At 41.6% G+C, this 237,780-nt stretch overlaps 3 protein-coding genes across 3 annotated transcripts; all 3 read right to left on the bottom strand.

Annotated features, from left to right (window-relative positions):
- Nucleotides 1–7,650: 7,650 nt before the first annotated feature.
- CMIP (c-Maf inducing protein) lies at nucleotides 7,651–144,493 on the bottom strand. The gene is made up of 21 exons (XM_075765927.1): nucleotides 143,454–144,493; nucleotides 71,905–72,030; nucleotides 61,425–61,475; nucleotides 43,821–43,982; nucleotides 42,626–42,667; nucleotides 39,718–39,780; nucleotides 38,208–38,288; nucleotides 35,413–35,516; nucleotides 34,679–34,783; nucleotides 33,080–33,433; nucleotides 24,478–24,543; nucleotides 23,345–23,371; nucleotides 22,837–22,885; nucleotides 21,240–21,347; nucleotides 18,609–18,725; nucleotides 16,994–17,134; nucleotides 15,978–16,025; nucleotides 15,066–15,212; nucleotides 13,437–13,542; nucleotides 12,234–12,304; nucleotides 7,651–9,168 (listed from the first exon to the last, which is right to left on the bottom strand). Exons 1-21 carry the CDS (start codon nucleotides 143,748–143,750, stop codon nucleotides 9,115–9,117), a joined length of 2,319 nt encoding a protein of 772 aa, XP_075622042.1. The 5' UTR covers nucleotides 143,751–144,493; the 3' UTR covers nucleotides 7,651–9,114.
- Nucleotides 144,494–180,553: 36,060 nt separating this feature from the next.
- On the bottom strand, nucleotides 180,554–208,770 carry GAN (gigaxonin). Its single transcript, XM_075765928.1, has 11 exons — nucleotides 208,512–208,770; nucleotides 194,769–194,883; nucleotides 193,551–193,901; nucleotides 192,850–193,067; nucleotides 191,824–191,945; nucleotides 191,221–191,333; nucleotides 189,996–190,145; nucleotides 189,551–189,687; nucleotides 188,900–189,028; nucleotides 181,746–181,855; nucleotides 180,554–180,943 (listed from the first exon to the last, which is right to left on the bottom strand). The coding sequence occupies exons 1-11, from the start codon at nucleotides 208,676–208,678 to the stop codon at nucleotides 180,762–180,764; spliced, it is 1,794 nt and encodes a 597-aa protein (XP_075622043.1). The 5' UTR covers nucleotides 208,679–208,770; the 3' UTR covers nucleotides 180,554–180,761.
- Nucleotides 208,771–210,468: 1,698 nt separating this feature from the next.
- Nucleotides 210,469–228,841, bottom strand: BCO1 (beta-carotene oxygenase 1). Its single transcript, XM_010310712.2, has 11 exons — nucleotides 228,692–228,841; nucleotides 224,778–224,906; nucleotides 223,257–223,386; nucleotides 221,634–221,781; nucleotides 220,612–220,759; nucleotides 219,314–219,534; nucleotides 218,203–218,460; nucleotides 216,929–217,031; nucleotides 215,982–216,076; nucleotides 214,263–214,374; nucleotides 210,469–213,595 (listed from the first exon to the last, which is right to left on the bottom strand). Exons 1-11 carry the CDS (start codon nucleotides 228,753–228,755, stop codon nucleotides 213,423–213,425), a joined length of 1,581 nt encoding a protein of 526 aa, XP_010309014.1. The 5' UTR covers nucleotides 228,756–228,841; the 3' UTR covers nucleotides 210,469–213,422.
- Between the last annotated feature and the right edge of the window lie 8,939 nt (nucleotides 228,842–237,780).

A 237,780-nucleotide genomic window follows, 5' to 3' on the forward strand; every position in this document is an offset into this window, starting at 1 on the left:
TCTGAAATAACAACAGCTTGACCAAGACAAGCAGACAGGCAGGCAGAGGGTCTCCACTGGGGTTGCACAGGGCTGGTCGCTGCCCCGTTTGAAGTGAAGCAGTGGCATCATTTGCCATGACAAATCACTGGAGCTTTTAAGCCTGTACTCAATATCCACTTAAAAACCAAAACCAAACAAAAATCCCCAGGCTACTTAATAACCACTCAGACCTGCCTTAAAATACACTAAAAAAAAGAACCTTTTCCATCAACTTTGGTGGGCTTCGGATTATATTTGTTCATTGTAGGTGAATTCTGTGATGCCAGAGGGCCCTTTGGGGCCGGCCAGCTGCCAGCGGAGCTGGGGAGCACTGGTCAGGGTGCTGGCGCTACGGCACGGCTTCGGCTGAGCATAGCACTGAAATCCGGGCTTCGTTCAGACCCAAAACTTCTCACGAAGCATTTTCCTCACTTCCGTCACTGCTCGGAAGCCCATGGGTTCACCCTGGTGACTACTGACTGCTCTTGCCTGAAATCAGTGGATGAGGAGGGACCAACCAAACCTGAGGAGTTTGTACTAATGAGGAGGAGGAATGGTTCCATGCTGTAGTGGCACGGCCTCATGGCAAATAAATGGCTGCAGCTGGGTTTGCTTCATGCTGTGTCTCAAGCCACAGGGGAATGCTGAATGTCCCAGCACCCACTCCTCCAAGCTCACCCCTCCAGCCGCTCACTGCCCCGGGGACGGGGCCATGCCACACCACGCCTCATGGCAGGTGCTCACCTGGGAGAGGAAGGGGCCTCACACCAGGCCGGGCTCCTTGCAGCCCTTCAGCCTGGTGTCGGTCCAAACCAGGCCCCAAAAAACCAAAACAACTTTGCTCATGAGCAGGTGGAGGCCAACAGCTTTGTTTGAGCCTCCATGAAGAGGTTGGAGTCCGTCAACAGACAGGAGGTGACTCGCGGTGCCAGTGATGGCCAGGCGCAGAGCCACCGTGCCCCCACGTCCCCACTGATAGCAGCTCTCCCTTGTCATCCCTGGGATGCGCTGGAGCTGCTGGGACAGCAGCAGGGAGGGAAGATGGAAGATTTCACCAAGTAACTTCCATGAGGGACGGGGAGCAGGGTGCAGCCCAGAGCCCCTCTGGCAGCAGAGCAGGGTGAGGAGGAGGAGGAGAAGGAGGGGGAAGGCCTAGGGCCGCCGCAATGGCTGTGCGCCGGAGCTCGGGCGGGTTTCCTTGGCAGCCGCAAGCTCAGGGCGCTCACCATACCTAAGTGAAGATTTTGTCGCCATAGCAACATTGATGTCATCGGCTCTGCGGCAGAGAGTGGCATTAACCTCAAGTGCAACTTTTTTTTTCCCTTTCCCTCCACACCCCGGTTTGGGGTTTTTGTTTGTTTATTTGTTTATGTCTCTCAGGAGATGACCCCGCTGCCAAGGCCTGCAGCAGCATCAATGGATGTCCACCAGCCCCAGACCCCTCCTCACGTCATTTGGGGTGGCGGTGACTGGTAGTAGTGGGACAGGGCTGTATTTCAAAAACCGAGCTGCCAGAACGGCACTCTGCCCTGAGCACACCGACCTGTTTCCTCTGTCCTTGTGAACTGACGGTATTTCCAACAAAGATGGCTTGGAAGGTCCCAAAATGGGAAGGAGGTGACCAGGGAAGCGGCTTCGCGCCTGAGGAGACGCTTCATGCCGGCAGAACTGCTCCAGATGGTGCTTGCGGTTGTCAGCACACAGGATCACAACAGGCTCAGTGTCCCACCATGTTACCGCAGAGCCACCGACGCTCGCTGTCCCGTCGGGAGGGGTCGAATGGACCCATCGAGGCAGAAGTCCCACGTCTCCATGGGGGACACAACGTGAGCATCCGATGGCCACACGTGGCTCTGGCTGCACGCTGGAGGCCAAGCTCTGCCCTTGGCGCTCGGGTGAGCTCCCCGCACGTGCCAGCGCTGAAACAAAAATCCCTCTTCAAATGACACACATTTTTTGAAGAAAAGATTCGTGAGGGAGTGGGACCTGGCTTCTTCACTGGGCTCGAGCAAGGGGACCTCTGCCAGCCCCAGTTCCAGGGATGGATACAATCCCATTCGACAGATCCTTGATTCCCCTGGAGCCTCCTTTAACTTCCACGCATCAGGGCTGCTGCCGCTAACAGTCGACCATTGCAGAAGTCTGGGTCAGGCTGTTCCAGCCAAAAATATTCTCCGTGTTACCCAGTTCACTGCAACGTTAAATAAGCATTTCACCTAATTAACAGGGCAGGAGTAACGTTACAGCTGAGCTTGGCTTTCCTGGCCACCCCCTCACTCACAGCCCTGCTCCCCGAGTCATGGCAAATTTTTGTTTTAGCTCTGACTGGGATTCTTATCAGTGTTTGCTTTTTTCTTTTTTAATTTTTTTTTGTTACACTGGACAAATTCTGCTTCTACACTAGCTCACCATGCAGACAGAGCAGGATCTGCTCTCTTCCTTACCGGGAAGGAGATCTCGATAAGCCTCATGCCCGGCGCCAGGCAGAGGGATGCTCCCTCATCAGTCAGGGCTGGAGAACGCACCACATGGAAGGGAGACGGCTGGTAAAACCAGGTCAGAGAACAACATAAAATCCTAGTCAATAGGCTAGTTTGCCAATATTTTTCTCTCTTTTAGAAATAAACAACAATCAACCCAAACTTGCCTCTTTCTAACACTACAATGCTTAAACTGCAATCCGAAGCATTCCTGATGGATGTGTTTCTGCAGCCTTCAAGGTTCACAACCTTGCCTCTTAGCACAGCAATAAATAACAAAATCTAGCTCTGTGATCTCAAAGCACCTGGCAAATGAGTCAGTAACATTAGCTACCCTTAATGTCATCCTAACTGGTAAAATATGGAAAAAAAAGTATCCCTAAGCCAAGGTTTCTCTATTTTACATATAATGAAATATACCGTGTACCAAAGACACTAGCAGCACTTTTCTTGAAGTGAGGTCTACGACCCCATATTCAAAGCAAACTTTTTTTTTAAAGAACTTCACGTAATTTAATACAAAGACACTGATTTTATAGTAAAGGCATATGTACGAATGGGAGATTCTGGGTGGGAGAGACTGCTGTGAGTGAAAAGTATCTCAGCTGCTGTGAACAATTCAACTTCAAGTATATGCTGCGTTAAAATCAAAGGATTAATGTTTTGATATTATATTCTAGCTAGAATAAAAATTAAAAAGAAACTGGTTACTATATCAACTGCCAGATCTCCGAAGCAAACTGGTTAATTCAGGTGTTGGCACCAATTCAATGCCAGTAACGAACTGAGCTGTGAGCCTTATTCTGATATACAGACCTTTGGTTTGATCTTTGCAGAGACTGGAAGGGAAAGGACACATATTTACACTGGCAGCGCTATATTGATGAGGTTCTTGCATGAGCATTAGGGTCACTGTGAGATTTTTGTACGTATGCATTTAAAATCTGGTAAGGCCTATTTTAACAGTAAAAATATATTACAGTACTTGTTCTAGCTGGTTGGTGAAAAGCATGAAAGTGAGATTGCCTAAAAAATAATAACAAAAAAAGCCTAGCCAGGTACCAGCCTAGCAGGAAAAATACCTGCATGTTTAACATTACTGGCAAAAAGGATATTCCAAGATCTGTTATTAATAAAAATGGCTTATCTCAAATATTTACTTAAGATGTTCCCCAGTCAATAGAAAAGAAAATGGAAAAAACCTGGATGATAACAGCCACTTAAAACAAATATTTTGACGTGTGTACTCTATTTAGTTGGAAAAAATCATTAAAAATTCAAGACACAGCAATACAGTTGACTGATGTGTTCTAATAGGTACAGCTGGTTGGCTTGACAGAGGCTGGGAGAGGTCAGCATTGCCTTTAGCGTGAGAATGATGGTTGTACTACGGTCTTACGGCTCATAGATGTGTAGATATTTTCAAGGAGCTCTTTTCCAGATTAGAAATCTTTGTACATATGAGACCAGAAGTTACTCCTGCTCCTAGCCATCAGGGGAGTGGAAATCCCAAAGATGGGAACAGCCCCGCTCCTGCTGTTGTCCAGAAGACGGCAGTTGGGACAGAGTGGCATCCATGCTTTGCTTTGGAGCCCATCATTCCTGTTTCATACCTGTGCTGCATTAGGAATTGCTAGTCCAGAGTCTGGGCCCTACACAGATCTACCAGCAAGGTCTTTCTGCTCGCTCCAAAGACCTTCCTGCTGTATTTCCAAGAGGCCTTTACCTGAACAGAGGCTTGTTGCTCTCTGGGAAGCACAGAGTGTGAAGATAGCAGAGACCCTTTTGGTGCTCGGTGCTGAGGCTCAGAGATGGAGCTTCTGCCCTGCTTGGCAGAGGTGGCCCTGACATGGGGACAAGGCCTGCTCAGAGCCCGTTGACATGGCTTGCCCGCTCTGGGGACATGCAGCCAGCACTCAGGAGATCGGGATACTGACAGACCTCAAGAGGGCACTGAACAACCTGCAGATCTGCCCTGAGGACAGTCCAGATGCTCCACACCCTCCCTGGTGCCACCATCTACCACATCTCCGCCTGAAAGTCCCCCAACCAGCCTTAGGCAGACAGCCTCAGGTCACAGAATCATTAAGGTTCAAAAAGACCTCTAATATCATCAAGTCCAACCGTCAACCCACCACCACGCCTACTAAACCATGTCCTGAAGTGCCATGTCTACATGTTTCTTGAACACCTCCAGGGATAGGGACTCCACCACCTCTCTGGGCAGCCTGTTCCAATGCTTGACCTCATGGACAGGGCTTGTAGATAACCCAGGCTCCACCTCGTGCGAAAGGACCATATGAATGTGAAATACCAAGCTCTTACCTGGTAAAAGTACGACCAGACAACTCTTCAGATCAGCAGCTGTTTCAGCACTTCCCTCCAAGCGAAGCCACGCTTAATTGTCAGGATTTTAGGCATGTATTTTACTCTCTGAGCAATGAATAAGCTGTACCCACCCAGCTGGGAAACTGGAGGCAACTGGTACTTTGAGAGATTTATCTCTGCATTTGGTCATCTGAAACTCAAAAATGTAGCTGTGAGCAGTGGAAGAAGCAATAGGAAGGTAGGACAACTGCAGGGTTTTAATGAGAACATGAGAAAATTGCCCTTGAAACAAGGCAGCTCTGCACCTTTGTGCTCTTTGGACTTGCATCAAAGCTATCACACTAGGTCGGGTTGAAAGCCAAGAGCTGTAGGTTGGACAAACCCCCGGTGTTGACAGTCCCTGGGAAGACGGGCTGCAGTCACCTCCCAAATGAAATTGGGCGGTTTTGTAATGGCTCACATTATCAGCAAGCAGCAGCTGAAAGGCAGGCAGAAAGGCATCGTTATCCAGGTGAAACTGCCGGGGCCCTCTACCAGCCCCACTGCCACAGTAGAGAAAACTCAGAAAACTCTTTCCGAGCGCAAGCAGAGATAGATCTCTTATTACACCAGGTCTAATCCTCCCATTTTGCAATGGATACGAGAATCCCCGGTCCGACGCAATCCTTAGAAATTTTTAACAATGCCGCTCTGTAATTGCTGTGGGCTGGATGCCAAAGACACCTGCCCTGGCACAGAGATGGCTCCCGCAAGGTGAGACAGACCACAAGTACCATTTTATTTAACAGACTGATCGTCTTTGAGCTCACTCCGATTTTGTTTAGCCTGCTGCCATCGCAGGGATGAGCACTTGCTGGTTTGGGAGAGGGAATGAAGCACCAATGAGCGATTTGTTGGAGGTGGCTGCAGAAGGCAGGACCGGGGTGAGCGCTGAACAGGGATCTCACGCACGCCCTTTCCCTGCTCGCTCCACGTCACCTGGGTGGCATTACAGCGAAACCAGCGCACCGTGGATGTTCAAGCTTCTTCCACTGCCGACGAGCCAGCTGAGGCCGCAGAACCCGACCGCTGTCGCGGATTCCCCAGAAGGCGGAGCCTGGGGAGCAGCAGGGGAGGGGGTCACTGCCCGCGGGAGGAAGAGCGGCTGTCCCCAACGTGTGCCTGCCTTTCCCCAAGGCCTAAGGCTCTCCTTCCTTGGGCAATGTCTCAGTGCCTCATATGACATCACGGAGTATTTCTGGCTGTTCAGGGTCCAGAAAGGGGCTTTGTGAAGTCCCTGCCGTTGCCAGGGGAGGACAGCCCATACGCAGCAGTGACTGCTCAAGGGGAAAAGACTCAAAAAGCCTGACAGCTTCAACTACAGCTGTCTTCTTTCAGTGGGGAAAAAAGCGAAGGTACCATTTATTCCCTTTATTGAGGGCCATCCTGTGAGCACTTCTTACCTCGGCTGGAAACACGGTACAAACACTTGTGTTTCTCCATGTCCTCAAGTCTGTTTTGTGGAATAGGACAGAAATACAGATAAAAATGCCAGTATAGGAGCCAGATCACACAGGTGATAAAGGTGGCTCTCAGAACATCTGCAGGAATTGGCTTCAAGTGGGACCCATTTGTTGAAAAACTAAAGTAGTTTAGTAATTGTCTGGACAATCAAAGCAGAGTTGTGAAGCTCCAGCTGGATTTTCTGCTGGCGTCCAGCCCACACACCGCCGTGCTTTATCAAGGACAGTGAGCAGAATGCAAAGGCAGCAGATCCCTCCATTTGGATGCTGCCCTGAAATGCACCTTAATACACGGAAACCCCTCTCGAGTCTGGAAATGCCCCAGCGTTTCCAGTACTGCCTACTTCAGGCAACCAGTGCAAAATAAAAAAAAAAAACCTCACCAATGCAACTCTTTTGATGGCCCACGCAAGAACTCCTTGAGCCCGTGAAGGATTACGAAAGGTGCAGAGATAAACGGTCTTGGGGAAGGATGCAAGAACTGGATGGATGCGCAGAGACTCGGCTGTCCTCCTCGTCCTTTCTAGGTGACAGGTGCCTGGAAACCTGGCGGCTGGTGGAAAACACCCGCGGCAACTGCCGGCCGGTCCCCCCACTTTGCGGTCGGAGGAAAGGGGCAGCACGGGGGAACCGGTGCGCAGAGCAGAGCAGCAGCACGGAGCAAGCGGCAAGCGCGCGGCTCGTTGAGACACCGTCCTCGGTAAGTTGTCATCCTCCGGTTCTGGGGTCTCTGTGCCTCCCATGGCATCCCCGCATCATCGGGCCAGCAAAAGCTTCCTTCAAAGAAAACACAAAGCACGCAGCTAAAAGATATTCACTTACATTTTATTTTTGCCTGAAATTATTTCACATCTCTTTGTACACAGCTACAGAACAGTAGTAGTAAACCATTGGTAAAAGCAACAGTGCTAAGGAAAATGTTGGCGTAATTTTTCTTTTTTTTTTTTTTTCTTCTTCTTCTTTCTTCCCATACTGCATCCTCATACAGTTTGGGATTTGAAGGGGAAAAAAAACCTGGCACACTACATGAGTTAAGACTCAATTTGTTTCATTTACTTAAAAAAAAAAAAAGAAAAAAAAAGAAAAAAAAGAAAAAAGAAAAAAAAGTAAAGAAAAAACCCCCATGATTTGGGTAGGGGTTTTCTACATAGCAACAAAGTTAAAAAACCAACAACAAAAAAAACCAACCAAACAAAAGCTTGGCTTCCATTGAATAAGATTAAATATATATATATTTATATATAAAAAATTACATTGGCTGTATGTGAAACCCTTGAGGTGCTGAAGGATAAAATAAAGGTGTTAAACAGAGGAAAACCTTCTTTTTGTTTTTTGTTTTTTTTTTTTTTTTTAAATAAGCAGCTCTGTACAATGAAGGCTCATTATGAAAAAAAAAAAAGTCAACAGCATAGTTATAAAAGAAACAACAATTTTTAAAAAAATCATCTCCTAAGCAGTTGTGGAATTTGAAAAATGTAGCAGTCACATTTACAGACAGGTCAGAGCTATCGGATCAGCAACAACGCTATTTTTTCAGTCTCCCCAGAGGAACATGCAGAACAATGCGTGCACAGAACAGGTACGGGGAGGGAGGGGAGGGCAGAGAAGAGGAGGGAAAAAAACCAAAAAACAACAAAACCAGAAAAAGCTGATGCAAAATGGAGGGAGAGCTTTTTTTTCTCTTTTTGAAATATCGGACGTAAACAGAAAACAACCGAGGCAACTTGTAAAATCTACAGTTTTGTGAATACCCCGTTGGCAAAATAAATGACGTCTTTTCCCCATCTCCTGTGTTTAAACCTGACACGGTTTGAAAGACTAAAGAAAGTTTTCAGACTTCGGAAGGAAATGGGACGTTTATTAATCCCTTCACCCCTTCCCCCACCAACCATACCCCCCTTGATAGATATTTTCCTTCCTATTTGATAATGTTTGAGGCATTCTGAAATCAAAAAGAAAACGCGATGAATGTTGTGACAGAGAGGGAGTATAATACAGTATGCATTACTAAAAGGCAATTCTTCAAGGAGGACATTTCCTTTTAAAAAAAATAATAATAACAACAAGACAGCAAACTAGTTTATACAGTACTATACGCAAAAAAAAGGGTAAAAGAATTAACAATTCATAAATAAAAGACAGGTCCCAGACCTGTTATTTGTGAACCATTTTCTTAAATAGGTGTATTATGTAAATCTTATGTACAACAAAATTACTTTGCATAACAACTGCAAGGACACGGGGGGAGGTGAAAATCATATTGGTTTTGGTTTTCTTCTCTTGAGATTTTTGTAAGTTTGATTTTCTGGAGCAAAACTGGGGAAAGAGGAGTTCTGACTGGATGGGTGCCAGCCAAGGAAACCCAGGTAAATAATGACAAATTAATTATTTTTTTTTTTTTCTCCACACGGCATAAAACACAAAGGCAAATAAAATCCACGAAGGTGTTTTTTTCCTCTTTATAATCCTCTTGCTGCTACAAAGTCTTTTTTTTTTTTCCTTTCTTTTTTCTTTTTTCCTTTTCTTTTCAATTTAAATGATGTTGATTCCAAAATCACAAAGCTGAAAGAATCCGGCCGGGTCCAGGCTTGCCCCGTCCCCCCCGACACACACAACGCCACTCCTCTACCCCACAACCACAACTCCTACCACCAAAGTCCCAGGACTCACTGCTCTACAGGTATTAGCCAAAAGTTATTTTCTGGTTTGTTTTTCTCTGTTTCTTTTAAAAATCTTTTCCTTCTCACGAGAAGCAAAAGAGAAGAGTCGGAGGCAGGGAGAGTTCACCACGCTTCAGTGTAACGGACGTCCACTTCTTTCAGATTGGGTAGTTTAGCCTGCGCGGGAGGGTAGAAAAAAGTCAGAGTTAGTGACAGGCGTTCAAGGACTCAGGAAAAAAGTTCCTGTCAAATCTGTACCGTCAGCAAAGCGGAAGGATTGATCTATCGGCCACGAACTGCAAGAAGATGCACTACAACCTCAGCCCTGAGGATTACCAGTGCCGAGTTCAGCGGTGAGCTGAAGCGTACAGGTGTTCATGAAGGAACAAGATGCTGAGCCTTTGCAGACGCACATGACTTAGTCACACCTGTGGCAAGACCGAGCGGCACTAGGAAAACCCACGCACCAGCGATTGGACTCCGATTTTTTTTTTTTTTTTTTTTTTTTTTTTTTTTTAATACAAATGTTTAGCAAAATTTGTTTGCCAAACTCCAGCCGTGAAGGCAGTGGACTCAAACTGCGGCAGATTCCACACGTTCCTTCTTCAGCCTCCACGCTAAGTCACTGCTTGGTTTTACCCTCCAGGCATTTTGGAGAGCATTAGTTTGGAGCGGTGTCTTTGTGGTCTCCTTTCTGTAACTCCACTGCATTTGGATGTATTGTTCCTGAATTACCCTGCACGAGGCAGATGGGAATCGGCTGTTCGCACTGTTCCTACTTGTTGATCCCATTTCCGTGCTCTCTGACCATGAGTGTATGGCTAATTCTCTCAAAACAAACAAACACGTTTAATTAGGCTAGGGTATAATTGAGGAGTTGGAAGTTTCTAGGAGTCATTATTACCTCACTCCTTGATTTATGTGCACGCATATTTTGATAAGAGCAAGTCATAATCCTACAGACACTGCCAGCAAATAATTTTTCAGTTAGGCAATAATGACTTCAGTAGTGGGTGTTTATTTATTGTCTGGTTCAGCCTGCCTGGTACATATGTGGGTGTCTGTGTGTGTGTGCAAGCGTGTTCAGTGGGGTGGGGGATGGAGCCGAGAGGAAACGTCATCACTGGCTTGTGCCCCAAATGCTCTCGCAGACCAAGGGGAGAAGGAAAGATTTGTATCAAATCTACGTTCTTTGAAGTCTGAGCTGTTCTCAACAGACCTACAACCATACGCCCCAGGGAAAGAAACTATTACCCTCCCTTTGAACCGACACAGAGCTCAAAAAACATGGCTGCTAAGATAAATCTCAGTGAAAGAGGTGAGAGGGGAAAAAGTGATGCACGCCTGTTTTCTCAGCTTTTTAATTCTCTGCAATCATCGGGACTTTGCTGACAGCCAGTTTTGCTGTTTGCCCTGGCAAGTCACTTTCTTGTGTTGCTGCTAAGGACTGCTCGTGCAATACCAGAACAGAGGGAATTGGTTAGGAAAATATGAGTTTCGGTCTGAAGTTAGTGGCAAATGGGCTCAGAAGCAGGGGTAGGACTGGAGGAGCCTTTCAATAGACTCGATTTCAGAGCCCTGGGCCAAATACTGCGTTGACCTTGATTGTCTGTAAACGCTTGGGGCCTGATACAAGCTCCATTGTATGAACCCATCTGCAAGCCAGCTGTTAATTCCAAAGACGACTTCTTTGCATATACAATTGTGACACAAGTTTTGAAAACTGGATCTTGAAAATCCATGCTAGCAGCATTGCAGCTGAGTCCCTGGGGGAGCCCTGGCTGCACGTTTGCAGTGAATTTTGAAAGAAGAGCAGTTTCAGGACTTGCCTCAAGTTCGAAACTCAGCCCAAGGTTGTGACCTTTTTGAATAAACCTGGCACGATCTAAGGTTTCAACACACAAGACAACACAATGTGGAGTTTCATCTTGAGCACTTGGGATTGTAAGGCAAGACCTTGGGAGATGCAACTCACGCAACACCAGAGTGAAGAAAAATTCCTCGTGAAGTCATGAAAGCCAATGCATCTCAGGCAATCTTAGTCTGAAACCACCTGGGGCCATTCCTCTCTCACAGCTACATTCTAGTTCTTTACACCATTTTGCCAAAGTGGTTGTAAATTCACAGTACAAATGGTAACACCAGACATGCCAAACTCGGGAACTGGGCATTTGTACAGGTGTTTCTGTTTAAAGCCCCGTTCCAGTCTGAGAGGTGTCAAGATAAACTTGCACCTTCTTCAATGCTTTTAACTCTCCCTTTGCATTCTGAATCAAAGCTCCGTAATGCTGTTCACCCACGTTACTTTTGGTCCTGTTAACAGTACAGGACATTGCTTTGGAGGCGTGCACTAGAATCATAGAATCATTTAGGTTGGAAAAGACCTTCAAGATCATCAAATCCAACCGTTCACCTAGCACTGCCAAGTCCACCACTAAACCATGTCCCCAAGCACCACATCTACACGTCTTTTGAATACCTCCAGGGATGGTGACTCAACCACTTCCCTGGGCAGCCTGTTCCAATGCTTGACAACCCTTTCGGTGAAGAAATTTTTCCTAATATCCAATCTAAACCTCTTTGGGTGCAACTTGAGGCCATTTCCTCTTGTCCTATTGCTTGTTGTTTGGGAGAAGAGACCAGCACCCACTTGGCTACAACCTCCTTTCAGGTAGTTGTAGAGAGCAATAAGGTCTCCCTTCAGCCTCTTTTTCTCCAGGCTAATCAACCCCGGTTCCCTCAGCTGCTCCTCATAGGACTAGCTCTCCAGATCCTTCACCAGCTTTGTTGCCCTTCTTTGGGCACACTCCAGCACCTCAATGGCTGTCTTGTAGCGAGGGGCCCAAAACACAGTACTCAAGGTGCGGCCTCACCAGTGCCAAGTAGTGTTTTACTATAGTATATTTTACCTGTCTGTGTATCCTCATCGAAAACAACCAATGTGCTCCTGTTTATGAAACCTTTACTGTTGATAGTGCTGACGGATTCAGTTTCTCAATCTCATACTCATCCATTCAGCATATTAAATGTTTCTTAAGCCCATCAAAGCTACCTCAGAATGCTGTTTTCAGTCATTATCTCCCCAATATAATCCACTTTACTTTCTTCAGATAACTTTCATGTTACCCACTCCATGGGGCCAGCTGTCTCTGCACTGGGCACTACCACTATGCACTTGCTAAATCTACAAGTCCTCCTGGGCCAGCTACTTCTCATCTTCAGTGGATGCAATTCATAAATACCTTGAGATCTTCATAGGTATCCGCTGAAAGTTTGGTGCTGTTCATATTTAAACTACACAGGCTCTTCATGGCTAAAAGAGAAAATACACATACAGATATTTATGATCATGCTGCATTTTCTTAAAATATCAGGCTTACAGTAGGCCAAAGCATAAACAAGACAGGACTATGTGCAGCACTCTCAGGAAAAAGCTGAATAGTGTAAAATATAGAAGTACGAATGGATAAACAGCTGCTTGGGCCCTCATCCAGGAAAAAGTCCCTATTTAGGAAGGGCCATTAAGCATATGCTTAAGTCCAAGACTTCAAAGGAGGTCAGGCAACTTCTCATAATCAGTTTCCTGCACATTATTCTGAATAGTGCCTGTTCTCAGTGCTCTGCGTAGTGCACGCAGGGGCCATGCTGATCTAGCAGTCCTCCCTCTCCCCTCCCTCCCCCCCATTTCCATTTTAGGCTCTGGTACTTAGCAGAATAGTTTCCTAAGATGAGCCATAACTACTGGCCTGTCTGGCACGTCTGTGTAGGATCAAGCCTATTAAAGGAGCCCTTTAAACCCAACAGGCGAGGTTCATAATACACTGCTGGATGTCGAAAGGGTCTCACTCTGGCACGCTGAGCAGCTCTCAGTGCACAAGGGAATCCTGAACGCTGCTTAGATGGCCCCACGCTGCCTTGCCCTATTTAAATTAAGAATAGCGAGAGTTTCACCTCCCCAAAAAAGAAGGAACAAAAAATGCCAGAGAGGGTACGAAACCTGCTGTGCACGGTTGCTAAACACACCAGTAAGTTGCTACACGGCTTTGCAATCTTCCCCTCCTGCACCACGAGGTCAAACTCCCAGGGAGGACAGCCACAGCAGGGTGCATGAAAAGTGCTGGGAAGTCCCAGGGCAACAGGTCACCACGTGAGATCGAGACGAGTGCCATCAGTAAAGTCAGAGGCAAGAGCGGGAGTACGATCTGGGACAACAAAGCCCACACGAGGCCACTAAGTGTCTGCAGGCCCAGATCACCATCCCGCTTCCCCTGCCACTTGAGTGGGTAGGGAGGAGGGAAGTTTAAACCCAAATACAACCACGGCCTGTCCTAAATCCCTGCGGAAGCTGGGCTGTGGCAGCCAAGAAATCAATCTTCTGTCTGAACCCACGTGAATTCCTCCGAACCCACATAGATTTTCTTCCATCGCTTATTTTGGTGACTTACAACTAAGTGCCACCAGTCCAGCATCTGTGACAGGAGTCTCGCACAGGTTGAGCACTTGCAGCATCGTGAGGTGTTCAGAAAGAAGCCGCAACCCTGCATCTCCGAACTGTGGGGCACAAGCAAAGGTGTTTTCAAACAACGCATGAACATCATGTGCAAGTACCTCAGTGCAAACAGGGCACTTGAAAACCAAGTTTGCAGATGAGCCCTCAAAGCCACACTCAAGATTGTTTACCGCAATCTCAACTGACAGGAGAGAAAGCAAATAGTTTTAGCCCCATTTTGCAGATGGGGAACAGAAAAACTGACTTGTGCGCACTTAACCACAGGCCATCATTTAATTAGAATGGTGCCTTTGAAGTCTGGACTTTGTATGAGAGAGCTCCCACCCAGGCTACACAAGATGGTTATGGCAGTCTCAGCCAGTTCCCAGCCTCATCACAAAAAAAACCCACCACCATAATGCAAGTGGTATTAATTAGCTATTTTGGTCTCAAGAACAATGTACTATTGATTGGTAATTGTTCTATTGACTGACTTAATTTCTGCTGTTTCTACATTCTGGATTAATGGAAACCAGGATATCGCAAAATAAAATGGTATCTAAACTCTTTTTTGTTTTTTTTTAAATTAAAAAAAAATAATTATACAAAAAGCAGGCTCTTTGTCCAGTGAAATCAAACTCATTTTGAGCAAGACGCATCTAAGTTTTCATATCCAAAAGTTACATTGTTAGAAAAAATCTGGAGGAGATACAAGACAGTCTTAAAACAAGCAAGCAATCAGATTCTACTTCATATTCCCCACACAAAAAGACAAAATTTCTGGGATACAAAAGTAGTTAGGAAAACAAAACAAGATATTTACATGACATGTGAGTGGAAAAAATGCTGCTTTTTGTGGTTGCACTGAGAATAACCATATTTTCATTGAGCACTACAAAAAGGTGCTAACGGAAAATGGGGAAAACCTATTCAGTGGAGAACCTCAGAGACCAAAACCAGCAGGGAAATGTAAAAGAAAAGTTTAATTTTAAAAGCTCTTTCAATTAACAGCTGAATAATTTATTCAGTTAACTTGGCCTCTTTTTGCTTACAAAATAACCATGTGCTCATTATAGTTTCCTTCTATTTAATCATTATTTGAGTTTCTTTTTGTTGCTATTGTTTTTTAAGAAATTCTGGTTGATCAGCATTCAGGGCAATTCACTGCCTACACTGCACAGATTCTGTGTTTTGCTCGATCAGATGAGCTGCACAGCATCTTTTTTTTCATCCTAAATGGGTGAAAGCATAAGCACTTCTCAGATAAACAGCAGAACATGTACTGTGAAGTACAAAGTATCAACCATGCCTAACTAGAACATTCAACCCAAGACAGCAGCAACCCTTTTGTAATTAAAAATAAAATCAAATTTAAAAAATAAAGACAGAAAAAGAAAAAAATCAGCCTCCAAGATGAGCTAGACCATAGAAAGGCCCTGTAAAAATAGCATGACTATTCATTCTAAGCAAACCTCTCATTTTAAGCAAGCCTCTTCACACACACTTCCAGTGCTCACGTAATGCAAAATTTCAGAATTAGTCAGCATTGGTGCTTGCTCTGAGTTTCAGTCTGCAACACACCTACCTGAGTTGACCACAGGTTCAGCTGCTTGAGTGAAGGCAGTTTAATGAGGTGCTCAGCGCAAGCACTTGTCACATTGGTAAAGGCCAGGCTGAGGTTTTCCAAATTTCCAAAAGACCCCGAGCTTAGCAAGCGGGCCAGGTCTGCATCCTGAAAGCAAACAACAGATTGATAAGCAAGATTATTGACGAGTCAGCCTGCAATCATCTGCAGTGGTGTCACTGATACTGTTAACCAGCAAGAGTTGCACAATTATACCACTTGTTTACAGTAATACAGAACCACACAGAGAAGTTTCTGTTTGTTTGGCAAGCAGCTGGGCTCTTGTGGCAGTGTTGCTTCACACACCCTGGGAAAAATTTATCCAGACATCAGGACATTTCTTTGCATGTGTATCCTTATGAGACACAAAGGCTTCAGTGTCAGAACAAATGTCGAAGATGGGTCTTTTAACTTAATGAAGATTTTGCTCCAAGGTCTAGATCCAAACTGTGGTCAGGACCGTTACTTGGCCTCAGTGAAGTTAGTCTGGGTTTACACCAGGCTTAACTGCAACAGCGATGGTTCTCTTTCAGACTTTCATGTCTAAGATCCAGAACTGGACACTGTGAAGCCTGCTTTTTTAAGGCAAAATTCTGTCCCCAAATCTATCATTAGATCGTACTGTAAATTCCAAATCTGCGCACCAGTATAAACCTGACAGTCTGATGCTTGTACTGGCATTGGAAACTACTGCACAGACCCAAGAGCAGAAATGTGCCCTTACTTGTGTAAACTCCAGTTGTGTTGACAAAGCAAGTGGAATGGCTCCCCTCTCGACTGACCAAAAAACCACTGTGCCCCACGGCAAACATAAATCAAGTGTTTAAACACAGAAAGACAAAGCTCATTTTTCTATTGACGTGATTAACTTACTGTGGACTTGGATGGCAGTGTTAACCTTGTGGGACCACCTTTTCTTTGCTGTAAGAGAGAAGATATTTTGTTCAGACAAGCTGCCATTCTACATTTCAGACCAACTGAAGTATAGCAAGCTCTTCACTAGAGCAAACCCTGCTCTGATTTCAAAGCTCCCTACCAGTCCTTTCACCTCTTCCCTGCTTTTTCTGCACTGACAGATTTTTTTTTTTCCTGAGTGTGCTAAATGCAGGCCTATTGCTACCCAGGGGATGTCCACTAACCGCAGCTAGTGGCCTTCATGCCATGGGTCAGCATTTTGTCTGATTTAGCCTGTCATTATTTGGTTACTTTCTCTTTAAAGGAAAGAGCCTTAAAATGCTGGACTAAGATAGCAAAGGGGTTGAGATTCTGCAGCTGATAAAATAATTTGTTTGACTTCAGAAAAAGCATATACATTTCAGGCTGGGAGCAGGAGTTAAGGAAGACAAATATAAATGTGAAAGAGGGAAGAGGAAGACTGTGGGTATGTTTGCATAGGTGAAAAAAAAGTGCTAATAAAAGCAGATATATCTTCAATTTGTAGATCCTGTCTTTAAAATCAGGAAAAAAAAGTTCTTTTCTCATAGGCTCTGGCTCTGAGAACTAGACCTGAAGACCATCTCAGTGAAATGCTGTGAATGTCAAAGCATTAAGAAATGCTGGCCAGCACTAGAACCATTTGCTACTCATATGTCAAAAGGTGGCAGAATTTGACAAGCTGACTTGTAAGATCTTAAGACAGCAGGATTTCACCTTTATTCTTTCACACAGATTTTAAGGTTATTGAATATCATTCATAAACATAGTATGGGATTAGAGACATCAGTAAATATCACACAGTATATATATTCACAGTAAAATCCTCCAAATACTGCTCCCATCCTGTTGTTAACTGGGAATTTCACACCCTGCTTGTCTTTCTTTTGTACCTCCATTTCTGGAGAGTACAGACCACGATGTGCTATGGCAATACTGCATGCAGGGCGACATACCAGCTCTTTTAACTCCCTCTGCCTGTCACACAGCTGTTCATACATTCTCTTTCCCACGTCTGTGCTTTCCAGGGTAGAGATGATCTGGAGCTGGGTGTCGTTATTATCGATGATGTTGTATTCCAGCATCAAACACAAAATCTAGCAGCAGAATGAAAGAAGAGCAGTCACTGCAGTGCTTACATTCAAATTTCTTCCAAATATCCTAATTATACTGGGCATGCTAGTTTAAATTACTGGGTAAGTTTTTAGAGGTGCATTATGCAGGCTAGATTAGAGGATCTTAGCAACATTTACTGACCTTCCAACACAAGAAACCAATTTTTTATTTGTAAGGAATGAACTCTAATCTCTGAAAGTCAGCCTATCTATCCTGTCTTCCATTAGTGCTCATTTCTTCTGACTGAGAGGTGCAATTACTTTGCATCAGTCCTGGAAGATGGCTTCATGCCACAGCCCTCTTCAGAACAGGTACAATCGATCCAGTATTTCCCAGGTACACTAGCTAGACTGCAGATTGGCAGACTTGGAACATTACTCGTGAGAAGCAGAGCCAAGCACTTCCCTAAGTGCTGGATTTTCTGTCCCTAAGTGTTGGGGTTTCTGTGCAAGCAGAATCCATGTGAAGTGTATCCAGTCTATGAGACAGGATGGGGAAAAGCCAGACGGGCTCGAGAAGATGATGCTGTGAGCTCGCTGCTGTGGCCAGGACATCCTCCATCACATAGGGAACATGACTGACTCGCCCCTGGGCAAGGGGCTGCCAGGAGCAAGTTAGACACCAGGGGATTCCTGAGGGTCACACTGGCTTAGGACATAAGCTGCCCCCTCCATGCTGCCTTTCCTTTTCAGCTACATATCATGTCATTGGAATTAAAATGCTAAGGTTTTATTCCCTCCATAATTTAAATTATTTTTAATGAAAAAAACCCCCTAAAAATCAAGCAACATTTTATTCACATTCATGCAGCACACTCATTTATTTACTGGATTAAATTAGCATGCACAGCTCTAAGGCAATGAAAAATTGTAACTCCTTCCCACCTATTTAACCACTCTCTATTTCCATTTAAAATATATGATGACATTTATCAAGAAACTTCTCTAAAGAAATGCAGAAAAATACACATAAACTATTAGTGCAACAAAAATAACCAATCATAAGCACACAAAAAAGTGTATTAATGCAAGTAAATAAGGTTTTGTAAATGCACTTCTTGTGCACTGCTTGTTTTGCAGGTGGCAAGACAAGCATCAGGCATTTAGTCATAGAAAAGCCTTGTACTTCTGAATTCTGACCCCTTGCCACAGCCTACACCATCGTGGCCATTTGTTTCCCATCTTAGGCTCTCCAACTGAATTATAGTAAACAATCTCTCTCTCCAAAAATTCTTGCACCCAGCTTTCATGTAATTCACGCTCGTATCTACAGAACAACTATATTCCGTCCCACTTAATCAACAGAAACACAACTGCCCACTGCTGGTGTTTGATACGACACAAACCTGAACTCGGCTTCTCTAGTTCCGCTAGATCTAATTCTAGGAAAGGCAGTGTGAAACCAAATCTGAACGCTGCTCGTAAACCTATATGACTATGTGTGTTTAGGGCTTACCTCTACCATCGTCTGGTTACCCCTCAAAGCCAGTAGCATGCAAGGTCCTAATTTATTTTCAGCCAGTGAAAGCAGGAACTTCTTTGTTTTATAGCAAGATCCCATTAAAATATGAACCTATTTGAGAAACAAAGCTTGAATTAGAGGTGTAAGCCTAAGAAACACATATACCTCTGGAAGAGACATTGTTAGGCAATCAAACAAACGTAAGTATTTGCAACAAACCTAAAAAAAAAAGGATGCCCTCATTGCGATTATGGTTGCACTCTCTCAACAGCTTTATTCCTGACTGGAAGTGACTTTTTGAAAAAGGTGATGCCTAGTGAGATCTGAGGGAGCGGGTAGTTTTCTTCCGTAACGGAGCTCAGCTGACAGCCCAGAGGCCTGATACAGGCTCCCCAGGAAACATCAGAGCAGCTGTGCAATTGCCCCCATCCCTGGTAACATGATGAACCCAGCCCCAGGGAAACCACAGGAGATTTTGCTTTCGCATCTGTTTGTGGTTCAGTTTCTCTGGAAATGCCAGCTGGTGAGCACGGGTTGTGTGGGCTCGGTGCCTAGGTAAAAGGCAGCGGTGCTGGCGATCTGCTGGCTGAACGCTAGCCTTGGTTAAGGGGTGGCGATGGAAAAAAATCACGAACACACAGGAGCTGACTGGGAAAGGAAGGAGTGCCTTAAGAAAATCCAGCAGTCCTGAGCCCTAAGTCAGAGATGACTTCATGTGCTTTCATGCCCTTGGGTCATTATCTTGCTTTCTCTTTTGCTCAGCTTTCCCTGAAAGGAAAGAAATGCTGACAACACCGCCTGAGTAAGACTCCTCTGAGTACACTAGCTGACGAAAGTGTCCTACAGACTCTCTCCTAGCTTCAGAAAGCATTGGATGGTATCACATAGTAACACCTATGGCAGAAATGCAAAGCCACTTGTACAAATCAGAGTCTCTTCTCACCAAAGAGGTTGGCAATATTCTTTCTATTTAAAAGCCCTAGAGATCAGCTACAGACAATTTCGGGTTCCTAGCTGAAAGTCTTATTTTACGGCCCAGACTGCTGATTCATCAGCTTGCTGGCAGAGCACTGAGAATTTGTAGTTTCCAATGACCTGGGCAGTAAGAGCTCCATTATGTAGACTCAACATCAGTACTACTCTACAATAAGCTTGTAAATAAGTTCTGTGGTCCCCTTGGTTCACGGTATTGCCTGGATTACGTTCAATACTGCTGAAAATATCACAACCATGCCACGATGGGGTCAATTGTGTGCGGATCATGTGCTACCATGCAGTTCTTCTTCCTCATGGCTTCATTAACAGCAAGGCCTTTAAAAAAAAAGCACAAAATCTTTTTTTCTAAAGTATCCATCAGCTCAGGTGGCCTTTAAAAGCAGTAAGCTTCAAGCCAAAAAAGGATTTTGTTCCATGCAGTTATCATTAAGCATTTTTGGAGGTTTTCTTGAGCGACTGAAAATATTGACACTAACACTAATGTAAGGTCCATCTCAGAACAGGATGTTTTTCAAACGTTATGGTTAGTTGTCAGCAGCTCTTTAAGTATTTATCAACATCCTTGCAAAGGGCACAGAGTACTGCATATTAATGTGTGTTAGCATTGTGCTTTCTCATGCACGACATCTCCTGATGCTCATAAATATCTTGGACCACAAAAGCTCTCAGGAAAAATGATACAGTTCTGAAGAAATTTTCAAACATAAAAGACACAGAATCAGTGAAGAGGGATGAAACGTTTTCTGAACAGTCTTTGTCTATTATCTGTTTCAATTTAAGAGTATAGACAGATATGCATGTTCTTTACGTCCCAAAACGTTCAGCATGTGGGAGAGGCACAAAGTGTAGATCCCCCTAAAAGGCACTTAATTGTATACCCAACAGCCGACTTTAACAAACGTTTTTCCCCTTACCAAGGAAAGGAAGTAATATCATTTCCATCTTGCTTGCTATACAGAGAATTAATACACAGTGAGACCTTGACCCAGGTTGCATAGGAAGACAGTGCCAGCATCAGTGATTAAAACCTGTCTAGTCCTTCTAAGAGTTACAAAAGAAGTAACTGCAGGAAATGGAATGCTGGTTTCTAATTATACCTCCCCACAAAAATGTAACTGGGCAGAGAAACTGCTAACACATTTTTATATCTATCCATCCTTTGATTAATTCAATGTTACTGTCGATTTTAAGTTCCAGGGTAACCTATAAATGAAAACTATAGGTGTGGATGTGCAGAACAGTCTGTCTCCTGTCTCCCAGTATTCCATATTCTTTAAGAGAGTTTTTTTTATAGAGACACACAAACACACATATTTATAAATAAAAGAATACATACATGTATGTGCACACACATATCAACATGCACAGTTTTGTGCATTACACCACCAGTGAAAAAACACGCCAAAGTTCAAAAAGAGGAAGCTGTCACATTAACCAAATTGCGACTGCAAGGAAGTTCAATAGATTTGGTGACATAAAGATTTAGATTTCCTGATAAATGCTTGTGGTTTACAGAACCATGATTGTGATAATTTTTTGACAAAAGCAAGTAAATCTTGTTACTGCCAACTACACATTAGCTACTTACTGCAAAGAAGTTACTAAACTCGCATTATTGCAGACACATACCATACTGGCAAACAGCTCTCCATCATCATCACATGCCACTCCTCCAGGGCTGTAGAGCTGGAACCAGCCGTCTTTGCCAGCCCGCACACTCAGCAAACATGAGTGGACCTGCCAAAAAGTGAAGACATTGGGAAGGTTACAGATCCTGCCAATAGTCACCAGCATCTCCCACACTGGGCCAAAAGAAGTAACTGCAAAATCAGGGACTGCTGGAAATTTCATGGTTAATATTCCAATCTACAGAGCTGCAGGCAAGTCTCCACTCCCAGAATCCATTTTTTCAGTATAAACACGGAGGGAAGCTGTATCATCGCTAATTGCATGGCCTTTTTCATTCCCTTTACACAAATCAAACACAAAATGGCTCTAATCTAGAACAGTTCTTTTCACTACGGGGAAAAAAAAAAAACCCACCACCAAAAAAACCAAAACCAAAAAGCCTCAAATTTCTGAGCTTCTGCCATTTGCCCCCCATCCTCCCAGCATGTGTGTCTATCCTTCTGATGTGATCTGCATGCCAAATGCCTGATGGCTTGCTCATTCCAATCATTAAAATTCATACTACTTCTGCTGTAATAAAACTTGACCAGAGTCAGGGTGAAGGAAGTCCACAAGGAAAATTCAACAGGGATACATTAGACAGAAGTTGCACAGAAGAACTGGCACCAGTGAGCAACCATTAGTCTCAATTTGGCCCACTGTAGAGATTACTGTATCTAGTCTCACAATTTAACAGATGAGTCATAATTAAGCTTCCCACCCTTTTCCCCCTTTGAAGAGACAGATGTTCTAGCTCAATTTTTTTGGGGGGTAGGGGGTGTGGGAGTTAAAAGTCCAAGCTCTTTCCTTTGGGCACGTAACACTAGTGACAGATGACGTTCTGTTGCCATTCTAAGACAAGAAGGTCTCTCTTATCTGACCAGGATTACTACTGCTCACAAAGGCTAAAACAATGAAAATCAGGAGTTCTGGGCAATGATGGTCATGACACAGCCTCCTCACTCACAGTGGGGGAGCTTTCTTCCCTTTATGCCAAAACCAAAATTAACGCGGATGAGAGGTTCCCTCTGACTCAGCCAAAGCTGCTCATGTTGAACAAGCTACATGTGCACCTATGAAGCAGTCAGCCACCACGAGGCTACAGCTACGCATTCATTCCAGTAACACACCTCCCGCACCCTTTCTCCTGCTAATTCATGAGAATTACGGTTATTTGCACACAATGTAGCTGAAACACAGCTAAATAAAACCTGTTATTTTGTAAGCTGTATGGATCCATGGATTTTGCTTCCCTTTTTTTGTACAGAAGATGAAAAGCTGGGAGAGATTCAACAGAAATCTTGCTGGTTGCAGTTTACTGCAGAGCAAGGACATCAACCGATGCCAGACAAGGAAGTCACAACACATGTTTATACATAAGGCAAGAAACCATTCCTACTAAGACCGTGTGCCCTGAGTGGCTATTACTCCCTGAGAGACTTAAGCACAGCAAAACCACACCATGTTTTGAAACAAACTACTTAAGGAGAGATCTTCCGAACAAATATACTCGCAATCCTTCCAATTAATACTCTGTGTAAACTGTCAATAAACTCACTTCTTGCCTCGGGTCTTCTGCAAATCTCTGAATCACGTATTTCAGCTCCCTGAAAAATAGAAGTTAATAGGGTAAGTAGCTGCTAGTTGCAGTATTCACATGTGTCACATTTCTCTTGGATTACACTTTAAACGATATATATTCACGCACTTTAGAGAGAAACAAGTTGAACTGCTTCCACAGGAAGGAAACATGAGGTCTAAAAGTGATTACCAAGGACAGCGTCTGTTCAAAATAGTCTAGAAAAGGTTTCAGAGACATGCAGTGACAAACTGGTTTGTAAATTCTATCAGCATCCAGTGTCTTTAGTCCTTGGGCTCCTGCTGTCACAGCGAATTAGAAAGAAAACTACATCTTTTTATTGCTAACAGAACATGCTTGCAGCCCCTCACAGATAAAAAATATTAGAGGTACAATATTGAATAATGCATCATTGCTCTTACTGACTAATACAAGTACTTCAAGTAATTACCCCCTTTAATAAAACAAACAAGCCCAAGAAACTTACTTTGTGAATTTCTCATGTGCAAGAGCCCTGAAATTTAAAACAGGAAACAGAATGAGGATTTGGGACAAGGTGGGGTGGGGAAACAAAAACCAAACAACCACTTTTCAGTTCTTTCCAGATAATAAAAGGATTTGCTAAGCAACTGCAGCACACAAGACAAAAAGAATACTCTTTCCAAAAAAGATCAGGTAAAGTCTCCTTCATTAACCTAGAGGCGGGGGAAAAATGAAGGGGGGGGGGGGCAGGGAATCACTCTGAACACATCTTGTAGCTCTTCCTGAGTCCTGTCTTAGACAAGGCTCTGACTAACGTCAGTGGGAGCTTTGGGTCAGAAGAAAGTAAATAAAAGACTTAACATACAGCTATGTAATTAAAACCAGAATTTTGGCTACCTCCGAGAACCAGGTGAATTCTTTAATTGCAATGCAATTACGGTACGGTCACAACTAATTAACATCATACATCAGTAAAGCAATTAATGGCCATTCTGTGAAGTGCCTTGCATCATGGTATGGTTTACACCTCCCCCAGGAGTCAGGTTTGACTTAGGTAAATGATGTCTCTGTTGCCTATCTCCAAGCTCTCGCAGTAGCCCAGGTAACCTGGCACGGAGGATTAGACTTCTCTGATTCAAGACATCAGGTCATTAGGGGATGTGATAAGCTAGCAAATTGTACAATTATAGGTTGTAATGTTTGTCCGTGGAGGTCTGCATTTTATAAACACTACTGTTCATTAATAGGTTTCCGAGGGAGCTTGGCTGATCTGTAGGGTAGCTTCTTCATTTAATGCAAAATACAAATGATACAAGTCTCTGTGACGCCAGTAAAGCATCCTCCTCCACTAAATCTCTTACTTTACTCTCCTCCTCACCAGCTTTCCTTCCTTTCTTGTCTGCCTGTCTCTAGTTAACCGTTTTTCTCTTCAGGATCATCTTGGAGAAACAGGGAAGGAAGATGAAGATGGAGAAATCTTTGCATGCCTCTGCATCAGCCAAAATCAACTCCAGATTCTAAATCAATACTAGAAGCACAAAGCTCCTATTACCATCATTTTTTAGCTGTTGTTATATTTCACCGTAAAACAACAGTAACAAGAATAACCCAGTAAATACTAAGATGGTACAAACTTACTCCTTGGGAAATGGGATAGGTTGAAGCAAGCTGGCCAGTGCTGGTCTCCAGTCATCATAGTCTGACCTGAAAAATGAACATTTTATTAGTAAGTTACCAAGTATTAAATACAGTTTGTCAACAGTTAGTTCAAGAAGTCAAAAGCTTTGTACTGCAGGGACCAGCAACCCTTCTGTTTTACTGAGACACTCTAAAGATCTACAGTGACATTTCCCTCTCCATTTTCAGCACATTCTCCACTGAGGCACAATAAATCTGGTATTTAGAATGACCTCCAGGGAGGCCTTCTTTATGTCAACTTAAACACATTTGCTGTTTATGAAACCTGTTGACATTTAATCACTAAGTAATACTTTCATCTAAGTTGGTACAGCAATTACCAGGCCACTGCTACTTACAGCTCTGCTCTGCATTTAATTGGACTTTTTATTTCTTTTTTGCTATAAAACATAAGCACATTTGTAAAAACAAAGACATCCCCCCAATCAATTTTCGACCTTGGCACAAAGGAATGGGTTAATTTAAATAGTACAAAGTCTTTAGCTTAAGAGGTGAGACACTAGAGAAGGAAGCACTGTCAAAATTAAGAGTGAAAGAGGACAAATGAGGATAAGCAGAGCAGAAGTCAGGCCAGTGGACCCAGTAAGAAGTGTCTCCTCCCTGTTGTGTTAGCACCACAGCTCCCAGCTGATGAAAATTGCTTTCATCTCTGCATCAATATACAGAACTGTCCTTCTACGAGGAGCCGTCCATAAGGGGATGCTCGTGTGCACCAGGGTGAAAAAGAGACCGTTTTGCTTTACAGCATGCGCTGATCAGTGCAAACCGCTCTCGCAGCAAAACGCCAACTGCTTGAACACACGTGGCGAAGCAGGTACGGCTTCTCGTGTAGGAATGGCGCTTTGCACACTGCCACCCCTCCCCTTCAAATGAGCTCAAACATTTAGTAATTAGTTAGCACTAATTAGCAGCTGTAACAACGCACTGCGCAAAGGGTACAGCCGTTGCAAGATGGATGAAGTAAAGAACACAGAGGGTAAAAGTGCATTTGGTAAGTCAGCACCAAAACAGGGCACAGAACCTACCAGCCAAAGCCCTGATCCTGGCACTGCCTGCTAGCTCACTTTCACTCCGATTAACACCAATGAGAACACAGAGAGAAACGTAGGAAACCTCATATGGGGTGAAACACCTTGGGATGTCTGTAGAAGATTGTGTAGAAGAGCCTACAGTCGGCTGTTACCCTTTGGATTTCAGTTTTAGAAGTCAGATTATTGGCTGCAGCTTACTGCAAACTTGGCACAAGTATGGTGCTTCTTTAGGAAGGAACGAAGTGTAATGTTCTCAAATGGACAGTATCTACTGATAGTATTAGAAACAGACAACATATGCACAGAAAGCGTTCCAAAATAATGCAATTTTTGCAAAGAGAAGGTTCTAGCCCAGAGAAATAGAAGATGGATGCATTTCCAAAAGTCTCATCCATTCTTTGAAGTGCATAAAACAGATTTGCATAAACTAATAATACAAATGACAGCCCACAAAGGCACGTTCATGGACACAAAGAAAACTTACGTGCACATAAGAAGCAACATGCAGAGAAATTTTAATTGAAGGGGTAACCATGACGTAAAAATCAACCAGGAAGGGAGTTATCACTTGCCCAAGAGTAGTATGAGTTCAGGTTACAAAGATATATAATATCCCATGCAAGTAACCAATCCACAAGAACAACTGTGATCCAATAGTAGCTTAACATATTAAAAACCAGATGAATGCCGTACAAACACACTGTGGGATGGGTTAGTAGCTCTTCTTCCATACCGCTGTGCCAAAGTTCCAAGTCCAATACAGACATTTTTCTTTCCCATACCAGGTGCAACCTAGCACAAAACTAACTGTCTATCATTTCGGTAGGCAACTTCACCAAGTAGTCCTGCTCTTTTCATGGGTGCACCACCAGAGAATCCTAGCACATACTTTCCAGTCATTTCCTGAAATCCTTCTACCAAGAGGCCAAGAACGACAACATTGCGTTGGGTTCAGGAAGATGCCTCCTTCACCACCTGCAGTTGTTAACCATAAAAGCACTTAGGCACGAGGCTGGGGCTTACACGCAGTTCAGCAATTGAGGTGGCACTGGCCAGGCAACAATCTCAGCGCTGGTTCTCTTCGAAACACTGAACAAATAGCATTTGAGAGTCTTGGCTATGTCCCCTAATAAATACAACTTGTTTATTTTCCTCTTGTTCTCTTTAGTGTTTGAGACATGAAGCACAGCACACGTGAAGCTACAGTAATCCAAAAAAGAAACCTCATGCCCATGCCAGTTGTGCTAGAAGACATTGAGCCTGATTTTCTCCTCCATCAAGAATTCTGTTCTCTGGTCTAAATTAGGAGCAACTCTGAGATAAGACAAGTTAGTGTTACACTAACCTAGAGCGGTCCCGAGTCAGTCACTGATAGGGCACTTTGTGATCACCCATTCACAAGGTTCTTTCCAGAGACAAAAACCTCTTACCTGCTTAGACACTAAAGAAATAAAGAAGATGACCAACTTTGTTTACTGCCTCAGAACAGCAAGACATGAAGCAAAACTTCATTGCAAGGGGTTGTTTTACTGCTTAGTCTCTGTAAAATGAATATTGTGAAACACCTGAGGATAGGGCTTTCATACAAACGGAAATAAGTCAAGGAAACCTCTGATGTAGCACCTCTAGGATGAGCTCTCCAGTTCTTTTAACAAAGCTTTGATTAGTTAAGGCTCTCCACAAGACTATTTGTTGTTTCTGACCTACGCACAACTTGAATGGGACAGTGACACAGAACTCTGACCTGTGTTCAGAGTCATCTGAAAATGTCTTGTTTACCTACCAGGTTGGGTTTTTTTGGTTTTTTTTTAATGTACACACCGTTTGGAAACTCCTACTTAAACCAGTAGCTGATTTTACTCTTAAACCAACACACTTTTATTGGTAGATACAAACAAATTTAAGAGGAGATTTTTGAGCAGAAGAGAGCCGAATGTCAAAAGGCTGAGTTAGGAAATTCAAATGTGTTAAAGGTGTTTCACATTACATGAGATAAAACACATACAAATCTTTCCTAACAGAAGCTTAAAAGCTGAGACCCACTTGGAGGCTTAGTTCCCATGACATCTCAGGTTGTGTTACACCACTAAAATTCCTCCTTGAGCAATCTGGAGAGTTGTGATTAGTAATAATGTGAACCAATCAATTTTTCATGGCTGATCTTCAAAGGAAATTGCAAGAGGAAGAAAAAAAGCTGCTTGGTAATAGACCAAGACCGAGTGAAACACTGCAGACAGAATTGGATAGTATCACACTCTGACTTTTCTTGAAGCTGGGAGTTACGTATGGCATTCATTTGCAGAGCAGGTCTGCAAGAGGGCAGTGAAAATAAACCATAGCCCGTTTTTCTAGAAGGAGAAGAAAGAAAGAAAACCATCTCCTGTGAAATATATAGAGTTTGGTCACATGAATGGGACATGAACATAAAATCTACGCAACCTGTAATCCCTTCGATCTGAGCTAGGAAACATGAAACAAACATAGCACCAGAATAAAACTAAACTACTTATTAAAAGCCTACGGTGTTTCTCCTCCTCCCACCTATTCCCTTTTCAAAAACATTTTCCTACTGTCTGTGCTCATCTCATCTGCACTCTTCTTTCATTTCAGACAGTTGCCTTTTTTTTCTTTTTTTTTCGGTCCATTCACAGCTCTAACACAAGAGAGAAGTGTTTGAAGCAGGGAAAGAAAGGGAGATAGATTAGCTCTGGCTGCAGTTAACAACCACGGCGATGAGCCAGACAAAGAGGCCACACCAGGAGGAGGAGGGAGCCCAGAGCTACAGGGAGAACTCGGGAGAGCGCCTGTGACAAAATCCCATTGGAGCTCTTCAAAGGGTGCTGGGCTGGAAGCTCATGCTCATCACACAGCTTAAATCCCAGGATTGGCCTAATAAAAGCAGAGGGGGAGAAAGACTCCCTGACGTACTCAATGGCTCTGACTTTTGAAGGATTTGCAGACAACCTGCAGCCCTATCTATGGGTTCCTGGGAAATGGGTGCCAAGCAGGTGAAGGCTGTCAGAGCAGTCACCTGCTATTGCACACAGCTTTACTTACCCAGAAACTATTTTTTGGGGACTGGCCGGAACATTGGCCAACCATAATAATTAAATAATCCCTGACTGCAGTGACTTTTGCCTTTGGGCCATCGTCACTATCGGCCTGCCAACATAATACATTTTCCTTCCCGGGATCACCTTTCACCAAAATGAAAACCTGCCCATATGTCATGTGCGGCACAAACAATCCAAAACATATTAGCAGCCCAGGGCAACCCTGATAAACATGACATAAGAGAATTCACTTGGGATATTCAGAGCATGCCACTGACCTATCGGGGAATGCAGGGAAGGCAGGGGAAGCTCCAGTGGGAGCTTGCGTTTGGAAAGCTGTCGGTCTTATCACCAAGAGACTGCAAGCCCCGAGCCCTCTGTTTTTAAAGGATAATAAAGAGACAAGAAGCAACTACTTGGAAGCAGCCTGTTTCTCCAGACTGAGCAGCTTGACAAGATCAAAAATCTTTTAGGTAACTCTTCCGTTATCAGATAATAATAAGATGATCAAGCCCCCCAGACGTGTACCTTACCCCTTCTTTCCCTGGCTCTAGGTCCAACTCCTCTGAATTGTATGACACAAGGTTTAGCTGAGGGCTCCAGGGCAGGCTGAGAAAAAGCCCCATCAGACCTCCTGTCATATAAGGCACAAACCTGCTATCTGCAAACAGTGAGGTGCCTTTTCACGTTCAGCCTTCTTTTGAGCTGGCCTTGTTTGTTTTTTCACAAGAAGAAAATTTAGCACCGTTGAAAGGCCCTAGAAAGGTCCTGCCCGTGCTGCTGAGAACAGAAAAGACCTCCACTGCCCACAGTTGGCACGGCAGCATCAGGAAAAAGCAGTGCAAGTTTGCCCAAAGGAGCCGACTGGTCACACAGCCCCGAGAGAGGGGTAGAAGTCTTTGGGCATCTGGAAGGACCCTTGCCACTACAGGCAGCCATAGAAACAAAAAAATAACACAGACAAAGGGTGACAGCTTACGATACAACATCGTCATAGCCACAGCCTCCCTGAGAGGTGTCTGTTCTTGCAGCCACTTTAGTTTGCTATTTGTTGATCCGGATTTCACTACAGGCACAGTTTAAGTGTTCCCCCCTTATGCTGGGTGTTTCCAAAGGAATCAGCAGGCTCCTTCAGGTGACACGCAGACTTTGAAGATATCCAGTCCAAGGAAGAGGACACACAGCCCCTTTTACTGCAAACTTGTCTGACCACAGTTGTGCTGTTCAAGCAAAAGTTTGGCCATACAAGAAATTCTCTAATGCATGGAAACATTAACATGCAAGTCGGAGCTGGACAATGCTAAGCAGCTCCCACAGCCTCTAATTTAATACGATGAACAGAAAGATTTCAATTAATTTAGTGCATTTCCTACGAACCAGTTTAAGACTTGTAGCATTTAGGAGGCACTGACTGGCATCAATAACACGATCAGAGTCCAGAATGCATTAGAGGATATTGACACAGAAGTTTGATCCACTTTTGAGTGCAGGACAAAAATAGCACGTTCCACTAGAGACCATGTCTCCTTTAAAATCTGCCCAGACTTTGGGTCATCTGCCAACATCTTTAAAACCAGGATTTTCTGTTTTCCTTTAGTATGCAATAGTTGGGTTCTGTTACTCAACTACATTAGAAAAAGGGTGAAAGATATTCGTGGTGCTATGATAACGGCCACACAGATGAACTTTCTAATCTGCACATTTAGAATCTGTGCAAAAAGTCAGGTATTACAGTAATTATTAAATAATTGCTGTTACATTTTTATCGATATTAGAAGTGCTTTTTTCCCCAGAAAAATCAGTATTGTGTAGGAGTTAGGTGAACAATAAAACGTTCTCTGCTGAAGATACTGTTAAGAATTCTTTTTTGCTAGACTTTCAATAATTAAAATCTGCCTAAATAAATTACTCCCTGCTGCCCTAAGTTAATTATGTAAAAAAGATATCATTGTTGGTGACTCTCTTGTTTTGATGATGATATTGAGTCAGACACCTAAAAGAACAATTAAATTCAATGCTAAGCAACTTATTTATGTTTGGCTTACCACCATTATTAATAAGAACATTATTTTAGTGACTGCCTGCTGAGAGCTCAGCTCCTGGATAGCAGTTGTTTTATAATTAATGTTTTCTTCCTACTGGCATGTCCTTCAAATCTCTTTCTTCATATTCTCATTTTTTCAAAGTACAGTAACAGTATTTAGTGCATCAGAAAGCCTTTGTTCAAGAAGAGTTTGAGCATGCAAGGAATCAGCATCACAACAGCGTTATCTTGCATTTTTGTTAGTAACTACTAGTCCTTCTACAATGCTTTTCCATCACTGGTTACAGAGTTAAAAACAACATTCAAAATCTTTACCTGTATAATACAGATAAGAAAACTGAGGCACAAAAAGAATTAACTTATATAAATGCTCCTAGTCAGCCACTGGCAGAATGAGGACTCATTTCTGCATTAGTGCTTTCAGGTCCGAAAAAAATCAAACGGTGAATAGGAATGGAAGGGAACTCACATCAGCAGAGCTACAATATATACCAGCCATGGCTCTGCCTTAGAAACTGTCCTGTATTCTCATCGGTTGTGATTTCTCAAGCAGGGTGTGGACCCTGGCGACACACTCTGCAGAGAGTTGCACCAATTTTGTAGTATCGCTGGTCCTTCACTATACACATCCTGTATAGCGTTCCTTCAGAACAGAATCTTTCAGAATTACCATTGTACAAGCTGAAAAAGGGCACAAAGCTCCTCCACACCTACAACCTGTGCAATAACAACAACAGGTTCCCATTTTCACTGTTGCTATTGAAGAGCTTGATTTTTTAAAAGGACAGTGAACACATAAAACACTCCTCATGTTATTTAAAGGTATGGAGAGAAATAAGAGTTCTTTGTGCAGGAAATTATATGGGAATTGAGACCTGGCATATCAAATGTCTAAAATGTGGAGAGACTCTGAGAAAGAACATGTCCATTCGTGAATTTGTTTATAAGTGTGTGTCAGCTGCATGATGAAACCAAACCGTTAATGCTTAGTGAGTCAGCATCCAAGCCAGCATCAGGATTAAGAGAATTCATAGGTGTTTATGGAAAACACCTAGATCAAGGGGACAGGAATAAATACACGATGTGTTTAATGTAGCACCTGGGTGCATGAAGACTTAGAAGCCACAAGATGAAGCGAAGTCAGATGCTGCGCTTTTTTAATGCAAATATTTTTAAAGGCAGAAGAGGCTAGGCCAGGGGGAAAAAATATGAAATAATCCTTCAGCAACTTGCTGCTCAAGAATTTAATGGGAACGGTATCTTGCATTCACCTGTCCTGCCTCCAGTTCTGAGTGCGTGCTTATGTATGTATTTGCAAGCCAGCTTGCAAGTGAATGAAAGAATAATGTTGAAAATTGGTACTATGTATTTTGAAAAAAATGGAAGTATGGGACCAAACTTTAACAAAATCCTCCATCACGGCAGCTGGACTTCATTTAATTCCTTGAGAGCATACAACCCAGACTTGATTTTGACTTCAGTGTAGCCACATGCTCATGGTTTACAGCAGAGTCCAAATTTTACCCACCATGTCTTGTATTCTAAAAAACTATAATTAATGTAGAAATACAACAGCTTGCCCAAAGACACACTGCAACACAGTAGCAGAGCTGGCTGTCAAAGTCAACGAAGTTGTTTTGGGTTGTTTTACTGCACTTCTATTATAGCTTCCATTCTGCAGTCCACCTTTTTTGTTACTCCTTTTCATTTATTTATCCAGGAGAAAAAACAAGCTTTTCCTGAAGAACTTTTTATTTTTTATTTTATATTCCTCTTGAAGATATTCAGAGGATTTGCCTCCCAGGAAACCACACAGCCATAATTTTGTATAGTCTATTTGAGCATTCGTTCACTAATACAGGTCCACCGTACCAAAGCAACTGGTTGATAAATAGAGGGTCCTCTCTAATACAGGTAAATCTGAATAAGCCAGAAAACTTCTACAAACATGTGAAGGGAGAACACCTAAGTGACAGACGCTGACCTCATCCAACTCCTACTGAAGCCTGGGGAGCAGCGCTGCCTTTCACTGCACAGGCACTGAGCCTAACGCAGACCTGTCTTTTCTAGCTCTGTCTTGGGCAATTCCAAGAGCCCTGGAGAAGACAAATAGATTCTTTTTTTTCTGGTGGGCAAGAACAAAACAGAAACCACTGGCAACAACATCTCATCTTCTGTAATATGCCTGAGGCTCACTGTACAAATAAGCTTTCTGTTTTCATCTTCCCAATGCTATTTTTAGAACATATTGGCAGTGCCAGATGTCTCTTTTCAAAGGCTGGACTCCAGAGCTGGAGTTAGATTTATAACCACGTGCTTGCTGGCTACAGATGTTGAAGATGACAGGTCTGTGGGAAAAGCCCCCCATTGTTAAGATGATACTGTTCAAAAAGCTGCTTAAAATAGTTACTCACAGCATCTTGAGTATTTCAACATAACAGCCAAGGATCCTGTCTGCCTGGGCACTCAGCTCGATGCTCATGGTGCTGCAGGTAGGGCTGACCATCAAGCAGTCAATCAGGTTGGGCTCACTGTCATTGCCAACGTTGGCTGTCATCTTCTGATTAGCTGTGTTGTTGCGCTCCACTTCCACGTGGATCTCATTTGAAGTGACAATAACTGGTTTGAGACGGGATTCAGTCAAGGTGGCCTCTTGAGAGACCAGGTCAGGACTTGTGTGAAGAAGGCGGAGGGGGAGATTAGGCTTTCGGTCACACTGCTGCTGGCAGCCATTCCGAATTTCCTTCAGGCTTGGTGAATTGTCTCGACTGAATTTAAAAAAAAAAACCAAATTATTTCAGTAGACAGACATAACAGCAGAGAGCAGGAGAGAGAGTGCAACACTGAGAAGCCAAGATCTTTTGCAATTTCCCACTGCATTTCACCCCAGCCCACCAGATTGCTTTCTCCTGTGTAATAGGATTACTGAAATCAATTAAAACATTAAAAGGCTCCAATAGGACTGTTCTGCAGCCCCTATTCTACAAAGATTTGAGCTTTTCATTACTCTAATTGACATGCCAGTTTAGTATAAAGGTGAACTTTCCCATCCAAGTTGTGCAAAGCTGTAACAGAATCCATGCCCAAGTATGTATCTGGCTACAGTACATGCCCAGACATTTGCCTGCAGCCCTCACGTCTGGAATCTTTGTTGGACACTAAACAGCCCCTGTCCGTGCTCTAGCATGAGGAAAGTCAGATAGGCATAAACAAACAGGAAACACAGCAGAGGGGAACCCTCAGCATCTACTGGAAACTGTCTCGTGTGTCAAGACTGTGGCATCTATTTTGCGGTAAGTCAGGAATCAAATTTTCCACAATAATGGAGACAGCATTGTGAAACCAGCTCAGGTTCAGAGCTGTAGATACACAGAGATTTACAGACAACCCCTTCTCAAAGATCACACCTTTCCCTTTGCTTTAGGTGTAACACACACTTCATGTGCCAGAAAGGGAGCAAAACGGACACTGCTCTGGGTAGTGCTTAATTCCTAGAGACTCTGTGGAGCACTCTCACCTTCTGCTGGCCTAAAAAGGCTGGGTACAGCTGCAGTCTCCCTCAAAGGAGTATCTCAACAGTGGCCAAGACCAGCACGCAGCTGGCTCTTGAGCTTCATCGTGGAAGTTACCGCAGCTTGCAGTACATCTGTACTGGGAACTGCCGAGCTACTTGCGTCACCAGCACTGCCCCCATTTTCAAGCATGGGAGCCAAAGATGTGCAGTAACAGATTGCCACGCTCACTGCCTCAAAACATGCTGCAGTGAGTACAAGTGAAAGAAGGTTCAGCATCTTTCAGGTTTTCGAGCTCAAAGAGTGTAACAAACATAGTCACATATCTACAAAAACACGCATGTGATTGACCAGAACTGCCACGTGTAACGCTAGCAATGAGCAGTGTGAGAACGAAGACATGCTCTCACGTACTCACACCCATGCTAACACCAATCGTGTTCACAGATGCCATGGGTTTGGAAGTAAGTAACATGCAGTCAGCTGGGAATTCATACTGACCTGTTGATAAATTCCTCATAACACGAATAAATGGCTGCTAAGCAGACAGCTACAAGATTTGGCAGGACCCTGGGATGGGGGCATTGTCCAGTTGGACCATGCATGCTGAAATACAAAAACCAAGATGACATCACTGTGAGGAACATATCTCTGGGCAAAAACAGTCAGACAGAACAGGGTTCCAGAACTGCATAGACAGCCTTGGGGAATCTTCAGAAGGGCCGTAACAGAAGACTTATTTTAACCCTGTAAATCCCAACCCAATGGCCCTATTTATGAATAAGGCTAATGCATCTTCAGTTTATTTGATGATGTGGTATCTCTACAGCCCCCCCCAAAATCTCACACATGACAGTATTATGTGGTCTAAAGTTAATGGGAATCTCTCTGTAGAGGCTCTGAGTCTAAATGTATAAAAAGAATGTACACACAGCAAAGTCCATTTGCTTCCAGTGTGTATCTAGGCAGAAAATCCCAGCCATAGTTGAAAATTAGTTTAAAAAAAAAAAAACCAAAACAAAAAAACCCCCAAAGAACACCAAAGAAAACAAAACACTGAAAGAGACTTCAGCAACATTGCCTCATGGACTCTTCTAATTTATTTGCTGTTTGCCAGTACCAAAAAGCACCAGCTGCTCTTAACAGCTAGTAAAGAGATGAGCAGGGCTGGGAGAAGTAACACAGCAAAGCACATACACAGGACTGGAAACACGCCATAAATTAAATTAACTAACCTATGAATAAACTTCTTCACCACCTCCATTCCAGCATTCAGCTCATTCAAAGCCAGAATATACTCCTGAGTAAACAGCCGCAACCGAGGGCACTTCCCAAAATCCTGTCCAAAAAGGAGAGACTCAGTGAAGACGGTGAAACATGCCTGCAATGTACATCGAAACTGTGGGTTTTCAAAGAAATCAACTCAAACACAACTGAATTCACTTTGTTATTATGCTGACAGCTTCAAGAGCACAGTATCACTGCATGCTGAAGTAAGATTCTTCCCACTAATAATGACATACTTTCCAATTGTCCTTTTCCCCACACTCACCTTGAAACAAAAGACATTTAATGAAAAGAAAAAAAACCCATCCTACCTGCACTTACATTTCTTTTGTACACTTCATTTTCTACCTTTATTTTGAAACACTTTTTTTTGTTGTTTTGCATTTTTTCTTCCATTCATAACTACAGTGTTTTAGAAATGCAACTCAAAAGTACTATTTTACTTCCATGTTTGACATTATATTTATTCCGGTTTTAGAGAAAATCTTTCTGACGTGAGATCAATAAGTGATCAAGTATAAAAGCAGAGATCAGCTCTTTCTCCGGGGATTTTACTCCAGCTAAAATGCGAATTTGACAGGTGAGCTCAACAGTCACTTTCTTTAAATCCTGCAGTCAGAAAGGCACCTGCTAACTGAAATCCTGCATCTCCTCACATCACCTGCTATTTTTAGATGCGAAAGGAGTAAAATCTGCTGTCTGGTGAGTGTTATTCCACAGAACATTTCGTCACATTGACACAGGTGTAACCTTATTACACAGGTGTTACAGAACTGCAAAGCTCCATTTCCAAGACGTGAAGAAGATCCAGTGGGGACAAACAAGCCCTCCCAGCTTTACCCTCAAGCAAATCCTTAAACTTCTAACAGCTCCTTCAGGCAGGTGCAAATACACTCGCTTCAAGGGCATGCAACTGTGTGTATTTGATGCCACTTAATTTCATGAATGCTCCTTAGAAGATACCCTTTGCAGTTGCAATATGTTTAGGAAATTTTTCAACCTATGTAGGTGTCCTTACTGAAGTCAGAACGAAAGTCAAAGAGATCATAAAGAGGATGCCATTGCTGACCGCTCTAAAATAAAGTAACTCTCTAAATATAACATGATGCCCTGTCACCGTATCAGGTACAGAACAATACACATACACAACCGGTATTATCAGCACGACAAAAAGCTATCCTAGTTCTTTTGAGATTTCAAAATGTTAGATAAATGCAGCACTCTTTCCCCATTTTATAGGTGGGAAACTGTGGAACAAAACTTGTTATGAACTTATCAAACACCACAGAGCAAATTAGCAGGAAAGCCGGGAACAAAGAGCTCCGTCTCCTGCTCTAAGCAGACTGAATTGCAGGGGGCCTCCTAAGGTTATGAAGTTTACTGCCAACACCACTGTCCCCCAAAAGGATAACTTTATTTACATGCACACATGCACATGTTCTCTAAAAGACTATTCACTACTGAAATCCCTGGAGAGCAGTAAAGTGCCCAAATCCACTCCAATTAATACATGACACCGTAAATTCTCTGACTACACACTGCGGTGCAGACATGTTGATTTTCAATCTGCAAATGTTAAGTATGGCAAATATACCCAATTCTCTGAAGCTAACCAAATACAAGCATTACACTATGCGTTTAGATTTTATTTGAGACCCCTCAAGAGCTCTGGATGCTTTAAAAAAAATCAGTCTGGAATCCAAGAATAACATTTACAGAATATTTCATTGAACACTACAGAATATTTAAAAATGTTTACATGTCTGCACAGTGCAGGCACAGAGCCAGGAAAATGACCTTTTTGCCATCTTGGGCTTTACCTAGTTCTGTAAACTCAAGGAGTTAAATAATAATACTCTTGTAAAAATAATAAATATGAACTGTTTTCTACTGGGTTCATGCTGTACACAGCAGGACAGCGGTCTCTAAAATTGCATCAGTTAGTGAAAAAAAGTTGATTGTGTAGTTACAGAGGTATGAGACCCTTCCTTGAGACCACAGCCAAGCCAATAGTATTAAATATTTGATTTTATTTATTTGTTACTCTGGCACAGCATTGTGAAGCAAAATTTCTTTATGTAACTTAAAAACCATGGCAGGAAACTTAATATGCCGCAAAGGATGGAGGGCTGGTAAACACCCAGACCTCTCTTAGGAAAGGAATATGGATCGTGTAAGAATATCTTCAGAGTCAGGGGGTGGAGAAAGGAAAGCTGGCAGGGCAGTCTCCTAGCATTTATTTCCATCACTAGCAAGGAATTGATCGGCAATGAGAAGAGAGAAAGCAGCCCGGGACAGAACAATCATAAAATGACAGAGTACATGATTCCTGGAACAAGAAGGAAGAATAACAGAAAAGCATAAAGAAATTCAGGAAACCTAGGTAAGAACTTACTGGACATGTTATTTAATTGAATTTAAACCATTGTAACTACAAGGGAGTAAATAAGGAGCCAAGTGCCAGGTGGGAGAGAGCTGGAGTTGCATGTGCTGGCACTGCTGCCAAAAGAAATGTTCCTCAAATCATGGTTTTCTTCAGATGCTTTTGAAAGTTCCACTGAATGCTTATTCGTTCTGCATTTATAAAGCAACGCACGATTACATGCAGCATTCAGTTTGGGGGGTTAGATTTAGATATCACGGTGCTCTGTGCATTACAGGCAATAGAGCAGCTGCTAATTACAGAAGCTATCACAGTAAAACTTCTCCAGACTGACCAAGTTCCCGTAACACGGACACTCACCATGTTGTGTTTGAGAATCCTCTGTACCACTGGTGTGAACACTTCTATCACAACCATGGACCGCGGGCGCTCTCGGCAGTGCTGTAACAAGCAACAAGTCATTCTGTGAGCTGCAGAAATTATGAAGGTGGGTCTTCTCTGGCTTCACACTCCATGCATGGATTACCCCAAGATTAACAAGATCCAAGGGCTAAATTAATCTTTCCTGGGATTAGGGTACTCGTAACACTGTTCTCTCCTATGGATTTGCTGGCGTCTAATAGAAGATGATCATGGGAGCTCATGAACTACACGAGTTACTTTTCCTACTGCCTATTATTCACAAAACTCACTGGAATGTAGTATTTTTGGGACTTCTACCCCTTTTTGTCAAATTTGGTTGAAACTTGCTAACAGTCTTTAAGATAAAGGGGTTGGGGACAAAAAGACGTATAGGCACAGGCAGTGTAATGGCACAGACCTCCTGTCCTGGGGATCCAGGCTAAAAACCTGTGCTGGATCTTTGGAGGGTACCAACATCACAGGCTAAAACATCCAATCATAATCTATCAGAGTAATTTAGGTTGGGAAGGACCTTTGGAGGTCATCTGGTCTACCTCCCCGGTCAAGGCAGGGCCAATTTTGAAGATACATTAGTCTCCACCATTTCAGTTCCAAGTATCTCTGAGGAGGAACATAACCTGTGTCCCTTCCTGCAGCCATTCACAGCCCATCCCACACATTTACAGATCACTAGGTGCCCACCTCTGATGGAGACCAAAGGCGAAAAAAAACCCAGGAATGAAAGTGCCTTGAATCTGAGGCTAGATATGACCCTAAGCCTGGCTTACATAAAATGCAACAGAGCAGTTTCTGGACTTAATTTCTGTAGGAAGAAGATGATGATGAATAACTCTGGATGGGAATTGTAAGCAGCATCCAGAATATTTGACAAATGTATACCCAGCCATAGGTAAGCAAATTTAAGCAGACTTGAAACTGAAACACAAACAGGCCTAAAGAAAAAGTAGTATTTTCAAATCCAGAAGCTCTGCAATCCAAAGTGCACGGAGGTTTACGAAAAGATGCAAAATGCAGCACAAGTATGGATTTACCAGGAAAGAGGATGGGTCCTTATGATCTCCCAACTGCCATTACCCAATGACATAATACCATTAGGGCTGAGTTATGCTTCACATTACCAACTGATCTGAACACAGTGACTCCAATGATTTTTGCATTAACTAAATAGAACATGCAGTAGGACATCTCTTGTACCCAGACTGGGGTATGGGAGTCTGAAGATTTTAACTCTCACAGAGTATCAGGACAATGCAATCTGATGTACTAAAGATATGGATCTATTTATCATAATGGTGCTATTAACTATTCCAGTATCATTGGTTGTTGATCAAAAACCGAAATCAATTTGGGCACGAGGTAAGGAGTTAAAGAAAAAAAACAACAAACCCCTCAAAGAACTATGTTCATATCAACTATGAGATTTCAGAAAACAAAGCTGTTCTGATACCTTGCAGAAGAATTCACAGAGGTCAGGAGGAGGATGGTTGTTTTCCAGCAAAGGTGCAATTGCCTTTAAAAAGAAAGAGAGAGAGAAAAAATTAATTAGAGAACTGCAACTAGAGTAAGGATTTTGCAGGGAAATATTTTTCTTGGGGAAAAAAAAAAAAAACAGCTCACTTTTAAAAAAGGACAAAAGCCTCAACAGAGAAATTAGAGGTGGGCTGTGTGTTTACTTTATGTGTAAGCACACCTCTACTACGAATCCTCTGGAAAATTTTGCTCTTAACTACCTCAGTGTAAACACATAAAACACAGCAAAGGAGTACAATTTTTATAATAGTTTAAATGAAAACAGGAGCAGACCAATTGTTTTAGGATGTAATACAGCAAGGATGAATCTGGCTCACTGTTTCAGTTACAACATCTCCCTGAAAGAAAAAACTGAAAAACACCACATACACGCACATCCTTTATAAAAGGGTTCAAGCTCTTTTTGTAAGAAGTAACTCCCTAAAAGTAACACACCACTGTTCTTACCTTGGAGGACCCTATCCATCAAAATCAAGCACCTAACTCTGTGAAAGCTGAGATCAACCATTCCTGCTTTGTTGCTATGCAAACCAATGTGCTTATGTTCAGTAAATACATTAGAGGTCATACCTGCCACTGAGGGTGTAATGAACTTATGTTGTTGTTATTTCCTTTGTAAATTAGGAAATGGTACTAGAACAATGTATTCTCTCTATGTGATGGTGCCTTCGGGCTTTTCCAGTCTTGAGCTAAAGGGATTCCCAGTACCCATTTAAAAGTAAGACTCTAAATACAGCAGCTAGGACATTTTGTATTAAGCAACTGAACACCAGATATTTTATCTGGATGGCATCTGGAGTTTTACTAAGGCAGACTGCTTTGCTTTTTTTGCTCTCTCTCCCTCTCATCTCCTTAAGGATTTCAGACCCCAGGAGTCTGCTTGCAATTACTGTGTTTCACAATAGCCACTTTCACACTCAAACAGGTCAAGATTAATGTGAATTTTAACAATGAAACTCAAGCACATCTGCAAAGATCTGGCTACACATAACATTTGTGAAGTTTCTGTTCATTATCCTGTGCCATCCCTCGGCAAGTGTTCACTCTTCCTCTGGTGATGGTCCAGCAACAGTGGACTGATGGAGAATGAGACACTATTCAGCGAGACTAGAATATCCTCGCTACCCATCCAACACCCGCGCTAAAGATCTTCCTTGAATTCCTCTTTTGGAGTGTTTGTTACAGGACCTGCCAAACCACAGGAGCCACATATTGCAAAATCACCAAGTGTTAATACCTGTCCAGTAACTGTCCAAAGATCGCTGCATCAAAAACGTAACTGGCTGATTTTCAGCCTACAAAAAATGAGCTTTATTGTTTCAGTTCAGTCCTTACTGAACGTAGGCAATACCACCACAGACACTATCAAGCGGGTCACGGCTCTGCCTGTACGGTCAGTATGGAAGAGTGACAGCAGGAAAACAGCCTGTATTTTCCTTATGCGCACTGTGGTTAAAAACAGAAACTCGCTGTCTTGTGTTGCCCAGTTATAGCAACATGTGCTTCCCCTTCCTTACTGGGAAGGGATCACTTGTAATACTGACCTGTTCCAGCACCATCTAGAGTAGGAAATCACTGTGTACTTTTAAGATACTACATAAATACTCAGCATTAGCAATACTTCCTAAGAACAGCCCAGGTTAGCTGTGTAACAGCAGTGAGCTCTGAATGCCCAGAAGGTGCTATCTCCTTAACGGTTCGGGCACAACCTACAGAAGGGCAGGACTTGAACTGAAGAAGCCATCACGCAGAACTCATGAATAATGTAGAATGAAAGGACCTTTGGAGGCCACCTGGTCCAACTTCCCTGCTCTCAGCAGGGCCACCTTACATCTTTTATTAAAAAAATCCTTCCCTCAAAACAACCAGTTGTAACTGGAGGCCTGAATTATCCTTGGCACTAGAGTAAAATGAAAGCTATAGCAGCTCTCAAAGAAAAGTAAATGCCACTTCAGAAACTTATCTCAGTGACTGATTCCAGCTAAAATAGTATCTTAAGCAGCAGGTAAGCACGATTCGCACCGCTGGAAGCTACGTGCCACTTTGTCATTTTGCAGAAAGAGTCACGGAGATGTGATATGATCAGGTAGTGGTGAGGTTCTAGATTAGATCACTGGGAAAATCTCCTGGAAATTGCCAGTGACTGAAATTAAATTACAGTGATGGGGACCCAAGTTCCCCCTCACTGGTAAATCGTTGAGATTTTGTATTTTGTTGCACAAGGAAGAGAGATGCCATTTGATTCACTTATTTCTATGTCTAAACAAATGCAACCTACAGAAAAGAAAAAAGTTGAAGGGGATATTTTTCTAAATCAAGTAAGCAGGGGGTTAAAGTGCAGTGACACATACTCATATCCACACTTAAAAAAACAATTGTTTGCTCACATACCATCAGCAATGGAGACAGTCTGTATATGGTAGCATTAGGCCCTCAGGAAACTACTAAGCCTAAGGGTTTTATAGGGCACATCTGGAAATGATGCTTTTTGACTATTTAAAGTACATATATAGATATGAACATTGCGCTGTGTAGCCTAGTAAGGAGGCCATTTTGGGAGACAATTAACCCTCAACGTGCTGTGCTGTTTCACATAAGTTGACAAGGAAACTTTCTTTTTATTCATCTATGAAACAAGAAAAGATGAATAACAAAACCACACCAAAAACCAGCAGAACAAATGGGTTTGATCCTGCCTAAGTCCATCAGCACCAGTGGAAATGCTTTCATATTTGCCCTACTTCACTGGGGTAGAGACAAGCATTAACAGAAGTGTTATCAAACAATACAGATTTGTCCTCAGATTTTGACTGAAAGTTACTCACCACAATAATGCTCTCATGGTCATGAGTGGTTAAGTTGTTGTTCTGGAAGAGTTGAACAGAAGAAATGAATGAGCAAAGAGTACTCTGAGTTGGCACATCAGCATACACTGTCCTCTTAGCTACCACCAGGCACAAGCACAAAGGCTCAAGACTGCTATTGCTTATTTTCATAATAAAACTAACCAAATTTAAATCATTCTCTTAAGGAAGGTGGTATACTATCTGCTATAAGGGGTTGTGCGAGCTTCCAGTTCTTCCTCAGCACCTTCAGATTCAAGCCCCAGTCATGAAAGCTGAGCATACAAACACCAAGATGCCAGAGTAAGGCTCAATCAGTTTGAAAATTAAAGCTAGTGATACATTTCTTAAAAATGTTTTCTTAAGGCAGGCTGGATGTTTCTAAGAAAATTAATAAAAGGATTGTTGTGGTGTTGTATACCATTTGTTGGTAGTAAACTAACTGCTGCAGTCTTCCTGAAATTTCTTCTTCACACATGGAACCAGTAAAAGCCAATATATTTACTAGAAGTCACTTATGCTACCACCTCGGCAAAAGAGTTTGCTTTTGGCTTTCTTAGCAGCGTGATCCATTCAGAGATTACCAAGTGAGTTGCTAAGACCTCTGCCTACTGCGAGAAAACAGTAGCAACTTTTTTGCTTACCATAAATTTTTGCACATCAGAACTAAGACACTGAAAACCTGCTTGGCATTACATTTCCTGTCCATGAAAAGTTAACTATTTGAAATAGATGCTATAAAAAGAGGATAGATACCTCTGAAGAAAGAAAATATTCTTCTTTGACAGAACTGGTAATAATAATATAGCTGCACACTGAATTTTTGCTACAAGAATGCAAACAAAGCCAAGGGAATTGAAGTCAAGGGGAGTTTTACTACTGACTTAAGACATGAATCGGACGCATAATAAATTTACCATAAATAATCAACAACAGCAACAACAAAAACCTCAAGACAAATGTCGGGTTTTTTGTTTCTGGAAATCTACCTAACAAGGGTCAAATTATTCTTCTCCCAAGCAAGTACAAATTCCACTCAAGTCAGCAGAAGTCACGAGCAGACTCAAAGCAGAATTTTGACAGCCCAAGTTAAAATAAAACCCACTCACAAACTTTTAACTGCTTGTCTCTCATCTAAATGTGACAGTGTCTTGCAGGAGCACTGCTGAGGTCATACCTCTGAGAGCAGTTTTGAGACGATCTCCAGTGGTGCTTGGTGAATAGAGTCATCCTGAAGCGGGGACGTCAGCGCCATATCCACCAGCGTCCTGATCTCCTTCAACACCACCTCCCAGCGGCTGGGGTTACTGAGCACCTTCTTGTACTTGTAAATCTTTTTCTGCAAGAAAAATGAAAGGGTCACACTGACACCACCATGAACCCCTTGAAAAAAAATCAACTGGATATGTGCTTCCTACATGCAACTGTTAAGTGGGCTGCTCTGTATATTGAGTTTTGCCTTTTTTGTTTGCTGAAAAGCTGTACTTAAAACATTTAAATGGAAAAGAAAACCTTGTGTGTCTAAACCAGTTTCTTCTGTGAAAGCAGTGAAAAACCATGACTCTCTTTTTTATTTTAAAATAAGTTTTTAAACTCCAGAGCATCTTTCTTTCTATCATCTCCTCTTGCAAATATGTTACTTCTCACGCTAATAACAGATACCTGCTACTGCACTGTTTTCAAAGTTCTAGGTCCTTTTAAAGGGAGATAGTCATTAAGAAAGAGGGGGAGAGAGAGGCCATCAAAACATCATTCTACAGATACTTCATTCTACATTGCTAATTGGTGAATTCACATTCAGAATGAATTAAAATCAACTTCAAAGTGAAAAATTCCAGTAGACCCACACGCTTTTTTTTTTCTGCCTTGAAGGATCCTGAAAAGCCACACTGTCACCCTCCAGTTGTAACAGAAACTAGCTTGTAAAGTCTCCAAGTCTACCACGCAACAGCATTTCCACTCTCAAGAACAGCATTCCTGGCTGCCTAATCCCATCTGCCCCAGTCCTCTGCATGCCCCTGCATTACTTCGGGCTGTGCCCGAGCTGTTTCACCAATTGCCCCATCCACAGACCGGCTGGATAAGCAAAAGATAATTCTTACCTCCTCGGCAGCCATGTTGCCACAAATGACTGGAACAGAGGCTGCTTTGTATTATAAATAGTATTCTTTAGAGAAAACCCACCCTCCCGAATTCCCAGAGGTGGGTTGATGAAACTCCAGAAGTTCAAGGAAGCGATGACGAGTGTTAAAATGCCAGCCCCAACGGCAACACGAAGCTCGCGCTAGAACCAGGAGAGGCTTGCCAAAGCGGGCACGGCCACGGAGCTTGCAGGGAAGGAGCTCTGCTGGCTGACGGACAGCAACTGCCAGGACCGCAGCGTTTTGTTTAGTTCACATGTCCTTCCGCTCCTCTCCGTGTGCGAATCTGGTCCCCTGGTCAAAGGGATGTCAAGAAGCCTGGATACATCCTCAGGTTTATTAATCAACACAGGCTTCTCTGTTTACATGAAAACATCTGTGTTTTGCACTGAAAATGGATCCTACATTTCTCGGCAGCATTTCCAGGAAAATCACAAAAACTGCTCACCGTGTGCAGCTTGCAGATTCAGCTGCACGTTTTGGGCTATACATTGTGTATGCTGCTACACGGCATTTCCCTCTCCGCTCGCACAGGGCAGTCCCCGCAGGAACCATCTGAACAGGCTGGCTCTCTGCTTATCAGCTGCTTCCTTCCCACTGTGGCAGCAGATCCAACGCTCAATAGAAAACACAGTCACCTCTGCACCCCATCCGAAACACCAGAGAAGAGAACAATACAGAAAAAAATAGAGATTTCAGATGCCTCGGGTTTGTCAACGCTGTTAGAGGGGGGGGAGAAGAGGGTGGCGCTGGGCTGACACGCAAAGGCTGATAAAGCAATCCAATTATCCTTTTAATTAAATTCATGCAAGTACAAAAGCACCCTGGCAGTAGTTCACGCTTTCAGTGCGTTTTAAGCCACTGAAAAGCCAAAGGAACATAAAAACACATGCTGTGGACACTATCAAATGTGTGTGGGATTTCAAAACTGAGCAAAAATCTTTATAGTTCTGAGCTCCTTGGGGCAGAGAGGGTCCACCGGTGTTTTTAAGCTACCAGCACTACTTCTATCATCATCACAGATTTCTTGCACTCTTTAGGAAACTTGAATTATAGAGTTTAATTTCTCTCATTCATGTTGTGCCTTTTTTTAGAGTCTTTTCATTAGACTCTCCAGCACTAAACAAAATCTAAACTTCAAAGCCAAGCAGCCAGCTTTGTAACTTGAAGCAACTCCTTTCTGACTAACTGAGGACACTACACAAATCTAGCTCAACAGATACATGTTCCATGCTGAAATTTATTCCTTGGTCCTGTACTATGAAAAAATCCCATTCAAAGCAGAATTAAAAGCTGGATAAAAAGTAGGGGCGGGGGGAGCGCAAGAGCTAGACTGCTGGGTTATCGTATCCCTGCCTGCGCTGGGCTGCCCCTTCCTTGGGTGAGTTACAACGTGATTTCGGAGAGCAGCTCCTCCAGCCTAAGGGACAGCTGTTGAAGGAAACCCTCTTGCCAACAGGACGCTGCTCAGACAACCCTACCACAAATATCTTTCTTCCGCTGTCAAATCCACTCGTGCTTGGGGGAAGGGAGAAGCAAGGGAGGTTTCCTTTCCCTTTTAGACATGTCCATTAAAAATTAAAATTCTGATGATGCTGACGTACATAAGAGAAAAGACAGCAGGAGTTGCACTCCCTGCTATGCAAGGAAGACCTACAAAAGCTGCTGCTCAGACCAGGCAGACAGCGACTCAAAGGCAGCATCAGGGGACAGCTACCTTTGCAGACACGCTGAGCCCGCCGCAAGCAGAAAACCCAAACTTATCAGTCTCTGCTTTACGTTTTCAGCAGAAAGGGTTGCGTCGCACTGACACACTGAGCTGTAATCTGCGAGCGATGTTACAGAAGTCTTGAATGATGGTGGGAAAGCAGCAGAAAACAAATAAATAAATCGAGGAGCCATTCCCAAGAGGGTTGAACTCTGCTATCCTGAACCTTTGCCCATGATTATGCTGCTGTTTTTCTCAGCAGAATGCTTTTCACTGTTGAGCGCCTTGCTGAAAGCCTCAATTAAAGCTTGAAACCTATCAGTCGGTTACAGAAGCAATTTGCTGTGTATCAGCAAGCACTTAGCCAACACCGAGCCATCTGCTCTATTCTACCTGCACTGACTCTGGAGCAAGGAGAAACAATCGCTCACGAGCTTAAAAGCAAAGCTGCCTGGTAAAGACTGATATCGGAAAACAGGCATGTCAACACGTGCGAGGAGTTTGTTCCCCCTGGATGTAGGTGTAAAAGATGCCTTCAGTTGCTGAAAATACTCACACAACATTCATCATTAGTAGTGTGTACAAGAAAAATATTGGGGTTGGAATCCAGTTTCATTGGAACTTCACTAAAAGCAGCAGCTCCTGCGACAATTTATGTGAGTGAAAATAACACATGCCAACTTGGAATTTGACCCTCCTAGTTACTGACCAGCCAGAACCACACGGCCAGCGTCATTCCAAAATCTTGCTACACTGACTTTAAAAGCAAACCCACTGAATTTAATAAGTACCCAGAAGCAGCAGCACAGGGAATAAGTGACACTGACAGGGCATCTTTCATTCTCAAATCACTTAATTAATTAGAGTCTTGCAGAAACCCAAAGACCTAAGTCTCAATCCTCTTTTAGAGGAGGAGGAATTGAAGTCCACATGTGAAAAACTGCTTATTAACCAAGAAAATGTGACAAAAATCTGTAAGCAGTGGATTTTCCCACCAGTGCTCAAGAGCTCCAGAACACTGCTGTGAAGAGAAAGTTCAGGAGAGCCTAGGAAACTTTCAGCTTTTTAAAGTAGCATCTTCATATGTTTTTCTATCCTATAATGGCCTCATCCTGTAGCCCTTGCTCATACACCACTTCCTTGGACAAGAATGATAATACTGATGTAGTTGACCTCTAAGAAAAATGGACTTTAATGCACAAAATCGGATGGCATGGAACAACTGCCCTTTTCAGCCCTAGCAAGACCTTTCATGTTAGGAACATCTTAAAGCAGCTCATCCAAAAAGGGCAAGATGAAGTTAGCCTTCCTGATGACCAAATTTCATCCCCGCTTTGCTACTGGGGGCCACAAACATTCTGTACTCTTGGGAATCTGTCTTCCCGTCAGCAAGTACTATCTTCATCACATGAAAAAAATTAATTGCCAACCCTTATCCAGAATAGCCTGTTAAATTCTAGCTCTCTGCTCTTCAGCCCTTTACCGTGCAACAGCACGCAACTAATCGCTTCTTTATTGGAGAAGCTGGAGCTACTGCAGGAACGTATGCTGACTTTAAGGGTTGCGTGTGCCAGCAATTGTTTATTTCTTGCTGAGCAACAAGGGCAGTTCTAGCAAAAGGGAAAAGGTCAACCTCCCGCACAGAGGTCCTCCCCAGCTCATTGCGGGGATGGCTGAGCCAAGCCAGTGTTACAGTTTAATGTTGATGGCGCTTACATAAAATGGAGGTGCCTCTTGCTAGACCCATATGTACAGAGGAAAAAAAAGCAACACAGAGAGCAGACACTGGAACACTTCATGCAGCAGAACATTTTGTTAAAACGCTGCGTAACAAGAAACAGGAAGGGTTGCTTGCGATGTTCAACACACATGCTTGGCTTGTCCTACAAAGCCCAGGAGCTGTACCAATGTATTCTTGAGCACCACCTGCTGGCATTTTGTCTTTTAACTTGTTACCTTCACGAAAACAAAGACCGCATGGCATCCTCTGAACTCAGCCAGATCCATATCCTGCTTTTAACACTAGCAGGCATCACCTACTTCATGGTATTCTAAAAAATATGTAAGAATAACTTGTTGCTAACAGAAGTTTCCCTGATAGCCACAGAGGGGCTTAAATCACCAGATGGATCCACTGATCCACAAAGCCTTCTGAACGACGTTCCTAGCTGCAATATTTACTAATCTGAAGAAAAAAAGCAACCTACCTGAAAAGGTTAAGTCTATAAAAAGTCCCATTCCAGGCAAAGAGCTGGGACAAGATTATAGAAACTTTTCCAAATTGGGGATTTCAGAGTGCTTATGCTGCAGTAATCAAACTCTTCACGACCTTCTGAAAGTTTGGCACAGAAAGACTAATGTGCTGCTCTCTAAAATAGCTGCAAAACAGCAGCAGCAAACTTTTGCACTCTACCATGTTTCCAGGTCAAAGCATTTTCTGCATTTTCCATTTTACCCTATCAACCTCTCTGCTTCGGTTGCTTTTCTGAATGCAATCACGTTGGTCGAGGCTCACTTGCCCACAAGCTCCTTGCAACAGGCTAAAGCACTGGAGGGAAACATTATAAGCTAGACACTTCCTGATTCTCACTCAGTTAAGCTGTAAGTAACACTTCATTTTTTTGCCAATTCATATAAAAACGATCCTGACGAAATCGCCATTATTTATTGCACTGAGACTGGCACCCATGAAGCTATGCCCTGAATAAATACACCAAGGGACAGTCTCTGCCTTGAGCAGCTCACGGTCTTGATGATTAAAGGCAAGAAAGAGAAACAGAGCAAGAAAACTGAGGTGATTTCCTTGAGGTCACATAGCAAGTCATGACCAGAGCAGAACTGAGGTCTTCAGATTCTCAGGCCTCCACGCTAATTGCGAGATCATGGCACCCCTACGTAAAAGCACCACCGACGTGCACTGGGGCCGTAGCAAGTTGAATGTTGATACCATTACTGTGCTTCCCCATCACAACATCTTCCCACGCCCCCTTTTTCAGCCTACACTCGTTCACCTATTTTTTTCCCCACTAGTGTCTACCACTTTGCTCCAGATCTCAGCTAATCCAGGCAAGAACCTCCAAACTCTCAGATCAGTGCTGTCTCAAAGCTGACAGAGTTCAATGGGTCCAGCAAGTGGTGACGTGGGTTCAGCTGTTACTAATGCACAAGCTGGAACAACCACACAGATACTTCCCACCGACACAGAGTTTGTCCTTTGCTCAGATACCACTGGGACAGTACCACTGCAAAGTAAAAGAATGCTGAAATAAACAACATTTTAAAAGGATGAAACACCTATGAAACACATTTCTGCTTGGACCAAGAGAAGTGAAAAGTGGAAGTGGGACCTGGGGGATCGCAGGGCAGCCTCCTCACTGACCTCCCAGCATGACAGCTGCAACCTCAATGCACCAAAGAACTTACTCCTGAAGCTTATTATGTATCTATACATATATAAATATACCTCTACCTCCTTTGCACACAGCTGTCACGTGAGTGACCATCCTTATGGGCTCCTGCTATCCGGTGTGCTCATGACTCCTGCAAAGATATCCTTCAGCAACAAGGGGGGATGAGAGGATAGGAAGGATATTCTATCCAAGGGAAAAAAGAAAACTAAAAACACTGGGCAAGCAGTTCTTAAATTCACAGGCTTCACTGAAGACAAACCCGCATGCAAATACAGTGTGTGTGCCTCCAAAAACTGAAAGCGACTCAAAAATTGTGGCTTCCTTCTAGCCTCCTCCGCAGGAAGAGGTCGCCTTTGGCAGACCTTCCCACTACCAAGCAGAGAAATTGGGCTTTGGCTTTGCTGGTGTCTTGTCTTTCTCTGCATACAGCCCTTTGGGCACTACAATGCAGGAACAGAGCTGGCTGATCCAAACCCAGCTCTCCCTCAACTGTGCATTTGAGATGCTGTTTTCCTAGCTAGAAAACGCAAAAGGCCAACTGTGGCTCCAGCTGCACTTTGCATGGGCTAATGCGGTTACTATCGTAATCAGACCTGTCCACAGGGGAGACATTTTTTGGCACAGCCGACTTTGATGCATTCCCCGAAACCCTCCATCCCTGCTTCCATTTCCTTTTGGCAAACGCTCCCATTCTTCAGGCCCCAGTTCCAGCACCAGCTTTACACTTCAGGTTGGCAAAACATCAGCTTTCATCCTGCACACAGCAACTGCTGTTCCGTATTTTTCGTATTGGAGCCAAGCTGGGGTTTGTTTTTAATGTTGCTTTGGCTATGCGGAATTTCACTACGACTGCAGATACGTTTCTAGCAGAAGCACAAGCCACTCCTTACTTGCAAAAAGCGTTGGTAGAGACACAGCTGCGATCTTGGGTTGTAAATCCCATGTAACATCTCCCCAAAAGAAGAAATATTTTAAAATATGTTGTCCAGGGGCATTTGGAGGTTGTTTGTGGTGGTTTGGGTTTTTTTAAGCAAAAGTCACACAACACCTTTTCTCTGTGACCTTGGACAGGAGGAAAAACTTCAACAACTTCAAGACAATTGAACACCACAGTTGTCCCACACGTACAGGAAAGATCTGCCCTAACGGCAGGCTGGTGGGTTTACAAACCCTCCTGAGTTGCTTTAAACTCTTATGCCAAATGAGTGAGAAAAACCTTCACATAGAGGTTGCTGGACTCACGCAATTAGGGCAGGAGCCAGACACCCTGCTTGATCTACAGCACTTTAACAGCCTCTGACTCATCATCAGAGGGAAGGTTTCAAACATGTTTAGGCACAACTACCCCCTCCACTTGCAGGACCTCGCTGCTGCCTGCTGCAGCATTTTTGGCCCTTTTTTCCAGAGCAGCAAATGCTCAACACAGACACTGTCTGGATGTCGAGATCTCAGCGTTCTGGCACAACCCACAGTTTCCAGAGGGGTGCGAGTCTGACGTGCTCCTGTATTTGAGATTATGCAGTATGAGCTGAAGTCAGCAAAATCATGTTCCATTAAAGAAAAAAAAAAAGAGAGTAGACTACTAGATGAAAAGCAGGAATACGAGTACCATATACACTCCGCTCTTTCCAAAACCTTCGGTGGACTAACTGCATTGCAGTGCATGGGGAGGGGAGTGGGGAGAATAGCATTAAATACATAAACTATAGCAGACACTGTATGACTGTGGAGTTTAGCATGCATCAAACAGAAAGCAGAAGATACAAAGCTCTGTGACATTAACTGCCACCTAGGTGCGGTCCTTGCTGTGTGCTTCTCTGTGCAGAGACCCGCCATTACTGACTGCATGACAGAACGCCTCTGACACCAAGCCGAACGGATCCAGGTTCCTAATACCTTTACATTCATGCACTTTATATTCCACACATGATGCCTGTGTCTGTGGAGCCTAGTCCTTGATATCCACCAGCTCCCAGCCTGTGGTGGGAATAAATGACTTTGCCACTGCAGAGAAGAGATAGTGCGTAGGAAAAAAAAGAACACGCACAATCTTATCGTCGTTGCACTTTGACCAGGTATGCCAAAGAAAAAGCTGTACACAAGGCCACTGTGGAGAATAGCCAGGCAGCATACCTGCTGTGCAGAACCCCCCCCCACTCTGACACTACACCCTTCAGATCCCACTCGGGCACGAGACAGCTGGTCATCTCCAAGAAAACAGGATGCTGCCTCATCAGCAAGGCTGCAAAACATATGCCAATAGTTTCAGGCATCTAGGAACTCCGATCAGAAGAACTCACCACCTGAGAAACCACCTCAAATTGAGAGTAAGTGGCTACTAACGCTAGACATAGAAACTGTTAACAAAAGATAATCTCTGAAAAAGAATCCATTCCCCTTCTATTTTCTGGGAAATGCCAGTAAGCTTAGATAGCACCAAGTAGCACACAAAGCAATTATTTCTTCCCAGATATGCAAACCGGATTAAAAAGCCACGTCATCCCTTTTCCTTATTACTCTCCACTGCTAGCAGTGGACACCCTCGGCTTTCCCTGCCCTCCTCCCCTCTCACCAGTCAGCAAAACCTGCTAGGACGTTTACCCACCTGTTTCACTTTCTCTTCCTTGGCAAATGTATTATTTTGCTGAGTTTCTAGCACTTCAACACCATAAATGGCTTTGAAATTGGCTTCTCTCTCTTGTGCACCTGCATCATCAATGTCGTCAGCAAGAGAGATGTGCACGGCTCGAGGAACATGTTTGTGTCAGAAAGCTGCTGCAGAGCCTTAGGGAAAGCACAGATACTAGATACTGATATGATGCTTGCAAGCATCTTAAAGGCACTTCAGAAAAGCAGAGTATTTCTGTCTTCAGATCACTGGGCTTTGGAGCTCTGAATTTTCCATTTTCTCACAAGGAGATACCAGATTTCAGAGCAGCATTTGCATCTGAAACAGTCCCCTCACTTTGTTCCATGTTTTTATATCGCATCTTATTGCGCCACATCAGCACAAAACCCCAAACCTCCTGCAACTCTTTAGCCTACCAAAATGCCACTGAATCTTTGCAATTTACTTGTTTTCTTTCTCCTTTGTACAAACGCTGCGTGACATGCACGAATGAATCAAGTCTCGCAGCATTCAGTTTTCTGATCCCAAGGCTAGCTTCCTCGCAGAGGATCAGAGATCACTGGGGTGCTCCCAAAACCACTGCCCGCCTCAGAAACCACTGCCCGCCTCATGTTCAGAGATGGGTGATGCAAGTTAAGTCACTCACAACAGCCCCATTGTCCTTGATGGATCTTGCCTCTGGTCACACAGCTTAATCTAGTATTCCCATCTTAAATACTACAGTAAAGAGCACCAGAGACCAGGCTATGGTAAATAGCTGTGATGCAATGGCTTCTTAATGAAGACAGGGGAACGAAGGGCATACTTTTACAAGCATGGTTTTCTCATACTTTTTTTCTAATTTTGAAACAATGACTATTCTGGGGGGCAAAAGACAAGGTGTGACAGACAAGCTGAACACGTAACTTACAGCAAGAGCTGGGGCAGCTGATACAGGCTATGACACTTGCAACATACTGTTTCAGGGGTTTTATGGATATTAGCAGCAGTTTTATAATCCTTTAATACCTTATGTATACTATGATGCACACAACACACTAATTACATTGGAAGAAATAAACATAAGGACAACACTGCAAGAAAGGGAAGAGAAATCTAAAACAACGCCTAGATCCCCTTCGCTCCTTCAGGCTCACATAGGTCTTCTGACACCGAGAGTCCTCATAACATCCATAATGCAGCATTGGGCCCCAAGACAGCAGCTTAACAAGGCGCTTAGCATGTGTCAACTCCCAGAGTTAGGCTTTCACACCCAATGCACCACGTGAAGAGGATAATTACACTCCTGGGAAAGACTACTGGCCTTGTCCTGTCTTCCTAAGAGATCTCCTAAAAAAAAGATTTTTCTGCAGCTAGGAGCCTGAATGAGAGACTCATTTTGGTGCCGCTCTATATTATGACAGCTATAGAGGAGAAGTTGTAATTTGGTGCAACTAGTGGTCTTCATGACCTGGAAGTCCTGAACTGCAAAGAATTAGTCATAAGGTTAGCCCTGGAATAATGCAGAGGAGCCATTTGCCACGACAAAAACCGAGGATCCCTCTTGGCCAGCAGCTCAGCATTCCTGAGAAGCAACATACTCCAGCAATTGTATTTACTCCTCTTCAGAGCTGAGACCTAAGTACACAATAACATGCTGACCTGTTTATTCAGCTGTTTTTGACACCCTTCTATCTTCAGACCTAATATTAGTTTGAATAGGATAGCATCCAAGTCTAGAGGGGAAAATTTAGAGCTGGTCCTGACTTTGCTAAAGCAAGATAGAAAATAACTATATAGTTTCTACTCAGATTTCACCACTAGGCCATTAATTGGCTTGAGCTCTGTCTCCTTAAAAAAGTCTGTTTTGGCAATGCAGGAGGCAACTACGGGTATCCAAACCATGTGTGCGTACGGCTGGTTGAGGGCAGAGCAGCAGCTCAGATCCAGGCTGGATCAGCATGTTGCCGAGAGCCTCTTTCGGCTGGACAAAGTGCTGTGCTGACACAGATATGCAGCTCCCAGATCTAAACCGATTCGTGTTAAGCCAGCACAGAGCACAGACAGTGATCAGCTGCGGCTGCTGCAGACGTACCTTATGGAACGAACCTGCTCCAATGTCCCCCAGAAAGAATGCGGTATTTCCCCAATGCAAAGGCAGTGGAAGCTTGAAAAACCCCTAACTTCTCTACCTGTTCCAGTTCTTAAAGCACCACCAGTGATTCATTAAAAAAAAAAAAAAAAAAAAAAAGAAAAAACTTTGTCTAGATGCAGTTCTGTCAACATCTTGTCTATTTTTCATCTATTCATTTCTACTTCCCAAAGTGAGATCAATGCCTTTCTGCTGCAACAGCACAGTTACCTCTAGCAAAGTGACATCTCAGAAACAGAAAACGTGGCCAAGATTTTTCAAGTGACTTCTGGTAACAGATGGCCTAAGACTGTCAAACTTGTGTGGGAAAATAAGAGAGCCAATGGACTTCATGTGCTCATGAAGAATACTTAACTACAAAAAATAAACATTATGGAAATAAAAGTCTGTATGACAAGATTTCCACGATGTAGCTCCTGAATTTGCAATGTGGTTGTTCAGACTATAGGCTGGGCAGTATTATCAATCACCACATGAAGAGCAAGAGGATGCCACTGGAGACCTCCATGCAGGCAGACACAACTGCATTTCACGTTACCTTTCAAATACAAAAAAAGAACAAATCTTGGCAGTAAACATCAACGTAACCATAAGAGAGTGCATCAGGAACTGAAAAATGCTAAGATGCATTTTTAGTCCCGCTATGTTCACTAGAAAGCTCTGACTGGTACCAGCTTCTCTTCTCGGCAACACACATCCATTAACACACCGCTCGGACCCTGCATCTGTTCCCTATGGAGTATAAAGTCCAGCCTGAAACTCCATCAGGATGCTCCAAGTCCCGCAGGGGACAGGCTCTGGCTATCTTAAAAACCTGCTTGTGGTTTCCCACAACCAGTACCCATGCATTCCATGGAAAGAAGAGTAAAACCACCAGCCAAAAACTTGTGGTCTGCCTTTTATCCATTAAAGCAAGAAACTTGCTCGTCCAAAATTTGTGTGTCATCAAAGCCCACAACACTTTCAGAGCCCTGGGGCTTTGAAAGGCAAAGCTTAATTCCACAGCTTAGGTTCCCATCAATATATTATTGACTCGTATACAGACACAAAAATAAAAAGAAAAATTACAAAGAAAAAAAAAGCTATAGTTGGCCTAATTGTATGACAATTATTTATTGTTTTACCTCAAAATAACAGAAAATGGGAACTTCTGTGTTCTGAGAGAGTATCTCTGGTTTTCAGCTAGAGAAAGCACAGAAACAGCCAAGACAATTACAGTTGCGTGTGCTGTGTAACCACCAAAGAGAGGGTCTGAAGTCCAGGAACTACCACTCCAAAGAACTGCTGAGCTCTTTGAATAGTATTTTCACTACACAGTGCAGCACAGGGCTATTGAATAGTCACAGGGTATCAAAGCTTCCTCCTGCAGATCATAAATTAGGTGATTAAATACCAATGACAGACATGGGCCTTTTTAACCACAACCAATGTGATTTTTTTCCTGATCTCACAGTTTTAAGGCATGATTTACCGAGATTTAAGGCTCTACATTTCTTTAATGTCATCATTTAAATTCTATATAACCCCACTCCTGTATCAGCACTATTTTTAATCATTACCATAGCGACAAGACCGTAAAGGTGCTTTACACAAGGAAGGCTTTACCACACTTTCAAGAACAGTTTCTCTCAACTTAATTTTTTGCAGTGGTAAAGCACAGAAAAATAACTCCCTCTGAACTTTCACCATTAGATACAAAAACTGATACCCACCCATAGTTATTGTATAAAAAAATATTTGGTACTAATGGACAGGGAATTTATAACCTGGACGCAGTAAAGATCAGAGAGCATACCATCATTGAGGTCAAGTATGACTTTATATGACAGTCGATCCCTTTGCAATTAATAGGACTGCTTGTGTATGGAAGTATCTATTTCCTGAAGGCACAGACAGAACAACCCCTATGAGAACCAGGAAAGTATTAATCCAAAATTAAAGTTTTTGAATGAAGGCCAACATTACTGGGTTTAGCATTCAATGCAAAACATTTGCAAATCCCAAATGACAGCATTGTTCCAGTTTCCCAATTCATGGTTATCAAAACATGGTGTCTGTGTAGAAAATTAATTTTAAAACAAAGGTAATGTGATTGCTGACTGCAAGTCAGGGGTGGGTACATATAGTGGGCTGCACAAGCAGAGACAGCAGGATGAGGGAAGTGACTGCTCCCCTCCACCCAGCGCTTGTGAGACCACACGTGAATTCTGTGCCTCTTTTGGGGCTTCACAGCTTGGCTGTACAGGCTCTCAGCAACCTTGCACAACTTCAAAAGTATACCCTGCACTGACTGAGAAAAAGGGCAGCGCGGGTGGGGAGAGGACCAGATGATGTTCAAAGGTCCCTTCCAACCTAAACAATTCTACAATTAACACATTTGCACTATCCATGCCAACAGATGGCTAAAACCCCTAACCAAGTAGCACTACTTATTCGGGGACAGTTGAGGACTGGTTAATAGCATCCATAGGAAAAGACAAGATATAGGCAAGCCCTTCTAGAAGATCCAGGTCAGAGGCACACAAAGCTCAGCTTGAGTCACACTTCATGCTTTACTGCAGACCTAGGTGTGTTCTTTCCGTATTGTGTCAATTCAGGACATTCCCCCAAAGGCCGTCAACTGACATGCTTCATTGCTGCATCATTCAGCTAAACAGAAAACACAAGCAACCCACATCCAGCAATGAGGGTGGTGTTCAGAGTTTACTATCGAGCATGCCAAAAAATGCAACATGCCCTGTGTAACCTACCTTCAGGTGTATTCCCCCCAACAGATACAGATCTACACCTGTACTCCATATCACAAGAGAAGACCTAAAGACCCTGAAGGCGACCTCACTGATGTCTTTTAATTCAAGTGCAACATGGTACTGAATTAGTCAAGTGAGTCTTTTAATGACTAATAATTTAAGCATGTCATGTAGTAGGTCTCAATGTTTTCTACAGAGGATGGTACCTCTATGTGCTCAGCACTATACAAATACGTAGAAAATCCCTAGCCCAAAGACGGCAAGATAAAAACAAACAACAAAGTAGATGGATACTGTCTGCAGAAATGCTGTGGGTTCATGTTTGCTTATTTGTGTGTCAGACTTATTTTACTAGTCACAAGCCAAGCTTAGCCGTATTCACCCCCTACAGAAGTGGTTGGTTACCACTGTATCTAGCCTAGATCCAGAAAGGGGAACGAACTGCATGTGTTATTCTCTTTGGTATATTCAAAGAAAGTGTTGTTATCTTTATTGATACACTGTTACGATTTATCAGCTTCCAAATACCCAAGATTACATATCATGGTTTCAATCCAACCTCCTTGGTTGAAAGGAACAGCCCTTACACAATGGATTCATGATTTGTTTACATTTGAGGGTCTGGACAGTTGTTAACAGGTTCTGTTTACTCTCTGGACAACGATAGTTCGCCTTAGTTATAACCTGAAGGAAATCAGGATTTCTAAAAATAAGCTGAGGTGGCCAATAATCCTTTAGGAGCTGGGATACACACTGATATCCAGGTTAAATGAGGAATTATGAGCAACCCTTAGTAGGAGGGCTGAAAATGACTACATAAGGAACAGTCTGTCCCTACATCCATGCTCTCTTCAATGAGCACAGTATTCAAGGAGAAAGTCACATCTAAAAAGCTGTGTAAGCATCTTGACAGCTAGTTAGTTGGATGACACATAAAACCTCTTGGAGCTGGATCTAAAACATAGATAATTACGTGTTTGGTTTTCTTTTATTTCTGTTTATCTGTAGCATCTCTTTTATTATTCTCTGGGCTGCAAAAATAAATTATTCTTGATTTTTATTTCAATGTCTGTCTCTAGAACAAAAATTACTTCCAGGGTGCTGGCTGGCAAATTGAATTCCCACAGCGTGTTAATCCTTAAAACTGCACCACATTAAAGCTCTCTCACGCACCTTACCACCTTCATACAAGACCAAAGGGTAAACAGTATGTGTCTGAACCTACAGAGCTTCCCCAAATACTTAACACCACAGCTATTCACTGGGCTATCCATTTTCCAGGTAGCTCAGAGTACATGAAGCATCTGACTCCCAAGGCCTGAAGCACAGGAAAAGGAGCCAGAAGGATCTTGACAGAATAGGAATCTGCTCCCACAATTATAATTTAAGTATTCCAGTTTTAAGATTAAAAGGAGCAATCCCCACTGCTGGAAACTCTCAGAATGTCGGTTTGCCATCTGTACAATGGGTTCCTCCAGCCTTGTTTGGGCAGGGCAAGGGAAGTGAAGGTCTCCTGCTCCACCTACATCCAGTGCCTTGTACAGTGGGGCTCTGGGCTCAGCTGGACCCCCTAAATGCTTCCGCCATACGAGTAGGAACAATAGCAAGCTCATCTCTGTTGAACGTTTTCCCCTGAATAACTGCTTCAGCTATCTGTACCAGTTTGCATCTGTGTTCTACATGCCCGCAGAAACATTTTGACCTATTATTTCTAAGACCACTGGACAAATATATCATTCATCAGCACAACCACCCAATTACAATGCAGCTGCAGCGATCTCTCTGCCAGCTGGTGCTTTGTGTAAGTGACCCATTCCAGAAGAATAGGCTTCCTGTTTTTTTGTGGGTTCCCTCACTACCTGCTTAATCATCAAACCATACAAATTATGGAGTGAGATGAACCTTGGCACCTGGCTCTTAAAGTCATAGGCTATGGTGCTAGTAAAGTGATGAACTTCACTAAGGCAGACCATGTAACCACGCTCCTCCACTCCCCTTCCAGACACACCGTTTGTCTTGCCTCTTGTTCTGTTGTGATCTCACTTAAACCTGCCAAATATCAACCAAAGTAAAGAGCAGAATTTACCAGGTGCTCTTCCTCTGAACTATTAAGCAACAAACCCCATCAAAACTACCTCCATTTTAGCAAAGAGGAATTTATTCGTGTAAAGTACCTGGGCAGTGACTAAACCCTGTTGCTGTTCTTATGGGAACAGGCTACTTGCTATTCTTGGTAAAGGGAAGGTCTTTCAAATCAAGATAATGTTTCACTTGTTTTTCAGAAACTAACTTAATGGGGGTGGGGAGGGAAGCAAGGAAGCAAAAATAAGTTCTACTTTACAACAAGTTAAATTACTCAGAGTTTCCCAAAATGAGAGGCTTGGTCAGAAGCATTGGAAAGTTTAAGAAATAGTCCTCTAAAAACAACTCCCACAGAGCAAAGCTCCCTCTCCATGACCGAAAGGCATGTAAGCAAGCCAGGTCATTCCGTCTAGGCTTTTTTAGTTTCATAATTTAATTGATGGGGTGGATGGTGACAAGACCAGGTTGCATCTTTACCACTCCTTACTTTTTTTTTTTTTCTCCAGAGCTGCACCTCCGACCCCAATTTTCTCCTCACTGCAAGAGCAAAGTGGGCACATACCACCAGCACATTAGTACCACAGCCAGCCTTGTTGGGGGTGAGGTAGAAGAAGAAATTTCATCATCATTTCTGTCCACGCTTTTCTGATCATCCTTGCCTGCCAAAGCAGGAAGGAAAGTAACGGCCACATGGAGATACTGTCTCTGCAAGCTTTAAGCTCTTTGTTAACCTCAGGAGTTGCAACAAAAGCAAGACTGGCTAGGTATTGTGTTAATGATACTGTCAAGAAGCCAAAATAAAAAGTGCCACACCACAGCCCAGCCTTCTGCTATCAGCACTACTGTCCCACACTCCTTTAGGCAATCAGGGTAACAGGCTGGAGAATATGCCAGTGGTCTGGAAAAGGAGATCTTGACACTTGGCTCTTACTGATAAGAACCTGGATCCGCTCAGAATATGATTCTGCCAGATGCTGATCACTATACAAAGCACACCAATACTGTAGTTTGCCACACAACTGTTTTGCAACTCTCAAACACACCTACAACAAAACCAGTTTGGTGGGAGGGACTTCCTTGTATTTTCACATGTGGTTGCTGTCAGCAGGCTGAAATCTTGATAAGCTAAACACAGCCAACCTGGCTGACTTCACTGAAACCCTGCCGAAGACAAGTCCTGAGCTGAAAAGCTACTGCTTGTGTTTCCCACTGCAAGACAAGAGAGGACAACCATATCCAGCATCTGGCCAAAACTTGTTTCCAGCTGCATCAAAGATCCATAGAGATTCCATCCAAAGGTCAGCAGCTACAGTTTTCAATGAGGAATGTACTGCTGTTGAGAGACAATGTTGTCACTGTGATCCACTTCCCCTACTCGGGGCAATCAGCCCGTTGTTCCCACTGAAAATGAGAAAGTGCTTGAGACCTCTGAAATGGAAACTGCCTTTAAATCCAAATCATCCTAAAGCATAAACACAGAGTGATGCACAACAGATTGATGCTACTTACAATAAGCAACTCTAAAAGACACTCTTTCTCCCTAGTTTCTCAGAAAAAGAAAAAAACAAACAAACCCACCCCCCAAGTATCTCAAGAGTCCAGAGCATATGATTAGGCTGAGGTCATTCTGTAATGTATTACACTTCATCGGACAAAACCAAAACCATCCAATCTCTATGCTGTTTAAATGTGAATTTATACTGGCTGCTTTTTCAAGCCAGTCATATTTTGATAAAGCTGGACTATGTAACCAGTTAATTTATCCCCTGTATTCACTGTATGAACAAGTTGAAACTGCATACATGTTCTGATTTAGGGCTTCTGTAAGAAAAAGACTTTATCCATTCAGGGCTCTTACAATGAAAGAATAGGGAACGCTAGAAAGTGTTCTTGGAGGCAGACAAGGAAGACAGTGAAATGCAGAACTTACCTTCCACTGCAAGGAATGGAACCACTGATCCCTCAGGTAACTGTTTGCAGCCTGCAATAAACAAAAGTTACAAACAGAATCATTAGTTTCTACCAGTGTTTCAGATCACCCAGCCAAAACTAAGCAAATCACCCATTTGTGCCCCAAACCCAGGAAGGCTGGACTCACTGTATTCTTCTGAACTTTATGACCCTGGTTAACTTCAGCCCCAGCCTCAAAGTGAGGGAAACTTTGCTCAAAGCTACAACTTTACATTATAACCAGTTTATTTTCACAGAAAACAGTGAATGTAAAACACTGAACCAAAACCTTACAAAACATTAACCTCCTATGAAACAGTATCCAGCCCGAAGACTCTGAAAAATCCTCCCTGATTTGAATCAGGTTTGGGTCAGATCTTTACTAGGAAAGGCAAATGTCCTACAGACATTAATCATCGGGAGGAGAGCAAGACGACGGGTTGACATTTTACTAGGAGGGGTGGGTTTTTTCCATACTCTAGTTTCCCTTCTTGTCCTGTTCCTCAGCTGGCCCCAAAGCAATTCAAGTAACATCTTAGCTCTTTCAGCAATATTAAAACAGAGTGAAAAGCATAACACACATAGACGTGCAGATACATGCACAGCCTGTTTGCAGCGACGGCATAAATGTTGCAATAATCACTCCCAGCGATCACCCGTTTTTGTCCGTATTAAGCAGAGCTGCCAGAAATTCTCAGTGTGAAGCCAGGTTCGTAGCCAATGAAGGAATAGTTCAACACTCCTAAAGGTCAAAAGGCTCGGTATCAAAAAATAAAAAAGCATCTACGGTGACGTAAATATGCATGCCTTAACAAGGTGACATAAGTTTGAAATATTTGAGTGGGTAGAGATGCCCTTTGGCTTTTCCAACTCTATCTCATCGTTGCCACTGGGCAATTTTTACTTACTATTCAAAATGTTTTACACAATCAGTGAAAAAATCACAGAAAAGCCCATAAATCCATGTATGGAAAAAAAAAAAAAGTGAGGCTCTTCACCAGCTAAAAACCACATGCTTCTTGCAAATCAAAGTATCATTCAACAAATTTCACTCTCCAACACCTCTTCAGGTAAGTATTCAAAATGCACACCACAGAAAGAATTTCACTTCCTGACACTGGATCAGTTCACTGATAATGGCAAGAATATTCGAAGTAAAAACGCTGCATGGTTACCAAAACAGTCTTTAATCTCAAGGTCAGATACTGATGTCTCAGTGAAATAAATCTGGACCAATTTCTCTGAATTACATGGAGTAATGCTTTTATATACATATTATATATTATTTATATATTAATGAGAATCAATTGCTCTTCCAGTAGATCTCTAGGCAATAAAGCAGAATAAATCTATCATAAATAATCCTGGCTGACCACAGAGTTTATCAAAAACAATCTTTCCATTTCATGAAGAATGCTGATATATCAGAATATGAATTTACTACAAATGGAAACAAAAAACCATAATTTCCTTTTGTTTCTTTTTCTTTTTTATTCTCTTTGCATGCAAAGAAAAATTGTGAAAACATTTAGAGTGCAGATCTTCAGGATATTTGGGGGTGCCAATATTTAATTATTTTCTTTCTGTTATTTACACAGTTTTTATGTATATGGGTGCATTATAGCATATGATAAGATAGACCTTTTATCTATATATGTTATAGAATTGAATTTCAATTCAATATACTTTATACTGTATTTTAATATAATAAAAAGGTCAAAAATAACTTGCCAAAAGCCTAAAGAACATTTTTAACATAAGTAAAAAGACATGCTTAGATATTACTTATCTTTGTCCAGACAAAATGCTTTAAAAATCCACCAGATTTCTTTGAAAGATTCAATTTCAAATTAAACCTTTTTCTTTTCTTCTTTTTTTAAAGAAGAAAACTGCTTCATGGAGGAGAACAAAAAAACCCTTCATTTCAAATGCTAGCATCAAAGCCCTTTAAAGAATAAGTAAAACTGAAAGTTATTTTAGGCTTGAGCATGTATACGAACTGACAGCAACAATAATATTGCAAGTTACACATCCATTACTTCCTTAAAAAATATATATATATATATGCAGATGGAATATATAGGAGCTATGCAAACTATGATACTGTTATTTAAATTGATAAAATCCAAAATATTCTAGGAAGATGAAGCAACTCTCTCAAACAGGCAAAACATCAACCTCATTTAGTCACCGGTCTGACCATTACGTGACTTGAACGAAAAATGCACTGAAGTCTAAAGTAAGAGCAAATGCTAAAGCCCTAGACGGGAACTGTTGAGAACTGTTAATTATTTTCCTACTTTTGGAATGTCAGTAGCTACAGATTGTAAGACCACTACAAATAATTAGAAAATACTATGTGCAGATTGTGCAATGGACTGGAGCCTTGCATAAAGTGGATGACAGAAACTATTAATGAGGACAACAGCATCAGGCAGAGGTAGAGACAGAAGTGGACTGCAAGTACTGGAGCAGAAAACAAACAAACAATGCTATAAAAAGGCAAAACCAAAACTGACAGAGGAAAGACTTGTTTAATTTGACAGCAGCAATACACAAAAAGCATTTAAAAAGGAAAATTAGCAAAGTGACCAGGTTCCAAGTGTGGGACCAAGCACTGTCTACACGTAGTGTTACCTACTGTAGAGGAGAAGGGATCAAAAAAACTTGCATCTGGATCTAGGTTAGGAGTTTGAACCACTCTAAAACTAGAAATCTGCAGAGCTTGGGCTGTTGTTCAAGATCACTTCCAAGGAAAACGAAGACAAAGAAGACAAAGTGAACACAGAAGCGGAAAAACAAACCTTGAGGGAATCCCCAGACTTCTACTAATGATCAGGACTCAACAGTAATAGGAATTTGGAAAGTCAACAGTCATTTCATCAGCACTCCTTCCACAGCGTTCAACACAGACCGACTGCATTTAACCCAAGCACTGTTATCTGGATGGAGCTGCCTGGCATCAGCATTCCCCACTTCTCCCAGGCAGCAGGGACTAATCCTTCCAGTCCACCCTTCCGCCTGCCTGACTCCAGCAAGCTGCAAAACCACAGCGATGCGCAGGAAACGCTGGATCTTGTGCAGGGGACAACGAAGAGCTCATTCGTACACAGCATCCCTGGTTCCTCCCTCCTCTTTTTCAGGCTTACACTGAAAAAGGGACTACAGGAATATTTCTTTCTTACCAAAAGAACTGGGAACTCCACAGCACGCCAGGATGACAGAAGAGCCATCGGGCTCTTGGTGCTCATCCAGACAGCCGTCCAGCCGACGGCCACCTCTGCACACACTTATTCAAGCGTACAGGTTATTGTGCATAAAATTTCTGAAGTTTGGAGCAATAAGCACCAAAGTGCAAAGCAGTGGAGGGAGCTACAATTCATTTATAGGAGCTGCACGCACACATTTACAGTTTTATCTGATGTGCATTCCTGGAGCCCAGCACTTCTGCACTGAAGTCATCACTTCCCAGGAACTGACACCTACATTTTTGTACTCCAGCTGAGGGCATAACCTACTATATTTATTTATCTCTAGGGTACAATAAAGAAGAGAAAATGAGACACAAAAGAGTTTAAAACAGGCTTTCCTTAGGCATTCTGACCGCACAGGGAAAGTTTTTCTTACTCTCAGCCTTGCCCACATGGTGGGTCCGGTTCTACACCACAAATCTTACAGCCACCTTTCCAACTTAAAAAAAAAATAAATAAATTTAACCTGGAAATGTTTTGCTTGCTGTTGTTACAAACAGTCAGTGAGATAGGATGGACAATGGAGATTTTATAACCTGTGTAAAATAATAGCTTGGGCGCCCTGTGTGTTTGGTATGTTTAGGCCCCAATTCTGCTAAGAATTTTGTTCTCAAATGCAATGGCACACGATCCAACTGATTGGAGCTTTTTGCACAATCAAGGCCTCCCGCTGTTTTTGCACAACCACAACATAGTAGAAAAGTACTTTAGAAAACAGGAAGATGTGGCAGTAAAACTCTTTGAAGGTGCAAGAAGATTCAAACTACTCGTAGCTTATTTATTATTATTCCAATGACGAGGAAAAATATCTAGTTTCAGAATGTCTGCTGTAGGTAGTACTTTTCTTTTGGCCTTTTTTTTTTTTTTTTTTTTTTTTTAAGATGAGTTGATCCTGAAACTGTTTTCTGAAGGATTTTATATTCTAATTTTGGGGGTGTAAATGTTCAGTAAGAGAGGAAAAAGCCACCTGGGATCAGCTGCAGTACCAGCTTTACTCATGGGATTAATTTCATCAGCTTCAAAAAGACTGCTCATGGGAGGAAAACTGTGCAAGAGATTAAATGCATGCACCTACAGAGCTTTGGTCAACATGAGTAAATTTACATCTTTGCTCAAAAAGGGAAGTATTTTTCTCTGCAACCAAACTACTTCATTTCTTAGTCAACAAGTAGGAATACACTTTTTCACGAAAAAGCAGCAAACTTTTTAAAAGTAGATTTTCTTTTCACTCAGAAAAATAGGAAACTGAGCACTTGTTTCATATCAGGGTTACAGCCCCGGCAATAATTTCCACCCAGGCGAGGTGAAGACAAAATACGAATCTGCATGCTACTGAGAAACAGAACTCTGCAAGAAACCAACCACTCCAGAAATAATGGTGAAGACCTTTAGCTAATATAGATAAACACTCACAGCTCCACTGATATCAATATGTCTACAGCAACAAGCATCAGCAGAAAATTTGTCATTTCCACCACACCGCACATGCCATGCTACCAAGTTCCTTTAACGGTAAGTTAGCACCACGGCACCCCTTTTGACTGGTATGCGCGTTACTCAGAAGAATACAAGAACAAGCTTGTCCACGTAGCAAAAGTTCCCAGATTCTTCCTTACAACAGCGTCTTTCACACATACTCTCCTAAGGGATTTTGCCATCTGAAAAGATGTGGCAATAACTGGGATTTGATGATCCAGATTCTGCTTTTAACTCTTTCTGGTTTTTTTCTGTGTTTCTCTTTCCCTCGCTTGCTCTCTGGTCAGCAGGATGGGGTTTTGTTATTCTTTCCTCCAGCGGACAATTATTACTGTGACTTGGAAAATACTGCAGGCTTCTCTTCACCAATTTATTATCACCCACAGAAACAGCGGAGGAGAGCGGCTCAGGGCTGCAGGAAGTCGAACCCTCACGGCATGCACACTGCTGCCTCACGCAGACTGTACAAAACCTTTACATTGCTGAAGCACGTCTCCCCGTTGCACCTCCACGACGCGGGCAGGCATTGCAAGGGAAATCTGCCACTCTTCTGGCTTAACTCAGGCATGGAGTTGCTGGGAATTGCTAGAAATGCCGTTTTCCTCCTGAAAATATTCCCTGTCTCTGCTGGATTCTGGTGTTTGCATTGCCTCTCCACACCAGCAACATCAGCTGGACTCATGCTTAAAACAAAAGCCAGGTTCTCCGAGGACACTAAAATAAAATGTTACTAAAAAATCCAGTGGAAACATACACCGTGGGGACTCCCTGGCAAAAACAGCATGCTCAAACACCGAGCTGAACGTGTGACTGTTGTGCTTGTCAAGGCTTCCTGTTCTGTTTGTTTTTCCTTCTGACTACACTTGATTGCCAAGAAATGAATAAAACAACACTAGCTGTAAGGATGGAAGTGGCAGCTTTAAGGCATTTAGGACCCATCCAAAAGAAAGGACGCCACAGGAAAGCAGGCAGTACTGTCATGACTGAAATACCAAAGCCTTTTTCTGGGACTCTTCCTACATTTGGTGCTAAGCAGCTCGTGAAATTATACTCTAAGGTTTTTTTTAATCTCTTTCAGAAGGGTATTCCAGTTATTTGACTATCAATAGCAGCATCCTCTTCTTAATCATTCACACGATACCATAATTGCAGTTTGTGCTTTACGAACGGAAAGCGAAGAGCAGAAGTTTAGCCCAGCACAAGGAGGCCCAGCTATTACTGATACTAAAGAGTTCACGTGTCTTCAAAGTCTAAATTTAGCTCCTATTTCCTGGCCTAAAGAGCTTGTGGCCTACGAACCAGCTTCAGCAACACCTTCTTTCACACCTGCTATCCCAACTGTAGGAAAGGAAAAAAAAAAAAAAATCTGTGAGAACTAATTGCTGCGCATCAGAAAGAGCAGCGACCTCATCGTTTGGCAGGAGGAAAGAAAACACAAGCCCTCAGCATGTCTAGAAAACCAACTGTCTGTGACTCCCAGAAAACTGACTATCCATGCTCCCAGAAGGGACAATGAGAGTCCCCAGTTGCGGGGCGGTGAAACATGCCTGTGCTCAGACAGTTGTGCTTATACAACAAACACTGAGTGGGAAGCACATGCATGAAGACCGACTTTTCGATGTGATCCCAGCCCTGATTAAGCTGTTTGCTGCCTGAGAACCAAATCCTCCTCTGAAACCCAGGTGGACACGTCCTGTTATCGTGATCCGATTTCCTAAGAGGAGCTGCATCACCTCCGGCGCCACTTGTCAGATTTCATGTGTTAAAATAGGTTGGGATGGGTCAGTATTGCTATGGGAGGACATCAGGATGATGTTGTAAGGAAAGGTAATGGCACTCTTCCTTCTCTGACTCATTACTGTGCAGTAATAAGCCAGAAATAGACCTTGGTGACAGCAGACAAGGGGGGATGAGAACTTGAACATGGACTCGGACTCTTGTGGCATTTGTCATGCCTAACACAGACAAATACACGAAGGATGCTCTAACACCACGTGCTAACATCATCCCACGAGGGTTGCTGGAAATTAATTTCCATCTGAGGGAAATGCCAGTTGTCCAAAATTTGCTTTTGCTTCAAATCAGTGAAGCAGAAATTGGAATTTTATATTTTTCTGCAAAATGAAAAATCAGGAAAGCCTGTGATTCAGAACTACTAAAATGCTTCACTTTATGTTAAACCATGCCAATAGTATCCCATAGTCTTAAAGAATTTAAAGCACAGCATGTGCAAAAACATTTATCGAAATATAAAATTCAAATTAATCAGAAATATTTAAAAAATATGTCAAAATGGTTCATTTAAACAATTTTCCTACATATATAGACCTCATTTAGATCAACTCTCTGGAAAAAACCCAACAGATTTCACCAAAAGTACACTTCAGAAGAAATAGTACTGGGGATGTTTTGGACTAGTTTTACTTGTTCCACTATCATAAACTTCCTGATACCAAAGTTGGACATTACATCAGAGCACGCTGCTGTCGGACTAGCAGGGCAGAACAATTTTATAAAAGATCGGAAGTGCCAATTTCCCATAAATGTATTGAAGTCTCTCGGAAATCTGGAAATAATTGAAGTATGCAAGGGCTAATTTCTCAGCATCTCCGTTTCCCAGCACCTCAGTGAACATGGTTTTTTTTGGATATTCAGACTCTTTGTCACATATACCAGAGAATTTCTGCTGAACTCAACTACAAGATAAATCCCATTTTTGCATCTTGATTTCTTAAGTATACTAAACATTACTTTTAGTACTGTTTTAGATTTGTGAATACGCATTACAACTGTATAAGGGAAATCTATTTTTATACTCCCTCCGATTTGGCCACCGTTGATGAATCGAGACACTATCAAGGACCAAGTCATACTAAAAACATTTTTAAAGTTTGTATTTTCAATTATGCTGAAATTCCCAGAGAGTTATAATGAAATCTGATCCAGTTTGCTAACCCAGCCAGCAATAAACATAACAGAAGCCCAGCTCACTCCACTTCTTTATCAGTCCCTATGAGGTTACATAAAGACACCGATCTTTTCGAAGAAAATACCAAAGCATCCATGCTAAGACATTACTTTCTCACAAACGTCATTATTTGTGTGTTGGGGGTTTTTTTAAGGAAACAAATGGCAGGCTCCTTCAGATTAAAGCCTGCACACCCTACCAATTTCCTTTAAACTCAGCAGGGAGCTGTGGGTTCAAGTTTTATCTTGTTTCCTATTAAGCAGGCCCGTAAAGGCATCTACCATAAACTACAGAATAAAGACTCAGAAACAGAATTTGGAAAGGCATACGTAACTATTCTAGCTGTTGAAACAGATATAAATGTAAATTTCCTAGCACCACTAAGGAAATTTATGGAAAAAACCTGAGTCAAAATTATCTCAAGAAAAAAAAATCAAAATCATCCAACTTGACACGTGAGTTTCTTTCTAATTAATTCAATTAACAGATTAGGCAAGGAAGACTTCTTCGATAATCTAGCTGTTTCTTCTTCCCTAATCTAGCTGCTGGGAAACAATGGCTCGTCTTCCTGCCTTCCCCACTGTCACGCACAGTAGAGGCTTTTCAAACCACAGAATCAGGACTTAGGTGGACTTGCAGCAGCCTGTCTGAAATTCAGACTCCCTACACTCCCCAGTAATGCCTAAAATCAGTATGCTGTTTTGAGCCACAGAATCTCACCAGGCACCAAGCAGAGGCATGTACGTGTGCTCCGTGTGCAATGGGACACATGCCTCTGCTTCAAGGACATGTGCAAAGACACACAAATGCCACCTATGCACCAGGAGAGCCCACAAAGTTAGATGTTCTCAGGTCATCCCAAACTTAACTTAGCTGCATCATTTTCAGATTAAAATGGGGGAATGGCTGCAGCCCCCTTTAACAGGGCTGCAAAACCCCAGGATTACACCAGTGCAGTAAGTGAAAGGGAGCTCCAGAAATATACTCCACAAAGGATGTGGCGATGAATGTTTCCATGTACACCTCTAACCATTTCAGAGTGAAAGTGTATTTGCTATGTTGAAAATCATGATATTTTTATGGCATTCCAAAACCAGCCCAAACCCCAAGCACAGGAACCACGTGAAGGACTCAAGTCAGGTACTGTGTTCTCTGAGCTGCTGGCAAACAGCTCTGCATATGGACAGACCCGCCAGCCTGTCTGAAATGAAGGTAAAGGAGAGCTGGACCTAATTTTAGCATGACCTAGTGTTACTCATACTGGCTTCCCAACTCAAGAGTCCACTTTGCTGTTCCACATCTCTACAGGAGACCAGTTTGGCACCTAGTCTTGGGTTGCTAAATAGTACCACTTGGATTAGTTTCTCATAATCTGCAGGTAGAGCCATTGCCACATACTTTGTGGCCCTACAGGGGCTTCAGCAAACAATTCACCACCAAGAAATAACGAAATTCCTTCTGGAAAGAATGTCCTGTGAGGAGCGGCTAAGGACTTTGGGTTTGTCTAGTTTGAAGAAAAGGAGGCTGAGGGGCAACCTCATTGCTCTCTACAGCTTCCTGAGGAGGGAAAGTGGACAGGGAGGTGCTGAGCTCTTCTCCCTGGTATGTGGTGACAGGATGCGCGGGAATGGTTCAAAGCTGTGCCAGAGAAGTGTTAGACTGGACATTAGGAAGCATTTCTTTACTGAGAGAGTGGTCAGACGCTGGGACAGGCTTCCTAGAGAGCTGGTCGATGCCTCAAGCCTGTCAGTGTTCAAGAGGCATTTGGACAATGGCCTTAATAACATGCTTTAACTTGGTCAGCCCTGAAGTGGTCAGGCACTTGGACTAGATGATCGTTTGTAAATACTTTTTAATTTTTCATGAGTTATCCACAGTTTAAACTCATCTTTTCTTCATGTTTTCTGCAGGAATTGGCCACCCAGTCTGTTTACAGTCCTACCTGCATGAAATGCACATACACAACTGTCACAGCTGTATATTCCACGGAAAAAGTAAATTCCCAAAGGGTAACAGGTAACAAATTGTCTTTGAAACAATGTTGAGAACTATCATAAGAGTTAAGGTGGAGTCAATTCAGTCTTTTTCAAGTTATGACTGTTCAAAGTTCTTTGGGGGCCAAGCAGCTGGGTTTTCAGTTGCTTTTCTTTTCCTAAAGTAGTTCCAAAGCACTCTGGAGTGCTTTTTTATCACTCAAACTTGCAATGACCTAAGGAGTCCTACAAAGCCTCACAAGTGGATGAAGAAATCTGGAATAACTTCCATGCAATGTGTTGTTTGAAAACAACACTTAGAGAACTAGCATATGTAGATATCCATACAAATATACTGAAATCTTCCAGTGAAGATCAAATATCTTTTAAAAAAAGTTATCTGTCAGTTCCAGTGCAAGTTATGGGTTTCCTATATGAATTGAATGATGAAAATTTTAACTTGTTTCATGCAGGAATAGGACTCTATGTAAAAATAACAATTGTCCCAGGCAGGCATCAATGTGCCTTTCCACGGAGCACTATTTTGATGCACAAAATCAGCAAGAAGATTTAATCGCTGTGGCCCAAAATTTCCATTCTGACTGTCAAACAACATGAAGAGTTTCAGAGCTATCACCCTGAGCAAATTTTCTGGTAGTTAGGTAATCTGACAGCACTGACTTCTCTGACTTTTCGGAGTCCATCTAATTAAGATTTCATGCATAGCAAACAGAAGTTAAAGGAGATTCATAGTAAGAGAGAAAGAAAATTGTACTTCTGTATTTACTGTACCTGCAGTAAGACAGTACCCCCTGGGATTGTGAGCTGTAAACAGTATTTAGGGGCATTCTCCCAGGAGAGCAGTTGAACATCTTCAATAGCACTGTAGGAAATGGAGTTTTCCATGTACCCAGTTGGCTGTAAGAAAACAAAGGAGAGGAAAAAAATGTTTACTTAGCCATCAGAAGTTTCACAATTTCAAAGAAGAGCACTATCAAAATTACTCTTGACTTTGAAAATAGCTGCAAAATATCTAACTGGAAAGCAAAATTCCTACACAGAGATCCAGCCAGCCACCTTCATCCAACTTGTTCAAGTGTTAAGATCACCCACATAAGACCAAAACCAGGCCAGACCTAGGTGCCCGAAATACAAAAAGGTCAAACTGCATTTGTTCTGGACCCAAAAATCGATGGAACCTAATCTCATGTTGAACTAAGCTATGAAGGGGTCTGGCCATGCATGTGCTATCAATGTACAAAGAAGCGTCTCCATCGTACAGGCAGAACAACAGTGTACCATATTAAAACAGTTTTATGCCACTCATTCTTCTCCCTGGCTGCAAGGCTGATCAAGCACATCATCAAAATCTAGACTGCTACATGTAACGGTGGTATTTGGGCTCCAAAGATTCAGCCCTCAGTTTTTCAATTCCAGCAAAAGCAGAGCAACCAATCTACTCATCTCAGCCTATACGTAAGTACCCATTTCCTGCACAGCCTGCTTATGCCCAGTTTAAAGTGAAAGTCACAATTAAAACATAAGTAAGTAACTGCGCTCTGCAATTACATGTACAATATAAATTGATAGTAGCAAGGAAAAAAGTTAAACATGAAACTCCTTATTAGTATCCCCATAATTCTGAGGCATTACAGATGTACAATTATCTCTGAGATAAGCTGAAATATCAATGTATATATGCAAGCACATGTAAAATTATGTCCTAAATATAAATAAGCACACAGAGATACAGCTGTGCATCTATGAAGTACACATACATACACCACACTTTACACAAGTCTTCATGTTGTTTAGGTAATTTGATTATTTCACAGAGGTCCTCAAAAACAGCAGGTTTTTTGCTTTGCTATAGCATAAGCAAACTGATCAGTATTGCAATGGCAGAGAAACTATTTTCATACAAATATGCTGATTAATCCCATCATGTAGATAAATCCTTGGGTTAGCCATGTCTTGCAAGAGAATAGAACTCATGTTTATGAATTATTTTCTCACTGTTACTGGGTTACATATAACTTAAACTTCTCAAACTTACTCCCACTGTGCCCAATACATAAGTTATTTTTAACTCATAGACTTGAAATAAAGAAGGCAAGGGAGAAACCAGTTCTATTTCAGGGTCAAACAGGGCCAGCTTTTAAAATCACAACACAGGATTCCTGGGGGCGAGTGTGAAATAAGCAAATTCCATTTGGAACGTCTCTACTTCTTATTGGTACAACTTTCTTCCATAAGTTAAGTAGGTGGCGCATCTGGAAATTGTACTTTGAAGTTATACACTTCATACATGTTCATAAGGCCATAAATGTCATCTCCAAAATGCAATGATGGCCCTGTCATCCACCTCTGCTGCTACAAAAAGTCAGTTGCCTTTTCAGCAAGAAAAACCCAGCAAGCCAGGGAACTGAAATGTAATATATTTTTCAGTAACATTTGTTGCGGCGGTGTTCATTTTACACTAGCCCTTGCTGAAAATAATTTTCGCTGTCTCTTTAACGAAAACCTTGTTATGCAGGAAGTATGATAAACTTCTGCTTATTCATTTACCCACAATATTGTTCTACGCTAGTGACTGGAATCCCAGTGGCTTAATGCTGATACTGTACGTCATGCGTTGCCTACTGGAGAGTAATTATCTCGTTCTCACAGGAAGCCAAAGGCCCAAGATCCTTCGGTAATCAGCATTACAACACTCAGGGAAAAATATGAAAAGAGCCAGCATAAAATCTAGTATGCTCAGGAGGCAAAGTTATCAAAAACAGGCTCTGAAAGACTGGAGAAGGGAGAAATCCAGAACCAGACAATGCAAATATAAAATGAATTAAAGCAATTTAAATTTCTCTTTTAAGAAGGTGCTGACTCCCCTTAATACCCTCCATTAACTTCAAAGAGGATTGGAAGAATTCTCACAGAATCTGTTCCCAAGAGAAGCCTCTTCTATACCTTAAACTATCCATTTAAGCAGCATTAAAGACAACTGATCTAGTTCAATCACAGCTCCGTAGCCATAGACAAGTGATTTCATCCCAGGTGTAAACCTCTCCTCATAGGACAGTCCTTTTTGTTAAGGAGAATGGAGGAACACAGAGTTCTGCAGTTTGCAAAGGATGGGAAGACTACCTAAACCATAACCTGGAATTACACAGATGGTTAATCTCTCCAAATGAAAGCGTTATGCCAATGAGGTAGTTTATATAGCACTCGTATGATCTCACTTCCATACCTTCTATCTAGCCATACCACACACAAAGCTTTACTACAGTTGTTTGTTATCTTACTCAAAAAATGAATAGCCCAAATCTACTTTAATCCCTATAAGCAATGTCATATGCATTGTTTCTGTTTTCATTTAAAACACCATGTTCTATGAAGTTAAATATTTTCAATTCTGAAAACACCAGCTACAGGCAGCTTCACCTCTGTTTCGCAATTGAAAGAGTCTAAAGCAAAGTGATTTATCACTCTGCAGAGCTCCTTGAAATTGTGCTTGTAAATACTGTCAAGCACTGAAGACCACACTTCCACATCAGGGCTGTGCAGAAATGCTCTGAAGAAGCACTGAAACAGAGCTGTCCTCCGACCCGAGACTTCCTGGACCTCACAAGGCTATGGTGCTCCTCACAGAGCAACCACGGCACCAAGGAGGTGAAGGTCAGCCCCACACAAAGGTGTCCTTTCCCTAATCCCTGCACACACACACAGATGCGAGGACAGAGTGGTGTTCCCCGGTTCTGTTTTCACAAGACCAAGCATAGTTCAGCCGTTTATCAGGAAATGGCCTGAGGTAAAACCACAGCCTGAGTCATTGGTTCCTCTTAAAACACAGGTTATTTTGACATTCAGGTATGCAAACGTCAATCACAGTGAATCATTGTGGTCGATAAATAAACAGGGCAAGTGTTGCACGTTCTCATGTTCCAGCTGGTCTTGCTTGCACACACACCCCCCCTCACACACACACACACAGACGCTGCATCCTCACCCCCAAGTCGCTCCATGGGAGGAAATTCAAATTAGAACAACAGGCAAGACCAGAAATATGGATTCAGAGATTTGAAAATACCTAAAATGACACCGATCCTCAGTGGGTCACACCATGAAGCATCTGGCATCAACGCCAGTCTTAAGCAGCATTCCCTGCTCCATCTACCCACCTTGCCTCTGCCCATACAAATATTTGTCTGGCTGTGATGTCAGGCAGATCAGGGAACCCATCCAGCTTTTGCCAGATTACTTTTTAGCTCCTTCAGTCCCATTTGTAACGTGAAACAGAAATCAGTACGTTAACATAACTTGGGGGAGGCAGCATATCATGGAGGGGGTGAGCAGTGAGGACCTCAATGTTTCAGTCTAAATATTAGTACAAGAGTCTAAAGCCACAGCCTCTTTCAGCAGTAATACATCAAGTTCAGTTCAAAATGTCTTTATTTAAGAAAATAGTAACTCTTATTTTTATAGCTGTCATTTTTGAAAGGAGATTGTATTTCTTGGCAAAGTCTGAAATCTATCAAACAAAGCAAGATAATGCACTTTTCTCATTCACTCTACAAAATTAATCCTGACTTAGGAAACTTTGGCCAGAGAATCTCCATATGTCACCTTACAGATTTACAGTCACAGTTTTAACTTGTGGCTGTTTGCTGTTGAACATGTTCTGAAAAACTGTAAGAGACTCATAAATGAAAATGAAATTTATTACAACAAACAAAAACTCTAAATCAAGGAAACATTTTTCTCTTCACATTAGCCTTTAGCCTCCTAACGAAACATGTAACTTCTCCATTGGGAAATCAGGTATGTTTTAACCTCAGTGAGAACTTTGTCTTTTTTCAGCTCGATAAAGATTTATTAATCATACAGCTTTGAAACAACTTTGTACCAGAATAGCCACACACCAAAACCTACTATAAATCAAATCTTAGGGGAATCCAGTGCTCCCAAAACTGGCACAACTTGTAAGCTCACGCATAAGGCTAGTTTTCTCTTACTGCTTCTGGGAAAAGTCGGCAGCAGCAGACTACTCAATAATGCAAAAATCTGCCCACTTGTTTCCATGGGAAATTCTAAAAGGGAAAGAATAAACATGACGTCCATTGTTAATACGGGGCTGTATGCACTTACTCATATAATAATGTACTAAATCTTCAGCTGCGTATTTCCCAAAGAAAGCATCTAGAAAAGATGAATTCTACAAATAGAGATGGTTATTTACATTAAAACGTATTTAGACTGACAACTCCCACCAACACAACAACAATGAAGAATGATTTTCCCAATTAAGTACTCCAGATGGTGGGGGGGAAACAGGGCTATTCCAGACCCTTGCTCTTCTACTGTCAGGTGCTTATTTCTCTCTTGGCTGCTCTCAAGAATGAGCCATGCTGCTGCAGCCCAGGATGATGCGCATACTGTATTACATATAAGTTTTCCATACCCAAATAAGATTCAGTCCTACTGAATAACATGTAGGAAGCGTTGATTGCTCTCAAAACTTTGATGGGGGTGGAGACTATTCAGTCTGGCACACTGAAGGGTAATGGACTCTGAAACTGCTGAAAACAATGGATGATTTGAAATAAATCTCTGTTAGGAGACATCCATGGCTCCAGAGAACGCCCCTGCAAATGTAGCTATTTCAGATAAGAGCAATTAACATCTTTGTTCATTAACTATATAACCTATCAGAAGACATTTATCAAGTTAAGCAATTAGTAGTACTACGCCATAATATGCAGCGCAGTACAATTTGTCTCACTCTTGATATGGAAAAATTTACTGCCACGCTCACATGTCATAATGACTTGAAAGAGTTTAAAGTCAATGTTAATCTCTCGGAGATTAACATGATAAGAAAACAGACTGAAAGACTAACAGCAGGGAGACACCCAACTCTGCCCCAAAGCTGCCCAAAGGAATTTCTGAGCCTCCTTGGAACATTCTCATCTAATCCATCACACCTCCCAGACCCCCAGCCTGCCCATCATCACCATTCCCTTCCTACTTCTCCTGATAAATCAGAGGTTTCATGTGTTAAACCATAAGACGAGCCCTCATTTGCTCTGTGCATCGAGAGTAGGACTACATTGGGTGACAAGGGTGCTTAACCCAGGGACCTGCAGGGATGGGATCTCTCTGTGGAGCGAATCAAAATTATTTCTGCTCGGAGCTGCTTTGTTCACAAGTGTCTCCAAGTTTTGTACTAATGCTTGTCGAGGTTTTGGTTGGTTGGGTTTGGAGCAATTTGATGCATGGAAAGAAATTTGGACACAGTGTCTCAAGTCTTCAGTGAGGCTCTACCCATCCATGTCAGCTGAAGCCTAGAGCGTACTAGTGAGTAATTAATGATAGGAAAAAGAGGGAGGGGTTTTCCTACCACATTTATTCCTGTGTGGGTGACTCTGTGTATAAATCTCCATGTGTGTATATGTGTGTATAAATGTGTACACACACACACCTGTCTTTATAGCTACACAGAGATAAAAGATAGTACAAATATATCTCATATTTCTCTATAAACAAATACAGCAACAACTGTCATATGCTCAGTGCAAAATAGCTCAACATCAGTAAGTGACATGATTTAATTAAGAAAGGTCACATCCTCAGTTGAGCTGATCATCCAAAAGACTTCAGCAGAACTTCACTGATTTGTAACAGCTGGGAATCTAACTCAGAAAGTCAACAGAAATTCAACCACATCTAGCTTTGCATCAAAAATGTGCATAAATCTCTTTCACTCCTCTCAGTATTTAAGACAACTGGGACTGGGGGCTGTTGCATTAATTAACCTTACAGAACTAATAAAAACGTAAGAGCTGCCAGTGAGAAACAGATTACCCCAGACTGTGCAGAAAACAAACCTTCTAGTCTGCAGTGGGGCTGAAGTATCAGTTCTGTGGAGCTCTAGAACATGGGCAGGCCAAAACTCTTCACCAAAGAGCTGACGAGAAAAAACTAGTCTCAATATTAAGACATATAAGCTACAAAATTTGTGAAATCGGTGCAGCAGATACCAGCAGAGGGAAGAACTTCAAATTAATTCAGATCTGAAATAAGTTTCAGGCACAGAATAGAAGTTCATCATTAAGAAGGGGGGAAAATAAGGTCATATTATGGGATATGTATCATGACAGGAGAGTCAAATAAGCAGGAAAAATATATTAATTATGTTAGCTGAAATGCATACAGAATTTTATTTTTTAAAAAATGAGGAGATCCTTCTCTTTTACAGTCAAACACAGCTGAAGACTCACTTATGAGTGTTCAGTTTATTTCACCAACAGAACTACTTGAATTTCTGGGAGGAAGATAAGACATGGATCTTGAAGACTTTCTGATGATGTCCATCATCAAGATGACCCTGTCTAACTAGTCCATAAGAAATCAACCCTTTCTCTCTGGCTAGCTTAGCCTGAGAAAAGAAGCTCCACCGGAACGTCTAGTAGGGTTGGACACTTAATCGATTGCAGTGCTGGTGTCCAAAAAGCTCTCTGAGGTCAAGCCTATATAAGAAATCTTGTCTCCTGCTTTCAAACCTCTGCTAACAGGGATGACATGCTGGAAGGTGCATTTGCCCCCCCACCACAGCAATTCTCCAAGCATGTGCTGCAGCCTTCAATCCCTCCCAATGAACGTAAGGAACTTGAACAGAAGAATTACTGTCCCCCACTTACCAACCTAGAAGAAGAAAATCTCAGTTAAGGTTGTAGCTGCATCATGCTCTTGATCATGCCTCAGAAGACATGAGAAGCCTGAGAAATGTGGGAAGAGAGCTCAGACTTCCTGACTCCAACCACGTGAATCAGCTCCAAACACATCCTCCTCCTCCTCCAGAACTGCATAACCGATTCATAAGAAGGACCATTCCTTAGCAGGGTTCAAGTTCTCCATCCCTTTCCATTCAGCACTGCACTCCATGACATCCCTCCTGGAGAGGAAATAGTTGATAATCTTGACGAGACAGGCAGGTTGTTTATCCACCTTCCTTGAAATTACTTCAGGAAGGAAGGGACACCACAAGCTAAAATAGAGTAGGTACACACCTTCTCACAGAAGCAGCAATAAGTAACAAGAGTAGCAGGGTCTTATTGCAGAAGACTCTACATGTACGTACTTCTGTAAAACAACTGTTAGAGGAATATTGGAAAATCCCTAACGTTTGCCCAGAACATGAAACATCTAGTGACTGCTAAACAGATCTTTCCTAAGTCACCATAGCAACAATGATGTGACAGAAAACAAAACGGCATCCACAAACCGTTCCTGAGTCAAGGCTCCTCTCTATTTTCAATTCTTTTTCAATAAATCAGCCATGTCACATGCCATGAAATAAACCAGAGAGAGGAGAAAGGGTTGGGGTAAGGATATCAGACCAAGCCAGACTTGTATGTAATGTATGCTAAACTAAAATGCCACCCTTTAATGACTACTTTAACCAGGGGCAGCCCTGAGAGCTGGAAATGAAAGATCATCAGCTGATTTCAAACACAAAGTTGGCACCTGGAAAACAATCAGTCTATTAAATAACTGGAAACGTGGCCACAGTGACATGTACTACAAACAGGAGATCTCTGTTCAGTTTTGTTTTTCAGAACTAGTTTAGGTAATGGCAGTAGGGTGTTTCTAATGCATACTGGCCTTGCACTTACAGTGGTTTTTACTTCTGGTTTACAGATCTCCTGTGGTTTATTATCTCTAGGAGGTCAACAAAAGGTGAAGAAGGAAATCGCATTTGTTATCAGTAGGGCCACATCCACCGTGCAAGGATCTGCACCTCCCATGGAAAGTTTTAGGGTTTTACAAACTGAAGAGGCTGACAGCAGCTGCAACGGAAGCAATGCATTCCCCTCTATCACCTGTGCAAGGTAAGTCTAACCTGAAAGGTGATCAAGTATAAAATACTGAATTGGTAAGAAGCTGAGCTATCGAGGATCCCATGTCCCGTTAGAAATGTAGAATTTGACTCATGGACTCTGCAATCCTGACAGATGTCACCACCTCCTTAATGCACATCCCAGCTCATTTCTCACTACATTTTATTTACAAGATCTAGAAATTAAACTGTTGTAAAACTAAACATAGCATAAATATGCTAATATATTAAGTTTTTCTTCATTTAAACAAGCATTCTCCAACACTACTTATCATGCCCATGCCTTTTACCTGTAGAGCCATGAAACCCTTAGACACTGTAGTCATCAAATGGTTTCCATTAACAATTTTTTTCCTTTTCTATTTAATGTACTTTTAACCCAGCAGTTCCCAGGACACCACATCCAACCTCACTCTGATGAGCAAGTACAGGACAGGGAGTGCAGTAACCCAACCACACTTCTGAATTCCTAACAGGGAATGCCCTATTCTGATCTTTTTTGGAGAAAAAATGATCAAGCCTTCAGTTCCCAGTAAAATGTGAATACAGCTGTCTGCTGTATGTTAGATGAGAGAAAGGATATGTAGCGGAGCCTTCAAAAAAGCTATGGATAATCTGTTAATGATAGTCTCACTAAACTCTCGCTGTTATGAGGCAAAAAAACACAGGTACCTCCTGAGGATGAGTCACAGCCACTTGGAATCACCTTCTGCTACAGGAGGAGGTGGGAAAACATGGCTAAAGTGCCAGTGTTTTGTTTCACATGTCTTACCTTCAACAATAATTTGGACGGCTCTACATAATTTTAAGCGAGATCCAGCTCTAGTCTCTGCAGCAGTGATTTCCTCCTGATTTTGTCTCTCTCAGCACTACAGAATGACACCCTGACGCTAACGGAAAGTGTTCTTTTCTTCTCTTCAGCAGGAAGTCTTTTGCAAAATTGTGCTTGCACACTCCTGTCCCCACCCATAACCTCCTCCACTGTTGGTCTTCCTCATTGTTTAACAACTGACTGACTGTTTGTACTGGCAGGGAGTGTTGCTATTTAAATAGAGGGTAACTGAAATGTGTGCGATACCTCCGTGGAAGGGATATGGTGAGGGAATGGAGAAGGAGGGGGCAACTGCAGTGAAATATCAGAGTAAATATTTGAGAAAAGTGTCAGTTGACTGGTAAATGCATAATGGAGAGGACACAGAGCACCAGTTAGAACCTAAATTACCTTCGTAAGCTCCCTTACTATGCAAAAGAATACACTGAAGTATTTAAAGTGATGTTTTCTCTTTGGTTTAAAAAAAAAGAATGAATTAAATATTTAGCTAAAATCATAAAGGCATTGCGCTCACAGAGAATGAAGTAGTATGAAACTGGCATACCCAACTAGCAAACGTTTTGTTTCAATACAACATTTATTAGCCTAGCAAGTTATTTTTCAAGATAACTAAATAACAGTGCCTAAAGTGAAGCCATGGGCACATGCTTATGAAAGGTGTCATTATCATCATCTCAACAGACACATTTTGAAAAGCAGAACAAAGAGCAACCCTACAATCAGGCGGTGTGAAACTGGCAACTCTCTTATGTTATTCTCCCGAAAGGCTGGAGAATTCCAAGGAATTGCAATAGTCCCCCCAGGAATCATGATGCATGTGTTTCCAGAGAAGCCTCGTTTATCAGATGCTAATGCATCATGCACTGCTCTTCTGTCTCACACTGCTTTTTGGAAAACTAAACTTAGTCCACCAATAGTATTTTCCATTCCAATTGGATGAGTCAGTCCTCAACAAGACACACTCATTTATCTGCTCTGTATCCTCTGATACAGGGCTCACACATGGACAAAGAAACAGAGGTGCCTGCCCTCCCTGCTACCATTTCACACCACAACACAACACACCAGACCACGCAGATGTTTCTCTAGGTGATGCAATTTTGGAAAAAACCAGCTACTTACCCAGCCAGCAGCTAGTGATGCACATTTGAAGGTGAGAAGTAACACAAGTGCTTCCCAGGCTGCGGGAAAAACCAGATGGCTTTCTGGATTTCCTCTGGTTATTTATTTGGCTTTACTTATATGCTCAGACCATAAAGATGGCCATAATGCTACTGCTTAAATGAAGAAATTATGTAGCACACTACCTATCAACACAGAGATAGCTTATACAATATCACTTGAGAGTTATACGTTCAGTGAAAAAACACCCTCCCAACAAAGCAGCTTTACATACTAGACTAGGATGACTCCCCCTCTTCCTTCCAATTTCATATAGAAACCTGCTTTAAAATAATTCCAGCCTTTTCGACAAGCTAGGCCTCAGGTTGTGTCAGCACAATGGCTGCAGGTTTCACACCCGCCCGCAGCAATTACATTTTGGTTTTCAAGCTCAATTACGTTGTCAAGTCAGCTTTCCTGTGCATAATTCTGCAGCAACATCCTTGCCCTCTGTCAAGATTGTTTTATAAATTTATTTACTATCTCTAAAGGAAAGAGCCCATGTCTATAAAACTTTGTAGACTGAGTTTTCCACTGAGGGAGGAAAGGGCGAGAGAAGCATACCATTTCAGAGCTTTGACCTCAACAATCAGACTATTATTAGTATTAGCCCAAGAAATTTCTACCAAGGAAATCTGAACGGCCTTCAGTGAATTGTTTGCCCAAAGTTAAGCTAGCCACAGATTTTCCAATAGAAAGCTATCAGAAAGACAATACTACCAAAGTACGTTAACATCTAATGGTAAATCTGAATCCAAACCACCACAGACTTACAACTACCACTGAATGTTATGACGTGGACTCCAAACATTGATGAAACACAATGCTTTATGCAAGGGAGGAATGGAAAAAAGGAAACAGTTCCTACCCTCCTCTATGTAATTAACATCCACAAATACCACCACGTCACTGCATGACACCGCCACTGCGCAGCACACGACCATAACGGTGACCGAGGAAACATCCTGCTCCCTCTAACCCCAAGCCAGGCTAAGGACAGCTCTGCGTTACACCTATCCTGCTTCGACGAATGGCAGAGGATCAATGCAACAACAGGCCAGCCCTAAAGTACAACCAGCCACTCACGCTCAGCTGGGCACGGATTTGTTTCTCATCTTTCAGTTTCTTAACGTTTTATTTGATAAACTCAACTCTCACTAAACATGGCTGAACAAAAGGTATATATGAACTTACTGTTAATATGAGCTTTCTTCCTTCTAATTGCTTTGGCTATATGTTACTACAGCATTAACAGAATCTCACGGCACTATTACGTTTGCAGCTAGGGAGAAAAATCTGGCTTATCAGAAAAACTACCAGAGCAGAATTAGTAGGAAGGGTTGAGCACCAAGAATGTAATAGCTTCATTTTCCTACTTACAGCTTTCCAGATAACATTCAGAGAAGAATGCCTAATATAGAGATTGTTTATCAATCATTTCCCCAGAGACAAAGAAAAAGGGTAGGTATAAAGCATCTGAAAATAAGGTGTATCATCCATGTCACCTCTGAAAAAGGCCCAAGTGATCAGCAAGTTTCAACTAGATGTTATCAAGGCATTTTAGAGAAGTATTATTATTGGAAAGGAAATATAAAGCTTGCATAATAAAGTAACCTCTGCCTTTTTCTCTAGCCTGCACCCTGCTGAGAAAGATCTTTTTGCTTTCTGTTTCTAAAGAATGTATAATTTTAGAATTTATGTCTTGGAATTCCAAATCAGAATTTGTTCTTGTTTTCTTACAAAAAAAATTACCAGCTTTTACTGGAATAAAATAGAAACCAAAACCAAATTCAACACTGCAGCAGATCATTTCCAAATATTCCAATATTTTGCAAGATTTTGAATCACCAAACCCAACTCAAAAGTTCAGAGAACAACCAAGAAATATGCTTCTCTGCTTAAGTTCAGAACCTTAACCTCAAATTCTGTTCTTTGCAAAATTTAGAAGAAAAAAAAAAAAAATCAGTCTCAGATCAAATGCACTGATATAAAGTTTCAGTTTGACCCACATCCTAACGCCTCCGCAGCCAATCTTAATAATTTTCTGCCAATACCTCTCTCAAAGCACAGATCAAAGGCTTTACTGTACATTCAGAGCCATTCCTGTGATGCAAGGATTAGGCATGAAGAAGGAGCGTCATATTTTCAAAGGTGCAACTGCCTATAAGCGTATCTTGTGCATATCAGAGCATTACAAGCTCAGCCACAAGCGCCAGCACCAGACAAACCACACCTCTGAAATTCTTGTCTTGTCTCCCATTTTCTTTTTTATCTCATCTAAGCACACTGTCTCTACACACCCAGTCACAAGGAAGACATACCTAGTCATCAGCCCCTCTATTCTTTTATTTTTATTAATATTTTCATCAATATTTCCAGTTACTTTCCAGTATATCATTCATTTGGGAGGTTATTACACGGAGCTGGAAACACAATGTTCCAGCTTGCTGCTGTGACCCCTGCAAGAGGCAGCGATGCAGCAGTAATGCCTCAACAGCAGCAGATGTACCATAGATGTCACTGAATTCTAACAGCACTTCTTAAAACAGCCTGCACACGTAACCCTGGCAAGTAATCCATTGTTAGATTAAATATATTGTTGTCACTCAAAGTATTATATCCGACTCTAAATACACAGCTGCAGATGTAAACAAGATTCAACAACATTGCATAGAGACTACTGTCTTCAGGATGAATACAAGCCTTGGTGCCGTCAAGAACAAAGGCTGCATCATGAAGGACGAAATTGGTTACTTCGGTGGCTGCACTAGGCTTTACTCACGTGAAGAAAGTGAGAAAAAGCTCTGTCCTTCAGTAACTAAAAGCAGCTTGAGCAAGTCATTAGGAAAACTGTTGGTGCACTTCATTTACAAGTCCAGATCCTGCAGATGCATTTTGAGATAAGCAACCAGTGGTTGCAACAACCTTCATCATATGAGTAAAGAACTGAGATTTGACCCCTAAGCTTGCCCTCTATTCCCTCACACTTTCATGAACAGAATGAAAAGCTAGTGAACTGCAAATTACAAGTCAATGCAAAACTCACTGGATGAGGTTTCAAAGACGTCAGAGTAGGCAATCACAATGTTTCTTCTCAGGCGTTAAAAACTACGGTCCTTGACTAATGCTACGCCCATTTTGTTTTCCCAGCGTGAAAAAAATTGTACTAGGACAAAGAAGAATGGCAACTGTGTTGTCCTTCCTGAGAACTAAGTACCACAGGCTCTCAACACGGCCACAACAAATACACAGAGCTATTGACAAGGCACATTATGAGAACTGTCCATCAGCCTTATCAGACACAAAAGCATAAATAGCCATGTCAGACCATTAAAATGCTGGATAAGAGCTGAAGATGACACTTTTACTGCCGAAAAAACAGTGTTTAAGGCATACACACACATAAAAAAAATCATGCATTTCACTACTCGCTGCAGGATGAATGCTACCCTTGACTTTGTTGGTCCTCTTAACAGCATTCAAACCTGTTCTGGGCATCCTGAAGCAGTTCACAGTTGCTGAAGGTCTAGGGGGAAAAAAGAAAACTCACAGTGACTGAAGCTTTGCAGAATTTATTTTTCCCCTAATAATCTGCATCACACAATTGCTCTCCACAACACCTAATTAAAATGCCTTTGAAATGACAGTTCTACAGGAATCTTGGATGCGAGTTATCAGACCATTCCCAGAGATGACTCCAGCCGCTACCCAAGTCAGACACAGATGATCAGCAGTTTCTATGCCATTACACTTGAAGTTTGGACTCCTTGAGATCTTAGTCATCTCATGAACCATTTTAATCAATTAATGACATTCATTAATGTGCACTGACATAATCTGGAGACAGAAATCAGCAGCTCAGCCATCAGCACAGCTTTAAGAAGGCTGAGACTGAACCAGGCTGGGGATGGAGATGACTCGATGCTCTATGTGACTAATCAGAGGCTGACACTTTTATCTTGAGTTGTAACCAGGTCTAATGCTCTCCACAAAGGAAAGCATCAAAGGTGTGAATTCAGACTACAGACAGAATTCAAGAAGCTAAAAGACCTTCCTCTGAGTTATGTGAATATGAAAGTAGAGTAAATCTAGTATAGCCACATACAACTGCATTATGAAAAATAAGAAGTAAACACTCTTGCATCTCCATTTTTCTCCTGAATGGCCCCAAAATGCTCTAAGGATATCATTAAAACCATATGTGAAACCTGAGAATTTAGTAAGATGACACAAGTCTTCACTTCCCCAATTCCCATGAGCAATCAAATCAAGCTCAGCAAAATCCAGCCCCCAGTGAATCAGACACTAAGATCCAAAATCAGGTGCCCTGTGTTCCAGTCCTGGCATTTCACCATGTCACCAGAACAAGGTGCAGCCAGATCACTGCCCAAAAAACAGACATTCATGTGCCAAAAGCTGCACTTCTGACCTAACTTGCTCAGCTGGCCAGGCTCGTGCACATCCTGCTAACATCCAGTGCTACCCAGGTATAGATTCCTCTGTGCTCATGTTTTGAATCCTGACAGAAAAATCTTATAGAATGCAGGATCTCAAAGTTTCAAGATCAAGTGGGTTTTAGCAGAATTTAACCTGAGGTTTACAGAATTGGCAAACAGCAGCAGTCGAAGTCATCTCTCACAGTGTTAACAGGAGTCCTATCCCCTCCCTAGAACCCAGGTTCACCGGAGCGCCCAAGACAAAACTAACTCCATGCTAAAGAAGTCTATAAAATTCTTAGAAATACCCTATGAAATATTACAAGCTTTACACACAGTAAATTTGCAAATCCAGTGGGATTGATCAGAAATTACGCCTTCTCAGATGTTGGCAAGAATTCATCCAAAACGTGCAACAATATCTCTTCTATCAGAAGAAGGTAATCTAGGACAACTTTCTACAGCCACTGTTCAAATACAAGCCTTCAATTCCTGAACAGGGCAAGAACACTGACAAACTGAAACCACTGATCTGGCAAACGTAATGGCAGGTCTTTTGTGCTCTCATTCTACAACGCTGCACTTCATAACTTGTGCATAACTCATATCCACAGAAAACTGAAGAGTAAAACCACCATATGATGACAAGGAACAGGACTGAAAATAGTCCCTTGCTAGATGTTCTAATCCTCTTCTGTTAAAACAGCGTGTCTGTATTATGCTAAATAACAAATTATGTGTCTGCAGAATCAGGCTCCCTTTTCAATTATGAGCTAATTATTTCAATACTGCAAAACAGAAAACCCGAGTCATCTTTCCTGCTCCACTCAACTTCTTTATAAATTATTCTCAAAGAGCAAATGAGATTTCTCATTCCAGTCGTATTCCAACGTGATCAAGACTTACTCCTTCCAACTCAGAACCTGTAACACTCTTTCATTTTAGGGACTATTAGAAATAAAAGGATGCCAATATTTTATCTGGCAGTCAAGCAAGGCTTTGAAGTTTGATGTCTACAATGTCAAAAGACAAGTAACTACAAAACTTAATTGGTGCAGATGAACAACTGTTTAAAAATCAGCAAGCAAAATTTCAGCAACACCCAGTCAGGATCTGGGCTCTCTGAATATATTCCAGTAAACGCTTCCACATCCAACCAGAATGTGCCTGTACACAAGGGTGTGACTTTGAGATAGTGACCTTAAATACACATGAGGGGAGTTTAACATCCACTCTCAACATGCTTAAAAAGAGTAGGGAAAAAAGCACAGCATACTTTTCAGTTTCACTGTACTTTTTTGGACAGTCTTTCTGAATGCTCACTTCCTAAACTCGCGTTTGCTGTGCTTGGCAGTCACTTTGGTGTCTTTTGCAACACTGCGCACACACAAATGGCCTGTGGTTTCATGCTTTGCTTCCCATTTAAAACTAATACTTAAACAGTAGCTTTATTTTTGTGAAGTAAAAGCTTTTTTTTTTTTTTTTCCTTCTGAATTCTGACATCTATTTCTCTTTTTTAACATGAGGGAAAATAATTTTTTACAACTGACAACAATCATTCATATTTTGTCTTCACCATTTTGATTCACTAACTCTCATTTGTGTTACTCCTCAAGAAAAGCAATGAGAGCAGGTAGCATAATGTTGCTCTTTGGGCAGTAAGCTCTGATGACACATATATTTTGGTTTTGAGACTCCAAAACTACAAAGAAAAAAGCTTAGGTAAAGAATATATAACACAAGAACCACTTTTTCTCAAATGCTTATGCTGGAGGTGGGGGGAGGGGATCAGATAATTTCAATATAAAGCTGCAATCCACCTCCTCCTGAAGGCAAGGTGGATTTTTTTCATTATCCACTGAATGCCAGACGAAGCCTGTACGGTTGACAATCTGCCTTGGGACAAGACACTCCTCGTGTTCGCTTTGGGGTGTTAACAGCAGCTGGCTCTGTGCGTTCATCTTTCCAAGCTCAGCCAGCAAGCTGCTGGCCACCAGGTACCCCCACACGTCACAGCGGAGACAGCCTCAGCAACATGCAGGTGATTCCATCCACCGCTCGGCCCCAGAGACAAGTCCCCCTCTGGGGAGAAGTCCTGTAGGTTTTACACACCCACCAAGTCTCCACATTCCAGCAATATCGGCTCCTCGCACCAACAAAGCGACCAAGGGTGGAGGGAGACTTTGTGTTTACTACTCCGTATCAGTGTTGTGATGCGCGACTTCTGAAGACGTTTCTTTGCCATGACGTGGTCTGCCTTCCCACCAAAGATTATGAAACCACTTTCAACTGAGGAGCTTCCTCCCTCACACGGCCTTCCCGAACCAGCAAGGGGAGTGCAGAACCCTGCCACTAGCATTCCCTAATTGCTTCAGCAGAAGCTGAAAGATGTCAGCAACTGGACTTTCTGCTCCTTATTCCCTGAGAAAGCAGAGAAAAATCTGCAGAGAGCAAGCCTCCGATTTCAGGTTTGGTGTTAAAAGCAGCCTGATCTTTGGCCAGCCATGCAAATAAGATAAAGACTGACCTTGCATGCAGCAAGCTGTGCTGCCTGACCGAGGCTCAGCAAGGGTTACTCCAGCAAGCACAACGTCAGTGAATGTACTGAGAGTGCTACTGGAATCTCACAAACATCTGCAGCTAAACACGTCCCAGGGGGAGAGGCAGACCTTTCAAACAACCAAACCTGAAAATCAGAAGGGTTTTAATTGCATGACAACGGAGAGGAGCCGATCAGCTGCTAAGTTTGACCAGCATGTCACTGCATTTCTGGTAGCTTTGCTCTGGCTTCCAGCAATCTATCCTGCTGATTTTAACAGGTCACTTTGACCTTTAAGGCTCTTAAGGGTTTCTAGGTTTCATACGCCTTCCTTTAGCCCATGCCTTAGGCTGTATCACCAGCTACCTGCAGACTTTCTTGCTAGCTCATTTTGAAACGTCTCAGGCACAGAATTTGCCTTCTCTCTCTAGAGAGTTACTTTTATTCTCGGCCAAAGGAAACAGAGTATGTCAAATACAAAAACCAAATGATCCAAACCCATTTGCTGTCACAGAGAGATAGCCACTTTGTCTTTATTTTGTGTGAAACAAGTGAAAAAGGCACAGCCCCAAACTTGAATCTGTCAAAATCATTTCACACGTAAGATGCCTTATCGCAAAGTCACACGCCACAGCTAAGCTTAGTTTGTTTTCTGAAACTGCCTGAATTAACTTGGCCAAAGTAAGGTCAGCACCACTCATAACATGCTATCGTACAAGCTTACACTACGTGCCATTTTCACAAAGCAACCATCCAGCCTGCAAGTTCCACATCCTTACAGGCACAGCTCACCCTAACCTTCTCAACTAACACTGTCTGCTTTTCATTTAAAAAATTATGAGAGCTGCTGGGATTGGCTCTCCCTAAGAGAGTGGCATGCTGTCAGAGCACAGCCTGGGTATAAAAGTGCAGATACCAGCAATATTCTGCACATAGGGCACCCAGGTCACCCATCGGCCCCCGTGCCACTACTGCTTATATTCCTGTAGGCCACTTACTACCTTATGCCAGCAAACTGAACCTCTCGTTAGTCAACAGATTTAAGTGCAAATGAGTTCAAACAATGTTAATAGTTCATTTAATTCAACGACAATCAGTCCATAAATTGTACTGGTGTCAGCTTTTGATGAAGCACAGGCTACTGCCACATCCTTGGACCACAGAAGATGCACATCCCAACCACAAACATGCGCAACAGTACTGACCATGGGTGCTTCACAGAGTGAGAGCACGAAGGACGTTTCACTGTGACTTACATAAAGCAACAGAGAAATAAGGGAGAAACATATCCCCTAGGACAGGGGACAGCAGTCACATTCCTGCTCTTGATCTGAAAGCTCTTGTTACGAATGCAACACTGGGGCTTTGCACAGTGACAGCTGGCTATCAATGAACAGAAGGAAGGCAACGTCATTCAGCTTCGAAATCTCTTTGTCTATCCCACTTAATTTCTTTGTGCTAAAATCTTGGAATACAGCAAATACAAAGCGACCACATATTTGCTTCTGTAGGAAAGAGACTGGTAATTACCACTATCTAGCACAACTGCGCTTGGTGTGGACTGTCAGTGACGAGCAAAGTCAGAACGAAGGCCAAAGGAAAAGTCAGGTCAGGAGTGTTAAAGCACCTCTGACCTTGCATGCTGTCCCCAGTGAGCAAGGGATGGGATGTGTAGTAGTGGGAGACTGTATTGTTGATACTCCAGCTCTGTAGATAAACAGAAAGATTTGATTCTGGAAGCAGATAAACAAACATCTTTCATCAGGACTAAACCAGATACATTTCAGAGCAACGTGCAAATGCCACTGATCTCTATGAGAAAGACCCCTTTTGATTTCAATTTCAGAAAAAGATCAGCTTACACACTGCAAAGCAGCACTGCAGCTAAAAATCACTCTCCACTTAGAGAAGCAAAGCCTTCACTAACCATATGTGGGATTACTTACCTACATCACATATCTGTATGTCAGTGAAACCACTGTTTCACCAGCCACTTTCCGAAAAAAGGCATCAGAAAATTAAATGCAACACGACTCTCTCTGCTCCCCTACTATCCTACTGCCAACTCTAGAGAAAATGGGAGGTGTTACAGACATCAAAGAGAATATAAAACCCAACAGAAAATGCACACCTAACTTACATGTAACAGCAATCTCCAGAACCACAAACTACAACAAAATCTGAGAGGCTTAGAAGGAAATTACATACGACATTCACTCAGGAGAAGAAATGCAAGACAAATCTTCTAGAAAAAGATGGGCAGGCAGTTACACAGCATGTAGCGTGAGGGTACGTAAGTAGTCAGTAACGGCGGGCACTTGTGCAAAGAATAAGTGCCACTTAGTCCGCAGGGATTTAGAAAACCTGGCTTCCCCTTGGGGTTCAGTCACTGTCAGGCTGGATATTTGCTTTGCTTCTCTGTGCCTCAGGTTCTCCATCTTCTAATACGAAGGAATTTTCTTTGTAAGGCATTTGCAGATCCAAAGATGAAAGGCACAGCAGCAGAACTAGGTCAGACAATGCTGATGTATACAATTATCTCTGCAATTTACATGACTGGAAAGTGTAATTAAAACTCTAGATCACTTTTCTCAAAGGTTCAAAATAAGACTGGGTGGTTTTGATGCCAAAATATAAGACATACATTTGCACTTTGGTTTGTATAGTTGCTTAACTTTTTAAAGTAAATGCTGTAGTTTAGAAGAAAGCAGAGGACAAATCTAGGGATTAGCTAGCAGCTGCGTAATTTCCTATGACCTATCTATTACTTTACTAAAACCTTTAAGAAAAAAGAAAAAAAACCACACCACACACACCAACACAAACTTCCTGGACTCTAACCACTGAATGAGCAAGCACAGTTACAGTTCAAGAGATCCTGAGTAGCCGTACTATTGCACAAGCCACTGCATACAACACCCAAAACCCAAATCCCAAGCTGTTGGTTTCTTCCAGTGCTACCTCACCATAAATCTAAAAATATGATTGCACGTATCAGTTAGACTTGGCCAAATGGTTTCTCTTGAAAGATGTACGCAAGCAATGGGCTTTACAGTGACACGCAGTGATAATGCAAGATACACATTTCTTCCTTTCTTGTCTTACAGAACCAAATCCCACAGGTTTCCCTGATTTCAATTAGTAGTAGGCACAGCACGAAAACCACCATCACAGTTGGTAGCAGCTGGCACCTTTTCAAAGAGCATCTGCGGAGAAAGCCAGAACTGACTGGGATGGGATCTCTTAGAGGTGGTCTCGCCACAAGGGCAGAGCACTGCAAGGAAACTTTTTTCCAACACTTTGCCCTCACTACCCTCGGATGACATCACTAGGCAAGGCTGCCTGCAAAGCACCTCCACCAGCAGTAATTCCAGCCGTAGGAACATACCAGCCACTCATAACCAAAATTATCAGGCTCCATCTCCAATGCAGCAGCCAACACTGCCTTTGAAGTGGAAACTGAAGCCCAGGGCTTTTTCACTGTGTGAGGAGGGTGCAGATAAACAGAGGCAGCCTTGGTTTCCCGGCTGAGGGGACAGGAGCGAGGGAAGCAGTGCATGGCTGTGGAGGTCTGAAGTTTGATTTAGCTCAGCACTCGGTCTCCTCTACTTGCATACCTTTGCAAAGAGGGAGCTGGTAGGTTTACAAAGGGCTCTGGCTGCTCGCTGGAGGTATGACAGGGACTGGCAGCTTCTGCTCAGGAAGTGACCGAGAAATGCAACCGCTCCCAGAGGCAACCGTTGCTTCACCCATCCCTCTGCAGAGGATGTGGACCCCCATGTGTTCCTGCCCCCCAGCTCCGCAGATTGCAGAAGAAGACAACATAATAAATGGAGCAGAAACTGATGTTACTGTCTTTCTGTTTTTGAAGCTGGGCTTAGCACTGGTGGCATGTTACAAACTGTGCTTCTAGACAACAATTTAAAACAGAAAGGAAGTAAGTAAATCACAGTAAATCCTCCCAGAAGTTACTTATTTCAGTGGGCTGAATTTACTGTGAAGCAGCACTCACCCAGAGAGCTCTTTTTATTGTCTGTTATACAGACAAAACCATAGGTATGGGCATTTTCAGGCTAGCAATATGGTGAAAATGTAGGAAAATGGACACAGATAATTGCATAATCTTTCCTACTACCCAAAGGGTTAACGCTAGTCTGGATGACCTCCAATTGCATCAAGATGATATACTCAAAATGAAAAGGCAATGTAGAAGTCTCTGTTGGAGCCCTAAATGTTAAGGGTTTTTTTCTCCTCTATCTCAAATATGTCAGCTGTTACTGAAATTTATTGGTTAAATGGCAGCAGAAGACCATTGAAGTAAAAATAAGTAACATAACCACAAGGGAATTTATTTTATGATTTGCAACAAGGTGCAATTCCTGCCAACCACTTTAAACAATCAGAGCAAACCTAATTTCCCCTCAATGGAAGGACAGAGAGTATATAAATCCAGAACAAACAGAAAAAGGTCTGTCTCACTTCTGATCCACATGAACTTTCCTGATAGCAGCTCTGATGAGTTATGGTATCACCCCTGCTTTTTTGACAGGAAAACTAAGGCACAAAACAGTCATCTCCTCTTACACAGCAAATCAATACGAAGGCTAAAAGGATGCTTTGCCCACAGGTGCCCAAGGTGCTGCAAGAACTTTTCCCAACACATTTTTCCCCAACAGCCCGGCTGTCTAGTGCCATTTGGGACAGAGCAAGATCCAGCAGCCTCTGCAGAAGGGCTCAGGTCTACTGCAGGTTGTCGCATCTGCCAGCTTGTGTATGTCCTAGATATCTTTAAGTATATAAATGGCCCCTCGCTCTTATGTATAGTTAACTGAATCACATCCTTTGTAACTACTGTTCGACAAAAAGTTATAGTTCTATGTCAGACTTCACTCCCCTCTTTTCTCCACCCTGTTTCAACACCATTAAACTCTAAAGAACATTAAACTAAAATGAAGGTGACCAAACAAGGCTTTCCTCAAAGGGCTGGCACTGGGGAAATAAAAAATAACCTGTTGGAGATGCAGTTGTATACACCAGTTGCACAAACCACCATTGAAATACTCCTTTTTTTACATTTGGCATCTGTGAGAGAACAAAAGAGGGAAAATAAAAAAAAAAAACCACAGTCTTTATGGGACAGAGCAGTCTCCCAACACTGTTTATGGCCTGCCTCTTGTTAAAATGTTTATTTGTTTTGATATATTTAGATGGGTTTTAAATGCAAATGCTCCCTTCCTCATGCTGATCTCTCATGGAGCCCACTGGTTACATCTGTTAGTATTTAGACGAGAAACAACAACAAAAAATCTGCAGCTCTTGCAAACATGGGTAACCAACACATTATCGTGTGTGTGACTGCGGTGCACTTATACATTCCTTGTGGAGCAGATGAAAAGGCACCAGGCTGCAATCCCAAAGCACCACGCAAGACCAACTACTCCAAAGAGCTCGAACGTCAAGAAGTCTCTGCTGTCCCACGGGAGCTCAGCGGCTTCCCTCTGTGTACTGGAGCCTGCGGTGCAGCCCAATGCGGCTTGATCCCAGGAGTCAGCAGGCAATAAAGGTGGTGTTCTGCTTCGTACGCAGCCAAACGAGTGCTCTCTCAGTGTCTCCTCCTGACTCAGGGCAGGACAAGGCGAGGGACACGTTGATCTGCCGCCGTTTACGCCAGTGACTGGCTGACCCGGACAGAGGCACGGCATCAGCACACTATCAGGGAAGTTTGCAGGAACATTGCAGTCACACCCTGATTAATTAATTGAGAAAGCTACCTGATGTCACAAACATTGATTTTAATTCAAGGAAAAGGATACATCAAAAACGGCTTCTTGCATTCATGCAAATCCTCACAGCAGAGCCTACACCCAGGACTCCTGTCTCTGCTAGACCTTTACTTCAGTACCAAAAAGACAAGTCTGAAAAAGAAAAGCTACAAAACTGGGAAGGACCAGCACCTGAGCCTACAGCTACAGCGAGGAACCAACTCCAACCATCCCCACGCACGTCTCAACTAGCAGATTCAATGGTACACACCCAAGTATGGGGTGCTTCTCCACTATCCAATTCTGATCTACAAAGATCGACCATAAATGGGCTATCCTAGAGAAATCTTTTCATCTGAGAAAGAGAAGGAGTTAAAAAAAAAAAAACAGAGGGCAGAGACCTCTCCTCCTCCACCCAGCCAGGAAGCCCTTTCTGGCTCAGAAAGGCAGAGGTGGGCCCGCAAGCAGAACCAAGAAGCGGACCTCATGCATCAGGGCTGGTTGCTGAGGAACACGGGAATCATTCATAAACGTGGCTGTTCCAACAAAGGGCCTCAAAAGTGTGGTCACTGTATATTTACACAGTTGCTTTATCTACTGTAACTAACATGGTGTGTTTGCTTCGGTTTTTAAAAGTACAAAGTACCCACAGACAGGAGCACCACAGAGAAGATAAATTAAATAAATAAATAGAAACCTAAAGAAAAACTCTCCAAGAAGGAGTCTTCACCACCTGACCTAGGAAAACAGGCACTGCAGTGTCCACAGCTCAACAGTCGAATTCCACTGATCGTCCTAAGAAATGACCCCTTCCCCCTAGAAAAGATTCAGGCCTGAAACATGGCCAATACACTTTTCTGTCTAGCTCTACATTTTTGGGATGCTTGTATTTACGAATCACTGTCATCCTAAGAGGTCAGCGTCAAGAGGAAAGAAATTATCTGAAGGTCAGCACTGCTCGTAAGTAAACAAGGAGAGACCCACACCAGGAGGCAGACACACGTATTAGGGTTCCCACTTGCACACAGCTGCTGCCTCTAACAAAAATCGATTGCAGCGTGATTGGGAATGGCTGAGTGCCTGGTCCAAAGGCTAGTTGGTAAATGCACAGCATGGGTGTTGCTTCCTGCTCAACTTGTTGTAAAAGTTGTTGATTGGAGATTATTTTTGTTGTTGTCCTTGCTGTCAGCCTCTAGCAAAATGTTAACTAAGTTTTCTGTGCAAAAGATAAATGAGTTCAAATTCCACGTGTCAAAAATCCCAGTGGGAACTGCAAGGCGTTGATGAAGAGCAATCAAATGAGCAGCAAGTGTGACAGACAGATCAGACATCTCAGGACATCAGATTTCTAGGCCTGCAATTAACCAAAACCTCATCACAACTCCTAAATTAACTTTGGTCAGAAAAACTACCGTTAGACTGTAAAAGAAGAAAAGGAGATAAAAGGGAAGTAGAGTATGTATGCATATGAAGAACAAAGAAAATACCTCAGGGTAAACAGCTAGTTAAAATTGATTACCTTGTTCATTCAATCTTCTAAAACAAAAATTAAAAACTCAAACAGAAAGCAGAATGACTCATTTGTATTTAATGCACAGAGCCGTGTTCCACACTCTCATCTATCAAATACCTGAGATATGATCAAGTTTCTTGCAATCAAACATTTTCTGAATTTTCCATTAATTCTTGGTGACTAGACATCATGTTCATTTCAACCAACAGTATCTATCCACCCAGGATACAGGTTCCTGAAATCCCCATCAGAACCAGGCTTAGAAGAAGATAGGTAGCTCCTCTGAAAACGGCTCACAAGTATCTTAACCCAGTCACCCAAAACTGGAGTCAGCCAACCAGCCAGTCGCTTTCAAAGCTTATCTTCCAGCCTATCATTTTCCCCTCAATTAAACCAGGCTATTAAAACTTAACTGTAAAAGGAGCTATTCATTAAAGTTTTGTCACATCCTTGGATGAAAATGCCCAAAACAGATGTGAAGAGTTACAAGATTTGCACTCACAACTGAACCAAAAATGAACGTAAACAGTTACGGTACATTTGCACACAGCACGGGAGATTCCCCCTCCTCCCACCTCCCTTCATGCTCCAGTGCTCCCTTTTCAGAGGATGGCAGCTGTTAGCAAAACAATGCAAGAAGAGAGAGTACAAGAATATTTACACCAAGAATATAAGATCAGATCTTAGCAAGCAATTTTCTCTCCTACTTACACAGGCCAAGAAGTACTCACATATATATATACACATATATATACACACACAGACATGCACAAAGGATTCTGGAAGAAGAGAGGATCTTCAGCACAATTTGCATCCTTACAATTGTAAAAGCCCAGATCACTTAGTCAAATATTGTTAGAAATTACTAGATGTTCAAGTTCTGTTTGTAATTATTATTTGTACACTAAAGAGTAAAACGATGGTAGTTTCCACCCAACTCCTGTGTTGGTAACGCATGTCATAATAAAGGCCACATACCCCAGGTGTGTGTGAAACAGTGGATCATTCTTCCCAAATTTACTTCTAATGTACTTTGTCCAGAGTCAATGTTCAGAACCGGATAAAATTTAGTGGAAACGGTATAAATATGGACATTCTTTTGAATCAGAGATGTACTTTACAAAGTATAATTTACAAAAATCACCAACAGTCCAAAAACGGACAGTTATGTAAAGACAAAATATTAAATAGATCTAATTTTGTAAAAAAACCACCTCATGACAATTTGTTGTACTATAAAGGACTGAATTCCCAGCTATCATAAAAGTACTTTTTCTCCCACAGCAAATGTACTTTACCATCGCATTTGCTGGAAAAGATGCCTACTTCTAAATCCCTAACATTTTCTTTTAATGACCAACAAAAATTACAATCACCAAATTTCCTGACAAACTTGAGCGAGTGAAGTCCTCAGCAACCATAGAGAACACCATGCATTTCTGTTCACACCCTTCAGTCTTCTCTACTCTTTGCTTGGTACTTTGCAGATTGTTCACCTAGTATTAGCTGGAGTCGAACATACTCCGTATGTTAAAACAGAAGTACCGTTCCCAAAAAAAGCGTAGACTGTTGTTCATGTGCAATCTTCGTGCAAAACCAAGAGCCTTCCTTAAACGTGGACAGACCCACGGTGCAATGGCTGAATTCATCTCCACCTGCCCTGAACTGGTTAATGGCGTGTGACATGAAGAAAGCAGAGCAGGAGGAAGGGACTGGATTGAAAGCGATGCAGAGTGCTATTTTGAATGTAGCCGATGGAGGAGTTTAATAGTCCCGGTACATGAGTTTGCTGGGAGATCTATTACGCAGGTTGTGACCTTCATCAGCCCAGACTTTTATCAAAAGCCATTTTATGAGAATGTTGGAATGCCACACCACATTGCGGCATTCACATCAAGTCCGTTCTCTTTGCCTCTCTCACTCTCTCAAAAACTGAAAACTTCATTCAGTGCTGAAAAGATTGTATGTCTGTAGTCCAGCAGATACTGGAATACGGAAAACAAATTTTGTGCTCATATTTCAAGGGAAAGGTTCTCCCGAGTCCTGAGGACATGAATCAGACATATGTGTTAGTGTGTCAAAAAAGCCTGAAAAGTTTGTTCACATGCTTAGATAGGGTCAAAGACACAGCGAAATACTCCCTGCCCAAGCACATCTTTAATAGTGTGCTGACGCCATGGGTGGTCCTTCAGAAGCCGATTTGTCTATCTGCAGTAATTAACAACTCTTGTGTGCTCCTTTGGTTTTCTACTCATCAGAGCGCCCTACCCAGCAAGGCAGCAGTTCCTGGCAGGCAATGCTGGCACTGAAAGCAAAAAATACAGATGCCAATTTCTCAGCTCAGTGAAAAACGGTGAAAGTAAAGCCAGATGAATTGAGCTGTCTTTCTCTGAACGTTCCCATGTGAGGTCTCTTCCCCACCACAGGTCTGCTGCCACCAGGCAAACCATTTCACCTTAGCAGAGCACTTTTAAACAATAAGTAAAATCACTTCTCTGTGGACTAAACTTTACAACATTGCCTCATCACAGACACTGGACTAGGGAGAGATACACCACATATTCTCTTTTCACACAACTGCAGATATTTACACTGGCTGATGAAGAACATGGGTGAGTCTGGGGCCCAAACTCCATGAATATCTGCAGATACTTCCCAATTGGCTCAGAACAGCCATCTGGGGAAAGGCAGTAAGAAAAATCTCCCTTCTCAACATGCTTTTACTGGTCAACCATTTACCTATTCATGGTAAAAACTTCCAAACCCTTGTGTTCCATGGCACCAGCCTTGGAAAGGCAATACAGCATCCATGTTAGCAAGCCAGTGAGCTCAAATATGATATTATTTGTGTCAGACTTGCACATTAGTGAAACTTTGCTGATCTCAGTGTAGGTACTCTCAATGGACTTTGCAACAATGAGCAATTAGTTTCCAAACAACAAATGGTGGAAAGCAACCCCTCCCAAGGAAGGTAGTTCTGTAACAGTTACCACCAGAATTTTAAAACCAAAATTCTAACTTTTTACCTAAAAGGCTAGTACAACATGCCAGCTGGTCTTGGGCATTGAGTAGGACATTTTAGGATGAATCTACAACTGGTGCTATGATTCGTAGCTACAGAGGCCAGCAGAATCTGCTTTCCTCCTTTGCAGTCCAGGGAGGAATCCTTAGCCTGACATGAGCTCAGGGAGATGTTCCCTGGGATACAAGGTCATCGACCCACCTTTACATTTTACTTTCATAACTCAAGGCTTGGCAAAACAGCAACCCTGAAAGCCGATCTGACATCAACTAGTTAATTCTCTCTAATTGCACTGTTGCCTCCAAAATTTAATACACTACCTGATGAAGGGGGGTGGGGGGGAACACTACCTCACATGCACACAGATTGTACCACACCTTTCCCAGCAGTACGGTGCTGGGAGGAGACGTGCATGTTACTGTTCCCGGCATTTCAGCACGCAATTCAAGAGTCATGCCTTTCTGGAGCAGACTGGTGGGTGGCTTGCCAGTTCCACGTCTTTCATTGCTATTTGGGTCCCAATAGCAAGAGGCTGAAGGAGCAGAAATCCCCTGCTTCGGTTCTCAGCCATCCCTGCTTGTTGTTCTTTTTGTTCTTTTTTTCCTTCTTCTTTTTTTTTCTTTAAGGGAGACTTCAAGCAAAGTTTTAGTTCTAAAAATTCCCAATAATAAAACCGTACTTATCACAGAGCTCTAGTTAATATATAATCTTTACAGAAACAGCATGGCAAGAACATATACCTATACCGAAATTCATACAGTTGAATTTGTCCTAATGCAGATCAAATCAGTTTTATTTTTAAAGATAATTTGATGTTTGGAAAATGAAAGTGGTAAGAGCTGCTTCTATAGCTTACGTGAGCCAGCACAACATAAAATAAACCTCTGTCCAAGAAGCCAGGCTTGAAGTTTTTTATTTAACCTACAACCAGTGAAAATGGACTATTTCTCTTGGGCAGAGTCGTGCTCTGACCTCTTCTCTCCTCCTGCATCCCATTTCTGCTTTACCATTGCCCCTTCAACTGGGCTAGTTCAACCATTTGCAGGCCTGGATGGTAAATGAGATCAGGGAACTGATCCAGGCCAAAAATAATCCCCCTTCTTTTTCTTCAGTTCTGATGAATTTCTTGACCTGACTCACCATACTGCCTGTAAACAGCTGGACCACCCAGGCAAAGGATGGCGTGGGGGCGGGAATGACCAGACAGGAGGCCTGAGGAACATCAGCCAGCACTTACACAGAGACAACTTTTCAGTTGACAGCTTTTGTCAGGGCAGTGATGGCCTTTTCCACCAGGTCAGAAACATCTCATTCCTACCACAGTACCTTCCTCTAGAGATGAGGAGACCTCCTAGTTTCACATATTTCCTTTTCTAAAACTAGATTCTGCTTTACTTTTAAATTCTATCTCACTTCTTTGCACAGATTTATACTACTGAGAATTTGTTTCTATTTATAGTCTAGTATTTTTTTATAAAGCACTTGATTTACAGACATTTGATTTGGCTTCACAAGACATACTGAACCGGTCAGCAAAGAAAGAGTTGAAGGGCTGTGATCTGCAGCATCCATCCTTGCACTGTGTTAAGAACAACCAGGGGTATTTTCCCCTGAGCACAGATTTAAAGAATGAACAGCCAAATACATATACACTGGATTTCCACATGTGCAGGACCAGATACTCAAAACTGCTGAACAGCTACCAACTCCTGATGGCAACAACACTAGTGGCAGCATGGCAGACCCTACTGAAAAGGCAGCCACCTAGTTCAGAGAGAGGCATGCACTGATCTCCCCTAATTTCAGCAACTCTGAAAAGACACAAATCAAAACAAGTAGTTCGGGCAAAGGACATGGACCTGCTGGAGGAAGTCCAGAGGAGGCCATGAAGATGATCAGAGGGCTAGAGCAGCTCTTCCATGAAGACAGGCTGAGAAAGTTGGGGTTGTTCAGCCTGGAGAAGGCTCCAGGGCAGACCTTAGAGCAGCCTTCCAGTCCCTAAAGGGGCCTACAGGAAAGCTGGAAAGGGACTGTTTGCAAGGGCATGGAGTGATAGGAGAAGGGGGAATGGCCTTAAGCTGAAGGAGGGGAGATTTAGGTTAGATATTAGGAAGAAATTCTTCCCTGTGAGAGTGGTGAGGCACTGGAACAGGCTGCCCAGAGAAGCTGTGGCTGCCCCATCCCTGGCAGTGTTCAAGGCCAGGTTGGATGGGGCTTTGGGCAACCTGGTCTGGTGGAGGGTGTCCCTGCCCATGGCAGGGGGGGTTGGAACTAGATGGACTTTGAGGTCCCTTCCAACCCAAACCGTTCTATGATTTATTACAAATAACTTCATATTTTACAGCTTTCATTGAAAGCTGGTTGAAAGTTAACTAAAATTTTTCATCACTTCCCAAACTGAACAATCCAATGCAATGAGGTCAATGAATAATTTCAGCTTTACATTCACACTATCAAAAATATTGAATAACTCCCCAATTCTACAGTATTTTGTCTTTTTTAAAGAATCCTAATGCAAAGACCAGGAAGAAACACAAACACACCAAGCTCAGCTACATGCAGAAGCACAGACAGGAATTAGCATGTGTCCCACGCCATGCAGCACTGGCAGCCTGCTGCTTCTCACAGCTGTGAAGAGCTTTGCTTAGGTAAATGATGAAAAGCAAGTCAAAGCTGAAACCAGAGCACAAAGTCCATACACAATGTGGAAAAGCAGTTGTTTTCCTCTATGGTCGGGCCTAGCTGTGAAAGAATTTCAAGCAGCAATGGCCTGTTTCTGTGTTTTATCCTTTCCAAGCCCATCAACAGCTGAGAACACAGGATCTGTGCTACTCAGGTCATAAAGATGAGTAAATTCTCTAACCAAATATCACTGAGTTAGTCCACACAGTTCAAACCTCCAGCAGTGCGGTGAAACGTAAAAGCCTGCTTTAAACTGCTGCTGGAGCAGGTTATGGCAAAAGATCCCTGCAGAGTCTAAGCCTGTATCTGCCCACTTTTTGGGGACAGCGCTGCTCTGGCTCCCACCAGTCAGTGCCCGTGTACGAAACACACACTATCTGGTAGTTCATAAAGACCATTTAGACACTGTTTCAAGTGTAGTAAACTGCTCTCCTTATGCTGCTGCTGCTTATCTCTGTCCAAACCAAAAACACAATGTTAAATTTAACTGTTGCTCAAAAGTATATTTTAGCATCCAAACAGGAAACTTAAATAATTTTAAAACACTTGTCTGTCTCTGTCTTTGAACTATTTTAACAGAGAGCAGTTCTCAATCTCTAGTAGCACAAGTAACATTTTCATAAAAAGTTGAGAGTTCTGCAGATACATATACATGCTCCTCTATTCACAACGCAGCCAACTTTTAAAAGAAGTGCACAAGCAAAGCACATCCAGCAATTGTTTCCTTTCAAAATGCCTTTTGTAATCCAAACTTAGGGGGTGGTGCATGGAGGAGATGGGGTTTCCAAACAAGGATGTTGAACTACAGGCCAAATTTGAGAAACACTGAGCAGTCTGTAGCATTCTTCATCGGCATCTCCAAAGGGCTCCACTCACTGAAAAACTGTAGTCTCTTTCTGTAAGAGACTAACTTCAGATTTTGGCCAAGGAGATTACCAGCTTTAGGTACGCTCGAACCACGAGCTAGGACACTTTACCTGCCGTTAGGCACATTCAGCTTTAGGTACGCTCGAACCACGAGCTAGGACACTTTACCTGCCGTTAGGCACATTCAGTTTCAAAAGTCTCTGTGCTTGTATATTTGTATAAAAGTCTTTGCATTATTTAATAGAAAACCCTGAGTGCATACACACAACTGTTGCCTGCCGACCTACAATGAACTTGTAGACATGTTGATTTTATCTGTTTAACAGATTAGGTTTGCACGGACAGATGGACAATGCTACTGTTAAATTAATTAAAAATGAATACCATTAATGTTGGATGAGCATGAAACAAATTACCTTTGAGGTAAGACACTTCTAAATAGGGGTAAAAGGAAAGCAGTTAATGAGGTTTGAAGATAATAGCTCCTAGTACCTTTAAAGATAGGTACTTCCATTTTTTTTCCTTTTTCTTCTGTTTCTCCTTTGGCAATGTTTTTACTAGCCTATGCTCCTGTATTATCTATTTTATTTGTGTTAGCTAACTGCCAGTGTACTTACTCAAATTTATAGAACATAATGTCAAGCCAAATCATTTCAAATGTCCCTTTCATAGAATATAATGTACTGGTCAAGATTTAGAGAACTATTAAAAATATACCCAATCACTCCATTTTCTAACATTAGCTTTCCGTTAGCAAAAAATCAAATTACTATCTCCTTCAGTTTCTCCTAACTGGCGTTCTTACAAAGCCCATCGATCACTTCAGTTCTCATTCCCATTCTCCTTATAATTCTGAGGCAGAAGATTTAGGCTTCTGGTTAACATGCAGCTGGTGAAATTTTCTGACATCACTACCCGCACAATTTTGTGAGTGCACCCATTGAACCATTGTTTTCAAGCAAGTCTTCAAAATTACTAACCAGGGTAAAAATTCTGCAGTGCCAAGAAGTCAAGCTGAGCTACTCATTTCTTAGTATCCACAATTCAATTAGCTGCAAATACCACACCAGCAGCAAATCAGTGTTACAATTTCTCCTGGAACGTAACTCTATAAACTCATTTTAGTGTTTGGATTTAAAACAAGTAACCTCTCCACCGCATAAATCAGATACTGATACGTAGAAGTATGTTTCCAAAAGAAAGATGGGGGGAGAGGGGGGGAGTTAGGAGTATTTTTGAGATCTGTTATTTTAAATCTGAACTCTAAGATCATTTATTACTACAATTACCAGTTTTGCATTTTTATACCCAACACTGGAAGAGTAAATACATAGTAACAGAAGAAAACTCTTATCTGCACAATGATACCCAAATACTAAAAATGTGATACGCACTGCAAGCCTACAATGTAAAGAAACTGAAGAATAAAACTTTCCAATGGTCATGCTGGGTGCCCAAGTTATTAAAAACGATGTTCTTCTTGACTTCAGTGGCAGCACTTACAAGCATAAACTTCAGTCACATGTATAAAGTGCTGTCAAAGGGCACAATTCACACACATTTTACTGTTTATGATGATCAAGATAAACTGGCAATTGGTGCAGAGCTCTGTGTATTTTGGCCCCAGCTGTAAAATTAGCTCAAATACAATGTTTTGAGTTCAAGGTGGTAAAAGACCTTGTAGCCCATGAGCTGCAGGGGTAGGTTACTGGAAGGTAGAGAATAACAAGCAGAATATGGGTAACAGCATGAAGTGTAGCAGTTTTGATAGCTCAATCCTCATAAAACTTTATGTCTCAGGATGTTCAATGAAATTTAAAAGAACTTTCACAATCAATTTCAATGGCAGGCCCAAGTGACAGGCTGCTAGGGTTTGGCATCACCTGAATACCTACGACACAACCAGCTTTTTATAGGTCCATGTACGATTCTGGTATTCTGTCTTTCAGCTCAAAATGGCTCAATTTCAACACATTACTCAGCACAGCATTTAATTAAATACATTTAAAATTACTGACAGGGTTTTTTTAACTGTCTTTCCATGCAACTATTTCGCCCTAAGGTTGTATAAAATCCTTCTTTTACGTTTCTCCTGTGAGGGCAGGGAAGGGGGAGGAAAGGAGAGAGCTCAGTTTCTGGAACATTTCTTTTCCTAACTACTGCTTTTCATTGGCTTACACTGCTACATCCCCACCGTTTAGACACAGACCCAGAGCATCAGCAGTCTTGGCCCAACTGTTCACCCATGCAGTCCAAGGCAAAACGTTGGTGCTCTCTCCATGGGACGAACTCCACTGGCACCATTGGACAGGGAGGACATCAAAACCACTCGTCACGTAGGCTCTTCCTCTGGCCTCTGCAGCTGCTGAACTACTTATTAACTTTGATGCATTTGACTTGTGCCACATTTTGAAAAAGTAAGAGAGAAGCTGTTAAACAATCACTTTTGACATCGAAGAGCTGTCTGGCATCCCCATTGAACAAAGCCTGTTTGCACTTCAGTTGTCACAACAGAATTTAGACTAGTGACTTGGTTTCAAAGGTGAACTTGAACAACAGATATGAGCAGGTGAAAGGCGTCACGATGAGTTCACCACCCTATTTCACAACAGAGCAGCCCCTACATACAGAGCAATACAGCTTATATCCTTCAGTCACGGCTGGACTGAGTCTTGCATCCAAACAGAAGTGATATTTGAACCTCCACCACTAGTTTGTTCTTTGGCCTCTGATCTAAGTCCTCCAACAAGAATATTGATAGTTGCTGTGGAACAACGGTTATCTGACATTTTGTTTGAATTTGTAGATGGCACAAATACTTGGGGACAGATTCACAAAGGAACAGAGGTGATACAACTCTGCAGCACCTAACTTCCAGGTGCATGGCTTCCCCAGGTAACGCACACAGTGCCAGTCCAGGGCTTTGCCACCCAGCCACAGCAGTCACCTCTCACCAAAAGGTGCCTGTGTGCAGAAGAGGCATTCCTAGAGAGGACAAAGCCTGCATCAGATGTGATATGAGGTACACAGATGCAAGAACACGCTGGTAGTTTTCCTATGAAATCAGCTAATTTACTTACACCCTTGATGCTTTAACGTCTTCTGGGTAGTTACAGGGAGAGAGTATAAATAAAAAGAAAAAAAATTCAAAAGATGTAATTCAGTTGTCAAAAATAACAACCAACTTTGCTTGATCCTGAGATGCGCTAGAAGCCAGACAGGCAGTATCAATGCCAGTAGAGATCAATACTCCCACAAAATAGTGTTATGCTATGCCTAGAAAGCAGAGGGAGCAGTAATAGATATCCAACACAAAAACACCCAACTCTCTTCAAGAATAGCTGTGTAAGTAGTAGCAACACTTGTACCATACGTACAAGTAATTACTGTCAGGACTCCATCTGGATCAAAAGTTTGGCGACTGTTTTACTAGCAGAAGAATCTCCAAGTTAAAACTGAATTTTGAGTTATGAGCCAGTAACTCCCTGTAATTTTCCTTTCTCCTTCCTGTACAACCACAGCACTTACTAAGGATTCTTGTTTGTTTGTTTCTGGCTGATCCTGCAGGAGAATTTTGATTCACCCAAGAAATTTTTATTCAGAGGTACAAGCAGTATTATTCTCACCTCAAACAATTTTTATTCAGAGGTACAAGCAGTATTATTCTCACCACAAACAATCCCACTTTTCAAACTATTCTGTGGCAAGCTTTTTGTGTTTGCAATAAATATAATAAGATAAAAACAAAAGCAAACATGCAATCTAGGTTTCCCTCTCTCAGACCCTGATGAAAAGAACAGAAGAAAGCCCTGCACAGCTGTAAAGCCAGGGTTTTCACATGTAAACATGGAGATTCAGGTTCAAGCTTTGTTCTGTCCAATTCTCTGCCTTTTATAAAGGTCTTATTAATGCACAAATGAGATCATGCAGGAGGAGCTAATTAACTGTAATTTCTCACTGTCACTTACCTTGCAATAACTTATCTATGTAGAAATGTCCTCAGAGCAGAGACTCGAAACCCAGTCTCCCTCAGCCTACAAGACGACCCTGACCAAACTAAATACTCTTTTTCAGATGACATCTGACCCAGCATCCATTGCTAGAATTGCCCCCCATTACTCACTGGCAGACAGGGAACATAAGAAAGCCCTACTGATAAGCACAAACATCCATCTCGTCCTCCTCCTCCAGAGCTGTCCATCAATGCACCTCTAGTGAAGAATCCAAGAATAGGGAAACAGTCACTTCCCCTGTAATACTTTTCCAGCCTCCAGCAATTCATGAAAGAAATACCATGTAGATCAGTTCCACTATGAAATACCTTCAACTACATTAAAATAAAAGTAAAATTTTTAAAAAAAGTAGGCAATAAAAATCAAGGTCCAAAAAGTAACTTTTCAGATTTGAACAAACTTTTATCATACTCCTGTTGTAAGGTCCTTATTCCACCTTCCGCAATAAAAACCATTTTCAAGGCCAGAACTGCAGTAACCCTGGCACAACCTGGAAATTGTGTAGCACACAGCCAAACAGGCCACAGCTAGAGTTTAGACAGCACATGGAAAGTCACCGTTTTGCTTTTCTATTTCTACTCTCGGCATGGAGCTTCTTGCTTGGAGCGGCAGGTTTCAAATGAATATGTCAATATTGACCAAGAGAAGTTGTTTTTAATACAAATTCTTATTAATCACTGCTTCTTGATTTTTTTTAATTGCCTTTTCCTCCTTGAAATTAACTTAGGAACAGCTGACTGCATTATTGCATTTCAGGGCAGGACTGTGTTTCTGAACACAGGGTCAAGCCAAGTTCTGTGGAGTAAAAATAAATAACGCTACAGTTCCACCTGTAAAGACTTTTCTTTCTCATACTCACAAGCTCAAACTGTAACTCAAGTTTCATCTTCACCCCGTAATGCTAGTAACTCATCAACCACTTCCTGCTGAGCCAGCCTCTCTGCTGGGCCAGTTCCCTCGCATGGCTCTTGATGTCTCACTCCGCAGTCACTCATTTCTCCATCCGAGTTCTACGACGTGACTGTACTCATTTAAGTGACTATTGCACTGAAGACAAGCCCACAAAGGCACGGCGAGAACATTAGATGACTAATGCTTTCAGAATCTATTCTGCAAAGAGTTAAAGATTAATACTGTTTTACAGGGAAAGAAACTAAGGTGGAAAGAGAAAATAAATACCATTCTGAAGACTATGTACAGAGTCAGCTGCAAACAAAAAAATCGTATTGTATCACTCTGCTAAACACAAAGTTATTATGATAAGACATGTGAATGTTACTTATGTCCTAAGCGATCATCTGCAAGTGACCCAAAGTAAACACCCACTCAAAGGTTTCATGTTCAAGCAGAAGTAATTTCTAACGAATCAATTTTAGGTTAATCAGTTATATGAAAAGAGTTACTGCCTATTTTTGAGGAACCATGACTAATTCTTCTTACGTATGGACGACTTGATACAACGTTGTTTTTCCTCATGCATCCCAACAACTCTTTCTTCACCCCTCTGGCATTGTTTTTTATTGAAATCATACCCCATTTCTGGTTCATCTAAAATTAAATCAAACAGGAAACAATGAACATGTGCGTCTGTTACAGCCCCTTCAGTGCCTGAGGAGTATGAGCTGGAGTGAAAAGCATCCACCAAGGTTGGAACTTTTCAGGACTTGATCCCACTCTGCGTGAGCACTGCTTGTACAAAAGGCTAATTTAAGAGGAGACCACACTGCTCAGTGAGCACCAGCCCAAAAAGAAGTCAGGATTTGGATGGTAAAGGGACAAATCTGAGATGACAGGGGTTGAGGCCCAGGCAATGTTGTTTGTTTGCTTTTCAACTGCCTGCCAAGTTCCCATGCAGGTCAATATCTATGAATCACATTCTGAGATGTCAGGTAAAACCTGGTTAGTAATCAATATTATGCCAGTCTTGTGTTTATTCCTCATACAAAAAAATTACGCTGTTTTCATTCCACAGGCTGGTTTACTAACTATAACTGTATCCTGCAGGGATGTAAGTTGGTGTGGCTTTTTCAGTAAAATAGGAATAATCTGGACTATCTTCTGTTCTGATCAGAGAATTACCCAAGAAGTTGAAACACTTGGTCATTTACGTGGCACAAACAACCTTATCCAAGGACACGTATTCTTCTAGAAGGAAACAACCAACCTCAAAACACAAGTGGAAAAATGCAATGTCAGCAGAGTATTGTTTCCTGAACTGTTCTATATTAGGTAATACATTATTTTCATCTAGGATACACCTAAATTGTGTAATTACCACAATACCTCACCTAAAAATGGGAAGACGCCCACCCAAGGTCTATTGCTGCTGCAAGATGAAGGGAAGAAAAGGGCAGGCATATTCTTCCAACAGCACTACCATCTTCAAGGTTTTTTCATGTCTTACCATAAATGTAACAGCTGAAACAAACGGCGAGCACTCAGACTAGACCCTGGAAGTGAGTGTGAGCAGCTGAAGTAAAGCTGCATTCACTGGTGTCAAAAAGCGTAGTGAGGGGAGAACCAAGATTAAAATAATAGTGAAAATACTACAAGGCCATTGTATTAGATTGATCCGTTACAACAGACCAGGGGAAAAAAACCTCCCTGTGATCCTTGGCCTGAACTGACCACGATATCGCTTACCCCTCTGACTGCAAAGCTCCTGACAGAGGCTACCCCTGTGTTTGGCATCGGTACAGCCCCAAGGCTGGGGCTCACAGACACACCGCAACATAGGGAATACAAACAGAAACCGATGAACCATTCTCATTTACAGTACTGCACTGAAGACAAGTGACCCTTCCTCAGAAGCATATGAAAATGTAAAAGGCTCCAGAGACAACTAAATTAGTTATTTCTAGCACGCAGGTCTGCCTCACGTTAATCTATTATTGCGTGAGTTGAACAACGAAAGCACCACTGTGCTGCCAAATCTGAAAAACATACATTAGAGAAAGCTGAAGTTTTAGCAAAATAATTTTGTGGGAGGCTGAGGGATTATGAAACAACTCCAGTTTTGAGATCTTCCCAACAGTCCAAAAAAAACACAAAACCATTTTAGATTTTTAACTGTCTGTAGAATAGATTGCTCAAAGTACAGAACATACATAAATGGATTATGTGCATAGATCATTTATGTAAACAAAAACACGTGTCATTTACAAACAAGGAAGAGCAGCTAGAAAGAGGTTTTTGTTTCAGAAAGTCCTGTCTCCCTGTCATTGCAACTTGTGCTCCAGAAATCCCATTTGCATGGCTTCCATGGAAACTCTGCAGTACTGCTTATTTTTACAAATAATGATCCAGCAACAAAGACAGCAGTCACTCAAGGCTTATTCTAAGGCCAGTCTCAAAAGCCATGAAGGAAAAGAAAGGGGGGGGGGGAACAAACAAACAAAAACAACCAACCAACCAACCAAGTTCAGAACCAGGTGACTTTATATTATTCAACATCATCAGTGAAAACTGTAAGGCTCCTTCAAAACAGAACGAGCAAGCTTATAGAATTACTTATCTGTTCCTATGGTCAATAAACACAAATACAGCCTCCTGCTACAGTCCTTGGTCACCTGCCATATATCTGAGAAAAGCAGCAGAGTCGTATCACATAACGGGCAGGACCTCATCCTTTTGCTGGTCAGACTCAAACCCTACCCTAATGAAGGCTGTAAACCAGCTGACAAAAGCCTGCGGCTTTGGAATAGGCTTTTAAAGATTGGTAGCAACTGGAAGAACCCTGTGCAACTTCCCTGATACCTCATTTACGGCACGCAGAAAGGTGAAAAGGCCTTTGGCCACAGGTAAACTAAAGGAAAGTTACGCTTCTGCTGCCTTTTATGTCTCCCCATTTAAAATACATAATTGTTTTAAATGACCGCTTGGTTGTGTGCTGGGTTCAAACTTTGGTCATTATGCTCAGGTAATGAATCCAGTTCCTCAACCATGTTGTTCTTAGCATGTGTTTTTGCATAATTATTTCTTTTGTAAAGACTACACTACCACAGAGAGCCCTTCTGACCGTAACACAAACACTGTTTGCCTCTTTTTTCCAAAGAGCTATTTCATCTTTCACAGTTTTCAATGCAGGATCACCTCAATTAAGAAGTATGCTGTAAAAGCAAGGTCACTTTAATTTAGTGAAAGCACCCCATCATTTAACAGCACTAAGTTAAGGGAGCAGCACGATTCACTATACTAAATCACTTCCCAGCCTTTTGACTAAATTTAGTGTAGAACTGAATTTATAATTCTTCTGTTAACAAAAACATAGCCAAGATTCCCAAGATACTGCTCCAAAACACGTATAGTAATTTATGCTCCCTCAACAGTTAGTCTTCAAGTGTTTGCTTAAGAGAAATTCTATAGGCTGGTTTAGGTATTATTACTTTGAACTCAGAAAAACAACAATCAAAAAGGAGTCCAACCAGCAGCTATGGGGAGAAACACCTGCCAAAGGACTATCGTCATCCCACAGTGCCCCTGTTAACATTTCTCAGATCTGCCTGGGAGAAAATTTATGCTGCGATGCTCAGGGAAAGGCAATACTTTTGGGGCATCTCTATAATCAAAATATCAAAAATTGGAAAAACACTCCTGAATAACAGCATTGGTAACAGCTGAAAAGTCTTTACATACTGAAAGCTTCTGGTCACTACCAAAGTAGGCCAAACTCAAAATGAGATATGGTTTAAAAGCTTTGTTAATTAGTAATTTCCTCATCTCTGGAGGTTTTCATACAGTTTCAAACTGCCTCTTTAAATACTTTTGAAGTATACTTGCCCTACAAAGAATGGTCCTGTATATTTCAAAAACCTTAGTTCTGTCAGTTGGTCTCCCTACGATGCGTGCAGTTCAGTGTGCCATGCAAGCAACTACAGAGCAAACCAGCTGCAGGTGCTGCCTGCTACCCCCAAGCATTTACAGACAGTCGAGTGATTCCAAACCTGTAACCACATGTGTGATGTGCATGCACTGGGGACAAAGAGAACTCAACATACAGGTCCAATTAAAAAAAACCCTGTAGCATCTACATCTATAGGTTACCTACACTCAGGGCTATCACCAAGACCCTACAAAACAGCTACAGAAAGGTAGCCTCACTGTAACCCGCGCAGCCCGAGAGTATCCATGCTCCATAAACACCTGATTCAAGTCCCAACTACATGACTGCCCTTTGGACACTGAACTATTAAACCTGTGGAGTTTGAATTACTCTCAGCAGCCACTGAATTCAGCTGACAACAAAAGGATTTTAGCAGACTGGTTTAATTAGATGCCTTTACAACAAGCTTTATGCTGTTGATGTCAAGTAAGCTGAATTCCATTCCAAGTCTTTCATCTCGGGTCAGCAGTCTGGCTAAAGTAGACCTGTCCACACCCAAGGAAAGAGTGAAGGGAAGGAGATCAAATATTCTTCTAGTGGAGATATTAAGAAAATACTCAGAAATTTTTAATGGTTCAACTATAGTTACATTTACACTGTAGGCTATTTCCTTCCATTTCTCCACAGCATCCACTTACAAGGCACTGAAGGCAGCAAATCTTGATTTCCATAGACCTTCCTTTCTCCTTTTTAATACCGGCAATCTGCACTTGGAAGAAAAAAAACCCCAAAAAGCAACAACCACGTAGAAGAGTTACTATCAGGGAAGATAAGCAGAAGTGATTAACCACTCAAAAAACATCGTCCTTGATGAGAAACTTGCTTGGGGCAAAATAAGCAAGTCTTCAAAGGCTAGTTGGGCAATAAGTGGAAGTTTCCAAAGCCTGAACCCAGGGGGTTGCAAGGCTGTAAAGAACTTTGATTTCTGTTCCTAGCAATGCTAGGAAACACCGGTACTGCAGTAGAGCAAGCAATTCTGCTGCAAGTTTCTGAACTCATGATTAGCAGAGCTAGTGCTGAAAGCAAAACGAAGCCACATGAGCAGGACCTGCAGGTCTGTACAACAGCCAGAAAGGGGAGAAGGGAGGGAGGGAAGCGGCAGGGATCACATTTCAGCCTTTAAGCATCTCATCTCTTTGCCCCTTTGTGTCTGATTCCAAGCTCAAATACAGTTCTGACGTCCAAGGTGTCACCCTATCTCCAATTAATCAAAGGGGAGTCCTGTTTAAGTAGCCCTTTCTCAGGAATCCCATGGCCTGGCTTGGAATTTGATCTCCGTCATAGCTGTCAACAGATCCACTTCTTGCTTCTCCCTTGCTTTTGTTTTTATCAAAGGCAGCTCAGTAAGCCTGGCATGAAACATGGATGGACAAAGCAGAGGGATCAGTGCTTTTTAGCAGGAACGAAGCATCATTTTTTTGCTATATCCAGTAGTGTGCTGAGGACAGAACTGCTGAAGGTATGTTAAATGCTCTCAAGTTACCACTTAAGACGATGCATTACTCTTAAAAATTGAGGGAACACAAAGCTTAATTAAACCTGAGAGTCAAAATAAATACCTACCAGGCTCTATGTCATGAAGCCCAGTGTTTTCTGATCTTGGATATTTTTAATTGTTTACCAATCCATCAACAAACCTTCCCGCACTGCCCCCATGAACATAAAGGATCTGATCTTTAAACAAACTGCCTGGAGAGACCAGTTTGATAAGCAGTGAAGAAATAATTATGCCATTCAGAAATCAATTTATTCTCAGGCAGAAATATATTGCAGCAATTATCTTAAATATGGGGTGAAGTCCATGCAAAATCACTGAGCCAGACTTTAAGGCAACACTGTATTTCAGTAAGTATGAGAAAGCTGACAGTATTATCATCTCTGCGTAAGAGATTAAGAGTGAGACTGACATAGCTTTTTCAGTGACTTTTGATCAAAACACGTCTAATTGTGTAGACAGAGGTCTCTGCTCCCCGATAGCTATAGCTTTCAAAAAAACATCTTTAGGAAATCAATGCCCAGCCTTTTCAACATACACCTAACCTTTGTCCTGTCATTCATTGCTGTGCATCTTAGATAAACACCATTTCTTTCCTCACAGGATACACCCATCACATGCAAACTGCTTAAACAAAACCTTCAGAGGCTGAAGTTATGAGAAATTATTTGAATTTTTTCTGTACCAGAAAAGCAGGAACTCTCCCACTTTTCCCCAAATAATCTTCTACCCAAAATATCTCAGGCTGATCTAAATATGTACACTGTGCAAATCACCACAGCACTTTGTGGTCTAATCCTGAAAAACACCAACGGCTTCCCGTAAGGGCTGAGTACCCTCAACTCCTACCCACTCGCAAGGGAATTTGAGAGACATAAATTTTGCAATTTAAACTGCGAACTGAGGGCTAAAAAATTAACCCTACAATAAATAAAATAGTAAAAAAACCCTGCGGGTTGGTCACATTGTTAATCCAACTATGCAGCTGCACAAGTCAAGCAGGTGTACAGGAGAGATGGGACTGCATGGCAATTTTGGGGGGAGATAATCTGTACTGGAAACAACAGGGTTAAGTCAGGCTTAAACCAAACCATGAAATTGCATCCTCGGGAACTTTTACAGTTCTCGAGCCCAGACAATGCATGAGAGAAACCCAGCATCAACAGGAGCCTTAGCTGTCAATGTACCAGTAACTCTCCTTTTGGTTGTTTTTATTTATCAAATCAGAATCATCACAACAGGACAAAATAAGATGGAAAAGGATAAAAGAGAAGACAGCACTGATCCTAGAAACATATATTTGGGTCTGGTTATGATCAACTACTGAAATGAATAAATGAAACAAAATTCACCCCTCTATCTCCAAGCTCATCATAGCCCCTGTGAATCTGGGAGAGCAGTCCTCCTAATTAAAATCCTGAGCAACATCAGAGCTCCAGTTGAGAGGAAAAGCAAAACAAAACAGAGCTAGAATGAACTACAATAGGCAAGTAAGACTAAGAAGGGGTTTGGTTGGGGTTTTTTCCTTGTTTTGTTGTTTGTTTGTTTTGTTTTTTTTTGGTCAATGAAAAAGAGATGGCTGTGAATAAGGTTACAGTTAGTCTCTCAATCTGAACCTACTTCCTGAATCTTTTGACTAATAAACCTTTCACCTTGCAGATATCTCACAATAGTTCACAAAGCAGAAAGCTGAGACCTATGAAATGAGAATTATATGAAAGGACTAACCCACTTCCTCTCTCCTGACATCTCTCACTGGCAAACATGCTTATACAAACATGCAGTCAACTGGCAACCAGTCTTGTTTTCTTAGTTGTCTGCAAAGGAGAATATAATCCCAGACTTTCACACAGATTTTAACTAAATTAGAACGTTTCTGTTCCTTCTTCTAGAGTTAGATTTTTGTTTGCAATATTTTCATTCATTTTCCCTATGGAAACACTTTCTGTCTTGTAAAAAACAAAGGAAAAGATTGACTGAAGACTTTCTAACCAGTTTATACCTGAGAAAAAGCTTAATAGCTTCTCCAACCTCACTTTGCTCTATTTCTTTTGGGGGCTGGTTTTGCTTTTATTTTTCCATTATTCAATCACTACTATTAGGTGATTAAGTATGGAGAAATTGCCTCCATTTTACAGATTGCAAATCCAAGATATTAAAAGTTTATGTTAAGTAATTTTTATAGCCAAGAACAACTCCGATCTTGTGGCTGTCCCCTCTCCCATTTTTCCCATTCACCTTGCAGAATGTTAACGCACTCTCCTCATCTCAAGGAGGCACAATGCATATCGCACAGGGAAGTCCTGAAGTAAAAAAAATACATCTTCTACAGTATTTGTCATGGTGAAACTGTGAGCCCCTGGTACAGCTGCCTGAATGCGTCCCACCAGAAATCAGTCTCTCCCTGTTCCTGATCTCTCAAAGGGTACCTGGTACAGTAGCATCAACCCACCAGGAAATATAGAGTTAAATTTTGTTAAAACAGGGCATTCCCCTCCATAAAGCTGATTAATGTGCTGAAAACCCAAAGCCAAGACACTGGGAATGGGAAGTAGAATTACCGAATGTGCGTCACTGATTCTAGCTTCCCCTTTTCTCCTGTTGCTGAATTACTGTAGCTTGCATGTTCTCAGGGTGCGAACTTGAGTAAGAGCAAGAAAGCCATTCTCCAAATCCACTGAGCTGAAGACATGCCATCATTTTTGGTGGAATTTCACTAATCAGTTGATTCAATGAAAAGAAAAGAGGCCACTGTGGCCAGTAAGGACCAACATACTCTGCAGCATTTTAATAAGTTAAGCTATTATAACTTGCTCAGCAGAAACATCAAGGGGCTTTGTTTGCTTAAAAGGAAATAGTTAAAGTAGCTGGTACAGTATTTGCAGTGACTCTTTCCCCAGACTCAGAGCTATTAACGACTGTAATTCTGACTAGAGTGTGATTTAGCAATAGTCACGTTGACCCTGTACAGCGTATCATGGGTTCATACAGCTTCAAAGCACTCAGCAAATATTAACCTGGTTATTCTTGAGGACACAGAATTTTTATGTGTATTTTTCAGGTGAGGAAACAGAGACTGAAAGAGAAATGGTACCACATGAAAGCATCAAAAGATGGAAAGAGACGAGTAGTTTTGGGAAATAGTGGCACTCTTGCTGATGAAGCATTGTTCAGTAATAGAAATGTCGTATTTTGATTGCAGAACAGCAACTTGCTTAAATCAGCCATGGTATTTCAGTGGTACTCATATTGTGCATGGCTTGTGCAAACTGATACTAAAGGTCAGTGTATTCAACAGCTACATAAAGTTAATATTGTTTATTGAATGCTACTGGCCTAACGCAGTAAAAACCATGCAAATAAAGACCCAAGGATTTGCTCAGGATGACCACAAGTACAGCAAAACTCTGTTTAGGGTGAAAGAGAATGAGTGCCCTCAATCCTTTAAACAATACAGTACCATTGAATGTCTGCAGTTCTGGTCAGGGCAAGTTTCCCACATGTAGTAAAATTCTTCCTGAGGAAAAAACGGCTTCGTTTTCAGAAGGTTCCAGTCCCGGTGTTTATCACTCCTCTGCTGCTCTTTGAAAGACCCAGACAAACAGAACAAAAATCTGACTCACTGAAATGGAGAAAACATCGCGCCTCAACATCATCATGTTGATCCTGTGAGCTAAAGCAACTTTTCCAACCAGAACTACTCTCTTCACTTTCGTTCCTTGCAGCAGTCCCTTGTAACTCGGTAATATCAGGTAAATCTGCAACACTTGCTTTCTTACTCTCCCTTCAACATTGGGAAGGTATACTATTAATTTCCCCTTAGCTGTTACTAGGGGGTTTTCCAATTCATTCCCCAAGGGACAGAAATACAGACTTACCCATAAACTCTTTAGGGAACAGTCAACAACACCACTAATGAAATGGAAAAAACACTTGCCTGGTACTCTATGGAAATTAATAATAACATTCATCAGGCAAGCTGAAAACCTGCTTTCTAAAATTCATCTCTGACCTCCAGAGATAAAGAAACAATGAACAAGCAGCACCAAGAAGGTCACACAATGTAGGAACTGACAAGTGAGGTGTTTTAGCAGTACTGGAGATAGAGATACTGGCTGATCCTGACCCATTTTCCTGGCCTTTATTATACATTCGTATGTATGACCAGGAAAACAGACTAATAATGCCACATAAGGCACAGAGGATCAGAATACACCTTCACCACTACAGAACAAGTCACCCATGACTAAGAAATATCCTTTTATTTTAAATCCTTTGGTCATTGAAACGAGAAAGAGAAAAGGCTGAACGAGGCATTACAGTTGAACACTGAACCTTATTTTCCAGTAGCATGTAGTTAAACGCTTTATTTCATGTTTGTACAAGGATTTGAAGATATAAACCTGTCACCAAGTATTAGAAACATCATTTCTCAAAAAAACTTCATGATGGAGGGGGGTGTTGGAACAATTCAGTAAAATTTCTTGAGCGTTTCCAGGTGGGAATATTCTTTTAAGAACAGTTCATCAGCTGCTTTTTCTTTTGATCTTTGTACAACTCAAACACAACTTGACTTGAAAAACCTTAATCACCAAAGTGTCTGTAATAACGACAATGCGCTTGCCATGTTAAGAGAAGGTTTATCTGGGTTAGAAATGCCCATATACAGGACAATTTTTTTTTTCAATATTCATTCAGTTCCATTGTTTAATTTGGACTTCTGAAGTTGTTCTTCTACTTCTTCCTCTGACACAGACTTTGGATTTGGACAAGAGTATATGGGTCCACATCCTCACGAAAGATATACAGATAATACTGCCCAATGATAAAGCGTGTCATGAGAAACCACATCATGATTTATCAGATTCACTGGGGTAACAGTCCACGATGGGTGTCTTAAGAAGTGGCAGAACTACACCAGACAGTCTCAATGAGTACTAATAAACACTCCTTTGTATGACACCACCCAAAAAGCAGTTCGCCACTTGACATGTACTATATACAAAACTTCTAAAATATTTTAGAAATATTCTTCCTTGTAAATTACACTTCCCAGTAGAAAAACAAAGCACTCTCCAATAATAACAACTGTTAGAAATCATGTTCTTTAGTGTATACATTACTTGTACACTAAGTAAAAGTCATCTTTAGAACTAAAGTCTCAAGATTTAATCCAAAGGTCAGTGTGGCCAATGCAAGCATCCCCCAATTTAATTAGGCTTTGTATCAAGCTTCTACACTGCAGTTGTGTGTGGCTGCAGCTCAGGACCAAGGCATAAGGTAAGCACCTACCATCACAAATAGCTCAGGACCAAGGCATAAGGTAAGCACCTACCATCACAAATAGCTCTGTCGTGATGAAATGAGTGTTTGCCAAATCACTTCCTAGCACACATCTACCTGGCTTCATAGATTCTTGGCTCCAATTCTGCACATTGCAGAACACTCAATTTCTAACAGGATTTCAGAGCATGCAGTACTTTTGCAGTATCAAGACTTACAAGTCCTAGCTGTTGTTTCCTCGGGATCTTAAATTCATTTTTAGCGTACTTGACACCTACAGTTTCATTTCCACTTGGGACTGACAGAAAGCAAAGTCTGAAATTAGCACACATCTCCAGCAAGCTGATTTTCTAAATACATACCTCAAATGAAAACAAACAGAATACTAACATTAAAATTCAAATAAAATAAAATATTTTCCTCATAATTTCAGAAGGTCTTTTGTCTCCAGTACAAACTCATCGCCTTCATATTTTCAATTTACATTTCTGTAATTCAAAACATTTTGCTTTTGTTTGGTAGGCTTTACGAATTCAATTCAGCAAGCCATCAGTCGCATATACAGACTTGGGCTTCCTAGCGGGTAGCTGTTCTTACTTGTATTATTTAAATTCCCTTCTATTGACCTGAACATCATGCAAAATTATACTAAAGCAATTTTACATTTGTAAAATTGTAAGGGGAACCCTCCAAAATTCATGGGGTTTTTTTTGTATACATCTGTTGCAAGTCATTCAAATGGTTGCAACACAGCTTTTTAAACACCCAAGCAAAATCTCTTTATGTTTTGCAGGCAAACTGGCCACGTTAAGTACAGTTAAAATGGACTAATTTGTGAAAACTGCTGCTAGCATATAGCGGAGGCTTTCTGTTTGCGCGTTAACAGTCACTGCAAAAGTCTCAATGGAGTAAATTAGATTAACATGCATTAGCATTATGTTGACAGTTTAGAACAAACATCTACAGTTTCCCAAACAAAAAAAATCAGACCAAAAAAAATTCATTTCACTTCTACTTTCTCTTTTGCACTCAAAACCTAAAGCAGACTTCTTGTTATCCTGTCGGTGACCCCCACGTACCGTGGCAATGGCTCTGCAGGCAGAGGTAGGCTAAACAGGGTATCAGTGTTACAGTTTACTATCACCAAGATGACTACATGTGTAAGAAGCACATTCTTCCCATCACTGCACTTACTCCATAAGGAAACCAGAAAGGGCACCAGGCCAAAGTCTGGTAGTTAAGCAGACAGACTATCAGGTTTCCTACATTCAAAAATCTTGCTGCCAGGGAAGCATGAAAACTGCTTCCTACAGCCTGGGTGGCAGAAGGAAAATTAAGCAAAACCTAGGCAAGACCATTATTCTGCTGATCTGCAAAGGGCTTTTAAGATTTTTATCTAGCTGAAGTCCAGCTCTCAAAACACAGAAGCTTCCTCATATCACCAGCAGCTCTTTCATTTTCAGCCTCAGTTCTTTTATCACTGTCCCCTGACAGAGCTTTATCTCCAACTACCCTTTTTTGGAAGCCCATAAGATCTCCTGAGCAGTTTTTATCTATCTGCAAAGACACACATGAAGATTGTGCCCACTGCAGCCTTTCTCCCAGCATCTCTGCTAAGCTGTTTCCAGCAAGCACTGAAGGAAACAAAACCTTCTTACGTGGGGTATATCATGCAGATCACAGTGGTTAGGCTGAGGGTGCTACAACAATTTAGCAGCAGCAGAAGACCGGACTGAGTCAGGAATTGGTCTCCTGATCCCATGCCAGCGAGCTCGGCGGGTCAGCCCTGATGGAAAGGTCACTCTCCAAAACAACCAGGTCCAGGCCCTGTGCAAGGAGCCAACAGACAGAGCAGAGAGGCTCTGACATGGAGTTCAGATCAGGTCCACGCTCAGGGGAAAAACCCCTACACAGTGCACAAGCAAGGGAAGCTTAGGGGTGACTGGTCAGTCCATGCCTGATGTTCCACACAGAAATCAAAACAGTCCGGAACGTCCAAGAGATGAGCACCAAACACGGCACCTCACAGGAAACAAAGTCGTGTGTATACAAAAGCTCTGCTAAGTGATGAAAGAATTACAGGACATGCCAGGGTTGAAATATTTCTTTTTTTATGGCATTTCTCTGTAAAAGAGCTCATTTACTGCTGTCCCTGGTATTCATTGTTGCACAACAACTTTGTAATTGCATGTCCAACTGCTACCACATAGCATGTGAACGTGCCGGTGAACATTTAGCTCAAGTTAGAGAATTCATCGTGAAAATCATTAATTATTTTTATGCATGTTGCTGTTCTGGCTACTTCTGAAAGGTAAATTTTGTGCTCTCTGGCCCCAACGCAGGATCTGTTAGTTACCCATTTCACGTTTATATAGAATCCAGCCAGAAAGACACACACTGGCTTGAAGACCAGAGGGAACAAAACTGTTTAATAAAACTAAAGTAATCCTACATGCCCAGATAATACGCAATACAGTCACGCAAGTAAACCTTCCTAGTTGTGTTTCTATCAAATGGGGTCCCTTGTTAAACAAGGAGCTTTCTTTTATTCTGCAGAAAAATTTTACAGTAGTATTCCCCGCGTGGCCAAATATACACATACAATTGTAGTGGGAATCCCAAAAACATGAACTGAGGCCAACACAGAGCATGCTGCAAACTCTCATTCCCTGCTGCAAGACAGTACTGTCTGAAATGTCTCCAGATTCCTGCATCCTACCTGTTTTGACCACTGTCTGTACCAAGGATGATCAGCTACACCAAAACACTCGGTAGATCACACACATTTGAGGACCCAGTGCAAAGCCTGCTAAGCCAGAGGAAAGCTTCAACATCAATTTCAGTGGAAACTGGGTCTAACAAAGGGCTGGACAACGGATATGGTTTAATTAAACTTATCTGAACCTGCCCAATCAGAAGATAAAAGCTGAAAATTGAACCAGCAACTCTCAAACCTGCTGACGTTCTGCAAAGAATTTTTTTTTTTAGATATTATTAAGTCTCCTTTGGTCCAGCAACTCGCTTAAAATAACACTACCTTCCCAATATTTTGTTCCCCACACAAGCTGCTGTGCTGCCACTAAATGCTAAACAAGGATAGGTGGCCCCTTCAGTCTCAGTTTATTTCCATGCTAGGCCAGCTTCGATGGAGTGCTTAAATACAATGGAGACAAGTGCTTGCGTAAGTAAAGATAAAGGACGGTCAGTTTATCCTAGAACTTAGTTCTGATGTTTTGGGGGTTATCAGGCTTTTCCTATCAGTGATTTCTAAGACATCTAGGCTGCAACATTTGCAAAAGAGCACTACAGAATATTTCCTTTGGTTGCTATCTAATTGTTGACACCATGCACGCCTCCAAATAAATGCTTTTCCAGTGTGGTCGTAATGTGCATCCTGACCCAGCAACAGGAATAACGACAAAGAATCACAGCGCTGGCAAACATTTAACAGGCACCGGGTCCCAAGTAACGCAGTTGCTTCAGCTGTACGGATGTCACACAAGCCTCTGTTTAAATACTGCAAAGTGGTAATCTCCTGCTTTTGCTACTTTGAAACTGAGGAGGCAAAGGAAAATATTTGAATGTGCAGTCCTGAGGTCAGAGCTAAAGTTTGATTTGGGTTGGTTTGGATTAAGGAGAGACGTCCAAGAACAACTCACTGATTTACTTTATTTCAGGACTTGGCACACAGCTTGGACCAAGTTCAAAATCCAACGACACTGCGCCAGAAAATGCTACAGAAAGAGCAGAGATAGGAGACATCTGGACTGTGTTAGGAACTTAGAGCCATAAATTCCTTTAAAAATATTCTCTGCTCATGTTGGGACTTCTCTTGTTTTTGTTTCAAACAATCCAAATGTTAAAACTGTGTTTCAAATTAAAAGTAAAAAAATAAAAAACAAAACCAACAAAACCCCAAAGCCTCCCCTCCCCCAAGAAGGACAACCTAAGCCAATTACAAAAGTAAAAACAAGATGATTTTAATGATCTCAGATGAAAAGTGAATGCTCCCACAGTGAAAGTGGTAATTTCCAATAGCACTGCATCAATGGTCCTACAGTGAAAGTGATAATTTTCAATAGTATTGCATCACTGAGAACTTCTCACGCAAGTAGGACAGCAAACGTGTCCTATAAAAACATGGCCTCTCTGATCATTTAGTATTCCTGCTTTGACACACTGTTTTAACCTATCCAGGGCATACTGAACACAGTGGCATTACCCAAAAAACTTCTTTCCTTCTCAAATATTGTGGCCTGGATTCTAGGATATAACTGGAAAAAAAAAATTTAGAATGGTCATTTAATTGTTTCCATCGTAATTCCACGCATTTGGCAGCAGTCATGCTGATCATTTCATAGTTCCTTAAATACAACGTAATCAGTTGTGTGCTCCCTTTCCGAGAATGTCCTTACAAAAATGAATGAAGGAGATGGATCTGGGAAAAGAAAAAGCTATTGTCAATTTTTGGTATTTATTACAAAACTAGAAGAAATATAGGATGAATTATTCAGAGAGCTCTATCAGAAAGCCAAGTAGTTTTATAAATGAATTTGTCTCAAAAATTCCAGTTCATGATGCCTAATTGATTAACCCTTAAAATACCTACAGTAGGAAAGCCTATTAACACCATCTCTCGAATGGGAAAGCACGCAGGGCTCCCAAGCACTTTGCCTGGTGGGCCAAGCCAGCAGCAGAGCTGGGGGAGCACAGGAGCCCCTGGCCCTGCGGTCCCTGCCGAGCAGCAGGAAATGGACACCGTAACTCTGGCATTTTCCTTGCCTCAGATAAATCAACCGTTTTGTTTTTATTCAACACTTTCTGCATCTGCAGTTTTCCGAACTGGCTGGAGTTGCATGACAGCTAACGCCAGCAAAGTGCTGAGATCCACAGCACGACACGCACGTAGCGTCCTCGCCTGCATGAGATTGCACCTCCACTAACTCTAATGAATGAGCACCTCTCGATGGAGCAAAGTCTTGAACAGAGTGCTGGGACCTTTTAAGATCCCACAAAACAGTTTAGGCTAGCAGAAGAGGAATTTCTCTGTGTAGAAACTGCGCTTCCCGAAGCTTGTTCCATGTGAAGAATTCATCTTACCTTAAAATAAATATTTTTCATTAAAAGGCACGGCAATTCTAGCCCAACCTGTCTTCCACTACAGGTTCATGCAGAACGCTTAAGAGTAAATAACAAGCAAAAACAGAGTATGAAGAGAAGAGTCTACACAGCTGAATTCAACACTATGACCAAAGTCAAGCTCAAATAGACTCAAACAGCTTTGAGTGGAAAACTCTTAAAGTATTCTCCAATAGTGAAAACTTCTGGTAAGGGTGGATTTCATTTAAATAAGATGCTACCCTCCCCACTTCCACTAGTTGGGAAAACTTTTTTTTTTAAAAAAAAAAAAAAAGCTCAGTATTTCATTTATTCCATATTCTTGATTATTTATACCAATTAATAGGACAGAGTATCCCATTCTTCCCAGTACATGCCTCGGCACAGCAAGGACTATTCTGCATTCAGCAACATGCATCATTTCCGGCAGTCCAGCTCCAGGAATAGAAAACCAAGGAAAGCAAGACAGTCAGATAAACAAATCATTCGGATACCTGAAAACCCTGGAGATACTGCAGCTATTGTCATTTTACACCTAAGCTCCTTTGAGGCATTCTGACAGTGCCAAATGTAGATGAAAATAAAGAATTAATGGGCTTCTCGGAACCAAAAAAAAAAAAAAAAAAAAAATAATTATGCTCATAAGCAAACAGCCCACAGACAAAATCCTGCAACAGACATTTTTGCAAGCACTGAACACCGCCCCATTCAACACAGTACACTGTGTTTGTTGACTGCGCTACATTTGTTCAATGTTCAATGACACACCTCACTGAAGATTATTAGTTGTGTCATCTGCAAATTCTTCCGTATTTCATAGGTCTGATACTGCTTCTACCACTTACAGTCATTTGCACCAGCAAAATTTAAGTGTAAACTTCTACCAAAACTGTATCGCACACAGCGTTTTACATGCAGCACAGGAGAGATGATTTTTAGCTCTCATTCAAAATATTTTATTTCAAAAGATAGTAACAGAAGTACAGAAATGACAGAAAAAATACCTGCTAAAGACAGCACATTAGAGTAACATCTCTGCAACCAATTAACCTCAGCAGTGACAGTCCTGCAAAGACATCTAGGCAGAAAAGTTCTTCCAACCCAATGGAGTTGCGCCAAATATAAAATCATCTCCCCCACCGAAGTCCAACAGCAAACAAGCCCTCTTTACTGCAGATAATATTCCTCTCCTACTTTCCCTTAATAACTCAGAAAGCCAAATCAAGGCGGACAGATGCAGGCCTGAGCTATAAAATCCAGATTTCATTTCCTATCGCTCCCCTCCCCCAGGAGCTCAGGGGTGTTTAGATTCTGGGCTGTGGTTTAAGTCCATCTGTGTTCTTCAAGTATAAACATCTTCATTGAAACCAGACTCATCCTGCACAGCCATTCATTTAGTGAGCTCATCTGTGAGAGACACGGACTGGCACATTTCTATGACAACCAAAAAAAAAAAAAAAAAAAAAAAAGCAGCTTGGCACAAATTAAACAGCTTTTTAAAGCCTCCCTATTGTTCCTGAGGCTGCTTTCTCTTCCTCTAGCATCTAGAGTTATCTTGGATATACTGCCCAGAACATCAACTCTCCCTAAAATGGTCCTCTTCCACAGGAAAACAGGCATTTTGTAATATTTCAATGTGGGGAGGAATGCTCAAAAAAATAAAAGAATCAAAGCAAAGGGAGTACTGTCCTATCTAGTCCTCGACTGAATTAGACATACATATACATCCTAAAGAGACAGTCCAAAGAGGAACCATAGAGTCTGAACCAATAACGTATTCCTGAAAAAAAAATCCTCTCTTCAGAAATGAGTGCAAGTAGCTTGTTTTATTTAAATATCTTTCGGTGGATTGCTCTTGATAAGAAAAAGTAAAAGTACCATCTTCTCTCCATCAAGAACAACAAAACTCAAAAACAAGTGCCACCATTTGAAAGCCATCATTCTTTCACTTGCTGGATCTCAATCTGGCTTTTTTACACTAAGCCAGCCTAACTAAAAATAATAATAATAAAAAAGGCAATAGGGCACAGGAAGGTTATTTCGGTATAACTAGTTCAGGTCAATGGTTTATTTTCCCACCTACTAAAACCAGATAGATACAACAGGGAAAACATGACAGCATCTTCTCTTCACAATGATTTCATGTCACAATACACACAATGATATAAAATTACACCATTTTTTCAGCCAAGATATAGGCTTCAGTTCAAGCAACTGATACACTTTCTTAAAGCACTGCTTATTTAAAAGTCCACACTCTAAAGCAACCCAGCACCAGATAAATAAAGCAGTTCTTTCTCTGACATACGTTGCCAGTCAGTGCAGAATTCACATTGTCCTTGTGTTTGTTATTCCATCTCCTCCAATCAGTGACTGCCAGCTTACACAATTCATTAATTAATAGTAGTTAAGATTGTTTTTACTAGTATGGTACAGATGCCAAATCACTCATAGTAATTCCCAACAAGAGAGAAAGATGCTATGAGTAAAAACAATGGAATGGACTCCCAGGATCTAGATGTGCCAAGCCACAAACACAGTGCCAGAAAAATAATTTAATTTTTTTTTTTTCATTCTCTCCACCTTAATTTTTCGAGATTTAGTCTCAAGCCAGACTGAAATAGGCAACCTGTTGCATCTTTTACTAAAACTCCTTGTGTTTGCAATAGCTTGTGGTCACGTGACCACAGAAATAATAAATCACAGGAATGAAGAGATTATTTTTTTTGAGTCACAGAAACCTCAAGCGCAACTTTGTCTACTACGGTCAATTTTTTCTCCTGGCATCATTAAAGGTTTCCCAGTCACATATAGACTGCACCCATCAACTCAATGATTTTCATCTCGACAGTGTTTTGACTTGATCTTTTACTCACAAGTCATTTTGTTTAATTTGCTTCAGACATTTTTCCGTGCACGATTCAGAGTAGTGATACACTGCCAGGCAAAGTACTGAAATGTTCCCAGAGGCATAGATGAAGGAAAACTCGGTTATTAGTGGATCTAAAAGGTACTTCTTATTACTTAACCAGCTTGCCACAAAGATCATAGCTAGCACATTATGGCTGTTCATGGTAGATGAGAGCTTGAGGCATGCAGCTGAAACCACTGTGACCTCCTGGTGGAATTAGATGCTAGAAAGACCAAAGGAAGCCAAGTCCAGCCCTAAGTTCTCATCGATTCTCCCAAAACTCAGGATAGCTGTGGCACATAAAGCCACAGAAAAGGGCATCTCCTCCACTGACCAGCTCTCCTTCGTCAAAGATCAGATCAAAAGCTGTAAGATACAATCACCTTCAGAAATGCTTTACACTTAGAAATTCAATCAAGATGCAGGAATCTTGTTTTTGACTAATGTCTAGTCAAAAAAAAGTAAGAAAAGTGCACCCCTTTTTCTTAACAAGTAGCTATTAAAGTGTTAAACTGTCTTTTTCTGTGCAATGTTTCTTATGTTATAAAACCAATACAGGGATAAAAATTCAGTCTGAAGCAGTGTCTTTGCAGGCCATGTGACAAACTATGGCAAACGCCACAGGATTCATTCTGTACTAGCTCTCACCTGGACCTGCAACTGGCAAGACAGTCAGAAATACAAGCACTTGGGGAAAACCAAAATTAGGCTACATCTCATTCTGAAAACTAAGATAGCACACACAGCAAGACTGATTTCCGTAAGTGCAGCACACTCCCTTCTCCAGGTTAAATCTGAACGGTGGGCTGCACAGTGTATTTACTGCTGCCTACACAATGCATCAGATCTACCTACCAGCAACACGCTACTATCTGCAGGAGTGTGTTCCCCAGAGATATGTATGCTCCCATCCACTCCGGAACAGGCAAAGACAACACGGTATTACGCTGTATTTCCAGCTCTCTGCAGGGGTATCCTATGCCACATCCTGTCTCTCGAATATAAAGACATGTCACTTCTTCTGAGACCAATCCAATCATCACAGATGATAATGAATTACAAACAGGAAGCATCCGTCCTTCTGCTGCACTTCACTGAAGAAACCAGCAGCAAACGGTTCCCTCCTCATCTCCACTGCTCACTTCCGTGCATTCAGAAATGTACGTCTTTACGCTACTGTCTGTGTCCCAACAGCTGATAGGATGGCAAGAAAAAAATTCAAGCTACATGGCAGCATGTTCAATACAGGACAATATGCTTGCTGGGCAACATATACAAACTCTTTTTACAAAAGTTAAGATTTACCCAAAACCAGAAAGCTCCTGTTTTTTCCTATACAGATGAGACTTCCAGTTGTCCGATGAGGAAATTAACTGATGTGACATTAAGCAGCTCATGAATCTCTTCAATTAATGCATTCTGCACAACGGAGACTTCCAGGGAATTATCTGCAACCACAGCAGTGCCTCGTTCCCACTGCCATGTCCCTGAGAATGAGTCACTTCAATTCCCATACTCTTGCTGCAGGCAGAGAGCTAAGGACCGTTCCCTGTCTTCATTAGCCAGGCAAATGGTTGGAATCAAATGCTGAAACTACTTGCACAAAACTTTAATTAGGGTTACCTTATTTTCTGCAACTATTTGAGCACAGTCACCATCAGCTCTCCACTCTTCATGTTGATTAGGGCTTATGCTACAGGAGCTAACATTTCCATCCCACCATCTTCAGGGAGCAACCAACGAGTATGCCATACAAACATGCAGAGGATGGCAAAAAAGAATAAAAAACACTACCAAGACAGCCTGAACTGCAGGAGGCTTGCAAGCAGCACATCTCCAATGCTGAGCTATATTACAAATCAACTGCAAAGCTATCCTGGCACAGGACCCTAAGTTGTGGGAGGAAACAGGAGAGCAAAGGCTGAAGAAGCCAACATCAGTAGATCACTCTGGGACCCAGATGTACAACCAAGCTCAGCAGCGTTCCACAGTGAGATCCAGGGCCACCACTCTCATCTCTGAACGTGCCAGCCCTTTCCAGAAAGTCATGGGGAAGTGGAAGGGGGAAGAAGAGAGTTTAGAGATAGGTGGTATGCCTTGCTGCTCTCCATCATATGAAGGGTCAGGAAGGCCAGCTACACCTGCAACAGGGCTCTCCTAAGCCACCAAACTCTTTATTGCAATACTATGCCAATTTAAAAGAGATTTTGTCATTATTAAACTAGTATGAGGGACGTAGGGGCGTGACTGTGGCTGTTCTTACACATTTAGGGATACTGTAATTTTCATTTTAAAAAAATTTTCCCAGAAGAGACACCAAATCTGTGTTACAACTGTTTCCAAACTTGAGAATGCCTTCGCTGAATACAGCTAGTAGTCTGTATGTGCTTCATGTGATTTGCAAACTAGAAACACTGGAATTTTAGGCCAGAAGGGTGTCATTGACTAATGGGGATTCTCCCTTCCCTCTGGAGTATAGGTTTATAGAGGAATAAGATCATGTTCTCCAGGCAAGTTTATATGAAATGATTCATCTCTAGCCAGCTGCAGTCAAGACATCTGCTTGTTTTCATTTCACTACAGGGAGATTCACCCTCCCCCACCCCTTACCTCCAAAGGCAGCCAAGATTATATCCAATCGTAAAAAGAAAACTTCAATAATTTCAAAACTAAAACTTAAGAAGTCGGGTAAATTACACAGAGGCCACAGATGCACCTCTGCCCCACCTAAAGCACTCCTAAGAAACACAAAGTGAATACTCGGCTGAGGAAGTCCTATTTAATCAACAGTCTACCGACTTTAAATGCATCACCTCTGTATCCTGTGGTTTACATGCTGATCTGCCCAAATACATGAAGGTATTTCTTTGTTTTAAGAATCCCTCACACATTCCACATGGGATCATGCAGACGGTCCTCATGTGGTCAAATAAAGTTTGTGAACCCATGCCTTTATAGCTTCTCCATATTAATCTGCACTCTGGGCATATATCCAATTAAAACCTCATGTATAGATCACTAGGTTACTAACTGGCTTGCATACTTGGGGGGAGGGGAAATAACAAGCTCATGACTGCATAATTTAACACTGCCTGCGCTTTCACTTTTACATGCACAAGTCTTTTTTAATCTAGTCTTACCATAAATAAAGAGTAATAATGCTTGCTGAAGAGAAACTCAGGTCCCTACATGCTGGAACACACAGTAGCTGATGCTGAATGCATTTACATTAATGCTAACCCCAGTGCAAAGAAGACAAGGTCTTTTCACAAACACGCTACAAAAACAGGAAGCAAAAGGGGAAAACTTCACAGTGTTTGGAAACAGCAGAGCATTGTTCGTACAGGCTTTTCTTACAAATGCAAGAAAAAAAAATAAAAATCGGGTAACATGAAATCTGAGCACGACAAGAGTCTTAGATCAGACACAAGGGTCTCAAGACATCAGCTCTCAAAAGATCACCAGGTACAGACCATACAGGCAAGAAGATGCACATGGTAGGTTTTTTCCTCCAATTTCTGCTAAGAAAATCCAACAAGAGACACAACCTCTCAAACCCTTGATGTTAAAGCTAGATAATGTAACACAGCACCGCGTTTTTACCTCAGTTAAAGCAGGTATGATAAATGAAGAGGCATTAGAAAACACATAATTTAAACACTTCCATTATTTTTAAACTGCATTCAAAAGGGAAGATATAATAGCATAGGCCTCTCACGCTGTGGGCTGCCCCAAAAGGCCATCTTTGCCTCATATCAGGAGGCTGCATTGTGGACTACACCCCTTCAAGATGAGTCAAAAAGCTCCTGTCACAAGCACACTGCACTCACTAACTCAGAGACTTCCCTTTTCAGCTGGAGCACACAGATCTGATCTCTAACTTGAAGCTGCTTTGTTTAAATTTTTCATATCATCACCTCCTTTCTTTTCCTTCCCCCTTCAAGTCCACTCTGGCTGTGCTGTAGCACCAAAAACACATACAGCCTGCACAATATATGAATAATGCATATAGTTAATGCTGCCTTAATCCTGACCCATCCCAGGTTTAAAAGCAACCTACAGACCTGTCCATAGGTTTAAAGCAAGAGAGGATTAGTCCTATATTTGGGCAAGCACCAAGGAGGGCTCGGTACCTTCCCATGTCTCCTATGGCCATGAGGGAACAGCTTTATACATGGTCAACTCCCACAACAGATTTGATTTCACCAGATTTAAAGTACATTAGTCAATCGAAGTCACTGGGGATATTTGAAATAACTTACAATAAATCAGAGAAGATTAATTGCAAGGGAGGCAGTGACTTAGCACCAAAAGAAGCGTAAGTTAGTGTTAGGAGAGAAGCCATTAGCAATATTTCTCAATGCCAATAATTTTTTCACCATAAACACGAGAGCAAGACGATGTTACAGTCTTCAGGCAAATGCCGGGCTCCAAAGGCAAAGTGGTTACCTAGAAGGGCTATGTCAATATTTAATACCAAAATGCATGTCTGGTCCTGCACATTTAATTTCAAGCTCTTCCAGCTTTATTTGCTGTTTCATTCACAGCAATCACAAAAGATGAATTATCTAACCTTAGAAAATGTGTTCTCAGTCAGACGAGACATGTTGACTGTGTCCGTACTTTCACCTTCAGCAACACAGTTCTGTGCCAGCACAAGTTTTATGTGTTCTTCAATGTCCACATTATTTGGTTGCAAAGTAGATGGGATTTTCAGTGCCAGGATTCCACTCAAGCCACTTGCTCCTCTGGGAGAGGAGGAAGAGCCTGTTCTGTGCCTCTGGAAGTCAGGCTACTTTTTATTTAAAAATTTTAAAACTTTCCTCAAAAGTCACCATAACAGCAGTGACCAAAAAAAATAAAACTCTGAAAGATCTGAAAGAACCGTGAAGAGTTGAAAGAAAAACTAAACAAAGTAATGACTAATAATTTGCACTTGCATAATACCTTTCATCAATGCTCCTCACTTCCATATACCGAGAAAGAAAACTGGCTGCATTTCATAACAAAAAGGATCAGGAATACTACTTCTAGTCCTTACTACACAGCTGGAGTTCCAATTCCTTTTGTACAGCATATGTGAAGAAGTATCAGTCTTCCTGCACTGAAAGGATAAGCTGAAGCTCCTTTCCCAATCCCAGTTGTGCTGCTATATACTAAACATAGTAGTTTACAGAAACTAGTTTCTTCTAGTTTAAACAATGACTGAACCGTATTTGTAACATGATGTTGTTTTCTCTTTCTCCAGACATCCAAATAAACCTCTGTGTTCTACGTTACTGCTGGATAAGGAACACAATTGCTTCATTGAACAGGATTCATCTTCCAGACAGAATCAACATGTACTCAAACTATGGGCATTTGACTACAGGGCAGTAAGACAAGGACATGGATGGATCTCATTCAACAGAGTCCACTGAAGTAGATGGAAATCTCCTCTACTGCAAAACTAAGTGTTGTTCTTCAAAAAAACACTGGGCCTCTCACAGTTTTGGTCCCCTCCTCCCACTTTCCTTCTCAGAGTCAACATACTAACTAACTATTCAGATGACAGAACACCTTAGCTACAGTCAGAGCATCATGGAGCTGGAGCATCCAAGGAAGGCACACTCTCACAGCTCTCCATCACTGATATCCAATGCCCTGCCTGGCATTGTAACAGCCAGGGCAAAGAAATCTCTCGTTGTGCAACTACCTTTTCAAGCTGCCAGGAACAACTCAACACTCAAACCCCCAACTAGAATAACTGCATAGCTACCAGAAAAATATCTGCAGAACTGCATCAGCTTACACCAATGGCTCATACATCCACTATTTAAGAGTCCACGTAACTTTCTACTTTCAATTTCCTATCTTCTTCCAGCTTACGTTGTAGTAGGGAGAAATGTAATGTTTTGAGATACCTCTGCAATCATATTCTTCTGAAGTGATTCCTAAATTTAAGAGCATAACATCAAAAAGTTTGTATATTAAATCCAAGATATGAGAAGGGAGAGAGAACTGCTGATGTTTTTTTCAAAAACTAATCGCAATACCCTGTTTGTACAGTAATTTTGCAAGATGATTCTCATCCTGAAAATTTCAATGCAGTCAAGGTTTCCTTGACTTACTCTCTACTTCTGAAATCAATCTCAACAGTCTCAAAAGCAAAAGCAACTTGGTAGGTTGTCAGAAGGGACTATTAGGAGAATACACAAAGCATGCATGCCACAGAAAGCAAGAGACTTGAACTGAATGGCACCTGGTTCCCCGACAGTTATTTTCTTTGCAGGAAGACTGAAGGGTAGTAAGAAGAGCACAACACCCTGGGCCACGTTCTGCTGTCAGTCACTCCCCCACACTTTCACTGATTTTTAATGAGATTTACAACCATTAAGAAAACAAACAGCTATCAAAATCAGGAGGGACAATGCAGCAGAAACTTTGTTTCTGCTCCAACTCCTCTTGGGTCACTGTTCCAAGGCACTTCAGTTAGTACTGTCAGGACATGCAACTGATTCTTGGTGTCCACCCTAAAACACTCCAGAACAAACCATAGATGCATACACCAACTGAGAAGGAATTGTAAATTAAGCATGAACCAACAGTAGCAGACATATCTGAAAAGTCTGATCTGCATTTATTTGCCTCTGTTGTCCCCATGTATAAAAACACTGACCACGTGCTGGTCCACTTTGAGACAGCTGAAGCACAGCAGAACACAGAAGTTGAAACCCAAGGACGTGTAGAGCGAAGTCATTATAATGTCATCCAAACATCATTTTTTTCTGATTATTTTAAAGGCCAAAAATAATCCCTCTTTCTTTTTGTTCGCAGAAGGTCAAACAGACATTCATATTTATGGAAAAAACATACTCACCCTTAGTATTTTGATTAAAAAATTGGATTCCACTTGGCAAGTTTCAGAAATTTTTTTTTAAAAAGCAGTTTCTACTTGACTGTTAACAATGCCCATGTCTGAAAATGGATAACGAAGTCATTCAGTTTTATTTTAGGTGCTCACACAGATAGAGCAAAACCATAGCCTGCTCACAATACGCACTAATTGCATTACAGTAGCAAACAAAAATCTCCATAGTACAACAGAACCCCATTACAACAGGAACCAGACATGGTGAGAGACACTTGCTGATCCCAAAAGCTAATACTCAAATAGTCAAAACAGACAAAGACTGGGAGGAAAGTATCGCTGCCATGCAAAAAATAGAAACGTCACAGCTCTTCCATTGAGAAATAGCTGCTCCATATCGTTTGAAATCTACTGTTACGAACACACCATGGGTATCTGCAGCAGGTTTAGGGAAAAAAGAGTTTTATTTTAAAAATTATCCAAACTGTCTACCTGCATATGCAATTACCTAATTTTGTTCAGTTAGATGTTAAGTGTCCATACACAAATAAAGAATTAGGTGACTTTTTTTGTTTACAAAATTCTTGCCTTACCTTTGGGTTAACATCACCAGAAATCTCATCCATAAAATATGCATAGACATCTGTACACTTCAAAAATATGTACAACTTATTTCTAAGAGAAGAAATATTCTTTCTGATTATCACTTGCAAATACAGTTTCTCTTTAGGCCTAAGAAAAATATTATATAAAATATAAAATAATTCTATTTGGAAATACAATTACGTATTCTCAAAAAAACCCCTCTGATTTAGCTTAATCTCAGCTTTCTTCAGGCAATATTTATTGTACCACATGTAGCACTTTTGTAAACAAAATCTTACAAAACTTAAATCCATTTCTGTGTGCTTTAAGATTTGAGTTTTAATTTTTTTCAAAAGCATAAATAGATTTTATTTTATTTAGCATATCTTTAAGCACTGGAAATCCAACAAGCAAAAGCTCTTTAGTGATAGTTCCAAGCATTCAACATCCCCGTTCTTAGTATCATGAAATTAGAGATCTGGAGTTTGAGAAGCATTGGCTGTTCTTCTTTTATTCATCTTTTTTGAAGCCCTGGTTATTACTCTTCTCCTCAATGACAGTGAAAGCAATTTTCCCTTTTAAATTTTTCATCCAATGAGAAAGTCATGCAATCTCTCGGTCACAGGAACAAGAACTTCAGGGAAACTGCAATATACTTTGAAAAGTCCAAGAGCTCTTTCTCCTGAAACAAGTGGTAATTCTGAGCAGACAAGGGAGAGAGACACTTCAAGGGCCCATAAAAGCCTTATCCCATTTTAAACCTCACACTTTGCCACTGCCTCCAAAGTGAAAATGGCTACAGATGCAAATATCAACAGCAGAAGCAACAGCACCGTCTTCCTACACCTCTGAGTCATTGGGGGCTGTAGAGGATTCACCCTCACGCAAGCCTCAACCAGGACCACATACCACAGCAGTATTTCAGCAAATTTCAAGACCAAATGGGGGAAAAAAAAAGAGATGAATTTGCAGTGAGCAGCATTTTCTTCTTAATAAACCTCGACTGCAGGGCAGAGAGGCAGGAGGGAGCTGGCGCACACCCCGCGGAGCAGCAGCAGAGACTGGCAGGACCTTTCCAGGAATCCTGAACGAGAAGGGCATGCACCCTGGCACCCTGGTACAGCCTGACCCGGGGCCGCTCAGCAAGCTAGATTGCATTTCCTGCATCACTGAGATCAGCTTGCTCACCTCCCATGGTACCTTGGCTTTTCAGCTACGGGGATGTGAATTTCAAAAAAAAAAAAACAAAAAACAAACCACCAACCCCAAAACCAAAAACACCCACACTCAAAACAAGCAAACAAAAAAAAAAACCCTTGCCCTGTCGGTAACTACATTTGCTGATCCACCATGACTCTACCAAATAATTAAACATTCATTAATACACTGCAGCAGATCGCATGAGTTTTGCCCAGCTTTGCAGGATACGAAGAGGATGCACTTGGTCCTGTGGTCTTTCACGTCTTTGAAGACGTTCACTGCTGTCCTTGCCAGGGCTATCAGACTGTGGTAAGCAGACCTCATTAGTTTCCCTGTCCTCAGCCCCAGTTTTCCCCATAGAAGAAAGTAATTTCAAAAACTAACTTTCCATCAGGACAGTGCTGTCTAAATGTTGGCATAAAATGGGTGAAATAGCAACAACTGGTTCTGTCTAACAGGGAAATTTCCAGCAAGCCTTTTGCTCATTAAAGACACTCTTTCTAGTGCAGGCTGCTCAACTCCTCGAGATCTGCCAACCAAAGAAAAAAAAGCGGGGCTCTATTTTGTATAAGCCTAACAGTCGAGTCAGCCATCTCCCCCAAGCAGCAGTCAACCTGAAAGCCGCACGGTGATCTTTTGCTGGACCTTTCTGGCTTTCTGAACAGCACATCCTGCCATTCACGCTACAAGCAATGAGTGGTAATCCCCCTCCTCAAATTACCCTACTGATTTCAACAGAGCGCGACCAAGAACGTACGTGACCGAGTGTACTTCCAGTTCAGATTTTAGTCATTGCAACGAGTTTCTTGAGCTCAATTAGTAACAGGCACACATCTAGCAGACATGTTCAAATCCAGAAAAAACAGATGCCTTTTTTTCTAAGTTTCTAAAGAAAAGGAAAAATACTTAAGATTATTTAAAAACATACTGAAAACTCAGATTAAAGTAGAAGAAAACAGCCTTCGCCATAAACTCACGCCCTGGACACCACAGTCTGTGACCTGGGATGATACCTGCTTTTATATTTCCCACTCTATTGGCCCTGTCCCATCACTCATGGGACAGCCCAAGAGGCAAAGTCAGGAAATCACTAGAAGTACTAGAAATGCCAGCACTAGTAACATCAAATGTCCACAAACCCTGAAACAAGACCCCCTCCTCCAAGACCTAGATAGTATTGTTAAATTCTGCTAATTTTTAAGCCTATGATGTGAAGGCCTTTTAATTTAGCATCTGGTTCTGACTTCTTCGTGTTTTCCTCCACAACCACAAGAGCTAAAACTTCACTCACCATTGACGTGTTCGGTTATAATGTATGCTTTTCAATTGTCTTTTCCCTTTCCTGGTATTGCCCCTGCATTCTTAAATATTGTGCAAAACAGGAAAATTTTACGCAAGGATTTAATAATACTTTTTTTTTGGCAGCGATTCCAGCCTACCATGTTTCCCCTCTCTCTCCTTCCTCAACAGTCTGGCGGACTATACGCTGAAACAGATCAGTTCCCTGATCCAGTTAAAAGACAACAAATCTACATAAGGTTCAAACAGAGAAAGTGTTCACCAGCCAGTTCACACAGATTTTCTCAACTTGACCCTGCAAACAGTTAAGCGCGTACAAAAGACAGATTGAAGCAGTATGGTACAGATGCAGAAATGAAGAGCACAGGCCAGGACTATCTAAGACAGCAATACGGCCAAAGACACTGCACCATCAGACTGTGCGAAAAACTTATTTTATTGAGTGCACGTACATGCGCAAGTGCTCTATATGGATTATATATGCTAAACTATCAATCATCTTCAAACATGCAATTGTTTATGGAATTAAGCACTACATATCTATAAGCACATGCAGATACAGAAGAAAACTGATACAACTAGCACTGCTCAAAACACTAATAAACAAGCCACAATCTACCCATGCAACCCACAATCTAATTACTTCTAAAGACTCCACAAGGCTTGAACTATTTGAGGTAGGTCTCTTCTTTCATACATCATATGTGGAGAGATGAGTAAAAACCCTGTTAGTCCAGCCACGCTTACTAACACAGAAGGAAATGAGATGCCACTTTATCATATCATGTTAAAACTCACCTGTTATTTAGGAACTTCCAAGGTACAAACAAATTATACGCAACAAATTAAACCATTCCAAAAAAATCACTCTCCTCTATGTACTAAACCTACCACCTTTTTTCCTCCAAAAAGTCCCTTGGTGTACACAGCTTTGTCAACGATTTTGGTGGGATCAAGGCTTCAGCCTCTGTTCTCCCACTCTTGCTAACAACACAAACCTCAGCTTGCAAACTGGAACACTGATGCAGATGTGACTCTCAACCTAGCCTTTCACCTCTGAAAAACTAAATGCCCTTTTTGTGTTTCATAGAATCGTAAAACGGTTTAGGTCAGAAGGGATCTTTAAAGGATCATCCAGTCCACCCTCCCTGCCATGGACAGGGACATTTTTCACTAGACCAGGTTGCTCAAAGCCCCGTCCAACCTGGCCCTGAACACTGCCAACAATAGGGCATCCGCAGCTTCTCTGGGCAGTACATCCTTTCCTAGGAGGACTGCACCCCGACTTCAATGATCTAGCAGACTCTTCCCATCACTAGTTACGATGTTGCACTACAAAAAAAATACAGCTGATGTCACACCTCCACAAAGGCCCAGCCCTGTGAGGGATGCTAAGCACCTCCAGTCCCTGCTCTGATGGACCGAGGACCAGAGGCAGTTTACAAGTTTCCTCGGGGGGACTGTTACCACCACATACTGGCTAGCACCACATCTTTACTCCCTGGCCAAAATGAAAAATGAGGCAGAAGTATTTCTGAGTGTCCTTTTTATTTATGCTCCTAAACATGTAAAATTTACTGGCTGGGTGTTAACACTAATAGCCTTAAGAGCTCTCACTCTATCAATGAATATAGCTTCTGTTTTCATATTTTATATAAGCTCTGTGACATATAAACACGTACCTTAACACTACTGACTTATAAATATGCTTTTTAACCACTGCAGGAACTATATATTCAAAGGTATGTTTGATAGGCATTAAACAACTTTAAAGAAATACCATTTTAGGTTTTCTTATGCTGAACTACAAACTAATATAGCAATAAAATAATTTTGTCACAACAGAGTAATATTCCATTAAATCACAGAGTCTTCAGAAAAATGATTTTTCGTTAATGCAGGCGCATGCCTTCCTTCAATTCTGAAGCAGAATCTCAGTTTCAACAGCATAGAAAACATGGAGCAATTTGTTCTCGATTTGCAGAGAATTCTAAATGATCATGGGCTGTATGCAAATTACGAGATTCAATGCTCTCTCTGATGTGCCTGAAGAAAATACCTGATAGCTAGCAACAGGGTAACCCAGAATAGGAAAAAACCATGTACACCCAAAACCCGTAGGTACCACTTCTTGTCAAACAAAAACAATTATGTGAAATAGTAAACAATGAGAAATATTATTTTTAAATAGTAATTTAGCTTCCAATTGTTACAACAGATTAAAAAAAAAGATCTTAAATTGCTTTGGTGTTTATGTGTTCATACTTATTCATATATATAATGATGGTAGGCCCATCAAGCTACTTTTAAGTCACATTCGTAGAGCACTATCAATAGCACATGACTTAGGGATAGCACTTGGTTTACTGAACAAACTGTTTATTTTACTATTATTATTACTAATTCATAATCATTCCATTTGGAGTCTGAATAATGCTAAAATATTCCTTTTCCAGGAAAGCTTTAAAAAAATTCTTCTTCTAAGATTGTTTTGAAACTTCTGAGCTCTGCATAATACTTCCCACTTGAGCTAACTGTTTTTCAAGGGAAATTTAATTTTAAAAAGTATGTTTTTCTAACTAATGGGAACCTGTGCTAAAGTAAACAATGAGTCCTGCTTGATAGGAATTTTTGCTCTATCTTTACCAAAAGAAGGAAGGAAAGACATGTAATAGCATGCTGAAACACATGCAGTAGCAGAATTGTTGAATTTTAAAAAATAATTAGAAGACAATTTTCTACTCCACTTCTCCTCGTTGAAACAGATCATCCTGCTCTGCCTCACTTAATATTAATTGGGTATGTTCTTGTCTCTAGAAGAAAATATAAATGCAGTTCCCTAATCCACTTATGCTCTTGCTTCAAATATATTTCTGATTAGCTAGCTTGTCAATAAACTATTGTCCTCACACATCACTTTTATACAGAAAAAATTTTAAAAGAGACTCAAATCTTTTCAGGATTGTCACCAGCTCTGAATATAATATCACACTCAACTTATCTGCCAAGGCAAAACCAAGAAATGTGAAATGGGCATGAAAAGCCAAAGTTTCCACCTCCATGAGGGATATTAATGAGTAACTTCATGGTTTCAATTATGTCTTATCTTCCCCGATGGGAATTAGAGAGGTCATCCCTAGCCAACGAAAATGAATCACTTATTTATTCTTCCCATCTGTGGCACATAAACATGTATCACAAGTCTTTCTTGCAACTCAGTACCTTAAATTCATTGTCCTAAACATCTGCTCCCAACTGGTGCAAGAAAAAAAATGAAAGAGAAAAGCAGGGCAGAGACATGAAAGGGACAAGGCAGAAGGATATCAAAGGCATGGAAGTTCAGTTATAACAGCTACCTTTAAACTACTGAAAATTAAATTTAAACATTTCTGCTGAAGATAGCAATAGGTTTAATCTTCACACACACACACCAAAAAAAAAAAAAAAACCCCACACAAAGAATCTTAAATTGGATTTTATTTCCGTCTTTGTTTTTACTATCACTGCCCTTCAAGCTGTGCAAGGACAGAGCTCACTGAAAAAAAAAATTAATAATGGCACTATATTTGAGTTTGGTAGGTGTTTGTAAAATAAACATTATTCCTTCCATGGGGGAGAAAGTCAGATTCATCCCCAGGCAAGCTGTTGTTTGGCAAACAAAGTTTGTAAGTATCAAAATTTCCTACTGGGACTTTAACATTTACATTTAAAAAAAAAAGTTACAGATGTGTATTTACTTTCACCAAAAAAACCTTAACCAGAATGAAAGCCTGGACAAGATGCGAGTGAAGCTGTAATGGTGAAACTGTACTATATTTAACCCATTCTTTCAGAAATGAGAAGCATGAAGCAAACAATGGAAACAACGGGTAAATCAGATAAAGTCCCAACACCTACAGTTACGGGACTCTCCACCAGCTAATACCTTTCCATTCGTCAGCTGAGCGCATATACCACTTCAGAATACTATTCTTATTATTCCTTTTTGATGAACATGGGCTTATTTTAATTGAAACAGTCACTTGTGATGTCAGAAAAAGCACTTTGTAGACAACATTTTTTTCTTCCTCCCTAGATTTTGCTAAAATAAGATGGCCTAACACTTGTTCCGTTGCATTCTTGCATAGTGCTTCTGCTATGAAAAGCTATCTTGTCAGCACAAAACACCTAACTGCCTTATTAAGCAACAGGAGTAGTTACCTCTCGCAAAAAACTTGTAGGTAGGGTCTCATTATTCAGACTTAGATGTGGACTACCCGTGGAAAAAACTGCAGATGAATAATCCATACACAAACTAATACTAACTCCTATGTTGCAGCCCAGGCATTGACAAGTAAGAGCTTGTGGGGAGACAACTTTAATTCAAATGTATGTCTCGAGTGACAATAAAAAGGACAGAAAGTCCCTAGAATCAACAAATAACTTATCCACTGTACTGAGGGACATAATTTGCCAGATCTGGATTCGGCTGTCATTACAATTTTTGCTTTCAAATGCAAAACAAAGTGATGTTATTTTCCTGTTCAATTTTATTCATGTTATACAGAATGCAGTAAAACTCGTCATGCCAGAGGATTTGCAAAGAGATGATGTGAAGATTAATTAGTCACTGCTCATAAAGCACCTTGCCTGTGGAAAGCCCTACGTGTAAAAATGACCTTGTTATCAAAGTTGTTGAGTGCTCCCAATGCTCACTTTCAACGGACAGTATGGATATTTTTCTACAGCTCTTGAAAACCAAATTAGTTGCATTTAAATATCTATCTACAGTTTCAGAAGGCTTTGGTATTGTGCCTGTACCCCACTTCTGTAAGGAGTGGGGGTTAAACTACCACATATTTTACTTAAATCACATCTTTTCAGCTAAAAAAAAAAAAAAAAAGAAAAAAAGAGGGAAAAAAAAGAGTAAAATCTACGTATCATAGAACCAATCCCTGAAAGATACCTGCTAAATGTACCCATACGCTCAGGCAACAAGTGAACGCAGATCTTACCCTAGCGCCCTACTTACTCCCTAGAAACCAAAGACACTACTTGAAATAATAAAGCATAGATATTTCTGCGAACAATGGTATTTACTTGGTGAGTTAGTGCTGGAAAAAAATGCTAAGGCGCAAGACGAAGCACGAAGGGCACTGCTTAACAAAATGGAGCCTGCAATGGTACGTACGATGTTTTAGTATCCTCTTGCTATTTATATCCATAAAATAATTAGGAATGAGAACACCTCAATGGTAATTAAAGCACAACCCCATAGGATTTTAGAATTTTTTCAGAGATGATTTCTTTGGCAACAGCTTTGCCAGTGAGCAGAGTTTGACGTCTCTTGTACAAACACAACTTCATGCCTAGTATTGCCACATTGCAGAGATTAACGTCTGAAGCATGATCATGCCTCTCTCTACCGGTATCCTTCTCCTCTGCTCAGAAATAATTAACTATGGATACTGCCAGGAAAATGCCTCATCTCCACTGATATTCAACTTCCCCTCTACGCTGACAGTATCTTAATAAAATGAAGAACTGCAAAAACTCCTCATGCTTGTGTCTTTCTGGGTGGTTTTGGGTTTGGTTTTTTTTTTTTTCCCCCAGCAATGCTCAACCGAGTCTTCCTTCTCCCTTTACACTAGTTCTATCAAAGAAGGAAAAATATTCCCTTGGAAACATCCTCGACAGCCCACTGGAAATGGTAAGCAGAGATGTCATCGTGGCACAAAAAAGAGCTCTGTGAGAATAGGCAGCTGGCCTACCTGAAGGTAGCTCCCACTGAAAACCTGCTTTGAATACTCCACAGCAGAAACCATGATGCAGGAGAGACATTTACACACGCTATGTGTCTGCGCACCAAAATGTGAAAAAAAATCCAACCTCCGAGCACAGCACAGACTGGATGAAACCTATTTAAATACACCATTAACAGAAATCTGCACAAAAGCCAATCCACTCTCTCATATCACAAGTGTCCTATAGGAAGGCCAGAATGAAGCCATTAAGAAAAATGAGACATTTACATATAAATCAAAAAAGGACATGATCGAAGTAATGAATGATTAAAAATCAGTGTGAAGCATGTTTTGCGAGCTGTGTTAATAACTATTAGACAAAATTTGGGTGCAGTCACATCACATACTATACGAATGTTCCAATAACGCTGGCCACAAAATTTTAAGTTGTCCGTGTAAATAAAAATTGTATTTTTAAAGCTTGTATCTGTCTATTGTACATCTTTTTGTACTGTCGATATCACCACCTTGCATTTTTGTCTTGCATCATTTTCCATTAGGAAGAAAATCCTGAAGGAATCTCCATGTTTTATGATCACATTGCCTGTGTCTGAGCAGGGTATGTGACCGCCAAACCAGAGCCCCAAAACCAGGCCTAAAACAAAGCAGGGCAAAGACCATGCAAACCCCGAGCCTTCGCTCTTGAATTAAAAGCATCCTCCACCTCCTTCACCTCCAACTTGGCCAACGTGCCAGCAGATTTCTGCCGACTTTGGTTTCGGGTAGAAATGGCTCAGCGTGGTGATTTCATGTCGCTGTCGTGTTGAGAAGGGAGGAATTAAAAAAAAAAAAAAAGGGGGGAAAAAAAGGGGGGGGAAGCAATAATAATGACGATAATAATACTACTACTAACAATAACAACTAGACTTGCTCGAAAAAAACCATCGAAACTGCAAATTTAAATATCCCTAGAATTACAAAGAAAGAAAAAAAAAAATCCCCAGAGGCATTCCGGGATTCACTCAAGCCGAACCCGCCCTCACACGCCCCGACCCCCTCGGGGGGACCCCGCACGGGCCGGCAGCACGGCGACGCGGCACAAAGGCGCAGGCATTTCCCCCCCCCCGCCCGGCCCCGACCCACCGCGGCCCCGCAGCGGCGGCGGGTCCGGCCGCGCTGATGCCCCGCGGGGCGGGGAAGCCGCCGGAGCCGGGGCCGCGGCCGCGCTGTGGCCGCCCCCCGCGGCGGTGGCGACGGGCCCGGCCGGGCTCTTACCGTGGCCGAAGCGACGCTGTTGTCCGCCAGGGTCAAGTGGTGCGGCTCCCACCGCCGCAGGAACTTGGAGGTGAGGATCTTGCTGAGAAACGTCCGGGGGTGCCGGATGACACACACCTGGATGTCCCCCTCCTGCAGCAGCTTGTACCTCATGCCGTTGCAGTGGAGCAGGGCTCTCCGGCACGGCGCGGCACCCATTTTATTCCCCTCGGGAGCGGACATCTCGCCCAGCAGCGGCTTGCTCTCCTCGGTCTGCCTGCGGTCGCTGCCCCCGCCGGAGCCGCCGGTGCGATCCATGGCAGCCCCGCGGGTCGGGGGTGGCGCTCGGCGGCGGCCGCCCGGGGAGACCGGTCTCTACGGGCGGTAGAGACGGGTATACCAAATAAAATAAAAAATTATGAAAAAAAAAAAAAATCCAACCCCACGCGGTGGATTTAAAAAAAAAAAAAAAAAAAAAGCGCTCGGGGAGGGGGGGGGAAACCTGTCAGGGAAGATGGGGGAAGGGACTGAACCGCACCGGAGGGGGGGAGAAGGGGGAAGGGGGAAAGGGAAGCGATAAAAATCCTTATTCAAACTTCAAAATCCGCCCCCGGCGGGTCCCCCTCGCGGCTCTCAGAGCGCCGCGTCCATGCTCCCGGGCGGTCGCCGGCCGAGCGGAGGGTCGGCTCCCGGCGGGGGCGGCAGACAAAAGCCGGCGGCGGTGGCGATGGTGGTGGGGGCTCCTGACGGCGGCGGGGGCTGTGGGGCGTCCGGCCGCTGTTCCTTCCTTTCCCCCGGGGCGTGTGCGCGAAAGCGTGCGGCGGCGGGCGCGCGTGTGCATGTATGTGGGTGCGTGTGTGCGTCCGTGGGTGCGGGTGCGTGTGTGGGCTGTGTGTGTGTGTGTGTGTGTGCGCGCGTGTGTGTGTGTGTCCACGCGCGCCGCCGCCGCCGCCGCCGAGGGAGGAGGCGGGCGAGAGGAGCGAGCTTTGCCGACAGCCTCTCGCCGGAGCGGCTCCGGGAACAGCCGATTGGTTCCGAAGGGGTCATGTGCCGCCGTCCCTGACGTCAATGGCCGCGGAGCCGATGAGGGGCAGCGGCGGCCGCGCGAGGTGCGCGGGAAGTGCCGCGCGCGCGGCCGTTGCGCCCCTCCCCTCATCCCCCCCTTTTTCGCTTCTTCTCCTCAGAGGGAACGGCATCGCCCCCCTCCGTTCCCTCTGAGCCCGGTCACTCGGCGGGGTGGTAGCCGGGCTGAAGGGGAACGACGGGGCTGCGCCGCCCGGGAAGGGCTAGAGGTGTACAGGCACACCTGCGCACCCGCGGGGGGGAGCCCGGCTGCCATCAGGCCCTTCCGAGCCGCGTACACTCCGCCATGAGGGAAACCCCTCAGCACTGCGGGGAGAAACGCGAGGAAAATGTGGCGGGTTAGTGAGGTAAATCTCCCTTTCTTTCAATCCTCACGCTGACAGGAGCCCGGGGCAGGTGGGTGGCCGCCTCTCCCGTGAGAAGGAGGGAAGAAATGAAGCAGTGAGGTGAGGGCACATTACAAGTTCAGTTTTGAGCATCTTTGCTATTTAAGCTCTTGTGCAAACGCTGCATAAAAGGGTGAGGGAAGCCCCAATGCCTGGTCGTTGTTGCTTGACCAGTCCCACGGGTGGTCCTTTTCCTCTGGCTTTATAGGGGAGCTGCTGCGCTCCCCTGAAGCACCAGCCCCAGAATGGCAGGGGTTGGTGTGCAAGCCTGGGAAGAGTGGCACCTCGCTAGTACCATGCCGAGCAGGATGTTGAATATCCTCTGATTTTCCACGAAGAAGAACAATTGTTTACCCCAAAAAAAAAAACCCCAAAAAACCCAACCCTAATGAAAAAATGAACTCCTTTCTAAGACCCCCCAGACGCTTAACAGCTCAGTAATGCTGTGTGCAATATCGATGCCATGTCAAGAGAAATGGTACCGTTTATACTTGCCTTTTTCTCAGCAGTTTAAAAGGTAGTGGTAGAACTCAGATCTCCTTTCCAATTTCTTCCTTTGAACAACCAGCTTAGGACCAACAAAAAAAATACTTTTTTTTTTTCCATTAAACTGTGGAATTCATCATATTGCCAAGGTCCAGAATTTAGAAGGAATTTACGGGGCTGTTTTACTTGATGCTAGCAAAATATTCAGAGAAAGTATAAACCTTCATGCCTAAAAGTTTAAGCTCATCTCTGAGCGAGGTTGGGAAAGGGATGATCTGCTTTGCAACAAGCTGATTATTTCACAGCATGTACCTGCGGCTGGGTTCCTGGCGGCGTATCCTAGTGCAATAGTTCTCATGAGAGGTCGCGATGCCAAGCGAGGTGCCAGTGGTTACAAGTGCAGTCGTAAGCCTGCCCAAGAGAAAGCTCTTTCACCTGGTACATTCGCATCACGAGTCACACAGATTATCTGTTGGAGAGGCGAGCTGCAACTGGAAGGGTTTGGGAGCCTTTGCCGTAAAGCTTTTTGTAGTGGCTGCTGTCAAAGACAATACGTGACTGGCTGGACCACAATTACTGTGAGCATGTCCATCACGTGTGTTATTATAGAGCTGTTGTGTCGAAATAGGCTTGCATTTGACAGGAGAATTGCTGTTTAAACACTTTCAGGAGGAACGTTTTTGTAACCTATCAATTACTAGCAAATTTGAGGGATACTTTTGTTGCATGTTAGCAGCAAAATTATTTATAAAATGCTAGGAAGTTTCCAGAGTACTCCTAAGTATCAGTTTATAAAATGATGCACAGAATTACGCAATTTGGCAAAGGTTAGAAGACATTCATTTAATGACATGAATAATACAACCAACAGGAAGACAAAAATCTCTTTTGTAGAGGTTCAAATTGTCAGTATCTCATAGCCCTGGTAATTACTTACCTCCTGAACTTAAACAAATGGACTGGTCATTATGCACTAAACATCACAGGCGGTTCCCACAGAGCTTTGTATACCATATACTGCTAGGGGTGAAAGACACATGCATTTGCACTGAAATAAAACCAGGTCTACTCATACCTGTAAATATGTGGGGATTTGCAATAAAAATAATTAAAAAAAAAAAAAAGACTTGCAAACCAAAGTTTAAAAGGACAGTTTTGTTTAGATGTAAGCTTTTTACTGCAGGAACTGTCTGTTTCTAGGAGTTCCTAGGGTGCCTGGTACAAGGGAGACCTGTTCTTGTTTGACCCAAGGCACTGTTCCAGTACAACAATAATAGTGTCAATAGTAGGGCTATTTGCATACGCTCACCTGCACCAACACTTCACACAGTGAGAACTGCATCCAGTGTGACTATTTTGGTGAAAGTTTGTGCAAACCGGCCCCCTTCTCAAACCACTGCTCTAAATCTACAGCAATTGTAATCTCTGAGAGCTGCTCGCCAACAGGAGGACAATATGCGAAGAGTCTGGGGCTCTTAAGAGAATTTCTTGGCAAATTAGAGCAGATGTTTTCCACTCGTGTTCCACAGAAGGTAGCAAAAAAACCCAAGGCTGCTCTGTAGCAGTCAATCCAGGAGTTACCTGAAAGGATCCAAGCCTCTGCTGGAAATACACCCTTCCAAAGTGTTGAAATCCATTGAGATATTGCAAGAGCACAGCACAAGGGGCAGCACCGCTGCTACCGACCCTTGTTGAGGACAGAGGTCCAAATCCTCAGAGGTGCTCTGCATTTGCAGCTCACGCTGAATCCACCCTCTCAGACTGCAGGTGTTCTCTCTGAAGTAAACTCAGCACAGCACGATAAGATCAAGGTGTGAAATCTCACATTGCCTGCCAGAATGGGGCAACCAAAAACTCTGTCTAGACAAGTGAAATTGAAACACACTGCTTGCTGCACAGCTCGCCAAAACACATGTTAGCCATCCAGCCTGCAGTAAGTGGCTGCAGCCGAACACATTAAAACCAACACTCCTTCTTCTGTCCCTTAGAAATTATACTGAGCAGAAGTCAGATGAATTGCATTCCCGGCTTTGTGTTTTTCCAGACTTCCTTTTCTGGCTCCATGCAGACCAATAGACATCTCAGGTATACATGCTTGGTGGTATTTCAAGGTGGCGTTTGGGGTTTGCTGTATGGTTTGGTTTTCTCCCCAGAATCTAACTTTTATGAGCAAATCCAACCAGAAGTTTGTCATGAAAGTAGGACATAATCATTTATTCATATAATAAACACTCAGCAAATAATTCATAATAAATAGCACATCAGTGAAAATGTGCCTCTAGCTACTCACAAGGTGCTTATGGGCATGCTATCAGTTTTGAATAATTCAAGAATTTGTGAGGTTTTCTATGAAATACTTTAATTCTGTGCTAGAACAGAAATGCAGGCTTTGGAAATGAAAATTGAGTAGTGTATTTATTATCATTGATATTCTACTGAAGCTCCTTTAAGTCAGGACTTGTAGGTACAGCTCAACTTTGAAGTGGGAAAGAGAGAGACTTGTCCTACTCTGCAGAAAAATCGGTGCAATTGGACTAAAGTGAGAGCGGGGCTGGCAGGGGAGCAGGCAGAAGTTGTTTCCTCCAGAAGACAGGTCAGTGGCAGAAGGACAATTCAGCTCCACCTGCCAGTCCTGTGCCCTGCTCCTGAGCTCTGCCCTTTCATTTTTGCTTGTTTGTATCTTGCTCTTTTTTTTATTATTCACCACCATTTCACAACAGGCTTTGTAAACAGAAGCATCACTTCCTGAACAACACCGTAGCCTGGAAAACTGGGATATACCCACCACGCAGTTTAAGGCAGTTAGACTTCTGGGTCAGCAACAGAAGAATAGATTTAGACTTTACTTTTCGCTTCCTCAAAACTAATTTGGTTGTGATCTGCGTTATTCAGAATGTTCATCTGCTCAGTTATATGCCTGTCAAACCAGGAAGGCCCATAAACAAAATCATTTGCAAATACCAGCTGGGTCTCCAATCTTAAGAAAAAACACTTTTCATGCATGTCCAGAATTTGGTCTCTTGCCTGTCTAGACTCAAGTCCATCAGGTGTTCTGCAGAGGTCATTCCTGGGTGGCAGAACAGAAGCACTGTCCTGACATACCTTCTTAAACTTGGTAACACCCACTTATAACCATGTGTTAAACAAAACCGATGTGATATTCTGAAGGCAAAAACGACAACAATTTGTGAGTAGTGCTCAGTGCCAATAACACAGCTTGCATAGCAGTGGGGGGCTTGGAAAACCCATGAGAAAACACTTGAGATTCCAAAACCTATGCAGGAAGAAAAAATACTGCCTAAAGGCACCTCGCTTGAGAGTAACTCCATGCAGTGGATAAGCTATGAGGGGAGTAACGGAGCAGCTGTGGCAAGGGCCAGATATAAATATTGAGATACCTCAACAAAGGATACGCTTACCAGAGGAGAGAGCACTGTCCCCAAAGGGGTTTTGCTGGATTTGTAGTACACTTTCAAAGGGAAAACAAGAAAAAGGAGTAAAAATAAGCCCTTACTCCACCTCTGAATTATTCCTAATTTATTTTACAGAATCTATTACAGTATCAGCAGATGTTTTGGCAAACTCTTTCCCCAGTCAAAAAAGAGGGAAGAAAAGAAATCTCCTTTTATCATCTCTTGCTGAAATTTTCTGTCGGATGCTGTAAGGGCCTACCACCTTCACGCTTTTTGTAAAAACCCACCACTGCTGTTGTCTGTGCAACACGTCCCTGAGAGCTGTCTGTACAGAGATGTGAGATACGGTTTTTCCAAGCAGAGAAGCAAACACCAGGAATTCCCAACTTGTATTCAATATCCATTTAGATTCTTACAGAGCAGCTGTCCCTCTCATCTTTGTATCCTCAATGCATATTAGAGATAATGGAGCTTTCTTCCCTTATTCACAGAGGTGCTTTGGATTATGGAATTCATTAGTCAATGCTTGCAAATTGCCACTGTTGACTCAGAGCAAATTCCTGCTATCAGACTCACTAGTCAGCTCATTTTCATAACAATGCTGTATTGTTAAAAAATACTGTTAAGCCATTCTTTAGTGAAACTAGGGAATACAACACATTCAAGCAAACACATAAAACATAAAAGAGATGGTGTATCAGTAATGCTAGAAGTCCTGCATTTGAAGTTTAAATTAATCAGCACGGTGGTGATGAGAGGATTAAGCAAGTCATAAAACTTTGGAAAACAGAATTGTTTCCCAGAAGGAGTGATGGACGTTTAAAACCTAACTAGGTAAAGATTAAATAACCCACCCTGCAAGAAGCAGCTCTGTAGCTGCCCCTAAGGAAAAGAAGGGCTTGATTAGGGCACCACTGATCACAGACACATAAAATGAAGATTGCATTTGCAAGCTTCTCTCTCTTTTTCCCAAATTCCTCACCACTCACTCCTCCTGAGCCTAACATCAGACTGATGTGAACTTGTAATTCTCTGCCATCTCTGACATTCAGATTTCCACTGTTTTCAGGTTTACTCGGTCACCGTGTTCTTGTTTCCCCAGCTGATGCACGTTACACTACAGGGCTAACTGCATGCCACACAGACTCTGCTGACAAATATATCTTTGATTCCTCACTGACATAATGCACACTTTTGAGTGCATGATGCAGATATCGTACTTTTTTTCTGCCTGTCACCATCAGATGTTCTGATGTCAGGGGATGTAGGATGAAGCTGGTGGCATCAATTGCTAGAAGGAGTCTGCCATCTGCTGATCTGAACAGCACTCCAGCCTGACTTTTACCTGATCTGATATCAGAAGGATGGAGCACTATACGAAGTAGTTAAAATACATCTGAACAGGAGCGGGTTTAACAGACTTGCTGTGGTGAAGGAATTTAAGTGGAAAGAGGAAGTCTCAAGTCTGTAATCACAGGTCTAAGTCTGAATTGGACAAACAGAAACAAAGAGGCAACTAAAATAAACAAACGAGTAGATAGGAAGGAAATAAGCAGAAGATACAAAGAAGCAGGGGAAAAGCCTGAAATTTTTCTCTGCTTTGCTGCACCCTATCAGATAGTGCAGCAAAGGTATTAGCTGTCCTTCCCCTGCATTCACCCTCTAAGTGACAGGAGCTCTAAGTGGTAAACTTCTTCCCTGTGAGCCTCTGCCTTCTTCCAGGGCCACCCACACATCCAGGAATGGAAAAAGCCCTGGAAAAAGAAGAGCTCACAAGCAAATTCATCAGGCTGCCGTCTCTTTTTCCTTTAGTGCTTACTGTCATCAAGATGTATGTAGAAAACCGTAGTTTGGCAGGACGTAGTGAAAAGTCACCACTTCCGTTAGTCTGTCTGCATTATTGTTCCCATCCCCAGCTAATATTTCCTATTTCATCAATAGGTCACATCCTACCAGTCATTCCAGGTTGTGAGTGCTCGTCAGCCCAAAATGCTCCATTAGCTCTTAACACGTATAAAACATTAGTACAACACAAATAAGCATTAAAAGTCAAAGGGAAGCGGGATATGATGCAGAGCTGTGAGCTTGTCACAGTAAGGTGAAGTTTCCCCAAAACAGAGGAAGAACAACTAAGAAAGAGAAAGATAGTCCACAGATTAGGGAAGTATAGCTTCACTCACTGAACCAACACACTGGGGAAGTGAAATTAGAAGTGGATGAAATGCTGAAAGACTTGGATTCTTTTTGTGAAAGACCGTGGGGGAGGAAAAAAAGCAGAATGGGAAAGAGCATCAAGTATTAGCAGGATAAGTATCCATGGATTCTCTGGTGAAGAGGTGTCAGAGAGGAAGAAAGAGAAGATAAAATAACATCCTTAATTATTGGTTTTAGTATTAAATTCCTGTGTTACAATCATTTCAAAACAATGTTACACAAAAGGCAGGTGAACCTCTCCCACTTGTCCTGGGTCCTTTCCTAACCTTACCTTAGAAACTCCCATCCAATGACAGCGCACATCATGCAATGCTTGTGGTGTTATTGTGCTAAACAGCTTCTAAGACAGTCCTTGACCTGTGAAGTCTAAGAAAAGAAATACAAAGGACAGAGAGAAGCATCAATTTAACATAGTTATCTTTCACAATGTATAGATTCCCAGATACAACTAAAAAAATCAGCTGTTTGGGTATGCTTTGGTAATTATAAACTTGCCATTTTTACCAGTCCAACAGCTGAGCACAGCTGATTTCTTGAAAATATATCCTTGGAGGCTTTACAATCCAAGGGGAAACAGAAAATAAGAAAATGGCAGTGACTTGCTTAGGACAGTCCCCAGCTGACATGCAACAGAGCAAGATGATGACAAATCCAAGAGAATTCTCTGACAAGAACAGATGGTCAGCAATGGTAGATTTCACCCACATGGACAGACTGTGCCATATACCTAGAAGAAATGCATCACACATCATAACCAGGAAAAAAAAAAAAAATCACGCATATAGCTTTGATAGTACCCAAGGCTGTGGCTGACTACAGAAATCAGAGTTTCTGAGCTACCACAATATTGCAAAATAGAGGGATTTTCTTTGCTATATAAAATTGGTTTTCAGTATATAAGGCTATTTTTCCATAATATGAAAAAGAATTAAAAAGAGTATACTTTAATTAAGCTTTTCTTTGATGCTATGGAAAGCTTTGAGATACAAATGCAGAACAAGACACTGTAAGAAAGGATCACCTGTCTAGCACCAGCTCTTGAAGCATTTATTAAGACCTTGAGAGTATTAGGGATGGTACAGCTGTTACTGCAAAACAACTTGTGAATTGGCTAACTCCATCAGCAAATTGCCCCAGTGTAGATATCAATTTCCCTTTGTTTACCACATCCACACAGGTGATGGGAGGGAAGGGAGGAGCTGCAGCAGTTACTGGATGGTGGGCAGCCTGGAGCTGGGCTGGGTTGTCATTATCAACAGCAGCAGAATAAAGGCATTCTGTGTGTACCAGGTCTTGTTTGGGGAGCACAGGCAGCTGGGGTTTGGCCTCTTGTTTGTCCTGCAGTCAAGAGCGAAGAAGATCATTACAGTTTTAAACACAATCCGAAACAAGAAATAAAGAAAACGTTGGGTGAAATTAGTGGGACTGGAGCACTGGGTAGAAAGGTGCAAGTGGGGCTGGTTTAACATGTTGAGACCTCATACTATGTAACTTATAACTCAGTATAAGAACGCTGAAGATACGGGTGAATCCCATGGTTCAAGGACATCTAAGGAGACTGCAATTAGCTTAGCAGTAGTTTTTTATGTGAAAATCCTGCATGTGGGTCAAGAAAGAAATAAATTCAGCTGGTTTACTTCATGCAGCTGTTTCAGTTAACTTGTATCTGTGGCTAAAATGCCTCCTGGGTGTGGGGGTAACCAAGTACCAGCCTTTAATAAAGTACAGTATTTCCTAATGCCCCACACCATGAGGACAATGGGCATGCAAGAAGTAGTCTACTTAATACCTTAGGAGCAGTGTAGCTAGGTCCTGGGCATAATTCTTCTTGTGACTATGGGCAGGGAATTCAGTTTGTTTTCCTATCTTTTAGAAAGAAAAAAGGAAGATAGGGCTGCCCAGACCGATCAAAAGTGGGAGTTTAGGGATGCAAGTTCTGGAATCATTCCTTGCCTGGGAACAGGGGATGATTTCAGGAAAGACTGCTACGCTGTTTTCGCACTGATTTTGATTATGAAAGTGTATGGGTTCACACTTGCTATGCAGCAGTTGCCATTTCCTAGGATAAGCCAATTAGTCTGAGAGAGTGAATCAAGAGATATTATCACCTTTAATATCTGGTGCTGCTACTGCCACTGCTTTTCCAAAATACTCTCCTGTGGGCATTAAAGTGATGTTTTCATTTACCCACCAGTAAAAATGCAGCCTTAACCCATCTGCCTGTCCCTCTGTGTATATATCTGGGTAATTTAATAAATGCTTCTGGGTGTTGATTTACGTCATTGTCTCTCTATATAAGCATGCCTCTGTGAGCATGCTGTTGGTTGTCTGTGAGCATTCATTGTTCATGTTTTGTGTGTGTATGTCTGTGTGGCTGAATGTGGTTTTGTTTAAAATTTTTCCCTAGAAAAACCAAGCAGTCAGACATTTCATGAGGTTGTTAGTTAAAACCAAGGAAAGGAAGGAGGAGACAGTAAGGGATAATTTACAGAGAAAAAGGGGTAGATTTGGCTACAGTTAATCAGCTGCCTCAGTGTTCACCGGAGGAGATGGGGGAGTTCATTCCAGACATTAAAATGTCTCAGGGGAGGATCGTATAGGTCATGCTGGAAGAGAAATGGAAACAGTAAATTATCTAAAGGCTGACAAAGCGATGGAGCCAGATGTCATCTGATCCCAAAGCAAGGATAAAAACAGGAGGAGAGAACCTTCCCAAGGTACACCCAGGATTCCCTTGGAAACTGTAGGTAGAGATAGGGAAAATGATTTCTAACCTCATCAGTGAGGTAGCTCTCTGGGGTACCACATTAATTTTGAACCCTGGTACCAGCTGTAATTCCGGCTCACTAGGAAAGGCATTATTCTGAGTCAGAATGCAGAACAAAAGAACATTAAAATCGAAGTAAATGCAAAGTTTCCCAACGTGCAAGCACCCCTTGAAAAATAAGCCTTAATAATGGCCCAGGAACACTTTCATAACATGAGTCTCCTCAAACCAACAGCAAAAGGGTTCGGATGGATTTTCCAGCTCTGGTGCCCAGATCACTTTGCACACACAGCTTGTTTTCCTGCACTTAAACAATCGTGGGCCTGACTCACCCCCCCCTTCACTGCACTATTCGGCCAGTTCGCTGCAGTGTAAACAACTAAACCCAGGGCACCTCACCAGGGTAAACACGAGGAAGCAGCAGTGGCCCCGTGTACAAGACAGCGACATTCTCCATTTCAAACGAGAGAAATGCATTTCCTATTTGGGAACCTGGTATACATCCTAAGACCACAGATACAGTCACTGGATGTGTCTTTATGTACCAGAATCAGAAATTTTCGGCATTGGTGGCCAGGTGTTCAAAGGACAGCAAATCTGCTCACCCATCAGCTTGGGCTTGTATTGGCCTTTGTTAGCCAGACACTGCGAACACAAAGCTGTTTGTACAGGGAAGTGCTGGGTATGTTACCTACGTCCTGCATGACATTTTGGCTGCAATCCAGTATAGTTCCTGAGAAATACCTGGGACATTTTCTATATATCCTCTGTTTGCAGAGGGACTCCTACGCAGCACAACTCTTCCCAATAGTGCTATTAGACATGAATAACATCAGCTCTGATTGTTGCATGCATTTCCTAGAAGAGGTAAAACAAACTGAGGAAATTAGGACTTCTATCCCCACGTAGCATCCTTCAAATGAAAACTTCCTAATGAAAATATTTTCTGCAACAAAATAATATCTTCTTTCTTACAGAGAAAAGCATGACTCAGATTTTGAGACAGCTGGACACTTAGAAACTAGCTTCCCTATAGAAATTCCCACTAACTTCGTAAGCCTTTGATGATCCTTTTCACACTTGTTCTTTCCAGGAAGTTTTCCCCATGTTCCCAGATATGTTTCCCCTAATTAACATCCTCCATAAAGTCATTTCTTTCCACACCACAGTATCAGCACCCCTATGTTTTTCCCCAGCCCGCTGCCTGCCAGGGGTGCTGGGGGTGACCCCTCTGCAGGGACCACCAGTGCCAGCAGCCCCAGCCCTGGGGCCCATCTGCCCCTAAAACCCACCCGGCCGTTCCTCCAAACTTTGCTTCGTGCGTTACAAGGCGATGTGTCAGCCAGGGCTATTGTTTTTAACAGGAAGCAAGTTTGGCCGCCTCTGTAATTTAGATTGTGGGCAATAAGCAGGGGTGTGGTGTGCAAAGCAAACAAGGCAGGATTAACAGCTCTTTTCACTTCTGGACAAGGAATTGGTATGGCAGCGGCCCACAGGATCCTGTCCCATATTGGCTACGGCTTCTCCTCGTGACTACAGCCAGGAGTGAAAAACCAGAGTGTCCTCCAGGTTTTCAACTGGAGAGCGAAGATAAAAGTCCAGGCCCCACGTTCTGACAGACCTTTACGAGCTACACATCTTGAAATGAGATTAGGAGAGAAAATTAAGAACAGTCTTCTCCTTTCAATAGGTCTTTAAAAACAATAACCAGGCTTTACTGTAAATTCATTTATTTACCCTCAGCGTGCCAATTCCCAAGCTGATATCTCCTCCGTGTACCAGGGATATATATAGATCTAAATGTGGCAAGAAGACAGAAAGATTTTCTTTATTTTGCGTAAGGATAGCAATGTGGGGAATTCTTTTTTCCAGGAAGAACTCACATCAGAGAGCTTGTTAAAGAAATACTATGAGGTAAATAAAATCCAAATTATATTTAGCTCATAGGAGGTGACAAATACTAGTCAGGTTGACTATTGCCTTGCTGGAAGTCAGTCAGAAACCACTATCAAATAGAGCACAAAAATAGAGAAAATAGAAAAGAGAGCATGTATTCAAGATGGGTCTTGCATTTGCTAAAGGGAGCAACATTTTGCTGTATATTGCCAGTTGTTTTTTTTTTTTAAACTAGTTGTGAATGCAAGCAAAGGTACCTCAAGTCAAATCCTGGCCTGCGTTCTGCTGGAATCACCTAAACTTGTTTGGACCTCCAGAACGGTCCGAAAAACCCTCGTACTACGCACAAGACTGTTAGTGGCAAACACAAACCCTGTGTCCCTCGTGCCACCGGATCACCACCTCCGTGCACCGCACACACGCCTTACCTCCTGTACCTTACCACGGTGAAGCGCGGGCATCGTTCCCCACCGCAGCAGCCATGGGTAGGGCAGGTTGGATGAGGCATGGGCAAACAGAGGAAACTTGGAGGTAAGTTCCCTTGCAAAAACCCAAGCCTGTGACAAAATTGGCCTAGACATCAATGTGGCAGTGTGTATTAGCCAGGAGTAAACTCAAAGCAAGGATGAGGCAGCCATAAGCATTCAGATCCTTAGATCCAGGCATTTGTTTAATCCGTAAGACTTCACGTGCAGAGCTGAGCTTTGTGGGGATGCCCTAGATCTATCCAGCGATCAAACACACTTCAATTTGCTCATAAGGCAGAGGTGCCTCCTCTCACCAAGCACTCCCTTCCCTCTTCACAGCTCTCTTCTGGGTCATCCCTCCCCACAGGGCGAGTGGGTGCTGCAGGAGGATCGTCATTCTTTCCTGGCACAGCAGCTAATCCACCCAGCCTGACTGCAGAGAGATAGCTGGATGTTTGAGAAGGAGCAACCCTGCAAGGGGGGATTTTTTAACCTATTCTTGCCTTGTTCCATGTAAGGAAGCCGCAAAATTTCTCTCACTGAGGCAGTTGATAAAATTGCCTCCTTTGTTCAGCAGGAGAGCAGAAAGGACATCTAACCAGAGCAACTGGAATGCAACTTCAAGAGTTTTTCGAATTTTGCAAGCACTTGCAGTCATTTATGTGCACTCTATCAAATGCACATATAATTATCAAATGATTCCCTCACCTCTTCTTGGTTGTTGGGGTTATTAAGTGAAAGCAAAGGATTGTACTGCTCTCCTGAGATACAAGAGCCTGCAGAAATCAGCCTGCCTTACATTAGACTTTGCTATGCCTACAGTTGCTGCCCGCAGAGTTCCTTCTTGAAGCACTTGAGCACAGTAAATCGCTTGAGGGGACACCACCTTTGCCTAGAGATAGATTTTGGGTGAGATTTTGGAAGAAAGGTTTGCATACAAGTAGTGTGTGATCACTGGAATGACGTTTTCCTGCTAGACACACACACACACACACAGAGGTTTCCTGACCCTGTGTTCTTTTGCAAAAGAAAAGTGACCTGCAAACCCCTAGCATTTCATATCTCAAAGTGGTGGGGCAATACAACCTACATAACAATAATGAGTCATTGGGAGACAGAAGGATCAAGCTCCAGGGATCTCCTCCTCAGCACAGACCTGCAAATACACTGGAATAATTTGCATTCCACAGCTTGCCTTGCAGAATCCACAGATAAAAATCAAGCTTGGCATGGCTAGGATAACTGAGCAATATTTAGCAGCAGAACAATGAACCAGTTTGGGAAGCACTACTTAGCCAAATTCAAGTGGGCAAGTCACTTTGGGCGAGATGGTTACTTAGGGATTGCCTACACAGGGAGGTTGGTACAAAGTAAACTGAGGTTTGAATGCACGGTATGTAACTCCACTCCAGACAAAGGTGGTGTAAACAGCCCAGTTGTTCTCAGAATAGTGGATGAGAATTGCCTGTGGCTTTTCTGGCTGTATGAGAGCGGAGGTCCCCAATAGCTGGGGAGCTGGCACAGCTGCTTCCTACTTCTGCCCATGGCCTGAGACCTCAGCTTGAGCAGCAGCCGTAGCTGTTCTCTGTTCCCTCACCCCTTGCAGAAGTTACTGCCTCCGTAACAGGAAGTGGAGAAGCAAACCTTCCTCAGCCCTTCAAGCCCTCCAGCCTTTCTTTGCTGGCATGATTACATGAAGTGATGTGAACATGGTCTAGTAGACATGGTCGTGTTGGGTTGAAGGTTGGACTTGATGATCCTAGAGGTCTTTTCCAACCTTAAAGATTCTATGATTCTGTGAAAGCTACACCAAATTTGGGATGAAAAAGCAAGACAAAAGCAACCTGCATAGAACTCTCAGTGTAAGCCACCAGGCTGTGAACTGGCACAAATGAAGTGTCCTATTATTTAGGGCTCAGGCTATAAATTGCAACCAACCACTCTTTATTCCCAACAGTCACAGGTCTGGGTGACACTGCAGTCTCCTTCTCCAGCATGGCAACCCAAACAGCAATGATCTTAAGGGAAGCAAAGAGAGAGGCAGTCTCAGGGGGTGCTCACTGATGGTAATGTGTAGATGCAGCTTTGCTGAGCCTTTTTAAGGGAGAAAAAAAAAATAAAAGAAAGGAAGAAAAGACTAGAATAGGGCCCAGGAGGAGTGACAGAAAGGGAGCAGACCCCAGTCAGATACACACAAAACTAAAAGTTCTGATCAGACTTCCCTGTCCCTGCACCCGTCAGACATATGACCTGGTGTGCTAATACTGAAAGAGCATCAGAGGAAGTGGGACTTGGCACGGTGTGCAAGCGGCAGGGAGCTGGACACGCTCAGTCCATAGTACATGACCAAGGCCATGTGTGTTTGCAACACCACGGCATCCCCAGGAACCTCTGGCCCTGGCTGTGTTAGCTCTGGTGCGCAGGCTGGGGCTTGGCCAGCACCGGAGAGAAAGGACGCGTGGGGCTATCCTGCATGGCCCACCCAGGCAGCTCTCCATCCCCCGTTTTGGGAGCAAGGCCATCTCTGCCTGCGACAGCGGCCACATACAGAGTTTTTCCCACTGAGCAGCTGCTGTGGGTTTCCCTGTGGCCTGGGTGAGGGCGGCTCCTTTCTGGACAGAGGCACGATGATGCTGATGTGGCAGAACAACCCCGCTGCCATGTGGGAGGGCTGGATGCTGCAGCAGGACTTTCAGAGTGTAAGCTTGAGCCCAGGAAGTTTCGTGAGCCACCAGCGCTCCTAAATTCTCTGCCTCTTGGGGATGCTCCAGGTTTGGTGCGTGCCTCAGGGGACCCCTGGTAGGACATGATGCTCTGAGCCCCAAGACATCCGTCAACAAAAATGGCATTCAAGCATGACTTACCTCACATGGTGAGAGTAAGTTTACATACAATTTGCATAATACTTTGGGTGAGAAGTCTCAGAGGAGGTTATGATGTCACTTGTCACCAACTAGCCTTGTGAAAGCAAATTGAAATGCGTGAATTTATCAAAGAGGCTTGTTTAAATTTCTAAGGGAAGGGACTCGGCCTTCCTCCAGCCATTAGAAGAGCAGGGGCATTCACCCGAGGTTCATCTCCCTGGAGAATACTGCACAACGTTTCTGCTGAGCAGTAGAAGAGGGTTAAGATGACCGGAAAAGCAAAGAGAGTGAGCAGGTCAGGGGGAGGGTGGGGGGAGGCTGAAGGTGCTGGAACAGTTTCATCTTGTTCATACTTCCTCCTTCCAGCAGCATCACTGTGCACTGAAGCATTAAAGGCAAGATCTCTTTGCATCTTGCTGGGCCCTAGGGCAAAAGGAGATATCCTATCCGTCTGCCCCTGCAGCTACGGGAGAGTTTCAAAGTAGTACAAAAAATTACGCGTAGCGCTCAGAAGTAGCCGGCTGACAGCAGGCTTTTCTGTGTGTCAGAAGCTCTAAGCAAAGTTCTTCCGCTCATGATGGTATCAGCCACCTGTATGGGCAGCCTTTCCTCCTTTCACCTAGTCTACACCCTGTCATGGTCACTGTGCTCCCCAAATAACATGTGGAGCTACCGCAGGTGCTTGAGCAGCCCCTGTTAAGGAGGGGTGAGAGCCTCTCAGTCATCACGGACCAGCACTGCAGACCAGTCAGTTCTGTTTTCTCCTGTCTAAAAACAGGGGAGAAGACAGAAGCATCTCCTCCAAGGTATGAGCTGACTTTGAAGTCAAGAGATCAGAGGATGATCTTGAACGACATTCTGGCACATTCAAAGATCTGCCTCTCTCTAGCTGGCCAGTCACATAGGTGGTGCAAAGAAGGGCAAGGACCAGAACAGAGACCACCAGGGACTGATTCTCCGTCCTCGTTGCTGGACCATTTGTCTTCATCTCTGCTGAGTTTCTCATAATAGTTCACGAGCACTATCACTCCTAACTGCTGTTCACTTGCTGATAACCAGCAGGAAGGTTACCTGCAGTTGGCCAAAGCAAGAACAACAATTAACTGAGGGAAGCAGATAAAATTTTAGATGCTTTTCTGGCTCATATTGTCCAAACAGAACTACTACCTTTGTGACTTTTTTTTTTGACATGGAGAAAATTTAAACTACCGTAAGTTTCTCAGAGCCTTTTGTTTATAGGAAAAAATAAATGGTTAAGGTTTGAGGGTCCCAGCATAAATAGAAACAGATCATATTTATGAGATTAGGATTTAATATTTTTAGGTAATACTTGTGAATTTGGTGACATCCATGATTTAGTAGGACTGCAGTGCAGAAACACTAAAGCTACTTTGTGCTTCGGACAAATCACTTAATCATTCTGATTCATGGTATCCAGCGCTAATGAGAAGAGTCTCTTACACTAAACTTATCGCACATGCAAGCTTTGTTTTGCCAATCAGGACTGTGCCAGGAAAGTGCAAATACCCAAAGATTAGAGGCAATGGTAACGGGTGTAGCAATAAGGATGATCTTGATAATTATGTACCTTCAAGAGAGAGGAGAAACTTGTTTTGACTTGCAAATGGAATAAACCTGTCATAGCTGTGATAGGAGTCACCCAGGCTGGCAAGAACTAAGTTTTTTTTCAGGTCTCTCTATTAAACTGGTACAGTGGGGGAGTGGTGGAAGAATCTGTGAGAAGCTCTGCTGAGAACACACGCCCTTGGTCCTCCAAACTTTCGGATTTCCTGATCTGTTCTGCTTTCGACCATGTGTCATTCTAGGTCCAAGCAACACTTCCCTGTCTAGCAGTCTGCTACATTCACAGGGGCCTCGCAAAGTCAGACCAAAGATTTTGCAAATACAAAACCTAAGCTTAGCTCTAAATATTTGCTGGATTGGGGGCCTACTTTGCAATCTTAATGCTGCTTATAACGCAGGGTCAACCCCAAAGGCAACGCTGACGTCGCGTGTTGGAAAGAGGGTGTTGATTCAGCCCAAGGAACTTTATGGAAGATTCCTTCCTTCCAGATTTCTCTAAAAAACAGCATGGGGGTATAGATGCCTGTGGCTGTGATGATGGCTGTTTCCTCTATTAAACTACGTTATTCTAGTGTTCTCCAACTCAGATAACTGTCTTTTCCAAATGGATAAATGCAATAATAAAGAAAGAGGACCGTTCACTGTTTATTTAACCACAAATCCGAAGTACATCCACAGAACTGAATGTCCCAGAGAAATCCTGTAGGAAGATGTTCTCTCCCCACGCTGCCAATGACAGCAAAAGAGTGGAAACAAGAGAAGACATCTAGTTCAAATTCACTTCTAGAGACATGAAAAAATTTGGAATAATATTATATCTTCCTTTTCAAACTCAAAGATAAAGTAGGCAACAGCAATGCTACCCATAAATTATTCTTGGAATCTATTTAGGCAAGAAAAAGTTAATCTTCAGGACCTTTATAACAATGTGCTTGTACAATGAAGAGCAAATCCAAGGACCATCTGTCATCTCAGAGCAGGGTCTGACGGTGGTGCCATTTTAATTACATCAGCTCCAAGGAACACATGAGGTTAAGTAAAAAAAGGAGCCCAGAAAGCTGGAGTGGGCGATTAATAGCAGGTAGCAGGAAATTATTGGATTTTGGGTTATGGCAATCACCAGACTAATATCTGGAGGACATAAAATGCCATTCAGCATGGAGAAAAAAGTTGGGAACTGCTGCAAACACTGAACTGAGTAGTGGTGCGCTTGGTTCTGACACTGACACTACATCTCTGAATGGAGACAACTGAAGGGAACGTGCCTGCATTTGAAGCCACTTTTCCAACTTAGGAAAGTATTGCGATGGCATAATGTTATTCCCGTACCAAGTAGTGAGTTCAGCACGTTTCTCGGAGCAGGGACTGTTTAACCTTTGCCACTGCCCCACACCTGAAGGGTTTGTTTCAGAACGTTCTTCCTCAGCCCTTTCCTCCTCTCATTACTTAACGTGTGGGTTACACAATCATTCAGCTGCAAACCAGTTGTTTTGTTTTCATTTTAGTTTGCACAACCTTCCTGTTCTCTTTAAACAAATACAAGGTAATGGAGGGGGGGTGTTCTCTTTTCCAACTTCCATTGAAATATTCATAAAAAGATGGAAAATTCCAGGGAGCAGTTACAAAAACGAGAAGGCTAGATTGCTGTACATCAAAGGGAAGCAGCATTTGCTAACTCCTTCATTTTACGTGCGTGTGATTCACACACTGCTTTATGAAAATGGAAAAATGATTGAGGAATCGCTCAGGTCCTGACAAAAAATAAACTAATAGTAACAACCTAATTTCCATGAAAATGGGCTGGTCTCCAAAGCATCTGCCAAGACCAGACAACGTGGTGCTTGCAGCTTTCCTTTGTTTGCTCTTCAAAGCAGGTAGAGCCAGGAACGTTCCGTGCCTCATGGCAAGCTCTAAGATGTGGTACGTGACTTTCAGATGAGGGAATTTCACATTTCTCCCTGAATATTTCACACTACAACAGCAAGGAGAACAGCACAGATGCAGCTGAAATGAGGAGATGAATTGAAAAGCCGAAAATGGATTCTTCAGCATTACGCTGTAGTATGGGAAACCGAGAGGGCAATTAAAGCCAACATGAAAGAAGATTTAATTGCAAATCAGCGAAACTTGCTGAAGCACAGATAGCAAGCAGCAAAGAATCACCCCACCTGATGTCCAAGCCCTTCACAGAGGAGAGCACTGCCCTCAGCTCCCCGGGCAGCTGATGGGAACAGATAGGCCCTTCCCCAGGAGACAGTCAGATCTCAGACCGAGCAGTCCCTGGGGGGAAGCGCCTCCCTCTCCCCAGTGACTCACCCTCAGACACAAGCGTATCAGGAAGAAATCTAGGACAAACCCACTCCTCGGGAGGAGCAGAGCAGCACAGCACAGCCCTCCCCGTCCCTGCGAGGTCACCGCATCCAGCAATGAAAGAAAAACCCAGGTGAACTGTAAGCGGCGTTGATGGCAGGCCACAGGGCCGTGCCTAACCCGCTGCCCGGCCAACTCATCGCACGGAGACGGCAGCACCGTGCCATTAATTCAGTGCGTGGGCTACAGCTTTTAAATCCCAGGCTGCAAAAAAGAGCAGGAGTGGGAGCATTGAGGGCTCAACCATCCTCAGAGAAGGAGGCACCGGGGAAGGGCAGGAGGGAGCCTGGGGAGGGGGGGAGAGGGAGGTCTTGCAGCTGATGAGGATGCCTGCGGGAGGACAGGCGAGACTGGTTTTGAGGAGGTGGGCAGCAGCACTGCTTGCACGCAGGAATGGAACGCCCTCAGCCTGTCTCTTTGCTCAGGCAGCTTTTAGCATTTCAAAGTGTTTCTTTTCTTTGTGACTCCTACCGCTGACTAAAACAGGCAAGCGGGTATTTACGGGATCAGCAAACCCCCTCCTGCCTAGGTGCCCTGAAAGGCATCGCTATTGTCTGTCCTGCGAGCAAATTGCAATGTGTCTCATTTAAAGGATTTTCCAGTGCCTGGGCAGGATTAAGGAACGGGGGAGCAGAGCAGGCTGCGGAAAATGTCAGGGCCCCGCTGCCGTAAGGTGAACCCTGCGATCGTGTCCCAAGCCGAGGGTGGGCGTCCCTGGGCGCAGGGAGGGAGCAGAGAACAGCCACCTGCGCCCAGCCGCCGCTCTCCTGGGCCGGCGGAGTTCAGCCGGGCACCGCGGCAAGCGAGGGGACGTATCCAGCCCCTTCTGAGCAAAGCACCCAAGGCAAAAAGCAGCCCACGATCGCAGGCACCTGACGTGCTGCTTGGTCCAGAGGCAGCAGGGTGGGGTAAAGGACTGCGAGGGGAATCTGCTTTCCTCTTCAAGACAGAAAACATCAAAGTTGCCCTGAAAAATTAAAAGCTTCTGGATGGGCTCTTAGTATATTTAAGAAAGGAAAACAGACCCGCTTCAAAGCACTGTTTCCAAAGGTCTTTCCTGAACGTACATCACATGCAATGGAAAAACACTGCATGCCTGGCATTTAATATTTTTCACCTGTGACCCAGGACTGATGTCTATTTAACTCCCTGATTTAATCCGATGAATTGTCTCAGCAAGAAAAAAAAAAAACACCTTTCAGAGTTTGGAAAGGAGCTGGACAAAACTGAAGTCACGCTCAACACTTCCCCTTCCCTGGAGAGATAGGAACGCTGCTTGCCCTTTCCTGACGATAAGCATATCCTGGTGGTTAAAAATACATTTTGCTCTTACCGTAAATTCTCCATTAGCCAACTCCTTCAGCCCAGCCCATGGTGTTGGGGTTCACGATTCCTCAGAGGCCACACGTGACAGAGCTTGGCCTGTGCGCATCCAAATACGCTGGAATAAAAGCAAAAATAATAGGTCTGATCCTGCTGCCGTTGGCTTCACCTGGAGCAGCAGACAGAGTTTGTTGAGTGGCAACAACATTTATCTCAAAGGACTTGCACCGTTCCCAGGACCCTGTGGACTCCGCATTCAGTTTTGACTCTGACTTTACAGCAGCTTCCAGACAAAAAGTGAAGGGTTGTATTGAATCCTGAACAGCAATTAATTATTCAGTTAATTTTCCTGTTTCCAGTGATCACTGTGCCAAAAGGGCTGACTTAGCAACATAGAGCTTAGCGAAAAGCAGAGCTTGCTGCTTGAGTTGAGCTTCTGGAGGCCAGGAGCCAGTTACCTGCTCTGCAAAGCTTCTCTTCCTTCCCAAAGGAGGTGTCCTTTCTCTTCTTCACCTGGAAAACTTGGCCTGGTGAAAACCTGCTCTGAGATCTGGGCTCTGCAAAAGACACAGATGCCACCTCTTACCAAGGAGGTTCTGGGAAGAGCCTGGCTTAGCAAAGCCGGGTCTGCTCACCCACCCCGACACCTCCACAGCAGCTCCGACCCGCAGGATGCCAACTGCATCGCCTCTCCTAGCACATTCCTGCCAGGAAAAAGCTGGCGGGACACTCTTCTCTCAGGTTGGGGTAGGAGCTCGTGGACAACTGCAGTTCCCTGTGGCACAGACATCACGAGAATCACGAGTCCTGTTGTGTAAACTCAGTACGTAGCCTTCTTGGCAAGTACCTTGCCATCAAGGAGGCCTTGCTGCCAGGCATTGAGGGCCTCGGCTGAAAATCTGGTTTAAGGAACAATTTCTGGATTTCTTCTGCAATATTTTAGAAGAAAACTGAAGGGGTAAAAAGAGGAAGAATGGAAACTTCAAGTTATATCTCCTCTGTGCATAAAAGGTAAAGGAAACCAGGCAGCAGCCCTCTTCCCCTTCTGTTAGGATTTGAGGCTGTGGATTAAAGATAAACCCAAGTTCACCCTCCTGTCTTTTTTTCCCCAAGACTCAGTAAGACAGGGGAGATATGGCAGAGCCCATCTACGGAGCCATAACCATGGGAACACCAGCAACAAGGGTGAATCAACACGAGATTCCCTATCATCTGCCCGTGTTTACACCAAAGTGGCTGGGGGCTCAGGAACTGTGCTTCACTTGGTAGGGCTGTTGAACTAAGTGAGAAAAGGTTTCTATTGAGCAAATGCCCATCTTCCTGCCCTAATACCCACCCTCTCTTTTAGAATACATGTTTACAGCACCCAGTTTTGCACTCTACTTTGAGGCTGTGGCGCTGCCTTCCCCCTTCGCTCCCCTTGCCCATGCTACCCCAAACCTCAGCTTTTCCTGACCTCCTACCTCACATTTGGCCTTGCCTCTATGTCCTTTTATTCAAGCACAGGCAGAGCGAGCTCTGGGTGAAATCACGTATTTTCCTGAAGTGGGTGACTTTATAGATGGGACCGCGATGACAGCAATAATCACAGACAACGGGATCCCTCCTATTCATAGACAAAAGCCCTTGCTCTGCCTCTTCCGTCCCTGCTCTAGAAGCGATGGCCGGTACATCAGTAAAGGGAGAAGCGCAGCGCCAAGGAAGCTTATTGCTTGCTTTGAATTGCAGCTGCTTGGCATCTTAAAAAAGTCCAGATCTCTGAACGTGAAGAGGTTATGTATGCACGCTGTGGTGCAAGTGAGGGTCGCCAAATATCTGGCAGCCCTGGAATGAGCAGTTTGTACCCGCCCTTGGGAGCGGTTACGCTTCACATATTTTTTGCCTCTGCTTTTAAAGGTCACATGAAAGCAGCAGTATTTGTGAAGAGGACAAGTGAAGGTGACTGCAGGGGAGAACGGAGACTTCAAACAACTGTGAGAGCTTTTACAGGTGAGCAGAAGCTCGTTCCACCCCCCCTCCTCCCAGAGTGGCCATCACCAACATCCACGGCCCCACGGCCATAAGCATCTACTGCCCGGGCAGAGCTGGAGAGGGACCGCTCCCGCCTCCCCTTACTTCCTTAGCCTTTCCTCCTCCATTTATTTCCTTTGGGTTTTCCCCTTTGATTAAATTTCTGGCATGTAGGAATGTTTAATAATAAAACAGATAACTCATGGGAGATGATATTTATAAAATCTACTACTACTTTTTTTTTTTTCATTTTTTGTAAGTCCTTGAGAGAAAATCTTGAACTACGTTCTTCCTTTCTTTTAAAAATAGAAAGAAAAAGCATACGGAGCAGTTAACAGGTTTTCAAACCATCAATGTTTTATTTGGTTAGTTTATTAAACACCTTTAAGACAATTAATTTTGGTCTGTACCTTTCTATAAAATAATTCAAGTTCTGAACAAACCTCCAATACATAAAGCAAAGTTACTTCTACCGTACGCAAATTTCAGATCAAAATACAACACTCTGTTTTCTTACATTTATAAAACCCGGTCAAATACAAACGACATTAAAAAAGATAAAACACTTTCACTGATCCTTGGTACAATATTACAGCACAATTTGCACAGTGGCAACTAAGTCCCCAAAGCACAAGTCAAATACTTTAAAAAGGGAACCTCCCTTTAGTCACCCAACATTATACTGAACACGTAAACAAAGCAAATGCTACTTAATCCAGGAAAATTCTCGTGTCCCTTTTCATACCGTGTGAGCCACAAAGCAATCCTGCAAGGGAGGTTACTCTTAAGTAACCAAACAGCTTTCCTGCTTTGCTGTTACAATCTTATGTGCAACTACTCCATGAAAGTAAATGGATGGAGGTGGACCAGACTCTGCACTGGGCAATTTACAGCAACTAAAGTAAACCAAGAAGTGTGCATTTTATTATTTTTCTAATAACTGATTGTAAAACTCTTAAAAAAAAATCAATACTAAATTATCTGTGGGTACAATTGGAGTAACTGCCTTTTTCTTCACTTTCAAGACATCTAATACCGACACAGAGTGTTTTCAATTGTTGAGAGTTTGTTCCATTGCAAAACCCAGTGTTTCTGCAATAGGTCGAAGTACCATTAAAATTGCACATTTTTCTTCAATTATGAGAATACATGGCAGCATGCAATGTTCGTTTGTTACTACGCTTAAAAGCCTGCACTTACGCTAACCTATGAACCATGGGGGATCTCTTACGAAAGAGAAACAAGAACAAAAATTAACACAGAAACATCAAATGATAAAACTGAAGTGACAGTTGACAAACATTCCTGGGAAGGTTCTACTTAGCAACTCTTACAATAACACCTCGAGAAGAGAAACTAAAATCAGAGCAATAACAGAAGGGTCCGATGTATCCAACTCGGGTTGTACTTTGCATAGGCAGTCAAGGCAATCGCACCGCAGCGCGACTAAAGGGTATTTTTGCCCGCAGTTGTGCAAACCCCTTCTTTGTTCCCCCCCCACCCCCTAACCACTAATTTTATTTACAATTTAATTGTAAAGTTCAGTTGCTTTAGTCTCAGCTAATGTGAAAATGTGTACGTAATTAAATGGAAAAACACACTAATGGATCTAACTTCCCTCTCCTCCCTCCCCCAAACTCCTGTCGTATCCATTAGGATACCACACACTTCCCAAAACTTTTCCTCTCTGTTAACACTAGTCTTAATCCCAACAGAATGAAGGAGAATGGCATACCGCACAAATAGAACTTACTTAAATAATGCTCGCGTGTAAACAACATAGGATGGAAATAGTTCAAAAAAATCCCAGTGAGGTATAGCAAAAACTTAATTTGCTAATTTAGTGTTTTAAGTGCAATCGAAACACTGCGTACTGCCCTTCTCCAAAAAAATCTCTCCACAATTAAGCTACGCTACTAGGCTTATTCCCTTAAAGCTACATACCCATGCTATAACTCATTATATTGACTTAATGTAACTATTCGTGGGGGAAAATTAATTTACAGGGTTAATTAAAATCTTTGTAGTATTCAAAAGGAATGATAGTAAAGGGATCAACCATGGAAAATGTGGTAATACATGTTTTTAAAAATATTTCCAATAATTCTAACACAAAACAGCAAGTATATTTTGAAAAATGCATAGAAACCCTGTCAATACAAAAATCCCCACTAAAATTACACAACTAAGCAATTTTAATCTAAATATTTTATGTGCTTTTCCTATAAAGGCCACTTTGACATACAAATACAAAAAAATTTACATTTTTCCCCAAAATAAATTATTTGTTCCTCAATTAGAAATACTGAATATGGAAGCATAACGACCCTCTTGCATGCCAGCTGCTCATCTGCAGTGGCTACTTCCAAAGAAGAAAATCTCCAAATATTTTCAATTACTGAAAGAAATAAGGAACGCCTTCAGACTTTGTTCTACCTACTACCACTAGGAAAAACCCGGGGTTAGGAATGGAGTAGGCTGAACCCCTTACGCCATACGTGCTGGGGAGGGAATGAATATACAGAGATTTTCTGTTTCTCCTCCGTGTAATGCACCGAAATCCCTTTTTGAAATCAGAGAAATAAATCAAGGTTAACCTGAATTAAAGAAAGACAAAATACTAAATGGAATTAGGAGAGAGAAGCGGTATGAGGTACAAGGTAGGTTAAGTAAATGACAAATATAGGCAAACAACTCGGAAGAATGCATCTAAAGGTGAGAAGACGCGATCAACTGGTAGAGAAGAGCTACTCACAGGATGCAGAACCAGGGGAAAAGATTTTACCGGTTTTGTTAGTATTTAATAGGGGGAAGAAGAGGAACACAAGGAACAAACTTCACTGGAAAAACGAAGCAACAGGAGAACGAAGAACCTTTACCAGCAGTCCTGACCACATGGGCATTTATCCCTGAACTGCCATGGAAGCAGCAAAATCAAACTCACGTACACACGCACAAGCAGCGGAAATGAAAACGTACTTGGACTGGATTTGAAACAGCACAGGTATTCTTTACTGCAAGCACCAGACCCACAACTAAACAACACAGGAACATAAAAGCAAGACCTCCATCTGCCTGGAGGCGCAGAGCAAACCCAGAATGCCTGACATGCTCTAGAGCAAAGAGATGCAACGTCGTGAAGTGGCCCCCAACTTACTCCAGCACGTAAGCCACAAGACAAGCGGGTTTACAAAACAAGCTCCAATCGACAGCAGGAGACTGACAGGAGGGATACACTTAGCCAGCACGTCATTCAGAGAGAAAACACTCAATAAACTGGTGGGCGACGCGAGGGGAAGGAGGAAAACCAGTGAACAAGAGTTGATTTGGATGCGAGATTCTTGGGCAGCCATTGAGTACAAGTTCTCCTAACCTTGGCCCAAGGACTGGATTTGGAAGGACGCAAGAGCCATGTGTCTTCTGTATCACAAGGAATTCAGCGCTCTGGTGTGCTGTATTGCATAGTCTGATTGAGGCCAAAGAGTATTACATCTTATTTTTCCCTGTTTTTAACAGAAGTAACTCAACATACTCCGGTCACAGCATTCCAAAGCCTGGCATCAAGCAATTCACGGATTCGTTTCTAAAGCAACATAGGAAGATTTTGGGGTGGGCACACAAACAAATAAAAGCAAAAACTCCGTTCCCACACAAAGCACAAAAAACCCCCACAGAAAACGCATGCACATAAAAAGCCTGTAAACACATCTGTAATACAGAAGTCAAAGCACAACAGCTGGATGAAGGGAATAAACCTTGCCATCAAGCTGCATGCCAGTGATGGTAAACAAGACCAAGTGAGTGTTTTACCACACCACACTGATGTATTTTTTGTAGAAAAAGCGGCAACATATTCTGACAACATCCTGGTAATCATCAAGATCTTAAATTTGGCAGAACGCTGAACCTTTACGAGAGCGGCAGCAATGCGGCATTATGCTCCAACACCCTATTACTTGGCTCATGGAATACAGGTATCATAATTGGATTAATCAATGCAGTTATTTCATTCTCTTATGCTAAAATAGAGTATTTGTACAGTACAAAATCAGACTGTTAGTCACCATTCATATAATACGTATTTCAGTTCTTTAGCCCAATCCTACAAGATTCATGGTACTCAATAAACATGGTTTAGAGAGGGAAAACTCTAAAGGGAGAGCATCCAATATGAAGAAATTTTGCTTTTTCCTTTTGAAGGTAAAATTACAACAATCTCAGCTTGTCAGGCTCCCACTTCAGATTGTTAAACAGTAAGCATACAAACTGGGAAGCAGCTATACATTTCTGTTTTCTCAAAAAAAAAAAAACCCTCAAAAAAGAAAAAAAAAGTGGAGGGGAAAACCAGGTGGCCAGGAGCTCCCCAATTATTTAAGCCAATACTTGCTGTTCCACCCTGCAGAAATAGTTCCAGATCCTCCAATATTTTCAGATTTAATTACAACAAATGCAAAATATCAGATCTCCTATAACACTCAGCCCAAAACCCTTTATATCTCACCCTTACGGAAGGGACAGGGTGGCCCATCCTTACCCATGCTGCCAGGGTGCAGCTGCAAGGCTCAGATGGTGCACAGGCCTGGCAACAAACGGTGCTGCTCTTCAGCCTTCCCCAAGATGAGGATCAAGGATTTGCAAGCTCAGTAGGGCTCTCCGGGGTCCCTCCTTTATTGGTTGTTTTTCAGACAGTGCTACAGGTAACGCAGATACTCCCCATGAAGGCCACCAGCCTATGGTTCCTGGACAAGTTGGATGGTCCAGAGGGCACCACGCAACATGTGATGTGATGGAGAACGACAAGGCAGTCTCTGCACTCTTCTCAAAAGGCTAAATGGCTCTTAGATTAATGAGACTGAGAAATGCTCCACCACTGTCAAGCCTATGAAAAGGCAGTAACTTGATGTATGGAGATTGGACAAGTTCAAACATCAGCCCCCTGATCCTTCCTGCTGCTTCAGACAGGGCAGGAGTACCATTTCTGTGTCCCCCACAGAATGAAAAACTTTTAGCAATGTTACATTACCAAATCCCTAAATCAAATTGATGATACAGATTAAACAAAGACCACACAATAACAATGACAACAAAGTTCCTACGCAGGACTAAAACTCAGCTCTCTACTCATTGCTTGCGTCTATAAGAGCCTTCTCCTCAGATCTACGGAGCAGATGTCACTCCAGCGATGGCAGCAGTCGGTAGGTTCTCTCCGTCCGCCTCCTGACCACCACGGCACGGGGCGGCTAAACCCCCCGGTGTGAACAGAGCTTGCCAGCCACGCACGTGCCTCTGCCGCGAGAGCTGAACAGATGAGGGCTGAGGCAAAACCCAGACCTGGCCCAACGTCCCGATGCTCTGACACCCACGTAGGTCAGCGCGTCCCAGACACGCAGGGAACAACACGCAGCCGGGTCCCGGGACCCAGCCCAAGAAGATTAATATTTACGGAATAGCCACCGTGATGCCAAGAGAAGGCTCTGGAATTAGCAGCTAATTGGTACAGTCTGCAGAGAGATGAATAGCTCCTTGTTTTATCCCTACTATTTCTGCACGGCCAGTAAAATGTTTGCTACATTGAATTCAAAGTTAATATGAGCTGCTACTTAAAATTTTAGAGGAAAGTGTTCCCCAGGAAGCGTTTCTTGGTTTTGCCTTTACAAAGACAGAAAAAAAGCAGCAGTTCCCCATTACATTTTGTATTAAGGCCTTTGTCTTTATGAAAGGGAATGTATTTTAAAAAAAAGGACCAAGTACTAAAGAAACCCAACCAACAACAAAAAAAATCACCAAAACCCCCCCCCAAAACTGAAACTCAGAGAACAAACACAAGCTGATTATCAGCTTACATCAGTACTTAAAGAAGTCAAGCACAGTTTAAGGAATTCAAAAATAAGTCAAAATAGCACCTTTAGAAGCAGAAGAAAACATTTTTTTCTTTTTTTTTTTCTTTTTTTTTTTTCCTTTTTTTTTTTTTTTTTAATTCTTCAAGCTAAGCAAAGCCCTGCATACTTGAAGATCCCAAAGAAATGGGCAAATACATAATCTCAGGTATGGAAGGTGGGGTTTTATTTGGACAGTTTTTCTCTGTAGATGCATAAATGGGGAACTCCATGGGAAAAAAAATCCAGATTAGATATTACAGAAAAATCAGTCAATCTCTCTATTGAGACAATGGATCAAGTTCGCAGGCAAAACAGTGCAGAGTAGAGGCAGAGAGAAAACTGTCTATCTGATCTGTCCTTAAAAGAGCAGACACTTCTATTTTTTAAACAGATTTTTTCCTATTTAAAAATTGTCAGGACAGTCTTTCAATTGCTTCTCTCATTTACAGGTATAATAGTTACTTTCAAGTAATACAAATTTTTATTTACTTTTTACAGCAGCTGCAGGCCAACCTTGGTCTTTTTGTACAGAAACATGCATTTAAAATGAAATTAAAGTAAACTGTCCTTGGACAATGGCATCATTCTGCCCTGCTTCTTGTCTGCTTTTAGTTATTTTATTGAAGGACAAAATGCAATTTAAATGAAAACAAACAAACAAAAAGATCTGACAAAGTGCAAAGAAAAAAAAAATGAGGTAGCTGGGAATGGGGGCTTTTCCCCACAGACATGGCGGCAGAATTCCAGCCACAAGTAACACATATACACAGGAGCGGGCTATACGTGTTCTACCTATAGGATTACTTACAGATGTTCAGGTGATCTCTAACCTGCTGACATTAGTCTTAGAAGCTTGATGAAAAGTCATTTCATCATGTATCAAGCACTCTCCCCACATACACTGAGCGGGGTTAAAGGATGCAGAGACGTGCAAAAAGCTGGTGCACAGGGAGAATGAGTTTGTGTGGACATACTCCAACCCGCAGGATCATCGGCAATGCATTCCGAAGGAAACTTGGAGCAGGAGTGAAAGCAAAATCGTGTTAATAAGAGCAAAAGACAGAAGAGCCGAGACCAGAAGTCAGCATTACGTGTGGGGTATGCGCAGGACTCTGCATCTCTTGGTTTGACAAGGCTCTGGGGTCAGTTCCCAGCCAGCCACTGCCCCGAGCCCTCTCTGGCACTCGACACGTCTGCAGCCGGGCACCGTCCCGGCCACGTTCCCAAACGCCAAGGGCAGCGAGGGGTGGCAATTACACGAGCTCTGGGCCAGAAACGGCCTCTTGCCCCATCGGATAAACACAGCAAGGCCATGTGCCGTATATGGAGAATCTTCCTGGTTTACTGATACTTCTCCTTCCCCTTAACACTGTAACGCTGCCTCCCACCTTCTAGGAGTTCACCAGCACACAGCTTGCTGTTTACATCGGCTAAACTGAGATACGATAGAATACTCACCGCACATTGCGAAATATAGTCTCAGACCCTTAAATACAAAAAAAATTCAATTACAAGAAGCAAATCATTAGGTTTTGGAAGTCAGGGAGGGAAAAAAGAAATGCTCAGAATTGATTTAGCAGCTGTTTCCCCAAGCAAACAAAAGCTAAAACAGATCCCAGGTTCTCTAAGCAATCCAGAAGAGTCCTTTGGACTAGTTTAAGACTAGTTCTGAAAGAGTCTGAATGTCAGCTCTGTTCAACTTGACCACCTTGCCAGATACTCGGTGTACTGGTTTACTTATTCTAATAATTAGGCAGACTTTGCTTTTTAAGACCTAAAAATAGCAAAACAAGCAACAAGAATCATAATGCTTTCCTGCTATCGTGTGTAAATTAATAAAACAGATGCTGCCTCGTCGAAGCTTTAGCATGTGAGATCATTAAGGTGAGAATCTCCAGAACAGCCAGGGATAAGGGGTTTGTAGCATGCTGCCTACCGCACGCTGAAACACAGACTTTCCATAATGGCTCTTGCTTTCATCAGGTGCAAGATAGTTCCATGAGTTTGGTTTTTTTTCCTGTTCTGAAATTAGTAGAGGTGGCAGCATGCTAATAGAATGCACAGAAGTTATACTTGTAAAAGCAGCCCACTGTACAGCCTGCTTACCTATCTTTCAAGCTCTGACTGGGTTTAGAAGTACAGATGAAGGAAACTTGCCCTTGACAAAAGGGGAGGATGTCTTAGCATTAACTGAAAAGAAAGGAAGGAGGAAAGGCAAAGAAAAAAAAATAATCCAGGGCATTAGATGGTCATTCAAAAGCAACTAGTATTTAAAAAATATATTACATTTTCATGTTTTATCAATAAAATAATGTTACTTACAGTGGGGATGCTTCTTTCTATCCTATTACTGTAATCAGATCCATCAGCTTTTACAAGAGCTCAGTATAGTGTCATTTCATTATGAGAACTCAAGGGCACAGGTAGGCGACGGCATTGAGCATGTTCATTTACTGATGCGCCCTGGCAGGTGCTCACTATTCACATGAAACCCTGCAAAAATACTGGGCAACAAGATTTAGCCTTTTACATTGAAAAGTTCTAATCTTCCAACTCACTTTTCAAGACATTTCAATAGATTACTTCAAATAACCTTCAAGTATTATTCTAAACTAATCCTTTATGTATTTTAATTATTTTTGTAACTAATAAGCAGCTACTTAGCATAAGCTGGTTTTAAAAGTATCTTTAAGATTTTGTAATCAACAACAAATTTACAACAGATTCACCTGTTGGTAGCAGTTTATAGTTTAATTCTCCTATTACTCTTAATCCTTTTTAGCAGGTGTTTATCTAGTTAGGCACTTTGCGTGGTTTTAGTCTATTCTTTTAGCTTACCTGTTAATCAAAAATTTGAGAGAATTATTACTGGAGTAGAACAGCAGTTAGATTAGAGAGTCACGCAGGACATGGCTGACCAGAGATGTCACCTTAAAGCCTGGCTGCAATCCTTCCTACAGCAAAGAATTGCCCAGAAGAACAAATAAATAAACCAAATCCCCTGGGGATGGCCGGAGAGCAGGTGCCCGACCTACCAGTACACTTCAGAGCACACGGATGCGACCCCACAGAAAACAATTCACCCAAATCTGACTGGCTTTACAGCGGTATCTCCAAGTCCGCTTTCACTGGCTCAGCGCAGACCCTACCAACGCAGCTCTCGACTCCGCCAACAAAGAAGGAGGAGCAACAGAAAATGGCAAATGTCAAAAGGCTGCAGCGCTGACGACTGAAACGCAGGCCTGTACTCCTTCCTTAATGGTAAAAGGGAACACTCCAAGTTCAGATGGAAATAGTAGCTTCTAACTGCAAACCAAACCTGTACATAATTATCACCTCTCCCACCCACCTGAAGAAGCTGTTTCAGTGCTCCAAAGAGTTAAGAGCACAAACCCCAAAACCTTGATGCTAACATTGGAGGCAGACAGGATCCATATCCCAAATTAAATATAATTCCTTGGAAAGCGTCGCTGTGAGCGGCGCCAAACACACCTTAGTTACAATCTTCAGTACGCCTGCGTCCCTGGGTATCGTCACACTTCCTGAGACACAGCTTTCCTTCTGCAGATAAGATTAATTCAAACGAATTGCACTTTATCTAAGTGCGATTATCTCTAATTTTAAATACTAAAACCTGTTGTCAGCTGCCATTTGTTATATACTTGCATGGCACTAGTGCTCCAATAAAGAGCAAAGTGTCCATACGCATCACAGAGTGATGTCTCAAGGCAGCTGTGAAGAGTAACATAAACCTGCAGAACAGTATTAAAAAAAAAAAAAGGCAAAGATTTACAGTGTTTTAAATAGCATTCATTCAAAACAAAAAAAAAAAAGAACAACTGCTCTTTTTTGGAACACAGTGAATTTTAAGCATCTCTATATTCTAACAGAACAGTTGAATTATTGTTATATACAGAGGAAACCAAAAGTTTGGCACTTGTAACCACTTGCATTTGTTATTGCATCCTGCAGTTTGCATGGCACATGCGTGTTACCAAAACCCATGCAGGCTGCATGGCCGCAGTATTTACGGAACCAACCGGAGAAACTGCAGTTAAAACAGGGAAAAAAACCACTCCCTAACCCCCTCACTTTTGTACTTGTGTATTTACTAACTCATGCAGGCACACGAAATATTGCAAAAGAGAAATTAAGCTGCCTGGTGATTTCTGGAAGGGGAGTTTATAAAGCAAGACAGGTGCTTCAGTAGTTTTGATGAAAAACTCCTGTTTTCAGCAAGAACTCTGCTTCAGAAGACAGGCTGTGTGACGTGTGAGTTTTGTGCAGTCAAAAGCTAGAGGGATACAGCCTGCCCACAGATATTAGTGAGCTGATTTTGTAAATTCGCTTTTTATTTTCAGATTCACCACTATCCTTTTGTGTAATCTCGCATTAATTTGCCTTCAATTTAAAGAGGAGGTACCCTCAAAAGCTACAGAAAGTGACTTGACAAGGAACAGCTGAGTTGATACAGCATTTCACAATAACTAAAACTTACAGAATAGCTGATAAAATATTTGAGGACAGGCAGACCTTGCTGTGGTATAACAAAACAGAAGACTCTTCAGGACATATCTTTTTCAGGTTATAAAAACAGAAAGGATGAGAATTGCAAGTCCAACACTGACTCTTTAGGAACACGAGCATCTCACGAGGCCAGGTAAGGAACGGAGGCCAGGCGTGTGCCTCCCTAAGAAACCCTAGAGATTTATTTTATGAGAGCCACAGCACTTTACACCTTTGCTTCTGTGCTCACTTTCTGCTGTGCAGAGCAGCCCCAAGACCACACTGATGTGTGTGCTTATGGCATTATCTCTTTTTTCCCCACTTGTACACTCAGATTTTTTATTTTACCCTTAAATTAGCAATCCCAGAGCTCTTCCAAAAATATCCTGTGGCACATGGAAAAAGGAAGAGGAAACTTTTGGGGGAGGAATTATAGTAAGAGGTGGAGCAAGGGGAGAAAAAAGCCACCGCTATTCCCATCTTCCACAACCCCGCCTCCTATTTGGTGATTTTCTGATTACAATGGCTGGGGTTTGTCCAATTCTGCAGCAGGGGGAAGGAAAGTATGCCGAGGCCCAACCCAAGTCACTCCAGCTGCAACGTGACCCAGCTAGTCCTCGCTTGGGATCGTGCTGAGCTTGACTCAAGATGCAACTGCCTGAGAGCTGCACCCAGGGACCTGGCCCCCAGCCGAGGTGGGGTGGGCACCCTTCAGGGATACAGACATTGGTCTCAAAACATGGGCATTTCAATGCTGTGACAAACTCACAACCCCAGCGAGGCACCTAGTTTAGTAAATCAGTAAGGAAGGTGCCTAAAAACCTGATGCTGGGAAGCTCATAGGCTGCACAGACAGCTGGCTAAGAAAATCATTCAAAGAGTCACCTGCGGGGAAACTGGCTGAATTTGAGTGCCAATTCATGAGCTGGAAGGAATTAAGCGCCAAGCAAGGACAACTTAAGTTTCTAAACTGCCAAACCACCTAAAACCCCTGGATTGCAAACTGAGAAAATTCACGAGTTGCTTCCCATGTGGTTCAGCCACCACACGCTGGTGTACACAGCTGCCAGGGAGGCGGGGACATGGACCAGTGAACCCAGTTCAATCCACAGCTGTTTGCACATCCAGGATGCTCACGAAAGCGGTGCCCTCCCTCCACTCAGCACCCCTGGAACCAAAGCCTCCCTCCTCTACTGAAGTCAACCATCTCTTTCCCAAGGCAAGCCAGAGGTCAGCTATCCCTCTCTCATACACCCTCACCTGTACAACCAGGCTCCCCCCGGAGAAAGCAGCGCCTTGGCTTCAAAGCCTTGCTCCAAACGGGGAGGCAGTCCAACCTGGTTACCGCAAATCCCAAGAGATGCACTCGTCACAGGGCTTGCAGATCAGAACTGGACAGACAGACACAAGTCAGACTCCAAAAGATGCATCCCTTCCCTCCCGCGCACACACAGACGCTAGAACATCTCCGGGATCGGCCCTGCAGACAATGCGGGTGGGGAATGATCCCAGCCCCCTGAAGCAAGGCCAAGGAAGCCAGTTTTGAGATCTCAGGAGTGCTTAAACCTCTGGCTTATGCATGCACCCGACACTCCAGGAGACTTGGTCCCTGGCCGCCAACTGCCCACAAAGCGACTGGAGTACACGTGAGCTAAGGAATTGTTTGCAGCTGTTTCAGGTGAAGAGGCTTAAACTTCTTGGTCAAATCTCACCAAGTGCATTTGCAACATACTCCAATTACCAGCAGATTTGTTTGATTTATGTTTAAAAAAAAAAAAAGTAAGAATACCTACTGTTAATCCTACTTTAAGTGTAAACATTCAGTTTAATAACTTGAACTGCAAAACACTGCTAGAGTCTATATGATCTGGATTTATTATATGCATTATTACTTAAGTTTTCTGGATGCTGAATGCCCTCAAGTGTACTGGGAAGCTACAGAGACCAAAGAGATAGCAGCCTGCAATATTCTGAGTAAGATTTTCAGAAGTTTTCTAAGCCACTTAGAAAACTGAGCTCAAAAGTGAAATAGATACTTAGGAACATTCATCACTTTTGAATATGGGATCTTGGCACTTTGTCTAAGAAAAAAATTGATCAATGTAAGAATTTCAAAAAAGGGCAGTTTTACAGATAAACAGCACTTGACTTATTTCACAAGACAGCCGAGGATGGAAATAGTGGTTCACATTTCTGTGGTAAAGCATTATATATAAATTTAAAATCTAAAGACATATATATATATACACACACACCAAGTTTACTGCAATGCATAAATATATAGACTTTTTAATATGCCAACTAATATAGGTCAGAAAATTGATGTATAGAATTCAAGTTTTGCAGCACTTCAGCATTGTAAAAAATAAAAAAAAGATAAATAACGGACAATGGATTGGCTGCTGCCCTCTTTTTTTTTTTTCCCCTACCCCTTTGCTCAGAATCAGAGTAATTCCAACCATGCATCAGCACTACAGAAGGACTGAGCAGAAGTAAGTTTCAGAATGTCTCTTCAAGGAATATTTAGTGAAATATAACTATTTTGTACTAATTTTGGATTTTATTTCAGCAGATCTAAAATGATTCAATAAAGATGACGAAGGTTTACACTAACACAACTGAGGGTAGAGATCGGCTTGTCTGAGGTCCACAAAGTTGCAGAATGGAAAGTATTGTATGTAATTATAATACTGGTTATACAAAGTCTCTTTTTCTGAAGGGCAGGAGGTCTTATTTCTATTTCCATCTCTCTCATTTTATTCCTTTTAAATAAATACAGGTTACATCCCACCCATCACAATAATGAAATAAAAAATTGAGGTAAAAAGTGTTCTACCAGCTGATCTTGACTACAAACAAAAGTCCATTAAATACCGCTACTGATGTGAACAAGACTTAGTAAGAAATAAAATGCAAGATACTAAATTCTTCACTATAACCACACCTTAAAACCCAGCTTTCAAAGTCAGATAGCAGTAAACAAGACTGTATCTTAGCACAGAAATCATTAGTAAACCAACTTCTGATCCCAATTTAAAGTCGCTGTATAAATTTTCCTTAACTCTTAGTCCAAAAATCAGTTTTTCTGCAAAACAAATATATCCTTGTCATATTTCACCTTTGTCCTAACAAAGATAAAACGCACCTCTCTATAATCCTCAGTCTTAAAAACTATTCTTAATTTGCAAGCGATCTGAAGTAAAAAGGAACACAAACTATTTTCTTTAATTTGTCAAGTTTTGTTGTCTTTTACCAAAAGCAGCAATCATCATGAACCATTCCAAACGTCATTTCCCTTTTTACTTCAAGGAAACAGCCACCAAAGCCCACACAGAAATGCAAGCCACCCAGCTGTTCACCAGGCCATTCAAATGACAGCGTAGAAAAAAACAGTTTACTTCTCTGAAGTATACTGTATCCGTTTCAGATTAGTCCATTTTAAATATATTAAAAATATTTGTAGGAATGAAAACATTGCAAATGAATGAAAAACCATATGTACACACCTCCACCATTTTCAGGCACAGACCTTAACTTTTGAGGAAGGACTAGAAATAAAAGGTGCAACAACCAACATCTCCTACGGCATTACGGTCCGACCACAGTCTTTGCAGTATACCAGGGAGGTTGGTTATCATATAGCTTCTGCGTATTAGAGCTATCCAGTCCAAGATAGCACATTTATTCTTATCGGTTCCCCCCAGGGGAACGCATCTTAAATCTTTTTTGCTTTTCAGTAAACTTCGCCAAAGGAAGACCAATTCCCACTTTTTTCTGGCACGCAAAACCTCCTCAATAACATGGTTTAAACTCCAAATGCTTACAACTGAAGGTGTTTCCTTGCTTCCCCCTTTTATTTTCCCCCCTCTCTTCTTTTTAATGTATACTTAAGTTATTTGTTCCCGAAACAAGAACTGAGACTCAAGCTTTTTAAGCATTTAAAACAAAAACAGTTACCATACCAAAGCACAGCATACAGTGTAAGTTTCAGCTGTAATTTCTCAGCTTTTCCTTTATATAGAGCTATATTATGGTGGACTGCGCAGAATTCTTCCAGTCTCCTCCACTGTCAGCATACGGATCACGGAGAAGGTACGCGAATGCGGAATAATCCTTGTTGAAGCTGCAGTCGAAAGAGCTTGCAGTTTGCGATTCGCAAGGCTGCACAGCCAGTACGGCGAAGGTCCGATGGAAATAGTGGTTTAGTGCGCTGCCAGGTGCCCGTGCTTCTTTTAAATTCTCTAACATAGTCATAATTCGTACCTGAATTCACACATGCATAAAAAAAAAAAAATATAAAATGCTTAAAACATACCATAGCTATCACCACATTTAACCTCTAATAATGCAAATGTGTGAACAAGAACACATGCAGAAACACAAATCAATTTCTGGATGTATGGTTGAAATTATTGTCAAAAGGAAACTACTGTGACATTTCTTATCTACTTAAAGCCACCACATCTGGAATTTTGCTCTTCCATATTTTGCAGAAAGCCCCGTTACACACTCCTGCCTGTACATATGGCCACGAAAGCATGCAGTCTTCCCGATGTTTTTTTACAGTATGTGGCAAGATGCTGAAAGCCGAGCACTGAATATGTTTGTTAGGACACGTTTATTCAGTTGAGATTTAGAGCCAAGAGCCACTGCCACATCCATATGAACCACTGGATGATGCAGAACCCCCAGAACGCAGAACCACCTGTTTACTGCTGCAAAGATGGGAGAAACAACCTCAGGCACTAATGGTTTTTTCTTATATTTAGACAAATGCAGTAACATACTCTTAGTCTTGATCTTTTCTGATCATAAAACTGCTAATTAACCAAATGATTATAGTGTTGAATTTGTTTATGAAGAGCTCCGATGTACAAAACCAACTCGTACATTTCTGTATGTCCAGTATAATTCCCCTGAAGACAACAGTAACTTAACAGAACAGAGTCCCAGCCTTTTATTTGAAAAAAAAAAAAATTAAAAAAAAAATCCGTCTCATTAGTGCCATGTATGTGAAAGACTGGAAGAAGACAAGTGACAGGCAGTTATTAGTTCTAATTCTGACCTGTATCGAGATCTCCAATCACATATATGCTGGCTCCAATGGGCACAGCTCCGTACACGAAGGAAGAACTAGTTGGGATACATAGGTTCTGGTCATTTAAATAAATCCACCTGTAAAAATAATAATAAAAAAATGGTATGGAATTTTTATTGAGTACATTAAAAGAATTCCAAGTTCTTTTTGCAGCTGCTGTGTTTGAATCAAAAGCAGAGTGCACAAGTTAATTTGTTATGTAAAAACAGCTGGGAACATCGTCCAGTTCAGCACAGTCGTGGCTCTTTCTAGCCAGGAAGAGCAATAGGTACTGCTGTTTGGAAGGTCAGGATACTTTACTCTGAAGTTACTTTATTTCCGAGTTGCTCCACTCATCTGTGTAATATATCTGGAATAAATTCTTCTTGCACCCACCCAGGGTGACCCTCTGGAAGAGCGCAGGTATATAAGACAGCCTCTTCTACAACAGCTATGCCAGTCAATTTTCCCTACAGAGAAAATTTTAGGCAGCTTTGTCTTAAAATCAGAAGAGTCATAAAAGCATTTACGTCTTAATAGTCCATGGTAGGGGAAATAACAAATTGCTATATCAATATTAAGCAGTGCCTTCCCCCATATAATTCCCGAACTTCTTTAATTGCATTTTATCAGCGACAAGAAATGCTCACTTCAGTAAAAAGAATGCAGCGCTTGGCAATGCTTAACTTTAAACATGGGACAGAAGACCAGAAATCAAAATGGTAAGGGATTTTGGGGAAAAAAAAAAAAAAAAGAAATGTCCATTACCTGGAATTGAAACAACCTTCCTAATCATGTATCAGGCTCTTTTCAATCCCCTTCTACCTCCTACTGTAATCTCACAAGTCCCCTATGTTGACTTTAAGCATATTTTCATTTCAATGCTACATCAGCCTGATCTTTCTACCAAGTGAAAAGCAGTTTTCCAAGTTGCAGCCTTTGGAAACCCAGTAAGTAGGTACTTATCACCCATGTGGGACACTGGCTTTTGTAAAGATGTCCCAGTTATCTAGAGCTGTCAGCATCTTCTCTATGGTTCTGAAACAAATTTCTACAAAATGCTGCTGCACTTTTGCAGATGCTGTCACAGTTACTATTGATAGACCCTGAAAACATACAAATCAATGTTACATTAGGTGGCTGCTCCTACATCTTTTATTAACTAATTTATAGAGAACAGTTAAGTTTGAAAAACTTTCAAAAGCATCCCATATATTTTCATGGCCATACCGGGTTAATTTGAGGGAAAAAGTTAGGAAATATCCTCACGGATACAGCTGACCTTTGAAAATTCTAGATTATTTTAACTCACTATTCAGAAGTAAGCTTCTCTCCTACGCTGAAGGAGAGGTTGCTACACATCAATTATCTTGGAGAGATCAATTTTTAAAGCCCAAATGAAAGCATGAGCTGTCTGTGCTATAAGCTGAAGGATTAAGATTCTGTGGAAAGCAAGGGAATGGTTTGTAGTTGTCACAGAGGACGACAGATGAACTGAGAAAAGGAGAAGTCCTTTACACAGGAACTCTGTTACAGAGCAAGCCACCTCTCACCATATTTCATTAGCTTCCTTTCCTTACTGTGGGAAGAGGACACAGTCAGTATTTTCACTGCTTTTTAGCACCAGGTTACCTAGAATTACGAAAACCGAGTAAGTGGCAGAGAACTGCGGGATGAAGACTGCAATCTTTTTTTAAAAAAAAACAGTATATACGGGACCATATTAAAGTAGGGAAAACAACAAAATTGGATAGGTGTAGTCTAGCTACTGATCAAGTTTAGGCTTGGAAAAATATGTGAACTTCGGGCGTTTGTCTGCACTAAATACTCAAGGTTTTGGAGTTTAAATAAAAAAAAGCACAACAGTGTGAAGCTGAAGCATTTTCCTACTGTGCTCAGGAAAGGACAATATTAAAGTATCTGTAGTTGCTTGTGAAAATTTCTTCTCGCCCTTTCTCAACACATCTACTTTGAAAAACAGGCAGAACTTTTCAGGAACGCTTACAGCAGCTTTAGCAGTTAAAACTAGGAAGGAACAAAGACAGGAAGGGCAAGGGGTCACATTTCATCAGAATTTGAGTAAGCTCCAGCTTAATGTGGGTTGTGCCTGCTGTTTGAACAGTATGGAAAAAACACCACGACAAAAAAATTCACAATCTTCAGGAATTTGAAAACACTCCTTGGAACACAACTCTCGTGTACTTCCTTGGGACGGCTCTACTCAAACCGAATCTGGGAGTAGCAGGGGAGAAGCATGTACCTCTGTACCCACAGACAGAAATGACTGCTCTGAAACTGAAATATGCTTCCTCTCAAGTCAAAAAAAGGGAAGGAATCCTGATTTTTTTCAGTCTTAAAAAAAAAAATCCATCCACACCACTGTAATTAATAAGCAGGATGGTAACTGTTTTATTTCCAAGTGGGAAGTAAATAGAGATGTGATACAGAACCAACATGCTCCAGACATATCACCTCAAGCTCTCACCAGCTGGGAAAGGAAGCCTACAAATGAATGTACATCTTCTCCGTGCTCCTCTCATCTGACAGCGCTATCAGTCAGCCGGTTAGTTTGCTCATTACATTTGCATAAGCACTCTCTTTTAATGAAATTCCTGCACACCAAATGGGAGAATCTTCCTAATTACACATACTATCTTACAAGATTTAGTTTACCACTTACATACTGCTGAAAGCATTTCCTTATTTTTACAATGTTCCAGCAGCAAAGAGAGTATTTTTAAGGCGTTTTTACCAAGTATTGTTTCTGAACAAGTACCTCTCACTTTTATCCCCCTCCATACCTGCGCATTTTGGTACTGCTTTTGAACCAGGAGCTGGTGACAAGAAGGAAGAAAGCCTGCCCCACTTCCAGACCACCCCTGGAAGGCAGCAGCGGCCATACTCAAGGACAGAGCTCCATCAGCAGCTCTTGCAAGAGAATCCTAAAGCCAATTTGTGCTCTATTAAATATTTCCAAATATCCACACTGAAAAGAAAAAAAACCCAGTGTATAGAGACATCATCCAATTCACCACACGCCTACATGATGCGGAAAGGCATATTAGGAATTACGAACTCTGCTAGAAGGAAAGACTGACCCATCAAGGTCTTTAATACGTAGTTAACATTTCCTGCTTTTTATGGAGGAGACCAACACTGGATCATTGAGTGAAGGATACCCTTACATCTCCATCTCCCACTTTCACATTTTTTAAATTTATTTTTAGCTTGATTGATTTTCTGAAAACCAGGATACAATGCACACAAAGCTCAATCTATAGCTTTTGAAAAAACTCTACATCCTGAAAAAACCTGCAGTCTGATGTACGCATTTTCTGTCCTTGGTTCACTTAAATTCACTCATGCACATGACTCTGAAGACAGGCTGACAAAACACTTATTAATTGAAAAATCTCAGTTATAGAAGTACTTCAAATATGAGAATTATTTTCTACATTATCCTGTCCACATTTCATGTGTATGCTAGTACTCCGTCTCACTTCATTTATTTTATTACTTGTTTATACAGTATTGCTTAACAGGAGTCTCAATGTTTACTTTTTTGCTAGTGTGAAGATCTCAACATATCCCTAGTCCTTAGAAAAGTCTGCGTCATGGTTAAGAATAACAATTTTGAAAGACTGTGCACTGTAAGTTATTCTGGAGTAAGTTACTGTCAAAGTAAGCAATATTAAACAAGTTAAGCTTCAGTCCTTTAGTCCAATTCTAGCCAGAATTATGTCGGTTTATATGAATTAATATGTTTATACACTGATGTAAGTACATACTTAGACATATACACTAAGTAAAACCCGTAACTCGGATCCTCACGGACTCTGGATGCCGAGGATGATCTAGATCCTGTATTCTCAGGCAATGAGAACTGAGGCACATATGAAAAAAGACACAGATGACGCACGTGCGCATTGCTGCACATCACTAAACCAACAGTATCTGATGGCTGAACTCAGTTCAAAAAATTCTTTCCACTCAAAAGGAAAGCGAACACGATGGAGTTCTGCACTTACTTAAAATTTTACAGCTGGAAAAGTCTGTACCTCATTATGAACTATGCAATACCAATATGTAACTATTTAAAAAACACTACAGATTTTGGTTTGAGTCTGCTAGAGTTTATACACTGGGCTTTTGACCCACTGCTGCTAAATGACCTTGCAAACATATTCCTCCTTTCCACAAATCTCTCTCAACCCAGCATTTTTGGGCTTCTGTCAATAATATACACACACACAATCAATGGGATATTTCAGCTTTGACAGTTCCAGTGTTATCCCTTCACTGTCACTACAAAAAGAATACACACTGTGGAGTCTGAAGGTGCCTATATCCTTCACGATGACTTTCTAAAGCTCTTGGACTAGACAGGACTAACCACCTGTATTTGTTTCAGAAACTATTGCTGAGGAAATAAATGCACTTTTCAAATATAAATTAATCACCTTGTAGCAACTGCATGATGTTAAAGATGAAGAATCAGTCTTTGTATCACATTAACTATGCACTAAGGAACTGAGAGAGATACTGTCCACCTATGGTAAAATCTATAGCATCACTTATGCTTTACTCTTGAACAACGATGCACAGGAGAGCACATGATACCCAGTGCAAGTGGAATTGCTTAACTAATCAAACACACACATCAGTATTTAGCATAAGGTTTTCACAGACTTAAGAGAAGCATATTATTTAAGCTTTCATCCTTCACTCAAACTGATTTAGATTTGTTTTCTGCTATTTCTGAATCAGCCCAGGAAATAATACCCTCATGTTTTCCAGAGAGTCAACTTGCCTTCATTTGGTATTCATTTGATATTTGTGAAACGCTATTATAATGAAATTATGATAATTTCCCAGATTCAATCGTACTTCAAAGAAGAGTACCAGACAAAGTATTTTGTCTCAGTATTTGGCAGGCAGAAATACTTGCTAAACTACATTTTGAAGAGAAGTCCCTTTATGGCTATTTTCTCTGTTCCCTCCACAGGAACAACTGTTGAGGTCTCAGTCACTGCCACAGCCACCCTGAAAGGCGTCTGTCCCGCACAGCGCTCCAAGGGTACCAAAATTTGGGGTAACTGTTAGACCCCAGGAGCTGGAGTGCCAGGACATATGCAGTGACATTGCACCCTCTTCTGGCCAGCAACATCCCTCCTGCCTCCCGGGGCTGGAACCAGGCGCCTTCCAAAACCACAGAGCACAAACCCCAGCCAGCAGCACTTGCCGCAGAAGCAGCAGTGGCCATCGTCCCAGCCTTCGCTGGCCCGCCGTTTCCAGAGGAAAACACACAACCTATGCACTGCCTGCAGTGCAAGCGCAAGTTTATGCTGAGTTAAATTTCTAAGCTCAAATTCTGTGCAGCAGCAGAGCAGAAAGGCAAGGTATAAAGATCTCGGCAGCCCTCAACACACGCCTCCTCTAGCAACCGGAGACTGAGGTGACTGCTGCTGCTTCACCTTCCCCTGCGCCAGCACAGCCCTTGCGCCACTCACCCAACGCACCGGGTGCTAGAACAAGAGCTGAAGCGACTGGATTTTTATTATAACTTCACTTGAATCCTGTAACACCTCTGGGATGCCACCAAGCAAAGACACAAATACAGGCGTTGGAAATACTGCCGGGCAGGTGCCTGTGCTGCAGTCAGCAGGTGGCACCAAAGACTCACCTGGAGCACCCAGGCTGGAACCCCCAGGGTTTTTCAAACTCCACTTTATGAAAGCTCAATCTGAATGCACCAGTGAAACAGGTTTACAGTTCCTGGTGAGGCATCATCAGCTATTACATAGCACCTTTTGAAGAACAGAATCAGCCTGGAAATATTTCAGGCGAATCAACTAAAAATAGCAAGCAGGAGATCAGGGACAACTTCTTTCCAGAATTCTTTCCCCTTCAAAGGCCCCTTGCCAAAAAGTTAATCAGCTTTTAGCATTTCCCCACATCCCCATAGGGTCAGAAAATGCTAGAGAGCAGCAGCAGCAGCAGCAATAGCCCTTCCTACCCACCTGCTTCCTATAACCACTTTAAAGAATGTTTTTTCTCCAGCTTCATTTGATTATAGCTAGTTTAGATGTCACTTTGAACAACACAGAAGACCTCTTCATACAGAAATTAAAGTCTCTTTATATCTACATCTTGCAAGAAAATTATATAATGAACTTAGGTCTACTGCTCTATTTTTGTGTGCTTTTATACAGGTCACAGTCATAAATCAGTCTTGACTTGTAATACAGACGTATTAATCTCCTCCACTGTCAACAAGCCTTGAAACATCTGACCATGAAGTCTTTTTTTTTTTTTTCCAATTTAGTTTATAAAAAAAGGGAATAATCCAGTTTACAGTTATACGCAAGAAAAAGAACACTGGAGGAACCAAAGCTTGTCAGTTATGACTGGAGAGTAAGGTGACCATACACAAAATTCTGCCTAACATAACAAGTTGAATAGTTACCAGGTGTAATAAGGTGGATTCCAATACCAGAGCCAAAAGATAACAAATGAAGTCATCAGAAGCAGATTCAAAACAAATAAAAGGAGATTAGCCATGTACCATGTGTGTATGGAATGCTGAGGTGGCTGTGGAATGCATAGCATCCATAGCATCTTTCCATGGCAAAAGCCTACATGGATTCAAAAAGCAACCAGCTATAAATGCTTGGAACAACAATGCATGGAATTTCTTATTTCTAGCTTAGGAATTCCCTAAGCTGCAAATCCCTGGAGACAGTCCTGGCTCATGGAGAAGTAACTCTGTACACACAACTCCTCCAGGAGCACTCAGGAGGAGCCTAGGGCAGGGGTATGGGGTGAGGGGGCAGCAGTACCTGGCACTTGGGGAAACTGCAGGGTGCAGGGGAAGAACCAGGCAGAGCACCGGTATGGTCAAGGTGCCGCTCCTGGTCAGGGCACAGGCCCAGGGCTTCAGGCTTGGTATCTTAGAGGGACAAGCCACCGAAGCAGATGGACCTTTGGTAACAGCCACACTGGATTGTAAAAGGTAAAATGAGTAACAGAGATGCGTGGCAAAGATCTAATATGCTTTGAAGTGCTGGAGCAAGGGAGGGGGGAAACAGACAGGTGAGTGTGTAAGGTATGTGTTTTTGATGTATATAGCTGTACCTAGTTACCTTTTAAACTCATCATGATAAAATTCGGATTTGCACGTCACCATCTCACTGGCTTGACTGTCATCACGACTCCTGACTCCGCCAAATACATAAAGCTCAGAGGCAACTCCACAGGCCACTGCCCCAAATCTGAGAATTCAAATAAGGAAAAAAAAAAAAAAAAGCAACATATCAAAATAATTTCATATATCCTTCTGAACTTTCTCAATTTTTTTTCTCATTTTTTTTATTTATATAAACACACTCCCCCTTCTATGTTCAACAAGATTAGATGAGTCGTGAATACGATTCATAAGCACTTAGTTCAGACCATGTAAAAGAACAAAACAGCAAAGTACTTATCTCTGGTCAAAAACTGAAGTTCCAGTTGAACTACAATTTCTGGTTTTCATTTTGCATCAGGGTAGTATTAATTGTAACATCAGGAGTGTATTTCTACAAAACTCATATTTATTGCTTGGATGCTTATCTTTACTCAGCCACATGTTAACTATATATAGGTCACCATGATTCAGAAAGACATGGTGAAATTCATAGGGCCTCTGGCAGCCATCTTCAGAGATTCATCAGAGAAAGGACAACTTCCTCTCATCAGAGGATTAAAAAAGGTTGTATACAGCAATCTAGTTCCTCCCTTCCATTTTCACTCACCTTCTCTCTTTCAGAGGACAGATTGCTGTCCACTGCTGAGTCCGAGGGTCGTAACACTCAACAGATTCAAAGAGTTTTCCATAGGAGCCTCCGCCCATTGCATAGATTTTCTTCTTCATAGCTGCATAGCAGCCAATCTTGTGGAAAAAAAGAAGTAGTACATCTAAAATTACACACAAATGCACAGTATCGAAAGCTCAAAACTATATACACATACACGCACGTATATATTTGGGTTGCCTGTACCACATGTCAATGCCACGCATAAAATTTCTCAGCCACAGTTTTGTTTTGGTATAAATAAAGAAGATGGTCTCCCTCATTTCATTCTGACAGTATTTGTTATAGCTTCTACTTGAAGCAAAAGGTTGAAATATATATAACTTTATGTTGGCATTAACTATTTAACAGTAAGCAATGCGATAACATACGATGTATTTCTTACCTTTCTAACCATGGTCAAGTCTGGCTGCTTAGTCCAGGTCCGGCTATAAATATCATAGCTCTCCATAGAGATTAGCTCCCTTTCACCATCCTCACCTCCCAGAATATACAGAATTCCATCAATCTCTACCACACCAAAATTATGTCGTGCCTAAGGAAAATCAGTAAAGTCAACATTGTAAATCATAACTGCCATTGTGAATAAATCAAGACAATCTTTTTTTCAGCATATCTGTCTGCAAAGTGATATTGGTATTATGCCTGGGTTTTGTTTTAGTTTTTAAATGGTGAAGTTCTAAACTCCAGAATAAGCTTCTTTATTTATTCAACTAAACAAAACAAAGGGTATTAAAAAAAGACAGAGCAACAAAAGCCAAAGAGACCACACAGCAATCTATTTCTGTGAAGAGAGAGAGCTTGGCCGTATTTCAGTTTGCATAGTAGTGGTCTCTACGATAAAGCTGTTGCTTTCAGGTCTCTACAGGAGCAAAACTTGGGCTCTTTATCTGTGAAAGCGCAGTACTATTTTGTACGTAGGAGCACAGCTACCCTCAGTCTTACTCACAGTAAGCAGGAAACTTAATGCATCGTAACTACAAACATGGCCAAAACTACAGGCCTTTGCCAACCAGGGACTTTAATCCTGTGGCAAACAACAATTTCTTAATAAACACCCTATGCTGATATAAGACAACAAAAACACAGGTGTATTAAGGATGTGTGTTTACAAATAATAAACTGTTACTTTTTGATGGAATGCAAATATGAAGAAGGAAACATTAACTCAAACCAAACAAATATATAAATGTCTCTGCAAGTCACATTCTGTATGTTGGCCAGTCCTCTGTCCATCTTCTCTGCACAGCCCAACCCCTTTGTCCATATAAGTTTCCTTGCGTACAACACAAAGGAAACGTAGGCATATTTTTATAAGGCCAGTATATGGAGAATATTAATTATATTACATGACTGATTCCATGTGGAATTGCTGAAATTTTGTAGTTCAGCTTTACAGCTAGCTCTTCACTAACAGTTTTGTTTTTCCAGATTCAGAAGCCATTACCAGAGCACAAGGATAACAGGAGGATTTAAAAAGACAGTCGGTAGCACGATTTTGAATGTGTGAGATGCAGGTGACTGGAGATTCAGAATAAAATTTTCCAGAACAAAAGGAACGTTTTGCCAAAGTAGAAAATCAAATCCCAACAGTTAGAAAGTGATCTTGCCTCATTCATTGGTGGTAAGGAACTCCAAGAATTGGTATCTGGATCATATTTCTCTCCAGAACTTAGCGTTCCCTTGTTTTCGTCCTGACCACCCAGCACAAATAAAAATCCTTCTGTAAAACAAAATGTAACATGATTTTAAAAACAGGACTCGCACCTGTACCCCGAGAAAGACAACATGACTGGCGAGCTGTATCCTGGAGTTCGCTAAGAGATTCAGACCAGTCACAGGTCACACTCTGGACTGGAGAAGGTAAAGCACATACTTATATCTGGACTCAAGTCTACCCCTGCAGATACTCTTCAACATATTCAGTGATGCAGCAGCTAGGAATTTACTTAAAACATGAAATACTCCTGGAGAGACAGATGCAGCAGATTCCCACAAAATGTTGCAGGAATAGTGATTTTAAGACACTCAGATGACAGGGATTTTCACAGAATAAAGTAATGTTTTGGGCAGACAAAGGGGAAGCATGAAATAACCCCAGTGCAGTCAATCTTTAAGGAAAAAAAATATATTATTATAAACCATATCTCAGATTTTGAGGCACTGGTAAGTTTTCATAATATTAACTTTACAAATACAAAGTTCCCCTTTACCTGCTGACAATACTCCATGATTGATCCTTGGAATACTCATAGGAGCAAGTTCAATCCAGAGCTGTCTATTGGGATCATAAAGAGGACACATACACCGCATCACTGAGGTTGGTTTCCGTGATCTGAACACAGGGTGGGGAGGGAACAAACAAAAACAGAAAGACAAGACAGAGTTTTACGAGTTCACTGTTAACGACTTGTGTCCAAAGCTTGCTTGTTCACGATTTAATGTATATTCATAAAGCATGGCATTTCCCTGGTGAGGAGAAGACCCCCAAATCAAATACATGTAAATTTATTTTTGTACAGACTGGAGACATGAAAAGCAGACACACTCCATTCATACTGTATCTGCCTGGAACATTTGTCATGAAGGAACTTTGAACAAACTAAAAAGAACTGATAGAGAGTATTAGTAATGTCTGAGTAAAGCAATCCAAGCACTGACGTGCAAAGTGTTATTTGAGTATTTTATTACACTTCTATAAAGAGCAAACATCTAAATGCTAAACCTATTTAAACAGGACAAACCTCTCCCCTCTACTGCAAGGGGTACTCAAAAGAAAGGCATTATTGTGTGGAACAGGAATTTTCACCCGGCATCTCAGATGCACCAATGATGACTTGGTTTTGGAACCATGGCTATTGTCAACAGAACAGTGAAAGCACACGTTCGTTATTTTTAAGATTTATTGTAAACGCTTTTCAGATTATTAGAAAAGCATTTCTCCAACATTATGTTCTTATTTTGAGTAAAGTCTATTCAGTTTAAAGAAAAAACAGCAAACACTATGTGTCTACTACATGTTGAATGTCAGAAAATTATCACGAAATAACTATTTATTGCTGAATCATTCACAAAGGTAGTTTAGGCGCGTCTGACCAACTTAGAAACAACTCAAATGATAGAGGAGAAGCACACTAGGTGCACATATTCTCTCCACACTGTGTTTTCAGACATGCTGCGAATGCTAGGCGCTTGTATTTTACTAACTGTGACGACCTGCCATGCCACTTCATACTTACACTCGCTCTTCTCCACCAACAGTCACTATACACTCTGAGTAACCCCGGGGCTTGAAGGAGGCCAGCATTGCCTCTCCCTGCTGGGGTGGCGTGAGGGGAATATTGTTGCATTCTTTGACAATCTCCCGTACCAGTGGTTCGCTCATCATCTGCTCACGTAAATATGCAGAATCTAAGCCCGAAACCCACACTGCTGACATGACATCCTTCATGTGAACCTATAGAAAGAGATATATGCCAGAAAATCCCCCAAGTTTACAAAACAGCGCTAAGGCACTCGTACATACAGATGCTTCTATATTTATCAAAAATGTCAAAGAGTATTTTTGATATTTGGAAGTAATAACAAAACCTACAACACAATGGTATTAAGCAAATGCATCAAGTCTTCAAAGTTTCGTTACAAATGTGCTACTTGCTTTCCCTCTACAAAAACAAGATTATATCACATGCCAAAAAGGTACTTTTTTTTCTTCAATGCCTATCAAATAATAAAGACAGCAGATGATATACCATCAACACAGCTTTCAGCCTTTTACTGCAATCCCGCTGTCTGCATTTCAGGCAAAATTCTACTAATTGCGTAAGTGCAAGCTTAGCCCTGAAAGGAATCTATATATCTATTTTAAGTTCCCACCAATTAGAACACACACCCACCAATTTGGGTCCCACTCAAAATATAAATATTTGGACGGCCTGACCTTTCTTGATTCTGAATCATGAGAAATCCACCTAATCACCGCTTCAAAGACGTATCTTTCGTTTCCAACATTGAGCTTTTCCATGGACAGCACTTCTTTCAGTTTTTGAGGAGTCAGTTCCAAGAATTCCTCTGTGCTGCTGACATCTCGAAAGTGAGTTTCCAGATACTCTGAGGCAAGGTAGTGAACATGATGCAAACAATAGTGCAGTGCAAAGTCCCGAATACCGATACAGTTCTCAGCAGCTATGCAACCTTCTAAAAACTCACAGCAGAGAGTTTTTAAGTCTGTAAGCAGCAGGAGATCAGCTGCCTGTACCACATCTTGGATAGTTTCTTCATTTAGCCTGATCTGCAAGAATTAATTTAGAAGTTATAGCTACTATCACTCATTTGTTTCATGACATGTCCGCACTCATTACACTCATTCTCAGTGGCTGAAAAATGGGGTATTAATGCCAGTGTAAAAACAATGAGAAACTGATGTGACTACTACCCGTTTATAAATTAACGCATGGATGGAAAAGCATTTGCTTGACAGAAGGTGTCAAGCAGAATTTTGTGCCTGAAGTAACCATGAAATTGCTCATCTAATCCGAGAACCTAAAATGAATTTCGCTGCAATTAATAATTTTTTTTTTTAAAATACATGTCCAGAAGAGAATTTCAAGCCACATCTGCCTTTTCTTTTTCTGCTGAAAGTTAAAAGTCATTCAGCAAACTCCAACTGGTTCCAAATAAACTGGACACACCAACTTTAATTCCTGCTAAGGCCACTGGCACAAAGATCTGAAGGGGTGTGCTGTCAGCATCCAGGGGCTGGAGAGGTGGGCGTGAGGGTGAGAAAGAGAGGATGCCTGATGCACTGTTATGTTCAGCGATGGAGCCTCAATCTCTATTGCTATCAATTCAGTTCCCTTTTACAGCTGTAAAGGACTGAGTGTTTGAAGCAGGTTACCGAAGGTAGCCAGGAATTTTAATGTAAGCATTTGATATGACTCTTTTAGAGTCTTCCCCCATGGCACGAGAAGAGCTGCGACAACTTCTGCAGACCCTATTGCCTCTACTTCATGTGCACAGCCCCAGCATGGTACGCCCCTTCGTGGAAGTTTTAACGTAAAGCTTGGTAAGTTTATCTTCCAGGATAGCACTGTTAAAACCCAGGTTCCTTTGCCAAATAATTCCATTTCCGTCCAGGTTTTATTTTTTAATACCATACCTGCCCACTGAAGATGTAATCTAGTATCTCTTTCATGATATCAACAGATATCCCTTCAAGTTCAATCTTGTACGTTGAGCCATCATCCTTTGGAGGATTATAATTCAATTTTGTTCTAAGAGAGGAGAAAAGAGAAAAAAAAGCTCACAACCTGGGCATTGCTTGGTCTCAGTTTTCTGAAGAAATAAATGCTAACTATGTATCACTTCAGCTCTAACAGAGATGTTAAACTCTTACAATATGATTTGAAAATTGCGTCGCTTGAATTAGCATGAAAAGGATGCAAGTATGGTCTCTGATACCGCTCATCACATTTCCAAACTGAACAAATATGTTAGCCTGCAAACTACCCATGGCATCAAAGAGCCAAAGTATTTTTTTCCCAGCTCATTCATCACAAGCATTCAAAAACTTCACTCACAACTTCAAACAGAACAGCAGCTCTGCTTGACAGATGAAACACAAGAATTTGCTCTGATAAAGGTGAAAAAAAAGAAAAAAAAAACAAAACAAAACACACTTTACCAAGAAAAAATTAATTACAGTGAGCACATGTGATCAGAATATACACTGGCAGCACAAATATTTGGACTGCATTACCATTTTGTGTAGCTGATGATGTTATCAGCCTAATGCTATGCCTGGCTGTAACCAAACTGTGTGCTCACAGTTATAGGAAACAGCCCATGTGCCGCTCAGCCGAGCTTTAAATATTCATCTACATCAGTGGACGCTTCACTTATGAGCGATTTCTTTTAAAATACCAGGAACAGTCTGATGTGCCTTTGAATAGAATGGAGGGGAACTGGGGGAAAAGGTGAGGTATATTATATATATATATATATATAAAATAGATATAATAATAATAATACAGCAGACAGCTTTGTTTTCCATCATCTGTTAGTGCAAACACTTTTTCCAGGAAAGACAACTTTAAGTGTTCAGAAGGGAGCAGTGTACACCGGTCTAGTGAAAACAGCCACAAGAGCTAACAAAAAAATCATTCTGAACATCTGTTTTCCACGCTTTAGCCAACAACAGAATACATTATATAAAGACCAGAAAACTTGTTTCACTACCTCTGTGTATAGATAGATATCTACATCCATATTAAAGCAGGTCAAAATAAAAGCCTCAAAAACATTTTTATATTCATTTGAATATATTCTTAGATAGAATTAGTTTCTTAATGCGAAAAGCTGTGGCTTTGCTAAGCTGAAAGGATCGAGTTTGTCGCAGTCTTCCACTAGCTGCACTCATACTTAGTAAACACATAAATAGGACTTAGCTAAGGGCAGATTCTGCTTCACTTACTCATACCAGAATGAATTTGTTTCTCACAAAATAAGATCTCTCTCATCAAATAAAATCCCAGTCTATAAGAAGCTATTTTTAAGTGTGAATAAGGATGGTATTTTTATCCCTGAAGTCAATCATATTTGTGGTCTTGTTGTCACATCGCTTTTCTATAGTGCAAGAGACCCATTGCCAGCGAGCAGAACACCCGGGGAGACAACGCTACTCTGATGGATACGTACGGCTGTATGAAGCTAAGCTGCTTCACTCTGTGTTTGTACAGCACCTAGCACAAGTTACAAAAGAAATAATAACAGCAATAATATAATGCAGATTAGGAAATTGTTTATTTCCTAACACTTGGAAGGAGCTTAGAAAAATTAAACCTGTTCTCTACAGTCTACATGACTGCCAATAAAGCGCACGCTGCAACAGCAGACATCGATTTGCAACCTGTCAGCTGAAAACTCCTAAACCGAATATATAGCTCGAGCAATTCCATACAAATATCTCAACTCACGCCATCCTTGCCCATGTGGAATGTGCATTTTTCATGCCTACAAGCTCCAAACGAATGACAGAGCATACACACACAGAGCAACACACATTTTCAACTCTAACACAGTGCCAAGGCTTCTTTACACACATTTTCAAATCTATCCAAACTATCTCCATTTTAATTATGCCTACTACGCTTGAGCTTTGGGTTTCTCAGTTTGTAACAAAAGCCGCATCTTGTTTTCTGTGATGAAACTGTGTTTTCTTTTCATTTAACATAAAACGTATCAAGGCTTGCAGGTCTGGCTTCCTTCACCAGAAAAGAGAGACAGTCAGATGGTATCTGGACCTCGTATGTGTGAAGTACCTGTGAGTAGCTGGTATGGTCAAATACACAGCGGTATCTACTCAGAACCTGCATAGTCCAACACGCTGTGGGGCTTAAGAGAGATGCAAGGCATACAATAAACATGTGGCATGCCAGCACTAATGGGGAGATTAGGGAAAGGACTAGTGCTATTTATCACTAACTTTCATCTTGGCATCACCTGTACACACCCAAGCTAAATCACCACATTGCATGGACTTTACACCGACGCCTCCTGGTAACAAGAAACTGTTGTTCAGAGGTTTTAGGTCTTATCAGGCTAGATGTTCTAATTACTGTGTACCTTTGCAGGCATCAACAGTTATTAACCTGAAAAGAAACAAACCAATCACTGATGCAAGCCCAAAACACAAACTCAAAGCAGAAAAATAACCTCAAGAACAAATTGATTTCAAAGTTATAGCTACTCATAGGTAGGCAAACATTCACCTTATGCAAATGCATCCCAGTTCAGACTAAGCTTTTTTCCTGTCATCTGTCCTGAGAAGCAGTAGTTCTCCATCTGTCACACAACTTTGATTTGTTAGTTAATAAAACACTAGGTTAAGTTATTTTGGTACAGATTTCTGAGCTATGACACAAGAACCATTCCCAAACGGCTGTTGGCAGTAGTCATCACTCACATCGGGTACTGCAGGATGGCTACTGGCTGTTGGGAAGAGGGGAGGAAAAAATATGATGCAAGGATGGATTATAACCAGGTTTGGGGCTAGAAAAGTTTGAGACAGAAAATTGTGAGTCTAATGTGGAAAGAACGAACCTGAAGGAGAAGAAAAAAGTAGGAAGTATGTAAGCAGAAGAGGGCATGGAGCCATGCCTCCTCTTGCATCACCCAGCATCAGCTGTTACCTGCACCCACACCTCACCAGCAAACCAAGGCTTGGGCATCCTTGTTGTAACACACGCACCAGACAGAATGGGAAAGTTTCAAAACACATTTGTTCCCAGTTCAGAAAGACAGAGCAGACAACACGTTGTGAAAGACTTAACCTTGGTCCTCTATCAAATTCCACTTTAGAAAAACAGTTTCTAGCTGTGCTTAAGCAGAGGGTTTCCAATCTGTCAGTGTCCCAGGAAGGAAGATGTTTCCTTTCCACCACTTCTATTTGTTCAGCCTATGATTTGTGCGGCAGAAAGCTGGAAGTGGCAATCGGCAATCCAAGGTGCAGAGATGTGCCTGGCTGCTTCTTACAAGTGCAGGCGAGAGCTTCCTTCTCCGGACAACATTTCTAATTACTTTAAAAGCACTCTAAGCTGCCAAACCACAGCAGAAAAGTCTGCCTCAGTCTTCCTTAATTCAGATCAAAGACCAGAACATCAAGATTTAGAAGGAAATAAAACCCTCACAGCCAACCAGAAGACCCATTAGCTGGGAGCAGAGGGCAGCGGAGACATACAGAGCTGGGGGAAACAAAACAAGGCAACTTCTTCGTCCTGTTTTCTTAAGTAATTTAATTTTGAGCAGCTTGACTCCATACATGTTTTCAAACAGTTATTTCCATTTTTTTAATTAAGATCATCACTGTAAGTTGAAATTGCTTCCAGTAACATGAATAAAATGTTCCATAAATGCACAACATCCATCCCAACCTCTTGGACCTGGTTTCAGAAGAAACTGCTTGGCCCATACTACACCTCGAGCAAGTGGAATAAGAACAACTGGGTTTACACTGTGTTTTGATGTTGTGTGTCTGCGTGACAAATTTAGAATCTGCTCTTCCACATCACTTAACTCATTAGGATTGTATTCCTTATCTCAAATGACACTACATAAGGTAGAATGAGGAAAAAAAATCCAATACCTCTTCTGTATATGTAAGCAACAATATAAGCAAGGTGAATCGTTAAAATGAAAACAAGGGCTTAGGAACAAATGCGGATATTGCTGGGAGTCACAATTCACATCTAATGGCATAAAACAGATTCAAGTAACTAAAAATACCCCTACAGATAAATTTAAGACTGTCCAGAGTTCTTGTTAAAATTAAGATGGATCTTCCAACTTATCTGTCACTTTAAAAGAGGAAAACAAAGAAAAATACAGTCATACTTCCAACCCTACAGCCCAGTCCCTGTGAGAGCTGCTGTGGGACAGCTGAGGTGCATGACAAGCACATTGAGAAAGGGTCCATGTGTCTGAAAACTTGTTTTTCCTATGTTTTACAGTTGACAGTTTACAAAAGAGGGAATAATAATTTAAAAAAATCCAACCAAGCAAAACAACAAAGTGAAAACCAAAACAAATAATTCAGCCTCCACCAATAAAGCTTGAGTCAGACATAAATAAGTGGGAATATTTATCTTTAAAACCTCTGCCTATTTGTGAACTGTGATGAAAAGATAACCCATGTATTTCTACAATAATGACAGAAGTTATAAAGAGAACAGTCGAACTCTTGGAATGCTTTAATCCTTGGAGCGCTGGGATACTGGTACCTAAACAGGTGAAGAAAACATCTGCCTGCAAAGATTGCGCCTTTGTAAATGAGAATGCTCTAGACCACATTCACCTCAAGCGGATTTATGATATTTACAGTGAACAATCAGAAAATCTGGGAAACAAAAGACAGACGCTTTGTTTTTGATGCTTTGCAACACAAAACTTTTACCTGCTCTCACGTCATCGCTGACCTACTTACACAGCTGTAGCAGGGTGTCGGGAACAAATCTGCAGGAGACAGGAGGGAAACACTTGGCTTTTTGAAAGGAGCTGTCTTTCCAAATTAATGATTTTGCTCCAGATTAACCATAAGGGCTAGTCTACACAAGCTTTGCCAATATTGCCACACTAGCAAACCTTAGTATTAGAGTAGCAAAGCCATCCTTCCAAATCAAAGAGTAATAAAATTGGGGTTTGATGATATAACCTTTACCTGCACCAGTGTTTTGGCTCTCTCCAGAGAGCATTAGCATTTTAAAATGAAGTTATACCTCCAACAAATATTTCCAGCAAAGACATGCACCAAACCTAACACACGCTCACAAGGATGACTCAGTCCCAAATGACAAACGAGTACTTTGAGATTTTGCATCAGTAAGGAGAAAACTTTAAAAATCTGCTTTTGATGCAAACATAAGGTCAATTTAGTCTCCTTCTGATCTGGGTGTCCTTATGTAGGTTTGAGTCTTTCACGTACAAGCTTTCCACGTTCAAGCTAATTAAGTCCTACTGAGGATTGACCATTTTAACGACAAAGTTTTTTCATTTGTCTGCCTTTATCCCTGCAACATTTTCTCCCATGAAGGCTGGTCTTTCTGCAGGCAAAAAAAACCTTAATAATCACATTATTAAACAGGTCAGACACAAAAACATGATGCAGCAGTTCACTCCACCCACTGCCATCCTCCAAAACGGTATTTTACAACCAAATCAGAAGGTTTTCTTTGAGGTCGCACCCTGGCCTTTAGCAGCACACATAAAAGACAGTCTTCACCACACCCTGTGAAGGGTGCCAGCTCTCAGAGGATTTTGGCTATGCTTCTCGTACATCTCTCTCAAGATTATCTGTAACTGCAACTTCAGGTCTAAAGGCAAAGCAGTGCATCTAACAGCTCAGCACAAAAACCTGCAGAAGTTGCTTTGCTTGGTTTAAGAGAAATAACAACTAGGAATAAGTTAAACTTTGCAACAGATGAAAAAATTAAGTCAGGTAAAATGTAGGGCTTCCCCCCCACAATAAGAGAACAAAGCAATTCCTTAGCAGCAGCGCATGGTACGTGTTCATGGGCTTTGCTCAATGAAGAGCTTGTTTACCCTGAAAATCTGAAGTTACTCTGACTACACTGAGCTCATCCAGAGCTAGACTGCCATCTAAATTGGAAATCTACCCTGAACCAGCACGTCTTGCCTAAACACGCGAGTTAGCCCTAAGTAGACAGAACACACATTTGACGAACGCAGTCCCTAAGAATGGACTCTTGGAGCTTCTCAGCAGCAGTAAGTACCTGCATTTCATTTTACTTTGGGTTTATTTTAGCCAACTTGGAAAACAACTAACTGACTGTACCAGCTGAGCTTACAAACAAGTCAAACACAAGCAATGCAGATGAGCTGGCTGCTGGGCACCGATGGTTTGTGCCACACACCTCGCATGCAGCACGAACCGCAGCTAGAGATGTAGCCAAGCAGACCTAGTTCGGCAGTCGGCTATTCAGCTCTTCTCACCTGAAGCACAGATCTATTAGATACCTTCCTGTCTCAGAAATACCTGCCGTTGGATTTAGAAAGGTGGGTTTGGGGTTTATTTTCTTTGTTTTTAAAAAGTGGGGAAAAAAATATCTAATCCCTGTTCATCAATTGGCAGCAGGTTAGCTGACATGGAAAGCTCATCAAAGCATCTCCGTAAGTAACTAAATCTTTATCACATTTATGCCATTTTTCTGCTATACATGACATTCAAGTTCACTCACTAAATAGATAATTCATGAGATTTCCAGTCCTCATCAGTTGAAAGTTTAGCTTTCTACTAAACAGCCATGTTACACTTATTAGATAGCAAGTTGGGACTAGGACTTCTTCGGAAAAGCAAAGGAAGAACGAAGAAATGAACTGTATCTTACTTGAAAATATATCTTCTTTCAAATTAACTCTCCTTTTAAATCTGTTTAAAATACTTTTTTTAGAAGGAACAAGTATAGTACCATACTCATGCTGTTAATCTTAACATTAAACATATTTAAGAAATGTAATGCTGTGTAGTGTATCTCTAATAATCCAAACATTCCTGTGACTCACTAAAATCATGTTTGGAAAACACCAATGAACCTGCTGAGAAACCTTGGTTTAATTGGGTTTTTATACCTCACTTATCCTTATAGCACACGGGAGAAATAAGGATCAGAGTCCAAGATTTTCAGAATCACTGGTAAGTATGAAGTCAAATGGATAAAATTACAAGTGCATGAGCAGTATCATGGGACAGCTGGAAGATGTGACAAGCGCTATGTTTCTTTGGGAATCCGAATGAGTAGAACTCCAAACACACTGGGAACTGGAAAACGGAGGTCTGCAAGGCTATCACAGAAAATGATGACACGGCTAAGAGGAAGAAGGAAGCAGGAGTGTGGATTTCACCAGCACAAGAAGGAAGAGCCAAGAGCCTGCAATTCAGAGTACTAACCATGTCCATAAACAACAACAAGAGCTGTACTAGGCAGCTTAAAGTCGTTCAGGAGATGTAAACCAATGTGCCTGAGGACACAAACCAGCCACTAACTACACGGCATTAAGGACATATTTCCTTGACAGGCAACAAGCAATTTTGGCGCTATCCATAACAGTGATTGTTGTTGTTTTCTTGGAAATATTAAGCAGTGGCATAGATATAATGTGAGAGACAAATAGCAGACTGGAGACTCCCCTACGTATAGATAACACTATGCTGGTACTCAGTACCAGGACGGAGAGAAAGCTTTGTACAATGTATGAAATAAAAGGTCTGAACAGAGAGTGAAGAAGCAAATTTTTAAAACCATTAGTTACTTTTCATATTTGTCAGTGCATATAAGGAGGAAGTTCCTTTTGTAACTGTACCTGGGAACAATGTAAATAAAACAGGTTCAAAGAAAAAAAGAATACAAAAACCAAACCACAAATCAAGAAGTCCAGATTCATCAACTCCAGATCTTTCTCCAGCCATCTGAGCTCCTTCAGAACAGCCCTGCTCCAGCTGCAAAATGCATTTTAAAAATGTGCAAGAAAAAATATTTATAAAAAAGGTTCTTTTAATAATAAATGTTTTGCCAAACAAGGCAATTAATGCAGGTGTAAAGACAACCTACAGAGTATAGATTGCCCAGACATCCCAAGCAGCTCCATCCTGCCACACCTCCTTCCACCCCAACTCACCTCCTACATCAGACACACAGGTGAACTGCGCATCTTCAGAAACAAAGAAAGGCCAAGAAATTTCATCTCAAGTTCTGCGTAAACACGATGCTCTGATTTCCAGTTCTCCCTTTGCATGACATGTAGGAGCAGCCCAACTGTATTTTCTTACTATTTTGAGCTGGGTAAGAGCCTTATTGCTTCCTCCCTTCAGGCCATCTTTAGGGGCTTGTTGGAACAGGAATATAATTAACAACTCCCATTCAAGCCTGGTATAGCGATTTTTAAATCCCCTTTTAAACCACAAGCTTTTAGCATGCCTTTATCACTGTTGCCCCTCAACCACTTCTCCAAACATAACACGCATTTAGGCACTTCTCACAAGTTATGCCAGGTAGAGTTTCTGGACAAGGCAACTATTTTGATTTAACTTCTCAAAGTTACACAGACTTTACAACTCACTTATCACTAAAACATCACAGCTAACATCTTAATTTCATTAAAAAAAACAAAACCAAAACAAAACTATGCTTAATTTTAAAAAACAGCTTTAAAAGTCTGGAAGCAAATTCTGGCCTGATTTGCTCCTGACTTCCTACTGCCAAGGCAGCCCGTAAAGTTCCAAAGTTCCCAGGAAACTGCCAGAAACAAACTTCTCATGAGAAACCTTGAAAATGACGTGGCTTTAGATCCCTCCTTGACAGAGCTGTTACCACAATGCTGCCCTGCATGCCTAGCAAAGAGGGAACAAGACCTGGCAGGAGCACAGCGCGATTCGGCTAAACCATAACTGGAGAGCACGGGGTCTTGACAAGCAAATACCTCCCAGCTTCAGCAGCAGTTTGTATTCCTGACTTCAGTACTTGTCCCAAACAGAAAAAGTTTTAGAACACTATAAAAGCTCTCTATAAACGTCAATAAAAACCAAACAGGTATCTGGAAATAAGCAGCAGAAGCTACTGGCACGTGTTGGCTTCTACCTTGCCTTGCTCTACAATATTTATGGTCTAACAAGTGTAACAAAAACCACCAAGTTGCACCTTTTCCGCACGCTGCAGAACGGACGTCTACTTCAGCCCCAGCACAGCGGTTACAGTTTTGTGGCTGTGTAAGGGCCCTACAAGGTCTGCAATGGTTTAGCGATGTCTACAGCTTGAACAGCACAAGTGAGAAGATGCAAAGATTGTCAGGTTATTTCTGACCAAAACCAATTTACAAGAAGCATGGCTATTTATAAGTAAATCAAAAATAATGTGAACTTAATTTTACATTTTTATTTTTGTTTAGCTATATTATGGTCATCTGGAAAAAGAGGAAAATATGGTTACTGGTCCATTACTAAGTTAGACAAGCCTTGGGGAACAGTATAGAATACATACAGCCATCTGTAATCTGTTCACGCAGATGCTCGAAAACCAAGGACAAAACTTGCTGAGGTAACAAAAATGTCTTAATTTAATTTCTAATGCAGCAGCACAATCCCTGCATAACAACATTCAGTTCATCTAAGAATCTGAGCTTAAATATTCTCTTTGTTGCCCTGCGATATAGGCAAGCAGACGGCAAGCTAGCAAAATATTAGGAGTTGCAAGTTTCAGCTGGCCAGGAACAACTCATGCCAGACAGTGACAGATCTGTTCGGATGAGAACATCTGCTGCTACTGTTGGGGATACCAGGAATACTTGGACCAAATCTATCCTATAAAAGGTTTGCGCATATATGCTACAACTTACACCAAATTCACTAGTGCAAGCATGGTTTATTCTGATAAAAGCACTCTTAAGCCACCATAATTTACACTAGGCTCACAAACTAAATAAATAGGGCAACAGAATTGTATCTACGTTAGGGCAATTGCCAGGATAAAAAGTGCCAAAATAGCGCAGGCTTCTGGCTGACTTGTTACAGAACAGAAAATCAAGAGCTAACCTGGCTTGAATTTAACTTCTCTGGGGTGCACAGCAACATCACTTTGAGCCAAACCACGCTTTGTCCTATGGCAGTCTGTTCCCGAGGAATCCTCCTTTTCTCAGGCTCAGGAACATACCACAAGATGTTAGAGATATGCAGGAAGACTTCTGTGTTTTGTAAATGACAGGATTTGCTCCAGGGGCACACAGAGGGATTAGATAAACCTGTACATATAAGGCAATTCTGTAGGAATTCACACAACCACCCCAGACCTCAGTGCCCTCAGAGCCTTACAAAGCAACTTGGCATTAAGCAGTTGAGGCCAGACCTCAAGAAACAAACTACCACAAAAATTAAAAGTCTTACTGGTCCCACAGGCTGAAAATTTATTCATGAAACAGGCTTTTTTTTTTTTTTTCTGTACTTGCAGAAGCTAGCCTATAGACAAGAAAGGCAGATGGGACCCGCAACACCAGTAACAGTTCCACATGTTTCTGTGTCCCCACCATGTCTTTTGTCCTCTCCCCGCTGAAGCTGCCATTTTTGAGCTGTGTGGATAATCCAGTTGCCAAATAACTAGAGGGAAGCAACATCACTATAATTTACAAGTGTCCTACTCAGAACCAGTCAGCCAAACAGCTTCCATGCAAAACTAAAAAACAGGTAACGCTCTTCTCTCTGTGGCTGCACAAATCCTTCAGCACACACAGACTCTGCTCACACCCAACCACCCCCTCAGAAAGTCCGTGCCTACTTATTTTCCTACTCACACCCTAAACTAAGCGTTCATGCAAACCCTACACAGCTTCTGAACTCGCCCACCGACTTGCCCACAGCCACAATACATAATGACACAGCCAGATACAGAAAACACCACGCCAACTCATACTTCCACTGCTTCACTGCTAAGTATGTTTCACATATCCACTCATTTTTCTTCCAAGTTTTACTTCCGAAATTAGTTAATGGATTTTTCTGACCTTTATATTAGAATTTTTCAAGTGAAAGCAACCCAAATCAATTGGCATTTGGAGACTGTAACAGCCTCTGGTAGCAGAGAACACTTTGGAATCATCTACCCTTAAAATACAAGGACATGAAATCCTTGAGTCTCCTGCAGTAACTCTTTATATAGAAACCTAAACCAATAATTTTATTTGAAAAGCCAACACTCAAAATAAACAGTACTTCCACAGACTAGGTACAGGCTGGAGATTAATTTTATCTCCAAAAAGAGCCACTAAAACATTACTTTTGGCTGGAAACGTAACGCTCCAACACTGGCAACCTACCTGACCAATTCTACCCAATGTGAAGACCAGCTGGACTAAGAGAGAGATCCTAGAGCGATAAAAAGGAGAGAGACAGGCAGCAGGTAAAAATTGGGGTCTGCAAAGGTAGGCAATACAAATGTGTTTCTTAATGTGCCACACAAGGACTAGGTGCATGTGTTTTTTTGTTCTTTACATCTTGCAAGCCCGAGGAGAAAACACAAGTAAGCTTAGAAATAAAAAATTAAAAACAAAAAAACCCACCCAAAAAAACCCTTAATCATATTTATATATTAATGCGTGTAACCTACTTTCACACATAGTTAATGAGTTCCTTCATGGGATTTGAACCTGAACAATTTTGAGTTTAAAAAAACCACAACTCTAATGACTACGAGTTTTGTTGCTAATGTAGTTATGTCTGGCGCTCTTACTCCTCACACACACTTAACTCATGTTTCCCCAGTACTTTTTCGGGGATGAGCAAAATGCAATAAAGATGAAATTTTGTGAAAAGGTACTTCTCCATAAAATAATTTACAGTATCTTTTAACTAAGCAGTCTTTCTCACAGTAAAAATTTGCACATTTCCTGTAAGCTCATCTCGCTGTTAGAGTAGAACAGCAGTTTTTCCAAGAATATCACCTCTTTCCACCTCGAGCAACCCTTCTGCATCTTGACTTCAGATATGTCATATTGTCATCTGAAACATGATGACCAACAACGTAAAAAGTGTTCAGGCATTTTGAAGACTATTGGATCAATGGCTCATTTCAATTTCACATCTTTGATTCACCTTTCACCACAGTCTTCCAAAACTGCTTCAGGACAAGCAGTGAAAAAAATTATTAGTAATACATAGGCTCCGTAGTGTCTTTTTTGAAAATTATTGCCAATATTCCTTCTCTGTGAATTTTATTTCATTTCATATCTCAGCTCTGCTAGCTAAACCCACAGAGAGAACTGTTACTTTAAGCCTGTCCACAATCAACACGAATTTAAAAGTTAATCCTCAACTTTATATTCTATTTATTTTTAGCTTATTTTTGTACTTGAGAATGTCCCAGTTGTACTACAATGGTCACCCAAAATACCATATTGCCTAAAAGCCGATGATAATATGACACTGAAGCAGGTTGCATTTTTTTGGACGGTAGCATACAGGCTCCCCATCCCCACCTAGCACAGATTTTATGACAACTTCACAGGAAACTACAACTGGAAGGAATGCCCAACCGTTACAAAAAAGTCTGCTACAGACTTATAATAATCCTGCATTTAAGTGATACTGAAAGGTCTGCTCCTACTTTACAGAGTAAGACAAAATGAATGTCTTTATTACCTGCAAATGATAGGACTTACAAATAAAAACCCTTCGGAATTAACCGCTTGTATGTTTTGTTCACCCTCTCTGATATGCAGATATGTACCATATAAATCTTCTCACGGTGGGTATACTCTTTTTACTTGATGTCATCGGACTCATCACCACTGAGTGCAACGGAGAAGTCCAAACTGCTGTCAACAGCAGCAGCAGGACCTTTTGTGAAACGGGTTTCACTGAAAGCATAGTCCAGGACAAAGCGTTTGCCAAGGCACCTCAGAAACCGTGACTGCGCTAATACAGCTTGTCCTCCCCAACGCTCGCTGTCAAACTGCAGTTCCGACTGCACATGGTGCTGAAACCCTCTGCCCGAAGCAGCCAGCTCTCCTGGCACGGCCGGGTTTTGGTACCTCTGGCAATTTCCGAGTTATCCTCTTGGATACTGTACGGACACAAGGGAACACGAGATGGGGAGACAAACCTTTTTCAAACCTTTTTTTTTTTTTAATTTAAAAGCTGACGTATTTCAGAATCCATAACCACCACCTGGAGCCTGTCTTGCTAAAAGACATTAAGGAAAAAAAAAAAGATCCTGAAGTGCTGACTCGGTGCAGTGACGGTCGCAAGCCCCAGCATCTCCCAGGCCAGGAGCAGGAACACTGCACCAGGGCACTGCCGCTGCCTGCGGGACGCTGCCCCTCGGCGAACACCTCCCCTGCAAGCGTTAAAAGTTATTTTTTTCTAGGTCGCTTGTTTGCGCCAGGCACTTGGCGGCACTTAAGTTGTTCAGGGCATTTATTTCTTTTTCCCCCGTGGGTTAATCAGCCTTTTCAAACCCGGAAGAAAGCAGTAGTTTAATGCGGAGAACACGGCCGCTCCTCCGGAGGGGCTCGGGTCCGCGGGGGGCAGTGCACGGCGGCACCGGCCAGGGCAGGGAGGGAAGAAGGGAGGGAGGGCGCCGGCTGAGCCGCTGCTTTCACGCCGGGCACCTCGGGGAGGGGAGGGCAGGGCAGGCCCGGCCCGCTCCGTCCCGTCCCGGTGCCGCCGCCGGCCTCCCCAACTCTTTCGTCCTTAAAAGAAGCCAAGCCCGCTCCTTACGTAACCGTAACGGCCATCCCCGGCGAGCGCGGCCTCCCGCCGAGTCGCGGCCCGGAGTGCTGCGGACCCGGTCTCGGCCCTGGCGGCCTCCCCGGCAGGCTGCGGGCCGAGCCGCCTCCCCGGCCGTACCTGATGTAGGGGCTGGCGGCCGCCAGGATGTTCTTCTGCACCGGGATCTCCTCCCCCTCCAGCACCAGGTGCGCGTCGCAGAAGCGGCTCTCCTCACGGAACGAGCTGAGGGCCCGCAGCAGCCGCGCCGGGTGCTGCGGGTCCGACACGGCGCTCGGCCCCGACATGCTGCCGGGCCCCGCCGAGCCGAGCCGGGCCGGCCGCCTCAATCACTGCTCTCACACCATGGCTGTCAGCCCGCCGCTGACATCATCTCCCTGCGCCGCCCCTGCGGGGCGGGAACGGGGGCGGCTCCGGTACGGGTACCCCCGGGCAGCCTGAGCCACCGGCCCGGCCCTGCTGCCGGGGCAGGAGCGGGCGGCAGGGCTGGACGGTTGTGGGCCCCGAGCTCAGCATCGCCTGCGAAATTATCGGGTTGTTTTTTTTTCCCTCTTGGATTTAAATGTGACTAAACCCAGTCTTTTGTTTCTTTTTTTCCCCCTGCATGAGCTGCAGGTGAAAATTAGCAGGCGTTAGCATGAGATAAAGAGAATGAGAATTAAATACGGTGAGACCCGTTTTGATAGTGCCACTTTCCATAACTGCCAGCTGGAAATATGCCTTTTTCAGGCAAAAAGATTTTCTTCAGGACTGTTCACAAGATTTTAGGCCACATATTTAACATGCCTAATTGTGCATTGGGAGATGACTTGATTCCCTCTGCTGCTGCATTTTTTAACAGCATCCAGTATTTAAGTTGTGAAACGCAATTTGCGCCAAGAAAGTGTTTCAAAAACTGTGATCTGCTTTACCCAGTTCAGTCGACGCTGCCAGGAAGGGGCAAACGCAGCAGCTCTCCACAGCCCCTGCTCTGACAGCCAGAGGTAGACTTGGATTTCTGAGGCTGTGAAACACCCAAGAGGCGATCACGCTGTGTCTCCATTGGGAGAATAACATTTTCTGAGGGCCTGAGTTAGTAAAGCTGTGGTGGGTCACAAGCTTTTATTATTTGCATTTCTTTAAATCAGAGAATCAATACTTACTTTTGAAATGGGCACGGTTTAACATTTTATGTTACAATTCATCCTAATCCAGTTTGATGGTGTCTCCAAATCATTTCACCACTAGGAAAAAGGACAAAGGTATCTGGAAACGTCCCCATAGGAAAGAGACATGAATGACTTTACAAAAGCAACATTGTCCCTTCCAAGCCAGACACAATGCTGTTCTGTTCTGCAGATGGAGACATCCGCACATGCGGCCCGGGTACTCAGAGCACCGCACCGAGCGCCTGCTTGTGAAGAGCCTGAATAGCTCATTTGAGCCAGTGTTTACAGTTCTGCCCTTGCTTAAGTGCTCTCTGACTGGAGAGGGGTCACAGAGAGGTTTGTTGTGCAACTCTGAACCAGTTTTAGAAGAAGCAGAGGATATGTTTCACATCCTGGTATGATGGAAGGCCTAAAAACATACAAACCTGCATGAAACACCAGCAACTTTGCATAACTTATTGTTATAACATTCCCATTTAAAAATATTAGAAGGCCACTTCTTCTGGCTTGGGTATAATTATCTGGGATGTCAAGTGTAGAATGAGGAAGAGCACAATGGATCCAGGGGACACATCCCCAGCTCTCTTTGAGCGTAATGAAAGCAGAGAGCACTCTGCATCTTGCACTGCTGGTGAAAGATGTATGTTGCTTGTTATTAATACTTTGGTAATTGCACACCCAAGGGAACAGTGGTTTAAATGATTGTGAAAGCTGTCATCGAGTGGCCTGGTTATTTAAAAAGAAAAACACTGGTTTGCTTCTGTGCCTCCTGCATAGATTGTTATGTAGGAAAACATAGTTGTATTTCTGGTTTTTAACTTGTCCTAGTAAACAGTGGTTTACTGGCTTCCTCCTGCTGCATATGTGGGGCAATGGGGCAAGGTGTAACAGATAATATCCACTTCCAGAGAACAAATTAATTATTATGCTTTGTTATTTGTTCCATTTAATGAAACCCGTTGATAAAAAAACCCAAAACCAAACCAAACCACACCACTCCACCAAATACAGGGCCATTGGTAACATCTTTGAAGTAATTACATGTATGCATACCCATGTCCTGATTCTCTTGCTCAACTATGGTTTTTTTCCTTTAATGGAGCTATCTATCCTGACTATTTTCATTTGCAGTCACTAAATCTAGATTCTTATTTATGCCTTTACAATAACTCCATTAGTTTTACTGGGCTAATTTATGCCTTAAATTGATGCAAAAGAAGAATCAAATCTTTCTGTCCATCAAGATTTCATTCATAGTGAAGGACGTCAGAGAAGCAAACCAAATGACAGACTCATTACATGTGCCATGTTACCACAACAAAAAGACCTCACAAGCCTTGCAGCCACTTGGCAAAGCATATTTGCATTCCCCCTTGCTATTGTCAGCCTAGAAATGACACAGTGTATTACCAGATTCAGGGTAAATGTTTCATCAGATTACTATTGCAACTGCTAAAAACATTCTTCAACAAATTTGTGATTAGCCATATGGTTTTATCCATATTGTCTCTGCCACCGGAGGATACTGGGATTAGCAAATCCAGATTTGCATCACTGGTTTTCTCTTCAGGTTGACTACAAACGATGCTAATCAAATCCTGTGTAATACTGACCAAGTGAACACAGCACACTTTGTTTAAAAACTCATACCCAATACATATTTTTTGCAGTATACCTACATGAACATAAATAACACATTGGCTTTCTTAGACTGCAGAATGTTTTTATGATGAATATTCCCCTACCATGTCATCTCTGCCAGTAAGAATTAGCTCCTCAGAAGTCAAGTAACTCCCGTATGCAAACTCATGATCATCTGAAAACATAACACTATGAGTTCTACAGAAGAAATCCTGGAAACAAACTCTTAACAGGAGATCTATAATAATGATTAGACTTTTGATTCATTACCACCTTATAATTCCAGAAGTATCTGTGGAGATTTGTTAAATCCAAACTTTTTCAGATTAAAAGGAACAACCCCACAGCTGGTGTCCTTTGCCAACATCAGAAGTCAGTCTTCCATTCCAGTATTGGTTCCATATTACTTACAATAGTGGCATTCAGTTTCTTCTTTAGAAGATAAAGTTCTCTTAAATAGTAGTGGTAATATGCCTTGAAAACACTAAAGATGACTGGTTCTGCAGAGACACCTTACTGAAGTGTTTATTTCCATTTTATGGAACAGATAAACATTTCAATGCCCAAAACTGCATATTTTAACTCTATATCTGACCACAGCAACTTTTTTTACATTAAAAATAGCCTGAATATTCTTTATACTTACAAACTGCAAAGAGTTAAGCAGAGAAAGGGAAGTATAATTGTTTCAGAGCAAACAAGAACTGTGGATGATGTTGGTTCACTTCCTCCTCTGCCATAAACATCTTACATAATCACGAACAAGTCTCCAAAGCCCAGATTCTCATGTGATGGGGAGATAGTAAATGACATCATTGATTTCATTCTGCTTCCTACCTGTAAAACACAGTGAGCAGCAGAGACACTGTGAGAGAGAGTTTAGAAAACAGAGATACCAGAGTGGTGTAGTGATACGTACAGACCAGATGAACACCTAAACTGGATGGATGTATACCTAGTTTTCTCCATCAGTACAGATGCCTCCAACAGCAAAGGTAGCTAAAACAGGAAAATACAATTCAAAGAAAAAAAGCTCTCATTTAAAGAAAAATCAATGCCCCAAATCAGAAAACAAAAATACACTCAGGGGATTAGGAAACGCCATTCCTGTAACAAAAAACAGTCACCATACACTTGGCATTTGAACTCTATGTTCAAGTGTGCTTTTTCATTGTGACTATGAACTATAACTTTTATTAGGAAGCATCTGTTACAGAAAATGATAAACACAGGTCAGAACATGGATGCTCCTAAGCAGACAGTAAAGCACATGCTTAGCTATAGCAACAATAACTTGTAGTTGAAGCTACTTTGTAGTTCAGATGAGGTCTAAATTAGATCTTTCACCTAAACAATTTGTTGAACATCTGTATCTGAGTTCTGCTAGAAATATAGTGCTCTCATTCATATACATAGTTATTAACAGAGACTATTAGCAATATTAATAAAGACTACATTTCTGTTTATCTTTTACACAATGTAATCATCTAATTACATGAAATGTCATGTCAGATATTCTCCTCAAGCAAAACTTATTTAAATACAAAGTGCTTAAGATTGAATAGCACTAACGTATAATTGAATGCTACATAAAAACATATATTCTATTTCAAGTTACTTGGTTTTGACAACATAAAAGGAAAAATACACCATGAAATTATTGGCAAAGCAGTTTTTTTTATGTTCTAAATTAGAAAGTTGTAGCACCTCAATATAATACTTTGGTTATGGTGGAGTTTAAGAAATCAAGCACCAAGAGAATGCATTGCCATGAATTATTAGTATCATAGCAGATAGTTTAATGTGGGGTTTTCTGGCAGGAGACAAATTTAATCATAAGCTCCAGTCTTGAAACAGTCCATGAAAGTTGCATGACCTGCAGACATATGTGACTCATGCCATGCATCACCCTATAAATACAGTGTTTCATTTGTTCAGAAAGCTATATTCTACTAAAAGAAAACATTTCTTGTTACCTTCGTCTCCTATTCCCTGCCCCACAAGTTGTATACAACAGTAGCACTTAAAACTGATCTTTCTTCTTTTGGAATAGTTATGTACCAGTTGTGCATATAATTATTTGTAATTAAAGTTATTGCAATCTCTTATAAGAGATTATATACAGTTACTGAAGAGATTATATTTAGTCATTTCTTGTCATAAGATAAGGTTGTTCCTAAAGGATATTGTCCCACTTTCAGTAGAAGGTTGGCTGAGTCTGTGTAATAGGATAACCAGCATTTTACTCAGTCTCAGTCTTCAAATCTTTCTCTGGTATGAACATTCCATGCAGGTCCAGATGCATATCTATATCTACTTTGGCTCGGCCCAATTCTTTGAATGTTTTAGCATCCAAGACAAGTAGGAAGGGTGCTTCCTTTGGATCAGATGTCACAATACAGGTCAGAACAACGCCTGTGACATACAAATGAAGAATTAGGAGCACATATTAGTTACACCAAACAGAGAAGGTAACACTGTCAGGAAATGATTCTTGTTTCATAAGAATTTTAGGACACAAACTGAAAGTGCCTACTAGATCAGAAGTCTGCTGAGAGTGCTAAAGAACTAATGAGTGCTTTTCTTCTGTGCTTTTTTCCGGTCTGCCTGCAGTTCATTGGGAAGGAAAAAAGCAAACAAACACTGCATCGCGTGCCTGGCAGTTTTGGGACTCATCCTGTCAGTTATTTGCCATTTGCCTTTGCAAGGAGTCATCTGAGAACAGAACTGGATGGATATTACAGGGATATTTGCAGTGCCACTTCATGTTCTCATCTGTAACAACACTGACTTCCCACAGCTTCCACTGCCCCAAACTATTGACAAATCCAGCTCCGAGTGGCTCTATGAAAAGTCCTAAGCATTGGTTTTATTGTTTATGGCTACCTTGGGACCTTAAACAAGCTGATTTTGGTCTATTGTTGCTTGGGTTTTTTGTCTGCAGGAGTAAAATGGCTGGTGCTGGTTTTAATCTCACAGTGGAAGCATCAACCCAGCTTTCTTGACTAAGAACAATAAAACTTGTAAGATTTAATGCAAAATTCATGTAACCCCAGCTTTCAGAATGTTGTCGTTATTTTACCGTCATCTTCTTCTTTTGCATCAGGGCTGGGAACGAAAATGGGCTCAGATGGCCAGCAGTGGTCCTCTTCCCAGTGGAGCATTTCCTTTGTCTGGATATTAAATTTTGCAATCTAAATTGTTGTGACCAGAAAACAAAAATGTCAGTGACCCAGACAATGTTTTATTCCAAAGGTACCACATGAACAGACTGCTGGCATGGGGGACCAATGCTAACAGTTAAGGAGCAACAAGGCATGTGTCATCACAAGAAGGAAATATGTTGGAAAATGCTAAACTTTGGAGGCACACTTAGGTGCTGCGTAATCACACAATTTTTAATTTCATTTCATTAGATTACAATTCCACCTCTCATTTATGGGCTTTAAGTATTTTGCAAATGCTAACAGATCAAGAGAGAACCTTCACTATAAATAATGCCCTCACTATACAGAGGAAGAGTCCAAGGCCCAGAGCATTTAAGTGACTTGCACTAATCACTGCGTTTCTGTAGTAAAGCAGGAAACAGGATTTAAACCTTCCGTTTTCTAATCCTGTGAATTATTTTCCTTTTATTGTGACCTCAATATTTTTCAAGGCCTTCTATTGTTAAGTAGGGTATATATGCCAGAACAAAGGCTATTAATAGTGATGTGTAAAGATTAAACCAATGAGGCGAGAATTCCACACAGATACTGGCATTTACTGAAGGAACAGAGTACAGATTTTCATTTCATTAATCGGTCAAGTGCCTGACCAAACCAATCGCCTGTGGGGATGCATGGCATTTTCAGTTCAATTCTATTAAGGCCTTTTCTCTACCTGTACAGATGCAGTTACATTCTTTTCCCTTTTAACCTTTAGTCAAAAAATATGTTTTCACAACAATGAAAATATTCAAATTACTGGAGGAAGAATTTGGACGAATTCTCCCTTCTAACCAAGATGACAGCAATTTTGCTGACGGACTTTACCTAAGGATTATACATGGCTGTTGTGCCTGCATTCATTAAAGAGCAACTGATGTGAAAAAAAAATTGTCTAACAGCATTTTTTATTATATTTAAGTCAAGCAGGCATTATCTACACTGGAAATCACAAACTTGCAGATCTGTTTGAGCTACTGTCATATGTGCTGCAATAAATTTTCTTGCATCATGCAGAAATCCAGCTTTATTTTGTAATCAATTGTGGTAATTATATACAAGAACCAACAATGAACTCACTCAATTTGTGCCGCCGTATCGTCCCAGAACAAGAATTATAAAGAGTGACTTTGTCTGTACAATACTCTTATTTTCCCCTATTAATACTTTTCATCTAAACTATTTGAACTCCAGGCTGTCTCCTGAAGAGTTGGCATCATGCATACACAAAGCATGTGCTACCCTCTAATAACTAGCTACAAAAAAGATAAAGCTTTCTGAAAAATTAGGTATTGTTTTAATATATTTTAATATATCTGTTGCAATAACTTTTTTTTTTAGTTAGGTTTCCTAAAGGGAAAAAATATTACAGATGTATTTCTGTCTAGTACTTCTTTTTCCTACTCTCTCCTTGGTAGCTCTTGGCACATTACAGAAGTCCTGGCCTCAAAACCACACACTTTGAATTTGCACGTATGAATGCAAATTAGGCTATATTTTGGGCCAAACTAGTAAAGCGTGGTCTATTTATAACTGCTTAACTTTGATTTGTGTTCTATAAATACAATTTCTGACTTTGTAAGTGTTAATTGTACCTTTGTAGGAACTGGTCTCCACTGAACTTCCGTTGCAAAGACATACTTGTACTTCTTGCCATTATAGTCGTAGTTGATGCGAGGCAGTTCTATCCCTGGATAAAATAAAGTTTAAGACTCAGGAACAAGACAAGAAAATAACTGAAATGTACATTTATATATGCCAATCTTCAGGAAGTTTTGCCCTGTGAAAAACCTTGGTAGTATTTAAAACAGGTGTTGCATAGATTTTGTATGTCTGAATTTCTAAAAACCTGAAGATTGATATTAACAGAACATAATTAAGCCAGGGTTGTTAGTTCAAAAATGACAATTTTTCATTCTTAGGGATTCGTTATACTGGAACTTCGGGGGGGGTGGTGTTTGCTTTTTGGTTTTTTTCTTCTTCATAAATACATGAGATGTGAACATCTGAGATATAATTGGAGGCTACCATTCAAAGAAATTACTTTCACTTTAGGTAAATATATACTCTTTACATATTCCTGTTATTATCCCCTGAAAAAAAGTTTTCAAATCCACTTTCAAAGGCAATCCTTATAAAATACAGTAACAACTGAAGTTACTATTTATAACAGACCCATTTAACTAAAATTACTGTTCTAATAGGTAGATTTTCAAGCCATATTAATAGTTGTAAGAAAGATCAGACTTGGGATCCTATATTAATATAAAACTGATGTAACTTCAGATATTTCGAGGATTTCACTCCTGATTGATAAATATAATTCTGAGAGGTTTGGGGTAATATATTGCCGGATAGACCCAGAGAAGGGAAGTACTGAAGATGAAGATATTGTCAATATCTACACTAAACATACTGATTAAAAGTTTAGTTTCTCTTAGATTTATAAAGATCTTACATATATGAACAGCTATTAGGCGTTATTAGAATGCACCTATGTGTATGTAAGAGAACATATTTGAGATTTGTATAAATGTCTCACCTTCACATAGTATTTCAGGTTGGCAATAGATGCTGCCATCTTTCTCTTTTACAGCAGTTGCGGTAGATGGAATTGTGACTAAATTAGAATCTACTTCAGCATCCTGAAAGAGACATATGCTGAAAAATAATGTGTCTCTAAGAATATGCTTCTAATTTAGATCTTTCATCAGGTTTGATATTATTATAGACAATTTTGGGATTAAACAAATAAACCACCTTCAGAAAGTTCCTTCTTATGGCGTTTATCTTGTAACATTAGATTCTGACCTTTTCATTAGAAATCTTGTTACACTCAGAGGATTTTAATATATTATAGAGTAATCATTTTGAATCACACCAAGCCTCTAGAAAGGTTTAGATAGACATGGCTATGTTCCAGAAGCACAATAGATGGATTACATAATTTGTGAATTTAATTAATGACGATGGTTTCAAGGAATTATGTATCAAATTCCCACTAAAAGTCACCAAGTTTAGATTTTTTGCACCTGCTATAAATCAAGTGCAAAAATAGGCGTAATGCACTGTTGTTTTTAATATGCTATTGCTAACTTCTTAAGATTGCAGGATAATTTGGCTAGCTGGTGTGATCCAACACATCCTTTGTCATTGCTGCACAACTGTTTTTGAGACCTGAACAAAGCAACAATATTCTAGGATGTAGAAAGAAAAAGTATTATCCATCCCAAATGTGTCAGGCAGAAACTTGCCCAAGTTGCTGGGCACTATAAAATCTTCCCGGCAAACAATGATGTAAAATGATGTTTTAAATTAAACTGAAAGATAAAATCTTTCCTCTTCCTGGCAAATCTCACACTTAAATGAAATCTTCTAATCTTAGTAAAACCATTGCAACAGTTGGGAGTGTGCGTATATTATATATAGGCTTCCAGTAAAGTGGAAGAAACAGATTGTGCAAAATCTCATGCATGCCCTTCCAGTCAACAGCCAAGTTAATATATCTGCTTGTATTTGATAGCATCTTACAAATAATCTCACTGGTAAGGCAATTATGTATGCTCAGGAGCCCTGTTCTCTGTAATGGATGGTACCAGAACCTAGATCCACGTAACTGTATGTCCAGCTGCTCATTGCCATTTCTTACAATACATATACAAATCAAAACTCCTGCACACTTTGTGTATTTTTTTTTTTTTAAAGAATCAGAAATTTGCACATAAGGGCTGGCAACTCATAATTCACACATTATTCACACTGATGTATTTTAAATTACTGATCAAAGAATAGATTAAAAAGCCATTTTCTTTCTACCTTGTCATACTGCAGAGGAACAACAAATCGTTTGCAGGTTGGTATGGAGGTAAGCTTGGTATTTTCTTCAAAGTCTTTATTCAGGTTTTTTAAATAGAACATATCATATAAGCTATTGTCTGTATAGGCAATAATATCAAAAATAATGTGGCCATCCTCTTCATAAGCATTTATATGGTGAAAAAGCACCATAGCATCAGTATAAAACTTGGTGGATACTTCTTTTTTAGTCTTCTTGTCTACAAAGTGAAACCAAGTCTGAAAGATAGGAAACATTTAAAACCGTTAATGATCAGCAAATAGTTATTTAGGAAACTGTTTTCTAATGGTAGCCATCAACATTCTGATGTATTGTCTATTTCTGCTGCAGCATATTAAGAACTTGGGATTTGCTGCTAGGAGACAAGAGGTTCCAACCTGAAGACCAAAAAATGCAGGAGTAAAATAAGTGTGGAAGTGTTTTAAACTCATTTTACTGTTGCAAATTACTATTTAGGCTAGGCCAAGGATTAAGGTTTTCTGGTAAAACATGGAAAATCGTGTGCTTTATTTTTAAGTTAAATAAATCTGCCTTAGTCTCTGTAGTGCTCTATGCTGGTGCTCTCTACCCTAGCATGTCCCACATACTGATGGCCAGAGCACGTAGAAATAAAGTCCTCAGAACACAGGTTTTTTCCTCAGTTGCCACAGTGAAAGACTCTCCTTTTGTTAGATGCAGGCTTTTCCTCCAGTGTGGCTCTCCTATCTGATGCAACGGATCTAGAGCAGATCTCATCCACAATATGCAATATTTTGTTTGGACCAGGAGCAACTGTATGTGTCTGGAATGCTAGTGCGGTTTTGAATTTCTCTGCTAGCACACAATATTTCTAACAATGCCAAACTATCTTCTTTCTCAAGCGCTTCAGCATCAGATATTTATTTGTGAAATTTCTGGAGATGGGAGATAGTATTAAAAAAATACAGCTTCTAAAAAAAATGTGCAACATGAAAGTCAAGGGTTGGAAAAAAATGAGGGATTTCTGAAATTAAGGAACCAGATGAAAACTAGAACAGTGTGGAAGACGTCACTGGCCTGGCTGACTCCATTGCTCAGCATTAGGAAAAATACCTTATCTTCCTTATGGTAGGCAAGGCAGGAAGCCCAGTTCACTCCTCGGATATAAGCAGTTGCCATTTTGACAATATCCAGTTTGAATGGCTGCTCTATGAAGACAATGTAATTTTCTGTGATTCCAAAGCTATGGTAGTAGCTTGGGTGGAGCAGAGAGCGAGAAGGGATGGAGCATACCACTTCCAGATGTTTAAAACAAGATTTCTTCTTTTCTTTTTCTGAACATAAATAATAAAAAAAAAATTATAATAAATTTCAGTACAATCTTGTGCTTGGATTTCTCCCATGTATGAAGTAGGAAATAACAGGTTCCTCTCCATTTTATTTGCATTTTCCTGTTAACAAAGTGGTTTGTTTCCTCCTGCAGAATTAACATAAAAGTTTGCATCTGAGTGAAGCAACGCAGTAATATCAAAATGCTGGATCCTTTTAGATAGAGCCCCCTCATCTTAGTATTTGATTCCGCTAGTTACTGTCTTCAGAAGTTCCAGCAGAGAGCAGAAAGATGTTCAATTAAATTGGCAGCTTTACAAGGGGGTTCAAATGCCCCCATGTTTTTGAACTTCTAAGGAGATGTTCCTGTTTGTTCTATACTGACTTTGAGCCCCAACTAGAAATTACAAACTTACCTTTCAGCTGTGGACAGCCCCTTGATCAACCAAGAGGACAGGCATCACATTAGCAGCTAATTTTAAACAACACCACACACGCCAAAAAGATTGTCTTGAAGGAAAAAGAGCAAGTGATTTTCTCTGTGAACACAGGACACGATTTCAGCAAGGTCTAGTGTAGGCCAGGATAGAAAGGAATTAACTCTGTATTAGGTATTATTTGGTATTCTGCTTCCCTATAATAACAGTATCACCATTTTAAGAGCATTTTCATTTATACAGAAAATTAAAATATACAACTTCAAATTATATATACCGCCCTATAGATAAAATTGTCTCTCTTCATCCTCCCTCTACACATCTCAATAGAGGGAATGGAAATTATTCTAAAAGAGTTAGTTCACTCTAGTAATATTCAAAGTAGAATTCTTCTAAAAGCAAATTCTTCTAAATGCAAGGTTCTTCATACTGAAATACCCTGTTTACACAGGGTATTCAAGATGAACCTTTGTAATAGCACATGCCCAGACAAGCTAAGCAGTTAACATTAAGTTCACAATAAGATAAAATTAAGAAAATGAATGCCATCGGTTTCTAGAAGAGCTGTATCACCACCTCTTAACCTCAAAAGAAAAGAAATTGCTGACAAGTTTCTAGAAAATACTGGTAAAAGACATATCTTACCTGGCACAGAGGGAGGAATCTTGAATAGAATGTATTTTGTCTTCCCTTTATCAACTATTGAAGTACCCATGTTGAGAGTATTACCAGCACTGTCATAGTGTGGGTGAGAAGTTGCCACATTTACAGCTACGTATTTGGTGTAATCAACCTGGAAAATGATACAGTAGGAGATTTTAGAGATGTGTAAGAGAAAACCGATCTTGGCTAACACCACAAATCCATCAGCTTTTTAGCAATGGCAGCCTTTTATTGGCACCCCATTTTCAAAAGGCCTTGAAATTTAAACAGTTAAGCCAAATGATTTATGTGGGTACTCAAATGATTTTCTAATTCAAGGCTAAAGCAAATTACAGAATCTGAATTGCATTTGCCTCCCTTGCAGCCACATAACACAACAGGAGGATCGGGTAAATAAGTTACTCCGCAAATGCCCATTTGATCCTGAAAGCAGTTTATTTAATAGGGCTATGAGTCTAGCAATCTTCTGGAGAAAAAGAGTTCAGTTTGTTTTAAAGCTTGGAAATGGTACTCAAAATGTACTGCATGCTAGGAAAAAATCATTGTATATTTCAATATGGCAAGATTTTGTTTTAACAATTAAGTAATATCTTGCATAAGGTACTTGAAAATTAGTCATATAACTGACCTATTGAACTATTAATTATGTAAATCACTTGATAACTACAGATGCATAATAATGGAAATAATCTAAAATACTTATGTCATAAGCATGCTATGTGGTATTATTCCTGCAACCTTGCTAGATTATGTACAAGTGAAATTGCTCAAAGCCCAGCTTTTCCCAAACTACCTGGGACTTAATTTTGAACTCATGAGTTCTTAAAAGATCTAGTATCTTCACTATTTCTCTTTACCATGATTTCAAGAGTAAGGGAATAGTAGAAGAAGAAAAATATCTTTCCAGTTTTGTGTCCTGCACATGTTAAAGGATCCTTACGAGTCAGCCTGAAACTTTATTCATTAACAGATGAGGAACCAGAATGACAGACAGTCGTTTATACCTTCTCTAGTGTCTCCAGAGTCAGTGGGTTAATTTTCCTGATGAAGTTAGTCTCACTGGTGGCATAAAAATCATCCCCAGTTTTCATAATGTTGATCAGGCAGTTGTCTGTGAACTCAGGAATGGTGTGAGACAAATATGAGAATGCCCTGTACAGAGGGAAATTCCGTATGGGTTCATTAGTGCAGCAGAAGCTCTATTAGCTTTTACCCCGCGCAAAGCAGAAGTCAGTAGAGCAGTGCCGGCTGTGTGGAGCTGCGTCTGTCTTTTCCCTCTGTGCCCTCTTCTGGTGGCTCCTGCACTGCCAGGGTGGAAAAGGTGGAAAATCAGAGAAGAGACGCTTCTTCAATGCCCTTGGCCTGGGCAAGGGTTAAGGACATGCATGCAGCTGGTTTTCTATGCACAAATGGGCATCCAAGTCCAGTCCTGCTGTCAGCTGTAACATATGCACTGGTTTATTAGGATGTGCTAATTACACACTCTCCTCTGCATGCCATGTGAGAATTTGGCCTAACAGTTTCTACCTAAAAGCTGGTAGATTTTTCAGGGTATGCCTTCATAAAATAGATTCATATACTCCCTGAGGGAATATTTTTGTTCCCGGTGTTATGCCATATCACAATTATGATTTCAAAGAAGATCTAACTTCACATGTGGGCTTGACAGTTTTCCATCTTAGTGTAGGATTTCATCATATTTACTTGAAACCAAGACAAAGTTGCGGATATCCCTTTTGAACTTAAAATGCCAGCGTTACCCTATTACTGCTGGAAGAGGGAAGAAAAGCATCTTATTTCAGGGTAACAAGTTACAACATATCAACTGTTTTGCAATAACTATCCATGCATGTGCTCTTACCAAATATAAAATTCAAGGTCATCAGATGTAGTTCACACAGGAAGAAGAGATGGGTAAGCTACTTGCATTTGTCAGGGAATATCCACAGGCAATTTTACAAGATAGGTGATAACATGATGGCTTACACCTTGCCTCTCCTATACAGCCTGTCATACTTTCTAACAGCATGAAAGCAGCTATCGCAGTGATCCCAAGTGGTTCTGATTTTGAACATAAGATTAGCTCAGGCCTATGGCTGCAGTCCTTCAAAGCACTGCACATGACTCAGGAAACAATTGAAATTTTTCATCACTTTCTTTTTTTTTATAAAAATGGTCTTTAATCCCGAAGTTTATCTGACTTTTTTTCCATTATTGATGCTTTTTTTTCTTTTTGTTGAACAAACTTCACATAAATTCCTTCCCCATCTCTTAATCTTTTCCTTTCTTGCTGCTTCTCCCCCTAGAGAATATGGTTTTTATAAATTTCTGTGAAACACTTGAAAAAGAAAATATTTGTTTTTTCAAAATTACAACAAAATCTACTTGCAATAGTGAATAAACCAGCCAATATTGCTGATAAAATTAATTTAAAATATTTGCCTTAGAATAACCCATAGAGTGTACGGTGCTGGATGTATCTCTTGGCCTTGTCAGTATTTGGAAACTGTAAATTTACAAAACAAATTTCCTATTTGTAAATACGTGTCAAGAGTAAACAGAAAGACATCTGTGCTGGAGAGAGAAGTAGATGATAGAAGAATCTTACTGGAAAACGCACTGCTTACTTGGCAAATATGTTTTTGCATGGATCTGGATAAGCCATAGTTCCAAACTCAGACAGCACGATTCGGTTTGCTTCTACATTGCAGTTGTATGTGTCACTTCGGAGATACTTACTTCTGTAGTAAACTTCACCTGACAAAGGCCAAACAGGTTTCAATTTCATACTGAGTTCTTTAGAAAATTAGCATAGGCAAAGTCAGAAAGAGTTTCTCAAGTAGATGTCCTTGAGCTAAGAAAAGTTTGCAATAAAACTGCCAATACCCCTAAATCCCTGCCTTGAAGGCTTTTTCAGCTCCCTAAGGAACCCAGGACTCTTCTTGTGGCTGCTGAGATTGGTAACAATTTGTCTAGCTTCCTTGACTCCCAACACGTTTGGACAATACTGGGGGACTGGCGAGAGGAAAGGAGGGATTTGGTAAACTCTTCCAGTAAACCAAAACAATCTGTGTAAAAACGATCAATTATGCATCAATGTGTGGGTGGTGATAAATCTCTTGTATTGGTAAAATTTACTTATGAGAGGGTAACAAATTGCTTGAAACAATCAATGTCTATCCTACCCAATTTAATGGACCATTATACTTGAACTAGCTAAGCTCTGTTTGCTTTAGGTAAGTAAAATACACTGGCAATTTAAAAAACACTGGTCACTTCTTTATAGGTTATTTTGTTAAGGATGTAGAGCTGGACAGGCAAGGAGATCATGCAGTTGCATTAAATGCCTCCAATCACAGAAATGGAAACTAAAAAGTGAACACTAGGAATGGAGGGTGACAGGAGTAAACCCCAGGTTTTTTACAGATACATTATTTTTGCAGCAAGAATCTAGGTGTAAAACATCCTGCCTCACACTGTAAAACAGCTGAATTGGTAAAAAAAGCTTTAACTGAAACAAAAAATGAAATTGTTTTGGATAGACGAGCTGCCTGTTTTCCCTCCATAAGAATGACAAGTAGGAGGACTGCTTGTAGGGGTGTCAAGTATACATAAGTGAGGTTTGATGTGTGAAGTGACACAGTGGCCCAGTTTCTCTCCTGGCAGCTGTTATAGCTGCAACCAAATCCCAAAAGGGGAATGTTAGTCTTCCCTGAAACTAGGTTGTTCATCCACAACAGAAAAATCTCCGGATATTACAGTACTTTTGGTTGATCCAGTTTGAAACAATAGAGGTTTTCTTGCTCTGGGTGGAAGGCAAGGGCTGCCCTGCGGTGACCCGCTCAGAGCTGGTTGCAGGCTATCCAGCAGTGCAGACAATATTGAACTTTGGCACTCCCGAAAAAAAGACAACATAATCTATCTCTGATAACAGCCCTGCGGAGATACTCCTGCTGCTGCGGTGGAGAGTGAGGGGTCGGTGTATGTTTGGAGAGACTTTCCCCACAGCAGTTACCACCTCACCACACATGCCACTCTGCAGAGGAAACCTGCAATTTTCTAACACTAATCAAACAGAATTAGCAACATAAGGCACCCGGATTTGGGTTGTTGAACTTTTGTTAATGATGTGATGTGCAACAACTTACCATTTTTAAATGTAAAGCTATGCAGCAGAGCCAAGCCATCAAACCAGTGGTTATACTTAGTGTCCCCTATTGTGTGCATGCCTGGGCCATTTCGGAGAAGTATCCCTTGCAACCAAGTGGGGAACTGACCTATAAACAAAAAGGAGATATCAATATCCGTTCATTTAGGTGAGGGGCACGTTACAGAACAATTTTCCTTAGGGCATAGACTTCATATAGGCAGACACAATATGGGTGTAATTCAAGATTTGAAATAGCATATAATTATGATGGAGTTTTGGTTAATGAAAATATGACTTGCTTAAAAATGTGGCACTAGTAATATTTTGCATGAATGTTGCTATATGAGATTACTATAAAAAGATGAGATTGCTGGAATGTAATTTGCTAAATATCAGGAATTAAATAAAGTTGGACCTTTCTTTCCTGCACTCAGATTTTAAAGTGATACATTTAAAGCCTTTTACTCATGCCAGGAAAAGCTAGAGTTTATCAGAAATAAACATATTTTATAGGTTACATGACTTTCATTGGCCTTCAGTACATCAATTTAAACTTCAGGCTAAATGAATTCCAGTAAAAAGTTCATTAATTAAATTACACACCATAATGTAGTGTCATTTTGGGAGTGCTGTTGTGACACTAGTTAGAATGTTGGTGTTTTGAACACAAATAAAGGGTAGGAATATTATACTGAAAATATATAAGTACTGTTGAGGTTTGAATATGAAATGTTCCTCATTAAATCCCTGCAAGAAATACATTACCTACCATTTGACACACAGAATAACAACAATCAAAGAATGTCATTAGGGTTAAGGAGCTGAACCAAAGCCTATCAGATATTAAATTAAAAGCTTCACTTGCTTCTGTATGTGTATGCCTCCTGAGGGAATATTTAAGATCACAACCTACTTGTCCACACAATTCCTGCACTGAACATCGTCCCTGCATAAAAAGCTATTCAGAACTTTTAGTTCTCCTTATCATTTAGTTTGTGACCTCATGTCAAATACTTTGACACACTTTCTTATTAATACTCCCTGTACAACAGATAGAAATGTCCTCCCATGGATATATTCAATTTTGTCAAAGCTGATGCAGTTGCAGAGAGGTAACAATTGTCCTGCTGTAAGACTTTCTGAGATCCTAAAGGGACTTGGGTCACTTTCTAAGAGAAGATTTCCCGAATTTTGACCTTTTTAGGTAAGAAAGAGAGACAAGGACATTTGCCATTTCTTCAAACAAGTGACGTTAAGGACGCAAGGAAAAACCATTCAAATGCAAAGGAGGAATGTGGAATAAATGTCAACTTTACCTAAAATACATTCTCAGTCAGGCTAACCAACTAATGTTGTATGCCACAATATACTCACACAACTTCATTAGGGTTAGAGTTCTGGAATACATAGGGAAGACAAATTCTTGACACAATGGATGGACTTTATTACTACTAGTAGTACTACTACTACTACTATTACTACAACAACATTCTAGAAGAGCCTTGAAAACCAAACCTTACTTGCCTTTCTACTACAAGAAGTTCTAGTGCAATAATTATGGTACTTTTGTGTGTAAGATGAACGAGGTTTAACCTTTAATACAGGTAATTACACAAAACATGAATAACTAAAAATAGTTGATAAGAAGACAGTGAGGAAATCACAAGTTAGCAGAAGACAAGAATCCTTCAGAGAGAATAGGATTATGATCATAAGAAAGTATATATTCAAAATAGATACATAATTTTTGTTTGGCTGACTACTGAACTTTAATTGCCGAACAACTTTAATCTGCTCATATGCCTAAAACGAAAGTGTTTCTCTTCTTGCCACTTCCCTTTCTACAGTCTTCTGATATGTGGCAATAGAACATTGTAACTCTGCTATTTCTCCAGTACCATGGGCAACTGCAGTGTAGTGAGCGTGGTCTTTTGAGCTCTTGCCCTCCTACCAATGCTATTTATGACTGTAAATCTATGCAATGAGCATGAGCAGCTGGTCATGCCCCAACATACATTTTGCTAACACTGAGTAAGTTGCTGCAGCCAGCCCTTCTTTCCTTGCAGTGAAAACGTAATGCTTCTGCTGTATATGACATCTTGTGGGATTTTGACCCTGTAAAACTATCTTCTGCTTTGGGGCCCATCGTTCAAGAAAAGCAGGTATTTCTGCAATTCAGTGAATATTTTGCAGCTCCTAGGGCTAAAAAAAAAAAAAAAATACATTTAGAGATTATTCCCCTATGTCAGAATAATAATGTTCAAAAAGTTCCAGGACAGGCCAAAAAATAATTTTGCTGGAAGAGATAAACAGGGAAAAAAAGGAGATGTTCTTTTTAAGGCACTGTGGACTTGATGCAGCTTCTGAAACTTCTGGTGTAAATCAGTGTAATTTCTGGCATAATTCCAGTATGAAAAGCAGGGACAAAAGGGTCATCTGGTGAGGTCTTCAGATGAAAATTCATCTTCGTGGAAATTAAGAATTTTTGTAAATCACACTGGGTACCAATCAGCATCCTAAAGTGCTTAAATAGCTTTAAAAACCCAGACCTTGTATCTTTTTTGCTTCAAACTTTTATCTGAAGTGGAAATAATGATACTTTTCTGTACCACGTGAGGACACAAGTGACAGTGTAAAATCTCCAAATATTTGGAAGTTTATTAACTATCATAGCAATGGAGTCTTATACAATCACATGGCTATACAGTGTTTAGGAGAGCATGGGTTAAATTACAGCTGACGTTAGAAGTATGGGGTCATATTTACAGTGTACATATTGAGTAACAAGGAGCCAAAATACTAGCAGAGCTCAGTGCCAGCAAAATATTTAAAGAGGTCAAGGTTCTCTGTTTTCATAATTGGTAAATACCGAATCATCATTACCAATGAAGGAATATTTTGTATACATGACTTTATTTACTGAAATGTGCAGTCTTTGTTCAAATAAACAATTATAACACATATAGATCAGGTCTGATAAATGGTTTGTTTGCAAACAACTTCAAATGTTTCAATAAAAAATTTTTATCATGAGTAAAAAAAAAAAAAAGGCATAAATCTACCACAAATTATAACAAAGTACTTTGTCTGACTTGAAACAACATCTTTTCCAATTCAGCCACCAAACTAACAACTAACAACAACAACAAAGCCATGCAAGTTTTAATTGTCGTCTTTTTAAGTGTGGTACTTGGGAAGTGACTTTAAAATTGATATTAGATGTCTACCATTTCTTGGACTACTTATTACAAAAAATGCAGCATATATTTACTAAATAGGGGTTCTCAGCAGCAAACCTCTCCTGTAGCTATAGCAAAAAACTTCTGTAAAGTAAAAAAAAGCAGTTAAAATAATAGATTGATCATGCGTTCATCCCTAGAGAGGCACTTTATCTCTCCGAAGGATACTCTGTAGTTTTTACTGGATTGACTTCTGAATCGTCTTTTTAACGGTACACGGTGGCTTCCATTACTGCTGCTTTTCTATTTACAAATCCTATTGTTGAAGAGTCCCAGTTTTAGTGACCCTAAAAAGCAAGAAAGAGTGTGAGCAGACAGAGGAGGGTAGGGAAGGGTTACAGAGAGGAAAAACCGAAAGCTTGAGCAGAGCCATGGGGAAGGAGGGGTCAGCAGATTAAATCCCGACTTCGGCCCTCACCACCGACTTCAGTGAATTCTGTTCAAACAGACTTTTTGGAAAAGTACACAGAAATGCCCATAAAGTGAGAAAAAAATCCACAGTCGGGGCACAAATATTTCCTGAGCTCAGTCCTTTAAACAAAATTCACTTACATTTCTTGCTTTCTCAGTTTCCCTTTTCATTGTTGTCTTGGGTGAACAAGTGTTTCAGTGTTTACATATTTGAAAACACCAAAGTAACCGCATGTATTAGAACAGATTTTCTTTCACTTACCTTGCACCTCAGCTTTTATGGGCTCTGGATGTTCTTCTTTATTTCTACCAAATACTGAATCCATCTCTCATGTAATAACCAGTTTCTGTGTCCCGTACCCAGCTGCTCCTGCAGCCGTAGTCGTCCCCTCCGGTCTGGGCTAAGAACAGCTCTTTCCTGTTACATATAAAGATAAGGTCAAAGTGCAATGCGAGCTAGTGGCTGGTGGCTTATAGATTGACAATTTATAATAGCTGATCTTTAATCCCTAGCACATACACTATAATTCTTGCACATTCTTATTAAAATTAACTCTTTCACTGATTCAAAGGAGAAGTAAGAAAAATGTAACTTGCCTGTTTGCTCCTTATGAACCAATCTGAAGCAGCCAGGCACACCCAGAGAGTCAGGTAGAATGGCTCTGAAACATCACCTTCAGCATTTCTGGTAAAATTTTAGACACTGTGTAGGGAGGGCTTGCCCCATTTGGAAGGCAGGGAGAGAAAGAGAAAAGAAATCTCTAGCCACTGTTCTAAATTTAGCTCTTCGGGAGTGACAGACATTTCAGAGCAGGGTGTCATCCTCTTCTTTCCATTCTGTGGAATTTAAACTGGGCTATTCTCTTAATTAACAAAATATCACTGAAGAATCATGATGTGCTGTATTTCTTTATATACAAGCTGTTCCAGAGTGAACTGAGTGCCACATCTTTGAATTAAACATCTTTCACAAATAATCACTATAACATGTTCTCCCATACGTGATCTGAATCTACTCTGTGAAAGTATGACAGGAACCATTAAAAATAAGGGGGATTTTTAACTTCATGCTTTTGTTTCTAGATAAGGTACTTAACTGAGTTCAATGTTGTTAATTTTAAAATCCTCTGGGAAAAGAATTATTTCAATATAAAGCATGTGACTGCAGAGCAAATCATAGGCTCCATTGAACATGAAGGGTAAAAAGATTCTTTGCACAATTATATATTATGCAATTTCATATGAGGTTACCCTAGAATCTGGGGATTTTTTTTCAGCGAAATCACCATTGTTCCCAAAATGTTATAACATCACTTCTTCGGGCTGACTGATCTTTTAGAAATATACATATTTATTTTATTTAAAACACAATTTGTGCTACACTTGACTACTCTGACACACTTGTTACACACATACATTGCTCCTCTCTTCCTAACCTATTGTCTGTTTGATGGCCTGTCTTCATTTCAGGAGATCAGCAAGACAGCCTGCCTTTGTCTCTGTTTGGAAAGTACTGACAGAAACAGGTGATAACAAATAAAAAGCCAGATTAAAAAAAAATAATATATGAGCTTTGTTGGAGTCAGTAGTATTAGTAAAGAAACAGCATGATTGAACCAGAAGGCTGTAGGAGATGAAGAGTATCAAAGTCCACGTACATAAACATATGCAGATATATACACATAAACACACATGCACACACACTATATGCGCGTATATGTATATACATATATATGTGAGAGAGTGTGTGTGTGTGTGTGTATGTACTGAGATGTGCTCTCACTTGTATACACAAAGCCAAGTGAGGGATTTTTCAGCCATGTTAGAGACTGAAAAGGATCTAGCAAAAAACCAAAGCCACTTAACTCTACTTCCACTAAGCCATGGGGACGTTTTCTCTGGCCATGATGTTCTGCTTTGCTGTAACATGTTTTCTTCAGCCTATCCTCATCCATTTACACGGCCACAGCTCTTAATGCTGCAGTTTTAATTGTCTGACCTGAGTGGTCTGATCTGCGGGAGTGAGAGATTTCCACAGAGTAAGCAAGCAATAAAAAAGATTAATTTGAACCACTTTTGCCCTTCTTCACCATGACTGTTGATCTAGTGTAAGATTCAGTCAGGACGAGATAACTGGAAACCTTGTTAAAAGTTGTCTGAATGGAAGAACAAGGAGCTGTAGATATCCAGCAACTTTTGAAATCAACACAAATGTGTTTTGGTAGGTAATTTCAGGTGTCTGTGCCTGAAAGTTTTGTCCCATATATTTATACAACTTAAATAAGGAAGCCTTGCAAAGGGCATTTTTCCCACTTGTCAGTGAAAAATACTTTATTTAGCAGTAAATTGCTTTTTTTGTTGTTTTCATCATAAGCAGTTAGTAAGGTATGGTGAGATGAATTTTCTTTCTAACTGTATCATTTCCCCCATTTTACATTGAAATGGAGAAATATCAACCTGTGGATTTATAATATGCAATTATCAGGGGAAGTAGATGTGGATTAGGTGACTTGTCTAATTTTATTATTTCACAATATTTCTTCTCCCTTCGTAGAAACACATTTGATGGGAGAGAATGGAGAAGGTTACAGAACTCCATGTTCTAGAGAACACAGACGAAAACCAACTCTCTCTGCAGAGACTACCTGCAGCTCTTTGATCTTGGGTTTACCAGACACATTGTAACTCATATATATAATGTTTACCAAAACTTTATAAACTCAGGGAGATTGTGTCTCTTACTCTTCCCAGTAAGGAACATATAAAACATAAGCCTTAATGCAAATGACCCAATCCCATGGTCTGAATAGCCCCTCCTGACACTTGACCTTATTTACAAGTGCCATCCAGTTGCAGAATCCTTCAAATATCTTCCCCCAACCAAATCTAGCATTTCTCCCCAGAGTTTCCTCTCTCTATTCACCCTTCATGAGATTTTTGAAGTTACCAGCTCCCCACCTCAGGCAGGTTTTCTTCACCATATATTTTTTTCTGCTTTAAACAATTGCGGTGAAGGCTACAAGCTGTTTCCTCTTGGATTCTTTTTGCTTTCACTTCCCTCCAGTCTCTGAGTGCCTTGAGCTTCTCTCCCAAATTTAAAAAGGGCCATGAAGACATCTTTGGAGCAAAGCATTACCCTGCCCAGCATTGGTCTGGTCGTACCATGCAAGGCCAGGGATGACATTTAGGGTGTGAACTCTGTGCTCAATGGAAACAAAATTTCCCAAGGCAGACGAGCTGCTTAACTAAGTTTCCAGTATAAACATCATTGCCATATGTGTACCTTTGTACTTTTGGTTCACTTACACAAGAAGCACATCATTGCCTTATAAATCAGAGAGAGACCAATATTATTCCTTATCTCTATATTGATATATATGTACTTAAATGACTTTAATCTCAACCTTTCTCTTACAAAATTTGAGTTCTAATTAAAGCCCATTAACAAAGGTCAAATTACCTGAACATGACTTTAAGCTGTGCTAAGAACTTCCAACTATCAACCGTTATCTATTATTACCAAATAAAGACTCCAATAGTAAAACTGATATGAACTTAAAAGCCGTTCTTGCTGAAATCACACTGATTGCTATCCCACTGTGCCAGGAGATCTAAACTCTAATCTTTGTTAAGTACTGTCTTCTGGACATGATCTCCTTTCAAAAGAAATACCACTAACACTATCTAGGGATATTTATCTTGCACTGTCCAACTATAATTGCAAACACAGACTACTACTACTATAGTTTGTTCACGTTTAAATAGCAATAGTTTCCATATATTATTCTGACCACGTTTTGTTTGGATCAAACCCCTTTCGATCAAATGCTGTTTTGATCGGTATTGTTTGGATCAAAATAACTGGTTTTGTGAGATTTTAATTTTCTTGATGAGATTTTAAATTTTTGTGAGATTTTTGTGAGATTTCAGTATTTTTTGTGATAAACAAAAATACTATTTTCTTTTACTACAGTCCTATTTTTAATAGGTATCACCAGAAATACTGTTCATTTAAATAAAAAGATAATGTAACTTAGTATTAAAACCCCTCAGGTGCTGAAGCACAGAACTCCTGGCCACCCATGCTAGTATCCAACCAGCCTGAGCTCACCCACTCATCATAATGCCCAATTATTTAAATGCCCAAACATTTAAACAGTAGACATTCAAACAAGTAAACTGCCACAGTACCTATATAAACTTCCTCACCATAAGACTTTTATAACCTTATCTGCACCTTTCAACATCCCAAGATGATTTACACGTTTTAATATTTAATATGTTATACAGTTCAGTAATGTGTTTTCAAGTGGGCAGAATGACAACATGAAGGTTGGCATTCACATTCATGACTGAGGTGTAGAAATGGTGTTACAGACATTTACAGTGACAGAAGTTAATGCTGCTACACATTGTCCTACCTTTTAGCCTGCTGTACCTTTTTGGGAGAACATAAATGAAACACTAAAAAGAACTTTTTTCTGGTTTTAGTCAGGTGGCATCTGAGTGTAGAGTGCTTAACACAAAAGCAGTGTTCCTGAACAGAGAGACTGCTGGAGCTCCAGTCTTCTCATTATGGGGATTGTGAAGCTGATCTCTTTTGTAAGGTGTTGGATATCTATTGATGAGAGACATTATTAATGAAAACAACTTGTAACACAGGTTTTTTTCTTTCTGTTTTCATGTCCTGTAAGCTCAGAAATAGCTCATAACAAGCAAAAGAAAAATATGTACAAAATTAAATAAAACAAACAAGAGGTGGAAGTGGGACTGCCTTAGAAATCTGGCCAGTCTTATCCTTATGGAAATCTGGAGTCACTGCAGAGACACCAGTGGAGTTGTGAGGGCTGTAGATTCAGACTCAAGCAATTTTGTTTCCCTCTCTGTGTGTGCTAGCATAAGTTCAGTCCATTTGTATCTATCGGTTAATGTTTTACCCAAAGTGGGTACCTTTAATCCTTAGAACAGTTCTCTTACTACGATATTAAGGTAATGGCACATCTAAATTGTGCCAATTAGTCAGTCACGATCATAAGAATACGTGAGGTGTCAGCAGAAAGCTGCTACTTTCTGTGTGAATTCAAGGCTAACCTTCGCCATCAATAACCCTAGCTCAATTAAAGTTCTTATGGGGCACACTTACTCTCTTCTTCCCAATAGCTGAAGTTCTGCTGGGGAAGGCAATAAAACATAGGAACCAGCTGGGAAAGGGAGGGATTATTGGGACATCAACAGTATGGCAGGTGAGGAAAGTCAAGTTACAAGACCAAAGGCAATATGAGGTGCTTCTGAAGGGACAGTTCTTAGGAGAAGATCCCCAGGGATCCGCTGTTATCCAGGCAACAATTGCACCAGAAGGTAACCATACACATCCTATAAACAGAAATTATGTCCAACCCAGCAACTCCTGAATGTAGTGCTACTTATCTTTATCCTGACACCATCTTGTCAGGCATGAATGTCTAATTTAATTATTGCACTCTGTAAAGATAAGAATTGTTTTCTGTGTTTTTCTAAACAAGATAACATCAAAATTGCAACTTGGCAGGGCTCACTGGTAAGTTCACTGTATTGCCACATGGAAAATTAGACAGTAGAGCAACAACAAAAATAAACCCTTTTGAGTCAGCAAATAACTGGGTCTCGCTATCACAACAAGCAGCACAGGAGAGCAGCAAGGAAGGAAGCATGACTGTAAACACCTTCTTAAGCTAATTGGCAGATGGACTTTTCTTAAACCAGCTGGAAAGATGGAAGATGTAAGTGCACTTAGGGGCTTTTCTCCATCCCTTTTCAGACAGTCTGCTCAGTACTTCCTACCTATTTGGGTAATAATGAATCAGATCTTCTCAAAAGGCAGCTCTGCACATTGTGGAAGTGTACGTGACACACTAAAATGAACCACTTGTGATCTTGTCTCAAGTTAATGATACCTGAAAATCATCTTTTGTCTATCTCAAATCCAAAGTAATATAAATCAATTTTCCATTTATATGATTATTCAATTCATAGACCAGTGATTTATTTCTATTCCTGATAAAATCTATACATTATACTCAGTAATATTCAGGAATGTAAAGATGGTAATATCCTCCTATAGAGAGTAAATTTACTTGCTGTTCCTCAAGGCAAATGAACAACAGCCAAAATGAATGGGGGTGTGATTTATTCCTTCCCATTGGTAGCTCTTAATTTCCTTAACTCTTCAAATCTAGTACTTTCTGGCCTCTGTTGAGGATTGTCAAGTTATTCTGCCGTGCACATACATATATAAGCTTAGATTTAAAGAAAAATTCATTAGTGATTATGAGTACTTTGAGATTTGGCTACCAAAACTGAGGTGAACACCACCTAGAAGGTTCCCTTACAGAATCTCAATGTAAGCCACCATTATTTTTTTTCAACAGCTATTAACTTTTTCATCATTGTAAACAAAATATGCTTCAGATTTCTTTCACCTCAACAGCTTCTACTTCCAACAACAATGACAAAAAATAATAAACCTCGAACGATTTGAAAACCAGGAATAAATCATTCATCATTGTCTTCTGTGATGTTTTATATAGCACAATGCTTTTATGAAGAAACTTTCTCTTGATGGCCACCATCTGGTGTAACTCATAAGGGCAAGTTAGGACTCTGTAAGAGATCTACAGGGTCCCTTAAAACATTTCTGAGAAAAATGAAAGACTTATTGCAACAGATGCAAGAGAGTTCACTAACAAAGGAGTTATTCATAGCTTTATCGCAACTTGGAGTGAGGGTGTGAAAATACTGAGAAAGCTTTGTCACTAATTTCTAGTCAAAGCTTGCAAAACACAATTGCTTTGCAAGCCTTATTTTAGCTGGTGAATATGTTTTAGTTTAAGTCACTGGTACATAACATGTGCTGAAGGGTGGTTGCTACATCAGCCTTTCAGGCAGACAGCTATAACTGAACAACAATTAACAAATATTGGCTATATGTGAAGGGCTCATAGTTCCTTAAAAACAACGCTTATGTACAAACTTTTCTTTTGTGAGTCTGCCCCAGTTCTTCAGAATATGCAAAAGGCAAATAAAACCCAGCAAGTGAATGGTTTTGGTGTACCCAGAATCTATAAAGCTGACATTATGCTTGGCACTTCCCTGAAGATACTGGAGCAGCTTTACAATACCTGTTTGGGGTCAGTTACACTCCCATAGGCAGACAGAACAGGAGAACTTACTGTAATTGCCAGCCACCCCCTTGAGACAACGAGAAAGGCTTAATTAAGTCATCTTCTATGACTCCCTATTGAAACATGCAAGAGGAGATTACACAGCCAGGTGCACCATTTTGTCTTTTTCACACTAGCATATGTGAATATTTAAGTACCTTAAACTATTTACATTATTTCAATTCAGCCAACTACACAAAGACAAACAGCAAAAAAAAGCTTAATAAACCGTTATACTGTGAAGCTTCCATGTGGACTTCTGGCATAAGAAAATTATTTTTTAAAAATGTCTTTATTTTGAGGAAAATGCGAAAAGCATGTTTCCTACAAAATGGTAAATTCAAGGAGCACTGTTTATTTGAAACCAAGCCATTTTTTTCAGTTATAAGTGAAAGGGGCTTTCAAGAATTTTCTCTCTTCCTGAGGACCCTAGTTGCTAATTTTGATGCTTTTAAAGCAATATTTTCTTTTCTGTAAATGCTTTTTTCTTCCTTGTGGTAAACAGAATAAACAGACTGACTGCTTCACTGGCACTAAAATACATGAAGTTAGGAAACTGCAAAAGAGGGAAACTGTCTTCCATTCCCCATCTGCTTCAGGCAGTTGAATAGTTACTTACATCAACTGTAGATTAGGGAAAAAATCAAACTGCTGTAGAAATTGCCTACAGTAGACTCACTTGGAAAGCTTGGCTTTATTTGTAGACATTTCCAACCATTATTTGTTCTTTTTTGGGACCTGTTTCAAAAATCCATCAAACCGGAGACAAGACTTTCATTAATTTCACTGGCTTTGGAGCAGATTCACAGAGGATTGCCTGTGGCACCTCCAGCTCCAGCATTTTTAGCAGTATGTTCATGTAGACAAATTTCCAGTTGCAGAGAGAAAACCGGATGATGCTACAGAATCCATTCATCACAAATGCAAGTCAATGGCACCTACTGGAAATGCGTAGTCTGCATCACTGAGCCAGATACATTTAAGTACAGTCTCCTCCATCACACCTGTTTTCGGAAACAGGCTGTGTTTCTCATATCTAAGAGGACAAAATGGGAGGGCTGGCTGCCAGCTTCTCCAAAGCCTGACAAGTCAGCACAGCCCACAAGGAAGCAAGGACTCTGAAGGAAATGTCATGAAAATATACAGTGGCCAACTAATTGAACAGCAGCTGCCCTCAGCTTGACTTTTGCAGTAACTTGAATATAAAACAGTTGGGTGGGGGGGTCCCAAACTTAAGCCTATGAAGTTTTGTGTGCAGCCCAAGAGGGACTCTTAATTTGCAGACATCCTCAACAGAACCAGCTGATAATCATAGTTATATGGTCTCTTCCAGGAAGGGGCCGGGTGTCTGGGCAATGACTGGGCCAGATCCATCAGCTAATTAGAATATGGGTTGGCCTTCCCCAGAGCTGGGAAACCCAGTCTGAATATTCACATCTCAACTGCTCCATCAGCCCTCCCTATGAATCAGTCAGAAATTAACGTGGGATCTGCTCCAAGGATTCTATAGCTGAGATAAGTCTTGATTTTCAAGTGCGGTGGGAAAGGAGACACTCAGCATAGTGTCTATCCCTCCATCACAGTGCATTTTCTTCTTTTTGTTCCTCCCCCACAACTGTCCTACCCACTAAACACTTTACATGAACTTTATCTTGAAAACCCTGATCATAGTCCTGCTTTATCCAGCTGAGCAAAGTGACTATGAACTGGAGGTCCAGAAAGGTCTTGGGATTGAAGATCACTCTTAAATGCCTACTGGATGGAATACACATTCTGTACTTTGCAAGGAGAGTTAGAGCTGGACTGGCATACTGTGCGATATGTGCATTACCTTCAGCTCAGTAGTGCAATGCAGGTGGCATTTCTGTGATGTGAGAATTCAACCAAATATCACTGTTTCCTGCATCTCTGATGCAGTAGCTGGCTCACTGTTCCATGTCTAAATATAAGTGCATGTTCTTTCAGTGTCAGGTTATGGTGGTATAAATTAATGATAATTGCATCAAATTCAATGGAGTTAATGCCAAGGACAGGAGGATTGCAGTAGCTAAAGATCCTTATTTGTACTGTATCTCAGCTAATCCAGCGGCCTTGTAAACCTGATGGGTATCTTTTGTAAGGAAGTTCAGAAGCACTTAGGGATTTCAGCTCC

Source organism: Balearica regulorum, chromosome 13 (assembly GCF_011004875.1).
Source record: "Balearica regulorum gibbericeps isolate bBalReg1 chromosome 13, bBalReg1.pri, whole genome shotgun sequence".
Classification (NCBI taxonomy): Eukaryota; Metazoa; Chordata; class Aves; order Gruiformes; family Gruidae; genus Balearica; species Balearica regulorum.

Excerpts from the sequence above, each read along its gene's own strand:
- CMIP (XM_075765927.1), bottom strand. The coding sequence starts at position 143,750 with ATGGATCGCACCGGCGGCTCCGGCGGGGGCAGCGACCGCAGGCAGACC. Across the intron at positions 43,983-61,424 it reads TCCATTCCTTGCAGTGGAAG|AAAAAGATTTACAAGTACAA; the intron begins GTAAGTTCTGCA and ends TTTTTCTTGCAG. Across the intron at positions 34,784-35,412 it reads GTGAAGAAGTTTATTCATAG|CATGCATGGTCCAACTGGAC; the intron begins GTTAGTTAATTT and ends TTTGTATTTCAG.
- GAN (XM_075765928.1), bottom strand. The coding sequence starts at position 208,678 with ATGTCGGGGCCGAGCGCCGTGTCGGACCCGCAGCACCCGGCGCGGCTG. Across the intron at positions 191,946-192,849 it reads GTTGGTGGAGAAGAGCGAGT|ATCACGGAAACCAACCTCAG; the intron begins GTAAGTATGAAG and ends CCCTGTGTTCAG. Across the intron at positions 181,856-188,899 it reads TATCATGATGAGTTTAAAAG|GTGGATTTATTTAAATGACC; the intron begins GTAACTAGGTAC and ends TTATTTTTACAG.
- BCO1 (XM_010310712.2), bottom strand. The coding sequence starts at position 228,755 with ATGGATTCAGTATTTGGTAGAAATAAAGAAGAACATCCAGAGCCCATA. Across the intron at positions 224,907-228,691 it reads CATAAAAGCTGAGGTGCAAG|GTCAGTTCCCCACTTGGTTG; the intron begins GTAAGTGAAAGA and ends TTTTGTTTATAG. Across the intron at positions 216,077-216,928 it reads ACCTGAAATACTATGTGAAG|GGATAGAACTGCCTCGCATC; the intron begins GTGAGACATTTA and ends TATTTTATCCAG.